The sequence below is a fragment of the Crocodylus siamensis genome, chromosome 8 (genome assembly GCF_052110815.1).
Source record: "Crocodylus siamensis isolate JL-2025a chromosome 8, ASM5211081v1, whole genome shotgun sequence".
In the NCBI taxonomy this organism is placed as follows: domain Eukaryota; kingdom Metazoa; phylum Chordata; order Crocodylia; family Crocodylidae; genus Crocodylus; species Crocodylus siamensis.
Genome location: NC_143402.1, coordinates 35,082,279 through 35,370,636, shown reverse-complemented (window position 1 = coordinate 35,370,636; position 288,358 = coordinate 35,082,279). Strand labels below are relative to the sequence as shown.

At 44.8% G+C, this 288,358-nt stretch overlaps 1 long non-coding RNA gene and 2 pseudogenes across 1 annotated transcript; all 3 read left to right on the top strand.

Annotated features, from left to right (window-relative positions):
- The first annotated feature begins 67,640 nt into the window (after positions 1-67,640).
- LOC149858259 (uncharacterized) lies at positions 67,641-226,839 on the top strand. The gene is made up of 3 exons (XR_016443752.1): positions 67,641-67,907; positions 217,182-217,295; positions 226,747-226,839. It is a non-coding gene; the product is annotated as an uncharacterized LOC149858259 (long non-coding RNA).
- On the top strand, positions 84,679-84,808 carry LOC149858261 (U2 spliceosomal RNA; annotated as a pseudogene).
- Positions 225,097-226,043, top strand: LOC149858260 (uncharacterized; annotated as a pseudogene).
- Positions 226,840-288,358: the final 61,519 nt, after the last annotated feature.

The window sequence follows — 288,358 nt, the reverse complement described above, 5'->3', positions numbered from 1 at the left end:
CTTCTATAAAACAATGCAAGTGCAAGGAAAACTACTTCATATCCATTGAAAATCATCTTTACTTCTAAGTTAACTTACATTTTACATGAAAATATAAATAGAATCTTGGTTTATTCCCTATGGCTTGATTAATGTCTCAAACATGAAGCATTTGGTGTTTTTGATTCTTTTAGTTTTTACTTTTCGTCCTTCCATATTTCATACCCAGTTGGTGTGTGTTTATTATTTCTCCTTTACATGCCAGGTAAGATATGTTGGTGAGTGGCTGGAATCAGGTTTTACTCAAGGTTTTTTAGTGGCATTAGTTCCTTGAGGGACCTTACACCAATAGCATGGACAACAGAATTGCTTTGTCAGACTCAAGGAAGCCTCATTCAGCCTCTTCTCTCTACAATGGCTAAATTTTTCTTAGGTATGCAAGAAAATCCATCATTTCTGCCAGGAAAACAATAACTCTAATCCCCAGCCTAGCTTTCAACCTCTGGGGGACACACATTTTCATGACCCAGGGGCATAGGCGATAAGTAGGAGGGGAATGGGGTGGGGCATGTGCCCCCCCCGAGATTAACCAGCCTGTATTTGTGGGCAGTCGCTGATCACCACTCCTCCCCCCTCCACTGCTGACACTGCTGCAGCTGCCTGTGGAAGGTCCCAGCTCAGCCTGCCCTCACCACTGATATCACCATGGCCACCTGCAGATGCCCCACACTTGCTGCCACCATGGCCCTGCCACCAACACTGCTGCTGCCACCTGTGGGCAGTTGCCATGCTCCCTCAAGCCTCAAGAGGCATGAGTCATTCACAACCAGGGTTATATAAGAAACTGTAGATACAGTTTCACCCATATCAAACATATTGCAGGATGTCATGAGGCAAAGTAAAACATGCTAGGGAATTGTTACAGAAAATAATTGACATTTTTCTCACTGGACCTATGTAGTTGGAGAAAATGTTCTGAACATGTGAACATACAAGTTCTGAATGTGTAAAAAATATTTTTTCTAGGTTGTTGAGAAGCTGGTTTCACTGATTTCCACCATGGTTTTGGATGCTTGATACTTCTGAAAAAAATAAGAGAAAAATCTTTAAATTAGAAGGGCAGAGCAAATTAAAACAAGTATCTGAGTGCCCAGGCAAGTCCATTAACTTAACATGACCTGTAATCAGTGTATGCAAAAGCTGTAGCTAAGTGACATAAAGAGGTGGGAGTGTTATTTGGAAAGTGAAGAAATTTCTTCCAATCTGATCACTGTAAAAACATACATTATAGTAGGATAGGTCTGATCCAAAAACCTAAGTATTAGTAGGAACTAGTTTGACAAAGATCTACTTCATTTCTTAGAGTCACAGGATCAGACCCTCAAATGGCCATGTCCAGATGTGAAGGGCCATGTGCTTGCAGTGGCAAATATAGTAGCAGCACAAATTCATGTCACTACTTTTTACCACAGTGCACACCCCTGTACTTGCACTTTGTTGAGGGACAAATTGTTCTGCTTCAGGCAAACTGCCCTTGCCCAGCTACACACAGCTCTTGGCATGCTGGAAGAGCTGGGGCACAATTGAAGAAGTGGAGACAGAATGTCTCCCTGAGGGACAAAGCCTCCATGTCTGCTGACACATGCTCCCTTCACTTGCACCATGCTGTATTTTTTTTCCCATGGTAGTTTTTCTTGCTATCAGGATCTCTGTGTAGCAAATGTTAGTTGCTCACTGTAAATTTGCAATGTGAGGCATGTTATAACATTCCCTGTGCATGGTTTGTGGTGCCACAACCTGCACACCCCTGCTTGTCTGGAATCAGCCAGTGTGTACATCTAGAAGTGCTATTAATGCACAGTAATAAATTCCAGAGCAGTTTGAGCTGCAGTCAACTGGTCCTGGACACATCTATGCATGTGCCCAGGACCACAGCAATTTGAGACAGGGTAGAACAGACCCAGGCTGACATTACATGCAGGTGGGGGGAAAGAGGGGTCTGCCCTGGGCTCCAGGGGATGGCAGCATTGAGCAGCAGAGAGACTGGCAGGAGCTGGAGGTCTGTTTCTAGTCTGGCTGGATGGACCAGGTACAATTTGTTTCCAGTCATCACTGTCTATATGTGCATTCGATTGCACCTAGTGACTCCACTGTAAGATAGTACTGTCCCTGACAGTATTATCATACAGCAGAATTAGTTTACTGTTCCCAAATACTGGTGATAGATAGGATGTTTGGGCGCAGGCCCAAAAGACCACAAAGAAAAATACTGCTGAGAAGCTAAAAAAAAAAAAAAAAAGATAATCACAAGCTCTCTGGATACAGCATAGTGACAGGAATGTGAGCTGATAAGTAAGAGTGGGTCACCGCACCTTGACCCCACTAGCATAAGTAACAGTGCTGAAAAGAAAGTTGTATGTTTGATGATAAAGAAGATGCTTATGCGTAAGGACTGCTCAAAGCCTCTTATTGTGTAGCTAGGCATGTGCACTAGAAGTTTCTAATTAACCATGGAGGTGTAGTTAATTAAGTGTAGAATCTGTGACGCAAAACTGTCTATATAAACTTGCTTACTTGTTATCAAGGGGGGGCTGGTTCTTGGAGGAGATGGGCTGCTCTTTGTTGTTGTATGCATGCTTCTATAAAGAGCTTTGAGATAAGACCTTGCTGGTGTTTCCTGTCTCTAGCAGTCAGAGAACAGACCTGGGAAGTCGGGGTTAGAGTCCCTGACACTGGCATGTGTAGAAGGTGACACTTCACTGGAGATCGAGTTAGTCAACTCCACAGTGAAACTCACTTGTAGATGCACCCAGTGGGTGTATCTACATGGGATACTAACAGTGCAGTAGCTTAATAATATTGCAAAGTAGTGTGTCACAGCACAAACCATGCTAAAAAACTATTGTGCAGTAGCATCACTAAGAAGGCATTCACCAGCACTGCTGCACACTAACAGTGATTACTGCACATTTAATTTAGTACTTTATAAATAAATAAATAAAGTACTAAATTAAATGTGCAGCAACCACTGTGTATTAATGAATGTGTGGATGTGCCCACTGTGTATTTACGATAATATGTAGGGTCTAACAAACTGGAGGAGGTGGCTGGCCAATTTCACAGGCAGATCCTGGGGCTGGCCTCGATTTTCTTGGCCTAAGTGTGGCAGAGCTCCCCCCCATGCCTCTAATTGGCTGAGGGGCCTCAGAAGTCCCGCCCCTCCCCACAGATTCCCAGATGACCTGAAAGCACACCTTAATTACTCTGATTAAGCCTGAGGAAAACATTAATCCACATATTGTTCATGTTGGATTAATGGTTTCCCTGGGTTTAACCAGGGTAATAAAGCCATGGCTTGATGTTTCTCGCACAGCTTGCCCAATTTTTGAATTTTTCATGAAAATTGCAAATTTGGTAGGTCCCAAATAATATGATGCCATGCACGAGATTTTTTAAAAGACCCCTAGCCCTAGAATGATTTTTTAATTTCAATTTTAGAAGAATTATGTACAAAATGAATGTGTGCTCTCTGGGGCTAGGGACAGAAGTTACAGACAAACTGGTTGAAGTGATCAGAAACAAAATGGCTGAAACTGGTTTAAGATAAACCTGGTTGAATGTAGTATTAGAATTGACTGATTTATATCACACCAGTTTATGAAATTTGTGTCCCTGACCTCTTCCTGATTCAAGTTAAATCACAGTCCCTCAAAATCCAAGGATGCATTGCAGTCCTGGGCTGTTCTGTGCTGGGCTCTGCTGTCTGCTCCAGAGAGCAGGGTTGGCCCTGTCCCTTTGCTCCCTTGCCGGAATCAAGAGGGCTGGCTCACTGGATTCACTGGCTGGCTCACTGCCCCCGCTCCCCCAAGCAAACCCCAGGGGGGTCTGGGATCAGGAAGTGGGGGGTTAAACTCACCTTCCCCCAAGTACAAAGCTGTCCTGCCCTCCTGGCTTACTTAATACTGTCTGTGACTGTGGACTCTAAATCCCAGAGGCACTTGAAAGCAGGAAAAGGAAGCGATAAGCAACCCTGCAAAGTTCTGCTGCTGTGATTGTGGACTGCAAATTCCATAGACCTCAGGGGCAACAGGAAGAGGAAGTGAACACAGAACACATGCTTGCCATCTGCCAGAGAGCTGTGCTGTAGTGCCCCCTAGCTTCTGGCCTGAGCCACTGAAGGCATGTGGCTGCATTTCCTGAATCAAAGTAGTTGTCTGATCATTACTTATTGGTTCAATCTTTGCAGTTTAGACTAACCTGCAAAGACTGAATCAAATCAGCCTTAGGCTTTTTGACTGTTTGTACTTAGCCTGGGAGATGAGTGATGCTGGGAAATCTGGTCTGTTTGAGTTTCGCATACATGGTCTAAAATTCTGCTAAATTTGTAACACATTAAGCAAATGCTAAGATTAAAAAAGAGACCAGATAACTTTGATCTAAATTAGAGTACCAAATTTCAAGATGACCTAAAAATATTTATTGACTGATATAATAAAGATATCATTTTTTTCCATTTGTAGGAGTTTTTTATGAGCATGCTCATTCCTTACCTATTTTACTTCAAAGTTGATTCATAATAATACCTTTGTTTTTTGGGGTTTAGAACTAAGTCATCAAGTCATTCAGATCTATGAAAAAACAGTTGTCATACAAAACTTTAAGCTGTTAAGAAATAAATGTTTTCAAATTTTTGGGAAGGAAATTTGCCATTAGAAGATGGAAACACTATAGCATATCACACAGCTGTTGTTTATAACCATATGGGTGTAGAGAAATTATAAACTATGGGTCCCTAAATTGAAGTGGTGGTTTTTTAAAAACACTGCTTCAATTTAGGGCTGATTAAACCCCTGTGTCATGCACACACCCTGCTGACTTACCTGCCTCTTTGGTGGGGAGAACAAGCTGCCAATGGGCGAAGTGGTCCCTGTGCTGAGGCAGCAGGGGGGGCTGGTGCTTTTCCCCCATGGCAGTGGTGGTTCCACCCTCAGGCACCTGGCTTAGGGGGCCCCCATGTAGCTCAGGCTAGCAGGAGGGCTCCAGGGGAAAAACAAAAGATCAGTTTTGCCACTTTACTTTGGCAGAGCCTGCTTTCCTAGGCTGCTTCCAGGCTGCCTGCAGGGCTTCCTGCAGAGCCATGGAGCTGCATGGAGCCCACTGCTTCACTCCATGGCTGTAGCGGCAGCAAACTAAAACTCCTCAATGGAGTTTTAGTTTGCTGCGCCCCAAGTCATTTAAGGCACATTATGCTGCCGAATTTCCTACAGTGGCTGGAATTAACGCACAATATGCTGCCAACACATTAAAACACCAACACCATTAAGCAGTGCAAAGGCATTTAGCCCACTTTAAAGTGTCATGCACACTCACTTCTTGTTTTGGCTACACATGGCCTATAACTTGCTCATATTCAGCCATTCTGTAATGGCTTTAAGTCATAGTTTTCCTATGTATAAGCATAGTAAGGAACAATTATTTTAAATTCTCTTTCTTTGCATATGCCATAATGACCACACTGGACTCTTTTGTCAGTCAGCACAACATAGGCAAGGAAACTCTGATGTGTCAAAGAATTTTTTGTTTTTATGGAACAAATAAGTGAACTTTTTCCATTTTTTTCCTCAGAGTAACAATTAATGTATTATAACTTTGCTTCCATTCTTTACATGTGTATAATGTTTATGCTTTAAAAAGCTTTCAATATCCTTTTTCAGCATTTTCTGTTTGAAGATATAATACATGTCCCTTTCACTGGGTTGACTTTCAAATATATGCCTCTTGAGTCAGTGCCCTGTTTAAGTAATACCTGCAATGATGGCAGAGTGAATTCCTAAATGGCAGAATAGTTCTTTCATTCAGCAGTTAGTGTGATGGTCCCTGAACAGCAGTGGTGGTAATGCTTAAGTAGGCCATTTTTTGGTTTACATTGACTATTGGCAAAAGTTATGTCCTCTAAAGAGTCTAAAGTATGAAACTGGTGCATTTATTTTGAGTATCACTATAGTGAAAATTCTTTGAATTAACTTTAAAACATTTTTTCAAAGAACCAATCTTCTAAATATTGATGAAACATTTGAACTATAACAACATATCTCTGCAATAATGCCAAAAAGAGAGACTGTTCATTGTTTTTGCAAACCTCTGTGAGGTAGAAGTATTTTGGTGTCCATATGTTGAGCACACTTCATGTCTTTGGGGGAAAGGAGTTCTGAATATTTGACTATATATTATTTATGATGTGTGTGGGGGGGGGTTGTAAAAAAAAAACTATATTGGACTATTCCCCCATGACTTTGTGGCAAGGCAATCCAACTCCTTAGTTATCTGTTCATGTTGAGAATTTAAATAATGTTTCCAAAGAGTGATAGGAAAACAACAAGCAATTGAGGACAAGATTTAGCACAACAATTTTTGGATTTAAATTCAAATTTTATTGTAGTAAATTAATTCTCTTTGGCTATCTTGGCTAAACTAAAGGCTTTCCACAGACTGCTCTTTGGCATTTCTGCCTCCTTGGCAGAACCTGGAATGTTGTTTTCAAATACTTGAATTCAAAGTAGATGAGTTGAATGTTGTATGGTGGTTGGGTCTTGTTCTGTGTTTTGCTTTAATTTGGTGACTCATTCATAAGAAGTTCTTTCAGAAACTAGTGAACTCTCTAAGCAGGTGAGCATTATGAGGTATAACAGTATTATGTAGTGCTCTTGGCTATCACTGAAGTGTTATGTAAATTATACTGGATGTGAGAAACCTTGATATGAAAACTAAAGGTCACATTCATTCTATAAATTAGTATATGGGAGGTTGTGTAGAAGCTTTTTTGATAAAAGCGTCCTACAGAAAGCAATTGATGTAATGAAAGATATCACCCACGTAAATCTTTGCCTCTTGCATTTTTCCTGCTAAAAAAATTCTTTTTTTTCATTGAGGCTGGCTGACTATGTATTACTCTTCCAGGGCTTCCATTACCTTGACTCCCTGCCCCGGGCACTAATGAGCATGAGGGTACACAACAGTTTTCCTCTCACCCCCTGTGCTATGCTTCTTCCTCATGAAGTATTTCCTTCACATGGTACACTTTCTCTGCTGAGGCCTTGAAGGTGACTTTCCCTTGGTCTCATAGATGTTGTGAAGGATACAGGCAGTTACAATGAATGCAGAAAGTACTCCTCAGTCATACTGAGGCATATGCTGAGAGCCCTCTAGCATGCCTTCAGGCATCCAAAGATGTACTCAATGGTTATGTGAGATCTTCTGAGGCAACAACTGAAATGCTTCTGCATTCAGTCTAGTTGCTTCATTTAGAACTTCATGAGCCACAGGAGGATAGGGTGGACTGGGTCTCCAGTGATGAGGGGTGGAACAAGGATTCCACCTTGGTGCTGGGTGTCCTTGGGGTGTGCTGTTCATTTACTTCCAATTTGGGGAACAGAGAGTTTCAACAGATCTGGCATCATGGGCAATGTTTGCCCAGCTGGCAAAGATGTGGGTGAAGCAGCCAGAGCAATCAAAAATCACCTGCAGTACAACATAGAAAAAGGCTTTGCAGATGATGAACTCCATGGAGTCTTGGGGTGGGAAGAAGATGAGAATGTGAGTTCTAGCTGATGGTCTCCATGCATATGGGGACTCACAGGACCATGGAAGTTGGCAACAACCTTGTGCAGGTTGCCAATGTGGATGCTGCATTTTGCCAACATGTCCTGGATGACATAGCACACTTACTAAACTGCTTTTTCCAGATATGAACTAGCTCACACTGATCTGGTTGGCAATGGAGAGGGTGGATGCACTTTTCTGGAGTCATGGATAGCCTGCTGCTCAGTGTGAGGGGCAAACTGGGCAGCAATGTCCATGAAGGTAGCCCCAGGACATGTGGAAGTTCTGAAGCCACTTCTCATTGTCCCAAATGTGCTACCACCACTTGCTGCTCATGCCATGGTCCTCAAAATTACAGTAGATGGTTAAGTTCTTGCTGAGCAACTTTCCATCTATGACCTTCAAGAAGGGCCTTGTTTTTCATCTAGGTGCAAGTCATCAGCTGTCTCTAGGGGTTTGTTAGCTGTATGGATCATTAAGTGGACCTGAGTGGGAGGTTGAGCTCCTAAGCCTTGAGCAGGAGTGTGTTCCAGAATGAGGATCTATCAGGTCAGCCACAGGCAGGCAAGCAAAATGTCCCTGAGCCTGAGGCAAGACAAACGCAGGGCAGCAGGGTGATACAGCACAGCTCCTGGGTCAGCCAACTGCTGCAAGACAAATAGGGATTCATAGTGGGGTGGAGGAAGAAACTGACATGCCTGCATTTTATCAGAGAGGGCACAAGTACTTTTCTATATGCCTCTGAAGGGAGAGAGGGAGGAGTTAGCATACATGGGAGTTCCTCAGGTGGGCATGGCCCCCTGTAACAACCAGCCAGTCAGTGCTGCTCTCAGCAGTCTTCAGCAACCAAGGAACCCAAGAAGCAGGCTGGAATACATGCCCAAGAGGCCTCTGGCACCAGCAGAGGCTGTCTGCCTACCTTCTGCCACAAATGTCTAATGCTTGTACACGATACTACTAGTAGGGGTTCCAGCTGTGGAAATTAAAATGCTAAATTTCTATTGGTGCATCTGAAAACTTGCTAGGGGCTAAGCTGAAATTTTGTCTCCCTCAATACTTAACTTTTGCTTGTCTTATTATCAGTAATTTAATTTACGCTTTAATGACAATCTTTCTCTTTGTCAAACTGTTTCTCTTGTTTTCCTTTCACTTCCATGGTCCTAAGGTATTGACTTCCATGGTCCTAACATTCATTCACTTCCAGGTCCTGACTATCTCCACCCCAGAGTGCTGAGGAAATTAGCAGAGGTCATTGCAGGACCCCGGCATGGCTTTACGAGCACTCATGGTGCTCTGGTGTGGTGCTATAGGACTGGAAAATGGCCTATGTGGTCTCCATTTTCAAAAAAGGGAAGAAGGAGGATTCAGGAAACTATAGGCCAATCAGTCTTACCTCAATCCTGGGTAAGCTTTTTGAGAGAATTATCCTGGTGCATGTCTGCAAGGGGCCAACAGGGGAGATTATGCTTAGGGGCAACCAACATGGGTTCATTAGAGGCAGGTCCTGTCAGACCAACCTGGTGGTCTTCTATTACCAGGTCACAAAATCCTTAGAGGCAGGTGTAGCAGTGGATTTAGTCCTTCTGGACTTTAGGAAGGCCTTCAACACTGTCTCTCACCCCATTCTCATTAAAAAACTAGGAGACTGTGGCGTCGACACCTACACAGTTAAATGGGTCAATAGTTGGCTGGAGGGCCACACCCAGAGAGTGGTGGTGGACGGGTCTTATTCGACCTGGAGGGATGTGGGCAGTGGGGTTCTGCAGGGCTCTGTCCTTGGGCCTGCACTGTTCAAAATCTTCATCAGCGACTTGGACGAGGGGGTAAAAAGCACCCTGTTTAAATTTGCAGATGACACTAAGATGTGGGGAGAAATGGACATGATAGAAGGGAGGAATAGGCTGCAATCAGGCCTAGATAGGTTACAGGAGTGGGAAGATGAGAACAGGATGGGTTTCAACACCTGACAATTGCAAGGTACTGAACCTGGGAAGGAAGAACCAGCAGCATACCTACAGGCTGGGGAACTCCCTTCTCATCAGCACAGAGGCAGAAAAGGATCTTGGAGTCATTATTGATGCCAAAATGAACATGGGATGACAGTGTGGGCATGTGGTCAGGAAGGCCAACTGCACCTTGTCATGCATCCACAGATGCATCTCAAGCAGGTCCAAGGAGGTGATCCTCCCCATCTATGTAACACTGATCAGGCTGCAGTCAGAGTACCCTGTCCAGTTCTGGGTGCTGTACTTCAGGAGGGATATGGACAATGGAAGAGACTTGGGGGTCATCATTGACCACAAGATGAACATGAGCCTGTAATGTGATGCTGCAGCTAGTAAAGTGACCAAAACACTGGCTTGTATCCATAGATACTGCTCAAGCAAATCCCAGGACGTCATTCTCCCCTTGTACTCGGCCTTGGTGAGGCTGGAGCTGGATTACTGCATCCAGTTTTGGGCTCCATAATTCAAAAATGATTTGGAGAAGCTTGAGAGAGTCCAGAGAAGAGCCACATGTATGATTAGAGGTCAGGAAAACAGACCTTACAATGACAGGCTGAGAGCTATGGGGCTCTTTAGCCTGGAAAAGCGCAGGTTCAGGGGTGATCTGATGGCTACCTATAAGTTTATTGGGGTGACCACCAGTATCTGGGGGAACGTTTATTCACCAGAGTGCCCCAAGGGATGACAAGGTCAAGTGGTTATAAACTACTGCAAGACCATTTGAGGCTGGACATAAAGAAGCTTTTCTTTACTGTCTGAGCCCCCAAGGTCTGGAACAGTTTGCCAGCAGAGGTGGTTCAAGCACCTACATTGAACACCTTCAAGAGTAAATTGGATGCTTATCTTGCTGGGATCCTATGACCCCAGCTGACTTCCTGCCCTTCGGGTGGGGGGCTGGACTCGATGATCTTCTGAGATTCCTTCCAGCCCTAATGTCTATGAAATCTATGAAACATGTAGAGTGTCCAGAGGAGGGCCACCCACATGATCAGTGGGCAGCAGGGCAGACCCAGGAAAAGAGGCTATGGAACCTGAACCTCTTCAACCTCCACAAGAGAAGGCTGAGGGGGGATCTAGTGGCTGTTTACAAACTAGTCAGGGGGGACCAGCAGGTATTGGGGGAGTCCCTGTTCCCCTGAGCATTACCAGGAGTGACAAGAAATAATGGTCACAAGCTGGCAGAGGGTAGTTTCAGGCTAGATATCAGGAGGCGGTACTTCACTGTCATGGCAGCTAGGATCTGGAAACAACTTACAAGAGAAGTGGTGTTGGCTCCTACCTTGGGGCTCTTTAAGAGGAGGCTAGATGAATACCTGGCTTGGGTCGTTTGACCCCAGTATTCTTTCCTGCCATGGCAGGAAGTAGAACTTGATGATGTGCTCCGGTCCCTTCCAACCCTACCAACTATGAAACAAAGTCTCACAGGGCAAATCTGCATGTGTAGAGTAGACTAATGAGCTGCATAGTAAACATCTCAGTGTCTACACATGTGCCACTATTAGATTGGAGTAAACTCATTTACTCCACAGCACGATAGTTCTTATTTACAAATACACTCCTGCTGTGGAGTAAAAAAGTCTACAGTAGTGCCCATGTAGATGCTGTCCCAGATGGCTAGGACTCAAGGGTGCTTCAGTGCAGGGGATGCCTGATGACTAGTCCTGCACTGAAACACCCTTGTGCTCTATCTACCCCCTCCACAGGGCATTGAGCTGCATCAGTCCCAGGCTGGTAGGTTTAACCCCATGGGTCTCCTGCCATAAGATAATACACTTATTTTTTTTCATAGTAGACTGATAGGACTGAACATGGTTTTTCTGTTGCCTTCTTAGGTAGCTGTCTTCACTATCTGCCATAGGGTATAATGGGGAATCAATTAAATATCTATAACTTTGTTGTTTTTTGTCTGATTCAGATGTATCATGCCAGGGTGATAGCCTCTGCTGAGATCAGGACATCTGCCAAGTTTCAAGGAGATAGGTGTAGGGGTTTGCATTGTAATTTGTTCCCTCTCAGGATCAGGCTTGAGAGACTGGAGACAGAGTGGTTTTTTTTGGTGAGGAAAGTGCCCTCACAGGTAGTTGGGTATTGTTGTCTTTGATAGATTCAGGTGTGCAGTTTTTGGTGGTACTGGAGATAGTTGGCTTGTACTTTGAGCTGTAGGAAGTTGGCTTTAGTTCTGGTGATGAGGTTAGGTGCTTGTTTGAATGTACAAACCACTTTTCATCAGCCTTCTGGGTAGTAGGTACGGAAACTCATGGACTCAATATACATAGTGGAATTCTGGCACACTGCAACCTGCTGGACATCTGACTCCCCAGGTACCTCTGCACCTGCAATGCTACATCCCACTTTCTCCTGCCCCAAGCCTGTCTCTCACCCCATGATGCCTCCATTTCCATTTTCACTAACTGGCTTTCTTGCCTGCATTGCGTGTCAGGCCAGCCTCTGGCTTCTTTACTATTCCTTCCATCCAGGACCAACTGCAGGCACTTTCAGCCTGGCAAAGTGTTTTTCATTGCAAAAGCCGGCATCCTGGGCAGCTAAGCTGAGCTCACCAGGAGCCTCACAACTGCACTGCAACCAGCATGCAACAAGCCTGTCAGAGACATGACAGGTCTGCGTGTTCCCCAGCCAGGATAGTGTGTGTGCATAAGCTGGAGGTTATGGCACCTCCTACCTGCCTTTCACCAGGGGATCACTGGTCCTGGTATTTATGGTGCTGCCACACTGCCAGCTGTCCCACCAGGCCTCCCTACCCTGACAGGGTGGACCATCTACTGATGCCACATTAAGACCCTTGAGAGCTTTCACTGGGTGCTTGCATCAAATCCTGGGGATCAAATGGGAGGACCATGAGACCAATGCAAGTGTCCTCCATGAAGCTGCATCCACCAGCTTCAAAGCCTTACTCTTGAGAAATCAACTCCAATGGATGGGCCACTGCATCCAGATGTCTGAGAACTGCCTCCCTCAACAGATACTCTTTTCCAAGCTCTCTGTTGGCCAATGCTCATAGAGCAGCCAAAGGAAATGGTACAAAAACTCACTCAAGGTCACCCTCAAGCACAGAGGCATCAACATGAATGACTGGGAGGAGCAAACTGCTGACCATTTGTTGTGGCGCCACCAGGTCCACTAAGGCTCACACCACTTATAGGCCCAATGACTCAATACTGAGGTAGAACAGTGGCAGCAGAGGAAGGAGAAGGAGGCCAACCCAGAGATGTGAATCACACTCCCCTGTGGAACATGCCCCCATTGCCAAAGAAAGTGTATATCAAGAATCAGGGTCCTCAGTCACCTGAGGACCTGTTGAGCCTAATGGATGTCATCCTCAACTCTGAGGGACTGCTAATGACCAATGCAGCCCAGTATGCTGTTGGCTTTCTTGGCAACAGGGGCACACTGCTGACTCATTCAGCTTGTTATCCTTGGGAATGACTGAAAACTATACCTGCCGGGGCTGGATGTTGTGGTGGGGCTGCTTGTGGCAGTGCAGTTTCCAGGAAATGCCACAGCTGTGCCTCCTCAGTGAAGGGTGAATATGGGATCCCAGAAAGTCTCAGCCCCCACTGCCTTGTGGACCACCCCATGGAGGGGAAAGGCATTGGGGCAATTAAATGGCCAGGCTCCTGCCTGGGAACAACATAAAGATGCATAAAAATCATAGCAGGTGAGGCAGGTGGGTGGGTTGCCTTAGACAAGTGGGTGGGCCAACATTTAGATCGACCCTGGGATGGCCCACCTGTAACAGTTATTTTTCATATCCCTTGCAAGCTGCAACTCCAATTACTCTTTTGCCTTCCTGACTTCATCCCTGCATGCCCAAGCAATGCTCTTATATTGTTCAGGATGGATCTAAACTGTTGTCAGTGGTGGCAGATAACAGAACAAGGAGCAATGGTCTCAAGTTGCAGCAAGGGGAATTTAGGTTAGATTTAGGAAAAAATCTCTCACTGGGAGGGTAGTAAAGCACTGGATCAGGCTGCCCAAAGAGGTTGTGGAATCCCCATCCTTAAAGGTTTTTAAGACACAGGTAAACAGCCTTGACTGGGATGAAATAGGTGAGGATGGTACTGCTCTGTGCAAGGGGTTGAATTAGATGATCTCCCGAGGTCCCTTCCAACTCTAATATTCTATGATTCTATGAACTACAAAGTACATCATCATCTAAGAGCCAGTTTCAGACAATAACTCCTATCCTAAGCTGGGAACATAACATTTAGGTAGTTATTCACAGAGGTGGTTTTAAATTTTATGTTAATCTATAGTAGTATACATTTCTCCTTCTCCTTCTCCTCTTAACAATGCTCTTTGTCACTTATAACTGGTATTGTATTAGGACACTTAGCTGGTTTAGAAAATCAGTTTATAGTATTTATGCACAGATAACCATTGACTTCAGACAACCATTAATTGTGACATATGTCTAGTTCATCAACTATTGAGGCTGGATAATAAGGAGTCAAGATGCCTGATAATCTGGTTTGTTTAATATATTAAAATTAATCATAAAGATAAAATCTGCAATCATGCAAATCTGCTTGTATTTGTTCATTAAAACAGACAAATGGTAATATATTCCATATTCCCAACAACTTTCTGCCAGTTTCTTATCTGGTATATAATATTTCACATGTTAGTTAATTGTGAATATATATGATTAACTCATCCCTAGTGTATAGTTCATGCTTTTCATAACAGGCATTTTGCTTTTGGTAAAGTCTGCATTTACAGGAAAGAGAGGTAGCAGTTCAACTGCTAGTTTCTACCTTAGAACTAGAGTACAAAGTGTTCTGGAACTGTAGGGTGTCTATACATGAGTAGTGAGGCTGCTCTGGTGTGCTGTACTTACAATGCATTGGAGTAGATTAGATTAATCAAGTCTGCCGGAGCATGGGAATAACTACGCTCCAGCAGACTCCAGTATTTCATGTATCAGCATCCCTGTTATGGGGCACTTTAACTCTGAGCTTTAGTTAAAGTGATCCTGCTGTCATTTTTTTGGCATAGAGATGCTGATACATGAGATGTGCTGGGCACTCTCAGAGCCATTCTAATTAAAGCGCCCCTCCTCCCTCCCCCCACACACTCTTGGAGCATGTGTATAAGCACCTCCTGTTCATGGTTATATGACTTAGTCAATGCCATATGTTCCCAGAACTATTCATATATAGGCTAACAGCAGACAAGTTATTTCTACTATTGTGCTGTACAAGTGTGTGTAAGGGCTATCATGACTCACTTTCTGCCCCCTCTTTGGAGTTGGGTGTAGCAAGATTTGTTACTTTTATAATGTTTCAGTACCCTGGCTTTGAAATTATTTTGTCCTACCAAATATATCCAAAACTTCATAGCCAAAAACTCACCTTAGCACTCTATAGGTGCTGAGCACAGCACTACCTTGCTAGTACTGCAGACTGTTTGATTTCTACCAATCCCATTAGCCTGCAGACATCAAACACTTTCCAGAAAAGGCTGAAAATTTCATTTCACACTGCAATCAATGAACTATACAAGATTCATTGTTTAATAATATTTCAGTATTCATCCAGACACTTCTGCCAAAGTCAGCTTCTCCAATTCCTATCTTTCAACTTCTCAGAAGTAACCTCTTAATTTCTAGACGAGTTGATAATATTCTGGATTACATCATTTGGTATAATATAGCACAAGACGCTCAAGAACATGGTCTGACTGTTTTATTTTGTTAAGGGAAATAAATATTCCCATAAAATCCAAAACTGTGTAAGATGCCCCACAATTAATAAGTGAAAAGAACATAAGAATCACTAAAGCACTACAACCACTTTCTGACCACTATAAACAGAATGAAAGCACCCTGTCTAGATAGACATTACAATTCTGTGAGAGTGAGATGGGAGGAAGGAAGAAATCTAAAGAATTAGTGGCAAATGTGTGATCAGGTGAAGGACTTGAGCATTCAGAATTTCTGTAACCATCTGCCACGGATTACTATCTTTATTTTTCCATGGAAGAAACAGATTTTCAACTTGGATCATGACTCACCAAAAAAACTAGATCTGTTACTCAAGTTGTGGATTCAGTTCTTTCAGAAAGCAACTGAGAGGAAATCCATCATTTTATAGATGATAGCTTATAACTGGGATGATCTCATAGGCCACTACAAGGCACAACAAGAAATTTCCTTCCAGCTATTCTTCCCATTCTTCTCCCATGTGGGCATAAAGGCAATTTAAGTTCTTGTATTTTTTTGTGACTGGCTGCAGGTTTCTCTCTATTTTGAACTAAAGCTGAGAACACCCGTGATCCCCTAAGATTTCATAGACATAGACATGAGGGCTGGAAGGGACCTTGGGAGATCATCGAGTCCAGCCCCCTGCCCAAAGGGCAGGAAGTCAGCTGGGGTCATAGGATCCCAGCAAGATAAGCATCCAATTTACTCTTGAAGGTGTTCAGTGTAGGTGCTTGAACCACCTCTGCTGGCAGACTGTTCCAGAAATTGGGGGCTCGGACAGTAAAGAAATTCTTCCTTATGTCCAGCCTGAAACGGTCTTGCAGGAGTTTATGACTGTTCGACCTCGTCATCCCTTGGGGTGCTCTGGTGAACAAATGTTCCCCAAGATCCTGGTGGTCACCCCTGATAAACTTATAGGTGGCCATCAGATCACCTCTGAGCCTGCGCTTTTCCAGGCTAAAGAGTCCCATGTCTCTCAGCCTATCATCATAAGATCTGTTTTCCTGACCTCTGATCATGTGCGTGGCTCTCCTCTGGACTCTCTCAAGCTTCTCTACATCCTTTTTGAATTGTGGAGCCCAAAACTGGATGCAGTACTCCAGCTGCAACCTCACCAAGGCCGAGTACAAAGGGAGAATGACGTCCTGGGATTTGCTCGAGAAGCATCAATGGATGCAAGCCAGCGTTTTGGTCGCTTTACTAGCCGCAGCATCGCATTGCAGGCTCATGTTCATTTGTGGTCAATGATGACCCCCAAGTCTCTTTCTTCTGTAGTGCTATCCAACGTAGCACTGCCGAGACTATAAGGAAGCTGCAGGTTTTTCCTCCCAAGGTGGAGAACCTTGCATTTTTCGGTGTTAAACACCATCAGGTTCTCATCTGCCCATTTGCTGAGCTTGTCCAGGTCAGCCTGGATCACCAGCCTATCTTCTGGCGTGGATGCTTTGCCCCAAAGTTTGGTGTCATCGGCAAACTTGGCCAGTCCACTCCTGACTCCAATGTCCACATCATTAATGAAGATGTTGAACAGGACGGGTCCAAGGACAGAGCCTTGAGGGACCCCACTGGTCACAGGGCACCACGATGAGTGACTGCCATCTATTACAACCCTCTGGGTCTGACCATGGAGCCAATTTCCCAGCCAGCGGATCATGGTGGAGCCAAGGCTACATGTGGCCAGTTTGGCCAAGAGGTGATTATGGGATACCAGATCAAAAGCTTTTTTGAAGTCAAGATATATGACATCAATCTCTTCTCCCTGGTCCAGGTGATAGGTCACCTGGTCATAGAAGGAAATGAGATTGGTCAAACAAGAGCTACCGACAACAAACCCATGCTGGCTATCCCTTAGGATGTTAGCCTGGGCCAGTCCATCAAGGATGGCCTCCTTAATAAACTTTTCTAAGATCTTCCCCAGGATAGAAGTCAGGCTAATGGGCCTGTAGTTAGCCGGGTACACTCTCCTCCCTTTCTTGAAGATTGGCACCACATTGGCCTTCTTCCAGTCTTCGGGCACTACACCAGAGAGCCAGGAGTTTTCAAAGATCCATGCCAGAGGCTGGGCTATGACTCTCGCCAGCTCCTTGAGTACCCTGGGGTGCAGATTGTCAGGGCCGGCTGACTTGAAGGTATCCAGCTTCTCAAGATGTTCCTTCATGAGGTCAGCATTTATGGAGGGTAGGGGATCCCCCTCACCCAGATCTCCCTGTCCCATAGCAGGCATGGACGTCCCATGGGACTGATGAAAGACTGACGCAAAGTACCTATTTAGTAGGTTGGCTTTTTCCTGGGCATCAGTTGCCAGTTGCCCCATTTGGTTTAGCAGGGGTCCAACGTTGCCCTTGCTTTTCCTCTGGCTCCCCACATATCTGAAAAAGGACTTTTTGTTGTCCTTGATGCTTGAAGCTAGTTGGAGTTCAGTTGCAGCCTTGGCTTTCCTGGTTTGCTCCCTGCAGGACCGGACCAGTGTAGAATAATCCTCCTTGGAGGTGAATCCCATCCTCCATCCTTTGTAGGCTGTCCTTTTTAGCCACAGGAGGTCCGCTAGGTCCCTAGAGAGCCAGGAGGGCTGCTGTGCCTTCTTGCTGCCTTTCCTCTGTGTTGGAATAGATTTAGCTTGTGCATTGAGGATCACTTCCTTGAGAAGCAACCACTCTTCTTGAACTCCCATCTCCCTGGGGTCATGGTCCCTAAGGGCCTGACCGACAAGCGTCTTGCACTTGTGAAAGTTGGCTCTTCTGAAGTCAAGGACTTCCATGTTGCTGACTGACTTGCTAGCTTTACGGCAGATGGTGAAGGTGATCAGCTCGTGGTCGCTGTCACCCAGCTTCCCATCGATCACTAGGCCACCGATTAGGTTGTCCCCCGTAGCCAGTACCAGGTCGAGCAGCGCTTTGCCTCTCATTGGCCCATAGACTTCTTGAGTCAGGTACAGGTCATCCATGCATGAGAGAAAGATTTGTGACTGCTCGGATTTTGCTGAGTGATGTTCCCATGTGACGTCCGGGTAATTGAAGTCACCCATGACAACCAAGGTCTTGGAGCAAGCGGCCTCAGTCAGTTCCTGGGTGAACTCCTGGTCAAGCTTAGGACTTTGAGTGGGAGGTCTGTAGTAGACTTCCACCGTTGTGTCCCCTGTGCCGCATTCACCACGAATTTTTACCCAGAGGGTCTCTAGCTGTCCATGCCAGTCACCAACATCAGCTTGCAGGGACATGTAGCTTTCCTTCACATAAAGAGCTACACCCCCGCCCTTTTGTCAACACGTTCCCTCCTGTACAGGGTATAGTCCTCTATACCCATGGTCCAGTCATGGGTGGAGTCCCACCAGGTCTCTGTTATCCAAATGATGTCATAATTCTTTGCACTGAGCAGGAGGACGAGGTCCTCCTGCTTGTTGCCCAGGCTCCTGGCATTAGTGTACAGGCAGGCAAGTGTCCCCTTGGGGGCTCTTGCCTTGCCCACAGATTCTGCCAGAGGTGGGGCAGGGGTGGGCTCCCTTAAGTGCCTTGGTCTGCTGGCTTTACAAGGGTTGCTTCATGGGCCAGCAGTGTTAGTATTCCCCCTATCCCCCAGCAGGCTTAGTTTAAAGCCCGGTGGAGCAGGTCAGCCAGCCTGGCTGAGAAGAGCCTCCTCTCCATTGGGGGAGAGGTGGAGGCCATCTCTTCCCAGCAGCTCGCTGCCTCTCTCGCCAAAGAGCGGGCTGTGGTCATGGAAGCCAAAGCCTTCCCGATGACACCAGCTCTGCAGTCTTTGGTTCACTGTGTGGATCCTCCTCTCTCTCCTCAGCCCATAACCCGAGACTGGGAGGATCGATGAAAACACCACCTGAGCTCCCAAACCCCTAAGCCCCGCTTCCAAATCCCTGTAGCACCTCATGACCTGGTGGGGGGTGCTCCGAGCCATGTCATTGGTGCCCATGTGAATAAGGAGCATGGGATAGTGGTCTGTGGGCCAGAGGAGCTCTAGGATCCTCTCTGCAATGTCACTGATGCGGGCCCCCGGGAAGCAGCAGACTTCCCTGGCTAAGGGGTTGGGGCGGCAGATTGCCCCCTCAGTGCCCCGCAGGATGGAGTCTCCCACAACAAACACCTTTCATTTTGTCTTGGGGAGAGCAGGGGCAGTAGCTGTGGTTGAGCCTCGGTTGCCTGTGGGAGCTGGCAACTGAGCAGGCACTGGTGGGGCTGCAAGAGGTGCGAACCTGTTGCTAAGCTCTGGCGAGGGAGGGGCCTTGGTGTGGCGGGCCTTAGGGCCCTTGACCACCTTGGTCCATGCCCCTGACTGGGCAGAGCAGGAGGTCCCAGAGTCCTCCTTAGTCCTGGAGGGAGATGGTGATCCCACGCTGCGGCTTCCGGGGGAGAAGGGCCTGGCAGTAGGAGTCTATCTCCTGCTCGCAGTCCCTGATGGCACGCAGTCTCTGGACTGTGGCCTGGAGCTCCTCCAGCTGGCGCGCCAGAGACCCTAGTAGGGAGCAGACCCCGCAAGGGGAGGTGGCCATGATCCTGGGCCCCAGAGCCTGAAAAAGGGACAGGCAGCCCCCGCAGCCAAGAGCCAGGGGCTCCGTCTGTGTGGAGCCCGGAACCACAGGCTCTGTCGGGGCGGCTGTCTCTGAGGTGCCCAATGGGGGGGGTGCAGAGCCCGAGGGGACCCTCGAGGTGTGGTGCGTGGCCATCTGTGTCATGCCTCTGGTAGGCTGGCTACGGCTGGGACTGACTACTCTGGGGGGGTCACAGGCAGGGTCTTGTGCCCTCCCACGCCCTCTCCCACGCGAACTCCGCGCTAACTCAAGCGCCTGTTTACACAGCCTGTTCACACAGCTCTGGTCGTTTGGCTCCCTGGGGGGCTGGGCCAAGTAGGGGCCTGGGCAGGGGCTTGACCCGGCCCGGGTCCAGGCAGCCACCTCCTCCCAGGGAGCAAGGAGTTAACCCCTTCCCACCATGAGCCCGCTTACCTCCGGCTGTGCTGGGGGTCGGCAGGGGGTTCTGCGGCTGCTGAGGGGGTGTCTGGGGGGCTTCAGGGGAGCGGGGGCACAGCGTGCTTCACCTGTGCGTCTCTCACAGCTCCAGAGCCTAACTGAGCTTTTTTTCCCTGTTTGGCGGGCCCTTTTAAACTGCGCGCATGCGCAGTGGGCCTGCCATCAAGGAAAGCTGGTTTCTCAGGCCACGGGGGCCCTGCCCGGGATTTGGAGGGCCCTGCTGTAATAAGACAAATTGTCAACATTTCTCTTGGGAGGACTCTGTTACCCACTGTGAAAAATGCAGCAATCAAAATGCCTGTTAAAGAATCCTTATTTGGCACTACAGACTTTATTAACTACTTTTTCAACATTTTGTGTCTCTTTTCTAAGAAACCTAATATAAAGACTTCCAGCCTCCAGTGGCACTTAGTATATGATTGTAAATATATGTCATGTTTCAAGGCATGTTACTTAAAAGAAATCCTAGCATTTTGAGAAGGACTGCCCAACTTGCTTGGCTCCATGGGCTGGATCTGGATCACTGGACTCCCCATGGGCTGAATGACTCACCTCTGGCATCCAAAGACCCTGAATTCATTGGTGGACAAGGAGTTGCATAGGCAGAGGCCTGTGGTGTTCACCCCCAGAGCTATTCCAATGAAGTTAGCAACTGTGCTAACATGCCCTGTGGGCCTCAACTTTAACCCCTTGTGGAAAGCATGCAGCCTGTGAATGGTTAGTTTGATAGCCATGTTCTTGAGATTGATCAGCACCTTTTTAAATATAAGAGAACTGTATTCATTTTATTTATTTATTTATTTATTTATATATTGGACCTCCCTAAATATTTTTTTTCCATTGCTAAACCTTCCTATAATGTTTTCAAGAAGGGCACATGAATGAACACAAGCACCCTAAAAAGGCACATATTTGGATAGACAACTTATGCATTTTAACAGTTGTTAGCATAGAGTTCATAATAGTTCATGATTATATAGCTGCACCTTCTGCAGATTATTCAAAATATGTATGTAGTCAGTGAGAAAGTGGGTGAGACAACACTGACTAAAGTGCTAGTGGTACTTAGATGGCAGCAACCTGCAATTGCTTTTATGTTAAATGTAAACAATACCTTATCTGAGCTCTCATGGTACTTAGCAGAAATCAGCACATGATTGGACAGCTCCTGGTTAAAGCAAAATCGATCTAAGACAGAGAGGGTATTATCAAGAAGAGGAAAAGACTCAACAGAACATTAATCTTTTATAAAAGAACTGAAGTCCTTTCTGGCCTTGTAGCGCTACTGAATGTTAGGGTGCATCCAGACAAGCATGCCCTGTCTCAGGGCAAGAGGCACATGCGGGAACAAGAAAATGTTCCCCATACTGCAAACTTGCAGCACAGGGAGAAAATTACATCCCTGGACATCCAGAAGTCTAAAAAAAATGGAGTTAAAAAAAGCAGGGCAGGGTAGGGCACGTTCCTACACTGTGCTCTGAGGCAATCAGAGGCTGGGTCCTCCACAGAGATGCTCTGGCTGCCAGAGTGTTTCTGTGGTTGGCCTCTCACCCAGCGTGCTGAAGTACCAGGACTCCAGTGCCAGTAAGTAAGGGGTTGGGGGGCTGGAGGAGGGGGGAGGGGACTATGGGGTGACCCTCATTAGACCTGCCCTGCCTGGCCCCACCCCTGCCTACCCCCAAGGCCCCCAATCCCTGCTCTGCCTGGTCCCATACCTCACCAGCCCCCTGACACCTCTTATCCCTGCCCTTCCATACCAGTATCCCCATAGGGAAAAACAAACAAACCAACCCCCCCAACATTTCCTGGCAGCTGTCTGTATCACTGGGGCCCTACCCACACAGTGTGAGGCAGAGGGAGAGCCCCAGAAGCCTCAGCCCAGGCCCTCAGGCCCCCTGCTACCCTGTGCTTTCTGGGGGGGGGTCTGCCAGGAGGCCCCAGAGCCCTCTGAAGCCCCTGTTTCTAAGGTAAGTAGAAGCTATTCCCCCCCCCTTTTTTTCCCTTTTTTAAGTGATGGTGCCTTGGGTTGGGGGGACAGCCATGGGGGTGCAAGTGGCAGATAGGTCCAGGCAGGGCAGCTATTGGGGGGATCTGGGAGACCCAGGGGGCATCCAGCAGGGGACTGCAGCAGTTCGTGGGGGATGAGGCCAATTTGGGCAGCAATCAGGGGGCTGGGGTGGGGCCTTGCAGGGGATGCGGTGGCCATATCCCCTGTTGGGGGGCAGCAGAATATATATATTCATGTATTCATGAAGCATGTATTTAGAGTTCACTTTATTATTATGATAGGCAGGCTTCCACATTGCTCTAACACTGTAGAAATATCAATAAAACATTGCTCAACTGATCTCTATCCTTGTCTCACACTCTCTCTCTCTATAGTGGTCTTTTGTTTTAATTGTGGAGGAACATGGATTTTGGGGGTATTTTACAGTGTAAATATGGGATTTTTTTTTATGAGGGATTTTTGTTTTCCAAAAGGGAACACAATTACTCCTGTTAGGGAGGCCAGTGGCAGAACCCTGCCTGCTCAGAGCTGGCACCTTGGACCCAGCTCACTGTGTCTGACCTCATGGCTCCATGGGGCCAGGAGGACATGCTTTGACAGTTGAAATCAGGCCACCACACCTGGAACATTTTCCAGGTGATAGCTGCCCAGATAGCCGGTCAGGGGCCACACATTGCAGTAGTGCCACACAAAGGCCAGCTCTGCAGCCACAGCCCACTGGCAGCTGGCTCAGAGGGGCAGAGGCCTCTACTGGCTGTGAAGTCCCCATCCAGGTCATAGAAATACGGTCCAAAGGGACCTTATAGATCTTCAAGTCCAACCCCCTGCCAGGCCAGGAGGAAACAAACTGGGCTCAAATGATCCCAGCTAGGTAGGCGTCAAGCCTCCTCTTAAAGACCTCCAGGGTAGGAGCCAACACTACTTCCCTTGGAAGTTGGTTCCAGATCCTAGCCGCCCTAACTGTGAAGTAGTTCTTATGGATGTCTCATCTCCTCTCCAACAACTTGTGGCTGTTATTCCTTGTTATACCAGGGGGCGCTAGGGGAAACAAGGTCTCACCCAAACCCTTCTGGTCCCCCCTACTGAGTTTATAGACAGTCACCAGGTTCCCCCTCAGCCTTCTCTTGTGAAGGCTGAAAAGGTTCAGGTCCCGCAGTCTCTCATTGTAGGGTCTGCCCTGTAGTCCCCGTATCATGCAGGTGGCCCTCCTCTGGACCCTCTCAATGTTGTCCACATCCCTCCTGAAGTGGGGTGCACAGAACTGGACACAGTACTCCAGCTGTGGTCTGACCAGAGGGGGAAGATCACCTCCATGGCCCTGCTAGAGATGCACCTGTGGATGCACCACAAGGTCCGGTTAGCGTTTCCAACCTTGACCTTGCATTGTCGCCTCATGTTCATCTCGGAGTCAATAATGACTCCAAGATCCCTTTCTGCCTCCGTGCTCTCAAGAAGGGAGTTTCCCACCTTATAAGTGTGCTGCTGGTTACCACTGCCCAAGGGCAGCACCCTGCACTTGTCAGTGTTGAAGGGCATCCTGTTTTTGCTAGCCCACCCCTGTAACCTATCCAAGTCTTGCTGCAGTCTTTCCCTCCCTACTAGCATGCTCACCTCAACCCAAATTTTGGTATCATCAGCGAATTTAAACAGGGTGCTTTTCACCCCATCATCCAAATCACTGATAAAGAGATTGAACAGCGCAGGCCCAAGGACCGTGCCCTGGGGGACTCCACTGCCCACTTCTCCCCAGGTTGAATATGACCCATCCACCATCACCCTCTGAGTGCAACCCTTCAGCCAATCTGCAACCCATCTGACTGTGTAGGCATCAATGCCACAGTCACCCAATTTCTTATTGAGGATGGGGTGGGAGACAGTGTCAAAGGCCTTGCTGAAGTCCAGAAAGACTACATATGCATGGCAACACCTGCATCCAAGGCTTTTGTGACCTGATCATAAAAGGCAATCAGGTTGGTCTGACATGACCTCCCCCTAATGAAACTGACTGGTTGCCCTTGAGCATCATCTCTGAGGCCAGCCCATTTCAGATGTGCTCCATGATGATCTTCTCAAAGAGTTTCCCTAGGATTGAGGTAAGACTGATGGGCCTATAGTTGCCCTGGTCCCCCCTCCTCCCTTTTTTAAAGATGGGGACCACGTTGGCTACCTTCCAACCATCCGGCACCTGGCCCAAGCACCATGAGTGCTTGTAAAGCCGTGCCAAGCCCTGCAATAACCCCTGCTAACTCCCTCAACACCCTGGGGTGGAGAGCGTCTGGACCTGCTGATTTGAACATGTCCAGTCCTTCCAGAAGCTCTCTAACTCAGTCCTCTCCAACCTGAGGTCTGGAGGCTTTCCCCTTGAGTCTGTCTTCCATCCCGGTGGGGAAGTCCTGGTCCCTGCCCAAGAAAACAGAGATGAAGAATTGGTTAAAGAGGTCTGCTTTCTCCTCTGGCACAACCACCAGATTGCCCAGAGGATCTTTCAGGGGCCCCCACATTTCCTGGTGCTTTCTTCATCCTCCCTATAAATTTGAAAAAGGGCTTTTTGTTATCTTTGATTTTGGATGCAAGTCCTAGCTCTATATCCGCCTTAGCTTTTCTGACAGACCCCCTACAGGCCCGAGCAAAGGAGGTATACTCCTATTTGGAGATAGCACCCCCCTTCCACCAGGTGTACGCTGTCTTTTTGGTGAACAGGCATTCCTGGAAGCACTTGGTGACCTAGGGGGACTTTTGGGCACTCCTGCCCCCCTTGCTTTTTGTTGGGATGGTCACCCCTTGGGCCCTGAGTAACGTCTCCTTAAGGAATGACCACTCATCTTGGGCACTGAGTTCCCCTGCCCTTGAGAACCCCAGTGCCTCCCCCACTAATCTCTTCAACTCGTTGAAGTTGGCCCTTTTGAAGTCCAACTGGCCCTTGACACCCTGCGCTGGATGCTAAGTGTGCAGCAACATCTGGCAAGTGTGCAGCCAGTCACATCTAGGCAGCACCCCCACTGCCAGACTGCTGCAGTGGGTAGAGGGAGTACAGAACTCTCAGGGCTCTTTCAGCAGTGCAGCTGGAACAAGGGGTAGTGTCCCCAGGTTTGAATTGGCTGGTGAAAAGAAGCTGCTAACTATTTGTAACACCCAATTATTGTGGACTCTGAAGCCCACATGGCTAACAAATAGCTCCTAATATATGGAGCCAATGGATGGATGACACAACAAAATACTTGGGACAACTAATGAAAAAAATTAGGATAGGATTGTCATGTGAGTCAAAAGGTCAAGGCATGAAAATAAGTGCACCTGAGGGGGAAACTGAGCAGAGCCCCCTGGGCTGCACCCAGTGCTCCTCAAAGGCATCCAAGGAGCCAGTGAATGCCATCCACTGGTGCTCTACCCGGATACATGCACAGACAACTGAGAGGAAAGTGGCAACACAGTCTCTGGGCACCTTCCTGGCCACAGCTTCCTTTATAGTAAAATACAAGGCCCACTTGGCCAGGGCCAGGAGGAGGTTGACCAGGAGATCCCAGGACTTGGTGGGGACAGGGATGGGGAGACCAAAAACAAAAAGGTGTGGGGTGAAATTCAACCAGATTGAGGGGCTGAAGTCTGGTGTGTCTCAAGAGGTAGGAGAACAGGGTGTCTGAAGTTTGCCACATAAACAGCTGTGGTGACAGCTCCTTGGAGGAGCCACCAGCTGAGGTCCGCAGTGGCTCATGGGATGAGGGTGGAGTACAGAATCAGCCACTCAGGTGCTCCCCAATCATGCCTTTGCTGAGCAGGTCCTGCCACTTGCTGTTTGGGCGGGAAGCAAGGGCGGCATGATGGACAGTCTGATTCATGAGCATGCAGAGGTGGCAGCAATGGACAGTGGAAAAATGGACCAGTCTGGTGTCCTTCAGCCACCTCAGATGGTGGAGTGGGGAGTGCCATGAAACTGGTCAAGGCGCTGGCCCCACAACAAATTCCAGTGGGCTGGAGGACATGGTGGGGTGGGACCACTGTCATGCAGGATCTGGTCAACAAAAGCAAGGTCATTGGGAGGTAGGAAAGATTTCACCTCCTAGACCAGGTGGCAGGTTGCACGTGTAGGTAGAGCCATGCACCAGGCCAGTGCAGCAGGGTCTACCCACTCCTGGCTATTGTAGTCCAGAGGTCTCCAAAATGGGTGACACCAGCCAGGTTCAACCTCTGTCACAACTGGGGCACCTCTGCCATCAGCACCTCCAGCTGGGGGTTCCAGAGGACAGGGTGCAACGAAAAGGTTGGCACCCTGGGCAACTCTTGTAGGGGCACCTGGAGGTGGAGACCATCCTCCAGGCCCAGAGGAGGTCCTGGTAGAAATCTGGCATCCCTCACAGGTCCTGCAGGTAGAAGCCCCACAGACTGAGGAGCTGCCAGTCAAATCAGAGCCCCCAGATGTGGTGGTGGAAAGCGCACCACAGGTGGCCCTAGGCCATGTAGCTCTCGACACAGTATAGCAGTTGCTTCAGGGCCTGAAGGTGGAATGCCAATACCTGACTGCCAGGCAAACCAGGCCCTAGTTGCCTTCCCACAAGGGGAGACTTAGGACCTCTGCAGTGACTCAGTGCCATCCTGGTCAGAAAAACTCCAACAGCCATCTCTGAAGTACTTTCAAAACCTCAGGGGGCACAGGCAGGGTGTGTAAGCAGTGCCAGAACATGGACAGGATCAGCTGGTTCAGCACCAGCACTGTCTCATGCAGGGAGACACATCTCAGGAGCTCTGCCTATTCCTGGAGCTGCCCCACCACCCTTGCCTCCAGCTGGTGCCAGTTCTCTGGTGGGGAGGAGTCTGTGGGGGACAGGTAGACCCCCAAGTAGATCAGCGAGCCCATGCTCCAGTGGATCTTGTGAGGCATGGGTGGGAGTGATCCCACCTGCCATCAATCACCCACCACTAGGCCAAAGCTCTTGACCCAGTTGATCAGGGCAGAGGAGACCTCCACCTGCACCAGGTTGCCTGAGTCCTGGACCATGAGAAGTACATTGTCAGCATATGCTGACAGGATGAGCTGCACCACCAGTGCCTGGAGCATCAACCCCACCACCCACTTCTACAGGAGAATGAGGAAGAGATTCAGGGCTAAGTCCTACAGCTGGCCTGACAATGGGCAGTCTTGATGCACCACTCTCCTGAATGGGATGGGCTCCATCAAGGTACAGTTGAGCTTGACCAAATATTCTGCAGAGGCTTATAACACCTGGATAGCCTGCACAAAATGGGGCCCAAAGCCAAAGTCCCACGCATGCCTGTGAGGTACCCGTGATCTACTATGTCAAATGCCTTCTCCTGGTTCAGGGATAGGAGGGCAAAAGACAAGCCCTCCTGGTGCTCTAGCTACAGGAATTCCCAAATCAGGTACATGTCGTTGAAGACAGAACATCTTGGTGCTGTGTATGTCTGGTTGGGATGGATTACATCCATCAGCATGGACCACAGGCACAATGAGATGGCCTTCACTACCACCTTGTACTTAGTGCAGGAGGGACACGAGAAGCCAATTCCTTAAGTCACAAGGATCTCCCTTCTTCAGCAGGAGGGTCATCATGGCCCTCTAGCACAACAGGGGGAGCTCCCCGCTTCCCTCAGATTTGGCCCAGACCACAGCAAGGTCCGGGTCACGGATGTGCCAGAAAGCCCAGTAGAACTCCGAGGTCAGCCCGTCAATGCCCAGTGCCTTGTTGCTAGGTGTGGTGGGCCAGTAGGGGGTGCTCCTGCATTAAGCCACCCACCTCACTGTGCCCAACCACCTTCCAGGCTCCAAGTGCCTCCCTGGGGTACCTCGTATCTGGCCAACCCCCTTCCTGGAGCACACCTGCTAGCCTGGGGTTTCCACTGCCACCACCCAGGGCTCTGGACTGATTCTGGCTCTGGGAACCCTGGGAACCACAGGCATAGTAGTCTTCAAAGGTACTTGATTCACTTGAAGAAGTTGGGATGCTTCCCTCAGTCAGAAGCTCAAGTAGTGGTCTCCCTTAGTTCAGCTGAACTAAGGGGACCCCAAGGCATAATCTAGACCCACTCCCAATAAGTGTCCCACAGTAAGTACAAAGGAGAACTTTATTGGTTATAGAGGGTAGGGTTAGAATAGGATACAGGGTAGAGCAATGTCAGAGAAATCCCAGAGAACAAACTCCTGTGGCTGGGTAGCCTTTGATCATGCATCTGAGTTACTGCAAGCTATATATCTAGTTAGATCTTAGGTAGCTTACTCACAAGTATCATCCAGAGGCAGGATGAGTTTCCCTCTGGAGGCAGACAGTTCCTTGATCATGAATTTTGAGAAAGCAAGTTTTAGATGGTACTGCTCTTCTCTGTCTCTGAGTCTCCCTCATGGCTGCTGCCCCCTCCTTCTGGGCGGTCCTTAACTTAAATAGCCCTTGTGACATCAGTTATCTGGTCCAATGGAGGCCAGCACCTGTTGGCTGTCAGCCAACCAATTTGAAATACATTACTAGTTGCTGGGCAGTCTCTATCCCACCAGGGAGCAAGCCCTTCACCCAGGTATGTGATACCAGTCATGTAGGCAGAGGGAGCAGATTTCCCCCCTCCCTCAGGAATGTATCCATCTCAGGTTACCCAAAGAGATAGAGTAAAGGTGTGTCTTCTCTGCTGAGCCCATCCTAATCAAATTGTCACACAGCAGAGTTTTTGGGGAGAAATAAAGGTGGCCTTCTGCCACACTAGGCATCAGGTGGAGGTTGGCCAAAAACTCAGGCAAAGTGAAAGGAGCTTCCAGCTGGTTCTGGTCACCCATGCTGACCTGCGGGAGGCCCTGCCACAGGGTCTGACAGCTTCAGCATCAGTCAGATCCAGGGAGAAGAGCTCCTCATAGAAGGCCGGTTCATGCTGGCACTTCTCATCTGGATCTGTGAAGGGGTGCTGTCACCCACCAGAAGGCAGGTGATGTACTTCTTGGCCTCCAGCCTCCTTTCCAGGGCATAGAAGAAGTGGGAGCTGTGGTTCATCTTCCAAAGAAGCTGGACACATGAGCAGACAAATGCACTGTGGGTGCTGTGGTCTTCCAGACCAAGAAGATCTTCCTGCCTCTCCTGACACAGTCCACAGAGGGACGGTTTAGTTAGGTCAGTGGCCAGAGGCCTCTCCAGCTCTAGCACCTCCTGCTTGAGCTGCTGCCAGACTGCCTCCCTCTGCTGGGTGGGCCTCCGAGTGCAGCCATGGCAAAAAAGCCAGATGCGCACCTTCCTGTGGCGAAATGCCAGGCTAGCGGCTCCGGCACCGCTTAGGGGAGCCGCGGGCTTTGCGGAGTTGTGCCAGCGCGCGGCTTGTGGGGCGGAATTGAGGTAGCTCTTAGCCGCCCTCGAGGTTCGCCGAGTTGGCACAAGTAGACGAATTAGGGTAAGTAGTTAGTGTCTCTTAATCTATAGGGTGTCCGTTGGTTCACGAGGTTCCAGAGCCAGCCCTTGCGTTCCAACAGTGGAACAAGTCCAAAGCTAGGTGCGGCTGCCGACTCCTTAAGTCCCAGAACTGGTCAATGGCTCATTGATATGGAATGTTAGTAATAAAAGTTATTACAGAGTAAATATAGAGTAAAATAAAAAGATTTTATTCACTCACCTGGCCTCACCCTCTTACAAGTAAGAGGGGAGGCCGGTTGGAACGAAGTTGCAGTAAATACAAGTATAGTGAGCGTAGGTATGCTGTCTAAGCTACGATGAGAGGCAGTCGAGAAGCGGAGTCTCCGATGTTTCTTCAGTTACAGTATGCCGGATACTAAAGGGGTCTGTTGGTTCACGGGGTTCCAGAGCCAGCAGCTGCCGACTCCGTAGTCCCAGAACTGGTCAACAGCTCATGAACGGGATATTCTATAGGGTGTCCGTTGGTTCACGAGGTTCCAGAGCCAGCCCTTGCGTTCCAACAGTGGAGCTAGTCCAAAGCTAGGTGCGGCTGCCGGCTCCTTAAGTCCCAGAACTGGTCAACGGCTCATGAATGGGAAATACAAAGCAATACTGTAACACAGTGAATCGTTGTCAGTTGTCGGATTTCTGAGGCCTTTGCTTTCGCTGGGATACGCCCAGACGGGGAGGCTGAGAACCGGTCTGCGGGGTGATCAGGCCCACAGAGTTTTCCAGTTGTCGTCTCTGCTGCTTTCTGCTTTTTTGCCTCTTTTATAGATGTTCGTTGGACTGCCTCTATGACACTAACTATAATACACAGATAGGATAATTTTCTTTTACATAACAGTTACTAGGCAGATTTTCTACACAAGTTTTGTCTCTGTAATACTGACACTTTTTAGATAAGAGGTAAAATTTATAGAGTATAGGTGTGGGGTCTACTTCTAGCAGAGCATAGTACCAGGCACTTGTTTAGACTAACAGTAAAACTGTAAGGCAATAAAAAGCAGTACCAGGCACTTGCTTTAGATAACAGCACAGGCCTCAAGGTTACATAAATGTGAGAGTGCCGCGCGGCAGTTATACAGAAAAGGGAAAATAATATAAAGTCTTTGCTAAAAACTATAAGATAGTTACACTTCCCAGCATCCCATCATTTCCGAGCCACAGAGAAAGCTGCTCAATGCTCCTGCCAGGCAAGCCAGAACTCCAGGAAAGCCTCCCTGATGCCCACATCCTCCAGGCCAACCCTGGATGCCCAGGCCCTGGGTCCAGAGAAGGTGGTGATTGCTGAAAGGGGTTGGGTGGATGCCAGAGGAGTGGGCCTTGGCAAAGTGCGGCAAAGAGATATAAACCCAGTCTAACCAGGAGTGGCATGCCTACTCCTCCTCCATCCTCACATAAGTTAAGGCAGGGGGTTCAGTGGGGTGACAGGCATGCCAGATGTCCATCAGGGAGTACTTCATCAAGATCTCCCCAATGATGCCCATGGCAGCCTCATTCCACTCCTTGCCTGACCAGTCTTGTACATCTAGGGTAACATTAAAGTCCCCATCAAGGACCAGGCACTCACAAGGGTTGAGGGTGCTGATGGTTTGTCGCCAATTTGGTTTGTCGGCTGGAATCACCAGGGTCTCCTGAAAGAATAACATGGGGTACCCTCCCTGCTGAAGGAAGGAGATCACCTGGCACCTCCAGAGACCCTTCCTGCAGCCATGGATGTTGAGGATCATGATCTTAAATGACCTCATGGCTGGGGGGGGTGGAGTAGATGGTTCAGGAGGGGTCTTGTGCATCTCAATGCTCAGTGTGGGGTGCACTGGTTCATGTAGCACCCTCCCATATGTATAGAGGGCATCTATGAAACTGTGGGCCCACTTATAGATCCGGGCATTGCAAATTTTGGGCCCCTTGCCTTCCCCTGCCAGTGCCTTCACAGTGATGAGGACGCTGTCAAAATCTCCAAGGCTAGCTGTATCTTGTTGACGAAGTGGTGGGTGTAGTCACAGTGAAGAAATACAAGTAGCTCATCCCTGGGGACCACTGGGACTGAGAGGTCTTCAGGCTCCATGGGGCTTGCTGGTTCTTAGGGATCCTCCTCCTGCTCCTGGAGCTCAGAGGTTTCTTTCAGCACCATCTGAATCCACTGGTCTGCTGAGACCCCGGACTCTGGTTTGGATTGGGAAAGCTCTGCAGCCCCCTGGGACAGGGGTGGGGGTAAGGGTGGGGCTCATTCACAAAATGGTGGGGTAAAGCTGGAGCCCTGGGAGGTCTGGGCAGGGTCCCCAATGAGATCAGCCTGCTGACTAGGGGACCCCACCATGACCTGCTCTGGTGCAGAACTATGGGGCAGGCTGGAGGTTAGGTTTTACTGGAAGGGGAGTGAAGAAACCTGCCAAGCACTAGGGTGGCTCCAGCATCTGCCTTGGGGTACTGGGAAAGGGGAACTCCTCCCTCAGGACTCATTGGGGTGAGCCCCAGGGCCTCTATATCCCCTAGATTAGAGAGAGGAGGCTCTGCTGCCAGGCCTTCCTTTGAGCAGGCCTCAGCCTCAGCCTGAGTGCCCATGGTTTCAGGGAGTAGGCCTTGGCCAGCAGAATGAAGGGCTTCCCTCCTGAAACCTCATCCATGGGGATCACCCATTTGAGCTTTCCCAGGGGTGGGATGTCACGCACAGGTGGAAAGGCCCCAGGAGGCTGGGATGCTTGTTCCCCCTCCATGTGGTGTTCTTGGGAGAGGAGTCCTCCACGTTAGATGGCTCCAGCTGTGCCTGGGTCTTCCTCTTGCCTTTATGCCCAGGGGGGACCTGTACCCACCCAGCCATGGGGTGGTCCTCAGGTGGACAGACTCCAGCAAGAGAAGGTGAGAACTGAGGGGTGGGGCAGCCATGATGGGGTATGACTAGGGGCAGGGAATCCCTGCTCCCTCTCTCCCCCCAGTTGTTGGTGCCCTCCATGGGAATCCACTAAACTTGGCTGCAGGGAAGGGTCCCTTGAGCTCACAGGTGGGCTTGTAGTTGTGGTTGAGGTGCCAGGGGGGCAAGAAGGAGTGGAACAATGGTGGTAGGGGCACCCCTCTTGCCAGTGGGATCCATGGATGCCTTCCTTGCCTGGTCCATGGGGTACTCATGATGCAAGTGCCCTGGGGCATGGCATTGGAAGCACCACAGGTCCCCCAGTGTATACAAAATGCTCACCAGGGTCCCCTGATAAGGAATTACCAGGCACCCCTCAGCCTCCAGCTGTGCTCCTGCCACCAGCTGGATCATGACCGGGTGACAGAAAGAGCGCATGTGGCAGAGGCAAGGGTCTCGGCACCCCAGTGAGGGGGTGTGAAGCCCATCTTGAAGAGGCTTCTGGGAGGAGGCCAAGCTGACACCCCGAAGGGGGGATCAGCTTCGCGGAAACTAGAAGCCACGGAATAGTGACCTAATGCATCTGCTGCTGTTTGCTGATATGCAGAGATGAAAATAAAAAAGGGGAACTACCCTTGCCTGACCAACGGCCCTGGAAAGTCCCGGCCCATGAGGAACTTAAAGATAACAGCTTTTTACTTAGACGTGACAGCTTTGCAAAATAAGATAATAGCTTGGTTCTAATTCCAGAAAGGCAATAAGGCTAAAAGTCATTTCCATTGGTAAATCCCTTCTGGAAGAGATAGTTAATGAGCGGGAAGGTATAAAAGTCAGAAGAACTGTGCCCCGGGCAGACTTGCTTCAGGGAGGACAAGGCTGAGGACGCAATAAAAAAAGTAGTCTTGCCATGAAAGTAGGAGGCCACCATGATCTTGCAGGCCACCACTACCAGACCCAGGCCTGCACCCAGGTCTCAAAATGCAGGTTCCCCCACTTGGGCAGTTGGCACTTCACTCCATGCCTGTGGGTGAGTGCTGGAAAGGGGGCCTCACTGCCCGAGCTGGAAGGGCCAGTGGTGGAGGGTCCAGGCCCACCTCCTTCACGTCTCCCTGCAGCTGCCTGTGCATAGCTGTGGTTCCCCCCCTGGGGAGCCATGTTGGTGGGGCCAGAGCTAGGGCTAGAGACAGGGTGAGTGGGTGTGCTGGCTGGTATAGTACACCTGGTCCCCTCAGGTGCTGGCGGTCTAGACTTTGGGGCAGGGACCTTGCCCTTCCCACCCCAGCTGTGGAGGAGGCTGAAGAGGAGCCCTTCCCACTGCCCTCCCCTTTAGTCCTCAATGTTGGGAGAGGGAGCTTGGGAACTCCTCTGGGGGGCGGCTAGCCAGGGGTAACCCCCTAGCCCTGTTGGCTCCTTACCAGAGTCCCACCTGCTCCTGCAGCAGAGGTTGCAAGCTTCTTCACCCTCAGAGGAAAGGTTGGTTCGACTCTGCCTCCAAGGTGGAGGCTGCACTGGCATGCATCCCTTTGGGGGCTTGGCTGGGATCTGCCCCCATAGTGGGTGCTGCAGGAAGCTCTGGGGGGGCATCTTCCCCCCCAGAAGGTTCCTGCCCTGCCATTGTTTCACATGAGGGCAGGGGTGACAATAAAGAAAAATAAAATATCCCACTGGGCTGGTGAATCTAGTAGGGGAGGCTGGGGTTGTGCGGCAGAAGGGGAATAGGGAGAAAGTGGGTCAAGCTCAATGAGCCACATCCCCATAGGAAAAAAAAACAAGGAAGCCTACGCTTTGAGAATGTGGCAGGGAGAGGGAAAATGTACACACACACAAGGGCTGGGGAAGACTCGAGCTGGATTACTCAGCCACACTACAAACACCAGGTCAGGGAGAGTGGACCACAGGACTTACCACATGAGGGCAAAAAACACACAGGGATGGCTGCTGAGGTAGATGTCAATGATGGGTGGAGCAGTGGAGTGGTTTTGTTTGTGGGAAATCTGTCCAGAAGCCCCTCAGGCCTCCAGCTTGTTGCTCAGCAGCAGAGCAGTAGGCAGGAAGACACATCAGGATCAAATGCAGTGAGGTATCCATGCAGGAGGGTAGGAGCAGTCAATCAATTAGGAAGTGATTCAGTGCAGATGGTGTCAGGTAGCACAGCAGGGAATCTCCATCTCTCCTGAAAGGTGGCAGCAGCAGAAAGAATGGCAACAGCAGCAGTGATGGTAGGAGCTGTCCAGTTCAGCCACTCAGGGTGTGCTTCTCGTGAAAGTGGAGGTGAAGGTGGGCAGGCCACTCCCAATAAGGAACACCAGCATTTCTGCTAGGGAGGCTAGTGGCAGGACTCAGGCAGAGGAGCCTGCTCAGAGCTAGCACCTTGGACCCAGCTGAAGGTGGCTGACCTCTTGGCCAATTGAGGCCAGGGGGACATGCTTTGACAGTTCAAAGCAGGCCACCACACCCAGAACATCTTCTGGGTAATAGCTATCCAGATGGCTGGGCAGATGGCACACATGGCAGTAGTGCCACACAAAGGCCAACTCTTCAGCCACAGCTCACTGGTACCTGGCCCAGAGGGGCAGATGCCTCTATTTGCTGTGAAGTCTCCATCTGGGTCTGGCAAGTTAACAGCAAGTCACAGCCAGGCAGCAGCCCTCACTTCCAGACTTCTGCAGTTGGTAAAGGGAGCAGGGAACTCTCAGGGATGCTTCAGCAGTGCATCTGGAGCAAGGTGTAGTGTCCCCCAGGTATGAATTGCCTGGGCCCCAGGAGCTCCTGTGAGCAAGCAGCCATGAGCTACTTGCCAAGGCAGCTTTTTTTACTGATGGGGCCAGGACAGGGCATCTTTTTATACTGCTTGGGACAGCACAGATGGTGGCCTCAAGCTCTAGCTCCCACTGGCCACAGATCCAGGAGAAGCCAGGCAACATTATTTTGCCAAATGGAACAATTTGCCCCACACCAAAGTGTATGTCTAGGTATGTGCAATGAGGCAAAAAATCTCATCTCAAATTTGCACACTTCTATTTCATAGATTCATAAATTCTTAGATTATAGAGTCAGAAGGAACCCAATGGATCATCATGTCCGACATCCTGCCCCTGGCAGGAAAGAGGATCGAGGTCAGATGACCCCAGCCAGGTGATTGTCAAGTCTCCTCTTGAAGACCTCCAAGTTAGGTGATAGCACCACCTCTCACAGAAGCCCATTACAGACATTGGCCACCCTCACTGTAAAAAAATGTCTTTCTAATGTCTAACGTAACTCTGCTCTCCATTAGTTCACATCCATTATGCCTAGTTACTCCCTGGGGCACTGTGGTAAACAGCATATCTCCAATTCCCTGCTGCCCTCCCCTGATAAATTTATAGGTGGCTGCAAGGTCACCCCTAAGCCATCTTTTGTATAGGCTGAAGAGATTCAGATCTCTCAACCTCTTTTTGTAGGGTCTTTCACGGAGACCACTAATTATGCAAGTAGCCCTCCTCTGAACCCTTTCCACATCCTCAGTGTCACCCAGAACTGGACACAGTACTCCAACTGCAGCCTGACCAGTGCCGCATGGAGGGGGAGCATCACCTCCCTTGATCTGTTGGTCATGCATCTGCTAATGCATGACAAGGTGTGATTGGCTTTGTTGGTGGCCTCGTTACACTGCTGGCTCTTGTTCATCTTGGAGTCAACTATGACTCCAAGATCTCTCTCAGCCTCTGAGCTGCTGAGGAGGACATCCCCCAACCTGTAGGTGTGCTGGGGATTCCTCCTTCCTGGATGGAGTATCTTACATTTATCTTTGTTGAACTGCATCCTATTTCATTCTGTCCATTGATCTAACCTGTCCAGATTGGCCTGTATCTGCTCCCTGCCCTCCCTGTGTATCTCCTCCCTGTGTATTAACTTTGCCCCATAATTTGGTATCATCCATGAACTTGGAGAGGGCCTCACCATACCCTCATTCAAATCGCTGATGAAGATATTAAATAACACTGGCCCAAGAACCGAACCCTATGGGACCCCACAGCCCACCTCCTTCCAGGCCGAGAATGACCCGTCAACTTCCACTCCCTGCGTGTGGTCCCTAAGCCATACTCCTGGTATTTGTGTAAAGACATTTTAGCCCCCCAGTGGGTGCTCTTGCTTTCCCTTTGCCTTGATGGTGTTTGTTCCCCTTAGTGCTTATCTGGCTAGGTCTGGTGCCTTGTTCATGGCTTTCCAACTCTGGGTTCTCATCTACCACCAGTTCCCCATCCCCCGTTGAACCTAATTTAAAGCTCTTTGGAGAAGATCAGCCAACCTGCGGGAGAACAGATGCTTACCTCTAGGATAAAGATGAAGATCATCCCATCCTAAGAAGCCTTCTCCCTGGAAGTGCTTGAGTATCTGAGCTGCTGCAAGCACATATGCTTGCAAGTGTAAACACGCTCTTAGGTGACAGGTAGCAAAAAACCTATTTTCATCTGCTAAAGGCTACTGAGAACTTTGTCAGATAAGGAGCCTGGCAGAAGTCTTCATCATCCATTGTCCAGTTTTAAGTGGTTGACATTACATACTGTGGTCAGCTACATAACACAGCCATCAATTTGACTTCTCTTCTTGGAATATCTTTAAGGCACAATTCTCTAAGTTTATTCCCCATGTTCAACTAACATTTTAAAAGGGAACATTATATCTACTGATAAAAGTTTCAGAATTAGCAGCTTAGCTCAAAAATCTGTATATTGTTCACTTGTAGAATGTCCATGAGCTGCCCACATGGCGCACACATGAGGATGCATTAGGCAAATTAGTTTTTGATATAGTGAGATAAGTGCTAATATTCTTGTGCAATGCTTTGCTGAAGCCTGATTTAAAATGTGTGTATAGTTCTAGCTAACTATATTCATATATTACATTTAAATGCATGTGAATAATGCTTTATTTGTTTTTTTAAAGGAGAAAAAAGTATTCCTATCTACCATGCTTTGAACCTTCAGAATAGGGTACAATGAAAGGGAAAGCAATATTTCTTCTAATAAAAATGAGAAATTTGGTATTGTATGTGCATATGTAGTCTTCTATTTCTTGTTTTATATCCAACATTATTTTAGGACTTTCTTTATGGGGAAATGGATGAGTGTGCTGAGTTTAGCATGTTTTTCTAATTTTATTTCTTTTTAAACTTTTTTCCAGTTTTTCAGTTGCTTTAATTTTATTTTTTGTTGAACAGTGTTGACCCTTGGTGAAATACAGAACAAGATTTTTAGAAGAGCATACTTTAGAATTCACACCAGGAAAGAAATACAAAATGCTTTGAGAGAATGTTTAGTAATGAAGTCTGAAAAAGTGTGTGCAGCAGAGTGTGCAAATCTTGGGCCATATAAGAAAACGATGAATGAGGTGGATGTGAAATTGGGGTGCAAATTTTTGGACCCTCATAATTCAAAAGAATCCATGTTTGTTTTTGAGTGATCATGGGAATGGCATTCATAACCCAAGGCAGTTGTCTAAGGCTAGGGACAGACATTACCCTTAAACTGGTTTATGTGATCAAAATGGTTTAAACCTGTAACAGAACAGGCATTCAGTGTACATAAATTAGTTTCAAAATGGTTGAAATGAGTTTGTGATAAGCTTGGTTGAATGTAGTATCAGATTTAACTGATTTGGCTCAAACCAGTTTATGCCATGTCTGTCCCAGACCCCTTCCTGGTTCATCTTAAACCAGACTCCCGCAGCATCCCGGCATGCTCTCTGTACTGGGCTCTCTGCTCTGGTCCAGCAGGGCTGGACCAGCCCCTCTGCTTTAACCCCAACCTTGACCCCCACAAGGAGCCCAGCCAGCCAGTGTCTGTCCATGCCCTCACCCGGCCACTGCAGGTGGAGGGGACAGGGCCTTTGATGGGGGCAGCTGTCCCTGTGTTAATGCTGTGGAGTGTTAGCCTCTTCCTAGTGGGGGGCCCTCCTGTGAGGTGGGCAGAACTGTGGTGGGCTGCATGCTGCAGCATTTGAAGAGCACCAGAGACCCCCAAACTCCTTGCAGCACTGCCACTCTTTGCAGCAGCTTTGCTTTCCAAAATTCACCTGCCTCACACTGAACTAGAAGATTGGCTAAAATAAAGAAATCTAGCATTTTTTTTCTAAAGCAACCTTGACTTACATATGTGCTACCTTGCAGATTTCTGCTTTGAACCTTCTGTAGCCCCTGCCTGCCTGGGTTTTGCTGAGCTCCTGATGTTGAGCTGGACTATTGTTTTATCCATATTCTGGGCCATCTGGGCGCTGAAGTCATCCCTGGCATAAATGGAAAGGGAAGTCTTACCTGGGAAGTTAATATGACTCTTGGTTTCCTGCTGTTTGGTCTTCCCTAAAAACCTGGGTGGCCGCTAACTTGCTTTATTAGGTTTAGTTGCCCCATTTTTAGTTACCATTCTCAAAGTCCTACTTGCTGGGATTTTGTGTTATGTTTACCCATTTGAAAATGCCAGCTAACCAAGTCTAAAACCTATCCTGTATATGAGATCATTTCCCCCTTGCTGTATTTAACATAACTTTGCTTTACATATAGTCTCTCTCCTGTACTGTCAATTCCTTTTTTTTAAAGCTTTTCTGTTTACCCCATTTTACTGAAATTAAAAACCTGATTACTGACTCTCTATAGTTCCACTTCAGTCTCCTACCAGATCCTCAAGGCCTCCTCAAGCTCTTAGTATTTCTTTGCATTTTTTAATTTGAAATCTCTCTACACATGCTGAGCTTGTATTCCCCTAGTCTCTCTACATCTTCCAATCTGTTCTCTCTTCCTAGCTTCTCTCCTATGGGGTAGTATTTGTGGGACTTATCTTTTGTTTTCAGATAGTAGGTAGTAGACAAAAATTAGTTTTATGATTCCTCCCAAAGCAGAGTTTTATGGCTGTCCAGTTTAGTTGGAATCAAAAGAAAGTATAGGAGCTGAGACAGTTCTTTCCCAAGTTGAATGTTAAAGGTCACCCAAAGCTAAACCCACCGAACAATCAAATTTGAATGTTGTCTTTCTAATTTCTATTGCCATATCAGACACTGACAGATTTTGAGTATCTAAACATAGCAGAATTCTTTGATCATGGGGAGGGAAATGATTTTGTGATTGTTTGGGAATTTTTCATGGAAATATTTTTCCACTGAAAAATTCCAGGTCATTGAAGAAGAATTGGTTTGCATGAAGGGATTATTTTTCTCAATGTACAAAATATAGAAAACAAAAGTTTAAACATTTTTAAGGGACATCTAAAGGTTTAAAGTATCATTATTCTGTTGAAAAACACTTCTTGAATTTAACCAATCTTGTCATAAACAAGTTGAAAATGAACTTTTTGTCCTGATTTCAGGATGGGGGGGCTTTGTTGTTTTTTTTTTTAATTGAAAAAAGACACATCTGGAATTGTAAAAATTTAAATTAGGTTTAGAACCATTTGTTTTCAGTCCAAAGCAAGTAGAGGTCTGGTCTCTTCTCACAACAGAAAGCCAACTATTTTGTGGTTACTGTGTGTGGGAAGTGAGGTAGTTAAGCATGACTTACTTTTGTTCCAAATGCATGTATAGGGATTTTTTACATTAGTAACACCTTTTCTATTTGTTAAAAAAAATGCTTGCAGATTCAGTTTGACAAGTGAATGCCATTGCATTTTATTGTAGCTTTAATCTTCCATTAGTTGATTGTCTGTTTAACAGCAATTGAATTTTAAGACTATTTTTCTGCTTTTATTATCTGTATTTTATGTCTGGAGCTATAAAAGTGGCTATTATAATCAACCCAGACCAGGTTATTCTGATGGAGACATCTTAACAACAAAGTCACAATTTTATGCATGATCAGGTAGCATAATAGAAATACTCATATATCCATGAAACCTAAAGTAATTATTTCAACCTTTAGTGAAAGTTACTAAATCTCCATGAATAGTTTGATTGTGTGTGCATCCAATATTTATGCATTTTTGCTTTCTGGCCTTACAGCATCGGGCACTACTAATTTTGTGTTTTCAGGTTAAAAAAAAAAGTTAGTGTCAAATAGGTTTCAAGGAGACAGAATTAGAAAGCTTAATCAGATATTAAAAGTGAAGATGAAACAGACCCACTTCTTCAGAACAATGTCAACACAATTTATTTTCATTAGAAAGGCAAAACAGATTTAAAATCCTGGGGTATTGGTAATTTATGTTTGCATTTTCAATTTTAATTATATCCTTGCTGAATCACACATTGCATTATGAATTGTAAGACGGTGATGGCTAGAATCTCATTATTAAAGTTAGTTTTTTACTTAACATTGTCACTAGCATTGCTTTTCTTCTCAATAATACTGTAAAGCTTTGTGTTATCTGTGGGGGATCAGGCAAATTATAAAATAATGTAGGCTCAAAATCCAGTTAATAGAATGGATTTTGAGCCTACATCATGTACACTACAACATGATGTGTAGTGTATTTGACTCAAATGCATGTTTGAGTGTATTTGACTCAAGACAGACAGATGGTTTATAGGGCAGCAGTGCTCAACCTCCAGCCCACAGGCCAAATGTGGCCCATGGGGCCATCACATCTGGTCTGTGGGCTCCTCATGGGGTGGGAAATTTGCTGATTAGGGAGTGATGGCCATTAATATGGCCATCCTCCCCTGTCAAATTCCAAATCCCTGCACTGCTGGTTGCAACTGGGCTATATCCTCTTCCCCCGTTTCATGTGACCCTGTCTCAGTAATCAAGGAGAAGATCCTTACTTACTATAAACAGTGTCTTATAGCAGCTTCTTACAGAGCTGTTACAGGGCCTGCTGTTCTCCTGCAGCCTCTCTAACTCTCCTCCTCTTCCTGTATCCTCCCCCTCACTTCCTGTTCCTCCTTCAGATTCCTCCTTTCTGCCGCTGCTGGTTTCACCTCTGAGATCTATACAGCTTGTTACATCTTTCCTTTCAACATTTCAAAACAGAAGATTAACTTATTCCCCTGGTTGGGCCAGAGTTTGCTAGCACATAGCCCACCTTGGAGACGGAGCCTTTACCGCTGGTCTGCTGTGTTCTTTAGGGCTCATCCAGGTATGCTGGTCATTGTATCAGCCTCCCACTTCTTTTTTGGTTGATTTTTCTGGGTGCTATGCCTACTTCTGTTCTGTCCATGTCTTTGTTTTGCAGCCTGGACTCCGGTTGTGAACCTCTTTCCCTTATGGAGTCCATGGAGTCTTTCTCCCTTATCTGGGGCTCACTGATGACTGACCATTTGTCACAGTTGTCTTGGTCCTGATCCTGAAATCTTTTGCTCATTTGTATTTCTGCTCTGCCAGAAATTGTGTGTTAGCACCCAGCTGCTTCTGGTTATATCTCAGTCATTGTCCACTATCTGTGACAACTCCATAGGTTCTATCTCCCACTGCACCCTCAATGGAGGCCTTTTGCCATTCATTCACATGTGGACTTACTAGTTGCACCCAGACCTTTTCCCCTCTGCACAGTGGTCTCAGGTTCCTGGCTCCTTTGTTATACTGTGATACTAGCTGAAACTGTTGCTTTTCTAGCTGCTTCCATGTACTGGCCCCCCTTTGCCCCTGGGGTTGTAGCAAACAGTCTCTCATGGGGAGTAACATATTAGTTCTCCAGCCCATTAATATTTGGGCTGGGCTACTGTCCATTCCTTGGGAGAGTATGTTGTGATGGTCCAATAGAGCCAGGTGGGGATCCTCTGCAGTCTTATTTGCCTTCAACAAGAGTCTCTTGGTTGTCTTTACTGCTGGTTAAGCCTTCCCATTGCTTTGTGGGTTACCCAGGAGATGATGTCCTCTGCTGCAATTCCCATTTAGTGCAGAACTGTTTGAATTATATTGAGGTGTATTGTGGGCCATTGTCTGAGAACAGTATCCAGTATCCCATGCTGCACAAAATAAGCTTTTAGCTTCCTCATCAGTTCTTGCCTGAGTGTCTCTGAGGTAATCCATCTCCTAAAAATTGGAATAGTAGTCTACAGTGACCACATAGTTTCTGTCATTGACATTGAACAAGTCAGTCCCTACGTTCTCCCAGGGCCAAGAGAGGATGTCATGAGGGTTCAATGTCTCTTTTTGCTGTTTGTCACTGTATTCCTTGCATACCTCACACTGGTCCATGTATCTTCTCAAGTGGTCATTCACACCTGGCCAGTAGATGCACTCCCATGCTCTCCTCAGGCATGACTCTATTCTCATATGTGAAGCATGGAGTCAGTTCATGATGTCTCACCGCAGAACTTCTGAGATCACTACCCTGTCTCCCTTGAACAGAATTCCATCCTGTATACATAGTTCATCCCTCCATTGGTAGTATGCAGCAACTTCTGGTGGTACTTGAGCCTTGTGCTGTGGCTAACCCTTTAGGATGGTTCGTTTAACTGTTTGTAGCACACCATCCTTTTCCATACTCTGTTGTATTGCTTTGAGACTGCTTTTGGAGATGGGTAAGTCTTGTACCTTATTAATGGACTCTATCTCCTGTTCTACAGATCCATCTGTACTTCACTCTGGATTGTATGCTTTATTTAGTGCGTCCGCCACTTGCAGGGACTTCCCTGGGTAGTATTTTATACTCACATCATGGGCCTGGAGTCGCAACAGCAAGAGTTGAAGGCTGTCAGGAGCACTCAGTAAGGGTTTTTTTATTATGATCTCTAATGGTTTGTGATCTGATTGCACATCTACTTTCTCTCCAAAAGTTAACTGATGGAACCATTCCAGTCCAAACAATACTGCTAGTAACTCCTTGTCTCTCTGTGCATATTGCCTTTCAGTTTCAGTCATTGCTCTACTAGCAAAAGCTACAGGCTGCTGGTTCTGCATCAGTAGTGATCCCAGACCTCCTTCTGATGCACCACACTGTAGTACTAGTTGCTCAGCTATGTTGTAGTACTTAAGTGTTGTGGCCTCGCTGATGAGTTTTTAAATTCTTTTGAATGCCTTCTCCTGGGTTTGTGCCTATTCCAAGGTGGCATCACTGTGTGTTAGCAACCTGAAAACTTCCAGAGCTGGACTGATCCCCATGGGCATCCTTAATGAGTGATACCTGCCAAAGGGCATACTAAAGGTTGTCAGGTGGCTGGAAGATTCGTCTAGCTCCACATGCCAAAATTCATTCTTGAAATTGCAAAGTGTGGACAGTTTTGCCCTAAACTAGTCATGTAGTACATCCTTAATTGTTGGCAGTGGGTAGTGGCTTGTTTTGAGTGCCCTGTTAAGTGGTTTTGGATCAGTGCAGATTCTCAGTTTGCCTGATGGCTTCCTTACTACTACTAGGCTGCTGATCCAGTCAGTGCTTTTTTCAACTGGTGCGATGACGTCTTTCTTCTGCAGGTTTGTCACTTCTTTTCTCAGTGGCTTTTGTAGAGCTAGCAGAACTCTTAATTTTTGTAGTTGTACTGGTTGCATCTGTGGATATATTTCTAACTTCAGTTTGCTTCAAAGAGTCCAGTGCCCTGGAATATGTCTCCATATCTTAACAGAATGTTAGGGAGTGAACCTAATGACCGTTCTTGCTCATCTGTGACCTGGAGGATATTGTGGTGTTCCACTGTAATTAAATCCATGGCCTGTGTTGCCCGGCTGCCCAACAGTGTATGGGTGTCTGCCCTGTCAAGCACTATAAATTCCAGTCAACACTGTTTCTTGTTGTGTGCATTTATTATAGTCAGCTGGCACTTTCCCAGTGGCCTCACAGTAGTTTGTTTATACATTGACAGGACTTGGTGAAATTTTTCCATTCTGAGGCGGCTACTCAATAGATTCAAAGGAAGGACATTTCAAGTGGCTCCACAATCCACCTGGAATCTTATAGGTCTTTGCTCTAGCATCATAGTTGCAATATGACTGAATTGTTGCCCACCTTTTTTCTGTAATGTGTGTATCAGGTGAGTCTGTGAATCTGTCAAATTTGCACTGAAAGCTTCCTCCTCATGTCTAGTCTCCTGATCTCTCATAGCTGCATGGATTGGTTTTTTTTTTTCTATTTGGGTCGCTATGACACTGGCCCCTGAAATGATGCTTTTTTCCACATTATTTTGCACTCTTTTCCATAGGCTGGGCATTTGTCCTTCTGCCTTTCATGTAGCTTCCTACAGTATATGCACTGAATCATGTTGCTGGAGTTTGTAGTTGGCCTGTCAGGTTCCTGCTTTCCAGAGTCCTTTCGGTTGAGCCTGTGAACCTGCCCTGTACTTGTGGCTGTTGATATCATTTTGATCCTTTGTTTAGACAATTCTGCTGCTCTTGCAATTTCCTGACATATTTCCAGGGTTAGATCTACCTCCCTAAGTAGTCTCTCCATCAGGGCAGAATCCCATTTGCTACACACAACCCTATCCCTGATTAGGGAGTCTTTTAAGTTTCTGAAGTTGCATGAGGATGCCAGAGTTTTCAGTGCTGTGATATAGGCCTCTATTCCTTCTGTTTCCTCTTGATTTTGGTGAAAAACTGATATCTCTCTACAGTCTCATTTTTCCTGGGGTCACAGTATGCATCAAATATTTCTATTAATTGTTCTCATGTGTAAGGGTTCCCTGGCATCAGCGTTGCACTTACTTCATGGCCTTTTCCCCCACTACATAGTAAAACAGCTTTACCTTCATTTTCTCTTTACCAGCCATAGTTAACTCTGTATACAGACTGAATTCTTGCTTTCATTGTTTCCATGTCTGTGCCAGGCTCTTTGTGTTGAAATCCAGCTGTCCTGGGGGCTTCAGTCCCTCCATGCTTCTTGCAATCTGTTTGAATCACTGCTGGGGCACAGGTCCCTCTCTTCTCCTGGGTTTCCTCACAGACTTTCTGCTGCCACTATGTTTCATGTGGCCCTGTGTGGGTAATCAAAGAGTAGCTCTCTACTTAATATAAACATTGTCTTTATTATAGCATTTTCTTACAGAGGCGTTACAGGGCCTGCTGTTATCCCGCAGCCTCTCTAACTCTCTTCTTCTTCTTGTATCCTCCCCCTCACTTCCTGTTCCTCCTTCAGACTCCTCCTTTCTGCTGCTGCTGGTTTTGCCTCTGAGATTTATACATATTGTTATACCCCCTGCCGGGCTGGTTTGAGGGCCCAAGCCACACTCTCTCATCCTCTGGGTCTTGGTTGAAGCTGGGATCCCGCTACCCCCATCTACATGGCCAGATGGTTTCCATTGCCTCCCTCACCCCATGCTGGATCAGGACCACTGGTGCGATCTATCCCTTGAACAGATGGGGCACTGCCCATCTGGCCCAGTGGTAAAAAGGGTAGATCACCACTCTTATAGGGTACTTTAGGGATTATTTATTATAAAATGTGTGCAAGCATTAATTTGCTACTGGTGGAATCACTGGTAAAAACCCAAAATGTACATGCATTCAAGCAGTTTCTATAGACCAAAAATGGCAGGTCCAGTAGAAACTTATACCATCTATGATGATTTAGAAGTCAGCTCTGGTAGAGCTTCTCCTGGAGGAACAAATGCTTGTACACCTATGCTCCAGTATTCCAGCATGCACTTCTCTGTCATGGCCCCCTTTAAGGACACAATATGTGACTCAGGGTGTACTCTATTGGTGAATCCTGAAACACAACAAACCATTCCCCCCTGACAACTGAGACAGTGGGAAACCCAGCCCTGTTCCACAGCTCTGGGCTTGTGAAGCTCTTAGTTCTGCCATCCTGAGCAGGCAAGGAAACCTACCTGCCAGTACTCAAACCTGATTCACCAAGCTTCCTCTACCCCTGCCCTACCCCTGGGATTGTGTGTGTGTGTGTGTACACTGGTGCATGCACATGGTGCAGGGGTGAACCCTGCAGGGCCACTATGTGTCCGTTTGATGGAAAAAAATAGGCATGTAAGGTGAAGAACATTATATTAACTATAAAAACAAATGAAGTTGTGAGAAGAAAGTTTTTTCTTTATTGACACAGTGAATGGTGCCATGCCCATTCCAACTAGAAAAGAAAGAGGCTTCAGAAACTTTTATGCATAGACATGTTTAAGGTCAGGTCTTTGCCTTGAGTGGCTTACCAACCCTGGTAAACAGAATATATTATTCTGGGGATAATATATGCATGACATTCTCATCTTGTATGAAAATAATTCACTGAAACATCTTTTGAACAATTTTGCTTTCTTATACAATCAAAGGTGTGGCTGTAAGTGTGTAGATGTATCAAAATTTGCTTTGAACTAGCTAGTTCAGCTGCTGTTCTTAGTGTAACTATAGCAACATGAAATGACACAGACTAGTTGCCCATGAAATTATCTAGCTTATCAGATGGCTCTGTACCCCAGATTCAACTGCTGCCACAGCTAAGCTTTTACCAGTATTCAAGCTGGTGAGTTAAAAGCTAGCTCTAATAAGACTGCACAAACTGCAGTTGCCTTTATAGTACTTGATGATAGTGCAGGCAGATCCTAAAGCTTTCCTTTTTGGCTATTTCTCCTAATTCTTAATATCTGTGATCCCATCTGTGCTGCCCTCTTGCTATTTATGTTCCTTTACTCTCATTGTAGGTCTTTCCTCCTAGAGTTTTAAGGGCTAGAACTTCTGTTGTTCTAGATCTTTTGTGTTTTTGTATTTGCCCCCTCAATTTCTGGACATCCCTCTCCACCCCGTCATGCCACCTCTTTCCTTTGCTTGCTGGACTGGTATCCCATGTCATCTTTTCTGCTGTGCTTGTCTCCTACTGGTGTATTTTGGAGTGAAGGATAAATTAGCTAGCAAAGTGATTAGTGAAAATCTGACAACCCTTCTCTCAACCTTGGGTTTCCAAAGAAATATATTTCATTCTTGTGTGTCAGTCAGAAATGAATGCTGTAGATAGATTTTAAAAGGGTTGTAATGAAAAAAGCAGAGAAAGTATCCTCCACAGGGAGTTTCTTCCCATTGTACCTATTTCTACAGTACATTAGGTCTTGGAAGTTGTATTTCTAATGCTTTCCTCAGAAACCAACCTTGTTTTATTCTCTAAAGAACATTATACCTTTAGGACAGAAACCACTGTTGCATAACACAGTTCAAGCCACAATTCCATTCCAGTGTGAGGGATTATGTTACACATACGTGTAAGAGTACCTACCCAATAGAACATATTTATCATTCAATAAATTGAATGTAAATTAAGACACAGAGCAGCGGTAAGGATTTATGTTAAATACAACAAAGCAGAACCCTCAAAATGAGGAAGTTAAGGAACTGCTCTTCTACATATCCAAAATTGTCTTCCTGCTATATCTGAATGTGTTAAAAATATGACTTCTTGTATTTGAAAAAAAATTAGGGGAAAAACATTTAAAATCAGAAATCACCTTGTGGCTTAGAGGTCTTAATTATTAATAGATCATTATTTTAGAATCATTTACAGGCAAATCTACGAAAGGAATTAGATGCAGTGTCATACGGACTCTGCAGTCTTGGGTAAAGCAAATTGTAATGGGACACTCAGTACATGGCAAATGCACTAAAAATACAAGCCTCTGCATGTTCAAACAGTAAAGCAGGTATTAAGTTTGATCATATTATAGCTGACTTTTCATGTGAGGATGTATTAAATAACACACCTTCGGCTACCATTAGCCTGCTCCACAGAAATGCTATGAGCAATCTATGGTCCCTGACATCCTAGGATGTGAAACTGATCCCAAGGCTCTGGGAGAGTATCCACCGGCTCTGGGAGAATATGATGCCTGGACCACACAATGTTATCCCAAGCACCTACTGAAAGCTTCAAGGTTTGCCATTACCTGCCACCTTTGCTCAAGCACTCCGAAAAATCAAACAGCTAGTTCTGTGAACCAAGCTTCATAGTTTCATAGTTTCATAGTAGCTAGAGTCGGAAGGGACCTAGGTAGATCATCTAGTCCGACCCCCTGCCTTGGCAGGAAAGAGCACCGGGGTCAGATGTGGTTACTGCTGGTTGAATTCCATATGCCAGTACCTGTGGGGGAGGGGCATTTGGCTCAGCAGAACTCCTGCCCACATGACTGGGGTCCACCTCTCCCCCCAACCCCCCCCCGGACAGATTTTCATGGCATAAAAATGCAATCAAAGGTTTTATTCATATCTGAATGCAAGAAGACAGGTGGCAGAGAGGGCAAATCCCCAAGAGGGGATAGGTGTAAAGTAGACTGTAGGCCTATGCTGCCCCAACATCTTTAAGACCCAAATGCACTGTTGGTATGGATTCTGGCAGTCCCATGTGTTTCTCTGGGGGCCAAGCATGGATAGATCTGGCACCAGGAAATTGTTTAGGTCCTGGCACAATAGCAGTGTCCATCACCCCAGGGTTACCGGGGGCAGCCATTTTGAGTGTTAGTGAAAGTTGCCATTCTTTGGGATACCAGGTCTCCTTCTCAGCTCAGGAGTACTGTGAAAGCAGACCCAGAGTTTTGGGGCAGTGCATGGAACAGGGCACTGTTCTTCAGGTAGTGGAGGCATGGGGAATCCTAAGATCAGTTGGTCAGCTCTGTATTATGCTATGTAGTGTTCTGCAGTGATTCTCTTGGATTTCCTGTTGAAGCTGTTCCACTGTGTACAAAATATTTAAATACTCATTAGATCAAAGAGATGATTAAGATGCTCCATAGTCTGATGATCCAGTTCCTTCCCTAGCTGTCCCTTATATCTTATCCAAAACAGCCACCTGCCCAGCACAATTTCATTGGTTTTTGTACATGAGTCCATGTTGTGGAAGTGAAATATAAGTTTTTAGTCAATTTATGGCTGGAGGGAGAAACATTGCTTCTTATTCTAGGAAGTAAATGCCTTTGCTTAGAAAATTTTGGTACTTTTAGCGTGTGTGTATGTGGGGGAGGGGCATTCCACAAACAGGTATCTAAAAGGGTAGAAGTTGTAACATATAAAATATGTTCTACTTTCTCAAATCTATTTTTTTCTCTTTTCTAATGTAACATAATGATAGTTGGTTCACAAAGAGTGAGCTAAAACCAGATCTCATTTACAGCTTTTCTAACAGACAGCAAATGGAATCTGTCCTCCATGCTTCCACCACACTGTAGCTTTGCTGTCCATCTCAAAGTTAGCAAAAGGATGCTAGCTGCTTGAGCTCTGCATTGGGTTACAGTGGGCTTACATTTAGGCACTGGGCTTATATTCAGCCAAACCCTGTTCATTAGGGTTAGGGTTCCTTCTTACAGGTATATATTTATATAGTGTACATATAAAATTGATCATGTACAAAGTAAATAATTCCCCCCTGATTCAAACAGTCTCTAAAATACTGTATGGAAAATGACTGAGAAAAAAGTGTGTGTGTGTATGTGTGTAAATTACTGTGTTCATGTTGGAAATTCATGGTTGAACTGTTACAGATTTTTTTAAATGATAAAAAGATTCAGAGATTACTGCTCAGCAAATACTATTTTCAAAGGTTTTAAACCGTTGAAAAGCAAGATTTGAAGCCTGTTGTCTTTTATCTTACAGAAGCTAAACAACCCATACTGCTATAGTTATGAGTCTTTGGGCATTTTATTAGATACTCCATAGTGTTCAGCCTACATGTAAACAGTGAAGGGTTTAGTGTAACTTGCAGTCCTTTTTTACTAGATTGGCAGTGGTTGAAATAGTATACAAATGGCCAGAGCTGGCTTTAGGGAAAATGGTACCCTGGGTGAACTTGTATTTTGGTGCACACTTCCATTGCACCCCCTCCCCCTGCACTTCAGTTGTACTACTACAGCCAGAGGCAGGTGGGCAGGGCACAGGGATGGACAGGCTCCACCCCACCCGCACTACCTAGTACAGGTTCTCTTAAGCAGCAGCCTCAGGGACACCAGCTCCCATGCTGTAGGCGGATGGCACCACCCTTGTTCAGCCAGCCTGTGATAGGTTGGCCTGGCTGGGCTAGATATGGCTTCTCCTGCCTGAGGCATGGATTGGGTAGGGTGGGGTGTAGCAGTGGGGTGTTTTGCACCCCTGACCCTGACCATGACACCCTGGGCTATACCGCTAAGGCTGGCTCTGGAAATGGCATTAAAGTATGTAGGTATGCAGGTCAGTTAGTCTTCAATCTTGCCAATGCAAAGCATGAATTTATGGTCTCTGAAGAAATATCTAGCTCCATTTAATTAAAGGTCCTTAAGTATTTCACTGATGAAATAAATGGCCTCTATTTGTGAAATACGTTGGGATTTTCTATTAGAAATGGGTTATATATAAATATTTACACCAAAATGATTGCCAATTCTATTTTGTTCCCAGTTGTTCCCAGTATATTCTATCTAAAGCAAAGTTAGGTTGACTTTGAGTAAACCCTCTTTTGACTTGCTGCAATATCTCATGGGGAGAAAATGCTTGATTGAACATTGAGGAATCAGTACCCTCCTCTATCTTCAGGTTTGTATTTTTTGAAATTTCCCCAAAACTATATTTCTCAGTCTGAAATAAAAGACTTCTGGATTTCACTTTCTTATAAATTTCAATGGAATTTTGTTATGCCTCATTAGCATCTACTATGTGAATATTTAAACCTGCATATGTTGTTTTAGCTCATAGAAATTGGAAATAATTTCTTCCTGAATTAATTAACTCACACATAATAATTGATATGGGCAATTCACAAGATTGTTTGCTATGCTATTTTTACTATACACAAAAAATTATGATTCCAACAGCTTTTGTTCTGATTTTTATAGTTCTTGGGTTTTGACTCATTTGCTTAGGGACATTCCTGATTTAAAAGCTCCCTATACAACTTCCTTTAGAAAAAGAACAGGGTTGAAAACCAAATTTGTTCAGTTCTAATGAACACAAAATCAAGTCCTTATCCGGCAAAGGCACATTTCTAACAGCATGGCCTATTGGATTTAAATGATGATAAACACATATATAGTGTGTAGGGCTGTGCAAAAGTTTCATTTCAAAGCTGTTTCAACATGTTTTCAGCTCAAAACAGCAACACTGAAATAAAACAAAAGGCTTCAAAACAGCTTCAAAATAAAAAGAGGGCACCCAAAATGTTTCATAGTTGGTAGGGTTGGAAGGGGCCTGAGCATATCATCAAGTCCAACCCTCTGCCATGGGCAGGAAAGAATGCTGGGGTCAAATGACCCTGGCAAGGTGTCTATCTAGCCTTCTTTTAAAGACCCCCAGGATAGGAGCAAGCACCACTTCACTTGGAAGTTGGTTCCAGATCCTAGCCACCCTGACTGTGAAGTAGTGACTCCTGATATCTAGCCTGAATCTACTGTCAGTCAAATTATGGCCATTATTCCTTGTTACTCCCAGTACTGCATGGGGGAACAGGAACTCTCTCATTGCCTGCTGGTCTCCCTTGGCCAGTTTATAGATAGCCACCAGATCCCTTCTCAACCTTCTCTTGTGGAGGCTGAACAGCTTCAGGTCTCATAGCCTGTCCTTGTAGGGCCTACCCTGCTGCCCTCTGATCACGTGAGTGGACCCTCTGGATGTTGTCCACATCCCTCCTGAAGTGTGGCATCCAGAACTGGACACAGTACTCCAACTGTGGCCTGACCAATATTGCATAGAGGGGGAAGATCACCTCCTTGGATCTGCTCATGAAGCCTTCCTGACTGCGTCCCCACATTGGTGGCCCATGTTCATACTGGAGTCTATAATGACTCTAAGATCCTTTTCTGCCTCTTTGCTGATGAGAAGGGAGTTCCCCAGTCTGTAGGTATGCTGCTGGTTCTTTTTCCGTAGGTGCAATACCCTGCATTTGAGTCCCATCCTGTTCTCATCCACCCACCCCTGTAACCTGTCCAGATCCAATTGCTGCCTGTCCCTCCCTTCTAGCATGCCCACTTCTCCCCACATCTTAGTGTCATCTGTGAATTTCAAGAAGGTGCTTTTCACTCCCTTGCCCAAGCCACCAATGAAGATGTTGAACAGTGCGGGCCCAAGGACTGAGTCCTGGGGAACCCCACTGCCCACATACCTCCAGGTCGAAAATGACCCATCCACCACCACTCTCTGGGAGTGGCCCTCCAGCCAATTGGTGACCCATCTGATGGTGTAGGCACCAACACGACAATCTCCTAATTTTTTAATGAGAATGGGGTGAGAGACAGTGTCAAAGGCTTTCCTGAAGTCTGGAAAGACTAGGTCCACCACGACACCTGTATCTAAGGATTTTGTGACCTGGTCATAGAAGGCCACCAGATTGGTCTGACAGGACCTGCCTCTAATGAACCTATGTTGGTTGCCCCCAAGCATACCCTCCCCTGCTTGCCCCTTGCAGATGTGCACGTGAATAATTTTCTCAAAGAGCTTCCCAAGGACCAAGGTAAAACTAAGAGGCCTGTAATTTCCTGGGTCCTCCTTCCTTCATTTTTTGAAAATGGCAACCAAATTGGCCCTTTCCCAATCCTCTGGCATCTCACCAGAGCATCACAAGTGTTCGTAAAGCTGTGGCGGGGTCCTGCAATGACCTCTGCTAATTCCCTCAGTGATCTGGGGTGGAGATCATCAGGACCTACTGATTTGAAGAAAACATTTCAAAACATTTTGAGTTTTGAAGCTGGGCTTACTTGGGTTCAGTGCCCAGCACCAGTCCCAGGTGGCAGAGGCAGCCTCCTCTCATCCAGTATGTAGATCCAGGGGTTCCAATCCCTGGGAGAAGTCCAGCACAACCTGGCAGCCCTCCTGGGAGTGTGAGCCACCAGATCTCTGCCCTGGATAAGAGGAGGCTGCCTCTGCCACTTGGGACAGGTGTTGGGTGCAGGCTGCACCCAGGAGCAGTGAAAGCCTCCTTTCATCTGGCACACAGATACAGGGGCCAGCACCCCCAGGAGGAGTCTGGCAAAGCCCCTCAGATCTGCACACCGGATGAAAGGGTGCTGCTGCTGCCAGCAAGTGTTAGGAGTTGTATTTTGAAGAGTTGGAGATGTAGTTTCCCAGAAACCTCTATACCTATCACCTTAAATCATGGCAGGCTTCATGCCCTCAGAAGGGGTTACCAACCCTGCAATTTGCATCCAAATCAGACAAGAGATGACAAAGTTTTAGGCATTTTCATGATTCTCCATTATAGCCTATAGGCAAAATGTTGAAATGTGTTGAAACAACTGAACAGTTTCAATTAAACAAAATGGGAATTTGCTTTGAAATGAAATAAAATGATGAAATGAAACACTGTCCCTTCAAAATGGTGGAACATATGTCAAAACAAAACAATGGTGTTTCTCACAGCCCTATTAGTGTTTATAAACCTGGGGGTTGTTACAATAATGGTTTATTGAAAGCACCCTAAATGTAGGCAGTGTTAGAGACTGAAAGCAGGGGGGACTAAAAGAAAAGACAAGAAAAAACTAAAAGAAGATTTTTAGAAAAGTCTTATTGTTGTTTTAATTGAAAAGTTCTTTGCAAAACTATAGCATTTTCTGGGAGAAAGATGTGGCTCAGGTAGGAATGTTTTTAAAATACACAAAAAACAATAAAAGGGTCCTTTTTCCTCATGCATATGTCTTCAACATACACAGACAGATCAAAGATGCCTTTTTTAAAAGAAACACCTTGGTGCAATGTTCTTACATTACATATATTATAATACACATTTTAAATCAGATTACAAAGCAGTCTTTTAACAGGATTCAGTATTGAATTTTCTGATGCTGTCATGTGAGATTGCTCTGTACTTTTATAAATAATTTTACAGACAAAGATCAAAAAGTGAAATCCTGGTCCTGCAGTGTAAGGCTTGATAGTTCTCTCCTTTTTAAATCTGAATAAATCAACAAGAAGAATGATTATTAATCAAAACAGCTATCATTTTTTGTGGTTTTTATGGGCTTTTTGTGCCAAAAAGAAGCTATTTATGGAGACGAACAGCAATCCAGACTTCATTGTGTTTTTATATCCCAGAAGTGACATCCTCACAAAGACTACACTAGTTGTGGATACATTGCCCTGTTGGTGCCTATGATCAGGTGGGGCTCTGGGGGTGTAAACAAGAACTACCTGGAATGTATTTGCTGTATCACTTCCTCTCTTTGGCACTCCCAAACTATGATCAAATGGGGTTTTGCCTTTCCTTCATTTCTGTAATCTCAATTGTAGTTCTCTACATCAGCAGGCTGCTATATTCACATACTCTATCAGTCTCTTGGGCTTCACTGCTTAGCTATGCCTATGGGCTTTCAGTGGCTTTCAGCTTCTAAATTGTGAAATAGTAATAAGCTGTGAATTCTGCCAGCCCTGGGATATAAGTGGATTCAGATGTGACCACTAGCATTTTTACTGAAGAAGGAAGGAGTTACAGGCCAGGATATATGTTTTTTTCTTTTTTTGCATTTGAGAAAGGGCAGGACTATTAATTGTTGAAATAGTTTGCCACTGATTCATCTGAAGTTTTTTTTTGCAGTTTGTAATTGTAATTGGGTTTGACCATTTATTTTCTTCTCCTTTCTTGTATTTCTTACATCATTAAATCACCTTTTTAAGGCATATTATATGCACCTGGTCATTTCTAGTAATATCTTTGTACTTCACATCTGATTTCTTCATCTGCAGAGCTTTTGTCTCTTTTAATCACTGGTGGATCAGGGTAGATGGATTTAATTTGAGGTTCATCAGTGGAACAGGAAATAAAATCTACCTTTCTTTAACCTGTTTCTCTTTAAATGGTGGCAGTGGTGTGTTTCCAATGAATTACAGCACTAATTACAGCTGTTGGATAAATCTGCCTTATAGGGCATTAATTTTTAAGGATTCCTCAAGGCAAATGTATGAATGTTTTCCTCTTAAAACCCTTCTAGACAAATTCTAACTTGATAGTAATGAACAAAGAATTGATTTTTATTTTTAGTATAGTACTTTTGAAATGGAATATGACTGGTATGAAGTGTAGAATTCACAAGAAGGGACAGGGAAGGCTTGGGGGTTTTTTCAGCACAAAATATACAAATCCCATATATAAATCAGTTGTATAGCTAGGGGTGAAAGAGTGCACCGCTTACTTAGATGGGGCTCAAGATTGGTGGAAGGTGCCACGGGAGTTTCCGTCCCCAAAGCTGCTTGTTATACCTCTGATCATTTTATGGGTATCTATGTACAATTAGCAATATCTAAAGCATGAAATGCCTTTTCATTATACCATTCCAGTGGTATTCCTTAAACCAAACCATTATATTTACTGGCTGTTAAGTATTCCTTAATGATGGGGGACTGTAAGGGTGATCCTTCTGCCTATATATTATGAAAACATATATTAAGACTTCCCTTTGTAAACTTTTTCAGACAAAGGATTTCTCTACCCCCTGTGTTTGGGACTAAAAATCAGAATGCAATATTCTGAACTGAAATAAAACAAGCCTTTGGGATTTTTTTTTTCAAATTACAGTCTTTCTGTACATTTTTTTCAAGTTTTATGTTACCTGGGAGCCTAATGAGAGCTATAGATGGTCAGAATCATAGCCTGGCCATATTCAGATGAAAATTTAAGAGCCCTAACTTTGCTTATGAATGAAGTGAGGGGGTGGGAAAGAAAAGGAGAAACACTAAGAATCTTGTGGAACAAACTGGTGATCAGTATGAATCTGCTTAATGCAAAACTTAAAGTTTAAGCTTTTGATGAATGGCATGTGATTTTGAGTGCCTAAAATTTTAGGGTAGCCAATTTCAGACATTTCAAGAGGTCCTAGTTTATAAGGCAGGCCTCTTTGGGCCATGTTGCCCACATGGGATGTGTTAACAGCACTTAAACAACAAGTAACTGCATGTTCAAGGAGTAAAACAAGTGCTAAATGTACTTGTAATCATAGCTAAGTTGTGTCTTTTTGTGGGAGAAGTATCTCTTGATGATATTAAGTAATATGTGTTCAACTGTCATTGGACTGCTCTACAGAGATAATGAGTTCAGGATTTTGGTTCAGGGTGTGTGGGCTGGGATCAACAACCAGATGATTATTGGTTCCAGCCCTGGCATAACACTAGAGCCACTTCAAAATTCCTGTGTGGTGCTGGGACTGGGACCAACAATCATTTTGTTCATCTCAGCCCAAGCACTACACCAAAACTAGTTCAAGGTTGCCATCAGCAGAGACCTGGCTCACTCTGTGCATCAAGGAGCAGATGTGATTCCTAGGCTTGGCTCCCTATGTCTGCCTCCACCTGCTATCTATGGCAGAGACCCAGTTCACTCTGGCATGGCAGGGGCCAGTGATCCTGGGCTGGACAAAGCTGGGCATGTGGCAGGGAGGGCATGGCTTCTGGACATGGTGGGTGCACAAACATCCTCAACTGTGGCACTTGGTGCTAGGTCACTGTCAGCAAGGTGAGGATAGGGAGGAACAGCTGGCTCCAGCCCTGTCCAGATCAGGCTACAGTTATAGTAAGCATTACCGTGTGTAAAATCCTGTAGCAAATCATGTACTGCTTCAGCACAGAATATGCACAAACAAATAAAATATTTGAATTTTGTGTATTTTTTAAATCTCTCCAACTTTCTCTGTCGTAGCTAATATTTAAACATATAAATTGTGAGGAGTAACTCTATTAATAGCAGAAGTAGGGACATTTTTTACACATCCAAACTTTCTGCTTTTTTCTGTTTTTTTTTTTTTTTTTGCTTGCTCATTCTGTCTGTGGTCTATGTCAGCTACTTGAGTTAAGAACCAGAGGACAACTGGGACACCCAAAGAAATGGAATTGTGCCTTTAATTTTAATGGGGATTTTGGGAACATAGAGCTGCCTCTTTTATGCAAAGGCACATCATGCACATCATATAAATCTCAGCTAGTGTAGATGCTATAGCACTGCAGTAGATTTTATGGCAGTATTTCAATTTGCAACCAGGGAGTAACCACAGTAGTAGTAGAAAATAGTCAAATAATGTGGGTTTTAAGCAAATGTTTATTCATGAAGTGCCTGTTTCTTTGCCAGTCCTTTTTGGATGACTGGTTGCTCAGCATGTACTGTAACAAACACCACATGGTATAGTAGCAGGAGCTGAACAATTAGCTGTAAGGCAACTGCTACATAGTCAAAAAGGGATTTAAAAGACAACCCTGTAGAAGAATATATTTTATGAAGTAAAAAATTCATTATTCTTTTACCAATTTTTATAACAATAAGGGAAAAATGTTTGCTTACAAATTAATTGTTTCTAAACAGGTGGTTTGCCTAACAAGAACGTTGTAATAATATTCTTATTTTTTTAAACAAACAACAGGGTCAGATATTTTAAAATTCAGTTTTCCTAATGTATATAGTTCCATGACATCAGATAATTGCATAATCAGAAGTCCCTATGAATATTAAACCATGTTTAAAGTGTTATTTTGTTGCCTAGAGGGGTTAAGCCAATGCTCAAGATCTCAATATTGGGCTGTTAGGAGGGTGTGGTGTACAACTGTACATGCACACATAAAAATCAATTAAGCATACACTCACTAGGTGAATACACCCCTATTAGGCATACACACTCACACTACCAGCTCAGGCACATGCATACCTATGATCAATTTAAGCCCATACACACTACACACACCAAATTTATACAGAATCAGTTACCAGTTACCAACACCTGCACATTCCATACACATATGTGGATTAGTAATTCATATATCACACACACACACAATGTTATTTATATATGTATATATATGTATATTCACTAATTTACACACATAACACCCACCCACACATACACACAAGTGAGTTCCTAAGTAGGGTGTTGTGATGTGTATGTATGTATGTGCTTGGTGTACTTGGGATACCTGGGGAAAGGTTAAGGTAAGAAAGTAGAAGTGTAGGAAGTTAAAGTTACCAGGACCAGGATTAGACCTGGTAAACTACAGGGCCCTGGGCTGAAAAACTGAGGATCAGCGGTAACTTTAGGTTAAATGGTCGTAATTGATTAAAAGATAATGCCCAAAGCCTGCAGAACAGGGAAGCATGCCGGCACAGAGTCTGGGACTGGAGTCAGATCTATGGGGGACCTGAAAAGATAAGTAGGGAGAGGGGAAAAAGGGGACTAAGGGAAAGTGTGGTTGTTAAAGAGGGGCTGTGGATATGGGGAGCCAGAGGATCGCTTTAGGGAAGCTAAAGAGTGGCAGTAGGTGCTGGAAGCTGGAGAGAACTGCAGGACAGCTAATAGGAGCTGGGAAGCTGCAGGGGGAAGGGATAGATTACAGAAGGTGTTGGGGGGAAGCCTAAAAAAAGAGACAGGTGGCAGAAAATCACAGGAAAACCAGCAGGCAGCAGGGACAGGAGGAAAGCAAGGAGAGGCTGAGAGGTGGCAGAAAAGGGGAGATGGAATTGGGAGGAGATAGGGAAACTAGCAGAGAGGGTGGGAACTGGAGCTGAGAGACAGGGAGAGAGAATGAGGCTGGAATTAAAGATAGGGAAGGGACTGGGATTCAGTAAAACATGACCCAACTTGGGGTTGCAAATGACAGTGGTTTTATTGAGCAGGGGACATGGTGACACAATGTCAAATTGGTTCCCTTACACTCACACCCACACACCTACACACACAATGGCAGCAGGGGTTAGAGAGGCTTGGTGCAGGGGCTGAAGTCCACTGAAGTCCAGGAGGAGAGAGAGAGTCCAAATTGTAGGAGGAGGTATGCATGTAATATCTACCTATCCAGGCTGGAAAGGGGTCTTTGTCCAGTAGATGTTGTCCAGAGGGTGGTTGCTGGCAGGGCCTCTGGATGGATAGGTTGTGTGGCATGGTGCTGGTCCAGATGGAGAGGGCATCCCACTGGGGTTGTCTTCATGGCCCTTTTTATAGGGGAAGACCTTGTGTGACCCCAGTGACAGGAGGAATGCCCAGGCAAGAGTCAGCCCCTGGTGTACTGAGCATGTGTGCTCCATGCAGGGATGTGGAGTTTCGGGTGTCTGTAATGGTGAGAGTTGCTGGTTCTACAGGGTCTTTTGTCTTTCAAATGCTGGTCTTGTCTCTGTTCCTGTGTGAGGTCCGTGGTTCCTGGATGAATCAATGTGAGGTGATGGTCCAGTCATTACAGGCCATTCAGTAGAGGCCTGCTACCATTGTATTTCAATCATTTCCAATCACACTCATTCATCGCGGAACCAGTTTACATGGGAGGGGTACAATGAATCATATTGTTGCAGCATGGGATGCCCAGGTAGAGGACAGAAGATGGAGGCTTGACATATAAAATGGAATCTTGACATGACTTTGGTTCACTTACAAACACAGGCCTAAACCATACAATATCCATATGAAACAATAAAAATCAATACAAAAATGATAATAATACAATATGCAACAGTAAAAACTAATACAAACCTTATAATTATAAAACAATGGATATCCAAAATCAAAAACTTGCTACCAAAATAAAAATGTTTAAAGCTTATCCTAGCTCTTAGCTTACTTGTACTTATCTATAGGGAATAGAGAGGGAGATAAAAAGTCAGAAATTGTTGGGGAAAGGGAGTGAATGCAATAAAAAGAAAAGAAAAACAGAGGGTTTTGCTACAATTTAATTATTTAATATGTTACTACCCCATGCTTCTCATCCATGTGGGAACTAATGACATGGCCAGGAGTAATCCAGACTGGGTCATGAGTGATTACAGGGCTGTGGGGGTGCAAGTAGTCTTTCCTTCCGTGCTCCCCAGAACGGAAGAATGCATTGAGGGAGTGAACTGGCAACTCCAATGTTGGTGCTACTGAGAAGGCTTCATATTCCTTGACCATGGTGCACACTTCAGGGAGAGAGGACTCCTGGGAAGGGACAGCATCTGCCTCATGAGGAAAGGTAAGGCCCTGTTTCTGGCCAGAATAGCCAATCTTCTGTATAGGGGTTTAAACTAAGATTGCTGAGACTCTGTAAATGTTTTCAGTGCAGTTTACTGATATGGCTTTATAGATGTCAATGTCATTTTTAATGTAAATTGATGCCACATAGGTAGAATGATTAATTGATGCAGCCAGCCTGAATCCATAGCTTCTCCTCCTATTTGTACCTGATGATCATCAGCAGTGTGAGTTTCTTGAAGGGCAAGAGCATCAATGAAAGTTTCTTCCAAAATTTTGGACAAATATTCACTTTTGGCTCAGCTTATCTTCTCAGTATTGAGAAGGCAGAGTACACAGAGAGGTGCCAATGTTATGGGTATGGAAATTCTTCAAAGACCTTTTGATGTTCATTTGTCTCCATGATCACTGTCTGTGAGGTCCAAAGGATGGTTCGGCATCATTGTGTTACCAGATTTGCCTGTCCCTTTGGGATGGGCTCATTTATTAAAGTTAAATTTCTGGGGTCTCTGTAATTTTAACAATGTACTGCTTGTGTCACTTGTGCTTCTATGTGGAGCTCTATCTCTCCCTTCTGCAAGTCCTCACCCCCAATGGAGGTATGTTACAGGGTTTAGTTTCAATGGGACTGAGTTTCTCCAATTACTGAATCAGTCAAACACATATACGCAGACACACACATTTTAACATAGGATATCTGAGTGGGCAGGGTCCCTCAGCATTTCCAGGCTGACACCCTCATATGTCCCTCAGCAAAGGAACAGAGCATGTCTGAACCAGCTGGGTCAATCAGTAGGCCTGTGCGACTAGGAAAGTATTTTATTTGGATTCAAATTCTGCCAATTCGGAGGCCATCAATTGGATTCAGGGATTCAGATCTGAATCTGTTCTGAATCAATTCAGCCAAATAAGCATCAGAAGATTCAGCACCAATTTGGAGAAATTCAGAGATTCAGTCACAGAGTGTAATGTGGAATCACTGAAATACCTGCACCGTTGTCATTTTTTGGCTGATTCAAACGAAGCTTGTAGAAATGGTAGCCCGCTCTGAGGGCATGAAGCTTGCCAAGTGTCAAGTGTGCAGGTGTTTCTGGGAAACTGCACCTCAATGACTTGAAAGCAAAACTCATGCTACATGTGTATGTTACTGCACAGGGGGATGCAAACTGCAGATATGGTAGCCCCTGTTGAGTTCAAGAAACCTGCCAAGTTTCAAGGAAAGAAGTACAGGGGTTTCTGGGAAACCACACCTCAAACTGCTGACAAACAAAACTCATGTCACGTGTGTGTGTGTTAAGCCACAGAAGGGTACAAACTGCAGGTATGCTATCCCCCACTGAGGCCACAAAGCCTGCCAAGTTTCAAGGAGATAGGTGCAGGGTGTTCTGGGAAACTGCACATCAAGTTGCTGACAAGCACAACCTGCCAGACATATGACTCTGCAGGTATCTCTCCACTTCCACTTTTTCCTGCACTGCTAACCCTCCCCCGCCCCCACCACTCCAGCCTCACCCCTTAATGACTCCATTTCCATTTTCATTTACTGGATTTTTGGCCTGCATTGCATGTCAGTCTCTGGCTTCTTTACTTTTCCTTCCATCCAGGAATAGTACACACACAGACCAACTCCAGGTGCTTCCTTGGCCTGACAAAGAGTTTTTCAACCCTAAAGTTGGCATCCCAGGCAGCTAAGATGAGCTCACCTGGAGCCTCACAACTCCACTACAACCAGCAAGCCTAAGGCCTGTGAGAAATGTGGTGGGTCTGGACTTTCCCCAGCCAGAACTGCGTGGGTGAGTGTGGTAGCTGGAGGTTATGGTGCCACACCACGAGCAGTCCCACCAGACCTCCTCAACCTTGGGAGACTGCAGTTTTAGTGGTCATGCCAAAGACATGGTGCCTCCTTCTACCCATATCCCCAGCCCATACCTCCAAGTTCATCCTGGCATGGGAGCTCTGCAGGGACATGTTTTCTTTGCTGGCTGGTGATGCAGTGAGTACCCCTGCAGCTCTGAGAGCTGGGCAGTAACTGGTTTAAAAAAATCAAATGGAAGTAGCTGCAGACAGAGTGAGGAAGGTGGCACTTACTCCATCTGCAGGTGGACCTTGGGGAACCCCAGCAGTGGGAGGTTCATCATCAAGAACACCAGCTTCTCCAACAAACCAGGATCCAAGCAGGTGCAGTGGTGTGTCACAACATCCCGAGCAATGCTCAGACCACTGGTTGGTAGACAGGATAGTGTGGAACAAATCAAACTTCGCGTTGTGGTTGAATCAGAACTGACAGAGCCAGCTTTTCTTTATTTAAGGCTATTCTGTGATCACACGGAGAATTCCATACAGCAAGGGGAATCACCCATTTGTCTGTTTCAAAGGATTTCTCAGACTCTCTAAGTTTACAAGTGTATTTATACTAAAGACAGAGAAAGAGATAAAAAATACACCTTCGAGAAACAAAACAATAGTAAATTACACAGAAACTTAGAAAGTTTACTTAAACAAACTATCTATGCATCGGGCAAGATATCAAGATAACCCAAGGCATACAGGAATGCGGATTCCTTATCTCAGAACATTTGAATTAAGCAGTATCAGCACATCTGGTCTTTGTCTGTTTTTCTAGTCAAGTAAGTCAATTACTTCTACAATAGGTATTCCTGGGCAACTGTAGCCAGGTCCTTCCACATCTGCTTGTGGCTTTCCCAGTAGACCAAGGGGTCACAGTCCAGTGGGTCCACATCCTCAGCAAGATAGGTAGCCACTGAAGCCTCAGTGCTACCTCTCCAGGGTCTGGTTCATCTGGAACCAACATTGAAGCCATGCCCTTGGCCCATATTTGCAGTGGGTGGCATGGAGGAGACTGGCTGGTGCTGGTGCTGAGAGTGTTGGCATGGGAAAGTGTATCCCCCCACTTCTACATCCCCTGGCCTCTTCCCTTCTGCCTCCCTGACTCTGTGGACTAGGACCTGCATCCAGTGATCGAGGGTTTTCGTGCTGCCAGTGCACATACTCTGCTTCACCCTCAGGTCACACATGCCCAGCAACATGTGGACTGTATTGGACTGTAACGGATCCAGCCATCTCCTGATGCACTCCTTCAGCAGCCTCACCAGTGCCTAGACACCTGGTGACAGCAGCTTCCTGCCACCAGAAACATTGATCCCCTGGAACGTCTCCACTTGGTTATCAATGTGGGAGGGTGTCTGCTGTCTGCCTCTTCTCTCTTCAAAGACTCACCTGCCATGACTATGAAGATGAAAATAAATTTGATGTTAAAACCTTGAGGTGAGTGGTAAAGGATGCCAGAACACCTAGTAGGATTCTTAACAAGTCTCTGGGATTTGAGCCTCTTTCTTCTTCCCCCATCCTGGAAGGACTTTTCTGGCTGGTTGTTGGTCCCTGTGGTCCCAGATGGAACTTCTGCATTGCTCCTTTCCCTTTGATTACAGCAGCTCCATGCTACTCGCACCACTCAGAGCTGCCTCAGGGTTCTGAGTGACAGGAGATCCTATCCCCCATCTCCCTGCGGTCTTGCTGGCTGATCTCCAGTTGCTTACTCCTATGGTAAGGGTTCCCTCCATGCCTTACCAGACCAGGGTTTTCTCACCTTGCTTCTGCTTGTGGCCTTCTTCACACTCCAGGTAATTATGTGTAGAAACACATCTTCTTCCTCTTCTTCTTTCTAATGCTCTGAGGGCAATGTCTGCTGTCTCACCCCTCCTTTTATGTCTGGCAGTGATCATTATACCCTTCTGTATCCCCAGTGTGTATGCCTTCATTCTCCTGTTCACCTGTGTCTTAGTTTCACCCCTAGTTTCACTCGGAGTAACAGGGCTTGGCTACAGCCCCCTGTTACACTCAAGTTCTCTCACTACAGGGATCACCTGGCTAAGGAGGGCATTATCAGTGCTGAGGGTCTTGGTGGCCTCGAGGAAGGGCTTGAGGACCACCAAGATTTGGGAGATGGTATCCCGCTCAACTCTGTTAAGGGGACCACTAATCCCAATCTCCCCAAGCAAGGCCATCTTCTGTTGCTCTACCAGCCTTTCCAGCATCAGTTATGTAGAGTTCCACCCAGTCTCCACATCATGCATGATTTTATGCTGAGGAATGCTCAGTTCTGCCTGTTTCTTCTGCAGCACCTCCTCCCCACCTCCCCCCATCCCATGATGCTGTGGTGGAAGTATCCCACCACCTTCCTGCATTTTGAAATGAGCTGGGCGGTTGTGATGGCTCCATCACTGCCAGCCCTCTCCCCCTCCAAGGCATCCCTGACTATGAGGTGCAGCCTGCGTGCCACACAGCAGATGCCAAGAAAGTTGGCATCATGGATGGCTGTGGCCATACTGGTCCCATTGTTAGTGACCTTAAACCGGTGGGTGAGCTCGCCTTGCCCAATAAGCCACCCCTGGACCATGCAGTTCATGGCTACCATAATCGCTCTTGCTGGGTGGGACTCATCCAGCACCTCAGCTTGAAATGGCCTGACTGACTGCACCAGAGCCCTGTTAGGAAGAGGTAGGCATGACTGCCACTCCAGCTGCTCCAGATGTTGGAGGTGAAGTGCAAGGCTACCTGTGACCCTGCCTTGTGCAGCTTCTCCCTTAAGTACTCCCTGCATGCCTCATACAGGTAGGGCACCACCATCCTGCTAAAGGTGCTGTGTACAGTACCTTGGTAAGATGGGGCCACCATGAGCTGCCTGAACCCTGGCCACTCAACTAAGGAGAAGGGATGGCTATCTAGAGAAAGCATCTCCCCAATGCTCTGGGTAGTCTCACTCACCTTTGCAATGCACCCCCCTCTGTCTGCAGCTTTCCCCACTGCTCCAAGGTGGCCTGCATCTGCTTTGGGAGGACATGGGCTTTGGAGTGAGTGGGGGCTTCCCTTTGGGCATGCTTGCACCAGTTCCAGGCTGAGCAGGAAGAAGGACAAGAGGGTGCTGCTTCTTGAGATGCAGCAGCATGACCGTGGTGATAAAGTTTTTCACTTCCTTGCCCTAGCTGATCTGCCTTTGGCAGTGCTGGCAGATAGCAAACCTGGGATCATATTCCACTTCAAAATGATCCCACAAATATACTACTCCCCTGCTTCTGTATTGAGGGTGGGGATCCTGTCTTATCCCCCTCCTCAGCAGGTAGAGGCACAACAATAGGAGGAGTTGACTCAGCTGAGCCTTTTGCCCCCACAACCTCCTCTAAGCTGTCTTCCTGAGAAGGAGACGTGAGTCTAGAGGAACCTTGAGGGGTGTGGAGCACAAAGTTAGATTCCCCTCTGGTCCCCAGAATTTCCTTAGCTAAGGCGCTCAGGTCCCCTGGTTCAAGCTCCAGCTCCTCCTCTGGCACTGGGAGGCTCATGCTGGGAGATGGAATTGGGGTGGAGGAGATGGTCATTCTGCTCCTGGTGCCTATTTCTGGAGTTAGGGGAGGTGGTACAGGTGCAGGGACAGGTACTGTTCCCATCTCCTTCCATCCACTGGCAGTAGAAGACTCATGGCTGCCAGTAAAGCAGAGGAGGGGGGGACTTGCAGCTCTAGCTCTCTCCCTACCCCCTCTAGCCCTTCTCCTCCCCCCGCAAAGACCTGGCACCCACCTTTCCAGCACACTTCATAGTAATCTTTCCTGTTGTGGAAAATGTTTCTGTGTGTGCAACTAACTAATAATATAGTGTATGTCTTCTTTTCTGATATATGACTGACTGTCTGACTTTTTCTGTTGTGTTTTGTTTACTGTTCTATGTTGTTTTGTAGTGTTCCTAAAATATCTATTATCTTCTTCTTCTATGACTCTCTGATGTGTGAATCTGTATCTGAGTTCTGCATTGTTTGTAGTATGATTGTACTTCCTTTGCTGGCTGGTGTATGTATGGTGACCTCCAGAAGTCCCTTCCAACTCTGTGTATGTGTGTATGATTGTATGTTATTATTAATAACTATATATAATTTGGTGTCTTCTTCTGTGACTCTCTCCCTGACTTCTGTCATGTGAATCTGTGACTTCTTCTTCTGCATTGTGTTTTGTTTAATGTTCTGTGTTGTTGTGTAGGGTACCTAAAATATCTATTGTCTTCTTCTCTTCTTCTTCTATGACTGACTGTCAGACTTCTGTGTTGTGTTAATCTGACTTCTTCTTGTGTGTAGTAGTTTGTATGTAACTAATAATTATAACTAATAATATTAATAACTATATATAATTTCTTCTATGAATGTGTGACTTCTGTGTTGTAATAATATCTGCCTTCTTCTTCTTCTATAATGTATGTATGTAAGTGTGTGTAATGTGTGCTTCCCTGTACAGCGTTGGATCACACTGCCAGGGAAAACAGGGTTTTTTTTAAAAAAAGTTTTGGGGAAAAAAACCCCAAGAAGAAATATAAATTCAAAGAGCTGGATAAGTAGAGGGGTTACTTCTAGTAACCTAAGCTATACCCAATCCTTTCCAAGTCAAAAAAGTAGTAGGAGACTGACTAGGAAGCCAAGCCAGTCCAGTACCTTTCAGGCGCTGTTGGTCAGGCAGAAACAGCTCACAAAAGGCACAGAAAACCTGCAGACAGAGGCTTATTAGCTGTTTCTATGTCCCTCACCCAGACACTGTGATTAGAATGTGACTCAGAGAGAGATTACAGTCACAGGTGAGCTAGAGATGTCAATACTTCCCCTCTGCTCCCCCTCCCTCTTCTCAGCTTCTGTTCCTCTGAAAGACCACCTCCAAATTTCCAAACCTCTGAATCTTTTCTAATCTTTTCTGAATCAATTTGAAGGCTCCGAATCAATTCAGAAAGTTTTAAGCTTCTCCCAGTTTGATTCAGATTTGGATATTTGGCTTCTGAATTGGGCTGAATATTTTCCATATTGAAACATGGACTGAAGCTTCACACAGCCCTATTAATCAAAATTTACAGGCTGACACTCTCATATGCCACAGTCTCAGCACAGAACTTATTTCAGAAGGGCAACAAGAAAATGCAATCAGACACATGCACACAGGTTAACATGTCTGAATGGGTAGGGTTACTCAGCATTTATGGGCTGACACCCTCATATGCCACAGCTCAGCACTTCCCAATCTCTTGTCCCAACTGTCCTTATAGTAACTACCTTCATGAGCAGACCCCACAGAATTTTTGGGCTTTACAGGTATCTTTGTCTTAAGTAAAAAAAGCATTGTTGCAGGGCAAATGAGGGGGTTGAGGAGAAGAAAGGATAAAAGAGGTTTGGAGAGAGAGTATGGGAACCAGCTTGACCATAAAGTTATTTTATTGCCAGGTATGTGAAACTTATACTAGTAGTAATAGCCATTTAAGGAAAATAGAACAGTTACAGTATTACACAATTTCAATTGGCCATTTGGGGAAATCTAGCTCAAGTGTGATCAACAAAAGTCAGTTTTATAAAGTAATGCCTGGAGTAAGAAAGAAGGAAAGAGAGAGAGAGAGATCAAATCAAGTCTGAGGCTTAGAAAGTGGGCTTAAACAGAGAGAGAAAAAGAGAGAGAGAATAGGGATCTCACCACTCTGTGAAGCTTGAACCAGTCAAGGTTCCAGGTGTTTGTTGAAGCTTGCAGACAAGCTGTTTGGTTTCAGAATCAGAGTGCTTGAGACAGTCAAAGCCCCCAGCATGACCAGTGGAGGTATTCCAGGCAGAAAAGGAGAAAGTGAAGTCCCAGTGGAACTGGTGCAGCGTTTGGATTCAAGCACCATAAAAGAAATGTGAGTAGAAGTTTTTGTAGGGAAACAACAATGGTTCAAGGGAAAACACTCTTTTTTTATGAGTAAATGATGGGTCAAGGGAATATACCAGAGTTGTTTTCTTATGCTGGAGTGGGGGAGTTAGTCTATATTACAACCTGGGGTCCAGGTGGCAGGATCCCTTGCTTAGGCCTCTGAGATGTGCTGTGCATGAGCCAGGGTCAAGTCCATGGGGCTTTGCCAGAGCACAGCGGTTCTCCTGGGCTCAGTGTTAAGTTTGTGGGGTGGTGCTTTGAAATAGGGTGAGAAATCAAGGTGGGTAATGATTCTGTGTGGTCCCAGATGTGTGAGAGCAATGCTGGGACAGGACTGTTGGAGAAGCCTCTGTGTTCTCCCTAACCTCCTGCCTGCTCCTAGCTGAAGCTGGGAGCCAGACAAGGATTCTGTGTGGTCCTGGATCTTTGAGAGCAGCACAGGGACAGGACCACAGGAGAAACCTCTGTGTTTTCCTTTATCCCCCTGCTTACTCCTTGCTGGCTTCTAGATGGAGCCAGGAGCTGGAAGCCAGGACCTGACGCTATGCAGAGGGGCTGTGTGATCTTGGCTCTGATCTTGGGGTGGGGTCAGCTAGGTATTGGGCTGGAGCAGTAAAGCATGAGCCTGGGATGCTGGTGGACAGTCACCTAAGTTGAGCTGGGATGGAATCTGGTACAGAAGTTCAGTAGACTAGGTTTACCTAAACTGATTAAGTCTGATACCACATTGATCAGGATCTGTCTTAGACTGGGATCTGCCATTTTAAAACTAGACTGTGTGCTCCAAACTTCTGTTCTGTTATGAGTTTAGACCAGATTCCAATCTCTTATACCAATTTACATGTAAGGTATGTACCTGGCCCATTGTGTATACACGTGTATATATTATGTCTATCATAATCTATATATAATACTCACATATGTGTGCATATGTGCACGCATGCACACAGACACACATCATATTTACCTGAATTCAAAACAATTCTGGATGTAGAGACAACCCTCCAATAATTTAATTCTACATCTGTAAATTGTATTTATTTGTTATAATTTTCCATGCCTAGAAACTAATTATTGGAGAGGCATCCAATTTGTCCTCCCCACTTCTGCAGTGGATAAAGCAGCTGTGGTAGGGGGAGGTGGTGCAGAGGGAGGCAGTGGTAGGATCAAACAACTTGCCTCCTGCCATCTGCCCCTACCTCCCCCATTTGTCCCTACATTACTTCTATGCCCCCCCACAGTCCCTGCCCCACAAAAGCCTTGAGACCCTCTTCCCCCTTCTCTCTCCCTCTTCTCTCTGCAGCCTCTTCCCTCTCCACCTCTTATCCTTGTTCTGCTCTAGCATGGAGTGTGGAACATGGGGTTTTGCCTCCATTTCTGCCTAGAGCATATGGCCTGTTGACATGGTAGCTCTGGCCTTGGCTCTGGAGCCCAGCCTGAACTGCTGCTGCACCCAGGCATGGCTGGCCCATGTTCTGGCTAGAGCCTGCCAGAGCAGAGCCAGGGTAAGTGGCAGGGGGTATGGGGCAGACTGGAAGGCACTGGGTACTGGGAGGGTGGAGATGAAGGGAAGTGGGGGGTGCAGAGACAGTGGTCAAGTAGGCAGCAGCTGCAGCTTTGGCTCCAACCCTGGGTCAGGGCTAGAGCTAGAGCCAGAGCCATAGCAGTTGCCTACCCTCCCTCCCACTGCCTCATAGTTGAATCCAAGGCAGGGGTGGGCAATTATTTTGGGTGGAGGGCTGCTTATCGCATTTAGGCTAGCTGTCAAGGGCTGCATGGGTAGCCCCACCTCTTGAGAGTTGTCCTGCCCCTGTTCACCATATTGGGACTGGAAGTCCTTCCCCACAACCCCTGGCCATCACCACTGGAAGTCCTTCCCTTTGCCCCAGAAGTACTCAATTTGGGAGGAAGGGTACTACGATCTTGAAACCAGAAAAAAAAAAGATATACAACAAAAAAATACTATAACTTATTTTAATTTTATTTCAAAATATTTTTGTAGTTATTTATGTGTTTACAAAGGGGTGACTGAATAATAGCTCAAAATACAGTCCTACTCTATGTTGTGTGTGGACAGTAAGGGGGTGTATGTGGTGGAGTGTGGTTGGGGAGTGTGTGTTGGGGTGTGGGTATGATGGGTGGGTGTGGGGTTATGGTGGATGAGGTGGGAGAGAGAGAGGGACTGGGCTGGGCTGCCAGCTCCATCATGTGTGGCTCTAGCAGACCGCATGGGAGCCTCACATGATACAGCCAGGCAGACTCCATGCCCCGGCTCTGCACTCCTGCTGCCCCACCCTGGGTCCATGGCTTCCCAGGGCACATGCATGGGCTCTGTGTCCCCCCAGCCATTTCCCTGCATTCCCTGCCACTTGCTGCACCACTCCCCATGGATCCTGCCACACTGTGTAGCCTCTGCTGCTTCCCAGACCACTTCCTGTGGTCACCACCACTTCTTGTGCAGCTCCTCATGGCCCCTGCCACTTGCCATGCTGCTCCCCATGGCCTGCACCATTCCCCATGGTCTCCACCACTCCCAGCAGCCCCTGCTGCTTACTGCACCATTCCTTGTGTTCCCTGCCACTTCCCACACCAATCCGTGCAGACTCTTCCACTTTCTGTGCCAAGCCCTGTGGCCTCTCCAACTCCCCACAGCCCCCTCCATTCACCCTCAAGCCCCCACTGCTTGCTGCACTACTCCCTGTCATCCCAGCCACTGCCTGCACAACTCCCTACAGCCCCTGCCACTCCTCACACCATTCCCCATGGCCCCTGCTGCTCCCTGAAGCCTCTGCTGCTACCCATGCACCCCTGACTGTGGCCACTTCTCTCTGCTACCCCCCTTCCCACTGCTTCCTGCTCTGAGTCCAGTCTGGTCCAGGAAGCATCATGGGGTTCCAAGTTGCTGATCTGTTTACAGCAGTTTGCCTCCTCCCCATCCAATCTGACTTTACTTTTTACTGAGATGGAGGGGGAGGGCAGAATAGTTGTGAACAGCCCAGTGGCTGGAAGCCCCATAGTGCTTTTCAGGCCAGGCTGGAGACAGAGCACGAAGCAGCAGGCAGAGGGTCAGAGGGAAGTGGCTGCAATGGGGGGGCATGGGGGATGGTAGGAGCTGTTCTCCCTGCTCTCTCCCTCCAGTCTTACCTTACTTTCTACTTGGATGGGTTGGGGGGGCAGCTCCAGGGTCATAGGGCCAGAAGCCACAGAGGTTTCTGGTTCGGGGCTGAGGGGGGAAGGGAGATGGGGAGCTTGGAGTGGGGTGGGGTGGGGTGGAGCCAGGCTGGCCTTGCTGCTCAGTTGCAGGCTCCCTCTGGCTCCTGCTGCCTCTGGCTGCTTGTTGTCTTTGACAGGCAGCCAGGAACAGATAAATATTAATTTTATAAAGTTTTAGAGGTTCATTGGGCCAGATAAAATGGGCTGGCACACCCATGGGCCATATTTTGCCCACCCCTGGTCCAAGGGCAAGGAGCATTATTCCCTATGTTAACTATCTTGTAACATAAGCTATCTTTTAATATTCAAGTCATGTCAGAGGAAGATGCTTGTGATATTCAGTTACTCTCAGTTATATTCAGATATACTGTTTTATCTTATTTGGAAGCAAATGTTTATTATATTGGAAAATGATGGTAGCTGGGAAGCCAAAATGGAATGTATTAAATGTTAGTATAAAGTAATTGGTCCCCTTCAGTCAACGCTTTAATGTTTAAAAATATTTTCTTTGGTTTCAACACTAATTTTGATTTGGAATCAACATTAAATACAGGAATTAAAGAAATAATAACAGTAGCACTGAACATAGCCTTCCCCTGTTATAGCAATGATGCAACTCCAAACTGTTTACTTTTTAAAGCAGAGACTGGTGTAATGTTATGCTATATGGCTTATAAACATGCAACTATTCTGAATATAATGTGTCATAAGCCTCTCAGGGTTTGTTTGTTTTTTATTTTTGATAATGCTTTGGCTGAAGTGGAATGTTTCTGTTAATTGTCCATATGACCATAAAAAAGATTCATTTGATTTTTGCCTTTATTTTAATATTTTGGCTAAAAGTATTCTGCTACTGCTATTGAAATGGCATTCTCAACATTGATGGAAGTAATATTAGAGTGATGCTGTAGCTGTGACGATTCAGCAAGAGGCAAGGATTTAGTGGGGGAGAGTTGTAGGTTGATACTTTTTATTGGACCACTTACATGGTTGGAATAAAGTTAAACCAATTTTTGAATGCAAGACATTCTTCCTCAGGTCAGGTAGGAATTGGGTTTGCTTGGGGTGACATCTCTGATTAAGCTAACTGTTTGTAAGTTAATCGGGGCTAGAGAAGGAGGGTGTGTGAATTGTAATGAATTAGCATGTGCTTAAACAAAAAGAATACTGTGCAAGTCCTTTTAGTACTACTTTTTTATTTTATTTATGCATTGGAGACAGGCCATAATATTGTTCACTGCTTAAGGTAACCTCAAGCACCATAATAATCATTTTTTGTATTTAGCTATTGGAAACTAGGTCAATGATTAAATAAGGAAAATAGTTTTGCTTATAATGAATGATTTAATATATTATGGCTGTCATTGTTCATCTTTTCATCACAAAAAACATCACTTCTGTCTCACTTTCCTTTGCAAAATAACTGTTTTCATGCCCCTGTCTTGCAGATGATTTGGTAGAGGCCAGCATTATCTACTTGAGTAACTAGTTGAACCATGCTGTTTTTTGGTGATCATTTTACTTCTTGATCAGAAACAAGACTTGGCAAATACTTGCTGTCCAAAGGGATTTTTTTTTAATTGAGGTACATATCAAATTATCCTTTTATTTAGAACAACAAACACCTACACTCCACCAGTTTTCAAATAACTACAAAACAATCTAAAACATTCGTTCCACCTGTCTTAGATTGACTTCCTTAAATAAATTACGTCTAAACAAAACAGTGGCACACAAAAGTTTTTGGTTTTGAATGCCTTTTATTTTTCTGAAATAATTCATACCAATAACACAATCATACAGCCAAGATACTTTTATAACTTAAGTGGGGTTAATAAAATTTATCTGATATACCTGTGTATTTTATATTAGAACTCCTGAAGAATTGCATAAGAAAATGCAGACATAGGAAATGATTTTGACAGGAATCCAGATTAAGCTTTTTGTTCTGTTCAAGTTTTTATTTGTATATAAAATATCAAGGCACAAGGCTACCTAAACCAAAACTGTTAGGGTAATGATATAGATTTTGGATGTTGGGGTAATGATATAGAATTTGGGGAGTATTGAGTGTGTAGCTGAATAAAGACTTTTTCCTGTACCTCAGCAGAAAGGTGCTGATCATAAGATTAAATTATATATTTAAAGGTAACCTCAGCAAAAGCTGTTGGTCACAAGGCTAGCTGATGTATTCAAAGCAACTAACTTAGCTAATTCTTAAGTAAGCGAATACTTAACAAAAGGATAGGGTGCAAAGTGAATGATGTGTTAAGTAACTAGTGTCAGGATACAGAAGCAAAGATACAGCCTTGGACATGGGAAGTCAACAAGAAAACCAGCAAGAACCACTGAGAAACTGCAAAGTGATTGAAAGAAGATAGTGGTCAAAAGTGTTACACATATGCTCTTAGCAGAGAGCCATGTAAATGAATGCAATGCATAGGAAATACCAAGCTAAGGAAGCAAACAGTAAACATAAGTGGAGCTTGAGAAGGGAGAAGAAATGGGTGGAACCAAAGGAAGGTTATAGGCAGCGTAAATGTTAATATGTATGAACCAAGATGTATAAATGTTGGAGAGAACTGTTGTTCAGGGCAGTTCCCCAGTTTGTTGTTTTTAGAGACCCTTGTCCAAAGCTGTCTCCATTCTGAACAAAGCTGTTGTGAGCAATGTGTGCTGGTGTTTGCTCTCTGCTCTGCTCTGGCTAATGAGTACCAGGATCCATGGGCAATTAAACTGTCGTCTCCCTAGTACTCAATTGGACCATCGTCTCCCTAGTTGTTGGACACCGCATGGAGTCGGGGTCTAATAAAAACTATATTCTTTGCAAAGATCACTAAATCATAAGAAGCCAAAGCATCGCTTGTTTTATCTGTGTTTTTAATAGCTTAATATCTTAATGATATATTTGAAGATACAAGTAAATGTTCATAGTTAGAAGTGCATAAAAGATGGTTAGAAAAACTATTTAAAATATTAAAAACAATCCTCTGTTTAACTAAAAGCATTGATCATACTTCTTTAGCTGTGTATTTATTCAATGTATTCATAGCAATCCCCACAGGGGCAACATTGTGTTTTTATGGATATAAAACTTTCTTTTGCTAGCAGTCTGTATTTTTACTATCTGTAGACTATGTAGTTAAAGCTGTGCAATTGCAAAATCTGTTGTAAGAATCCATGTCTTAAGAGTCTGAACTATGTTTATTACTTTCATGGTTTCAAATTTTCTCATGGTTTTTTAATTATTGAAACTAAACATACTGAAGTCTTTCTAAATGCTTGCATTTTAATGCAAGCAGAGTGCCCCTTTTGCTTCATCAAAATTAACCTCTGTCAAACTGATCTCGTAAAAGTGAAAATGTTAATATTCAGATACTTTTTATTAAAAGTGTTTTGAGGTTGTTAATTTGAAATGTCATAATAGTCTAGGAGACTCTGCTAGTAAGCTAATCCTGGATGTCTGAATTGTGACTTTCTAATTTTAATAGGTATGTATTGTAATAAGTTTCTTAATAGTAGAGATGTGTTCAGGATATATTAGGCTGTATTCTACCAGTCAGAGATGCAATGGGCTATATATAGGCCTCCTCTTATATGTAGGCCCCCTCTCTATACTTAGGCCCCCTCTACATGTTCCAGGTATCATGCAATTAGCTGGTTAATTCTGCAATTACCTTGAGACCAGCTATCCATGCAAAGTTCTTGTCATACCATAAAAGCTCCATCTATAAAAGCTAGACTTTGAAAATGTTTACTTGCTTTATAGGTGGTAGCTATCAAGTTCTAATTTGCACATATAGCAGGGTCTGCCTCTGTGCCTGGGAGCCCCACCATGGGAATCCCAGTTACAGGAGTGTACCATTACCAATGGGCGCTGATAATCCTGAAACTGAGAAGACTCTCAGCTTCTGCAGTTGCCAACTCTGGGTTCTGGCAGTGTACATCCTGGTGCCAGGATCCACCTGAGGTCATGGAAGTGTATCTCCCATCTTCAGGGGTACATGGGAGCTAGCTTCTTGCCAGCCCCTCCCCTCCCCGATGCACTAGGAATAAAGTGTGGTGGGATCCTACAATTATGCCTTCTGCCACAGACATGTGGCTTTAGGTCCCATGGCATCTTTACCTGCATATTTAGAGGGGTCCTCAGTTTCACTTTAAATATCTTTTTCTAAAAATTGTGCCTGAGCAACATGTCAACTGTATAACTTTATAACTGGAGGGAAATGTGTTGATCTTCTTCAGAAGTGGAAGATTGCTCCTCCCTTGGATTACACCTTCCTGTGGAGCATCATACACATGTTTAGAGGGACTGTTCAGAAGTAAAAGTACCTGTGCATGTCTAGTCTCTAAATACTACTCTATACTTAGACTCTTTTTAGATTAATTTAATTATCAGCAGTGTTAGAATGAGGGATGGAAAGGATATCAGTGCTTCTAGACAAAAACAAAAAAAGGGAAATTTACTTTGTTCCTCTTCTCTGTTGTACTGACTTAATGCTGAACCTGTGGCTAGACACTGGAATTGTAAGAAATCTTACAATTACTTTATTCTAGAAAGGAACAAATCATGATGTTTGTGGCTAGAATGTCCTTTGATTGGGAGCTGGCTGAATGAGAGGAAAAATACTTGTGGAATATTCTTGCAAGTAAATTATCTTTTGGTATTCATGACTCCTTTTATTTACTTGTGAACACTAGGGAAAAATAAGTTGTTTTTCTTTTCACCGCAGGAAAGTATTTAAAGGAGAATATCATGAATAGTAGCACAAATAGTGATGAAAGTTCCCTTCAAAAAGCTATTTTGAAAAAAAAAGAAAATGTTTTTAACATTTCAAATCATTACTGTTTTGAAATAGCTTGAAAATAAGATAAATGGGACAGCTCCTGAACTAAAAAATACTATTATTGGCATTGCAAAATACCTAGGAGCTTCAGTCATGGGCCAGGACCAGTGTGTTAGGTGTATTAAAAATACCAAATAAAAATAATGTTTTCTATCTCAAAGAATCTACAACTGAGCCAGTGGAGAGAAATGTAGGCCAATATAGGATTTTGGAAAAGGGGATGCAGAAGCAACAACCAGCAGGAAGGGAGGTGCTACTGAGCATGAACAGGAAAGAAAGGATTCTTACCTTGTTTGGGAATTTAATTCCCAGTTGCTGCTCCTGCAGCATGATCTGAAAGGGGGTATAGGAGATCACCATACCTCTGCACGCCTTTTGGATCCACCTTTGGAAAGTGTCGCCGCCGGGACTTAACTAGCCGCTCTCGTGCTGCTCTCACTCGGGTGATTGATGTTACGCACCTCTTGGGCTCGCGCCTCTGCCTCAGATGGTGACTTCTGCCAGAATCCTTGACCCTGTGCTCGCCTGCCATGATTTGATGACCTCAGTGTCTGGGGCCATTCATCAGGTGTGCTCGTTGGCCCTCAGGTTCCCCCTGGCGGTTACTCTTGGGGCTCCGCCACCCCTACACCCCAGCCTCACACCCCCTGTGTAGCGGCAAAAAGCTGGTTGGTCTCTCGCTCCTGGGACCCTCGACCGGGTCCTGCTTGGGCCCCTCCCAACACTATCTGGCCCACAGTGCATGTCGGCTACCCTCCTATACCCCTTGGGCCTGGGGTAGAATCAAAATCAACAAGAAAGGAAAAGGAAGCCCAAAACACAAAACCAGGCATACTGCCCCTTTAACTACCCCCCGCGCATTTCATCGGGACACTGGATGCCTCATCCCCTTAGGCACCCAGTTCTTTGCCTACTCTAAAGCACCTCCCAATCCAGGGGTGATGTTCCCTTCAGTGGGAATTTTCCCTGGACTCGCCGTCCCTCTCCTTCGGGTCAGATCTCTCTCGGAGCGCCTTCTGCCATCCCTCCACAGTGATCCAGGCGTCCTCATGCTGCCTTGTCCGCAGCATCATTGAGAGGCTCCTCTTCCTCCTCCTCGCTTCTGTCCCGACCATTCCTGCTCTCCAGGTCCTGTGCCTTCACTTGTCTCTGTTGCAGGGACCTCAGCAGCAGCACTCTCCCTCCTCCTGCTGGCTTCACGGTATGCACTGCTATTTTTAGCTGAGCCGGCTGGCATTCAGTGCTGACGTCACCGGCTGGCTGCAGCTGTATAAACAGGCAGCTGATGAGCCACATGGGTTCTGTGTTCTGCCCTCCACATGCTGTTTTCCTAGTTGCTGGTGAGTTTTCTTGCATCCCGGGACAGAGAGAAAACTTAGAGTGAAACATTAAAGTAAACAAAAGGGGTCAGGCAGAAAAAAAATGTTTTTCAAGCCAGCTCTTCCTTTCACTTTCTCTAAGCACTAACTGCAGTGGGGGATTTGGGAGGGAATCAAATGGACTTCCTGTTGCCCTCAAATACCTGGCCTACTGCTATTGTCCCCCTGCTACTAAGAATGTGAGCATGAAGAATTCTGAGAACATATTTCACTAGGTAGAAAATAAATTATATACGTGGTTTTATATCCCAGTTTATATTGCTAGTTAGATTGCATGTAAACAAATGAGGTGTATTATACAGTTGCATTAATAATTATAAATTGTGACTGATGCATTTCAGGAGACCTGCAGAAAAATTATAGTGAACAAACTAACTTCAGTCAATCAGGTTAAAATAAAACAACTTGGGAAATGCTATGAAAATAAACAATTTGGACCAGCATATGGGTTTCTGTGAAAAACTAACTTTACAATGTAACCCTCTACCAGGCACCTGTAAGCAGCACAAGGGATGGGTTCCTATTTTGGGATACTTCATAAATTATGCCTATGGCTCAAGCCCCCATGCAGAAATCTGGGAACACTAAATTAAGTACTCGGGTGTCCCTCATAAACAAAAAAAACCTCTCCTTGTAAGCAGTGTAACCAAAAAAACCCCACTAAAATATTAATACAGAAAACCAGAAAAACCACCAAATGCAATGTGAAATGCTACTAACTACACAACATAGTCTATAGATTGTGCTGTACCAGGGGAAGCTGCTTGAGAGCATGGGTCCTTTGGCTGTGCAAGGGCTCTCTTGGCTTTCTTGAAGGAATAGTCATGTGGCAAACTTTGCTCACATGGAGAGGATATATATGGGTGTGGGGAGTGACTGCAGCTCCAGGCAGCATGCAGCTGTATCCTACACTTCTGGGCTGTATTATATGGCCTGCTGAAATTAAAACTTCAGGAAAACTCCAAAGGAACCAGGTTAATTAATAGTTACAGCCAGCCCAAGACAGGTAAGATTAGAAACAATGAGGTTCCAACCTTGTATAAGCTGCCAGGCCTAAATCCTGCTCAGCAAACCCAAGGAACCAATGATCTTTCCCTCAGTATTAATCCCTTAAAGCCTCAAAAGAAAAAAGGGGGGGAGGGGAAGAAAAGGAGGAGAGAGAAGTTCCCAGACACTGGGGCAATTCTCCCCCTCTCTCTCCTCTACCTGAACTTCCCTTTTCACTATCTGCAACACTTTTTCCATTTGAGGAGACTTTACTCTTCAGCAACCGCTAGCAGCTTCTTCTCCCCCAAACAAGCCTAGCTCATCTAATACCCCTTTGCATAACATCACCCTGGCCTTGTCCAGTCATGGAGCACCACACTGCAGTCTTTCTCCCAACCAGTCTGTCTAAAGAATCCCCTTTGTCCTCTGCCCAATGAGGTCAGAGGGTTTTACATATTTCACCCAGATACAAGCCCTATATTGTCATGTGCTGAGCAGTGCACATGGCCAGAACAATGTGGGCTATATTGTCCACACAAAAGCACAATATGCAACAGCCAAATGTGTGTGTGGGTATTACAGTAGATGACATAAGAAGGGATTTATTGTTATAGAAAAAGTAGAAGTCCAAAAAAGAGGCAGTGGTAGAAAGATGGTCAATAACCCTGATAAAGTACCTAACATTTGGAAAGCCTCTAAACAGTTTGAAGCTAGATCAGCCAGCACAAAATTTACGGGATTTAATTGTCTGTCTGACTCGCAAAAATGTAAAGCCAAAGCAATACATTTTTTTCTGTTGTTAATATAGATCTAGTTATTTTAATTTTAGCTACTTATAGAAGTTTGGTAATTATGTTGTCATTCTTTTTTGTTCATAAGTATACACTGCTAAAATAGAGGTACCTTGAAAATCAACAAAAAGTTGTTGTGAAGAAATACCGGCATGGGACAACACTGGCGTGGAGAAATCAATCACACTGGGAGAGTGGCATTTTAAAAGCAGCTGCTCCCTGCTTATAAAGGCACCGTGGGAGAGAGCCACATGGCAGGAAGGAGTAGGGGAAAGGGGGCAGAGTCTCCTCAAAGGGGGAGAATGAGAAGAAGACTGTGGGGATGGGCAAGCTGGGACACCAGTCCAGAAAGACAGAGAGGGCTGGACGAAGAAAAGCAATGAGTGTATCCCGAGCAAGGGAAGGATCACTCTGGAGGGGAAGCGGAGACAGGAGCAGATCCCCTGGGAAAAAAAATAACAAGAGAGTGAGAGAAGAGAGAGAGGAGTATGTGACTGCCGGGCCTTGAACGCACTGTCACGTGCAGGCTTGGTTCGAGTGGTCGATGGTATATGCCCCCCAGTCTCCAGTAAGCCACCAAGTAGGTGTCTGGTCTTTGAGTAGCCTTCCCCAATCTCACCTGCCATGACTTTGAATGTTCCCTAGTGGTGGGGTAACTTTGGGGTTCCCTGGCGGCGTGATATCTGTCTGGTGGTCACCTGTGGGGCTCCACCATCCCTACACTCTGACCTTATGCCACCTTGATGGATCCCCGGGACTTCCTGGCTACATTCCCACTCTTGTCGTATTGTGGAAGCCTGCAAGCTCCTTTTCATCCTGGGTAACTGGTTCTTGGGATGGCCTTGCTAGTTCAGCCTTGCGGCCAGTATTCCCCATAACCTATTCCCTCCAGTATATAACTCCTGGCTAGTACTTTAAACAAAAATAGCAGAGCCCATAATGGCTCTGTGGTGGCTACCTCAGCCATGGCGTTTACTCCTGCCTCTCAACCCCTCCAAATGGGGAAATGCAAAGAAAAACACAAACTACCAATCTACTCTGTTGTGAAGGGGAGCCAGTGTAGCCCTGACCTGGCCCTTACGTCAGGGTGCAGGGCACTTTATTCCCTAAATCTCTCCAGGGGATAATCTCCACCTGGGGTCATGTACCCGTGACCCCTCTCTTGGGTTGACTCTCCCCCTCTTTCTGGCTCTTCTACTGTTATGGCTCCACTCCTCTTCCCTTTCTTTAGTGGTGTCAGTATTCGGGTGCCTTGTGGCCCCTCTGTGAATGCTCGGTCACTCCTCACACTCAGGAGTGGCACTCCGCCTCTTCACAGCCCTTCACGCTGCTCCTGCATGCAGCCTCTTGAAGAGGGGTTTTCTTTCACCTCCCAAATGTCCCCACTTCTCCCACCTGTTAAGGTGTGGGATGTTGTGTCCCTCTCTCTGCTCCCTCTGCTTCTGCCATCTCTGCCAGCTGTAGGAGCTTTCTCAGGTTTGTCCTCCTCTCCGGCGAGCTGTTCCTCACTGTGGTTGTCCCAGTCTGGCTCCTTGTTAGCCCAAGCAGGCTGTTCTTCTGTCTTTCTGTGGGACTCCCAAGAGGCACACCGTGGTGGGGACTCCCTTTGGTCCATTTCCCCTCTCCCCCTTCCTCTGCCAACAGTTTGTTTTATTCTTACCAACTGGTAATTGCCGGTGACTGGCTGGCTACAGCTGTATGAAGGCACAGCTGATGAGCCGTGCGGGTTTTCTCCTCATTCCAGCTGCGCCATTGTTCCTGCTGCTGGTAAGTATTTTCTTTGTTTTATTTTTACATTTGTTTTCTTTTCTTCATGGGGATTTCTTTCCCATGGTTCCCCCTTTTGGGTATGGCGTACTTCATCCCGCTCTCCCCTGGGACAGACTATGATGAAAATGTAAGGAAACCTTACCTTTGATTTTTGGATGTTCAGTTGTTTACTATCCCCAGTGAAGGCTAGTGGACAAAACAAAAACAAACAAACAAAAACATTTCTTTTACTTACCTGAATGTTAAAGGTGGAGATTTCAAGGCAATCCCTAGTTTGACTTTGAAAGGTAGACAGACTGAACAAGGCATCAATGAAGATAAGAAAACTTCAAAGGCATCTCTAAAAATATATATATTTTTATTTATTTATTTATTTATTGTAATGGTCAAGAGTGTAACAACATTCAAAGGACAATAAAAGGAGATGCTTACTTATGACAGAGTGTGGTGTGAGTGTTGCACAAAATCCCTTGCATCATTAAAGGAGGCAACAAAAAGGTGAGACCACAGATAAAAGGGGTTAGGGTTTGCCAATAGCCTATACTACTTTCCGACTAATAACATCAAGACGTGGCAGGTGAGAGTCGGAAAAGATTCAGTAGGTGAAGGCCAAGACTATCAGAGCTAACTCCCCCCCCACCACAGTTGTGTGTGTACCATTCCTTCCTTCTTTCAGCAACATAACCAATCCTGGAAATGAAATAGAAATCGATATCCTCCATGTTATTGTATTTTACTTCTTTAGCACCTGGGTTTTATGACTAGTAAGAACTGTATTTTCAGTGATTCATGAAATATACAATTCACTGTAGAACACATGGATATTATATGACATCTTCTTATACCATGATTAGTGTTGATGTGCAGATGTCACCTAAATATATTATGTAAATAGAAATCATATATATCACTCCCCTGGGTAATAGCCACACATTTTCATTTATGTAGTATTGGTTAAAAAAAAAAGGTATGAAAACATTATAGTTATGATGTTTGTACCCTTTTTTAAAACTCTGCTTTTTTGTCCTTTAAGTCAAAGAATGTTTAGGGCCCTAAATACATACACACACACACACACACACACACACACACACACACACACACACGCACGTATATGTATATGTGCCATAGATAGATAGATAGATAGATAGATAGATACAACATCTATCTATCTGTTATTTGACTTAAAGGACAGTTATTTAAAACAGTACAAAAACCATAATTATTTTAATCTTTCCATACCTTCTTTTCTAAATCGTTACTACCTAAACGAAAAGTTATGGCTATTACCCAGGAGAGTGATAGGTATCTAAGCACAGATTGCAATATAGCTTGAGCTCCTCCCCTAACAAGACTTGGCAATGTAAAAGCTACAATAAGAAATGCCATTTCAAAATAGGCAGTTCAAAGGTAAGTGTTTCAGTGTAAATGGTTAGGGGAACAGTTCTGATAGTGATTGCATCTGTGCTCCCTAATTATATCTTTTTTTTCTAGATTTTGTTAGTATGAATAACTTAAGCAGTTCAGTATGGCTGTATGCATTCTTGTCTCAACAAAGTTCTTTATTTAATATTCTATAAACACTTTTCATCTTTATAGTTTCCCCGATTGGTTTCAAAATTAGTGACTGGAAGGATGTAAAAGTTGTAATGAATAAGGTTGTCAATGGTTGTATATTCATATAATATTGATAACCTAATTATCCTTTTACTGATGACTATATTATGCACTGCACCATGGTAAGGAACCATTACAAAATATTAATTAGAAATACCAATGAGTGTTTTAGCATGGGAAAATGAATATTAACATTTGTGAAAAGTGTCAACCTTGCAGCTTCAGGGTAGTTTTGTCATTGACTTGACTCAACCCAGGATTTTCCCCCAAATATTTGAATCTTTTTAGCACTGAACAAGTAAAAGATTTGAATAGGGGCCAAAAATCTGACAGAAAACGCAGGATGAACTAGATAGCGAGTCAGATTTTGTCTTGATCTTCACCTGCATGCATTTCATTTACAGCACAATTTTTCTGCATATTGAACATTTACCCACAAATTGTTTTCTGTTTGATTTTACTGGTAGGGTTTGCATGCTAAATATCCACAGTCACCCTAGTGACCCTTTTGTAGATAGTGACTATAAACAACGTGGCAGCATTCATTATGATAACTAGGCGTTTTAATTTTAACCTTATCAATAATTGGTGGATACTGCACAAGCCAAGAAGGCTTCAAAAGAAACAAGTATATTCATAGTAACAAGTGACATGGACTATTTCTAGGCATTTGGTAGAATTTTATTATCATTGATAACAGGTATCTCAAAAGCCTGGATTCAAAAGAAATAAATGCAGGTAGCAAATAACTTCTACTGAAAAGCCATTAGTATTTTCTTTTCTGTTTTTTTGGCTGAAGTTTTCTAATGTGAGTAATTGGCTTTATTTATTTGACAAAATCTAGCTGAATACCACCACTTTGGATCAGAAAAATGTAAAATATAAATGTAAAATATTTGAGTCTTGGCAGAATGCACAGCAAAAATCTCATGACATTATGGCTAGAATTATATCAGTGAATACCTCTTTTTTGCTCTTAAAGGCATTGATTTATCTTTTGCAGAATGAAAATACCCCAGTACCTGAGTTTGTGCAAAAACATACCTTTTATACATACTGTTCACTGCATCAGTCTTTTTTATTTTATTTATTTATTTAATCCAGTTGGGTGTTACACTACTTCCATCTGCTATGTTTCTAAATTGGAGATCATGCACATAAAAGTTAAGTATTAGCTTAAATGTAAACAGGTTGGGCAAGACTACCCTGAGTACATTTGGGCATTTGTTGAATCAGTGTTTTACACCAGAGGCAGGCTTCTGGGCGGTTTATAGGACAAATTCCAAAGTAATGAAATAGATGGCTTTTACTTTCTCATTATTTTGTGTTAGTTTTCTTACTAAATGTTTCCATTTTGTTACTGATTCTGTTCTAATACTTGGAGTATGCCACAATATGAAAAAGAGACATCTCTCTGTGATTAAAGCAGTTGTAACGATATTTAAAGTATATGTAAGGTATTCTATTTCAGTTGCTGATATGATCATTTATGACTAACCTATTACAATTTGTTAACACAGAACTGACCTTTTTCTTGTAAGCAAAGGGCACATTTTTCAGCATTCTGAACATGTCTTATCTATTTAGAAGGTTTTACAGAAAAGTAAGATGTAATGACATTTAGTTTTACAGTAGTTCACTGCTATTAACCTCCTCCTGCTGACTTTTAGATAGTTGTGCACAGTGCTTCTCAAAAAAGGGTATATAAGCTTATTTTAGGCTTGAATTAGAAGTATGCTAGCATATTCCATTTTTTAGAGGACTGTAATATTTGAATGAAACCAGTAATTGATTCATGGATGACTTGTAGGCAATCTTCTAAATACAAAGCACAGAGTGAAAAGCTTAGTATCAGCTACCGTGTTTCCCCGAAAATAAGACATACCCATAAAATAAGCCGTAGCAGGATTTCTACGTATTTGCGCAATATAAGCCATACCCCGAAAATAAGACATAGTGATAGGCGTGGCTAAGCGTACCGGCGCGAAGCGGTAAATAAGACGGGCAGCCCTTCTCATTTGCCCCATCGTGACAGCTGCTATCTCGGAGGTGACCGGAGAGGGAGAAATAGAAAGTGAAAGTAAAAGTCTCCTCAGTGAAGTGAGGAGCGGGAAGTTCTGCTTTAGGTATTGTGTGTCCTCAGGGGGAAGAATAAAGCTGTGGCTGCGGCTTTGAATTAACATCATACATAGTTTTGGTATTGGGTGGTGGAACCGGAGCGTGCTCCATCCACTCCATGCATTGACCTGGTATTGCAGTGCTTCCAGGACTGGTGCAAAAAGCAGGAAAAAAAAAAAATGCTGTTTTAAAAATAAGACATCCCCCGAAAATAAGCCATAGTGTGTCTTCTTGAGGAAAAATAAATATAAGACAGTGTCTTATTTTCGGGGAAACACGGTAATTGTCTACATTGAAACACCATTCCTTTAAATATCAATTGACTACCAATGAGCAGTCATTTCTGAGTAGTTTAGCATTCATGGGTTTATATGGACAGAAACTAGATGCCCAAATGATTTCATTGCTAAGGTTCTTTCAGATCTTCCTATTTTATTTGGTATATACTGTACTTCCATGCCCATTTATGCCATTTATGCCATTTATGCCATGCCATTTAGTATGTTTGGTGCTTTGTTTCATACCCTGTAGATCAATTCAGCTATGTAGTTAAGAAAGTATGGAAGCTTTTTGTGAGCAAATATTCAACCATGCATTTGCTATACTTTTTTCTTCAGTGTTTAATGGGTTTGGACATAAAATCTCAGGCATTTCACAGGTCATTTGGTAGGTATGGGAAAGCACATTTCAAAATGAAGTTTTCATTTCAGTGAATTGAATGTTTTGAGTCTGTCAGATTTACTGAAAGATGGGTAGTTATGCTATGTGAGTAACAAAAAATTCATAACATCCCACCTCCACCCCTATGGTTATTCTTTCTTGAATGTGTTCATTAAGCTGATAAATGATTTCCAGCAGGTAACATTAGAAATGCTCCAGACAAAGGAAAAGTAAAGTCAGAATTGTATAGAAAGCCATCTAAAGCAGACTGGAAACCACTTTAGTTTTGTAAATTATTGCTTTTGGTTTTGTTTTCTTTTTTAAGTTGTAAAATAACTTTGAATACTTGAGACTGTTAATGGATTTTGAAAAAGCAAAGCACTGGGTTCAGTTCAAACACACATTATTTGTTGCCAAATGTGGCTTATTCCTTGCTTATTGGAACTTTGCTACTGGATTGAGGATGGTTTGGATTTCACAGTTATTCAGATACATCTTTTTTGCCAAGCAAGTAACATACAATGTGACTGTAAAGTCATGGGGTTGGGAGGAAAACCAAAGAATGATTGTATTTTTTTAAATGGTAATGTTAATGTTGTAGCTGTGATAGTCCAGGAATTGTGCAAGAGGCTAGGAATTTTAGGGAGTCATAGATTTTATTGGACCAAAGTTCATGTTTGGAATAAATGTAGATGAATAAAGTTACATAAGTTTTTGAATGCAAGTATTCTTCATTAGGTCTGAGGAGGCAAGCAAACACAGCAAAACACAGCAAAAGTTAAGAACAGAGAATAGAACTGTCAGCTGGTGGTGGGGAGAATTCTTAGGGGTACTAGAGTTAGCAAAAGAAAAGATGCTTGATTATTGGAAGATCAAGACCTATCGAAAGAGAGGAGAGTCATTAATACCTATTGTGTGCAGGAAGAGTTTCAGTAATCAGGTGGATTGTACTGTACCATAAAAACAATATTGGTGTTCAGTCTTCAGTTCCTAGTATCCAAGCAGCTCGCATACTTTGGTCCCAAATTCAGTTTAAAAGCATTTGGTAGATTTTGCTTTAGAATGAAAATAGTGAGGTCAGAAAGGGATTGGCTGTTTTTAGTAGCTGAAAAAAATGTGCTCCTATTAACATGTGTGCAGCTCTGTCCCTTATATTTTTTTTCTGTGAGAGTTCATTCTGATGCACAAATGCTATAGTTTCACCCACATAGTTGACAGGATGGTATTGGGTGCATTGGATCAGCTAGATCACATTTTGGGAAAGGCATGTATAGGATCCATGGATTCAGATGGGTTCATTGTGGAGGAAGTTGATTGAGTTGTTGACAGGTAAGCATCTATGTGCTAAGGCAAAGCTCTGTTCCATTTGATGTATATGAAGCCCTAGGGAGTTTGTTTCTGATGATAATTTGAGAAAGATTAGGGGATTGTTTAAAATCCCGGAGTGGAGGGGTTGAGTATATTTCTCTCAAGGTCTGATTTTTATTAATTATGGGCTGTAGTGATTTGATGATTCTTTTAATTGGTTCCAATGTTGGGTGGCAGTAGGTGATCACCATGGATGTGTGATGACAGGGTGGGGGTTTTTTTGCCCATTGTTTGGAGGAAGTGTCAATTGTTGAAAGTGAAGTGGTGAGTGAGTATCTAGTGAATAATTTGTGCAACGTGTTGCAAATTTGAGTGTATTCCATGTCCTTATAGTTATTTCAGGTTGGAATCTATGTTTTCATGTTGTGGGATGTTAGTGTACAAGCTAGTGATATCCATGGTTGCAACTGTGGTCTTCTTGGTAAGGTGCATGATAGTTTGGATTCCACTGAGGAAGTCTGTGGTGTCTTGCCTTTTTTTAAATACCATTTTTGTCTTTTCAACAAGATTGGCTTCATATCAACTTCAAGTGCTATTGTATTTGGGAAACTAAACTAAAATTACATTAAAGTTTGTTTAAATGCAACAAATTAATGAAGTACCTGTGTTTTTTGAAATCTAAGGTGGCACTGATGATAGAATTCTCAGGCTAGAAAATATTTTTTATTATACCACTTAGCCATGAACAATTTTATCTTCTACATCTAGAAATAACATGATAGGTGGATCAAAATATATGTTCATATACAATACATCCTTATGTTCATCATCAAACTTTTGAAATTAAAATACTGGATTATTTGTTTAGAACATAAATTCTCCCTTTGGTAAAGACAAGCATGGAGAAAAAGAGACTGATTTTGAAACTAAATAGCTTCTGATAACTTAGAATATGTGTGTTTTACTCTGTTTCTCCCTTCTTTGCCCCACCCCCCATAATGATTATTTCATAAGGAAAATAAGTGAATCTGTAAGTAGGATGTGAAAAATGTGAATCTATTGTCTTTTCTTCTCTTTGCACATTCATTTTTTTAAAACTTTTTTATAATAAAGGTTTTAAAAAGTCAAAATTCTGTCATACTCTAAGTTAGGTAGGAGGAAAATAGTCAGACTTAGAAGGAACAGTGGATCTATTTTCAAGGATTATATCCAAACAATATTTGTGTACTAAGGCCAGACCAGAATCCTGCCACACAACCTGGCTCTTCGGTGAGCAGAGATCCATACCAGGGTCTCTTTGATGCCACTGTCTAACCCACACTTTCTCAGATCTCTGCTCCCTGTGGAGTCAGGTCACATGGCAGGGATCAGCACTGCTTTGCCATGTGACCTTGCTCTGCAGGGAGCAGAGATCTGGGTCAGGGGTCTGGTTGCTGCTACTGCCTGCCCCATGAATCCCTCAATGGCACCAGGGCAGCGCAGGACAGGTAGTGGTGGGGAGGAGACTCCCAATGTGGAGCTTTTCTCCCTGCAGGGCTGAGTCATGTGGCAGGGCAGCAGTGTACAGCTGTTTCCCTGCAAGCCAGGCTCTGAAACTCTGAAATTTTCCAAAACATTTCTGAAACATTTTGGATGCCTCATTTTATTTTGGAGATGTTTCAAAGCCTTCTGTTTTCAAGGCTTTGGCCAAAATGACCCAAAACATCTCCAAAATGAAACAGCTGCTGAAATTTTGCACAGCTCTAATTTCTATATTGTTTTGTAAGCATCTGAGAGCCCCTCTATACACAAGATGCACTTCTTCCATTGTCAGGTATTCAGAATGTAACTTGTATGAAGGAGCTAGATGGTTCAACAGATTGAAAGTGAAATAATGAAGCCTCTTCTTGACAAGTCAGAAGCCATTCAAAAACCCTTTTCTATTTGGAGTGTACTAGGTAGTCAAATTTCACAGATTTATAAGTGACAAGTATTATAATTTGATGGTGAAGTATGGCTATTTTCCAACATATCAAAGGTATTGGATATGTTGTTCATGTTTTGATGCTTTAAAGTGTTTACTTGTCAATAGGGATATGAAGCTTGTAGTCTTGTTGGAAGCAGTTTTAAAATCTCATTTTCTTGCATGTCAAAAGGAGCATTCATTAATTGCTACTTAAATGTCCTCATTCACCCAGATTGGCCAGAAGCTTAAGGACAATTCTGACTTTATACCTACCAACACCTTATCACAAAAGTAGAATTTGAATTTTCAGAAAGAGCACAGAAGGAAAAACCTAATATTTTTGCCTGGTTTTCAGATTGTCTTCTTGTTATCAGAGTGTGATATGCTAAAGACAAGACTGTCTTAAAAGGTTGCTGTCTACATTCAAGGACTTATCTTGACTTAGGATTTGTAGCCTAGGACACTTCCTAGACAGAGGTGCCTCAGTCTTTAAATGGAGCAGGGGTTATTCCTTTCTCTCAAAATGCATGTGGAGGTGGTGATTTTCACATCGTTTTGTATATTATGGCCTATTAAGCACTCATCCAAGGATGTGCAAATCAAAATTCAGTTCCCTCTTTTGTTTGAGAAGATCCAAACCTCCATCACTTGAGAGAATGAATGCCTTAACCAAGGGTGGGCAAAATACAGCCTGCAGGCTGGATCTGTCGCACCAGGCCATTCTATCTGGAGTCTAAAGAAATTTAGACAATATTTATCTGCTCGTGACTGCCTCTCAGTGATGACAGGATCCAGGGACAGTAGGACCCAGGGGGAGCCCTCAGCAGGAGGCAGCATCCTAGCCCCTCCCCACCCCAGCCATTTCCCTGCCTTTCTGCCCTCCCCCCCACTGGTCCAGCACCATGTGACTCCCAGCTGCATCACTGCACCAGGATTAGGGGGCAGGACTTCCAGTCACAAGATGGCAATCAGGGGGCTGGCACCTGTCAAGGGGTAAGGCTACATATGCAGTCTTTGACAGCTTGCCAAAACTGTGTAAGTGGCACTCCACCTGAAATAACTTCCTGCCCCTGCCTTAACTACTAAGCTATACAGTCTTGTGGTGTGCAGAAATTTTCTACTTCTCCTGTAGAAGCTCCTCAATTCATAAATGGGCAGACGTGGTTCTGAACCTTGATCTGAGACTGTTAATAGCTCAATGGGTTTCTTTTGGATCCCAGGGGTGTGTCAAGATGAGCTCGCATGTGCAGTTTGTGGCGATGCAAACCACACATGCCATATATATGCAGACATTTGACATCCTGCTGATTTGCAGAATGGCATTTTTTTTAAACCAGGTTCTGCTGGTGCCAAAAAAAATGCCCTGTCCCCCCAAAAAGCAGGCTGGTGTACATGGCAGCAGCATGTACTTCCCCAAAATAGAGCCTGGCCAACCACAGCCATACTTTGGCTGCCAGCCAGTCTCTGTGTGCTCAGATTGCTGCTGGTACAGCCCAAGACCCCAGGTAATGCTGCTGAAGCCAGCACAGTAGCTGGCCCCAGCCTCCCCTACCCCACCTGGGTCAACTTGCTATGCACCAGAGCATGTATGCAAGGGCATTCCCTGGAAACAAGTACCAGTGGCATAAATATGCGTCACTGCTATTTGTCCCTGGGGAAATTCACATTCCTACTTATGGGAACACACCCCATGGCCACATACAGCAAGGGCTTCTGTGTAGTATGTGGTGCTACAGACCTATCTGTGGTGACACACACTGGGCATTTAGGCATTTTCCATGCTACTATCTTGTGGGGTGGGGGTGAGGGGGCTGATCCCAGGAGACCTGGGGTCAAGAAAACATGTGTTGGGGGGAAATATAAGCAAGATCCCTCTGATTTGAGAGTGGATGCCCATGTTCTTGGTTTTTAAATCAGACCTAGACAAGGATATTAACCTCTGTCTTGCACACCTAAGATACATGATTATGTGAGCATCCTAATCCCTGGGATAAGTAAGAGAGTCTCTTTTGTTTTCCTGAGAAATATTAGACAGCAGCTGCGAAATCTTTTTTCCCACAAAAAAAAATTATCTGTTGACATTTGTAGCCACCTCTATACTTACCAGTGCAGCAGGTCTAAATGTGACATCTGTAGTGATTCTGCTATGTTGGCTTTGCTACATTGGTTGAAAAGTCCTCAGGTAGTCAAACTTGTATTTATGGTACAAATAAGGCTTTACCAATGAATGTTTGAAGACATAAAAGGTCTAAAGATCAATCCTATAAAGGCATAACGTTCCACATCTTGGTAAAACATACATTTTTAAGTTATGGGTTATATGTAAGTAGGGACGTATTGAATTCATGGCCAAAGTACAGTGTGTGGCAGCTTCTTCAATCTTGAATGTTCTCCTGTGCACATCTCACCCCTTGCCCTCCCTTTTGCTGCTGACTAGTGGTGGACCCCACCACTTCCTCCTGATCAGCAGGGGACTTTGGTTTTAAACATGGCATAATTTTTACCTCCCCCCAGCCATCAGTAAATAGCCAGGCCATCTCATTTCAAATAAATAGTTGAAGTATTAGTTTAGATGAAAAATTAGCCTCCCAGAGATTACGTGTGCCTGCAGTAACATTGAAGTACTGCTTTACATACATTCTCCCCCCCCACAACCTCAAACTTTCCTCAAGTTGAATACTTGTTATTTCTATGATTTCAGATGCTCCCAGAATCTTTTCATGTTGTTTGTACTTGCGAGTTGGCAGGTAGCATCTTTTTTATTATGATACAAGCTGCAAAACAGCCAAATTCTGAGATAACAGGAAATATTTAAGTAGAGATAACAGGATGTGATTTAGATAAAGAACTATTTAGTGAAATACAAACCATCAAAAATCCCAAGGCTGAATCAATTCAGTCTTTCCAGGTTAGTTTAAACTTTAGAGATTAAACTGAGAAACAATGGGACTGACATTTCTGTTTTGATTCAGGAAATGCAGCCACATACCTGCAGTGGTTCAGGCCAGAAGCCAGGGGACACTAGAGAATGGCTGTGTGTTTGCTTCTTCCCTGCTGCCCCCAAGATCTTTGGGATTTGTAGTCTAGAATTACAGCTGCAGGACTCTTCAGGTTGCTCACCACTTCCTCTTCCTGCTTCTAGGTGCCTCTGGGATTTGTAGTCCACAATCATAGCCAGCAGTAAGTTTTTAGAAGGGCATCTCTGTATTCTGGGGGAGGGAAATTTAACCCCCTCCTCACCCCACCCCCCGGCCTCATACCTCAGCCAGGTTTGCCTGGTCAGGGCAGGGGGTCCCTGTCTCCTCTTTCCTCAACACTCCTCTTTTGGAGCAGGCAGCACAGCCCATATAAAGACTGAAAAGCTTGATGAGATGCTAGGGGACTGTGATTTAACTTGAACCAGAAAGGGGTTCAACAAATTGGGAGAGAAGTTTCATAAACCAGTTTGACGCAGACAAATTCAATCTGATATTACATTCTTAAACCAGCTTCAGCCATTTTGAAACTGGTTTATGGGCACTGAGATTCTGTTCTGTTACAGGTTTAAACTAGTTTCTGATTACTTAATTTGTGTGTTCTGGGATGCAAAGATACTTACCGGAAACTCCTGAGCCGGGGAAGGGAGACCACAAGGCGAAACCTGCGCGGCTCATCAGCCGCTTGTTTATACAGTTGCGGCCAGCTGGTGATGCAAGCGCGGAGTGCTGGCCGGCACGAATAAAATGGTGGCACACGCTGAGGGAGGCAGGGAGAAGGGGGAGACGCTGCTCCCAACACCCTCGCTGCTCGGACCAGCAAGAACAGCGGAGCATGAGAAGAGAAGCACCCCGGACGGGGAAAAGAAGAGGCAGGGACGCCATGGGAGCATCGCCACAGAGGCAACTGGCAGGGAGACCTGGGATCGCCCCTGTAGTACTACAGAAGGTATCCCCGACAACGGCAGACAGAGGCAGACAGCCTACGGGGAAGCCCCAGAGAGAAGTGCCTCCGGAGGACAAGCTGCCGCTGGACCGGGAGGTGCCGGGGAATGGGGCTAGAACTGAACACCTAGGCATGAAGCAGATGGGGCTTCTGTAAGGTGTGTGTGGGGCAATTAAAGGGGCGGTACGCCCAGTTTGTGTTGAGCCTTTTTCGTATTTTGTGTTATGCTTATCTATTCCCTGAGTTCTAGAGGAGACCAGGGGGCATTAGACCGGTAGTAGGTATAGTCTCGGTTGCAGAAGGGAAGCTGGCCCCTATTTCAGTAATAATCTTAGAGCAAGACAACTAACAGCTTGACAGCACTGTAAGGAGGTGTAAGACCAGGGTGCAGGAGTGGCGAAGCCCCGAGTGTGACCGCCGGGGAACCCTGGGCCATGGGCATGCACGACAATTGACCCCTAACACTGATAACATCAAGTCATGACAGGCGGGAACGGGGTCAAGGAGTCGGGCAGAGAACATTTGCTTGGGCAGCGGGGGGAGCGCCGACCCCACGGGGAAGAGTGGCCCAAGAACAGCTAGTCAAGTCCCGGCAGCGACATTGTGTAATTTCTGTCCCAAACTGAGAAGACCAGTTGTTATGGAAGTTAGTTGTAGTTAGGCAGTGGAATAGGCCCTGGAGTGATTGAAGCCACATTTATTACCACATGTAAAAGTGACACAAAGAAGAATGCATTGCATTGGAAGCTTGTCTAAGTCTATCCCAACCATACAGTTGGGCCAATACAAGGCCCACAAACATCCTTCTCCTGGATCATCATAGCTACAAGATCATTCTAATGTTTCGAACATGTTTTTCTTTTTCACATTTTTTTCTTACTGGTTTTGATGTAAACTAGCCCTAATGTCCAAATCAATGATTCAGTCTCATGGTGCATTAATGTTTATTCACTTACTCTGTCGCATCTCTTTTATTTATTTTTTTAAGGCTAACCTTATTTTTTTTCCATACTGTATTATTTTTGTTACCTATCCTTTTCTGTAATCACTCAGTCCATTATTAGAATAATGTATATGTTTTAGGTGGGCTTGAGGTAGTTAGAGGCCACCCTTTTAAAGCAAAAATCATGCTTACATACATATTGTGTATGTAAAAGACTGACCATTGATACACATTTTATCTTTCACTGACTGTATAGCTCATTTACTTAAATAAAGTACTAGCCTATCTGAATCCTAATGATAGACAAAATTTTGTTGTTTACTTAAAGATATGGATCCTTGCAATTTAAAATCTGTTGGAAGCTCTCATGTTTTCAGTGGAAAAAATCCTATTGATTTCAATGGGCTTTTGGGAATGGTTGCCTACATGTGAACTTTTTTTTATCTGAAAATGAAAAATATAAAATAGATTAAACTTATTTATTTCCATATAAAATAGCTATGATAATCAAAATAACCTTTAAAATTTGTAGGGAGCATCAGTTGTAGGTAAAAATCTTTTCAAAGCAGGACAGTCACCAAAGGTATAACTGGACAGCTATGCACCCTGGGAAATGGCAGTGCACAGATCAGCATTTGCAGCTGGGCTCCTGATGGTGGTGGCTGAGCTAGCCTCACAGAGATTGCTAGGTTTGCACCTCCTCTTGTCCTGAAATTGGGGCCTAGAGCTGTTGCCCTATCACCCCTTCTCCCCCTCCCCTTTAATTATGCTACTGACAGCCATTTTTAAGCCTGTTTTGATTCTGATAGCTATTTTTTATTGAAAAAAGAAGTTTAATCTACTTTGCCTTTCAATTTAAGTTAAAATAAATGCATATGTAAACAGCTATTCCCAAAAGCCCATTGAAGACAAGAGCTTTATTTCCAGTAAAAACATATTAGAACAACAGTTAAAAGATTCCTTATGAGCACAGCATAAAGAAGAAGAAAGCAGCCCATTTTCCATATGCCCTCCTTTTTTAACAACAGACCTCTGTAAGAAATGCCAGAGAAAGCAGGCCTTGCTCTCAGTCCTAGTAAAGGCCTAAAAGGGCTACCTAACTTTCAAGGTCAAGAAGGCTTAGTTTATCAGTGAAAAAGCCACTTTTCTTCTTCTTTTTCTTTTTAAGTACCCTTGCATTTGCCCCAGCCCCTTTCTTGCCACTACCCATTATTCCTGTTTTAAAGGAGCATTTGTTTCTGCTTCATCACTGCCTGAGCCACACCACATAAATAAATAAATAAATAAATAATTGTGGTATTGTACAGGTAAGAAGTAGTTCCTGTCAGTTAATCTTAAAATTTAACTTTCCCTGAAGCACTCTTTTTATTAAAAAAAAAAAAAAAGGGAGAAAATTCTAGGAGTTCAAACTGATTATGATATTGTAGGTCAAAACCAGATCCAGAAACTAATTTTAAGGCAGCATGCATCACAGAGCCTAAATATAATGTGATCCCTTAAAGAAGGACTGTTTAACAAGAAGTTCATTACTGTGCATTACTACGTGGTTGTGCTTAATCAGCCAGATTGGTTGTTCAGCTGTGTGCTATTGCTGAAGCTTCACAAAAGAAACTGTAAAGTTGTTTGTCAAATACAATCCCCTGAAAAGGATGTTCTGAGCATATCTCATCCATCTCAAATTTGCTTTAATACTTATTTACCATACTGTCGTATATAAATAGTTATACTGTGATGAACCATTACAGTAACACTTGGATGATATTATCACTGGTGTAAGAAATTATTATTGCATTTTATTCCTTTCCAATCCTTATTTTGCTCCTCAGTTCTCAAGATTGCAGTGTTTGATCAAGTACTTCAACAGGATCAAGTATTATCCCCTACTTAATTTGTGCTTTAACAATTACCTCTTCCTCTCTTCTAGTTTCTCTATATTTGTTTCCTACTCAGCCTTGTAAACCTCTTAATATTCCCTTACCTAAAAAAGATGAAACATGTGTGCATGGTCTTCAATTATTCTAACATACAATGTTTCATGAAGTTTTACATCCACAATCATCCAACACATCACTGTATACATTATGTATTTTAATAAGTTTAAACACTAAGTTTCTGAGGAAGTGTATCCTTGGTGAATGCTTCATTCTTTTTTCCATTTTTCTTCAGAATATATTATTTCATGTGCAATGATTGCATTGCACAAATGGTTTAGGAAGTACTAGAAACTAGGTTTATATACAGTTGTGTGTGTGTGTCAGTTCCTAAACTGTTTGCACAGGCTTTTATTTACTTAGTTATAAATGTATTTATTGTGTGAGCATTATGTATTATGTCTGGCTAGTTCGTTACATTTTTTAAATCAAGAGTCAGGATTTCCTGATAAAACAAACTGACACCACAGGCATCCATCCTGCTGTGGTGTCTGAAGAGACAGCTTGATGCCAAGGTGTTAACTGAGTTGCTGCGCATTTTCAATATCCCTTCTCTTTTTAACCATGGTACAATCTCCAAATGATTAAATAATCTTCCATACTCTATGAATTTTATTGTTTTTGCAATATTATCTACACAGAGACAATTCTTCTTTTGTGGTAAACAACCCCCATCCAAGTAGATCCTTTAAAAGAGACTTGTTAAAAAAAATCAATGCTTCCAATGAAGGTGCATCAGCAATTTAAAGCTGGCAGCTAACTATATCACTTACTCCCCTTCCTATTTTAAGCTTCAGTGATGAGGGAAAGGTTTGTATTGAGGAATATAAAATTGGAAATGCAATAAAGCAGAAAGAAGGTACTTACAGCTAATGAAATGTCTATAACATTAAACTCTGGTTTAAGGATCAGACCCACAGAGTTCATCAGATGAACCATTATGATGTGAATGACTTCTGTGAATATTTATATTTTTGGAATAAGTATTTTTGATAGTACTACTTGTTAAATTCTTATATTTTTAGTTCTTACCCACTGCACTACCTTTGTGCTATCTTAGAGTTGCTGACAAACGAGGTAAGTATGTTCACCATACAATAAGGGCACTTAACCAGAGGAAATGACTTGTTCATTTTATTGTCTTGATCTGAACAGAAAGATATTATAGCCATCAAAACTTAGTGTCCCAAATGGGCTTTAGGTATTGCTAAGAGCTACTGGAAGATGAAGTAAAGCAAAGTTTTGTGCAGTGGAATTCCTAAATTGGGATGAGTTAATTTATCTGAAAAAAGGCACTCATAAGCAGGTGTCAGGATCTAAAACTACCACGTGGGAGGTTAATTTTAAGGATATATTTAACCCAAGCAGACATCATCTGGTTGCATTTATTTTTGTTTTTTATTTTGTGTTTTGGACTATCTTATTCAATGTATTGGTCCTTTCCATTCTGAAGTCAGATGTATCTGATTAGTTATGGGTACCGTAATTAAAGTAAAACTGTAAAAATGTTGCACAGCCCTACTGTTCACTTCCAGTCTAAACTATGTCACTTAGAGAAAACTATATAACTTAGATTGATTCTTTCCCTGGCTTTTAGAACATCTTTAAATGGCCAGTGAGTGCATACTACACACTAAGGTCAGATCAAAGAAAAAATTTTTGGAACCTAAAGGCACTTTCACACATGCTTTGGGAATGGGGGAGGTAGTGCTTTAATTAGAGCTCTTGGAGCCGCTCTAATTAAATCTCTGCTGCATCTCATGTATTAATAATGCTTGAAAATGGTGGTGAAGGTGCTTGAACTAAAAGTCTTTCAATGAGATTTAGTTCAAGTACCCCCACTGCCATTTTGAAGAACAGGGACACTGATACATGAGACACAGAAGGCTACTGGAGCATGGCAATTGCATGGCATTTGCCATGCTCCAGCAGACTTAATTAATCAAGCAGCAGACTTAATTAATCGAGTCTGCTCTAATGCATTGGTATTCTAGCACATTGGAGCAACCTCCATGCTTGTGCCCTTAATGCCTCAGTCTCAACAGCTTGGCCCCTTGATCTCTAGTTAACACCTAAACTGAGCAGGATCCAAATTTTAGGAGTTCTTCTATCTGGGACAAATTTCTGGTAGGTACTTCTAGAGCACACCTAACATGTATGTGCAGAGTCAGACTCTGCATCAAATTCAGTGGACGCACCTTCTCTCTGAATTTGCAATAGTGTTACAAGATAATATCTTCCCTTAGGAAGTGGGGGATTGAAGTTCAGTGTACTCCTCAACCCATTTCTCATTTCCCTGCAGCACCGGACTACAGAGTCTTGTCTCATACTCTCCTAGTGAATCTGTTTCAATTGAAGGCCAGACCTCAATTATGGCTCCTGCTCTCAGGAACTTCATAAAAACCAGTCACTTGATAACATATAAACGTACAAAAGGTTCTTGGAGCAAGAGCTGTAAGCCAGATCCTCCTTCTGGTGGATAAATTCCCTAACTTTTGGCAACACTGTTTTACTTGTCCTTGTGAAGGAGGGAAGGAGCCGGTAGGCTCCTAAGCTCCCCACCCCGGCGCAATCACACTAAAACCCCGCTCTCAGACAGAGAGCACGAGACAAACTCGTGCCGTGGCCAGGTGCATGGAGGAAGGCGGAGCTCAGATAGAGAGGGCTGACATAAAGGAGACGCCGGCAGCAAGCAGGGCGGAACCGGAAGAGCCCGTCAGGAAAGCGGACACTGGTGGGAGCTCACTTGGGCGGAGGCGCGTCGTCCCAAGCCGCAGCCATATGTTCTGGAGGAAGGTTAAGCCCCTCCAGGGGAGGTGAGCTGGGCTGACAGCCCACCGTGACTGAGGACTGAGAGGGCTGACATAAAGGAGATGCTGGTGGCAAGCAAGGCGGAACTGGAAGAGCCTGTCAGGAAAGCGGACAACAGTGGGAGGGGTGGTTATCACGGAATCACTCTCCCACACATTGGTGCGTTGGCTGGGAACTCTGGCAGCAGCCTCTCTAACGATACTAAGAGGGAAAAATGGAGCACCAGACTAACTTAATGGGGACGGAATCATTGCAGCAAGCAATGAATTTAATGGCCCAAGTGCTGCAGCAACAACAGCAGGAGGCCATGAGGCAAACAACCCTTCAGGACCACTTGCTCCAGCATCAGGTGTGGGCCCAAAGGGGGCTATGGGACTTTCAGATGCCAAAAATGTCCAAGGAAGATGACCTGGAAGCCTTCTTGGAGACATTTGAGAGGGCAGCCATAGCAGCAGGTTTAGAGAAGGCAAAATGGGCCGGGCATATTGGTACCCTACTGATTGATCAGGCTCAGGCAGCTTACAGGGCTAAGACCAGGGGGGATGCCCTGGATTATGACAAAGTGAAGGCCGAGATACTGTGGCAGTTGGATATTACCCCAGAAAGACACTGCCAAGCCTTTAGAAAGAAGAAGCCGAATGAAGCGAAAGCTCCCTGCATTTTGTGGCAGCACCTTGCGGACCTGCTGAGTAAATGGCTCAGGCCAGAGACAGTTTTGAAGGAAGAGATATGTGACCAAATTCTTTTAGAACAATTTTTTGCAGACCTAGATGAGGATACACAGAAATGGGTAAAGTGCCACTGCCCTGCCTCATCACGGGATGCCTTGCAACTGATGGAGCAATTTGATATGGCCCAAGGGGACCAACAGAGATACAGGGGTATGAAAGGACCAGACCCCACTCCGAGGAGAGGCACAGAGAGCAAGGGGGGCAGAAGAGATGGTCCCCATGGCCTAACATGTTTCTTGTGTGGCGAAAGGGGCACCTTGCCAAGAACTGCTCCCAGGATTTTAGAGCAAGGCCCACCAAAGACCTGGATTTTCTGGATAGTCGGCCGGCATCAGGAACTATTCCAGAAGTTGAGTCAATGGACTGCGGGGTAGGTGGCCAGGGGGCAGATAAAATTCAACCCTTACCCAAAGTGCGAGCCTGGGTCAAGGGAAGCCCCGTCCAGGCAGTGGTGGACACGGGGTGTGCCCAATCCCTAGTGCACCCCTCGTTGGTCAAGTGGAGACAAGCACCTCGAAGTGTCAGAGTACACATGGTGTGTCTCCACAAACAAAACACCTATGTCGAAAGACGATTGTTGGAGGTGCAAGTGAAAGGGATCTGGAGGAGAATCCCTGCGGGGTTGGATGAGGAGATTCTATACCCTATGATTTTGGGTCGAGACTGGCCGGAGATATTCAAACTAATAACGTTGCTGCCGGGCTGCGAAAACCCAAGAGAGGGGCTTGTAGGAGCCGAGATCACCATGCCTGATGACATGGAGGTGGAGGCGTTGGCTGACACCAGTCAATTTTGGGAGGCGCAAGAGAGGGATCAAGAACTCCAACCCTTCAGGAAGGCAGAAGCACCAAGAGCCGGCACACAGGTAATTCCCCCCGAATGCAGAAAAACAGTTCCCAGGGTAGAAATGAGGAATGGGTTACTGTATAGGGTTAAGCGGGATAGGGTGGAAGGGGAAGAAGTGGCCCAATTGGTCATACCCCGACCCTACCAAGAACCGCTTTTATGATTAGCACATAGGAATCCCCTCGGGGGACATTTGGGGAAACATAAAACAGAAGCCCGGTTAACTCGGTGGTGCTTCTGGCCACATATATATGAGGACATGGAGGAGTATTGTAGGACTTGTGAGGTGTGCCAGAAAGTAAGCACACACAAATCCCCCAAGGGTGCCTTTGCAACCGATGCCACTGGTGAGGGAACCTTTTACCAGGGTGGCCTTGGACATAGTCGGCCCACTGCCTAGGAGCGTGGCGGGACATCAATTTGTGCTGATATTTATAGAGTATGCAACCCGATTTCCAGAGGCTATTCCTTTGAGGGCCATAACAGGACCCAAGGTAGCCAAAGAATTGATGAAATGGGTGGCTAAGTTCAGGATTCCCTGAGAAATTATCACAGATCAAGGATCCAACTTCATGTCCACGGCATTGGGGGCTTTATGCAAGGTGTTACAAGTCCGCCACTTGAAGACGACGGTATATCACCCCCATATGCTAATGGGCTGGTGGAATGCTTTAATGGACATTAAAGGGGATGCTGCAAAGGTGCGCCCAAGTAGAGCCAAAGAAATGGAACCTGATGGTTCTGCCCCTTTTATTTGCCATAAGAGATGCCCCTCAGGCCTCACTGGGCTATTCACCTTTTGAGTTAACCTTTGGGGATCGACCACATAGCTTGTTGGACATCATATGAGAAGGGTGGGAGGCAGACACAAATCCAGGCAAGGGAGCCTCCGAGTATGTGCGAGACCTTAGGGAGCGCCTCCAGGTAGTCCGGGGCATAGCACAAGCTAACTTGGAACAGTCCCAGAGCCGGCAGAAGGAGAGGTATGATGTTCAGACAAAGGAACGTGAATTAAGGGTGGGGCAAAAGGTGCTTGTACTGTTACCCAACGCTACCAGCAAGTTCTTAACGTGTTGGCAGGGGCCATTCTCAGTGGTAAGGAGAGTAGGCCCCGTTGATTATGAGGTACTACGGCCGGGGGCTAAACGTCAGCGGCAAATTTACCATATTAATTTACTGAAAGAATGGCATGAGTCCGAGGGCCTCTTAATCTCCCCTGACCCTGAGACAGAGGAGTTTGAGGCACAGGTCAGGGGCGACCCAGTTAACTTCCTGGAAGGAGATCAAATACCTGGTGGGGAAACAGCTGGAAGCTAAACAACACCAACAACTAGCGGTCCTAGTGAGGGAATTTCAGGATGTATTTACGGGCCAGCTGGGAAAGGCCACCGGAGTAGAACATAAGATTATCACCAAAGAAGGACAGATAGCATGAGAAAAATGGCGCAGGATTCCTTATCATAAGTGCCAGCAGGTAAAAGAAGAACTTAAGAAAATGCTGGAGCAAGGGATCATTACGCCTTCCCGTAGTCCCTGGCGCAGTCCCTTGGTCACCGTGGAGAAACCTGATGGGAGCTTGAGGCTCTGTGTGGACTTTAGAAAGTTAAACGCCTTGACCCAGTTTGATGCGTTCCCTATGCTGCAAGTCAATGAACTGGTGGAACGCATAGGCCAAGCGAGGTTCATTTCGATGCTGGATTTGTCCAAGGGTTATTGGCAGATCCCGTTATGAAGGAAAGACCAGCCCAAGACAGCATTCGGGACCCCATGGGGACTTTTTGAGTTCAAAAGGATGCCCTTTGGGCTTAATGGAGCGGCAGCCACCTTTCAGAGACTGATGGATTGGGTCCTCGCGCCCCATCAAGGGTATGCCGCAGCCTACATCAACGATATCATGATCTATACTGAAATGTGGGAGCAACATCTACAGCCCTCAGAGCCATCCTCCTAGAATTAAGGCAAGTGGGATTAATGGCTTACCCCATGAAGTGTGCCCTAGGCAAGCGGGAGACTAAATACCTCGGGTTTTTGGTGGGGCAAGGCCGTGTACGACCTCTCACAGATAAGGTCACAGCTATTAGAAACTATGCAGCCCCAACAACCAAGAAACGCATGCGAGCTTTCCTGGGGCTAACCAGCTACTACAGGCGGTTCATCCCCAAGTTTGCGGAAATGTCTAGCCCATTGGTTGAGACAACAAAAGGCTGAAGGAACGGTAACATTGAGTGGAATAAGGAATGACGAGAGGCTTTCGAGGAGCTCAAAAGAGCCTTGTGCCAGGAGGTAATGCTATACACCCCCAAATTTGCCCTTCCTTTTACTTTGCAGACAGATGCCTTGGCATACGCGCTCGGAGCGGTGCTGTCCCAGGAGGTAGATGGAGTAGAGCGGCCAATAACATACTCCAGTCGAAGACTCAACGACCATGAAGGAAGGTATTCCACCATAGAAAGGGAATGCCTAGCCATTCGATGGGGGGTTGGCTATTTCCGATATTACCTCTTAGTGCGGGAGTTTAGGCTAATTACTGATCATGCCCCATTGAGATGGCTAAACACAGCCAAGACGGACAACGCATAATGCAGTGGGCATTGGCCCTCCAGCCATTTCATTTTTGGGTGACATATAAGCCAGGGAAAACGAACACTGTGGCTGATTTTTTGTCAAGGTGTGAGGAAGAAAATCCTGGAGTTAAATTGGAAGCGGTGGAGGGGCAAAAGCAGATAAGGAAAATGCCTAGAGGTGTCTTGAAGGGCGGAAAATGTGAAGGAGGGAAGGAGCCGGCAGGCTCCGAAGCTCCCCACCCTGGCACAATCACACTAAAACCCCACTCTCAGACTGAGAGCGTGAGACGAACTTGTGCCTCAGCCAGGTGCATGGAGGAAGGTGGGGCCCGGACGGAGAAGGCCAACATAAAGGAGACGCCAGCGGCAAGCAGGGTGGAACTGGAAGACCCCATCAGGAAAGCGGACACCGGTGGGAGCTCGCTTGGGCGGAGGCATGTCATCCCGAGCCGCAGCCGTATGTTCTGGAGGAAGGGTAAGTCCCTGCAGGGGAGGTGAGCTGGGTGGACAGCCCACTGTGACTGAGGACTGGACGAGGCCTCCGGGAGCAGCAGGCACCCGGTCGGCCCGTCCACCCTAGAGACTAAAAGAGAGGGGAGCCACCGTCTGTGGGCTCACTGCCAGGGTAGCAAGGGGACCGTTGTGGTCTTGAGGAGCCCAGGGGTGGGAAAAACTCGCTGAGATGTTTGAAGAGGGGTTTCAATCCCCACAGAGTACAGGGAAAGGGCGGGATTTCTCGCTGAGGAAGAAAGCGGGACCCTAAGCTCCTGAGCATCCCTGAGCGGGACTGTTTTGTGTTGACTCTTGCATTTTTTGTGGACTAAGTCAAGCAAGACCTTATTATGCGACTGCCCAAAGATAGGTAGCACAATCCCGGTGGTACGGGCGAGGGTGTAGGGGAGGCAGAGCCCTCATGGACGGGACCCCGTGAACGGGAGGAGTCTCACTTCTGGACTGGCACGTGCCAGACATTCTAAAACTGAACCGGATTACAATCAAAGTCATGGCAAGCAAGTCGGACATGTGCAACCACACGTGAGAGACCCTCAGCCAGTGGGAATCGGTCCCGGCACAGGGAGGGGTGGTTATCGTGGAACCACCCTCCCACACAGTGCTCTTTCCATAAATCTTGAATTCTTTTCTGTTTAATGGAACTGCATCAGCAGTCAGCAGGAGAGGGGAAAAGTGCACCCATGAGTGTCCTTTGATATTTTGAATGCTCTCCTGGAAGGACTGAATTCATCAGGAGAATCTTCAGTAGAAGACACTGAACAAAGTTATCATTTTACGGAAAGTTCTAGAAGCTTATTTTCCACCTACAGGTGAGGAAGCTCTCTCTGCAGTTTTGTTCAAAAGAGAAATCAATGTTAAAAAAAATGGCTATATTAGAAACCCACCATTATTTTGGTGATTTTCAGTTGGGCTGGAAATTTCTTGGAAGGAATCTACAAAGACTTCTTCCTCTAGAATGGAGAAAATTAGTCTGTTGTTACCATCCGGTGCAATTTATTGGTGACCAATAATATTTTGAGGCTTTTCATATTAACCTAGTTTGTGATATTCTCTGTTGTAATAAAATACATTTATATCCAAGAAGAAAAACGTTCCCAAAGTCTGTTTGGAATCAACCTCCTTGGATGATGTACAATACAATCCTTTTTGTAGTGTAATCTGTAGAATTTGATTTGATATCAAATGCATCCTTTTTCTATTACTCAGTTTATGCTAATGAGAGAGAGCATTAGCATGAAGTATTGAACTTAAGTCTATATTTTAAATATTTGACAGTGAATTAATATTAAAAAGTAGATGTAATTTACCAGGACATATGCCAATATATCTGATGTACTATTAGAATTAATTATGATTCTGACATTAACAACCACCTGTAAGACAAAATGATAGACTATTTCTCAGAAATCTTTTCTGAAATAGAATTGACATGAAGATAAAAAGGACAAAAAATGTACCATTTGGACTAATTTATTGAGAGTTCACATGTGATTAAATGCCATAGTGCTAAGCCAAGTTTTTGACTGTGGTAGTAGCAGGTTAACCCTTTAGATGTAGTTTAAATAAGCAGATGAAATAGACGTGTAGAGAAACATCTAACTGCAGGCTCTTACCTGACCAGTGAAACAAAAGCCATTTCTAATCAGAGAAAATTTGTCCTGGCTGGGCTGGGATCCAGCTGTAATTTATCAGTAAATCCGGGTGGAGTTATAGAGAGAAATAAGAGCTCTAGGGTCTGAGAGAAAAAAGGAGAGAAAGGAAATTTGGTACTGAAAGAAAACAATAGAGCCTGACTGAAGAATGATTTTTTGTGTTTGTTTGCTGTTTGTATACTTGCTTGATTTATTGTACTTTCCTTTGCTGCAGTGACAAGGCTGTCCCATGTAAAATAAACTGTTTAGAAACCTTGTGCAAAATTTCATGAGCTATTTCATTTTGACACTGTTTTGACTTGTTTTGAGCTCAAAACAGCAAATTGAAATGAAATGAAGGGCTTCAAAACAGCCTCAAAATGAAATGAGGCAGTTGAAATATTTCAAAAGATTCTGAGTTTTGAAGCTGAAGCTGGGATTGCCTGTAGGGAAACGGAAAGTAAGGAGAGGGAGGGACTGTTCTCACATTGACTATGTAGCTGCCCAGTGACTGTGATTCTTCCCTGAGGTCCCTTCCAATCCCAGTGCTCTGAATGAGGGATGGAAAAACAGCATAAAAGGCAGCATTGTTTGAACTCACCTGCTGTCTGCCTTGGGGTCTGACAGTTACTGAGCTAGCTTCCAGCAGCTCAGGAGCATTAGACAATGAAAGCTACTACTAACATTGGTCTGAATGATTTCCTACTTGTTAGCCTAGCCTAGCAAGAGGGATTCCAGAATACCTTTTTCTTTCTTCTAGACCCTTTTATTTTATTATTATATTCATTGGTTTATTCTTTTCAATTTTATAATTATATTGGATATTACACTATAGAATTTATATAGGAAGGGAGATACATTTATACATTGCAGCATATACTACACACCTTATAGAATTGATATAGGAACACAGATACATTTATATCATTTATATATTTCTATAAAAACAAAACACTGTGAAATACACCATGAAGCATGGTGGAAAGGCAGCTGGCAAGCCTTTAGGCAGGGGCAGAAGAGAAGGTAAAGGGAGAGGTGTAAGTCTCCTCACCCCAAACTGAGACACAGCCTCTTTCCTACAACTAGCAGGGATGAGGCTTCCAGAAGCAGCAAGGCGAAGGGAGCAGTGCCAGTGCCACTGCCTGTGCCTGAGCCTGCATCCCTTCCAAGGGCACCAGCCATACCCCCTACCTTCTACTACCAGCACCATGATGACAAGCAGTAGCACCAGCACCAGCATGACAGTTTCCGCCATTCCCATTTCACTTCCCATTCTGAGCCTTTCAGTGCCAGAGAAAGAGCTGGAGCTGGAGCTGGATCTGAGTACCATAGCAAGGGAAATTCTGGGGAAGGAGAGGGAATCAGCTGAGTTTGTGCTCCACACCTCTCAAGTTTCCCCTAGAGCCAGGTCTCCTTCACCAGAAGGAGGCTGAGATAGAGGTTGCAGAGGCAAGTGGCTCAGCTGAGTCTGCTCCTCCTGTTGCTGTGCCTTTGCCTGCTGAGAAGGGGGAAATTGCAGCATCCATACAGGCACCCACACCCCAGAAGCGAGCAGGTAGCATAGCTTAGGATCATTTTGAGCTGGTAGATGATCCCACGTATACTATCTGCCTTCACTGCTGAGCCAAAACCAGCTGGGGCAAGGGAACAAAACACATGAGCACCACAGGTATGCTGATGCATCTCTGCAGGCACCACCCCCTTGTCCTTGCTCCTCCTCAGCCTGGCACAAGTGGGAGTATGTCCAAAGGGAAGTCTCCCTCTCATTCCAAAGCCCCCATAGCCCCAAGGCAGAGGCAGGCCACCCTTTAACAGTGGGTGAAAAGTGGACAGAAAGTGGGGTGTGTTGCAAGGGTGAGCAAGATCAACCAGAGCATTGGGGAGATACTTGCTGTCAATGGTCAGTGCTTCTCTTTCGCTGAGTGGCCAGAGTTCAGGAGACTCATGGCACTCATGGCTACATCCTACCAAGTGCCCACACACACCACCTTCAGGTTGGTGACCTCCCTGTATGAGGCATGCAGGGAGAACTTGAGGCTCAGGTGGCCTTACACTTCACCTCAGACATCTGGAGCAGCCAGGGTGGAGATCACACCTACCTCTCTGTCCTGGGCATTGAGGTGCCCTGCTCCTATAAAGAGTTACAGGTGGCAGTTGCCGAGGCAACCACAGTTGGTCAGCTAACCAGAAGGGGGCAGGGCCTGGCCTATATAAACAGCCCAGGCTGAGGCCAAGAAGGCAGTTCCTCTCTGGCAGCTGAGGAAGTAGGAGCTCTCTTGAAGCGGGCAGAGTAGAGAATCCTGATGGCCTGAGCAGCTTCCATGGTAGGAGACCAGGTGGAGGGAGCCCTGGTGGGGATTTGGGAGGATAAAGAGCCTGATGGTTTAGAGTTTATGTTTTAGCCATGAGGCTTATCTTTGAGTTGGAGCAGATTGGCTCATGTTATTGTATTCTGTTGTGTATTGTTACACCGGAGGACCAGGTGAGGCTATAAGGGTTGGAGGAGGCCTTATGGGGCTCCACAGTGGTGTGGAGACCCCGGTCCCAGAGAGGGCACAGCATTAAGGGGGTACTGACCCCAGCCCTGAGAAGGGGCACAGTGGATTGGGGCCAGGTAAGGCTGAGGCTGCCTGAGCCACATAGGAATTGTAAACCCCAGAGGGTGCTTAGGTTAAGGCCCAAGGAGGGGATTCGGGGCCAGGCATGGCTATGGCCACCTGAGCCTTGGTGAGGAGCCCCAGTGGGGCGTAAGACCCGGGAAGGGGGTCTGGGGGGCCAGGCACGGTTATGGCCACCTGAGCCTCTATTGTGGGAGCCACGAGACAAGGCCCCAGTGGGGGGGTGAGCAAGGTAAAAAGGCCCCAGTGTGGGCAGCAGCTGCAAGGAACCCCAGGGAGGGTGCACGAACGAGGATCCCCAGGGAGGACGCATGAGCGAGGAGGGCCCCATATGAGCTCGGCCTAGAGAGGCCTGGGAGCGTCCGTGTCAGAGAGCGTCCACGAAGGCGGGCAACGGTAATCGACTAGACAATGTCTGGGACATCTGAGAGGCTTGGGGCATGGTATTAGGGGTGGCAAGAGCCACGCGTAGCCCTTGACTCGGGACTGCGCAGAGTCACAAAGGTTTTTTCAACCTGAAAGCTTGCTAAGAGATATTTATGGAAGTCTTCAGTTAATTTGCTAAAAAGTACCAGATTAGATTGACTGAAAGGAAAGGACCTTGTCTACCAGTGCCATGTCCTTATACCAACACCCCTAACACCTGAAGGATGCAGGGCCCTGGGAAGACTTAAGCCCCCGGGCTTGGGTTGGCAGGGAGAGGTCTCTGGCAGCAGCTGGAGAAGAAGGTCCTGCAGGTAAAAAAAGAAAGACTTTAGTCTGTGACACTTTGTTTGCCAGAGATGTTGCTGGTGCTATTGTGCTGCTTACTAAGTTATTACCTGATGTCATTTAAAGTGATGAACTGGACTGAGGATGTAGGGGAGGAGGAGACCTCATTAAGGCACACTACCATGTCATGTAGGGGCCCAAGCACCAGTGAGGGCACACCTTAACACACACACAGTGTCACCTATATAATGAGTTTTGCTTGTCAGAAGCCTGGGTTGTATTTTCCCAGAAACCCCTGCACCTATCTCCTTGAAAGTTGGCAGGCTCCATGGCCTCAGCAGGGTCTACCACAGCAGTTTTCATCCTGCTGTGCCTTAACACACGTACATGACATGACTTTTTTTTGTTAGCAGCTTCATGTGCAGTTTCCCAGAACCCCCTGCACCTATCTCCTTGAAACCTTGCAGGTTTCATGGCTTCAGCAGGGGCTACCATCCCTGCTGCTTTCATCCCACTCTGCCTTAACACACACATGGAACACAAGTTTTGCTTTCAAGACTTTGAGGTGCAGTTTCCTACAAACCCCAGCACTTATCTCCTTGATGCTTGGCAGGTTTTATGGCCTCAGAAAGGGATATCATCTCTACATGTTTCATCTGCATTGGGCAAGAAATGACAAAGTTATAGGTAGTTTCATGATTCCCTATTATAGCCTATGGACGAAACATCGAGACAGTGTTGAAACAGTTTTGATGAGACAGAACAGAACAGTGGTTTTGAAATGAAACAAACTCAAAATGAAACACTGTCCCATCAAAATGTTGAAACAGAAATTGAAATGGAATGGTGCTGTTTCGCACCGCCCTAGTATTTAAGTAGCATTTCTAGTTGGGAGGGCCTTGGTGTAAAAGATTAAGTCTGAAGCATGAGGCCATGGAATCATTACAGCAGGTCACATAGGTTAGATACAAACATTCAAAAAGCCTAAGGCAGAATCAATCTAAGTGATGTGGTTTTCTTTAAGTGGCCTTGTTTAGATCAGTAGCAAATAGTACACACATTTTCTCTTTGGTGGGGGTGGTGGAGGGCAAATCTTAGACCACATTTTGCCATTTTAAACCATTCTATGTGTACTGAACTTCTGTTCTGTTTCAGGTATAGACTCATTTGCACTCCACTCATGTATATCAGTAAAAGTATAATATCTGTACCTGGCCATGATCATATTCCAGAGCGTCAATGTTGGGGCACTATTATCATGGCTCTGCATATGTCACATATTTTTAGTTTTCCTTTTTTTTTTTTAGACTTAAATATTTGGCCCAATCAGAGGTTTTTGTTGGAAACTTAATGGCCTGTCACCTACAGGAGGTAAATGGTCTAATCTGCACTTCTGGGTTTAGTTTCTACATATCTATAAATTTGATACAGGCCTATGTTTCTCAGATCAAAGTGATATGATACCAGTTCAAATTTTGACTCAGTGTAACTGCCAGTCTTATCTCTGGAAGACAGATTATCTGGTACTCTGTCACTAAGAGCAGTACAGTGAGTATATAGCATCTAAAGGCCCATCCACTTCCGGGACGTAGGCCCCACCCAGTGAGACCGGGAGCCTTTCCATACCTCCTTCTACCCCTGTTCCATCTGAGGGGGCTGAAGTCTCTGGCATGGGAGTGTCATCCGGCAGAGGGGCATGGACTAGGCCCTGACCCTCCCTCCCACTCATTCCACCTACACTACCCACCCCCACCAGTACAGAGATGTCACCAGGTGGAGAGGCGGATGCTTCTGTTTCCCCTTGCCTGCTCCGACCTCCCTGATTGAGGCTGGGGTGGTCAGCAATTGTGGCACCTAGGCCCCGTCAGATGATGGGGCTCAGGTCTCCTGTAAGTTGCCCTCCACCATGGCTTTGTCTGAGGTGGCTGGCTCTGGGGAGGCAGGCCAGAAGCAGTCCGGTCAGTCGTTTATGAAGGATAGGCCATCTGCCACACAACAGAAGAAGAAAAAGAACAAAGAGAAGAAAGTGAAAGGGACCCCTCAGGACTCCCCATCCCCACTGAAGCTTTCCTCAGCTGGTGCTGGGGAGGCCCCTGCTGGAGAACCCAGCCCTGCTCCGGCTGTCATGTCAACGACCCTGTTGACCGGGGATGAGGGCAGTTTGGAGGTGAGGGAAGCGAAGACAGGGGTCATTAACGCCTCGCCTATCTCCCAGCTCTCGGAGACAGGTGGCAGAAAGACATATGCACAATGTCTCTCTTCTGGAGGTCTGACCCAGGGGGCGGTGGAGGAGTCTGCTGACCTCTTGGTCACATCCCAAGTCACTGAATTAGATGAGGAGGCTAGTGAGATGGAAATCCAGCTTTCTGAGTGTCGTAAATGACCTTGAGAGTGGGATGACCTCTCCCCCCCACAATAAGGTGGGGCTTGCTCTTCAAGAGCCAGACCTTGACCTAGACAATCAGAGGAGTTTTCTGGGTTTAGATATTGAGGGTGTAGATGCAGAGTTCCCAACCAGTGTGCAGCCTCACCGCTCCTCTGTTGGAAATGTGCAGCCCATGTTGACAGACCCCCCCCGGGTTGGTCCTGACTATGGGGGGCTCCTAACCTTTTTAAAACAGATGAAAGGACAAAAGAACATAGCAGTGTGCATCACCCAATGGTGCATGGACCCTAAAGTTTTCATCAAGGCTGCCAAAGCTGCGGCCAAGCTAATGAAGCAAGATCTGGGCACTAGGCAGATGACTTATCATCTGGAGAAGCTCTCCCAGTGGGTGAGAGATGAGTGGGGCCTGGCAGGGTCCCTGGAGTAGAATAGGGCACAATAGGCCTTTTTTTTGACCTGTCTCTGCCTTTGCTCTGCTCTTGGGGGCTTGCTCTTTTGTCTACATCTTACCTCGCTCTTCCTCTCCCATACCCACACCCATGGCAGCCACAACCATTGGCACTTTTAACATCAATGGCTGTCGAGATCCAGTGAAGTGGGAGGCTGTCCTGGAGTTCCTGCACCAGAAGGAACTGGCTGTCTGTCGCCTTCCTCCAGGAGACACACTCCGACAGGCACAACCAGTCGGCCTGGCACGTTCCCTGGCAAGGCCAGTTATTCTTAAGTCATGGCACCAACCTTAGTCCTGGGGTTGCGACTGTCCTATCATCACAACCACAGCATGATACGGAGGTGGCACGAGAGATTGTCCCTGGCTGCCTGTTGACGGTCCGTGTCACCCTAGCAGAATACCATCTGCTACTCATCAACATCTATGCACCTTCTGATGGCCAGGAGAGGGTCACTTTCTTTGAGACCTTGGCCAGCCTTTTGTGCAATGTCATTAAGGATGATGACCTGCTTCTTGTAGTTGGGGACTTTAATTGTACTACTGATACCCCGCTCGACCGTACGGGGCCTGAGCCTCACCTGCCCTCAGCCCACAAGCTGCAGTCCATCTTGGAGGCTGTAGGCCTTGTTGACGTCTGGCAAGCCCTGCACTCTGACGCGCACCAGTACACCTAGGCCAGGATGAGTGCTGGGGGTCTCACTCCTCAGTCCCTGCCTCCTGTGAGTTTTCCAGGAGAGTCTTGACAACAAAGTCTTGCTGATCAGCTGCCACTGGGCAATGCTCACATTGCTGCCCAAGAAGGGAGACTTTGGCTGAATTACGAATTTGTGGCTGGTCTCCCTGCTGTGAGTGGACTACAAGGTTATGGCCAAAGTGCTGGCTACCTGCCTCATCACCATCATGGCCTCCATCACTGGGCCTAAGCAGAGCTACTGCATGCCTGGGAGAATCATCCAAAACAACCTGTTCCTGTCTTGCAACCTACTCACAGCTAGCGAACTCTTCAGCCTAGACATTAACCTCATCTTGCTGGATCAGAAGAAGTCCTTAGACTGGGTGGGCCACACCTACCTTGTTGCCCTGAGGGGTCAGGCCAACTGTCAGGATCTCAATATCATGCTGTTAGACAGGAGGTGTGACACAATTGCACATATACAAACACACAAATCAATTAGTTGCATACACACACACAAACACTACCAACTCAGGCACATACACATCCAAACCAGCTTAGGCACATGCATACCTATCACCAATTCAAGCACATACACTATACACCCCAGAAGTTAGACAAAAATCAACTGTCCATACCTGCACACTCAGTACATGTAAACAGATGATTAATTCAAATACCATGCACGCAATGACATATATACACACACATACTCACCAGTTCACACACATACAACCCACCTACACATACACACAGGTAAGTTCCTAACTTGGATGGTACAGTGTGTATGTGTGCGCTTGGAGTACCTGGGATACTTGGGGGAAGGTTAAGGTGAGAGAGCAAAAGTTGACAGAACCAGGATTAAAACCAGTGGACTAGAGAGAAGCTAGCTGAGGAACTGAGGCTTGGGTTTACTTAAGATCAAGTGGCCCCAGGGTTACTTGAGGTCACTGGTGCAAGGGGAAAAAAAAGCCTGGTGGCAAGGAGGAGACAGCTAGGAAAGAGAGAGAAACAGAAACTGGGGTGGGGGGGAAGATAAGTGGTGGCAAGGAGGAGACAGCCAGGAAAGAAACTGAGGCAGAAGCCTGGTTGCTCAAGGGGAAAGGCAGTGGGGATAAGACAGTGGCAAAGAAACAGGGGGTTTGGAGGCAGAAAGGAGCTCAGGACAGGTGTTGGAGGTGGCAGTGAGCAAGAAGCAGGAGAGGGAGAAATGAGACAGAAGTTAGAGGAGCATAGATTGGAGCAGGAATGAATAATAGTAAATCAAAACCCAACTCAGGGGTCCAAATAACAGGTTTATTAAACAGACAACTTGCTGCACAGCCCCATGAAGTTATTGGTTTACACGCGCACACACACACACACACACAGAGGCAGCAGGAGAAAGAGACTCAGTGGAAGGGTTGGAGTCCGGGTAGGGAAGAGAAACAGAGTCCAAGTCCTTGGTTGAAGAGGGGGTGGGGTGTGATAGCTACCTATCCAGGCTGGAAAGGGGTCTTTATACAATAGGTGTTGTCCAGAGGGGGATCACTGGCAGGGCCTCTGGGTCAATAGATGCTGTGGCATGGTGCTGGTCCAGTTGGCTAGGGTGTCCCAAGGAGTCAGTCTTCACTACCCGCTTTTACGGGGTAGACTACCTCTGATCTCCTGTGGGGAGGGCCTATCCAGGCAATATCAGTCCTGTTCCAGAGTGTTCCAGGTGTTCTTACTGAAGCATGTGTAGCTTGGCACAATAGTGGGTTACTCATCTTTTGTTTCTTGAATGCTGAGGGTGGTTCCAAGGGCTGGGTCATTTGTCCAGGTATTGGTTGTTGATGGTTAAGTTATTCAGAGGGAACTATTTTTAGACCTACTGGCATTGTCTCTCAAGCACTCTCATTCATCCCCATTCATTCAGGAACCAAGTTATATAGGTGGGGTAGTGTGAGTCATGGGTTACACAACAGGGCATGGGGATAAGATGGAGGCTTGACATGACTTGTGCTAACTTACATATAGCCTTAGACAGTAATCACATAATATAAAAGTAATAGAAAATCAATACAAACATAATAATTATCTTAATAATAACATCTTGGCTTACTTATACTTATCCATAGGGAATAGAGAGGGAGAGAAAAAGTCAGAAATGGTTGGGGAAGGGGAGGGAATGCATTTTAAATTAGTAATAAAAAAAGGAAAAACTGGGGGTTTTGCTACAACCTCTTCCTGACCCTGGAGGTCTTGGCTTCAGGCCCCTCTTCACCGGAGCCCTCCAGGTCTCATACCAAGACATCTCCAGCCTGCTCAAGGTGAATGACATGCTCTGCCCCCATTTCCTGTGTGCAATAGCATCCATCAGGGCTTCCCCCTGTTGGGCATGGTCTATGCCCTGGTCATTGAGCCACTGCTGCCTTGTCATTGGTCATGGACCTTTCCATTGGCCCTCCACTCCGGCTGTTGGCATATGTGGACTATGTGACCATCTTTCTTAACAACCAGGAAGATGTGTGGACCCTGATGGATTGCCAGTGAGCCTATGAATGTGCCTCCTTGGCACTGTTCAACTGGGTCAAGAGTGATACCCTGCTGCTTGGTGCGTGAAACAGGCTCAGACGATGCTTTGCAATTTTTTGGCCTCTTGGTGTGCACACACCTCTTGCTCGAGTTCAAGCATGCTATGCTCTGGTGGGTGGTGCCCACTTTTGAGGCATGCTGGGTGCTTGAGGGAGCACTGTGCCTCACTGTGTCCACATGTGCTGGACTTTAGGAAAGCTGATTTCAGTGAACTCAGGCGATTAGTGAAGGACGCACTACAGAGTAGTAGTTTTGAAATGATGGGAGCCCAAGAAGGGTGGCTGTGCCTTAAGGAAACTATCCTTCGAGCACAAAGCGAGACGATCCCCGTGAGAGGTAAAAGAGGGAAAGGGGCCAGGAGGCTTCCCTGGCTGACCAGAGAAATCCAGGGCAGACTAAGGGCCAAAAGGGGAGCACATAAAAAGTGGAAACAGGGAGAGATCACCAAAGAGGAATATACCTCTTCTGCTCATGCTTGTAGGGAGGCAGTTAGACAGGCCAAAGCTACCATGGAGCTGAGGATGGCAACCCAAGTAAAAGACAATAAGAAATTGTTTTTTAGATATATAGGGAGTAAAAGGAAGGCCCAGGGAGGAATAGGACCTCTGCTAAATGGGCAGAAACAATTGGTGACGGACAGAGGGGACAAGGCTGAACTCCTCAACGAGTTCTTCGCCTCAGTGTTCCTAAGTGAGAGGCATGGCAAGTCTCTCACTGGGAGTGTAGGGAGGCAGCAGCAAGGCACCAGACTTCCATGCGTGGACCCTGAGGTGGTGCAGGGTCACTTGGAAGAACTGGATGCCTTTAAGTCGGCAGGCCCGGATGAGCTCCATCTGAGGGTAGTGAAGGAACTGGCCGACATCATTGCAGAGCCACTGGCGGGAATATTTGAACGCTCGTGGTGCATGGGTCAAGTCCCGGAGGACTGGAAAAGGGCCAATGTGGTTCCCATTTTCAAGAAGGGGAGGAAGGAGGACCCGGGCAACTATAGGCCAGTTAGTCTCACCTCCATCCTTGGCAAAGTCTTTGAAAAAATTATCAAGGCTCACATTTGTGAGAGCCCGGCAGGACAAATTATGCTGAGGGGAAACCAGCATGGGTTCGTGGCAGGCAGATCGTGCCTGACCAATCTAGTATCTTTTTATGACCAGGTTACAAAACGCCTCGATGCAGGAGGAGGAGTGGATGTCGTATACTTGGACTTCAGGAAGGCCTTTGATACGGTATCCCACCCCATACTGGTGAACAACTTAAAGGGCTGTGACTTGGATGACTGCACAGTCCGGTGGGTGGAGAATTGGCTGGAGGGTCGCACCCAGAGAGTCATGGTGGATGGGTCAGTTTCGACCTGGAAGGGTGTGGGCAGTGGGGTCCCACAGGGCTCGGTCCTTGGACCGATACTCTTTAATGTCTTCATCAGCAACTTGGATGAGGGAGTGAAATGTACTCTGTCCAAGTTTGCAGATGACACTAAGCTATGGGGCGAAGTGGACACGCCGGAGGGCAGGGAGCAGCTGCAAGCAGACCTGGACAGGTTAGACAAGTGGGCAGAAAACAACAGAATGCAGTTCAACAAGGAGAAATGCAAAGTGCTGCATCTAGGGAGGAAAAATGTCCAGCACACCTACAGCCTAGGAAAACACCTGCTGGGTGGCGCGGAGGTGGAAAGGGATCTTGGAATCCTAGTGGACTCCAAGATGAACATGAGTCGGCAGTGTGACGAAACCATCAGAAAAACCAATGGCACTTTATCGTGCATCAGCAGATGCATGACAAATAGGTCCAAGGAGGTGATACTTCCCCTCTATCGGGCGCTGGTCAGACCGCAGCTGGAGTACTGCGTGCAATTCTGGGCGCCGCACTTCACGAAGGATGCGGATAACCTGGAGAGGGTCCAGAGAAGGGCCACTCATATGGTAAAGGGCCTGCAGGCCAAGCCCTACAAGGAGAGACTAGAGAAACTGGACCTTTTCAGCCTCCGCAAGAGAAGGTTGAGAGGTGACCTGGTGGCTGCCTATAAGTTCATCAGGGGGGCACAGAAGGGAATTGGTGAGTATTTATTCACCAAGGCCCCCCCGGGGGTTACAAGAAATAATGGTCACAAGCTAGAAGAGAGCAGATTTAGATTGGATATTAGGAGGAACTTCTTCACAGTTCGAGTGGCCAAGGTCTGGAACGGGCTCCCAAGGGAGGTGGTGCTCTCCCCTACCCTGGGGGTCTTCAAGCGAAGGTTAGATGTGTATCTAGCTGGGGTAATGTAGGCCCAGCACTCTTTCCTGCTTATGCAGGGGGTCGGACTCGATGATCTATTGAGGTCCCTTCCGACCCTAGTATCTATGAATCTATGTGGAGGATGGCCATCTTCAATACCCCGGCTCGGTGTTGGACTGTGACTCCTAGGTCATGGCACACCATGGGCCCTCACCAGGCTGATTTTTGCTTTTCCTTATGTGTGGGAAGTTGAAGTGTTTGTCACATGTATGATTGGATAGAGCAGGTTAGGAATCATTTGTTTATAGAGGGCTTTGGTCTATATGACCATGTGATCAGTGTCCCAACCACATAACAGAATGTTAGGCATAATGTGCAATATAGTGAAGTTGTCTATAAGAGTGTCATATTATGAATGTAATGACATAGTGCTCTTGGTTTGATAGCAATTTGTTTGTCTTTGCTTTGTATATTGGAACTGGACCCCAGAGGGGCCAACTTTTTGAACCTCAAAACCCTGAATAAAGTAATTAAAAAGTCAAAGTCCTTCCTTCCTTTAAATATAACTAACATAAGGTTGGCTACAGCTCAGAGTTTTTAGGCCAATAGTCATTTTAGTCAGAATTACAATGTACAATAAAGATGGGTAATTTGATATAAAACAGGCAACTAGGTAGCTGTAAATTATTTTTGCTGTTGGCAATTTTCAGAAAAAGGAATATCATCTCCTTCATATTGACAGGACTATCTGACAGTTTATCTAATATGGGTAGGAGAAGTTTAAAAAGCCCTTTAAAAGGGGAACCAAAAATCAAGCTTTCAATACTAGAGATGGCTCAGAACTAAGGATAGGAAATTTTGTCTAATGGGAACTATTATAAAAAAACCCAAAAAACATTTAGGAAGACATGTTTTATTTCCCAAGTCATCTGTATTTGCTATGGGATTGAAAGCTCACAACAAGATTATGGAATGTGACTAATTCAGATTCTGAAAGCATATAAGACTACTTTTACAAGGACAGGTAAGTGGAAAGTACTCTCACAATAATATGAGAAACTGAAGAATAAGGCAGACAAATCGGGATGCTGAAACCACAGAAAGAAATGTTAATATAGATTATTATATAAAAAGAAATGACTTAATGTTCATTAGTCTTTGTATTTTGCTTGTAATGTTCCCAAAGAGAAGCTACAATCCCAACACACAGTAAGGAGCTGCAGAAAATGTATGTTTTAGTATAGATACTAGTATTTTCAAATACTTGTGTGGAGCCCCACCCTGTGGCCTCTGGACATATCAGATTAACTTTAAAAATAATCATACAGATTCTACTTGAGGAGTGAAGCAATTAGTATAGTATAGTACAGTAAAACATGGAACAACAGATAATCCTTTAAATTATGAAAATCTGTTTGCACAGATTATTCTGCGCTGGATAAGTTCTTATGCTGCCTTCATCTCAGGGCCCAGATCGTCACAAGTATATATGTACTAACTTCTATGGCCACATGCAAGTGTAATATTTCTACCAATAGAATTCTGTTTTTCCTGCAGAAATGAGAAGTGTACAAATATTTACTGGATTTCCCCTGAAGGAAAATATTGCTTTCCAGAGAAGATATTCCAGGTTTCAACCTGGAAAATCTCCATGGGAGATTTTATCTTGCCAGACTAAATGTCTGTATGTTCCCTTCAAGGTCTAGTCAGGGAGGGGAGAAGTTCAGGAACAGCTGCTCCCTGACTGTTTCCCAAACAGGGGACTGCCTCATTTGGGGAAGGGGTTGGGGGCTTTACAAGTGGGAATCACACTTGGTAACAGCCTCCTTGGCCATAATTTTAAAGACTTGGGGCTGAAAACTAGCTCTGGGGCTTTGTAATCACCATCCTTGCCATGTAGTTGGAGTTGGACAATTTTCTTTAGCTTCCTCTTACCTTCCCCAAGTCCCCCAGTGTCTCTTTCCCAAATCAGGGACTATAATTTGGGGAAGAGGCAGGGAACAGTAGATGCTGCTTCCCTTCTCTTCTGGACCAGAATCCCTGGTCTGAGGAGCAGGTGGGGGAGTTTGCCCTGTTTCTCCAGTTTTCCAGGAATGCAAGGACTGGAGAAGCCACTGGTACCTGTACTTTCCCCAGACCCTGGTCTCTGGAAGTCATGAAGAACAGCAAAGAGGGGCCACTCACAGGCTAAATGCCTATACTGCTCCATCTCCTGGAATCATTTCTAGCAGTGGAATCTGCACCACTAGAAATGAACACCTGTATGTAGCCTGTGAATTCAATGTAAATAATGTAAATTCACTATTATAGTGAGATGTCTTTCCAACATGTGCTTTTTAATTGTTGAAAATGTTTTGTAGATTGTGTTTGTTTAGGATTATGTGATCTGATCAAGTTATGTTCCGAAGTGATGTGGCAAGATCTGTATTGCTACATTAAGGAGAACAAGTCATTGTGCGGGTAGAATTCAATTCATGACACATAAGAACTGGCCCCTCCCCTCTGCTCCCTCACTGGAGCTCCAGCAGAGACTGCAGGTACAGAAGGGTTTGCCTGGCTTCCCCCTGCCCTAGCCCCCTTACCCCTGCCTCTGACTGTTCAAGCAGGAATCCTCCCCTCCTTCTCATCTCCCACAGCACAGTCTCCAGTCCCACAAACCCCAGGTGTGTGGTATGCTAGCTAATATCAAGAAGTGGTTCTGTGCGTGTCTCCAATTTCACTGGGACAGGCAGACAGAACAGTGACTGCTTAGGTCGTTTTGGAGTTAATCAACAGGTAAGATGGTAAGCTGTTTAAGAAGAGTTTGAACTAATGGAGAGAGGCTATTCTTTTGCTGAAGGGGTGATAAACACTATCAGCCCACTGCTGGCTTGCTTGTCTATCAGTTTGCTGCAGTCAATATAAAGAAGCATGAAGGGAGATTGAAAAGCTCTGTACCATCAACAGATGCATGCACTGAGGCAAGGGCGGGCGGGGGAGATGCAGAGTGCTAGCAGGCAGGTGGGGGGTGACAACACTCCCACCCCTTAACCAGCCAGTGGGAAAAAGCCTGGGATGGTGCAGGCCTAATCAAAGCTCCTGCCAGGGCCTGGCCATGCCCCCTCAGTGCAGTACTGCATAAGGGAAAGGAGAGCTGCTCTACTGCTCCTTGGCTTCTAACCTGATCCACTGCAGCCACGTGCCTGAATGTCCTTAGTCCAGAGAGAATGTCTGTCCAGTTGCAAACTAGTTCAGCCTAGCCAGATTAGACTAACCTGCAAAGACTGAGTCATTTCAGGCTAAGGCTTTTTGAATGTCTGTCGCTATCCTTAAAAATTTGGCACTTATAGCAGCTGATGTGTGTTCAGGAGCAACATCCTAACTGTCACAAATGCAAGCCTTTGTAGTGATATAAATCAGTTAAATCTCTGGAACTTTTAACATCTTGTTGTGTCTTTAATTTCAAAAACTTTTTCTCCTTTGAACCTTTTGTTTAATGTAGTTCTTCTGAAAGGAAATATGTTATAAAATTGATTCTTAAGAATGAGAAACTGCTAAGCATCATATACAGAAAATAATACATATGTCAATGCATCTCACTCTATATTGATTTTCAAGATAAATACAGTTCAAGTTAACAAGAATATGCAAGCACATAAATCAATTAACTCCATCAAATCTTGATACATTCGAAACATAAAAATGTACTGCAGAAAAAAAAAAGTATGGATGGAAACAAACCATCCTGTACCTCTATTTATTTGTGGTGAGAAAAATACACTGCATTAGTTTTGGTATTGGTGTTAGTTTTCATCATTATGGTTCTGAGTTGGGCCTACATAGTGGTTTGACTTTGCTTTAACTTGTTCCTCCTGCTGCCTGTAAAATGACCTTTTTGTTTACTGGTTCATTTTAACCTGTTCCCCATTGTCCTTTTAACTTCACTAGTTGATTCTGATTTCATGCTTCTTTTATGTTCCCTAACTGTTTGTCTTTCATCTGGGGGGAGGGGTTCCCCCTGCCTCAACCCCTGCACCACTACCTTTCTTTTTACTCTAAGCTATAATTTATATGTATTTTGTTTTGGAATTTAGTATAAAGAATGTTGTGTACTTCAGCTGAGTATCATATGTGTCCTTCATTTTCAAAGAAGGAAGTATTTTGGGGGGGTGATTTTTTTTTCTTGGATCAATTGTATAGATGACATCAAATAAAATAAAACAAACTTTCAAATGCAAGGCATTGGAATAAAAGCTTTGCATTCAAAATCTTGTCTAATTTTATCCCAAGTATGCAGTTGGTCCAATAAATACCACCCCCAGAAAATCTGTGCCTCTCACATAATACCTGGACCATCACTTTAACACTACCATTTCATTTAGAACTAGCTTTATTTGCCAACTTCAAAATTTATATCTTTCTTTGGTATTTCATATGTACTATTAATACTTAGACATATTTTCAGTTGAAATGTCAGCTAACTTGTCAGATTAATGTACTGAATTAGAAATACATGCAGAGCAATTTTTTTTATCTAAATACTTCATAAACAGTGTAAATGATTGAGACAGAATTTGTAGCTCTACAGAAGAAAGCTTTATTTGCAGTTGATCTACATTTAGAAAACATGGACAAAATTTTTGGCAACTGAAAGTTTTAGTAGTTAATAAGTCAACACCCTCAAAACAGAATATCATAATTGTGCTGAATTTTTTTTTTCCTAAAAGGTGCAAACAAAGGGTATATATAGCAATTACATTTAGATTGATCTAACTAGAGTTATGTCAACTTATGTGCTGAACTGTACAGAAATCTGGGAGGTTAGCTTATGCAAAAAATGGCAATGGCTGGCCTGGACTAACTTTATTAGTTAACATAAATCATACTAACTCATGCCTGACCTCTAACACAAATGTGTCTGCTGGTTCAGTCTCAGATAGACAACCCACCCACCCCTGCAGACCCACTAGTTCCCCCCCGTCCCGTCCCCCCCCACAGACTTACTTAAATTGTATTCCTGGTGCAACTCCCAGCACTGCTGATCATGTGTACATGTGGAGCCTGATCTACATTCACAATGCTTAAGGTAACTCATGGTTGTAGATCAGATCAGCTCTGTACATGGCCAAAGTTGCAAAGGGCTCTGAAGAAAAGCACTGTCACCTTTCATTATGTGCTACTTTGTTTGTTTGTTTTTGAAATGGTAGTTCAGCTTCAGAACTTTTCATCTTCTTCATCATCATCATCACTGGTTACAGGGATGATAGCAAAACCCTTTCAAAAATGTCCTTCAGCCACAGCTCTGGAATTGTAACTTTTATCAGTATACTGGAAATTCCAACTGACAATAATATCATGATGATATAACTAATTCAACTATCTTGCTATCTTTTTCAGTAGCTTTTAAGCTTTTTGGACTCAAGGTGCTCCTCCATAGCTTTTGCTAATTGATTGGCAGCCAATTTCAAAAACTAATTTATATATTATAGTCCTTATGCCTTTACACAGGGGCTGGCAACAGGAATGGAGGAATCATGCAGGCAGGGACAAATCTAAGCCTGTTTTATCTACTTCTTTTCTTATACCTTGGAGCACCCTTCAAGGGATCTGGTGACACCATAGTTCAGAATCACTGATCATACAGATTCAAAGGCAACAAACACTGAACACAATAGTATATATATCAACATATGCTTATGTATATAGAAAGAATATCAATTTCTCTTGAATGAAATATGTTAGAGTTCCAAAACTCAAATGCAACGAGCTCTCTGAATCTTTTAACAGTGGATTTCTATTAACTGGTTTTGTACATGCGAATATTGTATTAAAACATTACCTCATTAAAATAATAAGAAGATCTGTTTCTTAGGGGTAGCTCAGTGCTTTACAAAGTACCATCATGTTTTTGAATTATGAGTTAGGATCCTTTGATCCCCATGAAAAGAAAATAGGTCTTTCCTTACTTAAAATTCTGAGCAACCTAGTCTTCCAAATTGCCTTAAATAAATTTTTCTTGTGCTGCCTAATCAATGTTTCTAATTAATATGGCTGTGCGAAGCTTCAGTAGCTGATTCGATTCGGAGGAGATTCAGCCCGGTTCAGAGGCTGAATCTCTGAATCCAAATTGAACTGACAGATGCATTAAAAATGTCCAAATCAAATCAAAGCTTCTGAATCAATTCAGAAAAGATTCAGACAGGATTCAGAGATTTGGAAGGCAAACATGCAGGAAACAGAAACTAAGAAGAGGGAGGAGGAGGGGAGGTGGAAAGACTGCTTTGATATTGACATCTGTAGCTGGCCAGTGACTGTGAACTTTCTCTGAGTTCCCTTCCAATCACAATGCTCTGGGGGAGGGATGTAGAAAGAACATATGAGGTGGTGTGTGAACTCACCTGTTTGCCTTTTGTGAGATGTCTGTCTCTGTTGCAACAGCAGCTTCTGAAGGGTTCTAGCTTGGTAGTAGGCAGTCTCTTGCCACCAAGTTGTATGCAATTGTTTTCTATTCAGCCTTACTTACAATCCCTATTGTTATTCATTCCTTTCAACTTATTCTTCCCCCCAAAATCTTCTTATTTGTTCTTGTTAGCCTGCTCCCCACCCATAGCCCCTCCCCAAAAAACAAGTCTGTGTTTTCTCTGAAAGTGTTTCATTACTGTGCAGGAAAGCACAACACACGTTATACACACACACACACACACACTTTGCAGCACACCAAACATGAAGTGTGCTGGAAAAGCAGGTGCAGGGTCTTCTGGCAGGGGAAGGAGAAGGGGCAGAGGGAGAGCTGCAAGTTCCTCCCAGCCCAAACATAGATGCATCATCTGTCCTAGAAGTGAGGAGTCTTCTGCTGCTAATGGGAGCAAGGAGGTGGGAGGTGTGTTTGTTCCTGCAGTACCACCAGTAACACTAATAATCACAACCAGCAGCAGCATGACATTCTCGACTCCAATTTCAGTTGCCAGCGTAAGCCTTCCAGTGCTAGAAGAGAAGTTGGATCTGGAAGCAGGGGAGCTGAGTGCCATAGCCAAGGAAATTCTGGGGAAAGAGAAGGAATATGAGTTTGTGCTTGTAGCAGGGCACTAAGGTACCTGCTACCTTGGAAAGCCAGAGTAGTGGCTCAGGTGCTGGTTGCTAAGGGCAACCAGGATGAGCTAAGGGCCCACACCTGGTGAGTCAGCTGACTGGAAGGAGCAGGGCTGACTATTATAAGACCCAGCCTGGAGGCTGTGAGTGCTCTCTGTGCTGGCAGCCAGAAAGAAGGGGTACTGCTTGACTAAGGGAAAGAGATCAGTCCTGAATGTAGCAAAGAGAAAAAGGCCTGGATGTAGAAGTTGCTAGTTACATGGGTGAGAGATGTGGCATGGTTTGGAGAACATTTAGCCAGGAGGTTTAACTTTGTGTTATAGTCTGGGGGCTTGTGTTATTGTTTGTTGTTGCTGTTATACCAGAGGACTAGGTGAGGCTATTAGAGGTTGGAGGAGGCCTTATAGGGACTCCATGGTAGTGTGAGGATCCTGGCACCAGAGAGGGTGCAGCATTTGGGGTGTATTGACACCAGTCCCAGAGCAAGAGGGGCAGTGAAAAGCCCCAGAGCAGGGGGGCAGTGGTGAGAAGCCCCAAGAAGGAGACCAGCCAGAGAGTGCCAGTGGGGTGTGGTGAGGGAAATTGACCAAACAACGTCCAGTACACCTGCAAGGCTTGGGGCATGGTACCGGGGTGGTTGGAGCCATGCATAGCTCATAAGGCTGGGGTGCCCGGAACCGCATTATAGAACTGAGATGTGGGGTAGCAGCAGAACTGTAGCCAAGGGAACAAAGGACAGCCTCCCTACAATAATTACAGAACAACAAAGACATGGAGGGTGAGATTATAAGGGTGCTTTAACACTGACTTGGCATGGCAGGGAGCGCTAGGGGAGATCACGGCCACCCCTAGGACCCCGCACTGTTACAGTGCTCCATACCACTCAAAGTTCCCCTAGAGGCAGGGCTTCTTCTCCAGAAAGCACCTTGGAGGAGGCTGTGGGGGGAGGTGGCTCAGCTCCTCCTCATGTTGTGCATCTGCCTGCTGAGGAGGGGCATAAGGCAGGATTCCAACCCACAATCTGGAAGTGGGTTGGTAGTGTAGTGTGGGATCATTTTGAGGTGGAAGATGATCCCAGGAATGTTACCTGCCAGCACTGCTGAAAGTAGATCAGCCAGGGCAAGGATGAGAAACATGTCACCATCACAGTGATGCTGCTGCATCTCAGGACGCAGAACGCATTGCCCTTTTTCCTTCTCAGCCTAGCACCAGTGGGAACATGCCCCAAAAGAAGTCCTTCTCTTGCTCCAAAGCCCCTGTCCCCAAGAAACGGAGCCAGGCCACCCTGCACCAGTGGGGAAAAGACAGGGACAAAGGGGGATACGTTCCTAAGGTGAGCAAGGTCAACCAGACCATTGGGGAGATGCTTGCTCTGCATGGCCAGCCATTTTACTTTATTGAGCATCCAGGGTTCAGTCAACTCATGGCACTCATGGCCCCATTGTACCAAGTACCTGCATGTACCTTCAGCAGGATGGTGGTGGGACAGCTTTGCCCTCCCTGTATGAGGCATGCAGGAAGTACTTGAGGGAGGTGCTGCAGAAGGCAGGGCTGCAGGTAGCTTTATACTTCACCTCAGACATCTGAAGCAGCTGGGGTTAGATCATGCTTACCTCTCCCTCACAGGGCACTGGTATGATCAGTCAGAGCATTGGTGGACTCTGTGAGGGAGTGGGGCCTAGGAGCGGCCGTGAACTCCCTAGCGCCCCCTACCATCACTCAAGGCTGTACTCAGCACCCTCAGATTCTCGCCCACCATGACTTTGATCTTAAATGAGTTTTAAACGGGAGGCTGCCTTTATCTCCCTGGTGAACGGTACGTAATGGTTCTGCCCCAACTCCATATGGGGTGCCTCTGTGCACACCTCCCTTAAGGGGTATGCGTGGGACATTGTGTGGTCCCTTACCCTCTGGTGCTCTCTTGAGCACCCCGGGCTCATCACCCGCCTGGTGTCCCTGGGCCTGGCTCTCCGCCACTGCCCTGTCACCGGCGCCCCTTGGGCCTGGCTCTCTGCCCACTGCCCCACTCTGGGGCCTAAAAATCACCCACCTCTTGGCTTTTACGCCCTTCTCAGGGCCTCTACCACACCTCCGGTGCCTCTCGGGTCTCTGCTGCCCTATCCGCAGCCATTGCCCCCCTTCTGGGCCCACGCCTGAGCTCCTCGCACACGCTTTCTGCCCCTCTGGGGCCTTGTCCTCTCTAGGGCCCACGCTGCACTCTCCACGGCCATTGCTGCCTCTGGGCCTGCGCTGCGCTCTCTGCACGTGCTCTCTGCCCCCCCCGGGGCCTTGCCCTCTCTAGGGCCCACGCTGCGCTCCCCACGGTGGTTGCCCTCCTACTGGGCCTATACCGAGCTCCTTGTGCTTGGGGCTCAGATGGCCGCAGCCATGCCTGGCCCCCTTGACCCTTCTCTGAGTCCTTTGCCCCACTGGGCAAACACTGCACCTCTCTCTGGCGCAAACTGTAGTGCCCCACTGGCACCGTGCCTCTACTGGGCACTGGGAACCCCCAGGCTGCTGGGGAGCCCCCTGAGGCCTCCTTGCTCCCCTACAGCCTCACCCTGTCCTCCAGTGTAATTATAACCAAAACACCAGCCACCTGGCTTCAACATAAAACACAGAGCCTCCTACTCATAACATAAACCCTGAGCCCTCCCCCCCACCCCCCAGGGCCTCCAACCATACCTCTCGTCAAGGTGCTCTCATCCCCGGCATCATCGCAGCCAGTCAGCACCACAATGCTGCCACTACCAATTCAGGCCGCTCAGCTCAGGTCAGCTCAGCTCAGCTGCAGAGCCCGAGCCCCTGCCCCTGCCCCTGCCCCTGCCCCTGCCCCTGCCCCTGCCCCTGCCCCTGCCCCTGCCCCTGCCCCTGCCCCTGCCCGAGGGGAACTGCTAGTCAGGCTCTGGCCTGGGCTATTTATAAAGGCCTGGCCCTGCCCCCTTCTGGCCACCTGACTGGCTGGTTGCCCTAGCAACCCGCACCTGAGCTGCCCTGGTGATTGGCAGCTCTGACAATCAGCACCTGAGCTGCCCTGGTGACTGACAGCTCACCTTATCTCTTTCTTAGGCACAGAGCACCCCAGTGCCTCCGTGACAGGCTCTCCTTCAAGAAGAGGTGATGGATGAGTTCCATATGGCAAGGGAGAACGTGGTGGCCATAAACTTCATAGTGCAGGGGTGGCTCATTGGGCAGGGTGAGATCACCCATGGTTTTATGGTCACCGACAATGGGGCAATAAGGTCAAGGCAGCTTGTGATGCCAACTTTGTTGACATCTGCTGTATGGCACACAAGTTCCACCTAGTAGTCAGGGATGCCTTGGAGGGGATAGGGCTCCCAGTGCTGGTGCCATGACTCCCATGGGAGAACCAGGCAGAGATGAGCATCTTGCAGTGCACAATCATGAAGGATGTGGAGCCTTGGTGGAACTCCACATATCTGATTCTCAAAAGGCTGGTTGAGTCCATGAAATGGCCTTGCTTGGGGAGATTGGGATCAGCCACCCTCTTAACAAAACTGAGCAGGTTATCATCTCCCAGATTTTGGTTATCTTCAAGCTGTTCCTCAAGGCCACTGAGAGCCTCAGCACTGGTGATTCCCTCATTAGCCAGGTGATCCACATAGTGAAGAAGCTTGAGAATCAAATGGAGAAGTTCCAGGGGATCAATGATCCTGGCTGGGGCAAGCTGGTTTCACTAGAGGTACAGCCACTTGTGAAGCAGCTGAAGGAAGGCATCAAAAAACACCTGGATCCATTGTGGTCCAGTACGGTCCATGTTCTGGTGGGCATGTGTGAACTGAGGGTGAAGGGGAACATCTACAGCAGAAAAACCCTGGATCACTGGACAGAGGTTTTGGTGAACAGTCAGGGAAGCAGAAAGGTAGAGACAGGTGAATGTGGAAGAGGGGAATCCACTTTCCCATGCCAGCATTCCAAGCACCAGCCAGTCTCCACAGCTTCTGTGATGTAGGCCAAGGGCATGGCTTCAATGTTGGGGTAGAGGAGCCAGACCTCACCATCCAGCAGGTATTGTGGAGGCCTTGGTGGCTACCTATCTCACCGAGGATGTGGAGCCACTGCAATGTGACTCCTTGGCTTATTGGGCAACCCACAGCCAGATGTGACAGGATTTGGCCACAGTTGCCTGGGAACACTTGTCCTATCCACCATCTACTGTTCCTAGCGAGAGAGTGTTCAGCATTGCTGCGGCTGTTGTGACACCCCACCACACCTCCGTGGATCCTGATTTTTGCGGATCAGCTGGTGTTCCTCACGGTGTACCTCCCACTTCTGGGGTTCCCCAAGCCCCACATGCAGAATGAGTGAATGCCACCGTCCTCACTCTGCACCTATTTCCTTTCTTTAGTTGCTTTCATAACCATAACTCCCTGCTCTCAGAGCTGTAGGTGGCAGTTTAGTTTTTCACCAGCCAGCAAGGGAATAACATCTCCCTGCTGAGCTCCAAAACATGATAAACTTGGAGTTATGGACTAGGGCTAAGAGGAAGGAGGAGGCCCCAGGTCCTTGGTATGACCTAAAATTCCACCCTGGAAGGGAGGCCTGATGAGACTGTCGGTGGTGTGGCAGCCCCAGGAAATGTCTAGACTACAAACCTCCCTGGTGAAAGGCGGGTAGGAGGTGCCTGATAACCTCCAGCTACTGCACACATGCTTGGAGGGTTTGCAGGGCCAGCGCCCAAGGGGGAGCCAAAGGTCCCAGAGAAGGGACCCAAGCTAAAAGTGTAAAGGATGCAATCTGTGAGGCATGAGCCACAGTGTAGGGAAGGTATGGAGCTGCAGAATGGATTTTACCAAACAGGAGAGCTCAAACAATAACTGTGCACCAGAATGAATGCATGCCAGACATCTATTAAACATGAGAACACCAGTGGAGGCACATTTCTCACAAGAAAACCACTCTCTCTCCAATCTCTCAGTCCTGATCCTCAAAGGGAATTTACAAAACACTTTTCACAGATGAGCCTACGAAGTTGACTTCATCAACCTCCTAGATACAAAAATTCATGGACTTAATATAGACATTGGATTATGACATACTATAACCTGCCTAACATCTGACTCCCCAGGAACCTCTCCACTTTTACTTGCTACATCTTCCCCCTGCCCCCCAGCCTTTCTCACCCCATGATGCCTCAATTTACATTTTCACTGACTGGCTTTCTTCCATAACAGCCCAGCCTCTGGCTTCTTTACTATTCATTCCATCGAGGAAGAGCACACACACCAATTGCAGGTGCTTCCTCAGCATGATGAAGGGTTTTTAAACCTGAAAGCTTGCTAAGATATATTTCTTCAATTATTCAGTTGGTCTTATAAAAGTTATGTGATTCACCCAAAGAACCTTGTCTGCCTATGTCTTTAGACCAACACAGCTACAGCCTACATTCCTTAACACACACAAGTGATACGAGTTTTGTTTTCAACAGTTTGAGGGGCATGTTTATTGAAACCCCTGTATCCATCTCCTTGAAATTTGGCAGGAATCATGCCCTCAGCAGGGGCTACTATCCCAGAGGTTTTCATCCAAATCTGCAAATGAATGACAAAGTTATAGGTATTTTAGTGATTCCCCATTAAAGTCTATGGCTGAATCACCCAATTGGCCCATTTGGCAACTAAATCTCTGAATCTGATTGGGCCAAATTGAATCAGGACACTGACTCAGATCACCTAATCAAATCACTGTCCCTCCAAATTGACCAAATTTGAAACTGAATTGAATACTTGCCACTTCACACAGGCCTACTAATTAGTCACTGTCTTATCTACTTGTTACAGTAGTTTGTAATAGAAGACCAAGAAAATCATGGCTAAAAGATTAAGACTAGATATGTTCTTTCATGTGTGTCATTGAGCTACCCAGTCTTAAATGTTTCTCTCACTTTTGCACAATCAGAAGCAACCTATAGAGATTTTCTTAAATCCCCAAACAAAACCAAATAGCATTACTTTTTTTCTTTTCTGTAATCAGTGTTGATGCATATTCTGACCCTTGATATTTTTATGTATCATCTGAATGATCTTCTGAAGCAGAAATCAATGTCATATATAATTTAAGATAAACTTCCATAATATTGATTTAATTTACTTTTTAATGAATTGGATGACTCCAGGTTATAATAGATGACTGCTAACCAAGGTAATCTATGAACCTACAAATGTTGACACTTATTTAAAAGGCACAGGGGATGTAGAAAGCAAAAGAGAGAAATCAGTAATTGAGGTTGACAAAAGTTTGTCTTCTCAATTTCTAGTGGTGGAAAGGAAAAGAAAAAATTGCATGAGCAGAATGCCTTCCAGTATTTTAAAAAGCAATAAAATGAAATAAGATACATTGTTTTTCAGGAATAAATCCATCAGATTTTTGTGGAGGAATCCAGTCATAGCTAATTCTTGCAAATGTAAGTGGTGAGAATCTCCTTCAGATATATTGCTGATGAAAAGCTGCGAAGCATAATCACACAGAGGGGGTGGTTCAGGGCATTGTACAGACAACCGACTGGAGACCTAGTTTAACAGAACTGGGATGAAATTCAATAATGAAAAATGCAGGTTCATGAAGTTGGAGACTACAAGCAAAAGCTATTATTGTAACCTTGGGATTCATCAGTTGGGAATGACTGAGAAAAGGGTAAGATCCGTGATTTATTTATAAGATGATTATAAGTTGCAAATGTGATGCAGTTTTGTGAACAAAGTAAAATGTGATTCTAGGATTTATCAGTTAACATATTTCCTATAGTGATAAAGAAATAATGACCCTTTCTAAACAAACAGGTGAGACTTCATCTGGAATACTGCACATAGTTTTGGTCACAAAATGTCCAAGAAAAAAGAATTACACTAGAAAAGGTAGCTACTAGGATGGTCAAGAGAATGGACAGATTTTCATACAAGAGTTTACTAGAACTTCCCTTCCTTAGCTTAAGAAAAAGAAACCTGAGAAGGAATTTAATTATTGTGTGTTAGACCCTGACTCCATGCAGCACCCAACGACTAGGGAGACAATGATTCAATTGCCCATGGATCCAGTCGCTCAGTGAGCAAGCAGGGAACAAACTCCAGCACACATTGCTCATAACATCTTTATTTAAAATGAAGACAGCTTCAGGCAAAGGTCCCAAAAACCCAACAAACTGAAGACCTGCAGTGAACATTAGTACTTTTTACATTGTATACATCTTGGTTCATGCTTATTAACATTTACTCCACCTTTGCTCCTCCTTTGTTCCACCCATTTCTCCTCCTATATCAAGCTCTACCTCTGTTTACTGTTTACTTCATTAGCATGGGATTGCTTATGCATTTCATTCATTTACATGCCTTTTTGTTATGAGTGCATGTGTAAGACAGTGAACCTAGCTTCTCCTAGTCAATTGTGGTTCCTTGCTGACTCCTTCATCTCCAAGGTCTTGCTTCTGCATTATCTCCTGAAGATAGTTGGTGGGCTGCATCTTGTTCTTCTTACACCATGAGTTATATATCTTTACTACACTACTCCATTGTTAGGAAACTGCTTGCTTAAGCATTTTGCAATGTTACTTTTAATACGCCATGCTGCCTTGTGGTCAGCAGCTTTGCTGAGACACAGAGTAAAGCCTTTATTCAGCTGCAAATCCTGTGCTCCCCAAGATTCAAATACAGTCACCCTAACACTATGCACAAATAAAAAAGAAATAAACACCAAGGAGGGAAGAGGAACTTTCTGAGGCTAAAGACTAAGGTTAACAGAAGGATAAAGGAATACAAACTGGTAACAAAATAAGACTGATATTTCCTAAGCATCAAAACAGTGAGGTTCTGGAACGGCCTTCCAAAAAGAGTGGTGGATGCAAAAAAAATCTAACTGCTTTTAAGATTGAACTAGACAAATTTATGAAAGGGATTATGGGATATGGTATATAAAGACATCAGGGGATGGGATTTGATGATGCAAGAGATCCCTTCAAGTCTTCAGTTTTATCTATAATTGTTAGATACATTTTTGCCTTCAATGTATGTGGTATATATTGTCATTTTTTCAGTAACTACAGTATCTATGGCAGCAAATGCCAGTAAAAATGGTTGTAACAAGGAAAAAAAACCCTGCTGGTTCAAGTGATGGTTCTCGTAGAAAACTCTCTTGATATGTATGTACCCCTTATATGGAAAATTTGCTTCTCTCTTTATATCACTATTCACTGGAACTATGTTTGCATCCTGTGGGGTTCCTCACCATCATAGTGAAAAGTATTAGGGATTGTGTGATCTCCATCTTGGTTCTTTCTTAACATTGAGACTAAGCTTAAAATCTGCCTTGTCTCTTCACCTCTCAGATTTTTAGATAGTTATTGTTAGTATTCATATAATGTGAGTCATGTAGATAAGAGTGTGACCCCTGGTATTAAAATACATGTGTATGCCCATACTCTGACAACTGATGAGGTTGTACTACTCTCAATTCTATTTTTCCTCCCCCAGAGGACTAGGCCTCTAAATAGAGACCTAAATGGCCTAAGTGAAGTCTCCAAGAGTCAAGATGTATTCATTCTGAAGCATAGAAATGCCTATAAATAATAGCAAGTAGTGTAACCAGAGATGGGTGAGGAGAGTAGCAAGAAGTGTAACCAGAGATGGGTGAATAAGCCCCAGGTGCTGATTAAAGGGGTGAGGTGCTGGAATTGAGGTTGAAGGGCCCTGGAATCTATACTGCAAGTCTAGCAGATCTGAGCTTGGGCTCTGAGGTGAGGAGCCTGAGAGTCAAGAAATGAAGTCAAGAACTCCTATGAAGTGGGCATGTGCTGAAGCACTACTCAAAGACCAACTCCTTCTCAAAGAGCATGTTTGAATGCAAAAGAAGGCAGACTCATATTGCATCTCTTAAAAACTCTACTCAAGATGCCTTTACATCCTGGCAAACAATTGGAGAGATCACCGCCCAGACACTTGTATTCTAATGAGCTGTGATGCTGCCAAAAACTCATCAATATGGTTATGGAGGAATGGAAGGTATAGTGTAGTAAAATACCACTGAGACTGTTTCTCTCAGGATAATAGTCTGATTGCACATCAGGGGTGGGCAAAATATGGCCCGCTGGCTGGCTTCAGCCTGCCAGGCAACTTCATCTGGCTCACAAGCACGCACTATGTAATTGTACTCCACCCAGCCCACAGGCTTCATTCCCACCCTTGTGAGTGGAAGGGCCCTGGCCCAGCCAGCACACAGTTTCTGATTGGGGCTGCTGCTCCTACTGCTGTAGGACAAGTTTCATTAGCTGGTGGGAGTAGGATGTGCATGTGTCAACCAAAGCTGTTTTAGTAACTGGTAAAAAAAAAAAAGAAAAGAAGATTAAATCAGATGTGTATGCTATAAACATTAAATTGTATTCATTGGTGTATAAAAAGAGTCCAGGAACCCTTAATATTTGTACTGGACTTATGGGTTATATTCATGCCTGCAAATAACCTGAGTAGCACCACAGACCAGCTGGTTATGGATTTGAGTACCTAAAAGCATTTGATCCTCATTAATTTAACACGCTTAAAAAAAATAACCTGCATTATTTTGATGCATCATGTTTGTGTTTACATGCCATGGGCTTTTGAATGACTAAAGTATCATGTGTAATTCCCCACAAGATTCCAGCAGGGGGAGTCAAATATCATCTCCCCCCAGTAATGTCTTTCCTAATGGATTACAGCAGGAGGGACATGTTCACTGGTAAACCAGCTTCCACAGTCCCCGACCCCTGCTGCCCATTGGAAGTCTTACACTAAGTACCCCTATAGCTCCCATACGAGGCTGCAGTTGCCCCCAAACCCTCCCACTTGCACCTACTTAAGCTTGGACTGGTCTCCCAGTAGGTGACCCCATGGTGATCCTGAGGACAAGCTGTGTGAATCATCCCCTACAGTCCCTTTCTCTTCTCCCACATTACAAAGTAGTGAAAATTTATATAGGATTTTTTAAAAAATGTATATACAATATGATATCAGAAATATACAGGGTTGGAAGCAGCAGGTCAGGGTGGCTGGTGATTGCAGCTGATGGTGGTGGGGAGGTGGACCCAGTGTGGATGTTTCATGTTCTATTGCTGAAGCAGATGTAAGTCATGATCACTTAGTGAAAATTAACAATGTACTAATAGTATGGTATGGGGGAGGCAGGGGGTGGTGCCAAATCTGACAGCTCACTGTTTTCTGGGATTTAGGGCAACATTTCCCAGCATTCCCAAGCTGCCTGGGCTTGGAACACTTTTCATGGGGATGCTTCAGTGGGGCTGCTTTCCCCACTCCCCTTCCTTGTCCTCATGCCACCATGAATACCTGCCACCTTGTCTGTTGGTTTAACATAGCACATGGCTTTTGGAGGAGTGTTTTGAAATGTTGATGAAATGGTGGGTATTTGGTGGACTTGGGGTGCAATATGCCCCTCCCCCTCCCCGGCCACACTGAACGGCTAAACTGAACTCCTGCAGGCTGATGAAACCACTCACTCCCTATCTGCTCCTCCCCCAGAGCAAATCAATGAGAGGTGTAAATAACCCTTCCACAGGATATGATTCAGGCTGACTACATGGTGATGTGTAATGAGCTACCTCCACTACAAGCCTCCAAACAACAACTCCCTACCCCAGTCCCTGCTCATCTTCCACCCCTTCATCCACTACCTTCCCCTACATGCCCTTATAGACAGACACCAATGTAGATCTTGTGGACAGGATCCCGCAGCTCCTCCGGCCCACAGATCACTACCCCATGCTCCTTATTCATGTGAGCACCAATGACATGGCTTGGAGCACCCTCATCCAGGTCATGAGGCACTACAGAGAGTTGAGAGCGGGGCTTACGGGTCTGGGAGCTCAGGTGGTGTTTTTGTTGATCCTCCCAGTCTCAGGCTATGGGCTGAGGAGGGAGAGGAGGATCCATGCAGTCAACCAAAGACTGTGGAGCTGGTGTCATCGGGAAGGCTTTGGCTTCCATGACCACAGCCCACTCTTTGGCAAGAGAGGCAGTGAGCTGCTGGGAAGAGATGGCCTCCACCTCTCTCCCCTGGGGAGGAGGCTCTTCTCAGCCAGGCTGGCTGACCTGCTCCACCGGGCTTTAAACTAAGCTTGCTGAGGTATGGGGGGACTACTGCCACTGCTGGCCCTCTGAGCAACCCTTGCAAAGCCAGCAGACCAAGGCACTTAAGGGACCCCACCCCTGCCCCAGCCCTGGCACAAACTGTGGGCAAGGCAAGAGCCCCTAAGGGCACACTAAGGCCCCTAAGGGCCCCTAAGGCCTGTACACTAATGCCAGGAGCCTGGGTAACAAGCAGGAGAAGCTCGTCCTCCTGCTCCGTGGAAAGAATTATGATGTCATTGGGATAACGGAGACCTGGTGGGACTCCACCCATGACTGGACCACGGGTATAGAGGGCTATACTCTGTACAGGAGGGATCGTGTTGACAAAAGGGGCAGGGGTGCAGCTCTCTTTGTGAAGGAAAGATACATGTCCCTGCAAGCTGATGTTGGTGACCGGCATGGACAGCTAGAGACCCTCTGGGTAAAAATTGATGGGAAAAATGGCACAGGGGACACAATGGTGGGAGTCTACTACAGACCTCCTACTCAAAGTCCTGAGCTTGACCAGGAGTTCGCCTGGGAACTGACTGAGGCCGCTTGCTCCAGGACCTTGGTTGTCATGGGTGACTTCAATTACCCGGACATCTTGTGGGAAGATCACTCAGCTAAATCTGATTGGTCACAAAGCTTTCCCTCATGCATGGATGACCTGTACCTGACTCAAGAAGTCTATGGGCCAACGAGAGGCAAAGCGCTGCTTGTCCTGGTACTGGCTACGGGGGACGACCTAATCGGTGACCTAGTGATCGGTGGGAAGCTGGGTGACAGCGACCACGAGCTGATCACCTTCACCATCCGCCATAAAGCTGGCAAGTCAGTCAGCAACACAGAAGTCCTTGACTTCAGAAAAGCCAACTTTGACAAGCTCAAGAGGCTTGTCGGTCAGGCCCTCAGGGACCATGACCCCAGGGAGGTGGGAGTTCAGGAAGAGTGGTTGCTTCTCAAGGAAGCGATCCTCAATGCACAAGCTAAATATATTCCAACACGGAGGAAAGGCAGCAAGAAGGTACGGCAGCCCTCCTGGCTCTCCAGGGACTTAATGCACCTCCTGCAGCTAAAAAGGAAAGCCTACAAAGGATGGAGGATGGGATTCACCTACAAGGAGGATTATTCTGTGCTGGTCCAGTCCTTCAGGGAGCAAACCAGGAAAGCCAAGGCTGCAACTGAACTCCAACTAGCTTCAAGCATCAAGGACAACAAAAAGTCTTTTTTCAGATATTTGGGGAGCCGGAGGAAAAGCAAGGGCAATGTTGGACCCCTGCTAAACCAGATGGGGCAACTGACAACTGACGCCCAGGAAAAAGCCAACCTATTAAATAGGTACTTTGCATCAGTCTTTCATCAGTCCCGTGGGACACCCATGCCTGCTATGGGACAGGGAGATCTGGGTGTTGGGGATCCCCTACCCTCCATAAATGCTGACCTCTTGAAGGAACACCTTGAGAAGCTGGACACCTTCAAGTCAGCCAGCCCTGACAACCTGCACCCCAGAGTACTCAAGGAGCTAGCGAGCATCATAGCCCAGCCCCTGCCATGGATCTTTGAAAACGTCTGGCGCTTTGGTGTAGTGCCCGAAGACTGGAAGAAGGCAATGTGGTGCCGATCTTCAAGAAAGGGAGGAGAGTGGATCTGGCTAACTACTAGCCCATTAGCCTGACTTCTATCCTGAGGAAGATCTTAGAAAAGTTTATTAACAAGGCCATCCTTGAGGGACTGGCCCAGGCTAACATTCTAAGGGGTAGCCAGCATGGGGCTGTTGCAGGTAGGTCTTGCTTGACCAATCTCATTTCCTTCTATGACCAGGTGACCTATCACCTGGACAAGGGAGAAGAGATTAATGTCATATATCTTGACTTCCAAAAAGCCTTTGATCTGGTATCCCACGATCACCTCTTGGCCAAACTGGCTGGTTGTGGCCTTGGCTCCACCATGATCCACTGGCTGGGAAACTGGCTCCGTGGTTGGACCCAGAGGGTTGTAATTGATGGCAGTCACTCATCGTGGTGCCCTGTGACCAGTGGGGTCCCTCAAGGCTCTGTCCTGGGACCCATCCTGTTCAACATCTTCATTAATGATGTGGACATTGGAGTCAGGAGTGGACTGGCCAAGTTCGCTGATGACACCAAACTTTGGGGCAAAGCATCCACGCCAGAAGATAGGCGGGTGATCCTGGCTGACCTGGACAAGCTCAGCAAATAGGCAGACGAGAACCTGATGGTGTTTAACACCGAAAAATGCAAGGTTCTCCACCTTGGGAGGAAAAACCTGCAGCTTCCTTATAGTCTCGGCAGTGCTACGTTGGATAGCACTACAGAAGAAAGAGACTTGGGGGTCATCATTGACCACAAGAAGAACATGAGCCTCCAATGCGATGCTGTGGCTAGTAAAGTGACCAGAACGCTGGCTTGCATCCATAGATGCTTCTCGAGCAAATCCCGGGACGTCATTCTCCCCTTGTACTCAGCCTTGGTGAGGCCGCAGTTGGAGTACTGCATCCAGTTTTGGGCTCCACAATTCAAAAAGGATGTGGAGAAGCTTGAGAGCGTCCAGAGGAGAGCCACACGCATGATCAGAGGTCAGGAAAACAGATCTTACGATGACAGGCTGAGAGCCATGGGACTCTTTAGCCTGGAAAAGCGTAGGCTCAGGGGTGATGTGATGGCCACCTATAAGTTTATCAGGGGTGACCACCAGGATCTGGGGGAACGTCTGTTCACCAGAGCGCCCCAAGGGATGACGAGGTCGAACGGTCACAAACTCCTGCAAGACCGTTTCAGGCTGGACATAAGGAAGAATTTCTTTACCGTCTGAGCCCCTAAGGTCTGGAACAGTCTGCCAGCAGAGGTGGTTCAAGCACCTACATTGAACACCTTCAAGAGTAAATTGGATGCTTATCTTGCTGGGATCCTATGACCCCAGCTGACTTCCTGCCCTTTGGGTAGGGGGCTGGACTCGATGATCTCCTGAGGTCCCTTCCAGCCCTAATGTCTATGAAATCTATGAAATCTATGAAATTAATCTTGGAAATCCCAGGCAAACCTGTAGTCCCAAAATAGGAAAATGACATTTAACAAAGCCAATTCCTACCTATCTGTCACCCTTTTGCTGCTTAGGAAGCACAAATAGTGCTGACACAGGGTGTGTCCTTTTAGCTGGGGATTCTCAAGGTATGTGTGTAAGTATAGACCTGGAATATTTGATTCTTGTACAGTTGGACCAACCTAACACATGGTAGGTGCATCTATACATTACTCTATGGTGACATTGCTATAAGTATGTCATTTTGGCATACTTCCTTTTGGAAGTACTAAAGCACATCACACTATGGGTGGTTACTGCACTGCATCCATAGCATACAGTTAGATGTCACTGCTACTTTGCTGTAGTGGTGCACTATACCGGGAGAGTGCACTACTATGGTGATGTAGCTGGCAAATATGTGTAGACCCTTATGATCACTATATTGCTGTAGCATGCTATATGGTGATGTAAAGGGTCACTATGTCACCATAAGGTGATATTTAGAGGTGCCTGGTAATATCTAAGACATGAAGTTAGGCATAATATCATCTATCCATCTCTCTGACACATCTTTTCTACCACAGCTGCTCCCAGAAGTAATGAAGCAAGGGAACTTGACAGGGGAGGGGGAGAGGGAGGTATAAAAAAGGTAATATCTCTCATAAAACAGACATTCATTAGATTTTTATACACACATGCACATCTGTGCTCACACACACTTGAGAAGAGAACCTATAGCATATTTGATACTTTTTACCATCAACACTGAAGACAAGGGGCTACATGGCAGTCATGAACTTGTATGAGCTTTATTTCCCAAAATAATTTGATTTCTCTGGGCTAGGAATAGTAAAAATATTCTTTCTGGGGTGAGTCATTTATATTAATAAGATAATTCAGGATGAGGACCTTTTGCATGTGAATCTATATTAGACCAGAATCTTGATTATTAAAGATTATAGCCTAGTTAAAAAGAGGAAATTACCCATCCAGTAAGGGCAAGTAGGGAGGGCTAAGCATTTCTCAATTAAGCATCATTTCTTAATTGCATTACTGTACTGCTCACATGTCATAGGAATCCAATTGCAATATCAAAATTTCTTTATTTTTCTAAGTTATAAAATGGCTAATGTTGGGAATAATAAGCAATGCTAATAAGAGTTAATGTTCATAGATAAAGAGGTAAGACATAGTGCAGTATTAAAAGTGGATATTATGCACAATGTTGTTTCCCCCTTTATTCAAAGAACAGGTAGTCTTTGCATTTTACTTTCTTTATAATAGAAGAGGAAATCAAGTGCAGCTAATGATGATTTAAAAAATGCTGAACTCTTGCCAAATTGAAAATATCTGAGCATATAGACTCCTGGCTTCCCCTGAAGTTTATCCTATGCTTGAAAAGTCAAATCTAGCCTTTTCTCAAATCTTTTGCAACAACAAACTGATTAAAAAGACATTTTAATTGAATAGTGGTGTATTAAATTGACTTTTGGTTCTAGATCATGTATACCACCCTGATCTTGTAAAAGTTTATGCATATGGGGCATGTCTACATGAGATGCCGTAATGCACAGTGGGATGTTCTACTGCATATTAGTGAGTCACAGCAAGAAGTGTTCTAATGCACAGTAGAATTAGTCTACAGGGCATTACTCACCACAGAAAAAAAGTTCGCCTTTGCTATTTTGTGTTACTACTGCATCTTTATCCAGTACCTCATATTAGAGGTACTAAACTTAATGCACAGTAGCAAAGGCACATTAATGGATGTGTAGATGTGTCCATAATTAATTTCTCTGAGCTTGGTCCCATTAGCTTTATTTAGGTTATTTCATGGGTGTTTGAAAAATCAAGCTCTTGGATATCTAATATTCATGCACTGTAAGAATGAAGAGTGTCCCGGGGGCCGAGGGTAATGGGGAATGCTTACCTGCAGCCCAGGACAGGAGAGACATGGAGCCAGAGGGAAAACCCACATGGCTCGTTAGCCGCCTCTTTGTACAGCTGCGGCCAGTCACAGACATTGGTGTCAGACACCGGCTGGCAGATTTAAAAATGGCAGCCGCTGCTCCGGAGGGGTGGGTAGCCTGGAGGCCAGGCTGCAGTCAGCTCCAGCGATGGAGTGGGCTCAGCGGGCAAGTCTACGGAGAGCCAGCGTGCCAGAAAGATCGGTGGTCGAGGAGAGAGGCAAGGCAACCGGGACACCGGCGGGTCAACCAAGGAGTGACAATCTGCGTGAGGGAGGAAAGACCGGGGCAACCCAGAGAGAATCGGAGGACCCCAAAGGGAGGTCTGAGACAGTGGGCATGGACTACACTGAAGAGGGGGTGAAGAACTGAGGATGACCCAGCTGGAGGGTAATTGGGGCGGGATCGCTGCCGGGGTCTTCGGACTTCAATAGAGGGGTCTGAGCAGGGCAGTTAGCAATCAACTGAGGGGAACTCCCTCCCTGCTCATAGGGATCCTTGTTCAGGGATCTGGTGGAGGGTCAGCTAGGAGTAGCAGGGATGCTAAAATCCCCCAGTGGGGCACGAAGCAAAGAGGTGTGCATGGTGGAGGGTTTATGGTAAGGTATCTAGAGAGGTGATGGCTTAGGCTCCCATATAGGCTAGGGTGAAGGTGCATGACCTCAGGGTAGTCGTACCCTACTGGTATTCAGGGCCCGGGAACTGGAACTGCGTTAGAAGCCTGTGGGAACAACCCTGGGGGCACGATGAGGTGGAGCACCACAGGTGGCATGAGGCCAGGGTGTAGGGGTGGCAGAGCCCAGTGAGAAACCGGTGGACCAGGCCCGGGCCACCGAGGGACCCCGTGAATTAGCCCTGCCCACTAAGGAACATCAAGTTGTGGCAGGAGAGAGTGGGGTTGGCGGCACAGGAGGAAGAACTACCGCGGCAACGAACAGGTCCGGAAGGGGTGGAGCCAACTGCAAGGAGAGCAGAACTTCCAGGAGCAGCTAGAGAAGGCCTATCAGGGACAAAGAGCACAAATGTGACATATAGTTCTATATGAGACTAACTTATTGTAGAACCATGCTGTGAAAAATCAGGGAAAAAAATATACTAATGCCCATTCCACCAGTTGAAGTGTGTGTCTGCTTCTCTCCTAGGGTAGTGTTTTGCACAAGGCAGACAGGCTATTTTGGTTTCTCCCTGTGCTTAGTGGTGAAATACAGTAATAGCAGGAAAATACCTCAGAGAAAAAGAGATCCCCATTTTCAAAAATGGTTACCATTTTCAAAAAAGGGAGGAGGGAGGACCCAGGCAACTGTAGGTTTATTACTTTTACTTCAGTCCTGGGGAAGCTCTTTGAGAAAATTATCCAAGAGCACATCTGTGAGGGGCCAGCAGTGGGGAGGATGCTCAAGGGAAACCAGCATAGGTTCATTAAGGGCAGGTTCTGTCAGACCAACCTGACAGCTTTCTACCATCGGGTCACAAAATCATTGGACACAGATGTCATGTTGGATGTAGTCTTTCTGGACGTCAGGAAGGCTTTTAACACTGTCTCCCACTCCATTCTCATTAAAAAGCTAAGTGACTGTGGCACTGATGCCTACACAGTCAGATGGGTTGCAAATTGGTTAGGGGGCCGCATCCAGACAGTGGTGGTGGATAGGTCATTTTTGACCTAGAGGGAGGTGGGCAGTGGAGTCCTTCAGGGATCTGTCCTTGGGCCTGCACTGTTCAATTTCTTTATTACTGACTTGGACGGGGGGTGGGGGGAAGCACTCTGTTCAAATTCACTGAGGACACCAAGATTTGTGGTGAGGTGGGCATGCTAGAAAAGATGGACAGGATACAACTAGACCTGGACATTTAACGGGGTGAGCGAATGTGAATAGGATGGGAATCAATACTGTCAAGTGAAGAGTGCTGCACTTGGGAAGAAGGAACCAGCAGCATACCTATAGGCTGGGGAACTCCCTTCTTGAAAGCAGTTGCTGAAAGAGATTTTGTAATCATTATTGATTCTAAAATGAGCATGGGCTGCCAATGTGAGGACACGGTCAGCAACGCTAACCGCACCTTGTCATGTATCCACTGATGCATCATGAGCAGGTCCAAGGAGGTGATCCTCCTTCTCTATGCAACACTGGTCAAGCCACATTTGGGATATTGTCTCCAGTTCTGTGTGCTGCACTTTCAGAAGGGATGAGGCCAGCATTGAGAGGGTCCAGAGGAGGGCCACTCACATGATCTGGGGGCAGCAGAGAAGCCATATGACAAGAGGCTCCAGGACCAGAACGTGTTCAGTCTTCACAAGAGAAGGCTAAGAGGGGATCTAGTGGCTGTCTTAAAACTTACCGGGGGGACAAGAGGGGAATGGGTGAGATCCAAGTGCTTCCCGAAGTAACAAGTAATAATGGCCACAAGTTGATTGAGAGTAAGTTCATATTAGACATCAAGAGGCACTACTTCACAGTCAGGGTAGCCAGGATCTGGAACCAGCTTCCAAGGGAAGTGGTGCTGGCTCCTACCTTAGGGATATTTAAAAAGAGGCTTGATAACTACCTAGCCGGGGTCATATGAGCTTAAACTTCCTAGGGGTCATATGAACACACTATTCATTCCTGCCCAGTGCAGGGGGTTGGACTTGATGATCTGCTCAGGTCTCCTCTGACCCTACATCTATGAATATCATGGCCCCTGCTTGATTTGAAAGGGAAGCCATGTGTGGAAGGGGGATTTCAGACTCCAAAGCAAACTTTGACTAAAGTCCAAAGACTACTCCAGTATGGTAGAGCAACTGAGTCAGAGAAATGTATATATTTATGTGTTGGATCAGTGCATCTTGTGCAAAGAATGATTTTGTTTAGAAATATTTGCAAAGCTTGTTTGTCTAGAATCAAGTGTTTCTAAAGAGACTCAAATGGCTGCTGAGCATGAGAATCTGAGGAACGGATGTGCTAAAACCTCTGGGTATAGTGTGAGGAGCTGTAACATAGAACAACAGGACCTGTTTTGGCTACATTGCCAGGAGGCATATGCCCAGGACCTTTGCCAGAGAGGTCAAAGACCTCAAGAGCAAGTCCTGCTGTCCACTGAGGCTAAAGATAGCTTGGAGGTGAATGCATACACCAACACTTCAGCCTAGTGAGTGTTCAGCCATGGCAAGACCTCTGCTACGCTGGGGTGATATTATGTTTAAAAAACTGCCAAAGATGGAGAATTAGCTACATATCATATTTCAAATCATTCCAAGAACCAACACCCAGTCATTAGCTTGCTGCTATTGTAGCCGGACAATTTATTAAGTGCTTGTCAGAAGAGAAAAAAATCGACTTTTTCTAGGAGCTGTCAGTGGCACTGACATTTACTCAAAGTAATCTAACGTGGATGGCCTCAGAACAGTCCAGGCTGACAGCTGTGACATTTAACAGTTTAATACTTTAACCAATATTGTGATGATAAGGTCTTGGATGTCCCATAGAACTGGTGAAAAATAAGGCCTTGAAAGAAATAAGCGAAGGCACCTTCAGTTGATGCTTGGTGTACAAACACACACACAAAAAAGAATTAAATCCCCCCTACCTCCTCTCTAATTTCCCTAGATTTTAGAAGTTGGGATTTTTTTCTCCCTTTTTGTTCTGGAGTTTGTAAATCTGTTTGCATCAAGCATGCTAAATGCTGGATTGTGGCATGTTCTCCAGGTATTATGAGATTGTTATAAAAAGGTAAGTTTATATACATGTATGATTTTAAAACAAATCTGTTTGGGACCATATAGTTGTGCATTAGCTGAACCTGTTTGAAAGGAACCTGAGACACATTAACATTTTGATTGTGTACACGCTTGCAGAAGTGTTTGGGAAGTTGTGTTAGATTAATTAATCTTATAGTTTCATAGTTTCATAGTTAGTTTCATCAAGTCCAACCCCCTGCCATGGGTGATTGTTTAGCCTTGTCTTAAAGACCCCCAGGGTAGGAGCCAGCACCACTTCGCTTGGAAGTTGGTTCCAGGTCCTAGCCGCCCTGACAATGAAGTAGCACATCCTGATGTCTAATCTAAATTTACCCTCTGCCAGCTTGTGACTGTTATTTCTAGTCACTCTTGGTAGTGCTCGGGGGAACAGGGACTCCCACAATGCCTGCTGGTCCCCCCTGACTAGTTTGTAACAGGTCACTAGATCCCCCCTCAGCCTTCTCTTGTGGAAGATGAACAGGTTCAGGTCCTGTAGCTTCTCCTTGTAGGGCCTGCCCTGCTGTCCCCTGATCATGCGAGTGGCCCTTCTCTGGACCCTCTCCATGTTGTCCACATCCCTCTTGAAGTGCGGCGCCCAGAACTGGATGCAGTACTCCAGCTGCAGCCTGACCAGTGCCACATAGAGGGGGAGGATCACCTCCTTGGACCTGCTTGAGATGCATCTGTGGATGCATGACAAGGTGCGGTTGGCCTTCCTGACTGTATCCTCACACTGGCAGCCCATGTTCATCTTGGCATTAGTGATGACTCCAAGATCCTTTTCTGCCTCTGCACCGAGAAGGGAGTTCCCCAGCCTGTAAGCATGGTGCTGGTTCTTCATCCCCAGGTGCATCACCTTGCACTTATCTGTGTTGAATCCCATCCTATTCTCATCCACCCACCCCTGTAACCTGTCCAGGTCTGATTGTAGCCTATTCCTTCCTTCTAGCGTGCCCACATCCCCCCACATCTTAGTGTCATCAGCAAATTTGAACAGGGTGCCTTTTACCCCCTCATCCAAGTCACTGATGAAGATGTTGAACAGTGCAGGCCCAAGGACTGAGCCCTGTGGAACCCCACTGCCCACGTCCCTCCAGGTCAAAAATGACCCATCCACTATCACTCTCTGGGGATGGCCCTCCAGCTAGTTGGTGACCCATTCGACTATGTAGGTGTCTACATCACAGTCCCCCAGTTTTTAAATGAAAACAGGGTGAGAGAGTGTCGAAGGCCTTCCGAAAGACTATGTCCACTGGTACCCCTGCATCTAAGGATTTGGTGTCCTGGTCATAGAAAACTACCAGGTTGATCCGACAGGCCCTGCCTCTAATGAACCCGTGTTGGTTGCCTCTAAGCATGATCTCCCCTGCTGGTCCCTTGTGGACATATGTCAGAATAATTCTCTCAAAAAGCTTACCCAGGATCGAGGTAAGACTAACTGGCCTATAGTTTTCTGGGTCCTCCTCCCTCCCTTTTTTGAAGATGGAAACCACATTGGCCCTATTCCAGTCCTCTGGCATCACACCAGAGCACCATGAGTGCTCATAAAGTCATGCCAGGGTTCCCACAATGACCTTAGCTATTTCCCTCAGCACTCTGGGGTGGAGATCATCCGGACCAGGTGATTTAAATACATCCAGTCCCTCCAGAAGTTCCCTGACTAGATCGTCACTGACACTTGGCCTAGGTGCGCCTCTCCTGGGGCCTGAGGGGGGTCCAGTGGGGGGGCTGATCCAGTCCCTGGACAAGAAAACGGAGGCAAAGAAGTCGTTAAATAAGTTAGTTTTGTTGTCTGGTGTGATGATCAAATTTCCCAGCGTGTCTTCCAGGGGCCCCATGTAAAAGCACTCTGAAATCTCTTATTGGAAGGTTCTGTGTAAATTCCAGTTATAGAATGTTTTTATTATCCTTATAAATATCATTTTTTAACTGTCATATTAAGACACAAAGTTTTATATATAAAACAGTCAACCTCATCTATTGAGTCTTCCTCGCACCTGCATGGTATAGTTAGGAACTTCTTTCCTTGAGTTTTTCTCTACATTTTGTTCTTAGATCTTGGAACCATCTTTTCTCCATCTGGATATTTTTCCATCTCTGAAAAATCCATATATTAGGTTTTTTTCCCCCATGAACTGCTATAGAGAGCTGGCTGGAAAAGTTAATATTTTGTACTAAACCTGTTCCTGAAGAGCTTGTCTTTGAAGGCCCACATTATTGGAGAAGCCCCACAATTAGACTTGCCTGTGAGCTGGGAATCCTCAGTGCTTTGTTGCTGTTTAGCATGTGACTGAATAGCCTTCTGTAGGCCTTGAAGATCTGCAGGTCTAAGCAGCTGTGCCATCCCAGAACTGTAAAGCCTGAGAACTCTGCCTTGTGTCAGGGATATGCAGCTTCCAAGGTCTCAGAAAAAGGTGGAAAACTAAGAGTCTTGTTAGGAGTTTCCAGGGTCTTCTGTCCAAGGTCAGGGACCCCTTTGACTTCTAAACTCCTGGGCCACTTGTTCTCCTTTGCTGACCAGCTATTAGAGAGACATCCTTGAGACCTAGTTGCCCCAGGAAGATTGAAGCCCTGACTTTTTTGTTAGCTTCACTAATCAGGGATAATAATGACAATAGATGCCAGTTTACTCAGATACTTCATTTTCTGAATAACTTCCTCAAAGCAAGGAAATTCTTTAATATAGTAATGACTTTAAGGGTGTGGGATGGGGAAGGATGTGTGATGACAGTTATACATACTTTTAAGAAAACTTGGATATTAAACTCAATGTTGAACTGAGATTTTATCCTATCCCTTTTTACCATTCTTAATGAAAAAGCAATAGCACTTACTTTCAAGGCTACTCATAAGTATACTGTACTTTTGTTCTGAGATGCCATCACATATAAGGGTGAGAGGATGAGGGTTGGTTTTTTTTCTTCCTTCCTGAGAAGATTACTTTACAATAAAATACTACAGTTTACTGAGGAATGCAGACTGTACTTCATCTGAATATAAAATAAAATTTTGTTGTTGCTTAAAAGTGCTGCTTCTACCTATTGATCTTCCAAGTATATTAAACATAATGTATCAGTTATATCTCTCTCTGCATAGCATATTCCAGAAGCACTCTACCAGAAAAAAGAGAAAACATTATGTCTAGTGCAATAGAATAATACAGTTTGGTGCAACAAAATTACTACAATGATAACTATCACTGAATAAGTAGTTGTGATTTTTCTAATATGTGGATAACAAATTATTTGTCTTCTGTTCTGTATTTTGCTTGTATTTAGAGGTTTCAAGTAGTTATATGTTTTTACTTGTCCTTTAAACAAACTTCAGGACTAAGGCACTTCTTTGAGCACAGATGGGGGAAAAAGATAAAAATAAAATTATGTTCTTATTTAATCTTTAAAATCAACTGTATTGCCACAACACTTGTGCAAAGAATAATGGTTAGGAACAAACACTGCTTGTTTTATTTTCTTAGCCCTTAATGAAACACAGATCAAGAAGAGGGCAAGTTCTGGCTATACTATAAAATCAACTGGATTTCTACTTAAACTTGATTACAGCTAAGTGATTTGCTTAGGAAAAGAATAGTATATTAGTCTCTCTCCCCCACCTCCACCTTAAAATGAACTGGAAAAATGGATATATTCCATATCCAACCTTACCTCTTCGATCTAGGTTGTATGCATAAAACTACCAATTCCCTATCAAGATTCTGTGCTTTTTAACCTGGATGTTAGGGAACATCATAGCTTTGGTACAACCTTTGTACATTTTGAGGGGTTCTTTTTAAATGTTGCAATGCTTGAAGGGTACTAAAGATGAAAAACAAGTACAAATGACCTAAGATTTGAATTATATTGGAAGAAGCTCAGCTGATATTTGAACTGATATGGGGAGTTTATTACTGTATTTACCAGCATCCAAGAGAGCTTTGTATTTAAGATTACCCACTCCTCCAAAAAATTAGAAGCTGTACATGGAAAAATGATAAATTTGTTATAAATTTTCCATGTGTAGAATCTACCTATTGAAAAGGTCATCTTTAAATTTGCCACCCCAACTGCTATAGCAGGGTAAGCAAGGAGCAACAGGGAGTTAGGTGGTGGATGGGAGATGGAGGCAAGTGGATTGATCCTCTCCCCCCTTCATCCTCTCCCACTTTCAATTTACGAGCTTGCATCACTGTGGCAGAACAGTGACAGTCCCCCATCAACTCACAATCTCCCCACCACCAGCAGACTCTGCTGGGAAAAAAAATTCCAAAAATGGTGAGGGGCCCATTCGTTTTTTTTTTTTTTTTTTTTTAAACTTTTTCCAGAGCCTACTCATCTCTCCTGTGGCCTGAGGTAAGCTGCTGAAGGGCCCTGACTTGTGGGAGGAAGGGCAGTCCTTCTCTCCATGGTGGTGGAGCACCCACCTGCTGGCATCCCACCTGAGTGGTCACAGAGGGCACTGCCCACATGAAGGGAAGGACTGGGGCCCCCCCACAGCTCAGGAGCTGTGTGACCTGGAGCAGCTCATGCAGGGATCTTGGCTGAGGAAAAAAAAGGAAAAAATGGAGAGCGGCCTATTCCTTCTTGCCTCCCCTCCTAAAGCCTGCCTGCCACTCCCATGGCTGACAGAGAGGAGAGGAGCAAGCTGCTGGTGGGATAGGCAGACCTTTAGCAGCAGGGGACCCTGGTGCTTCCCTTCATGGCAGCAGTGTCCCCCAGGACCACCCAGGTGGGCTGTCTGCAGGCAGGTGCCACTCAGGGAGTGTTGCCACTTCAGAGTGAAGGACTGGACCTTCCTGCAGCTCAGCTCACCCCCAAACCATGGGAGAGGCTACCATCCTCCTTGAAGAGGGAAAAAAAATTAGGCTCCTCTCTGCTTCTCTTTTTTTTTTTCTCTCTCTCAGTGGAGCCTGCCAGTGTGAGCTGCCATCAGGTTGTTCAGCCTCTGAGCTGAGTGGGGCCTGGTGCTTCCCACTCTGGTGGTGGTGCCCCTTGGGATCATCTGGGTGGGTGCTGCCCAGATGGTACCACCATGTGGAGAGAGGGTCTGGGGCCTTCCACAGCTCAGGGGCTGTTTGGCCTACTGGCAGCTCATCCCCTGGCTATGAGAGAAGTGGGAAGGCTCTGCCCAAGGGGGAAAAACAGAGGGAGGGCCCCTCACTTGTTTTTTCCTTGGCAGAGTCTGCCTATGTGACCTGCCACTTAGTCATGCAGTCCCTGAGCTTTGGGGGGGGGGCATTGCTTCCTTTTGTGATGATGGTACCCCATATGGTGGCCCTGGTGGCATTGTAGTGAGTGGGTGCTACCCCAGGTTGCAGGCAATATCCAGCCTGATCCTGATCCACAACAGGCATGGTGCATGGGGTGCTGGCATCCTTCCAAGCACAAACTTCATGTAACTGCAAGTAACAACATAACTTTTCCTGTTATATATCTATTTGGAATTTACCTGGAAAGGAAAAAGACCGTTTTATACATTTACAGTCCCTTTAAATAAGATTTTAACATACTAATTTGAATGATAAACTCTTCCCCATGGATAAAATCATGATATACTATTTGTCTATGTTCTCCTTCAGTCCTGAAAGGTTAAAAAAAAAAAAAAGCCCATGTAAGAGCATTTCTTTATCCTAAATGTAGGGACAGATCTACTGGTAACTGCCAAGGTGAAAGCTTCCAGAGCTTGGGTTACATTAAAAACAGAAAATGGATTAATCCCAACAGTCCTTTAACAAAGCATGCAACTACATTTCTATGATTATTTCAATATTAAAGCTTCCACTGCTTCTGTTCTTCTGAGTCTCAAAGGACTCAAAAGGGATCCCTGCCTTACAAATTTCCCCTTTCATACTTTAAGAGCTTATTCTGGATAAGATTTTGCTTGGAGGGCATCTTGTTAGTACAATTTGGCAGACAGCAGTCAAGCAGAAAAAAATCTTGAATCAGAGCCCAGACAGAAGACCAGTGATTTGTCAGAAAACTGGAACATGATGTAAAATGGGAACTCAACAGATAACCTTGACTACCTCAATGTACATCAAGCAATTGAGAATTTGAGACTAGTACTATTGTGTACAGGGGAAATGCATAAGACAATTAACATAGTTAGTGTGTCCACACAAGTCTAATTGTGCAGCAACCTAATAACAGCATGCAGTAGCATGCTGGGCAAAACCCACATTAATATGCTACTGCAGTGGTTCCCAGCCTTGTTTTTTACAGCTGCCCGGTAAAAGTGGGATGAGTCGCATGGAGGTGGATGCCTCCCTCCTCAGGCTCCCCCACCACTCAGCTTTAACCCTGGAAACTCAGCTGTGACCCTGGAAGCCGCTCACCCAGGCAGACAGATGGGGCTCTGAGTAGCTTTAAATCTCTTAAACCTACAAGATTCAACACCCCATCATACTATATTGTTACTAATTCAACCCCCCCATCATACTGTATTGTTACTAATAAACCTACAAACTTAACACAAAGCTATTTTTTCCATAGTTTGAAAACTACATACAAATATATCAACTTCACATAATGTGTAAGGGACAGGAGAAAAAATTACTTAATCTTGTTTGAAAGTGTACTACCTCATGCATACAGCTGTTACTTAACATGTAAAATTGGACAAATAATGCATATCCATAGCCTTGTATCTTTAAATTAATATTAACACTCTTAGAAAACACTACTCCAGGGGAACTTCCCAGTTAATTACTAAATTATTGTTACCTCAGATTTCTAAAAGTTCTCACAAAAATTTCCTTGTGTGAAATTCCATTTTCCCCAAGGATGACTGTGAATTCAAAGGAATTTCTTCTTTGATTAACATGTGAAAATGGTATTTAAAAAAATATTTCTGATGGTTGTATAAAGCAGCTGTATACACTTGCATGGAGTACTTATGATAGCATCCTATGTATCTTCCTTTCTCTTCAACAGAAACTACTTCTATATGTGTGGCACGATCTGTAAGCCTCCAGGGAGTCAGCTGAGTTAGTAGGGCAGGCTCCATCAGTGTTGTTCTTTGACCCCATTAGTATTTAGGGGTTAGATATTGCTGGTCACATCAGGCTTTCTGAGTCAGGATGGTCTGTATGAATGTCATCAGGATATTGTCCAGGATGCTGTGCCCCTTATGACCTCATTGTTACAGGAAACAGACCAGTCTTTGAATCTTAGTGACAAAAACTTGACCAGGTTTATTGTTTAGTTGCAAGCTAATAGATGGTGTGCAACCACCCAGTGTCCCTGGGGTTACTTGTTGAAATGCAGATAAAAGTTAAAATGCAGTGGTCATCTATCTGGAATGCAGTGAGACAGACCTAACCCTCCCCTCCCATCCCCACCTGGTGGTGGTGGTGGTGATTTGAGAAACGGCTGATGATGGAGGAGGGCCAAATGGAGATTCAGGATGAAATGCATGAGGAATGGGAAGTAGAGAATGGAGAGCAATGGCGTGGAGACTCCTCCAGCTCCTCCGACATGGAGAATCTGGAGGACATGGGTGAGCAGGAGGAGGATATGGTGATAATGCTGCTGATTGAACTACTGCTGGCCTTGAAATTAATACAAGACATGCAGGACCGGATAACAGCGATAGTGTATGCATCATTAGTATTTCTCCAAGCTTTTGATGAGGAGACAGTTGCATGTACAGAAGCCTCATGAAAAAGGGGATGGATATATTCTGAGGAGTGGGACAAGCAAGAGGCACACAAAGAAATGGAAGCTAACAGTGGAGAAACCTCAGGAGCAGCAACCACATGTTCTGGGCCTGTGACAGCAGCTCAGACTGCTGGGTGTGAATCATGCTGACCATTTGCAATGATCAGCAGTGGCTGGAGACTTTACAAATGACCAAGGAGATGTTTTATCATATGGCCTTGATGCTGGGGCTACAAAGTTCAAGGCAGGACATTAACGTGCATCGGGCCATCCCACTGTCCAAGATGGTGGCCATGAACATCAAGACACTGGCCATCCTTGTGACAGCCAGAACCAGAGGAATTAATAAGCAATAAATATGTGCTTCTTGGAGGTATTTGGTATTTTGCCTAAACAGGCAATATTAGCTAATATAAAGCTTTTAAGTTCATAACCCGCAAATGTAACTTCTCTGTCATAAGTTTAACCAAAATGATAAAACTAACTGTTCATGGAACTGACTGGGCCCCAAAGGCAAAGCTGCAGCTGCAAGATTAGCTGATCTAACAGTTTTTGCTCAGGGTTCAGCCTTGATGATAAAAACTGGATCCAACTGCCTGGCACACCCAACACATTCCAGGAAAGCATGTCCCAAGAAACCATATTCAGAGAAACCTAAAAGGGTCGGGCTTAGGTGGAGCAATGTCAATTTCAAACCTGAAGGTGTTGCATTGTAATTTGCTTATTGGATAAACCCAAGTCTGGGTAGTAACCTTTTATGATAATTTTAACACCTTTCAATCCCATAGGGTAACAGATATAAAGCAAGATTGTGAGTGGCTCTAAAGGCAACAGATTAGCATAAGACTAAAAAGCAAATGTGTCAGGTGACCAGCAGGAAGGAGGGAACAGAACAGTCATTGCTGTTCCAAGCCTGGACTCCGGACTCCCGGTGTGAGAGAGGATCGGATGCTGATCAAGGGACCTTCCCCGGTAATTCCTCCAACAGTGTCAATCGGGAATGCCTTACTTTGCTGGAATCACTTGGGCTCACCAGTCATCGAGGGACTATCAATACGTTGCCAACCCATGTCTGTCTATCTGTTGTTTTGAACAGCCCAGTGGCTGATACCCTTGCAGTGCCCAGTTGGCCTGCAACAGAATTGATCCATCTATCTGTTGTTATTATCTGTTGTTATTACTTACTATTAACTCTTTAATACTGCATTATCTGTTTATCACATTTATCTTTCTGTTAACTGTTGTGTGTGTAAGCTATAATAAATTTGCCTTTCCTTCACTCCCAACTTTGCCTCCTTGATCTGAAACTGAACCAAAAAGCCCTGATACCCTCACAGTGCCCAGCTGGCCTACAATAGAATTGATACACTCACAGTGCCCAGCTGGCCTGTGACACACCCCATCCAGCCTCTGCTACATCATGAACCAGTTCAGCATGGCTCCCTGAATGGCCAGGGTGGCAACATGCAAGGCATGCCAGCTGCTACAGGACATCACTGCAAACAACTTTATTTGCCTCAGGAATCCTCAGGAAGTCATAGATGACTCCAATGTAATAGGGTTCCCTAACTGTGTGGGAGCACTCACAGTGCTCCCACACAGCACTTACAGTGCACTCCCCTTTGGGGAAGGGGGAGGTCATACACAAACAGGAAAGTATTTGCCTCCATGATCCTGGAAGCCAAGGTGGACCACTGGGACTTGTTCATAAACATTTTTACCAGGTGGGCAAGTAGCGCAAATGATGCATCCTGTCAGGTCTGTGCCTGGTCTTTTCCTGGCCTCATGGAGCAAGGATACTATGCACCCGGAGTCCCCAAAACAGTCTGTGGTGTTGCTGTTCCTCCACTTACAATAGCAGATGCTGCCTACCCCTAAAGCCCTGCCTCATGAAGCCTGATGGAGGGAACGTGTCAGACCCATACAAACTGGTTTTTAACTTGCATCTGAGCAGAATGTGTCTTTGGCTGACTGAAAGCATGATGAGCATGAGTGCTTAACTGCCAGCTCAATCTCGAGTCAGAAAATATCACAGCCTTTGTATTGTCCAGCTACATGCTCCATAACATCTATGAGACCCACAGAGAGGTTTTCAGTGAGCTGTGGGCTGAGGAAGTGCAACAAGCAGTGACCAGACAGAGACATGACTAGGCAGCAGTACAGGAACTAAGGACATGTCCAGAAAGAGAAGATGGTCAGGTGGCTCTTGTGCAGGTTTGCCTGGCAGCACATACCCTGGATATGGAAACTGACAACTAGCAGTGGTTCTTCTTTTGATGATAATAAATTATTTTACTATTTACAACATAGATTTCATAGATTTCACAGACATTAGAGCTGGAAGGGACCTAGGGAGATCATCGAGTCCAGCCCCCTGCCCAAAGGGCAGGAAGTCAGCTGGGTTCATAGGATCCCAGCAAGATAAGCATCCAATTTACTCTTGAAGGTGTTCAATGTAGGTGCTTGAACCACCTCCGCTGGCAGACTGTTCCAGACCTTAGGGGCTCGGACAGTAAAGAAATTCTTCCTTATGTCCAGCCTGAAACGGTCTTGCAGCAGTTTGTGACCGTTCGACCTCATCATCCCTTGGGGCGCTCTGGTGAACAAACGTTCCCCCAGATCCTGGTGGTCACCCCTGATAAACTTATAGGTGGCCATCACATCACCCCTGAGCCTGCGCTCTTCTAGGCTAAAGAGTCCCATGGCTCTCAGCCTGTCATCGTAAGATCTGTTTTCCTGACCTCTGATCATGCGCGTGGCTCTCCTCTGGACTCTCTCAAGCTTCTCCACATCCTTTTTGAATTGTGGAGCCCAAAACTGGACGCAGTACTCCAGCTGCGGCCTCATCAAGGCCAAGTACAAGGGGAGAATGAGGTCCCGGGATTTGCTCGAGAAGCATCAATGGATGCAAGCCAGCGTTTTGGTCACTTTACTAGCTGCAGAATCGCATTGGAGGCTCATGTTCTTCTTGTGGTCAATGATGACCCCCAAGTTTCTTTCTTCTGTAGTGCTATCCAACGTAGCACTGCCGAGCCTATAAGGAAGCTGCAGGATTTCCCTCCCAAGGTGGAGAACCTTGCATTTTTCGGTGTTAAAACACCATCAGGTTCTCGTCTGCCCATTTGCTGAGCTTGTCCAGGTCAGCCAGGATCACTCGCCTAATTTCTGGCGTGGATGCTTTGCCCCAAAGTTTGGTGTCATCGGCGAACTTGGCCAGTCCACTCCTGACTCCAATGTCCACATCATTAATGAAGATGTTGAACAGGATGGGTCCCAGGACAGAGCCTTGAGGGACCCCACTGGTCACAGGGCACCACAATGAGTGACTACCATTACAACCCTCTGGGTCTGACCACGGAGCCAGTTTCCCAGCCAGTGGATCGTGGTGGAGCCAAGACCACAACTGGGCAGTTTGGCCAAGAGGTGATCATGGGATACCAGTTCAAAAGCTTTTATGAAGTCAAGATATATGACATCAATCTCTTCTCCCTTGTCCAGGTGATAGGTCACCTGGTCATAGAAGGAAATGAGATTGGTCAAACAAGACCTACCCGCAACAAACCCGTGCTGGCTATCCCTTAGGATGTTAGCCTGGGCCAGTCCCTCAAGGATGGCCTCCTTAATAAACTTTTCTAAGATCTTCCCCAGGATAGAAGTCAGGCTAATGGGCCTGTAGTTAGCCGGATCCACTCTCCTCCCTTTCTTGAAGATCAGCACCACATTGGCCTTCTTCCAGTCTTCGGGCACTACACCAAAGCGCCAGGAGTTTTCAAAGATCCGTGGCAGGGGCTGGGCTATGACGCTTGCCAGTTCCTTGAATACCCTGGGGTGCAGATTGTCAGGGCTGGCTGACTTGAATGTATCCAGCTTCTCAAGGTGTTCCTTCAAGAGGTCAGCATTTATGGAGGGTAGGGGATCCCCATCACCCAGATCTCCCTGTCCCATAGCAGGCATGGACGTCCCATGGGACTGATGAAAGACTGACGTAAATTACCTATTTAATAGGTTGGCTTTTTCCTGGGCATCAGTTGTCAGTTGCCCCATCTGGTTTAGCAGGGGTCCAACATTGCCCTTGCGTTTCCTCTGGCTCCTCACATATCTGAAAAAGGACTTTTTGTTGTCTTTGATGCTTGAAGCTAGTTGGAGTTCAGTTGCAGCCTTGGCTTTCCTGGTTTGCTCCCTGCAGAACCAGACCAGCGTAGAATAATCCTCCTTGGAGGTGAATGCCATCCTCCATCCTTTGTAGGCTTTCCTTTTTAGCCGCAGGAGGTCCACTAGGTCCCTGGAGAGCCAGGAGGGCTGCTGTGCCTTCTTGCTGCCTTTCCTCTGTGTTGGAATAGATTTAGCTTGTGCATTGAGGATCGCTTCCTTGAGAAGCAACCACTCTTCTTGAACTCCCATCTCCCTGGGGTCATGGTCCCTGAGGGCCTGACCGACAAGCCTCTTGAGCTTGTCAAAGTTGGCTTTTCTGAAGTTAAGGACTTCTGTGTTGCTGACTGACTTGCCAGCTTTACGGCGGATAGTGAAGGTGATCAGCTGGTGGTCGCTGTCACCCAGCTTCCCATCGATCACTAGGTTGCCAATAAGGTCATTCCCATAGCCAGTACCAGGTCGAGCAGCGCTTTGTCTCTCGTTGGCCCATAGACTTCTTGAGTCAGGTACAGGTCATCCACACATGACAGAAAGCTTTGCGACTGCTCGGATTTTGCTGAGTGATCTTCCCACGAGATGTCCGGGTAATTGAAGTCACCCATGACAACCAAGGTCCTGGAGCAAGCGGCCTCAGTCAGTTCCCAGGCGAACGCCTGGTTCAAGCTCAGGATATTAAACTGCAAAGGGATTTTAAAGCTGTGGTACCATGACAGAATATCCAGGAATAGCCAAATTAGAAAGAAGCTGTGGACACAATATTTTATTTACTTTCTTGGTCTACACAGTCAAATATCAGGAATAGGGAAGAGATTCCTTATTCTTTACAGTGTGAGGATTTTAATTTTGCATGGGCTGGTAATGCAGCTTCTTGACACAGATTAGTAAATATATGAGTACCAAACCTGTTTATTTCAAAAAGAATTTTATACAGAAATAAATTTCCTAACAGGTTTTAAGATTTTGAGAGAATCACATTTAAGGGGAGAAAATAAAAACAATTGCTAGTTTTTTTTTGTTTTTTGGGTAATCTCACAGTCAGTTAAGACTTTGTGACCAACTAATTCCACATTAAAATTTCCATGTTAGTGTTGTTAGTTCCAGTTCTCTTCACATTCATCCTGCTTATGTAATAACCTGGCCCACTGCCCAAGAAAGACATATGAACTAATCTTTCTATTGTTTGAGTAGAATTGGGATAGTGTATAATATCCCAGAGTTCTATTAAAGGATTTCACAACATTATCTCTATCTCTAAAAGTAGAATTTTGCTATCCATTGTTGGACAAGCCTCCAGAGTTTGAAATATATTATCTGTGTATGGCCAGTATCTTCTGCATCCACAGAGGCATGTGGAGTAACAAAATACTGTGCTCTGCCCACATGCCTGCAAAAATATAGGTCTTGAAAACCTTTGAATATTGTAGTAGTGTGGAGATTGCTTTTGGCAGATATTGTGAAGGCAGGGGAAGAGAATATTTTCTAATTGCAATGACTGTAACCTGTTCATAAACAATCTTCAAGGATAAGGTTTATATAGAGATTTATAAAAATGGTCCAGGAGAAAAAAAGTATTTCTTTTTACACTTAATTCATTTCCTTCACACTAAGCACATCTACACATTTATTAATGTGCAGTACTTACTGTGCATTAAGTTTAGTACTTGCTTAATAAAATACTAACTAAATGCACAGTAACTTGTGCTACCGTGCAGTAGTGCCAGTGCACAGTTTTTTTGTGATGTTTACTGTGCAGTAATGTACCAAGTGTGCAGTAGCATATTAACATAGTTTATGATTGACACGCTACTGCTAAGTGTCTTGTGTAAATGCACCCACTGAGTTTTTTTGTGCATTTAAATTTCTTGGGCTTTTAGTTGAGTTGCATAGCATTTTTTAAAATTGTTTTTAAATGTAATTAAACTTCTAGTCCTCAGATAGCAGTGAAACCAAAAGTATAGATGATGCTTCCTCTGACCACCATCTCAGCGGAGCCACTTAAAACTATTTTGTTTGCAGCAATTCAATGTATTTTTTTTTCTATTAACAAGTACTCTTTATACCACACATGGGTACTCTCAGCATTGAAGGCCATTTTAAGTACTTAAAATAGGCTCTGAAGCATCTGTAAGTATTCAACACTCCTCTCCTTCAGTTCTCTATCCAAGTCACTACATTTAGGCATCTAATTTTGGGTTCAAAGTTGGAAAACATAATCAATATTTTATTCTGATTTACAAAGAGCATATAATTCAGCCATTTCCTTGGAAAATGGGCTTCTTCTGAATTCTGCATGTCATAGATCACTCACTCATACCACAGATGCGGTCATTAATAAGTAGAGTGGGTCTATACATTATTGCTCTGCATGACATTTTTTTAAAAGTTTCAGTTCAATTAATCTTGGACTTCACTTTTTTCCTCTATCATCCTCTCCCCCCCCATAACAGGTTGTACAAATTTTGTTTCCAACATATATATTTGATCAAATGTACATGAAGTTTGACACCAACATCCAGCATGAATATAAAATCCCAAAGACTTTTGACAAGTGGAGAGAAATTAAAAACAAAACACAACTGAGAAGTAGCACTGACCTTTATTGAGAGGAGTTCTGAAGAAACAAATTCATCCTCCACAAGAGAAGGTTGAGAGTGACCTTGTGGCTGCCTATAAATTCATCATGGGGTGCAGAAGGAAATAGGTGAGGCTCTACTCACCAAGATGCCCCTAAGGGTTACAAGAAATAATGGCCATAAGCTAGCAGTGAGCAGATTTAGACCAGAGATTAGGAAGAACTTCTTCACATTTAGAGTGGCCAGAATCTGGAATGGGCTCCCTAGGGAGGTGGTGCTCTCCCCTACTGTGGTGGACTTCAAGAGGAGGTTAGATAGGCATCTGGCTGGGGTCATCTGAACCCAGCACTCTTTCCTGCCTGTGCAGGGGGTTGGACTCGATGATCTATTGAAGTCGCTTCTAACCCTAAGATCTATGAATCTGTGAAATGGCTGATTTAGGGCCTGATTCCAAAACTCTAAACCCAAATGACATAATAGCCCTCCAGTGGTACTTCTTGAAGCTTCTTTAATAATAGCTCAGTAGACATAATACATTATCATGTTTTATGTGCTGATATAAGACTAGAATGATGTTGTGACAAAAGGCTTTAGAATTCCCAGTCGTGTAGAAGAAAATATAGAAAAACACCTTATTTGTTGGTATAGGAAGATGCTGACAGACTTGTCTGCCAGCTGTACTGTCTTAAAGGAATTCTAGGACCCTCATTTTATAAACAGTTGAGTTCAATTAAACTGGCCATGCATGCTCAGTTAAGCATGCATGTAATCTCTAGCCCTTTGATATGGACTGAAAGAGGCATCTGAAGAGGGGAAATTACATGTATGACATAATTCCTGTCACGCCTAAGGGGTGTTATTAAAGGCCATGATTAGGGTCCAATTAATGTTGCCTGACCAAAAGCAGGAGGACTTGATAAGATGGACGATCATGTCCAAGGGTTGTTTTGTTTTTGTTGTTGTTTTTGGTTTTTTGGATTTTTTTGGTAATAAAGTCAGATCTAGGTTAGACGCTTCATTGTAATTAACCAATAGTTGAAAATCATTTATGTTAAATCAAGTACTAAAATGTTTTGGATTTCTCTTCTCTTTCTGATTCCCGCAAAAGAATGGAGAAATCAGATACAGATAACATTATATATTCTGTAGCTTCCTTTTACATTTCTTCTTGGCATTAGTTATACATCAATTATCACTTGTCTAGTTCATATTCTGGATGTCAAGAATTACTTATGTCTTGATGAGGTTTAATTATTTATGAGTTTATTGTGCCAGATTTTTTTTAAAAGTGTGTTGAAATGTCGTTCATGTTTTAAAATAATTAAATTATACACATAACATTATGTAGGGGTGGGTGTGGAGAGGAAGCAATTACCAGTCATGCAGACACAATTAAAACAATTTTTGAAGCTTGTAGAGAACTTTATCATCTTATTACAGTTCTTAAGTTTAAAAAAGTGTTTTAGTAACTAGATAATCAAAACTCAGTCCTTGTAAACAGTGCTAAGATGTATTTTAGTGCATCTTAGGTTTGAAAAAAGTATAGAGTATTAAAGGAAATAATACAACAGTTTTTATGGATTCTTATTTATACAAGGTAGATATAGGAAGAACTGAAAAACAGTTCCTGCAAATCTAAAACAATATGGTAGGTAAGGTGCATCATACTTTGGTGCATGAAAATATTAATACAAAGAGAAAATACAACCACAACAGTGTTTCTACATCTGTGTCAGTCTACAATAGGTGATTCAACTTGTTGTCACTTACCTAAATTTCAGAAACCCAGTACTATGGCCTTGTAGAAAGAAATGAGGGGGGGAAAGGTAATGTAATGTATAAAATGCTTGGAAATGCCACTCTTTTTCTTGAATGGAAGGTTGATGGCACAGGAAGTCCAATACATTTTTAAGCCAATGTGATGGCTCCGTGTGGATCAGAAGAAAAAAAGACTATGAAATGTGACTTTAACCTTTGGGGCAAATAACAAAGATGAAGAGGCTGAAAAGCTGAAGTAGTGGCTATGTGGGATTTCCCTTCTGCACCCCTTCACAGTTCAGTGTTAAAATCTGATTATTTTAGATTTATATGAGTGAACTGTATTTCTACTTCACAGATTGACAGTTCAGTGACCGTTTTTACAACCCAAAGCCGTTTCATTTCAGTATAGGTCTTTATCCGAATTCATCAAGGTGACAAATCTTGTTAGTATAAAGAATTCAGGACTTTGTGGAGATATCCATATTCAGTTGTTTTAGAACTACTATTGCTTCAACTCTCAAGATAATACATAGTAAATTTGTATATACCGTCCATTCAGTCTAGCACTTGTCTGCTTCATTTGCTTTTTTCTTGACAGTCAAACTGCTAGTAACATTGGTGGAATTTGTATATTCTATCCTACTTTAGCACCTCAGATTTGGTGGGCTAAATCTGGCCTGCGGGGAAAACAATTTTTCAGCCATTCTATCATTTTCAGTTTTGAAGATTAGAATTGATCAAGGATCAGTCAGGATGAGCAAAATTAATTGCTTTTTTACAAAGTCTACACATGATATTAATGCTGTTTCATAGATTTCATAAATTTCATAGACATTTGGGCTGGTAGGGACCCCAGAGGATCATCGAGTCCAGTCCCCTGCCCCAGGGGCAAGAAGTCAGCAGGGATCATAGGATCCCAGCAAGATAAGCATTAAATTTGTCTTGAAGGCATTCAAAGTGGGTGCTTGAGCTGCCTCCGGTGGCAGTCTATTCCAAACCCTGGGGCTCAGACAGTGAAGAAGTTCTTTCTTATGTCCAGCCTGAATTGGTTGTGGTGGATTTGTGACCATTCGATCTTGTCATCCCTTGGGGCACTCTGGTGAACAGACGTTCCCCCAGATCCTGATAAACTTATAGGTGGCCACCAGATCACTGCTGAGCCTGTGCTTTTCCAGGCTGAAGAGCCCCATGGCTCTCAGCCTGTCATCATAAGGTCTGTTTTCCTGACTTCTGATCATGTGCGTGGCTGTCCTCTGCACCCTTTCAAGCTTCTCCACATCTTTTTTGAATTGTGGAGCCCAAAACTGGATGCAGTACTCCAGCTGCGGCTTCACCAAGGCCACATACAAGGGGAGAATGATGTCTCAGGATTTGCTTGAGAAGCAAGTATGGATGCAAGCTAGCGTTTTGCTTGCTTTACTAGCCGCAGCATCACACTGAAGGCTCATGCTTATCTTATGATCAGCCAGGACCCCCACGTCCTTTTCATCTGAAGTGCTAACAGCGTAGCACTACTGAGACTATAAAGATGCTGCAGGTTTTTCCTCCCAAGGTGGAGAACGTTGCATTTTTTGGTGTTGAACACCATCAGGTTTTTGTCTGCCCATTTCATGAGCCTGTCAAGATCTGCCTGGATCACCCTCCTGTCCTCAGATGTGGATGTTTTACCCCAGAGTTTGGCATCATCAGTAAACTTGGCCAGTCCACTTCTGACACCAATGCCCACAACATTGATGAAGATGTTAAATAGTATAGGCCCTAGGACAGAGCCTTGAGGGACCCCACTGGTCACAGCACACCAAGACGATTCGCTCCCATTGACCACCACTCTCTGGGTCCTACTGTGGAGCCAATTCCCCAGCCAGTGGAGTGTGATGAGGTCGAGGCCACAGTTAGCCAGTTTAGCCAAGAGATGATCGTAGGATACCAAATTGAAGGCTTTTTTAAAGTCAAGATATACAACGTCTATCTCTTCCCCCTTTTCCAGGTGACAAGTCACCTGGTCATAAAAGGAAATGAGATTGGTCAAGCAAGACCTGCCCACAAGAAACCCAACTTGGGTATCCCTCAGTATATTTCCATCAGCTAGTCTGTTAAGGATGGCCTCTTTGATAATCTTTTCCAAGACCTTCACCAGGATAGAGGTCAGGCTGATGGGCCTGTAGTTTGCCAGATCTACTTTCCTCCCTTTCTTGAAGATAGGCATGACGTTGGCCCTCTTCCAATTATTGGGCACTTCACAAGAGCTCTCAAAGATCTGTGTCAGGGGCTGAGCTATGATGCTCAACCACTCATCCTGAACTCCCCTGTCCTTTGGGTTGTGGCCTTTTAGGGCCTCACTGACAAGCCTCCTTAGCTTGTCAAAGTCAGCTTTCCTGAAGTCGAGGATTTCTGTATTACTGACTGACTTGCCAGCTTTACAGCAGATGGTGAAGGTAATCATCTCATGGTCACTGTCACCCAGCTTCCCTTAGCTTGTTAGGTCTCTGATTAGGTCATCTTCATTTGTCAGTATGAGGTCAAGCAGCGCTTTACCTCTTGTTGGCCGGTAGATTTCCTACATCAGATAGAGGTCATCCACACATGACAGAAAACTGTGCAACTGCTTGGATTTGGCTGAGCACTCCTCCCACAAGATGTCTGGGTATTTAAAGTCTCCCATGGCAACCATACACTGGGAGCATGCAGCCTCAGCCAATTCCTTGAACTTATGGTCAAGGTATTGACTCTGGGTAGGGGGTCTGTAGTAGACCCCCACCATAGTATCCCCTGTGCTGTGTTCCTCACAGAATTTAACCCAGAGGGTCTCAAATCATCCACCGTGGGTGCCAATGTCAGCTTGCAGGGCTGTGTAGCTTCCTTTGACAGAGAGCTATGCCTCCACCCCTTTTGTCCACTTGATCCTTCCTGTACAGGGTATAGCCATCTATACTGTAGTCTGTGGTCCAGTCATGGGTGGAGTCCCACCAGGTCTCCGTTATCCTAATGTCATCATAGTTATTTGCATTTAGCAGGAGAACAAGTTCCTCCTATTTATTCCCCAGGCTCCTGGCATTTATGTATAGACATGCAAGTGTCTCCTTATAAAGGATTACTGCACATAAAATACTACATGCACAGTAACCCTTCCCTGAATACATATATAGACATGCTCCCTCTTGGGAGCAAATCTGCTCCCAATGGAAACACCCTGGTACAGGGGTGCTCCTACACTGCTCTGGCCCACTGCAGCAGCAAGGGGGAGCTCCAGGTTTCTGGCTGACTTGTGTGATCTTATGTTTAAAGTTGAGGCATTGTGGGTTAGGATATGTGGAGGTTAAGGGGAGGGGGTTTGCAACAGACCACCACATTAAAAGGAAGAGCTACACTTGGAAATCTTGAGGCAGCTCTCAGAGGCCATATGGTCTACAGACATGGTGGTTATGGGGGACCTAAAATTCCCTGATATCTGCTTGGAGAAGCAGTCAGCCAAATCCAACCATTCACATAGGTTCTTAATAGGGCTGTGCAAAATTTCAATGGCCATTTTGTTTCAACACTGTTTCAACTCATTTTGAGGTCAAAACAGCAAAATTGAAATGAAACAAAGGTGATCTAGTGTGGGGGATGGTAGGACAGCCCAGCTGGGCTGCCTTCCCACCCCCAGCATGATTTGGGGAGTCAGCCCAGCTAAGTTGATTTCCCAACCCTGGCTGGGGTCAGGAACTCAGCCCATTTGCACTGAGTTCCTTTCCCCAGCCCCATAGTTCAGCAAAATGGTTGTAACAGTGTTAAAACAGCCTCACTGTTTTGACAAAGTGAAACTGTGAGGCTGATTCAACTCAAAATTATATTCAATACAGAACAGTGCTCCGTCCAGACCTTGAAACTGAAGTTGGAATGGACCAGTGCTGTTTTGCACAGCCCTAGTCCTTATCCTGCATAGAGGACTTTTACCTAATGCAGGAGGTATACGGTCCCACTAGAGAGAATGCCTTACTGGACTTGATGTTGGCTACAGGGGATGACCTGGTAGGGTAGCTGCAGATTTGTGATCACCTTGGGGACAGTGACCACCAATTAATCAAATTCACCATACAGCGTAGAGTAGGTAAGATAACTAGTAGGGTGGAAGTGCTTGACTTTAGGAAGGCTAACTTCAGTGGGCTCATGAGTTTAGTCAAAGATACACTCCAAGATAGGAGTATTGGTAAGATGGGAGTCCAGAAAGTGTGGTTGTTCCTAAAGGAAACAATCCTTAGGGCACACAGGGAGGCAATCCTAGTGTGAGGGAAAGGGTGTAAGAGGGCCAGAAAACTTCCTTGGCTAAACAGAGACATCCATGGAAGCCTAAAGGCAAAAAAGGAGGCATATAGGTGGTGGAAGCAGGGGGAAGCTACAAAGGATGGGTACCTCCTTGGCCTGCGCTTGCTGGGAGGCAATCAGAAAGGCCGAGGCAACTACAGAGATGAGGCTGGCAACACAAATAAAAAACAACAAAAAGTCTTTTTTAGGTATGCAGGGAGTAAAAGGAAGTTGAAGTGTAGCATAGGACCCCTACTGAACAAGAAGGTGCAATTAGTAACAGACAGGGGGGCAAGGCTGAGCTCTTCTATGTGTTTTTTGCCCCAGGGTACTTGAACAAGGGTCAAGATAAATCTCCTAATGGGTTCTTAGATGGGCATCAGAGGGACACCAGCCTACCAACTGTTGATGCTGACTTGGTGCAGAGTCACTTGGATGGACTGGATGTGTTTAAGTCAGCAGGCCCAGATGAGCTGTATCCAAGAGTACTGAAGGAATTGGCTGGTGTCATAGCAGAACCACTGGCACAGCTGTTTGAGTGCTCATGGGTCTTGGGTCAGGTCCCAGAGGTCTGGAAAAGGGCCAATGTGGTCCCTATTTTTAAGAAGGGTGGACGGAGGATCCAAGTAATAATAGGCCAGTCTTTCCTCCCTCCATCCTTGAAAAAGTCTTTGAAAAGATTATTAAGGATCATATCTGTTGGAGTGCAGTGGGAAAAATAATACAGCAGGGCAACCAGCATGGATTCATAGCAGGTAGATCATGCCTGACCAATCTGGTTTCATTTTATCACCAGGTCACAAAATCGTTAGATGCAGGAGTAGAGGTAGATGTCATTTTCCTGGATTTTAGGAAGGCTTTCAATGAGGTATCTCATTCCATTCTTATAAATAAATTAAGAGGCCTTGACTTAGATATTAACAAGGTCCAGTGGGTGGCAAATTGGCTTGGAGATCACACTCATAGAGTGGTAGTAGTGGGTCAGTATCAGGAAGAATGTAGGTAGTGGAGTCCTGCAGGGGTTGGTGCTTGGACCTGTACTCTTTACTGTCTTCATCACTGACCTGGATGTGCTTGTAAAGTGTACTCTGTCCAAGTTTGCAGATGATACTAAATTGTGGGGTGAAATGAATACTTCAGAGGGTAGGGGATGATTGCAGACAGACCTGAACAGTTTGGAAAAGTGGACAGAACACAATAGGATGCAGTACAACAAGGACAAATGCAGAGTGCTGCACCTAGGGCATAAAAATATCCAGCACACCTACTGGTTAGGAAATTACCCTTTCAGCAGCACAGAAGTGGAAAGGGATATCAGAGTCATAGTGGATTCCAAGATGAACACATCACATCAGTGTGACACATCAACGTCACATCAGTGTGACAAAATCATCAGCAAAACTAACCACACTTTAACATGCATCAGCAGATGTATGACAAATAGAACCAAGGAGGTGATACTTCCCTTCTATGTGGCATTGGTCAGACCACAGTTGGAATACTGCATCCAGTTTTGGGCACCGTACTTTAAGAAGGACGTGGATAGACTCAAGAGAGTCCAGAGGAGGGCCACTCATATGGTTAAGGGTTTGCAGGCCAAGCCCTATGAGGAGAGACTACACCTCTTCAGCCTCTGCAAGAGAAGGCTGAGAGGTTATCTTGTGGATGCCTATGAATTCATTAGGGGGCACAGCAAAGTATCAGGGATACTCTGTTCACCAAGGTGCCTCTTGGGGTAACAAGGAACAATGGTCACAAATGGACAGAGGGCAGATTTAGGCTGGACATCAGAAAGAACTTCTTCATGGTGAGGTTGACCAAAATTTGGAATGGGCTTCCAAGGCAGGTGGTGCTCTCCCCTATCTTGGGAGTCTTTAAGAGAAGGCTGCATAGGCATATGGCTGGGGTCATCTGACCCCAGCACTCTTTCCTGCTCAGGCAGGGAGTCGGACTGGATGATATATTGAGATCCCTTTTGACCCTAGCATCTATGAATCCCCCAGCATCATCTTGCCTGCCCAATCTGGAGGTTGCTGTCTCATGTACGTTTTGAGTATTACATAACAGCTCTTAGTCATAGGGGTCTCTGCCTGCTGGTACCTGAAGTTTCAGGAGTCTACCCTTGACTTTTTGACTTAATGGCTGTATTGCCATGAGTTACAGGAATAGTTGATAGGGTAGGTGCTCAGTTCCAGGAATCAGTTCCTTGCCTTGATTAGCTTAAAATGGCTTGTTGAGTAGAGTTTTGTAATGGTAAGTTCCTTTGGCTAGGCTATTGTCAATTAAAGTCTAGAGGTACTTGCATTTATTCAACGGACTGCCCAATATAGCCAATTTTATCACTTTACAGTTACAAGTACAATGCAGTTTTTTACAACAGTCCCGGGTGTAACTTAATTCTACAGGGAGTAAATTCTTTAAGGGTTTAAAAATATAAAATGCTATGGTAAAGATGAGACAGATGAAATATAAAAATGCACTTTGTGTGTTCCCAATCAGGAAAAAGTACCTGACTTGGATCATGAGAACTAGACAGACATAGATAGATATGTATATCTATATATAAACAGCTGAACTTAGTATGGCTGAGTCCAGCTCTAAATCGAGGATGTAGGGTCTCTGTTAAGCCTGGGAGAAACACTAAAAGAGATGTCTCTTGAGGTGCTTTAAATTTATATTAATAAAGAAATGTCATAAAGGGAAATATATACATGAGTTTAATCTGAAAGAAGACAAACTTGGGGTACAGACTGCTGCTGGTCTGCAGATGTTGCTCTTAATGTTCTCATAGGTACCCCCTGTAATGTAAATGAAAATAGTAACTGGCTTGCTCCTTAAATGCTCTACAGTTAGATGAAATATATTGTTCTATCCCTCTGAAATCCTACATAAATGTATTATTTCTCTGTGTATGGCACAATAAGAAGGTGGGTAGAAGAGGGAGTAAAGCTGTATCCTAAACACTCTATACCAGTATAGATTGCTAAAAAAAGATGGAGAAAGAAAGAAACAAAATGAGTAATTCTAATCTATTGGCTAGTGTAATTATTAGCCTAACACAGAATTGTCAAACTCATGGCTCTGTGGAGCCATGTTTTGTGATCTGCAGGGCTGGAGAAGGGCTATCAAGTAGAGGTGGGGTCTGCCACTAAAATCTCCAGAAAGCCCCATTTGTGATTTGTGTCAGGAGCAGGGGCTGACACCACCACATGCCCCATTGGTGCCATGTCCCAATCTGGCCCATGAAGTGGGGTATGTTGAATTTGAGACTGTCACAGAGTGGGGCGCAGGGGCGGCTGTGAACCCACTAGCACCCCCTGCCATGTCAGCTTAGGTGATCCAGCACCCTCTTATCCTCGCCCGCCACGTCTTTGATGGTAATTGGTTCAATTAGGGAGGCTACCTTTATCTCATAATACACACTGTAAGTTGAACTACCCCTGCTCTGTATGGGGTGCCTCGGTGCACCCCCGCCTTAAGGGCTAATGCGTGCCTCCAAACCTCCCCTTTAGCATGCCCCAAGCCTCGCAGCTGTACCAGACATTCTCTTGTCATATATTCACCCCTTCTGGGCTTCTATTCCCCCTCTTGCCCTCTCCCGGGCCTACTCGCCCCACCTGGGTTTCTGTATGACTGCGTCAAGCTCTTATCAATGTGGCCCCTATCTGGATGTCAGCCCCTCTCCGGGCTTATGCCACATGCCTGTCCCTCTCCGGGATGTATACCTTGTGCCCACCCTTCTCCGGGGCTTCGTGCCGGTCGGGGACTAATTGTTCACTCCGGAGCCTCTTGTTCTGATCGGCCCTCTCTGGGGCCTATGCCGCACTGCTCACGCCTCCCTTGCCCTCTCTGGGTCTCCTGCCTTCTCTGGGGCCTATGCTGCACTTCCTGCGCTTCTTGCCCTCACTCGGGCTTCTCAAAGTCTGGGTCATTTGCCCCACAGGGCAAAATACCACCCTCACGGGCTGGGGTCCAAAACCCCGCACACCGCGCCTCTCCAGCGCACTCACCATGCTGACTCTGGCACTAACCACTGTGCTCTTACTGGGCACCAGGAACCCCAAGATTATTGGGGAGCTCCTGTGAGGCCTCCTCACACCCCTACAGCCTCACCTGGTCCTCTGGTATAACAATAACTCATCCAGGAGCCAAACGGCTGCAACTTAAACAACAAGGAGCCTCCAGGCTCACGGCATAAACTTCCAGCCACCCTGGCTCCCAACCATACCTCTCTTAGGGTTTGCACTCTCCTGCATCATTGCAGCTGGTCAGCATGTTCAGGCTGCAACCCTCAACTCGTCCTGCCCCTGCCCCTGCCCCTGCCCCTGCCCCTGCCCCTGCCCCTGCCCCTGCCCCTGCCCCTGCCCCTGCCCCTGCCAGAAGGGAACTGCTAGCTAGGCTCCGGCCTGGGCTGTTTATAAAGGCCCGGCCCTGCCCCCTCCTGGCCACATGACCTGCCTGGTTGCCCCAGCAACCGGCACCTGGGCTGCCCTGGAAATTGGCAGCTAAGCCTGCATTGCCCTCATTAGTAGCGAGCACCCTAGTGCTCTGCTACAGAGACCTCTAGCCTAACTCTTGCAGCCCATGCCTCATTTTCCAAAGGATATAAATTGGAAGCACCAAGTCCAGGAAGAGGAATAATTTAACTTTTCTTGTCTTTATTTGAATGCATCTTTCATTGATAATGCTGGTGTCTTTGCATGGAACACACTAGCTGGAAAGAACCATATTTTTGCTTTAGGAACATTTTTGCTGATGGAAGCCTAGTTCCTCCAATCCCACCCCCTGGACATACAAGAATATTTTCTACTTGGAGCAGTAGAGGAGATCTAAAAACAAACTATTTCAGATATTCTTCTAGCATGAACAGGAACTGCACTGAACAGATTATTGTTTGAGAGTGGCCTTGTTTTGTCTCTAGAAATGGAAAGGGAGGAAATTATGTAAGCGTTACTCATTTCAAAATACCTTTGTTTTGTGAGTTACAGACTTCTTTTTTGTAAAGAGCAGTAACTAACACCCTGATATATAACAAATTATGTAGGACTTTACCATGCAGATATTATGCAAAATACAAAATGGATCTATGGTATATTGTTTGATAACTCTACAATTATCCGTCTTTTATTGTTTTAGATGACAACAGCTTAAACCATTTTACATTTAAAGTTAAAAAAACTGGAAAAAAATGGTCTGCAATCAATCAGATGAGATTCAGTAAGGATAACTGCAAAGTCTTGCACTTGGGATGGAATAACTGGAAATATATATACAGACTGGGGAATGACTGGCTAGGCTGCATTACTGCAAAGAAGGACCTGGAGGATACAGTAAAGCATAAGCTAAATATGTGACAATAGTGTGCTCTTGTTGCAAAAAAAAGGCCAACAGATGTCAGGGTTGTATTTAAACAAGTGCTGCTTCCAAGTTAAGGGGAGTGATTTTTCCTCTCTATTCAGCACTAGTGAGGCTTCTTTTGAAGTACTGTGTGCAGTTTTGGGCCCAACACTTGAAGACAGATGTGTACAGTTTGGAAGGAGGGGGACACTGGCACACACTTACCTGGAGTTCACGAGGGTATGACTTCTTCACTACCTCCTTGGGAAGATCCTCCTGAGCTTCTGACTGAATGTCTCCCCTTACCTTTTCTTTTTGCACATTCATGGCCACCCTAAGTCCAGGGACCTCCTGATGAACTTCTTCTTGGCTCTAGCCAAATCTACCTGCCATGTTTTTGCCTGGTCACTGGAATTTTTAGAGATCTTTCTGCAGTTTGGGATTTGGTTACCTGGAATAATTTACTACCTTCTGCTAACTTTAAGATTTGATTATCCAGTTGTAAAATTACAACCCCATTCATTTTTTGGAAGAACAGAGTAAAGGAAAAACTCATAGCAGTCCCTTTGCTTATCATGTCAGCTATATATGACTAGCATGATGCAAGTACCTGGTTAGAAGTTAGAAACATGGCATATGAAGAATTTTAAGTGAGGAATGTGCACTTTCCTGAGATGGAAATGAACAGGTATTGATGAAACGAAGTTATTGTTAGGGTGACAATTTAAATCTTAGAAAGCACGGGATTTGCAGCAGAATAAAGGAATGACCTGTGGCCTAGGAGAGCTGCTGACCACAAGGCAGAATGATAGATAAGCCAGCTATTTGTGTATGCTAAGTAACCATTTTAACTGTGTCAACATTAAAATTGGGGCTGGATGTGTTCAAATCAGCAGGTTCAGATGCTCTCCACCCCAGGGTTCTGTGGAAATTGGCATGAGTTTTTGTGGCACCCTGGCATAGCTTTATGAGCACTCATTGTGCTCTGGCCAGGTGCAAGAAAACTGGAAGAAGGCTAATGTGGTCCCCATTTTCAAAAAAAGGAGGAGGGAGGACTCAGGCAACTATAGGGCCATTAGTCCTACTTCAATCCTGGGGAAGATCTTTGAGAAAATTATCCAGGAGCACATTTGTGAAGGACCAGCAGGGGAGGATGTTGCTCAGGGGCAACCAGCATGGGTTCATTAGGGGCAGGTCCTGTCAGAACAATCTGATTGTCTTCTATGATCAGGTCACAAAATCATTGGATTCAGGTGTCATGGTAGATGTAGTCTTTCTGGACTTCAGGAAGGCCTTTGACACTGTCTTGCAACCCATTCTCATTAAAAAGCTAGGTGACTGTAGCATTGATGCCTACACAGTCAGATGGATCACAGATTGGCTGAAGGGCCACACCCAGAGAGTGGTGGTGGACAGGTCACATTCAACCTGGAGGGATTTCGGCAGTGGAGTCCCCCAGGACTCAGTCCTTGGGCCTGCACTGTTTAATGTCTTTATTAGTGACTTGGATGAGGATGTGAAAAGCACCTTGTTCAAATTCACTGATGACACCAAGATCTGGGGTGAGGTGGGCATGCTAGAAAGGAGGGACATGATACAAATGGACCTGGACAGGTTACAGGAATGGGTGAATGAGAATAGGATGGGATTCAATACTGAAAAGTGCAGGGTATTGCACTTGGGCAGTAAGAATCAGCAGCATATCTATAGGCCGGGGAACTCCCTTCTCAAAAGCACAGTGGCTGAAAGAGATCTTGGAGTCATTATCAATTCCAAAATGAACATAGGTTGCCAATGTAAGGACACAGTCAGCAAGGCTAACCGCACCTTATCATGCATCCACAGATGCATCACAAGCAGGGCCAAGGAGATGATCCTCCCTCTTGGGAGTACTGCTTCCAGTTCTGGGCCCTGCACTTTAGGAGGATGTCACCAGAATCAAGAGGGTCCAGAGTGGGGCCGCTCACATGATCTGGGGACAGCAGACCCTACTAAGAGAGGTTACAGGACCTGAACCTGTTCAGCCGTCACAAGAGAAGACTGAGAGGGGACCTGGTGGCCATCTACAAACTTACCAGGGGGGACCAGTAGGGAATGGGAGAGACCCAGTTCTCCCAAACACCTCCCAGAGTAACAATGAATAATGGCTATAACTTGTTTGAGAGTAGGTTCAGGGTGGACATTAGAAGGCACTACTTCACAGTCAGTGTGGCTAGGATCTGGAACCAATGTCCAAGAGAAGTGGTGCTGGCTCCTACCTTGCGGGTCTTTAAGAGGAGGTTTGATAATTACTTAGCCGGAGTCATATGAGCCCAGTATTCTCTTCTGCCCAGGGCAGGGGGTCGGACTTGATGATCTGCTTAGGTCCCTTCATCTATGAATCTATGATTCTATGACCCTACATCTATGAATCTATGAACCATTTTCTGAGGAAAAAGCAGCATGTGAATCTGCGTGCTGTGAACCAGCTACAGTGAGGAACGAGATAAGATACAGGGGTCCAAAAAGGGTGGATGGTACAACCTGAGACAGAAAAACAGACTGGAATGTGAAAAACAACACATAATTGGTAGCAGATTACAAGATGAACATATGCAAAAAGGTGAATGGTGAGTGGTGAAGAAGCCTCCAGTAACTTCCAGGTTTTGGACAAAGTCCACCCGCTGCCCTGAGGGGTCAGGCCAATGCTCAGGATCTCAATATTGCCCTGTTAGAGAGGATGGCGTGGTGTAGAATTGCACATGCACACATAAAAATCAATTAAGCACACATAGACTCACTATGTGCATACACTCCTACTAGGCATACACACTTACACTACCAGCTCAGGAACATGCATACCTATTACCAATTTAAGCCCATACATGCTACACGCACCAAATTTATACAGAATCAGTTACCAGTTACCAACACCTGCACATCCAATACACTTACATGGATTACTAATTTATATACCACACACACACAATGATATCTATATATGTATTCACTAATTTACACACATACCACCCACCTACAGATACACAGAAATGAGTGCTTAAGTTGGGTATTGTGATGTGTATGTATGTGCCTGGTGTACTTGGGATACCTAGGGAAAGGTTAAGGTAAGAAACTAAAAGTGTAGGGAGTTAAAGTTACTAGGACTGGGATTAAAACTGGTAGACTACAGGGGCCTGGGCTGAAGAACTGAGGCTCTGGAGTAACTTCATGTTAATTGATCATGATTGATTAAAAGACAACACCCAAAGCCTGCAGAACAGGGAAGCATGGAGCACAGAGTCTGGGACTGGAGCTAGAGCTACGGGGGAGTTGAAAAGGTAGGTGGGGAGAGGGAAATGGGACTGAGGGAAAGTGTGGGTGTTAAAGACAGGGTCTGGGTGTTGGGAGCCAGAGGATGGCTCTGGGGCAGCTAGAGAAGTTGCAGAGAGTAGCAATAGGTACTGGAAGATGGAGAGAACTGCAGAAGAGCTAATAGGAGCTGGGAAGCTTTTGGGGGGGCTGAAAACAGAGACATAGGCAGCAGAAAATCATAGGAAAAGCAGCAGGAAAGCAAGGAGAGGCTGAGAGGTGGCAGAAAAGGGGAGCTGAAATTGGGAGGAGATCGGGAAACTAGCAGAGAGGGTGGGGACTGGAGCTGACAGAGAGAGAGAGAATGAGGCTGGAATTTAAGATAGGGAAGGGACTGGGATTCAGTAAAACATGACCCAACTCAGGCTGGCAAATGGCAGTGGTTTTACTAAACAGGGGAGATGGTGACACAATGCCAAATTGTTTCCCTGGCACCCACCCACACAAACACACACACACACACACAGCCATGTAAATTGGTTCTGCAGTCAATTAAAATGATTGAGAATGACTGAAATACAATGGTAGCAGGCCTCTACTGAATGGCCTGTAATGACTGGGCCTTCACCTTGCAGGGGTGAGAGAGGCTTGGTGCAGGGGCTGAAGTCCACTGAAGTCCAGGAGGAGAGAGAGAGACAGAGAGAGAAAGAGAGTCCAAATTGTAGGAGGAGGTATGTAGGTAATATCTACCTATCCAGGCCAGAAAGGGGTCCTTGTCCAGTAGATATTGTCCAGAGGGGGGTTACTGGCAGGGCTTTTAGATGGATAGGTGGTGTGGCATGGTGCTGGTCCAGATGGAGAGAGTGTCCCACTGGGTCTGTTTTCACTGCCCTTTTTATAGGGGCAGACCTTGTGTGACCCTAGTGACAGAAGGAATGCCCAGGCAAGGGTCAGCCCCTGGCATACTGAGCATGTGTGCTCCATGCAGGGACATGTAGTTTCCTGTGTCTGTAATGGTGAAAGTTGCTGGTTCTGCAGGGTCTTTTGTTTTTCAAATGCTGGTCTTGTCTCTGTTCCTGGGTGAGGTCTGTGGTTCCTGGATGAATCAATGCACGGTGAAGGCCCAGTCATTACAGGCCATTCAGTAGAGACCTGCTACCATTGTATTTCAATCATTCTCAATCATTTTAATTGACTGCGGAACCAATTGATATGGAAGGGATATGTGACTCATACAGTTGTGACAAACAGGGGATGCCCGGGCAAAGGACACAAGATGGAGGCTTGACATATAAAATGGAAACCTGACATGAATTTTGGTTCACTTACAAACACAGGCCTTAACCATACAAATCCATATGAAAAAATAAAAATCAATACAAAAAAGATAATAATACAATATACAACAATAAAAATCAATACAAACCTAATAATAACAGAATAAAAAACAGTGAGTATGCAAAACTAAAAACTTGCTACCAAAATAAAAATGTTTAAAGTTTATCCTAAGTTTGAGCTGACTTATACTTACCTATAGGGAATAGAGAAGGAGAGAAAAAGTCAGAAATTTTTGGGGAAGGGGAGTGTGACAGGAGTATCAATATTGGAGCCTTTCTGGAAGTGGCTCCACCCTCCTGTAATGGGCCAACCACCTGCTTACTCGCCTGCCAAGCCTTGATCTTATTTGATTAGAAGATGGTTGTAATGGGTGGCTGCCCATTTTTCCGTGCCCTGGTGACAGGGGGCACTACCTGCGGCTCCTTTTCCTCCCCTACACCACAGTCCAAGCCTTGCAGATGGAGTTGACGTGGTTTGACCTGGGCCTTGTTGTTTTCTGGCCCTCTCTTTACTCCTGGGGCTCCTCACTGCCTCCTCTCTCTCTTGCTTTGGGGCTCCTTGCTGCCCCCTAGCTCTGGGGCTTCTCGCCAACCCCCCTAGCTCTGGGGCTTCTCACCAACCCCCCTAGCTCCAGGGTTTCTCACTGCCCCCTAGCTCAAGGGCTTCTCACTGCCCCTTAGCTCCGGGGCTCCCTACTGCCCTCTCTTGCTCCAGGGCTCCCTACTGCCCCCTCTCATTCCGGGGCTCCTGGGCTGGGGCCAATGTGCCCCCTAAAAATGCTGCATCCTCTCTGGCACCAGGAGGCCCCACGCTACTGTGGAGCTCCTATGAGGCCTCCTCCACCCCTAATAGCCTCACCCGGTCCTCCGGTCAAAACAGTAAACATAAAACATAAAGCCCCTGGGCTACAACATAAAAACTAGACCGTCTGGTCGAACAAAAATCTACTCCCTACTAGAGAGCGAGGGAGCAGGAGAAGAAGGGCTCCACCACCCTCAGCAGTGACCAGGGGTTGCTCTCATGGCCAGAGTCCTCCCCTCTGTCTGTCCGAGCTGAGTCCTTACTCCCACAGCTGCTGGAGAGGGACTGCCCTCCTGGCCTCCTACCTGGGCTTAAGAAGAGATAAGCCCTGCCCCTTCCTGGCCAGCTGGTTTTACCACTTACTCCGGCAACCAGCACCTGTGCAGCCCTGGTGACTGGCAGTTGAGCCTTCCCCTTTCTGCCACTAGGGGTCTCCCCAGAGCAGTCTCCGCTCTCAGGCGCAGGGCACCTGAGTGCACTGCAACAGGGAGGGAATGCATTAAAAAAAAGGAAAAGAAACTGGGGGTTTTGCTACACACCCATTTACCAAAGAGCAGGAGTCAAGTTCTTAGACATGTGCTTATAGCAAAAAGACATGTAAATGAATGAAATGCATAGGCAATTTCATGCTAATGAAGAAAACATTAAACACAGGGGGAGCGTGAGATAGGAGAAGAAATGAGTGGAACATAGGAGGGGCGAGGGTAGAATAAATGTTAATGACTTTAAATCAAAGCATATAAATATAGGAAAAAAATATTGTTCATTGCTGCTTCCCATATTCTGTTGGTGTGGGAGCTCACCCAAAAATGTCTCCATTCTCAAAAAAGCGGTTGTGAGCAATGTATGCAGGTGCTTGCTCCCTTATCTGTTCTGGCTAATGAGTAACAGGATCCTTGCGTAATTAGACCGTGATCTCCTTAGTCGCTGGGCACCACATGGAGTCATAGATTTCACAGAGTTCATGGACATCAGGGCTGGAAGGGACCTCGGGAGATCATCGAGTCCAGCCCCCTGCCCAAAGGGCAGGAAGTCAGCTGGGGTCATAGGATCCCAGCAAGATAAGCATCCAATTTACTCCTGAAGGTGTTCAATGTAGGTGCTTGAACCACCTCCGCTGGCAGACTGTTCCAGACCTTGGGGGCTTGGACAGTAAAGAAATTCTTCCTTATGTACAGCCTGAAATGGTCTTGCAGGAGTTTGTGACCGTTCAACCTTGTCATCCCTTGGGGCGCTCTGGTGAACAGACGTTCCCCCAGATCCTGGTGGTCACCCCTGATAAACTTATAGGTGGCCATCACATCCCACCTGAGCCTGCGCTTTTCCAGGCTAAAGAGTCCCATGGCTCTCAGCCTGTCATCGTAAGATCTGTTTTCCTGACCTCTGATCATGTGCGTGGCTCTCCTCTGGACTCTCTCAAGCTTCTCCACATCCTTTTTGAATTGTGGAGCCCAAAACTGGACGCAGTACTCCAGCTGCGGCCTCACCAAGGCCGAGTACAAGGGGAGAATGACGTCCCGGGATTTGCTTGAGAAGCATCTATGGATGCATGCCAGCATTTTGGTCGCTTTACTAGCTGCAGCATCGCATTGCAGGCTCATGTTCATCTTGTGGTCAATGATGACCCCCAAGTCTTTTTCTTCTGTAGTGCTAATCAACGTAGCACTGCCGAGCCTATAAGGATGCTGCAGGTTTTTCCTCCCAAGGTGGAGAACCTTGCATTTATCGGTGTTAAGCACCATGAGGTTCTCTTCTGCCCATTTGCTGAGCTTGTCCAGGTCAGCCTGGATCACCCGCCTATCTTCTGGCGTGGATGCTTTGCCCCCAAGTTTGGTGTCATCGGCGAACTTGGCCAGTCCACTCCTGATTCCAATGTCCACATCGTTAAGGAAGATGTTGAACAGTATGGGTCCCAGGACAGAGCCTTGAGGGACCCCACTGGTCACAGGGCACCATGATGAGTGACTGCCATCAATCACAACCCTCTGGGTCTGACCACCAAGCCACTTTCCCAGCCAGCGGATCATGGTGGAGCCAAGGCCACAACTGGGCAGTTTGGCCAAGAGGTGATCATGGGATACCAGATCAAAAGCTTTTTTGAAGTCAAGATATATGACATCAATCTCTTCTCCCTTGTCCAGGTGATAGGTCACCTGGTCATAGAAGGAAATGAGATTGGTCAAACAAGACCTACCCGCAACAAACCCATGCTAGCTATCCCTTAGGATGTTACCCGGTGTCAGTCCATCAAGGATGGCCTCCTTAATAAACTTTTCTAAGATCTTCCCCAGGATAGAAGTCAGGCTAATGGGCCTGTAGTTAGCCAGATCCACTCTCCTCCCTTTCTTGAAGATCGGCACCACATTGGCCTTCTTCCAGTCTTCGGGCACTACACCAGAGCGCCAGGAGTTTTCAAAGATCCATGCCGGGGCCTGGGCTATGACGCTTCTTGAGTACCCTGGGGTGCAGATTGTCAGGGCCAGCTGACTTGAAGGTATCCAGCTTTTCAAGGTGTTCCTTCACAAGGTCAGCATTTATGGAGGGTAGGGGATCCCCATCACCCGGATCTCCCTGTCCCATAACAGGCATGGGCGTCCCATGTGACTGATGAAAGACTGACGCAAAGTACCTATTTAATAGGTTGGCTTTTTCCTGGGCGTCAGTTGTCAGTTGCCCCATCTGGTATAGCAGGGGTCCAACATTGACCTTGCTTTTCCTCCAGCTCCCCATATATGTGAAAAAAGACTTTTTGTTGTCCTTGATGCTTGAAGCTAGTTGGAGTTCAGTTGCAGCCTTGGCTTTCCTGGTTTGCTCCCTGCAGGACTGGACCAGCGCAGAATAATCCTCCTTGGAGGTGAATCCCGTCCTCCATCCTTTGTAGGCTTTCCTTTTTAGCTGCAGGAGGTCCGCTAGGTCCCTGGAGAGCCAGGAGGGCTGCTGTGTCCTCTTGCTGCCTTTTCTCTGTGTTGGAATAGATTTAGCTTGTGCATTGGGGATCGCTTCCTTGAGAAGCAACCACTCTTCCTGAACTCCCATCTCCCTGGGGTCATGGTCCCTAAGGGCCCGACCGACAAGCCTTCTGAGCTTGTCAAAGTTGGCTTTTCTGAAGTCAAGGAATTCTGTGTTGCTGACTGACTTGCCAGCTTTACGGCAGATGGTGAAGGTGATCAGCTCCTGGTCGCTGTCACCAAGCTTCCCATTGATCACTAGGTTGCCGATTAGGTCGTCCCCCGTAGCCAGTACCAGGTCGAGCAGCACTTTGCCTCTCATTGGGCCATAGACTTCTTGAATCAGGTAGAGGTCATCCACGCACGAGAGAAAGCTTTGCAACTGCTCGGATTTTGCTGAGTGATATTCTCATGAGATGTCCGGCTAATTGAAGTCACCCATGACAACCGAGTTCCTGGAGCAAGCAGCGTCAGTCAGTTCCCGGGTGAACTCCTGGTCAAGCTCAGGACTTTGAGTAGGAGGTCTGTAGTAGACTCGCACCGTTGTGTCCCCTGTGCCGTATTTCCCATGAATTTTTACCCAGAGGGTCTCTAGCTGTCCATGCTGGTCACCAACATGAGCTTGCAGGGACATGTAGCTTTCCTTCACAGAGAGCTACACCCCCTCCCTTTTGTCAACATGATCCCTCCTGTACAGGGTATAGCCCTCTATACCCGTGGTCCAGTCATGGGTGGAGTCCCACCAGGTCTCCGTTATCCCAATGACATCATAATTCTTTGCACTGAGCAGCAGGATGAGCTCCTTCTGCTTGTTGCCCAGGCTCCTGGTATTAGTGTACAGGCAGGCAAGTGTCCCCTTGCGGCTCTTTCCTTGCCCACAGATTGTGGCAGGGCTGGGGCAGGGCTGAGGTCCCTTAAGTGCCTTGGTCTGCTGGCTTTGCAAGGGTCGCTCAGCGGGCCAGCAGTGTCAGTAGTCCCCCCATCCCCCAGAGGGCTTAGTTTAAAGCCCGGTGGAGCAGGTCAGCCAGCCTGGCTGAGAAGAGCCTCCTCCCCAGGGGAGAGAGGTGGAGGCCGTCTCTTCCCAGCAACTCGCTGCCTCTCTCGCCAAAGAGTGGGCTGTGGTCATGGAAGCCAAAGCCTTCCCGATGACACCAGCTCTGCAGTCTTTGGTTGACTGCGTGGATCCTCCTCTCCCTCCTCAGCCCATAGCCCGAGACTGGGAGGATCGACGAAAACACCACCTGAGCTCCCAGACCCCTAAGCCCCGCTCCCAGATCCCTGTAGCACCTCATGACCTGGCTGGGGGTGCTCCTAGCTGTGTCATTGGTGCCCACGTGAATAAGGAGCATGGGATAGTAGTCTGTGGGTCGGAGAAGCTGTGGGATCCTCTCCTCAATGTCTTGGATGCGGGCCCCCAGGAAGCAGCAGACTTCCCGGGCTAAGGTGTCATGGCGGCAGATTGCCCCCTCAGTCTCCCACAGGATGGAGTCTCCCACAACAAACACCTTTCGTTTTGTCTTGGGGAGAGCAGGGGCAGTAGCTGTGGTTGAGCCTGGGTTGCCTGCGGTAGCTGTCAACTGAGCAGGCTCTGCTGGGGCTGCAAGTGGTGTGAACTTGTTGCTAAGCTCTGGTGAGGGAGGGGCCTTGGTGCGGCGGGCCTTAGGGCCCTTGACCACCTTGGTCCATGCCCCTGACTGGGCAGAGTGGGAGGTCCCAGAGTCCTCCTTAGTCCTGGAGGGAGATGGTGCTCTCCCCTGCGGCTCCCGGGGGAGAAGGGCCTGGCAGTAGAAGTCTATCTCCTGCTCGCAGTCCCTGATGGCACGCAGTCTCTGGACTGTGGCCTGGAGCTCCTCCAGCTGGTGCACCAGAGACCCCAGTAGGGAGCAGACCCCGCAAGGGGAGGTGGCCATGTTCCCAGGCCCCACAGCCTGAAAAAGGGACAGGCAGCCCCTGCAGCCAAACGCCCAGGGCTCCATCTGCGTGGAGCCCAGAACCATGGGCTCCGTCTGGGCGGCCGTCTCTGAGGTGCCCAATGGGGGGGCTGCAGAGCCCGAGGGGACCCTCAGGGTGCGGTGTGTGCCCATCCATGTTAAGCTTATGACAGACAAATTACATTTGCAGTTTACAAACTTACAAGCTTTATATTAACTAATAGGACCTGTTTAGGCAAAATACCAAATGCCTCCAAGTAGCACATTTACATTCAAGTGGTGCTTATTAATCACTCTGGTTCTGGCTGTTACAAGACTCTCCATGGGAGCAAAGATTGGCATGCTACCATTCCACCAAGAACAATGAGGGGTTCCTTGCACTGCAGAAAGACCCATGATCTCTAGCAACTTCCTCTGGTGCAGTGCATGTGTATATGAAATGGGGTCCCTAAATTGAATCTGTGGGTTTTTAAAAACACCACTTCAATTTAGGGCCAATTAAACACCTATGTTGTGCACATACCCAACTTACCTGCCTCTCTGATGGTGGGAAGGGGACAGGGGAGCTGATGGTGGATGGAGCAGTCCCTGGGCTGTGCGGGGGTGCTGGTGTTTCCCTCTGCAGCAACAGTGCCCCATCCCTCCAGGTGGCACCCAGGGAGCACTGCAGCCACAGAGGAAAGCACCAGGCCCCCCATAGCTCAGGCAGGCAGCCAGGCTCCAGGGGAAAAAAAGATCAGGCTTGCCACTTTTCTTGGGCAGAGTCTGCCTTCCCAGGCTGCCTGCAGGGCTTTCTGCAGAGCCACAGAGTTGCATGGAGCCTGGTGCTTCACTCTGTGGCTGTAGGGGCAGCAAACTAAAACTCCTCCTCCTCCTTAGTTTGGTGTGCCCCAAGTCATTTAAGGCACATTACGCAGCTGAATTTCCTACAGCAGTTTGAATTAATCTGCAATACACTACTGAGGTGTGCAAACACTGACACCATTAAAGCAGTGCAAAAGCAGTTAGCCCATTTTAAAGTGTCATGCACACACACCCCTCATTTCATCAATACACGGTCCTAGATTATGTCTTGTAGTTAGTAGTGTTTTAAGTTGCATTTGGTGTTTTCCTCTGTTTTCTGTAATAAATCTGTACTTTTGATATACACTGTTTGTGAGGAGGGCATTTTTATGTAGAACACCCTAGTAATTCATTTAATATTTCCCAGGTGGTCTGGGTAAGGGGTTGAGCCAAGTTAAAATATATTTAGTACCCCAAAACTGAACCCAGCCCTTGCTGCTGCCAACTGGTGCCCAGCAGAAGGGTCACACAAGTATGGTATTATCTTAAATCCTTTCCATCTTTGTTAAAACCTGGTGTCCCTTGAATACTTATATAATTTAGGGCTGATTTGCAGCTAAAACTGTTATGAGACTAGAATCAGTGCAATGAGACAAGGAAATTAAATTATGCTTTCACTTGTGATTGAGGCCTCCCTCTCTAGATATTACCTCATTTTGTTATCTCCCTGAAACACAAACTGGTCTTTCTGGGTAGCTGCAGAAGACAGCTGTACAGCCATTCTGTTCTTAGCCTAGAGTAGAGGAAATATATAAAATTGTTACATAATAATTATATGGCTCATGTAAAAGTAGTGTTTTTGTCTCTAGACTTTTTGTTTGTGAGGCCATGAATTGAGCAGAAGAGTACAAAGGAACAAATGAATAGAAGACTAAGAGGGAAAATTCTAACATTCCAAAAATGTGCTTTCTGATTTGGAACAAAAATGAAAAACATTAAAGTTTCCTTCAGAAAAAATATTCCAAACAGAATTCATTGCAGTTTAGATGCTTTTGTTCCATAATGGTGAGCTCATTTTGGCTCTGGTAGCCCTTGGAAATAAGACTTCTTCCTGAAGCAGAAAAAAAAAAAATTAGTAGAAGTTCATAGAAAAGAAAACAATTCCTGAAAAACTTTAGCTTCAGCAAATTGCCATTTTTGGCAAAAGTCCATTTTATTGGAAATAACCTGATCAGATCCAGGGGGTTGGAGTGAAGGTGAGGGCAGGGGTGGTGGAGCGAGAGATAAATAAGATTGCAGAAAGCCCATAAATTCCAAAGGCAGACAAGATTCTTGGGGTGAATCTGATATCTTTTGTTAGACCAACTTAAATAGTTGGAAAAATTCTTCTTATCAAGCTTTTGGGCACAAACACACTTCATCGGGTTAACTAGATGATGCACGTTGTTCACTGTGTATATTCCTGTGATGTAAAAAGATGTTGTTAAAAACTGTCATATTATACAAAACAACCTTTGCAATATGTTTTTAAAGATGGTGTACAAAAATTTGATTTATTTTTATACTAACCAGAAGAAAAGCTCTATAGTAATTTCTCAGAATTATAGATGAAGTCTATATCCAGTGTCCTAGAAATGCCATGTTTTATTATCAGCATCTATTGAACAACAATGCAGTCAGAAGGTTAAAGAGTAATTTTCATTACTTAACCACAAACCCCAGTGAAGATTCTTGCATTAATAGGTATATAAAAGCCTTAGATAGCAGTTGCCATTTTTCAATCAAGTGGTAATTACCAGAGACTGTATGTGCTCAATGATAATTACTGCTTTGATGGCAGAACTCTCACATGAAACTGTAATTTGATCAAACCAGGAAAGTAGGGTTATTAATCATTGACTCTGACATCATTTGAACCTATTACTTTAGTTTCATTTATGTGCATTTGTAACAGAACTGAACTTGAGTATGTATGTTCCTGAAAAAAAAATTACTGTAAATATGTTGCATTTAGAGAAATTAGAACACAGGGATGGTGAATGCTGTATGTCTGCATCTGGAACCTGAATTTCAGACTTAGACAAATATGTTATTGAAGTAATATCCAAAGATCCATTTCCAGCATTTAGGTCAGAATTCTGTTTTGAACTGCTTTAACTGATAAGAGAATCATTCATTTAATAGTATGCAGCACACACACATACACACAAATGTTGGCCTCTTGTATACATTTAATCCTTTGATGCTCAATGTCTGAATTTCCTGATGCTGTACAGTAATGCAAAATCCATTACATTTCCTCTAATGGAAAGCAGCCCCTGACCCTTTTGATACCAACGAATAATAACAGGCAAAGTCGGTAAATGACATATACTTGATGCGTTACCAGATTTGAAATTGGCATCTGGGGGTGAGAAAGTATTCCAAAGCAGAACTGTATTTGCTTTGAGTTTTTATGCTATTCAGCTACCCACAAAACCTAAATAATAGGGCATTGCAAAAGAGCACTATTTCATTTCGACTTCTGTTTTGCCATTTCAAAGGGACAGTGTTTTGTTTTGACATTTTTGTTTTGTTTTGAAGCACTGTCCTATATTGTTTCATTGAAACAGTTTCACTGTTTCGATGTGTTTCAACATGTTTCGACGTTTTGCCCATAGGCTGTAATGGGAACATGAAAATGCCTGTAACTTTGTCATTTCTTGCCTGATTCAGATGAAAACTGAAACCTGCCAAGTTTCAAGAAGATAGGTGCAGAGGTTTCTGGGAAACTGCACCTCAAGGTGCTGACAAGCCAAACTGGTGTCACTTACCGGCAGCAGCAGCCTCCTGCCATACTGCGTACAGATCTAGGGGCCCGCATTCTGACCAGCTCCACCAGCCCCACGCAGCTCAGCCCAGTGGTGAGAGGTGAGGGAGAGCCACGGCTGTGCTCTGCCTCTCACTACTGGGTCGAGCTCTGTGAGGCTGGCAGAGCTGGTTGGACTGCAGCCCTAGCTCTTGTCTGCCTCCTGCCACAGGGTTGCTTCAAAACATTTAGAAACTTTCAAAACATTTTGAGTGTCCTCATTTAATTTCAAAGCTGTTTTGTAGCCTTTTGTTTCATTTTGATTCCACTGTTTCGAGCTCAAAACATTTGAAACAGCTTCAAAATGAAACACTCATCAAAATTTCACACAGTCCAAGTAAATAACACAGTCAGCCTGTTTAAGCAGTTGATCCTTCCCTATTATTCAGATTGAGGCAGGGAGTGGGGAATAAACAATATGAAAGAATTTTGTTTTGCATTTGAGATCACTGGTGGCATCTAGAGAAGCTTGACAGCCCTTTGTAAGAAACTGCACTTCCTCAAAAGAATCAGAATAAATTATCTTAATTTTAAATCTATTTCTGTCTAAGGTAAGTGAGAGAGAGTTCTAGAAGTACTGTCTTCCCAGTCTATTACAGAAGAAATGCTTGTGATAAATGTTAAGCTTGTTTCTTTGGCACTTGTAGCTACCCACCTCCTTTCTGGAACCAGTGGATTTCCTCTAAAACCAGGGTTAATACTATAGTAAATGAACTGAAACAAATCTCTTAAGGAGTACAGAAGCTAAACTGTAGAGATGGTTTGGCATTGGCTAAGGAGTGGAGAACTACTCGGCTGTAGGTGGGGTTTAATGCAAAGTAGGCAGGCAGTTAGGAGACTGGAGGAGCAAGACACTGCAATCTAAGGAGTCCTTGGAAAGCTAAGTTAAAAATCAGGCAGGACTTGATGATTACAAACTGTTTTTAAGTTTAAGTTTAAAAAAGTGGGGGAGAAGGTCAATATTTAGGGGTTTAATGATATGCAGGGATCCTGGTTTTCTCTGGTTTAAAAAAAAATCCAAAATTCTCTGATTAAAAAAAACACAAATCCACATTTCTCTATGATTAACCCCTGCCTGACACTCTGTGTGTGTGTGTGTGTGTATATGTCATAATACCATGACAGATAGATAGATAGATAGATAGATAGATAGATAGATAGATAGATATTTTCTAATCACAGAAGACTGTTTGAAGCATTACACTGTATTTGGATTTTCTGTGTTTGGAAACTCTATAATTTTATACAAAATGGTAAATTATAGTGCATCAGAGAATTCATATATTACACATACGTACCTACTTTGCTTACATATAGTGGTGTTTCATTTTAATCGTGGAAAAATGTGGATTTGGGTTTGTTTTTTTTTAAATCAGAGAATTTTGGATTTATTTAATCATATAAGCCAGGATACCTGATGATATTTAATATAAATTTTTGATCACCAACATATTGATTTCTCTCTGTTTTAAAGCAGGAAACTTTGTTGATAATATATTTTATGGTTAAAAAATAAAAACCTGTTATTACTGATGATCCAAATCAAGCTGTAGCTGATCCTTAAAATAAAGTTACAGGTATGGTATAGCAAAATGTATGATGTATGCTTTAGAGGTTAAATTAAACTATGACTTGTCATACTTATTAAAGAATACTATCCCAACTTTTGCCATACTGCCTATACATCAAAAGAAATAAGGGTGCAAATAAATGGTGCTTCTTATCTGCTTGCACATGAAATAATAAAATCAAGTATACCATTTAATTCTTAAACATATTATTATGCCAGTGATTCTCAGGCAACTATTTCAGCTGCAGGGCTTCTTAACAACTTTTGGTGATCTATGAAGGGCCACATTGTGAAGGGCCACATGGTACCCCGCTCCCTGATCACTATCTTGGGACCGGAAGTCCCACCCCTAACCCCTGACCTTTGCTACCAGAAGTCCCTCCACTTGTCCCTGGAAATGCTTCTTTTGGGGAAGGGGTTTGCCATCTTGTAAATGGAAAACAAACAAATCATATACTCAAACATCTACTATAACATTTTAATTTTATTTAAAAATGTTTTGCATGTATTTGTGTAGTGTATACAGAGGTGATTGTTTACTGGCTCATACTAACTCTTATTTTTGTATATTGTCTGTGGGGAGTAGGGGGTGCTTGGGGTAGGTGTGGGAGTATATGTGGGAATTGTAGATGTGGAGACGGTTGCAAAGGGGTATGTGGTTGGGTGTGGGGTTTGTGGGGGATATGTGGGGAAGTATGGGAGTCTGTGTGCATGAGTAGGTGTAGGTGTGTGTCCCCCTCCACACACCCCTCCATGGGGCATAGTCTCTGCTGCTGGTGGTGGCAGCAGCAGGCAGTGTGCCCTTGGGGCACTAGTGGCTGGTGGCAGACAGAGCCTCCCAGGAGTCTATAGGTCCAGCTGAGTCCTGGGAGTGTCACATGGTGACATGGAGCCAGCCCAGCCCAGGCTAACTGTGTGTGCTTTTAGTCCAGACTGGGCTGGCTCCATGCTATCACACCCAGCTCTAGGGTCAGCCAGAGCCATGCACTTTTGGGCCAAGTCAGGCCACATGGGGCTTCCACATGGGGCTTCCAGCACTCCATCAGGGAGATGCATATGTAGGCACAGAGCCTGCCCAACCTGATCATATGCAACTCCCTGCAGCTCCTGGTCCACCCAGAATCAGGCTGGGCAGGCTCCATGCAGCTTCTGGCATTCAGCCAGAGCTGCATGCCACCAGAGGGATAAGTCTGCCATGGGTCATGAGCATCCCAAAGATCTGCTGTACACTGCTGCTACTGCCATCTGTGGTGGGGGCTGTACATCATGGAAGGACATGTGGTGGGGAGGCCAACAACCACCCAAAAGCTCCCACACCCAATCCCCGCTACAGGCAGGGGCTCCCTTCCCTGTGTACTATCTGTCCACTTGCATGTCATCACTCTCGGTGCCTCCACATGGGGCTCCCAGCTGAAGTGCTGGGAGTCCCATGGAGGTGGAAGCACAGAGCCTACCCAATCCTGTGGTGTGTGTGGCCTCTGAAAGCCTGCCTCCTGTCAGCTTTGACAGGGACAGCCATGAGCCAGCAATAATTGTTTTTTGGAGGGGCCCCACAAGATGGATAGAATGGCCTTGTGGGCTGGATCCAGCCCATGGGCTGTATTTTGCCTGCCCTGACTTAAAGACTTCAAATAAAAATTCATAGTGTTAAAAAAAAAATCTGACTTGTAGTCATTCTAAGCTCTTTGCAACAGGGGAATTTCTCTTTCTGTAGCAAAGAAAAATAAACAAGTGAAAACTATGAGTTTACTGCACAAAGGAGCATCACAAATTTTTGTTTGTTTATTTGGGTTTTTTTGCTTAAACAAAAGGTACAAACAGTTCAATGATCATGACAATGCTTTATGGTAAGGATGTGTGTTGCAAGATAGCTCTTGATATTTAAAATGTTTAGAACCACTTGTTTGGGCTTATCTGAAGAAATGCAAACTGCAGGTAGAAAAGATATCGAACAAAGGAAACTTCCCTGATGTAGCTGTGTTTTTACATTAGAAAAATGCCATGAACTTGGAATCAAGGTTGATAGTGCTTATCAGTAACATTGGGGAGGGAGAGTAACAAAATCAGGATTCTGTAATGTACATCAGAACATATTCTAAACCTAGAGTAACTTTAAAATTGGCAACATTTCAAAATACTAAGCACATTCTAAGAACTGCACAGTAAAAGCACCCAAATGATCCTATGTAATAATAGTGCATTCATCATATTAATATTTGTCAGACTATTGGCTTGTTCACATATTTGAGCCAACTTAGTCTCCTTCATGAAATCCTTAGTTTGGTTTGAAAACTCTGGAAAATTCTCTTCCTTTTGGAGTCAACAGAAGAAATCTGCAAACTTTGTTTCCCGCTATTGACTTTATTTTTCTTTAGCAGAAAGTAGTTGTCTTATTGGATTCCAATTTAAAGCTTTCCTTACTAATTTCAAATAGCCCAAGCTAGTGCAGCTGATTAAACTCCATGGTATTACATATTGTTTCAGCTCTCTGAAGAGAAATTGATATGAGTTTCTGATATAGATTTCTACCTTTCTAAGAATAAATGAGTCATAGTAAGTTCCAAATGACTCTATATTTACTAGATTTTGAAAGTTTCCATACCTAAACTATTCTTCTTGATTTTGTATATGAAGCGAGTCAATGGACTTTCCAATTACCCACCTGTTTTTCTACCATTTTTCTATCAAGCTGTACTCCTGTGGGTGACTGAGGCATTTTCCTGTGAGACATAGGTTATGGACAGAAATTACACAAAAACAGATGCAAGTGATCAGAAACTGGTTCAAGTCTGTAACACAACAAAAGTTCAGTGCACATAAACCTCTTTCAAAATGGTCAAAATCAGTTTATGATAAACCAATTTAAATCAGTTTGTAGAACTAATGTCCTGTATCTTCTCCAGATTCAAGTTAACTCACAGTCCCCCTAACATCCCAGAATGCTTTGCATCTCTCCTGAAATCTGCCTCCCTCCACTCAGAGTGGCAGGCTAGCCTCTCTGCTAGCTGTCTGCTAGCTGTCTGCTCCAGTACAGTGGGAAGATATGATCTAGTACCCCCCAACTTCTGGCATAGGCTACTGCAGTCATGTGGCTGCATTTCAGGAATCAAAAGTGAATGTCTGTTAATTTGATTATCAGTTCAATCTACCCAATTTAAATTACCCTGAGAAGATTGAATTGATTCAGCCTCAGGCTTTTTGACTGTCTCTACTTAACGGCTAAACACAGACAGTCAAAAAGTCTTGGCCTGAATTGATTCAATCCTCGGAGGTTAATCTAAACTGGGTAGATCAAACCAATAAGCAAGTGAACAGACATTCACTTTTGACTCTGGAAATGGAGCCACATACCTTCAGTAACCCAGGCCAGAAGATTGGGTGGGAGGGAGAGGGAGGGAGGGGCTAGAGCATGCTTCCTTGTTGGGCTGGAGCAGACAGCTTGGGCCAAGGCCCACCTGCCCACCCTTCAAGGGTGGGAGGGAGAGGTGGAGTTTGCAGGGTATGTGCAAAGCATCCTGGGATACTGGGGGGCTGTGAGTTAACTTGAATGTGGAGGGGATCTGGGACAGAAGTTCAATAAACCAATTTAACCTAAATCAGTTAAGTCTGATAGTACTTCCATCCAGGTTTACCTTAAACCATTTTCAGCTATTTTTAAAGTGGTTTACTTACACTGAATTTCTGTTTTGTTCCAGATTTCAACTGGATTCCAATCACTTATACTGGTTTGTGTGTAATTTCTGTCTCTACCCAAAGTCAATCTGCTTCTTCAGTAATATGGGTTACATGTTAAATAGAGTGGGCCCAGGCCCACTCCTCCCCTTCCCCCTCTGCTGCATCAGGCCTGTCAAAGCAAAATATTATGGGTGCTGCCAACACAGAGAATTGGCTTTGACAAGGACTGACAGCCTAGGCAAATGGAACAGTCCATGGCCTGGCCTCTGTGTGTCCCCTGCATGACCTTTGAGCTTGTCAATCAACCATGACCCAGTTTTCTGTGTTGTTCATGCGCAGTAATAACCAAGCCCTGATCTGACGCATGCTCAGTCCTTCTGTAGCATGAGGTAATATGGCTAGAACTTTCTATTTGGGGAATGATTTGATTGGCTATTAAATTCATATTTAAGGTTAATGAGCCCCTCCTTCGGGGGGAGATCCGCTGAAACTGAGAGCAGAGGCTGCAGCTGCAAGGACTGCTCCTTAGCAAGGCTTCCTAGCCTGTTGGTCTCCTCCTGTCTGCAATCCTTTGCAGAGCGATTTGAATCATTTTCAGCTCTAACCTTTATTGGCTTCTTTGGTTACGGGACTGGCTTTTGGCAACGACTTCTGACCACGGTTTGGACAACTCCAACTCAACTTAACCACAATTTTGGCTCAACTTACCTGGCATTCAACTTCGGCATCATCCTCCGGTTATCCCATCTCGTTGTCCATTTGGACTGGCATCATGCGTTCACCGAGTTACAGTTTCTGTTGTTTGTTTGAACCTATTAATCAGCTGTTGACCAGCCCTGGGACTAAGGAGTGGGCAGCCGCACCTAGCTCCGGCTAGAAAGCAAGGGCCCACTCTGGAACCCCGTGGGCCAACAGACCCCTTCGTTGTTTGTATTCATTTACATTACTATAACTGAAGAAAGTATCTCGGCCTCCACTTCCAAAGCGTGAGTAATAAAACCACCTGTTTGAAACCATTCACTTTCATGCCACTCAGACTCCACCGCCACAAATCCCACCTGTTCGTGTTCCAATCGCCACCCCGGCCCACCGTGACCGTGGGCCCCAATTCATTCAGTTTTACCCTGACAAGGCCCAGGCAGACAACCAATCAGAGTGTCAATAAAGCATTACAGACAGATTACAGCTTTAATAAAATTAGAATTATAGCCTGCGTAACACCTGATTCCCCAGGTAGGTCCTCCACTTTTTACCAGATGTTTTCTTTCCTTCCCTCTCACCCTCTTGTCTCTCATCCTTTGACTACAGCTACATTCATTCCACGTCCCCATCCCCCCACCCCCAACCTGTCTCTTACCTATCAACCATCTTAATTTACATTTTAACTAACTGGCTTTCTTGCATACATACTGGCCTCTGGCTGCCTTACCACTCCATCTGGACCATTTGCAGATGCTTCCTCAGCTGACAAATGGTGTTTGTGCCCAAAAGCTTGCTAAGAAGAATTTTTCCAACTATTTGAGTTGGTTTAACAAAATATATCAGATTTACCCAAAGAACCTTGTCTCCTCATCTTGAATGGGCAGTCTATAACACAATGTAAAAAAAATTAAAAAGTTCAAAGACTTCTAGTTGTGATAGGGCTGAGTGTGAGAGGTGTGTTCCTGAAGTATTAGTAGCCAAAGATAATACCTGAATAGCAGCTGTCATGAGCTGCATAGCAGATGCTACTTATTTTATTCCTAAAACTATTGAGAGCTATGAAATAGTATTCAGAAGATGGGCTCTCTCAACATGTGTTGTGAGAGCCCCTTGCAAACCCCATAGTTCTAAAGGTGCAGCCATATATTGCAGTGTATTTCAACTGGGCAGTCATAATTAGATCCAATTAATATTTTGATACTGGAGGGTGGAAATGTTTGTGAAACCTGCTACAGACCACAAGATAATTAAGTCTGTCAATCATTTAGGCACTGGACATAATCTTGCTCATTTCACATGAACATTAAATGTTTGCCTAAAGCTTATTTCTTTTCTGGATCTGTGTGGTACTATGGTATCTTATCTCTCTAAGCCAAATAGAAATTGATCTTGGTTTTGTTATGAATATGTATATATTGCTCACCAAGTTAATCATAAAAGTGTGTTCAGTAAATATGACTTGACTAAATAATTCTTTCTTTAAAAAGGTAATGGTCCTTATTAGTCTCCACTCAGAGAAATTGCAGGGCTGGAAAGTGTCTGGTGTGGAATTGTTTTGTACATCTGGCCTGTTTTGTGGATATGTGTAAAGGATTAGAACAATCTTTCATGCCTGAAGAGGAGGTAACAAATGCTAGCAATGAAAACATTGTACAAAAATTAAAGAATACTGAACTGGGTGCAAAAGATCCAGAAATCTATTTGAACTGGGTGCAAAAGATCCAGAAATCTATTTAACACAAAACTTTTCATTTTAAGGGCAGAATTGATCTGCATCAGTTGAATATTATTATTCTTACCATAATTGTCAAGGGATTAGCAGCCACACAAGTAACACAACAAATACGGTACTGTTATTCTCTATTTTTTCCTCTCTGTCTCTTAAAGCCATAATCACTTCAGAAGATTAACTAGGGAAAAATTAAAATTCAAGGTAATGGAAAAGTTTGTGTGTTTTAGGTTTCTTACCTGTAATGTTAGTAACAATTAAAAAAACCCAAACAAATAAATAACCTGTGAACATTTGTATTTCTGCCTTACTTTTTTTGCACTTCATTGTGTTTGGGTTAGTTTGCCAACAACATAGGTTGCTAGACAGTTTCACAGTTTGGTTTACATACACCAGTATGATTCTGCAATATTCGGTTTGCAAGAGTTGAAGAGCTATCTTTACATAGAAAGTAATAACTTGATTCTAACACCACAAATACTTGTGATTAACTTTGAACTGATAATCAAATTAACAGACATTCACTTTTGATTCCTGAAATGCAGCCACATGACTGCAGTAGCCTATGCCAGAAGTTGGGGGGTACTAGATCACATCTTCCCGCTCTACTGGAGCAGACAGCTAGCAGAGAGGCTAGCCTGCCACTCTGAGTGGAGGGAGGCAGATTTCAGGAGAGATGCAAAGCATTCTGGGATGTTAGGGGGACTGTGAGTTAACTTGAATCTGGAGAAGATACAGGACATTAGTTCTACAAAGTTGTTATTGGTGTTGGATATTGTAAAATCTGTGTTAATTTCCACCTATCTCAAAATATTCATCTCTCTTCTGGTACCAGATATTTCACAACCATTTCAAGTCATATTGCCCTTTTCTTCAGGTAAAGTTGTAATTGAAGAGATGCCCTACTTTTTCAACAAAGTGATTATCATAAAACAGAATATGTTGAGAACCAACATTTAACAGTTCTTTACGAAAAACTACAGATGACAACTTAGCCGCATCCACACAAGCATGAATGTTTGGTTCCCTGGGAAGTTGGGTGACAGCGACCACGAGCTGATCACCTTCACCATCCACCGTAAAGCTGGCAAGTCAGTCAGCAACACAGAAGTCCTTGACTTCAGAAAAGTCAACTTTGATAAGCTCAAGAGGCTAGTCAGTCAGGCCTTCAGGGGCCATGACCCCAGGGAGATGGGAGTTCAAGAAGAGTGGTTGCTTCTCAAGAAAGCGATCCTCAGTGCACAATCTAAATCTATTCCAACACAGAGGAAAGGCAGCAAGAAGGCACAGCAGCCCCCCTGTCTCTCCAGAGACCTAGTAGACCTACAGTGGCTAAAAAGGAAAGCCTACAAATGATGGAGCACGGGATTCACCTCCAAGGAGGATTATTCTGCGCTGGTCCGGTCCTGCAGGGAGCAAACCAGGAAAGCCAAGGCTGCAACTGAACTCCAACTAGCTTCAAGCATCAAGGACAACAAAAAGTCCTTTTTCAGATATGTGGGGAGCCAGAGGAAAAGCAAGGGCAATGTTGGACCCCTGCTAAACGAGATGGGGCAACTGACTACTGACGCCCAGGAAAAAGCCAACCTATTAAATAGGTACTTTGCGTCAGTCTTTCATCAGTCACATGGGATGCCCATGCCTGCTATGGGACAGGGAAATCTGTGTGAGGGGGATCCCCTACCCTCCATCAATGCTGACCTCGTGAAGGAACATCTTGAGAAGCTGGATACCTTTAAGTCAGCTGGCCCTGACAATCTGCACCCCAGGGTACTCAAGGAGCTGGCGAGCGTCATAGCCCAGCCCCTGCCACGGATCTTTGAAAACTCCTGGCACTCTGGTGTAGTGCCCGAAGACTGGAAGAAGGCCAATGTGGTGCCAATCTTCAAGAAAGGGAGGAGAGTGGATCCGGCTAACTATAGGCCCATTAGCCTGACTTCTATCCTGGGGAAGATCTTAGAAAAGTTTATTAAGGAGGCCATACTTGAAGAACTGGCCCAGGCTAACATTCTAAGGGATAGCTAGCATGGGTTTGTTGCGGGTAGGTCTTGTTTGACCAATCTCATTTCCTTCTATGACCAGGTGACCTATCACCTGGACAAGGGAGAAGAGATTGATGTCATATATCTTGACTTCAAAAAAGCTTTTGATCTGGTATCCCATGATCACCTCTTGGCCAAACTGCCCAGTTGTGGCCTTGGCTCCACCATGATCCGCTGGCTGGGAAAGTGGCTTGGTGGTCAGACCCAGAGGGTTGTGATTGATGGCAGTCACTCATCATGGTGCCCTGTGACCAGTGGGGTCCCTCAAGGCTCTGTCCTGGGACCCATACTGTTCAACATCTTCCTTAACGATGTGGACATTGGAATCAGGAGTGGACTGGCCAAGTTCGCCGATGACACCAAACTTGGGGGCAAAGCATCCACGCCAGAAGATAGGCGGGTGATCCAGGCTGACCTGGACAAGCTCAGCAAATGGGCAGACGAGAACCTCATGGTGCTTAACACCGATAAATGCAAGGTTCTCCACCTTGGGAGGAAAAACCTGCAGCATCCTTATAGGCTCGGCAGTGCTACGTTGATTAGCACTACAGAAGAAAAAGACTTGGGGGTCATCATTGACCACAAGATGAACATGAGCCTGCAATGCGATGCTGCAGCTAGTAAAGTGACCAAAATGCTGGCATGCATCCATAGATGCTTCTCAAGCAAATCCCGGGACGTCATTCTCCCCTTGTACTCGGCCTTGGTGAGGCCGCAGCTGGAGTACTGCGTCCAGTTTTGGGCTCCACAATTCAAAAAGGATGTGGAGAAGCTTGAGAGAGTCCACAGGAGAGCCACGCGCATGATCAGAGGTCAGGAAAACAGATCTTACGATGACAGGCTGAGAGCCATGGGACTCTTTAGCCTGGAAAAGTGTAGGCTCAGGGGTGATGTGATGGCCACCTATAAGTTTATCAGGGGTGACCACCAGGATCTGGGGGAACGTCTGTTCATCAGAGCGCCCCAAGGGATGACGAGGTTGAACGGTCACAAATTCCTGCAAATCCGTTTCAGGCTGGACATAAGGAAGAATTTCTTTACTGTCCAAGCCCCCAAGGTCTGGAACAGTCTGCCAGCGGAGATGGTTCAAGCACCTACATTGAACACTTTCAAGAGCAAATTGGATGCTTATCTCCTGGGATCCTATGACCCCAGCTGACTTCCTGCCCTTTGGGCAGGGGGCTGGACTCGATGATCTCCCGAGGTCCCTTCCAGCTCTAATGTCTATGAAATCTATGAAATCTATGAAACTAATAGAGGCACATCTTGTGCCACTGCTAGTTGTCCTTGGGCCACAGACCCTCTCGCATGGAACTGTTGCCCTGAGGGGTCAGACTAATGCTCAGAATCTCAATATTTTGGTGTTATACAGGAGGGCATGGTCTACAATTACACATATACAAACATTCAAATCAGTTAAGTGCATACACATGCATACTGTTAGCTCAGGCACATACACATACAAACCAGCCTAGGAACATGCATACCTATCATCAGTTCAAGCACATACACTATACACCCCAGAAGTTAGACACAGATCACGAATTCATATATCATCCACACAATACCATATATATATATATACACACACCGCCACAGACACACACACACAGACTCTCACACTAGCAACTCAGATACACACATGTTCAAAATAACTAGTTTAGGTTCATGCAGACCTATCACCAGTTTAAGCCCATACACACATCAAATTTAGACAGAATCAGTTACCAGTTACCAACACCTGCACATCCAATACACATACATGGATTACTAATTCATGTACCACACACACACACACACACACACACACAATGATATACATGTATTCACTAATTTACACACCTACACATACACACAAGTGACTGCCTAAATTGGGTATTGTGATATGTATGTATGTATGTGCTTGGTGTACTTGAGATACCTGGAGAAAGGTTAAGGTAAGAAAGTAGAAATGTAGGGAGTGAAAGCTGTTGGAAATGAAAGTCACCAGGACCGGGATTAGAACTGGTAGATTAGAAGGCCCTGAGCTGAAGAACTGAGGCTCAGGGGTAACTTTAAGTTAATTGATCTAAGTGATTAAAAGACAATGCCCAAAGTCTGCAAAACAGGGACGCGATGCTGGCACAGAGGCTGGGACTGGAGCCAGAGCTATGAGGGAGGTGAAAAGGTAGATGGGGAGGGGGGAAAATGGGACTAAGGGAAAATGTGGGTGTTAAAGAGGGGCTGTGGGTATGGGGAGCCAGAGGATGGCTCCAGGCAGCTAGAGAAGTTGCAAGGAGCATCAGTTGCTGGAAGCTGGAGAAAACTGGACAGCTAAGAGGAGCTGGGAAGCTGCGGGGCAGGGGGGAGACTACAGAAGGCATGAGGGAAGCCTGAAAAGAGAGAGACGGATAGCAAAAAATCACTGGAAAAGCAGCAGGCAGCAGGGCAGCAGAGATTCACAGGAAAAAGGCAGAGCAGGGAAGGCTGAGAGATGGCAGAAAAGGGGAGATGGAATTGGGATCAGATGAGGAAACTAGCAGAGAGGGTGGGAACTGGAGCTGAGAGACACAGAGAGAGAGAATGAGGCTGGAATTTGAGATAGGGAAGGGACTGGGATTTGGTAAAACATGACCCAAATGACAGTGGTTTTATTGAACGGGGAGATGGTGACACAATGCCAAATTGGTTCGCTTGCATGCGCATGCACACACACACACACACACACAATAGCAGCAGGGGTTAAAGAGGTTTGGTGCAGTGTCTGAAGTCCACTGAAGTACAGGAAGAGAGAGAAAGAATCCAAATTGTAGGAGGAGGTATTCAGGTAATATCTACCTATCCCAGGCTGGAAAGGGATCCTTGTCCAGTAGATGTTGTCCAGCAGGGGGGCGCCGGCAGGGTCTCTGGGTGGATAGGTGGTGTGGCATGGTGCTGGTCCAGATGGAGAGGCCATCCCACTGGGTCTGTCTTCACTGCCCCTTTTTATAGGGGCAGACCTTGTGTGACCCTAGTGATAGGAGGCAAGCCCAGGCAAGGGTCAGCCCCTGGCATACTGAGCATGTGTGCTCCAAGCAGGGACGTGCAATTTCCTGTGTCTGTAATAGTGAGAGTTCCTGGTTCTCCAGGGTCTTTTATCTTTCAAACGCTGGGTTTTTGTCCCTGTTCCTAGGTGATGTCTGTAGTTCCTTGATGAATCAATGCGAGGTGCTGGCCCAGTAATTACAGGCCATTCGGTAGAGACCTGCTACCATTGTATTTCAATCATTCCCAATCACACTTATTCATCCAGGAACAAATTTACATGGAAGGGATATGTGACTCATACAGTTGTGACACACAGGAGATGCCTGGGCAGGGGCACAAGATAGAGACTTGACATATAAAATGGAAACTTGACATGGCTTTGGTTCATTTACAAATACAGGCCTTAACCATACAATATCCATATGAAACAATAAAAATCAATACAAAAATGATAATAATACAATATACAACAATAAAAATCAATACAAACCTAATAATAATACAATATAAAACAGTGGATATCCAAAACCAATGATGAAGGGTGAAGTTGACTGCAGCCAGATTTGTATTTGGTCCTGGTTATAGACTGCTTTCTGTGGCCAGATCAGGTGAAAATTGGCACCTCTGTCTTCACACCAAAGTGGACCGTTGTGTCTTCCCTTTTCTGTGCTATCAGCAACTATCCATGGAACACTTTAGAAGCATCTCCTCCTTTTCTTATTGCTGGTCTCCAAAAAAGTAGTACTTTTCTTTACTTTGTTTCAGAGGTATGTTTTGCATAAGAAGGTTGCTGTCCTGCTTATGCTCTAAGTGGGTGACAATATAATACCACAAAATGGAGATTTTATAGTTTGCACTTAAAAAGTAAAGAAAAACACTACAATTGTAAAATCACATATTTAGAAGTTAAGAATATCCCCCATGCAACATTAACTAAGGCTTCTTGTGTGAATGTATATTCTGTTGCAATCTCTAGTTGCATGATTGTATACTGTTTCCCCTCCCCACCCCAACAATAGACATCTCAGAGCGCAGTCCCCAAATTAGTTTGTAACTATAATGTCTCTGAGATTCAGTTCCCCATCTGTAGAACGGGATAACAACACCTTACCATTTCTCAGTGGTGCTGTAAAAATTAATTAATTAATGTTTTTGAAGCACTAGGATACTTTAGTGATGAGCACCATTAAAGTCTGCTTTTAGGAAAGGGCTTGAAAAATGCTGCAAAGTAGGCAGGGCTCTTGTGGGAAAAATAGTGTGTTAATGTAATAAAAGATTAGATTGTTATGAATCTACACAGAAGGGTATATGTGCATCTAAAAATGTAAGGTATGCACAACATTTTTAAACTTTATTTTGGCCAGTCGATACATTTAACAACTAAAGTATTGCATATATTTGCCAAGGATTTAGCACAAACAGAACTTTAACTTTCTATTGTAGGAATTACTGAGGGACATAGTCAGATCTTGTCAGTATGTTTGCAGTGTGAAATGACAGGTAGTGTACTTGCTTTAGGCATGCTTTTCAACTGATATGTAGATATGGAGGAAAGGGGGTGGGGGTTAAGGTTCATATCCAGCCTCCCCATATTGTTTTTTGGAAGTTTATGGTGTCTCTTAAATTTAGTAGGACTTGTCCCTCCAGTGCCTATTAATCTTAAAATATTAAGAGTTTTTTATGCTGGGTTTGGTTCTCTACCTTTTTTTGTCACTGATTTTTATAGTAAAACCCCTGAAAAGAAGGTTTTAGTTTATCTTCATCCCTTCACAATTTAAAGCTCAGCTTTCTATTGTAAGCTTTCCCAAGTCCTGAGGACAACAGCTTAGCTTTTAATTTTTTTAATTTTGCACATAATGTGTGTTGTAACACTTTTGTCACTCTGAAATGTCTGGTCATCTGTTAATGTAAATGAGGAGAGAAATTAACTTTATGCATTTCAAATGCCAAAACACATGAGGAAATTTGGATTGAAGAACAGAGGATAAAAGAGCAAAGGAACGATCCAAAACATAATTTTAAACTGGAAGAAAGGTGTATATTCTTCAATGTTTTCCCACTAAAAATTCTGATGAAACTGAAAGATAGATATAGATGTCTTTCAGTTTGATTGGATTTTTTTTTGGGGGGGGAGAAACAAGGAGATGCACACACATACACACACATATACACACACTTCTATAACATATCTGTAAAAAAATATTCTCCATATCATTTTAAACAGGAATGCAGGTGCATACTCTTCATTGTTTCTATATATATGCACATGCATGAATGTGCATAAATTTTTTTTCTTTTGATGTCCCCCCTTATTAAGTGGGATATGTATTAATAGTTAAGGTAATTTTTAATTCTTTAGGCATTACAAAAAAACAGAGCCTAGAAGTCTAAAAGATAGATATAAATTCCATCTTTGTAACATTGCCCTCAAGTGTAATACTTGTTTGTAAAGATCCAAATGGCCATTCACTAAATCAGTCATGTTGTTCTCCTTCTTTAGATAACATAAATGCTTAATAAAGATGCCTCCAAGCCAGGATGTCAGTATCAGATGCAATCTTACAACATACACTTACCCTTATTTTTTTCAAAGCAGAATGAAGAAAAAACAATTCTTTGGAAACAGTGGTAGTGGAAACAGTGGCAGTGGAAACAGTTACTATTATGTAACTGAATAGTAGTGACTTCAGCAAAAACCTCTCTAGGCAGGATAAAGAGGTGTCTATAGCTAGGGGCTAAGTACAGACAGTCAAAAAGTCTGAGGCTGAATCGATTCAACCTTTGCAGGCCAGTCTAAGCTGCATAAGTAGCTTAACCAATAAGTAAGTGAACAGATATTCACTTTGAATTCCAAAAATATAGCCATATACCTGCAGTGCCCAGGCCGCAAGCTCGGGGGTGGTAGTATATACCACCCTGCTTGGCCTGAGCTGACAGCTTGCAAGGCTAGGTCACCCACCCTGTGAGGGTGGGGTTTATAAGGGAGGTACAAAGCATCCTGGGGTGGTGGGGGATTGTGAGTTAACCTGAATGTGGAGGGGATATGGGAGAGAAGTTCAATAAACCAATTTAACCTAAATCAGTTAAGTCTGATACTGCAACCATCCAGGTTTATCTTAAACTGGTTTCAGCCACATTGAAAGTAGTTTATGTGCACTGAACTTCTGTTGTGTTACAGATCTGAACCAGTTTCTGATCACTTATACAAGTTCCTGTCCCTAGCGAGGGAGTCCCCTGTGCAGCACTATAGCATTACTTTCACTTTCCCCTGACAAAGACAGAAACTGCTACTACCACATTTCCTCACTTATAAGACAGACCCCAATATCCAGCAGCTATTTTTTTTGAGGGCGTGCATATTGTATGGGGAAAAAATAAGGTAATAATTTTATAATGGCAGTTAGTAACTTTGTGGAAATAAAAGCATGTCTATATGTGTAAGCTTTACTTCATTGCATGTCTATAATTATACCTGTATTATTAAGCCAACATAATAAATATTTAATTTTCCTTGTGGCCATAGTTATATTCTAAACCATGTAGAAAGTAAAGTATAAGTTATATTAGTTTAAACAAGTAGTGTTGTTCCCTGTAGAAAAGTTGTCCTTAAACTAGTATGTCAATATTTAAAAAAATGATTTAAATTCATAAATCATACCGGGGGGTATTATTTTTAATATATGGTCTGTCATCGAACTGTCATATTGCTTATTAAAGCACATTCAGAGGCAGCCATTTTGAATCTAACATTTAGTATACATTGTTTGCATTTTAACTTTGATTTTTTTTCTAAGGTAATTTCAATGACTAGTTATCAGTAACATTGTTTTACGTTTCTTCCACACAGTTTATTTCAGTTCATTGTTAGATTACAAGTGACTGTTACCTTGAGAAGCTAATAAATCAATTTCTTTTTCAAGGTTGATGTTAACTGTCATCTTAGTTGTGCAATGGTATGCACAATTATTTTAACACTAATTGTCTGGTTCTGCATGGTATGGTTTGTAGGCACTTTATATTGAAGGTGGGATGCATTTTGTGGAGTATTCAATTCATGAGTGCCCTGTTGATAAGCTTACTGGCTTTAAAATTTTGATTTTTTCAAACAAATGTTACTCAGAAGGTGTTTATGGTATGGAAATAATAAATGGAGGTTTGGATTTACTATAAATCTTGTCATGTTTGCTTGAAAAGAGAAATTGTAAAATAATTGTCTAAGGGCAATCGTTTTACAGTGTAGCTATAAAATGATACTTACCAAACCACTTAAAATTCTCATTTGGTTTTGTGGAAACTCTTTTTTTAGCCTTGGAATGAATTATATATTTCAAATGAACCTGGGAGGTTTGTAACATTTACAGTTACTTTAGATCTTATTTGCAGTAATCATCTTTTTGGCCTGCATTAACTCTGGTCCAGTTACAATATATATTGTATTGTGAAGCCTGGGGCAAGTCAGAATGACTTGTCCCTTTCCTGCCAATGAATTCACTAGGAAGTTGGGCAAGATAGGTGATTTGACCTGAGTTATTTACAGTAAGAGAATAAATCAGGGGGGTAAATATTTGGGTTACTATAGTGGAGTGATGCATTTCTGATTTCAAGATCATTTTCTTGTTTACAACCATGTAACATTTGGCTTAACATCTTAATGGGTTCCCTGCATGTGTTGAGTGGGGTTGGAGGGGGTATGGGGCATGGGTGGTGCTGACAACAATGTTCCCTCTAAGGAGTAGTGGTCTGTGAGCATGCCACCTTGGTCTATGAATGCACCACCTTGGCCTAGCATGGGACACTTACCAAAGGGGGCTGGGGGCTGGAGCCAAGAGGCTGGGGCTGGGGGCTGGAGGCTGGAGGCTGGGGGCTGGAGCCAGGAGCTGGTGGCTGGAGGCTGGGTCCAGAGGCTGGAGCTGAGAGGCTGGGGTCTTGGGGCTAGGGGCTGTAGCCAAGAGGCTGGAGACTGGAGGATGGGACCAAAGGCTGGGGCTGGGGCTAGAGCTGAGAGGCTGGGGGGCAGAGGCTGGGGCCAGGGGGCTGGGGCCAGAGCTGAGAGTCTGGAGATTAGGGGATGGGGCCAGAGCTGAGAGGGTGGGAGCTGGAGGCTGGGGCTGGGGCTGGGGCTGGAGGCTGGAGCTGGGGGCCAGGGGCCAGGGGCTGGAACTGGGGGCTGGAACTGGCTCCACCGGCTCCAGAGATTGCTCCACTCCCCAACATCAGGGTCAGGGAGTGGAGCACTTCCCCAGAGTTGGTGAAGGTCTCCATCCATGCCAGTGCCTCCCCCAAGTGAGGCTCTGACAGCTCCGGGACACTGCTCCACTGATGCCACATGCCTCCTCACTTCCCAGCAATGAAGGGGAGTGGAGCAGTTCCCTGGAACTGGAAGAGCCTCACTCGGGGCAGGTAGCAGCTCCTCCCCAAGGTGAGGCAAGGCAGGGATGGAGGTTGGCACGGGAAGCTGGAACTGACTCTGCTGGCTCCGGGGAAGTGCTCCACTCCCCAGTCCTGATGCAGGGGAGTGGAGCACTTCCCCAGAGCTGGTGGAGCCCACACCAGGCTCCTGCCCCCACCTCACCTTGGAGCTGACCTTCAGATCCTCTCTTGGTGCGCGGCCTTGAAAAGGCTGTGCATAGCCACACTTTTAGTTGTGCACACAAGCACCTTAGAGGGAGTCTTGGCTGACAGAGCCATTTCAAATGAATAATGGTTTAATTAAAATGAATACTATGGGGGAGGGAAGGAAAACTGATAAGTCATGGTTCAGTGACTAACAGCAGTAGGCAGAGGCAGAGTGAATGTGAAAGGAGATGGTTGCCCAGAGCTAAAGCAATTGCCCATGCTAATTTGAAAGACTTGCTAATGGGGAAACGCCAATTAATTAATGCATAGAATCGTTGATCCTCTATAACCCATTAGTAGCCTGAGTTCTGGGCACCAAAGTAAATTAATTCCCCTGAAAACTGGTCTGCAGCCTGACCCCAGTCAGAGATTGGACACTATTAGAAAACATTATGTGATCAGGTAAGTTGAACAAGATATCTATATTGTAAAAAAAAGTCACAATAAAACACCTGTGGAACAAATACCCAACACAGTACCTGTAACATCTGAGCCACAACACACAAAATCAAGCTAGCAATGACATGGTTGCAAACTTCACTTAGCCTACAGTCGAGTAATAGTTAACAGTGAACTATTATGATAATAGGCAGACAAGGTTCTTGGGGTGAATCTGATATCTTTTATTAGACCAACTTAAATAGTTGGAAAACAATTTTTAAGCAAGCTTTTGACTTCAAAAACCCTTAGTCAGGCTGAGAAAGTTTCAGCAGTTGGTGTGTGCTCTTCCCGGACGGAATGAAAAGTAAGAAGCCAGTGGCTAGGCTGGTATGCATACAAGACAGGTAGTCAGTGAAGATGTATATTGAGGAGTCAATGGGTGAGAGACAGGCTGGGTTGAGGGGAAAGAAGAGGGATGAATAGTGGAGAAGTACCTGGGGAGTCAGATGTCAGGCAGGTTATAATGTGTCATAAATCCAAAGTCTATATTTAGTCCATAATTTTTAGTATCCAGGAGGTTGATGAAGTGGAGTTCATAGGCTTATCTCTGGGAAAAGTTTTGTAAGTTTCCCTTGAGGATCAGGACTGAGAGCTTGGAAAGAGAGTGGTTTTCTTATGAGAAATGTGCCCCCACAGGTAACAGGGTATCCTTGTCTTTGATAGATTTCTGATGTACATTCAATCTGGTGCACAGTTGTTGTTTGGTCTCTCCTATGTATTTTTCATCAGGGCATTTTGTGCATTGAATGAGATATATTATGTTTCTGGAGTACTCTCCAATTTCTCAGTCCTGTTCCTCAAAGCAAGCTTCCCAGAGACGAGCATATGAACTCCACTGCATGAGTCTCCTAGATACCAAAAATCATGGAGTGATGAATAATAATAACACTTTTCTTGCAGTAGGTGTCAGGCAAGAGAAGGAAGGAAAGGCGGGGGTGTGGCGCTCTATGTCAAGGAGCAATACAGATCCTCTGCCAGCAGAATGGGGTCAGAGGAGGGGCAAGCTGAAGTGCTCTGGGTCAAGATACAAGGGGGCCATGAGGAGAGGGATTTAACGGTGTGGGTCTACTACAGACCCCCCAAACAAGGGGAGGAGCTGGACCAGGAATTTTAAGGCCAGCTTGAAGAGGCACTTAAAGCAAGGCATGTAGTTGTCATGGGTGACTCAATTACCTGGACATATGCTGGGAGGAACAGTCAGCCAGGCCTGACCATTCCAGGAAGTTCCTGGTTGAGATACAGGACCTCCACTTAATTCAAGAGGTGCACAGTCCCACCAGAGGAAATGCCCTGTTGGACCTGGCTCTGGCCACAGCTGATGACCTGGTAAGGGGCCTCCAGGTCCTTGACTACCTGGGTGATAGCGATCATCGCTCGCTGGAATTTACCATCCAGGACAGGGTGTCAAGGGCCAGCAGAAAGGCAGTAGCCCTAGACTTCAAGAGGGCCAACTTCAATGAGTTGATATTAGTGGGAGAGGCACTGGTGTTCTCAAGGGCAGGGGAACTCAGTGTCCTAGATGAGTGGTCATTCCTTAAGGAGACAATACTCAGGGCCCAAGGGGTGACCATCCCAACAAGAAGCAAGGGGGGCAGGAGTGCCCGAAAGCGCCCCTGGCTCACCAAGGGCTTCCGGGAATTCCTGATTGCCAAAAAGGCGGCATACACCCGGTGGAAGGGGGTGCTCTCTCCAAAGAGGAGTATACTTCCTCTGCTCAGGCCTGTAGGGGGGCTGTCAGGAAAGCTAAGGCGGACAAAGAGATAGGACTTGCATCCAAAATCAAAGATAACAAAAAGTCCTTTTCCAAATATATAGGGAGGATGAAGAAAGCACCAGGAAATGTAGGGCCCCTGCAAGATCCTCTGGGCAATCTGGTGGTTGTGCCAGAGGAGAAAGCAGACCTCTTTAACCAATTCTTCACCTCTGTTTTCTTGGGCAGGGACTGGGACTTCCCCACCGGAATGCAAGACGGACTCAAGGGGAAAGCCTCCAGACCTCAGGTTGGGGAGGACCTGGTTAGAGAGCTTCTGGAGGGGCTGGACGTGTTCAAATCAGCAGGTCCAGATGCTCTCCACCCCAGGGTGTTGAGGGACCTAGCAGGGGTTATTGCAGGGCCCTTGGCATGGCTTTACGAGTGCTCGTGGTGCTCGGGCCAGGTGCCAGATGATTGGAAGGTAGCCAACGTGGTCCCCATCTTTAAAAAAGGGAGGAGGGAGGACCCGGGCAACTATAGACTCGTCAGTCTTACCTCAATTCTAGGGAAACTCTTTGAGAAGATCATCATGGAGCACATCTGTGATGGGCCGGCCTCAGAGATGATGCTCAAAGGCAACCAGCACAGTTTCATTAGGGGCAGGTCATGTCAGACCAACCTAATTGCCTTTTATGATCAGGTCACAAAAGCCTTGGATGCAGCTGTAGCCATGCATATGTCATCTTTCTGGACTTCAGCAAGGCCTTTGACACCATCTCCCACCCCATCCTCATTAAAAAATTAGGCGACTGTGGCATTGATGCCTACATAGTCAGATGGATTGCAGATTGGCTGAAGGGTCGCACTCAGAGGGTGGTGGTGGGTGGGTCATAGTCAACCTGGGGAGAAGTGGGCAGCGGAGTCCCCCAGGGCTCAGTCCTTGGGCCCGCGCTATTCAATCTGTTTATCAGTGATTTGGATGATGGGCTGAAAAGCACCCTGTTTAAATTCACTTACGATACCAAAATTTGGGGTGAGGTGAGCACGCTAGTAGGGACGGAAAGACTGCAGCAAGACTTGGATAGGTTACAGGGGTGGGCTAGCAAAAACAGGATGCGCTTCAACACCGACAAGTGCAGGGTGCTGCACTTGGGCAGTAGTAACCAGCAGCACACTTATAAGATGGAAAACTCCCTTCTTGAGAGCATGGAGGCAGAAAGGGATCTTGGAGTCATTATTGACTCCAAGATGAACATGGGCCGACAATACGAGGTCACAGTTGGAAGGGCTAACCAGACCTTGTCGTACATCCACAGGTGCATCTCTAGCAGGTCCAAGGAGGTGATCCTTCCCCTCTATGCAACACTGGTTAGGCCACAGCTGGAGTACTGTGTCCAGTTCTGTGTGCCCCACTTCAGGAGAGATGTGGACAACATTGAGAGGGTCCAGAGAAGGGCCACCCGCATGATCTGGGGACTACAGGGTAGACCCTACAATGAGAGACTGCAGGACCTGAACCTGTTCAGCCTTCACAAGAGAAGGCTGAGGGGGAACCTGGTGACAGTCTATAAACTCAGTACGGGGGGACCAGAAGGGTTTGGGTGAGACCTTGTTTCCCCTAGCCCCCCCTGGCATAACAAGGAATAACGGCCACAAGTTGTTGGAGAGGAGGTTTAGATTAGACATCCATAATAACTACTTCACAGTTAGGGTGGCTAGGATCTGGAACAAACTTCTAAGGGAAGTGGTGCTGGCTCCTACCCTGGGGGTCTTTAAGAAGAGGCTTGATGCCTACCTAGCTGGGATCATTTGAGCCCAGTTTTTTTATCCTGCCCTGGCAGGGGGTCAGACTTGTAGATCTATAAGGTCCCTTCCAACCCTACTTCTATGATTCTATGATTCTATGAAGAGAACTCTCAGGCATAGTCAGCAGGGAAAGCCTGCTGACAGCCTCTGAGGATTTCTGGCTTTTCCCTTCACAAGGTACTCAGCACCTCGGGGGGGAAAAAGGGAGGGGTAATGCATTACCCAACTGTGGTAGAGGTGAGATGGATCAAATGCAGGTAGGATGGTTCCTCCCACCAGATGCTCCCTTAGCTCTACACTACACTCTCTGTTTCATTCCTTCTCTTACAGCAGACACCCAGTTGCCCTTTTTGCCTTCACAGCCACTACTTTAATGTTAGTCACAAGCACTTTCTGTCACACTTGTGTACAGCCACTCTGCATGCCATGCACTTTGTTCAACATAAACAAGGATACACAGCTGCTCCAAGCACTAGCAATGGGTTCTAGACAACTGCAGGTACTTAAGTACTAAAACAATTGTACATACATAGTCACCAACCATGAGAACTTACACACACACACAACAGCGAGCGTCAAGCCCTAGCTCTAGCTCAGATGACGATGATGACCCCCAAACACCCACACTGACCCTTACTTTGGAGAGTATTTATAACATCTGAATCATGCCACTTGTCAATCATGTGATGGTCCAATTATTACCCACCTATGCTAATCAATCAAATTCAAACACTGGTAACATTCTAAAGGACGAAGCACTTCAAATTATTGGAAATCCTCATTATGATAAATATTTTACTAATTACCATAACTGTCCCAATGAACAGTTACATAACAGGAATGCTCTATGCATGCCCAGATCTCAAAAATAAGTCATGACATTGTTGACCTGAGGGGTCAGACCAATGCTCAGAATCTCAATATTGCTCTGTTAGACAGGAGAGGGTGGTGTACAACTGCACATGCACACATAAAAATCAATTAAGCACACACTCACTGGGTGCATACACCCCTACTAGGCATGGACACTCACACTACCAGCTCAGGCACATACACTATACACTCCAAAAGTTAGACACAGATCACTAATTCATATATCATGCACACAATGCCACACACACACACACTCTAGCAACTCAGATACACACACATTCAAAATAATTAGTCTGGGTTCACACACACCAAATTTAGACAGAATCAATTACCAGTTACTAACACCTGCACATTCAATACACATATGCAGATTACTAATTCATATACCACACACGCGCGCGCACACACACACACAATATCTATATCTATATCTATATCTATATATATGTATATGTGTGTGTGTGTGTGTTCATTAATTTACATACATACTACCCACCTACACATACACACAAGTGAGTGCCTAAGTTGGGTATTGTGATATATAGGTAAGTTTGTGCTTGGTGTACTTGGGATACCTGGAGAAAGGTTAAGATAAGAAAGTAGAAGTGTAGGGGGTTAAAGTTACCAGGACCAAGATTAGAACCGGTAGACTACAGGGGCTTGGGCTGAAGAACTGAGGTTTGGGGGGTAACTTTAGGTTAATTGATCTTAATTGATTAAAAGACAATGCCTAAAGCCTGCAGAACAGGGAAGTATGCTGGCACAGAGTCTGGGATTGGATCCAGAGCTAAGGGGGAGGTGAAAATGTAGATGGGGAGAGGAGGGAAAATGGGACTAAAGGGAAAGTGTGGGTGTTAAAGAGGGGCTCTGGGTGTGAGGATGGCTCTGGCGCAGCTCGAGAAGTTGCAGAGAGTGGCAGTAGGAACTGGAAGCTGGAGACAACTGCAGGAGAGCTAATAGGAGCTGGGAAGCTGGGGGGGGGAGATTACAGAAGGGGGAGGTGCCTGAAAACAGAGAGAGAGGCAGCAGACAATCACAGGAAAAGCAGCAGAGACAGCAGGAAAGCAAGGAGAACCTGAGAGGTGGCAGAAAGGGGGAGAAGGAATTGGGAGGAAATGGGGAAACTAGAAGAGAGGGTGGGAACTGGAGATGAGAGAGAGAATGAGGCTGGAATTTACGGTAGGGAAGGGACTGGGTTTCAGTAAAACATGATGCAACTCGGGGTTGGATATGACAGTGGTTTTATTGAATAGAGAAGATGGTGACACAATGCCAAATTGGTTCCCTTGCACCCACAGCCATGCACTCACGCACAATGGCATCAGGTGTTAAAGAGGCTTGGTGCAGGGGTTGAAGTCCACTAAAGTCCAGGAGGAGAGAGAATGACAGAGAGAGAGTCCAAATTGTAGGAGGAGGTATGCAGGTAATATCTACCTATCCCAGGCTGGAAGTTGATCCTCGATGGCCAGTTGGGGTCCTCTTCAGCTCAGTGTTGTGCAGAGGGGGTTGCCGGCAGGGCCTCTGCGGTGGATAGATGATGTGAAGCTGGCCTGGTCCAGATGGAAATGGTGTTCCCACTGGGTCGGTCTTCACTGCCCTTCTTTATAGGGGCAGACCATGTGTGACCCTAGTGACAGGAGGCATGCCCAAGCAAGGGTCAGCCCCTGGCATACTGAGCATGTGTGCTCTATGCAGGTATGTGCAGTTTCAGGTGTCTGTAATGGTGCGGTACAATGATAGTGTTTCTGGTTCTCCAGGTTCTTTTGTTTTTCAGATGCTGGTCTTGTCTCTGTTCTTGGGTGAGGTCTGTGGTTCTTGGATGAATCAATGCGAGGTGATGGCCCAGTCATTACAGACCATTCAGTAGAGGCCTGCTACCATTGTATTTCGATCATGCCCAATCATTCTCATTCATCAGGGAACCAATTTACATGGGAGGGGTACAATGAATCATATTGTTGCAACATGGGATGCCCAAGCAGAGGACAAAAGATGGAGGCTTGATATATAAAATGGAAACTTGACATGACTTTGGTTCACTTACAAACACAGGCCTTAAATGTACAATATCCATATGAAATGAAACAAACCAATAAAAAATTGATAATAATACAATATACAACATTAAAAATCAATACAAAACTAATTATTATCCAATATAAAATAGTGGATATCCAGAATGAAAAACTTGCTACCAAAATAAAAATGTTTAAATCTTATCCTAAGTTTGAGCTCACTTATACTTATCTATAGGGAATAGAGAGGGAGAGAAAAAGTCAGAAATGGTTGGGGAAGGGGAGTGAATGCAATAAATGAAAAAAAAAGAAACTGGGGGTTTTGCTACAACTTCATCAAGGTTAGAAGTTCAAACATACTAGAAGCTTCTCCCCTCTAGTCATCCTGCACATGTGTGATCATACCAGGACTCACATTGTTCTACAGATTAATGATTAATAGGCTTGTTAATGCCTCACTTTGCACCAAGAGCCATTTAGCTGAGTGCAGAGGGAATTTCTTGGCCAGCCAGGCACAACACTTGATCTTTTCTACTATCAGGGAAGGGACGGGGGAGGAAACTGGGTGGTTGCCTTTACTAGGAGCGGCTTCAGCCTGACCAAGCCCCTTGCCCTTGTGTTCCTTGTGTGAATAGATGAGGCAGGGAAGGGGAGTATTATCTTCCTTTCTATTTCCACCTCCCCTAGCAACTCCCACCCTAACCCTAGCAATGCTGGTTACAAGTGATATTTGAATTCCTCATTCCCCATTCCTCACATTCTCCTTTGTTCACATAAACTCTGGGGAGGTGTGAATTTCTGCCAGGCATTGAGAATTGTGGATCATGTGAAGCCCCATCCAACCCCCATCAGAATGAGGGCAATTAACATGAAAAGGTGAGGGCTTGATGGCCTGTCAGGAACAGGGGAACTGAACTACGGGATAAGGTGCAGGAAGCACATGAAAGCCCATTTCATAACAATACAAATTTTTTTCCCTATCTAATAAAGCAAAACAAACTCCAAACTGGGAGTGCAAACTTCAATTTACTGTAGGGTCAGACCCCTGGCTGCAGCTTGAAGCTTCCACATGGATATAACAACAAGTAGCAACAAACTTGTGAGCTCCTGCACTTCAGTGCAGAGCAGTCAGAGTGTCCTGGAGGCAGGAAGGGGTGCTGGCTTTGGGCCAGTGCCACTCCCCTTAGCAGTAGAGTATTGTAGGGTTGGAAATTTGCCCACAGAGCTAAAGAATGGAAAGGGTTGGGAATTGTGAGTCTTGAGATTCTGGAGGAATTAGGTTTGAGCATTTTATCTCCCTGGAGCAGACTAAGAATATCCTGGACTGTCCAGGGCAGGATGGGTCAAATATAAAACCACAGCTGGAGTGGCATAACTTAAAAACCTTTAGAGGATACCAAGGACACCCTTTAATGGATGCATGTTCCCATTTTATGCCTTTATGATAGTTTAAAGGTAACCTGTAACAAAACCCTCACTTTTAGAGAAGTACTGATCCTGGGTATTCTGCAATTCAGCAAGGACTGCAGTTTAAGGCAGAAGACCAAAGATACCCAGGTAGATCCGGGTTTTTGTATGTGCTTATGGAGCAAACTTAAAACAAACTTGTTAAATAAAGATATATCAAAAAAGGCTAGTGAACATAAGAATGTGCCTAATAGGTTATTTCATCATTAATATTAAGGATTTTTTTTCTAATATGTCTATTTATTTGTTATTAAGTGGAGAGGCCTATTTTTGATTGCCTATATAGGCTGCACCTATCATAAAGCAAATGTAATTGGCATAGAACCACTAACCTATCTCTAGGTGACTTCAAGCCAACCTTTCTTAATCTTTCATTTTCCTGCCTTGTAAAAAACTTCTCATTACTAATGGTTCCTCACCGGTTCCTTTCCTTGACGTTTTCTCTTGACCAGACGCTAGTCAATAATTACATAAATGTCTAGCCATTCATAAAAAGTGAATCTAAACTACACCATTATGGGTAGGTCATTTTATTTTGCAACTGATAATGTCCCAACTAATCAAAACATGAATATTGTTTATAAAAAAGAAGAAATATTAAAAATAATAATATTCAGCAATAACATTTTAATTAAGAATATTGTAAAACTGGTCTTATAAATAATTACTGAACAACATTTTGTAGCTTAATTAACAGCTATATTGTGTTGCTTTTTGTACTACAATAATTAATCCATTAGGAATTTTATTGACCCAAAGAAACTAGTTACTTAAATTTTCTTGCCTATTAAGAGATTAAATACATTATGGTTATCATCATAATAATTCTTACAGTACTTTGGGTCAGTAAAATCCTGTTTTATTTTCCTAGTTTAATAAGCTATTATAAAGGGATAATTAGTTTCTAATAGCAAGTTACATACAGGAAAATTACGTAATGTGATGGTAAGTTGTGTTAGAAAAACCTACATTTGGTCTAATTCAAAAGTCTTATTTTTTATGGATTTAATATACAGTATCTTTCAAATATACTTTTTGGTTGTCAAATCTTTAAGCAAGACACCTCCATTGCAAACATTATTAGATGTAATTTAACACAGTGAATTATGTACCTAGAGAAAAAGGTCATAACAATTTCATTATCAACCTAATATCTTGTAATTATTTTTATATTTTTAGCTCTATTGCATTTAATTAATTTCAGTTATTAATACAGGAATAGCAGCCAAGTATGACTGGAAGTATTGCCATAAATGAGATGGTAGATGATTTGTATGTGAATGGTTATACCTATAATGGGTATGGGCATCTTCATTGAGCTGATCAAATATTTCAGGAAAACAACTGAATATTTGTTTATCCAGTCAGTTTCAATATTGTTGTCGCAAATCCACAATATTTGCAGGGGTTCATGGAATATCACAGATAGATGGTATCATGAATCAGATCTGCTTGTTACAGTGTGAACTTGAAGGAGGCTGTTGTTTACAAAAGTTTATACATTTTAGTCTCTGAGGTTCCTCCAGTGCCCTGGCTTCTGCCCGTATAACATTTGGTAAACTGTGTTTAGTCCTATTGTTATGTCTGTATGGATATAGTATTTTATATGAATGCATTGTTATGTTTTGTAGTTCACCTGGGATTGAGTAATATGGTAGTAACGGAGTTAAGGTTTTACCTAGAGGATGTGAAAAAGTGTTCACTGCACCTGGTTTAGGTGGTTTGCTTTCAATTTATGTGGCTTACTCTCTAAACCAGGGGTTGTACATTCAGACATTTACCCATCTTGAAAATGGCATGGGCAGCCAGAGGTAAGACACCTGAGTAAGAGGAAGAGGGTCTGGTGAGTTGGCAGGCGAGGGGAGTTGTTTGGGGTTGGGGAGGAGGGTGTTGCTTAGTCCAAGAGAGGGGGATAGCTGTGAGACACAAAACTGGTCAGGTTTGGTGGGTGGGGGGCAGAGTGCTAGGAACAGCACAGCACCAAATGGGTCTGCAGCACCACATGCTGCATGGCCGCACACATTTGGACATGGAAATAGGGAACAATTCCTAAGTGGCTGAGAGGAGTAATCACAGACAATTTGCATCCTGGCTATCTATGAAGATTCTATTTGGCTATGTATATGCTGACTTGAGCTCTGGCATGTGGGCTGAAGCCCTCCATGACAATGATGAATTTATGTTTTAAAATGGAAGGGAAACAAGGCTAACACCCATATACAGTCTAATCAAAAACTGGTATTGCTCAGAATAGTGAGAAGATGTGAAAGATGATAACTCACTTGAGTAATTGATTTCCAATGGCATGGGATTAGCAAAGTTTTGATTTGATATTTCTTAGTTTTAATTGGATCAGGAATCATATCTGACTAATCACTTGGATGCCCATTGGAGGGAGGAAGTTATATTCTTAATGTTCACATACTTCCTAAGAATTGAATAGGAAAATGCATATAAGCAGATAACCATAGATAAATGGGGCTGGGAGGGAACTTCAGAGGTCATCTAGTCCAGCTTTCTGCCAAAAGCAGGATCATCCTCTCCCTTAATATCCTATACAAATCCATTGCCTAATCTATAAAATAAACTACATCCTGACACAATCACAAGGAATAACACCCTAACTTGTGACAGGTACAACAGGAGGACATATGTGGAAAATCCCTGCTACTGCAAGAGTTGTTAAAATATGCTTGAGATACATGGAAGGAGCTTTATGCCCCAGCACCCTCCTGCAAAGGAAAGCAAAAATCTCTACAGTCTTTAGCAATCTGATCATAGGGTAAAATTCCTTCCTGACCCCAAATATGGTGATTGGTCTGACCCTGAGCAGAGGGAAAGATCCCCTAGCTAAAAACCTCTGGGTTTAAGTCCTAAAAGGAATATTTGACCCCAGTCACAATCCCTAGCTTTTGTTGAAGCCAACAAAAGTGCTATATAAGGAAGACAACCAAAACTTCCCCCCAGATGTGGATGTAGCAACAGAAGGAGAAAGACATTGTTTCCTGATCTCAAATAGTAACCAGCAAAAGCCCAGATGGTTGAGAAATACCCAGAGTAGAATATAGGTATAGTTACTCCTACATTATTTCTGACCATGAGTTAAAACCATGGCACATTAGCAGAGAGATTTGTGGCACTCTACCTTGCTTTAGCTGTTGCACTCTGTATGCATTAAAATGTTCCTTGTACTAATTTAAATATTAACTGTATGCAGAAGTATGTTAAGTTTATATTAAATATTAGCTGTCAACTCAATCTATCCTTGTTAAATTGGATAGAACAGGTTGTTAACTCTGAACTAATTGAGTTTCTATTTTACTGGCTAGGCCAAAACTTTGTTTTTGGAAAATTTGATGTGTCATTATGAAATTTATGCAGATATGAATAATAAAAAAGCTACAAATCAGACAAGTTCTAAATAATTTGGCTAGATAAAACTTTCTACAGTTCTGGAAGCATGTTCCAAATAAGCAAAGTTAAGAAGTCAATTTAAATTATTCCAAGCAAGAATCACAAGAAAAGCATCTTTCCCAAAGCCACAGTTATTCAAGTTGATTTGTTGATCAGCTGCATACTGAATAATATAAATGAAAAACATATTTTTGTTCTCTCAACTTCATATGAAGATTCTTGAAGAAATGCCTTTATGGACCTTTCTGGAAAGGCTCTAGATGCTGGTTTTCTGCTTTATGGGTGTATCTACATAAGCATATTAATGCAGTGCATAAACAGCAGAGTTTATTGCTCCCAGTTGCACATTTATATACGCTTCCAGGACTGCAGCATGTTGAACCAAGTTGGAGAAGCCCCAGCTGGCAGGAGGCCCAGGGGTCAGTGTGCCAGCCTGGGGCTGCTTTGCATGCTGTGGAGGGGCTGGCTGAGGCATGAGGTGTTCTGGTGTGGGACTAGCTGGCAGGAGCACTCTGTGCCTTAGCTAGCTAGGGCATCATCTATATGTGCACTGCTGCAGAATAAAAAAAAAACTCTCCACAGTAGGATAGTACTTGTATTTACAAGTACTTTCATGCTACAGAGTAAATTAGTTTACTCCAGCCTAATATGGGCAAACATGTCTTAATTAGATACTAAAATGCTATAGTATTGAATTTAAATGGTTTTTAATGACATCCAGTGGCAGCAAGGAATTAGCTTTGATTCAAAGTCCTAGATCTACACTTAAAATAATGTGTTGATTTTGGGATGCACCAGCATTTCAAACTCCATTGGTGATGTGTGAAAATTGAAAGATAAAGCTCAATCTTTTCCAGTTATATCACATTCAGATAGCAAAATATTTTTTCACCTTAAGTAGATTAAATTCCAGGGGGTTTTTTTTTAATACGCTGCATCTATTAGGTGTGGGGGGGGGGGGGGGCGGGGGGGGCGGGGGGATTGGGGATTTTTGGCTCTGCTTACTTTGTCAGTTTAAAAAATAAAAATAAAGATTTTTGTAAAAGTAAGGTACTGACTAGTTTTCTTTGATCTCAGCACTACCATTGGAAAGGTGCAGGTGCTTTAGGTATTGGTTCTTACACTGAATAATAGCATTTACAGAGCATAATGTAGTTCTTCCTTAAAATGGCAGCCATTTGAAAACTTGTTGTCTCATATAAAAGCCTTATGCTATCCAAACAGTGAAGCTGATTACTGACTTTCAGGCAACTTGACCTTTATGTACAAAGTGGGTAAAATAATAATTGGAGAAGATTCCATCCTGGACTGCTGCAAGCCTGTCTTCCACTGGAAGCAAGGGGTGCCAAGGTGCATTCTGAAGATCAGCTAGATGCAGACTAAAGGGGCAGCCCTTACCAGCATAGGCCAGCATATGAGACTAGCATAGTTACTGGTTTTGGGTAATATAACAAAAGTGAAATTTGCTTTTGGAATTGTCACTGTACCCAAGCCCTGATGATAAACACAGAAGGCACACCATTTGGAACAAAGAGATTAGGGTTGGATGGCTGTTAGGAGTGGGGCTAGAGAGATCTGTATGCATTTTTGTATGTATTTTTGTATTTTTTGTCATGTGCATCATGTTGTTGCTGGGTTACTTCTTTCTGTAGTGTTCTGGTAGGGAGACTGACTTCCTGGATATCATGTGGACCTCCTTAAAATAGAAATGAAATATAAGTAGGTAAAGTTGCAGAGCATCTCAATTTTTTACAGTTAATCAAATAAAATCTAGAATGAGGTAAGCATAATTAGGGGTGGATGAAAAGGACAGCTGTCCCAGGTGTCAAGTTAGGAATTACATTATACCCTTTAATTACCCTATAATTGCATTATACCCTTTTAAATACTGTTTTACCAATATATCTTTACCAAAAAAAAAAAGAAGAAGAAGATGGAGATATGGTCAAAGATTTGTGAAACTCTGCCTATAAACTTAGAGGTCAAAGAACTTGGATAGCTTCAGTGTTCAACCTTACTGTTTTACAATTATTGATTTTAATATTGTAAGATTCCATTCTTCTATATATTTTGAATATAACAGATTCTTTACATTCATGAAGTGCAAACATTTTAAACCTGATTAATGCACATGTAGAAATGTTACAGTGGCATTGTCTACATGAAATACCTGCTGCCCATTAGCCTAATAACACTGTGCAGTAGTGTGTCACAGCAACAACTGTGTTAATAGCATACTGTGTAGTGTTATTAGGCTAATGGGCAGTTAGTGTTACTAAATAATTGTGTGTTGGCACTACTGCTGAGTAACTGTAAGTACTAAACATTTAGTTAGTATTATATTAAGGAAGTACTAAATTAAATGTGCAGTATCTAAGGTGTATTAATGTATGTGTAGGTGCACCCAGTGTTTCAGAAATACCTTTTTTGAAAAGTAAAGCACAGATTAGACAAGTATTGCTTGAAAGTGAGTGATCTCTCTTGGAGTGATGATAATAGGCCCACTTGTAGACCTCCTGAAATTTTGTCTCTGTACAAAAAGAATCTTTTTAATATTACATATGTATTAAGTAGGTTTGCTTTAAATAAGTATCCAGCATAATAACAATAAAGCGTTCTGGCTTTCCAAATTTGTCTTTGGAATCCAAGTTCACATAAGTATTTTCAAATCACACATCACTGAAAGAATGCCAGCCAGAAGGAGAAATATTATAATAGTACCATGATTTACTATCCTTAACTGCTTAGCATGTCGAATGTTGTAAAAAGGACTAATGACTATGGAAAAAACCTATAGAGAAACAGGGAAGTTTTGGAGGATGGCCCTTTATGAAGTTAGGTTCAGGTCCCTCTTTTCTTTCTTACTTCATGTGAAGGATTCATTTGGACCTCAGCTGTTAGAGGATCAGGTTTATCTTAGAGTAATCTGCTTAGTTACTTCCTAAAAAGCCAACAGGGTATTCAAAAGTACTAGGTCAGTGACTGTGTACCAGAAAAGCTAGATGTGTGCTATGTGTCTGATAGCAGAAGTCTCAAGAGACAGGCTGAAATAAATAAAAGGCAGCAGGAGGTCCTGCAAAGGACTGAAGAAACTAGAACTGGGACAAAATCTGTACTGCTTTAACTACAAGAAGAAGTAGTTTTTATTCACAAGTATCTGTGTATAGCTACTGGGAAGCACAAGAAAGGGAAACTGATGAAACAGAAATCAGCTAAAACTTCATACAGAAGCCATTATATGGTAGCTGTTGCTATTTGAATGAGGGAAATAGAAAACTCTGTTGAAGCAAGAGTAAACTCTAAGGCATTTTTAAAGCATATTGTTACAGTGTTAGAAAAGGTGGTACATCCCTCTCAATGTGAAGCCAGCAAACGGGGACTGACAACAGGCGAAGCAGTTTCCAGGCAGTTCATAGGCTAGTTCATGGGTAGGATCGATGCAAAAGGTATATTGGAGTGGAAGAGGAGGAGCCTTAAATCTTCAATCATGGTAAGGACATGGTGCACAGCCAGGGACCCTGCCCTGGTGATGGCTCCCTCCCAGGACTCCTCTGAGGCCTCCAACCAGATGGAGCCCTTAGCAGGGTTGGCAGCACCATGGCCCTCTGTCTGTGGGGGTTGCCTGGTGGGGCCCCAGAGGCCTGGGGGAGGCAGGAGGAGAATAAGTCCCCTCGCCTGTCCCATGTGGGCCCAGCTTGAGACCCTGGAGGGGCAGGTGGGGGAACTCCAGGCAGAGGTTAGCAAGCTGGTGGGGGATCAGGGCTGCAGAGGACAAGATTGATGGGTAATTTTATTCTCTGCAGGATCAGACACCTAGTGAAGAGATAACCAATGCAACTTGAAGAAGGTCATCTTCAAGGCCAGTCATTGTACTGCTAAGATGATTTCCCCAGTGCAAATGGGGAACAGATATGAGGCCCTGGCAGCACTGGAGGAGAATGCATCAGGGGAAGATGTATTCACAACAACCACCATGCAGGCTGAGGGACAACCAGGCAGCTGGAGGAAGAGACAACATGCGGGGCAACTCCCTCCTGAGAGGAATGGAGGGACCCATCTATCCCCCAGATCCAAAGGTGTGGGAGGTATGTTGCCTGCCCAGAGCCTGGATCCGGGACATCACTGCAAGGATTCCTGACCTCATCTGGCCCTCCGACTACTATACCATGGTCCTCAGCCATGTGGGCACAAAAGATGCAGCCAGGAGTAGTCCGGACTGTATCATGAGTGATTACAGGGCTCTGGGGGCCAGGCTTAGGAAGTCAGGGGTGCATGTGGTCTTCTCATTGATCCTTCTAGTCAGGGGTCACCATCAGCATCAGGATGCCTACATCAGAGAAGTCACCCTGCAGCTACAGAGTTGGTGCCATTGTGTGGGTTTTGGCTTCTTCAACCACAAACAACATTTCCATGAAAGGGGTGTAATGGGATGTGATGACCTTCATCTCTCTTAGATAGGTAAGAGTTTGTTCTCTTACAGGTTGGCTGATCTCCTATGTAGGGCTTTAAACTACTTTCACTGGAGGATGGGGATGCAGAGGACAAAAAGAGCCTAGGATCAGCGACCCACAAGCCATGCACTGGATCAGCCCAGGTAAGTACTAAGGTACCTGATAGGTATCAGGACAGGGGTACCCATCAGGGGCCTTAAATGTTTCTATGCTAATGCAAGGAGTATAGGGAACAAGCAGAAGGAACTCACACTCCTACGTGCAAGCGATAACTTCAACCTGGTAGGGCTAATTGAAACCTGGTGGCACCCTACACATGAATGGGCAGTAAGCATTGAGAGCTATATGTTGTACAGATGTTGCTCTATGGGGTCAGGCCAACACTCAGGATGTCAATATTGCACTGTTAGTCAGGAGGGTGTGACACAACTGCACATATAAAAACACACAAATCAATTAGATACACACACACACACATACATACACACACACTACCAGCTTTGGCACATACACATCCACACCGCCTAGGCACATGCATACCTATCACCAATTCAAGCACATACACTATACACCCCAAAAGTTAGACACAGATCACTAATTCATATATCATGCACGCAATGACATATATATGTGTGTGTGTGTGTGTGTGTCGCAGGGTACTCCCGCACCCCGCTCCTAAGGAGGCTCAACCCCGGGAGGGTGAGAGATGTAGCAGGGCACTAGGGTGCTTGCTACTGGCATCGCTGAGGCGGGCTTAGCTGTCAGTCAGCAGGGCAACACAGCCGGGGGTTGCCGAGGCAACTGAGTGGGTCAGCTGACTGAAAGGGGGCAGGGCCTAGCCTTTATAAACAGCCAGGCTGAGGCTGGAGTCAGTTCCCCTTTGACAGGCTGAGAAGCAGGAGCTCTGCTGCAGAGCAGAGCAGAGCAGAGCAGAGCAGAGCAGAGCAGAGCAAGGCAAGGCAAGGCAAGGCAAGGCAAGGCAAGGCAAGGCAGAGCTGCCTGAGCGTCCACGTGTTGATGGGATGGAGAGGCCTCTATCATGGAGGCTTGATGGAGAGCCAGGGTGGCGAGGAATGTTATAGCTGGTAGGCTGATTTTGTTTTACAGCCGGTGGGCTCAGGGCTTTATGTTTGTTATTGTGATGTTTGTGTAACACCGGAGGACCGGGTGAGGCTATAAAGGGATGGTGGAGGCCTCATTAGGGGCTCCCCAGTAACATGGGGTGTTCCTGGCACCACAGAGGGTGCAGTGTTTCGGCGTGTCCTAACCCCGGCCCCAGTGGGGCAGTATTGGAGAGGGTCCAGCTGGGCAAGATGTGGAGAAGGGTCTGGGGCCAGGTAAGGCTTAGGCCGCCTGAGCCCCAGTTGAAAGAAACCCTGAGAGGGCATAGTATCTGGGTGCCAGAGGGAAGGCATGGCAGTGTGGTGACGGGGTGGTGCTGCGTTTGGGGGTATGTTGACCCCAGCCCTGTGGGGGGCAATAACTGGAGAAGCCTGAGCAGGTCATAAGACCCACAAGGAGGGTCAAGGGGGCCAGGCACGGCTACACGCTGCCTGAGCATCAACTGCGGGAAGCGCAGGTGATGAAACCCCAGTTGGGGTAATTGGAGCACGGGAAGCGTGAGACACAGGCCCCAGTGTGGGTGAGCACAAGAGGCATGAGCATAGGTCCCAGAGAGGGCATGAGTATATGAGACCATGGGGAACACGGAGAGACAAGGCCCGAGTATGGGCGACAGGAGACAGGCCCCAGTGGGGCACAGCCCATAAGGGAAAATCCCCGGGGGGGGAAACCCATTGAGAAGTGCGAGTACAGGCGGGCACGCAGGTAGGAGCCCAGTGAGGGCGGACGTGCAGGTAAGAGCCTGGAGAGGGTGAGGTACATAGGGAAGTCCCAGAGGCAAGCCCGGTGAAGGCGAGCACGTGGGTAAGAGCCCGATGAGGGCAGATGCACGGGTAAAAGCCTGGAGAGGGCAAGCCACCGAGGGGAGTCCCAGAAAGAGAAGCCCTGTGAGGGGAGCAAGCCCATTGAGGAGCCTGGTGAGGGTGAGGGGCGCGTATAGAGAGAAGCCCCAGGAGAGGGCGCATATAGAGAGAAGCCCCAGGAGAGGGTGCGTATGAGAGTGAACGGATTGAGCCCAGTGCAAGTGGACATTAGGGTGGATGTCTTTGGCAGGCTCTCTAGGGAAAGTATATAGGCAAGACAACGTCCGGAAGAACTGCGAGGCTTGGGGCGTGCTACAGGGGAGGTAGGAGGCACGCAACGCCCATAGGTTTAGGGCACCAGATTCATCGGGTACAGAGCTGGGACTGGTAGAGTAAGAGCACCGGGTCCAAGGGGCCAAGTAAGGCAGCCTCCCATTAACCTTAGAGAAACAGCAAAGTCGTGGCAGGTGAGACAGAGGGCACTAGACCAGCAACTTGACACGGTAGGGGCTCCAGGGGAGATCACGGCTGCTCCTGGGTCCCTGCCCTGTGAGAATATACATATACACACACTCACCAGTTCATGCACATGCAACCTGACTACACATACACACAGGTAAGTTCCTAACTTGGATGGTACAGTGTGTGCTTGGGGTACCTGGGAGAAGGTTCAGGTGAGAGAGAGAGTTAAAGTGTAGGGACAGAAAGTTGCCAGAAGCAGGATTAGAACCGGTAGATTACAGAGAAGCTGGTTGAGGAACTGAGGTTTGGGTTTACTTAAGATAGACTGGTAGACTGGGGCTAGAAACTGAGGCAAACAGCTGAGATATTGGGCGATGGGGGGGCACAGGCAGATAAATGGTGGCAAGGAGGAGACAGCCAGGAAGGAAACTGAATCAGAAACCTGGTTGCTCAGGGGAAAAGGAAAAGGCAGTGGGGATAACACAGTGGCAAAGAAACAGGGGGGTTGGAGGCAGAGAGGAGCTCAGGACAGGTGTTGGAGGTGGCAGTGAGCCAGAAGCAGAAGAGAGAGAAATAACACAGAAGTTAGAGGACTGAGGAGCAGAGATTGGAGCAGGGCCAAAGTAAAGCAAAACCCAACTTAGGGGTCCAAATAACAGTTTTATTAAACAGACATACTATGCAACCCTATGAAGAAATTGGTACACACACACACACACACACACACACACACACACACACGGACTCTCAACGGCAGCAGGAAAAAGAGACTCAGTGGAAGGGTTGGGGTCCAGAGAAGCAGAGTTCAAGTCCTTGGTTGAAGAGGGGGTGAGAGGAGATAGCTACCTAACCAGGCTGGAAAGGGGTCCTTGTCCAGTAGGTGTTGTCCGGGGGGGGTTGCCGGCAGGGCCTCTGGGTGGATAGGCGGTGTGGCATGGTGCAGATGGAGAGGGCAACCCACTGGGTCTGTCTTCACTGCCCCTTTTATAGGGGCAGACCTACTGACGGGAGGCATGCCCAGACAAGGGTCAGCCCCTGGTGTACTGAGCACGTGTGCTCCATGCAAGGATGCGTAGTTTTGGGTCTGTAATGGTGGGGTACAATGGTAGAGTTGCTGGTTCTGCAGGGTCTTTTCTCTGTCAAATGCTGGTTTCTTGCCTCTGTTCCTGGGTGAGATCCATGGTTCCTGGATGAATCAATGCGAGGTGATGGCCCAGTCATTACAGGTCATTCAGTAGAGGCCATTGTATTTCAATCATTTCCAATCACACTCATTCATCCAGGAACCAATTTACATGGGAGAGATTCGTGAATCATACAGTTGCAACACAGGGGATGCTGGGACAGAGAACATAGGATAGAGGCTTGACATACAAAATGGAAACTTGACATGACTTACGCTAACTTACATATATAGGCCTTAAACAGTAATCACACAATATAAAAGCAGTACAAACATAATAATTATCACTTATAAAACAGTGGGCATCAATATCAAAATAGCAGGGAACTTATTTGCAAAGAGGGGAGAGAAAAATAAAATTTACTTCCTAAAATAAAATGTTAAAACTTATCCTCCATCTTAGCTTACTTATACTTATCTATAGGGAATAGAGAGGGAGAGAAAAAGTCAGAAATGGTTGCGGAAAGGGAGGGAATGAAATTTAAAATAAATTTAAAAAAGAAAAATTGTGGGTTTTGCTACACAGACATGATAGAGTGGGGGGGAAAGGCAGGGGGTGTTATTCTCTATGTTAAGGAGTAATACAGATCTTCTATAATCAAGATGGGATCAGAGGAGGGGCAAATTGAGGTACTGTGGGTTAAAATATAAGGGGGTCGGGGGGAAAAGGGACTTGGTTGTGGGGTAACACTAAACAGACCATGACATCAGGAGGATTAGCTAGACCTGGAATTCTCACGGCAGCTCTCAGAGGTCATACAGTCAAGGGACATTGTTGTCATGAGTGTCATAAACTACCCTGACATCTCCTGGGAGGAGCAGTCAGCCAGAACTAACTGCTCAAATAGATTTTTAATCTGCATACAGGTCCTCCATCAAATGACTAGCAACCTCCCCCCACTTTTTTTATTTAATTATTATTTATCTTAAAATGCATTCCCTCCCCTCCCCCAACCATTTCTGACTTCTCTCCCTCTCTATTCCCTATAGATAAGTATAAGTGAGCTCAAACTTAGGATAAGTTTTAAACATTTTTATTTTGGTAGCAGGTTTTTGGTTTTGGACATCCATTGTTTTATAATTATTCAATCTGTGTTAATTTTTACTGTTGTATATTGTATTATTATAATTTTTGTATTGATTTTTGTTTCATATGGATATTGTATGGTTTAGGCCTGTGTTTGTAAGTGAACCAAAGTCACGTCAAGTTTCCATTTTATATGTCAAGACGCCATCTTGTGTCCTCTGCCAGGGCATCCCATGTTGCAACAATATGATTCAATGTACCACTCTGATGTAAACTGGTTCCCCAATGAATGAGAATGATTGGGCATGATTAAAATACAATGGTAGCAGGCCACTACTGAATGGCCTGTAATGACTGGGTCATCACCTCACATTGATTCATCCAGGAACTACGGACCTCGCCCAAGAAAAGATACAAGACCAGCATTAGAAAAACAAAAGACCCTGCAGAACCAGCAACTCTACCATTGTACCTCACCATTACAGACACCCAAAACTGCACATCCCTGCATAGAGCACACATGCTCAGTACGCCAGGGGTTGAACCCTTGCCTGGGCATGCCTCCTGTAATTCGGCTCACACATGGTCTGCCCCTAAAGAGGGGCAGTGAAGACAGACCCAATGGGAACACCATTTCCAGCCGGATCAGACCAGCTTCATGTCACCTATCCACCCCAAAGGCCCTGCTGGTAACCCCCACTGGACAACACCAAGCTAAAGGAGACCCTGACTGGCCATCGAGGATCAACTTCCAGCATGGGATAGGTAGATATTACCTGCATACCTCCTCCTACAATTTGGACTCTCTGTCTGTCTCTCTGTCTCTCTCTCCTCCTGGACTTCAGTGGACTTCAGCCCCTGCACCAAGTCTCTCTAATCCCTGCTGCCATTTTGTGTGTGTGTGCGCACGCAAAGGAACCAATTTGGCATTGTGTCACCATCTCCCCTGTTCAATAAAACCACTGTCATTTGCAACTCCAAGTTGGATCATGTTTTACTGAATCCCAGTCCCTTCCCTATCTTAAATTCCAGCCTCATTCTCTCCCTCCCTGTCTCTCAGCTCCAGTTCCCACCCTATCTGCTAGTTTCCCGATCTCCTCCAAATTCCAGATCCCCTTTTATGCCACATCTCAGCTTCTCCTTGCTCTCCTGCTGTCTCTCCTGTGATTTTTCTACTGCCTGTCTCACTGTTTTTAGGTTTCCCCCCCTCCGCACCTTCTTTAATCCTTCCCCCCGGCTCGTGCAGCTTCCCAGTTCTTATTAGATGTCCTGCAGTTGTCTCCAGCTTCCAGCACCTACTGCCACTCTCTGCAACTTCTCTAGCTGTCTCAGAGCCATCCTCTGGCTCCCCACACCCAGAACCCCTCTTTAACACCCACACTTTCCTTTAATCCCATTTTCCCCTCTCCTTACCTGTGGTGGCATTGCTTCCCTGTTCTGCAGGCTTTGGGCGTTGTCTTTTAATCTATTAAGATCAATTAACCTGAAGTTACCCCTGAGCCTCAGTTCTCCAGCCCAGGCCCCTGTAGTGTATTCATTCTAATCCCAGTCTTGGTAACTTTAACTCCCTACAATTCTACTTTCTTACGTTAACCTTTCTCCAGGTATCCCAAGTACTCCAAGCACATACATACATATCACAATACCCAATTTAGGAACTTACTTGATCCTAGGAACTCACTTGTGTGTATGTATAGGTGGGGTGTATGTGTGTATAAGTGGGTGGTATCTGTGTAAATCAGTGAATACGCACACACAGATATATATCTAAATATCTATATATATAGATATTTAGATATAGCTATAGATATAGGTAGATATCATTGTGTGTGGTATATAAATTAGTAATCCACATATGTGTATTGAATATGCAGGTGTTGGTAACTGGTAACTGATTCTGTGTAAATATGATGTGTGTAGTGTGTGTAAACCTAGACTAATTATTTTGAATGTGCATGTATCTCAGTTGCTAGTGTGAGAGAGAGTGTGTGTGTATGTGTATGTATATACATATATATGGCATTGTGTGCACAATATACATATTAGTGATGTGTCTGACTTTTGGAGTGTATAGTGTATGTGCCTGAGCTGGTAGTGTGAGTTTGTATGCCTAAGAAGGGTGTATGCATCTAGTGAGTGTGTGCTTAATTGATTTTTATGTGTCCATGTGCAGTTGTACACCACGCCCTCCTGCCTAACAGCACAATATTGAGATCCTGAGTGTTGGCCTGACCCCTCAGGGCAACATTTTTATGGTGGAGAATGTAAGTATATTGCGAATGTTAGCAGAAGTGAGAAGTGTGGATTGAGTGACCTATTGTGCTTGTGTAGTCAATGTCTCTTTGTGTTGTATTTGAAGCATTGCTGTTACTGTAGGGATGCCTACACCATTATTGTTGTGATTATAGAACTCATCCCAGGGTGGGGTGGGCATACCCATTGTAGGGTTGACATTATAGAACTCATCCCAGAGTGGGGTGGGCGTACCCAGTGTAGGGTCAGCATAATAGAACTCATCCCAGAAGTGTGTGGGCAGAATCGAGGAGGTCTGGATTTAGAAGTCACCCAAGGGGGTGGACTAGGATTTAGACTCACCCAAGGGAGTGGGCAGACTGAAGGAGGGTCTGGATTTAGTTGTCACCTAAGGGGGTGGGAATACCCAGTGTAGGGTCAACATTTTTAAGGGGAACTCCTGCAGGACAGGAGCTCAAGCACCCACAGGGCTTTCTTTGTTGTTATCAGTGTCATTGTCTTTGTTGTTGTTGTGGTAGGACTAAGAATTAACCAGTATGTTCAGGAAGAAGACCCCCATGCCAGGCATTAATGAGCATGAGGCAAAGTGGGTAACCAGTATGTTCAGAAAGAAGACCCCTAAGCCAGGCATTTTTGAGCATGGGGCAAAGTGAGTGAAAAAGGAAGAGGTATCCCTCTTGCTCAGGGAGATCCTTAAAGAGGGTCCTTCACCTTGGAGGAAGGATGTGTGCATTCCAGGGTTCTCCCTGAATGATATTGACATTTAATTTGAGAAATTTTGTCTCTATGAAAAGCCATCAGCTGAGAGACAGCACAGTACTGCAGTTCGGCTACTGTGGCATGCTGTGAAAACAGCAAATGAAGAAAGAACTCAAAGAGCCTCCAGAATTCAAGAAAAGGAAATTAAAAATCAGGCTCTAAGGGACAAAAATTTACAACTGGAACTGAATAACCAAACATTGAAATGCCTCCTTTGTAATTTGGAATAGGAAAATGAGATATTAAGAGACACAAATCAGAATCAGGCCCAACAATTAGAGTCACTTTATCAGGAAAAAGCAAGCTGGGAGGTCTTGCAAAACCTGGAAAAAACCATGGAAAAAGAACAATCTGACAAAGAAGTCAAAACTAATCATGGGCCCTGGGAGGAAACTATCACCTGCTTAAAGCAGGAAGTCCAGGAGAGCAGGTTACAGGCGGCTGTTTTCATACAAGGAGAAACCAGGAATGGAAAAGGGGGACCACGCCATGCACTGTACACCTCCCTTCAGGACTTTGAGCCTGAGGAGGAGACAGAACCAAGGCCCGAGGTATGCGTGGTCACATGGACCTCCATAACCAGGGATGCCCAGGGAAACCCCAGCCAAACCACACAGATCATGGTTCCCCTTAGTGGAGCAGATTTGGCTGCCCTAGGTAAAACACTGGGGCCCGCTAATATAAAAAATTCGGGGCAGTGGCTGCAGAAATCACTCCAAGTAGTGGAAAATGAAACCCTGGATACCCGGGAGTGCCACTGTTTAATCAGAACCTGTGCTACTCCAGAAATTATGGCAGCCATAAACCAGGAAGGTGGCATTACAGGGGACTTGATCCTCCAGAGTATACTGGATCTGGGAGTGACTATTGGGAGGAAAACCTTCATGAAGCAATTTGGGGCTAGCAGCCAAAACCCTGGAGAGCCAGTTGGGGATTATGTAATTGGGTGTGTGATGTTAGGGTTGTTGTCTGAGACAGTCTTGCCCATAGGTAGGTCAGGCAATAGGACCCCTGAGAGCAGAAACATTGATTATCCCCCTGGATTCTGAAACGAGGTGCAGGAGAGAATGTACCGATCCTTTATAGGGTTTTTGGGGCCCCTTAGGGAAACCAGGAGTTATATAGTCTGGGAGAAATCCTCACCAAAGCCCAGGATACAGAGTGGCTAGGTAGTAGACAAGGGGTGGTTGTGGCAGTCCTCCAGCCCCAAATGAAAACTAACAGAACACCAAACCACAGGGTCACATGCTCAAATGAGAGTGCCTACCCTGATTTGGAGTGAAGGACTCAAAGGCCCAATTTCACCCCAATAACCGTCCCAACTGTCCAAGTAAAAATTTTGAAAGGTGCTGACAACACATGAGTTAAGTTGTGATCATGAGCAGAGAACCCAGGCTCATGGAAAATTCCACCATGTGCCCAGCATGTGCCCCTTGGGCGACCCCAGGAGCTGTCAATCACCGGTGACCTACTTTTCAGCCCTGCGCATGCCTGGTTTCCACACAGAGCTTGATCAGTTAACAAGAGCATGACGTAATTGTACCAGAAAATTCTGATCACCAAGCACCCTGATTGGCCAAGGGGTTGCTTTAAAAGCTAGTGGGCCCCCAACCTTGGTGTGGGCATTGGAGGTGTGGGTGTTTGGTCATTGTTGGTGTGAGTGTGGTGAGAGAGACCTGCTCAATCTGCTAACAGAGGCTGCTTTCAGCAGGGACTGTGAGGCAGAGAGAGTTTGGGATTCAAACCCCTGGTTCTCCTCATAGCTTCACACAGCGATTAACCTCATCGATTTCATTACTCTCATATTGATTCCTTGGTTATCGAATGTTATTTGTCTTTGAATTCAAACTCGATTTTTGTGTATAAACTTTGATTCCGGTTTCTACTTACCTTGCTTTTGACTGACGACCTCGGCTTCGTTTACTGACTACGGCTCATCTCATCTCTATTCACCTCGATTGTATCTTCGCTGCATCACATCCCAGCTCTCGACCTCGGCTTTGTTATCAACCACCTGTTGTCCATCACTGGACTGGTGTCATGACGTGTTACAGTTGTCGTTTGTTTGTTGATCGTTATATGAGCTGTTGACCAGCCCTGGGACTTAAGGAGTGGGCAGCCACCCCTATCCCTCGCGGGGTATATAGCAAGGGCTCACTCCGGAACCCCGTGGGCCAACAGACCCCTCTGTTGTTCATTGTTATCGTTCCATCCACTGTAACTGAAGATCAACACCTACTCCTCAAAAGCGTAAGTTAAATAAATCCAGTTTGTGTTTTGAAACCATATGCTTCCGTTCCTCAAATCTCCACACCAGTAATCCCGCTTGTATCATATCCGATCTGCCACCCCGACTAACCGTGACACCGGGGCCTGGCTCATCCCCGCTCTGGGACACCAACTACCACCAATACGACAGTAGCAAGGAGTATAATGGGGCTCAGGATACCATATGGAAATTTTTAATGCAGCATGGGGAACCCAAGGAGAAATGGAACCAGAGACCCCTGTATGAATTAATTGAAAGGATGGTGGAACTAAGTATGAGAGATCAGTTGTGATAGAAAGGGATGGGGGGCAGCCTTCCATGCCACTGGGATTGCAGCTACAGCACTGGTATCAGAGGATTGCTGATGGGGGCCCCCATAATGGAACCCATGAGCAAAGCCCAGGCTTATGGGTAAAACTGGAGACCCAAAATACCCATTATGGTGGGAAAACAGGGGCAAACCAATGCTCTTCTGCATTAAATGTCTTTGGGAAGAGATGGGATTTAAATAATATCATAATGGACAGATAACTGCACTCTTTCACAGGACAGGAAACTATGGGTATGGTTTATAAGGATGTAATAATCTGCATCCATTTCCCAGAGGGGCAGTGTAGTATCAGGATAGGAGGGGTTCAGCAGGAGGGATCCACTGAACAGTTAATCCTGGGAGCTCCCCTGCCCAGCCGTGAAGGCTGGATCTTAGACCTGGCAAATGGGGTGGTGTGGAAAGCCCGGGGGGGGGGGGGTTACAGAAACCATAAAAACTAACCCTTACTGGAAACTGGAATGGTGTAGAGGTATAGGGGCAATTAATTTTGATATGGGAGACGGATGGGTGCAGCAATTCCCAGATGTATGGGCAAAAAGCAAAAGTGACTGTGACAGGATTGATGCTTGTGTAAAGATTGTGGGCAACCTAGTTACTCCTCAGAAACTGTACAATTTTCCAAAGCAGGCTATACAGGCAACCATCGAGGACCTGCTGAAGCAAGGGGTGTTAATTGAAACCCACTCAGAATTTAATTCCCCAATATGGCCTGTCCTTAAAGCAGACAAAGAATCATGGAGACTGAATGTAGATTATAGAGCCATTAATAAAGGAACACATCCTATGGCTCTGATGTAGCTGACATGCCAGCAATGCTCAGCAGAGTGCAAGGAAGTCCTCAGAGCAGGAGGTCACAGATTGGACCAAAAGGGTGCTGGCTTTGATCCAGAAAACTGGATTGAAGGTCAGCAGACCAAAGGCCCAATTAGTGACTCAGGAGGTGTAAGACTGGGGGTAGCAGGGAAGAAGATAGACCTGCATAAGATCAAGGCTCTATCAGACATGCCAGTCCCCACAGATCCCCACTCCCTACGGGTATTGCTGGGAGGATTTAACTTCCTTCACTACCATATACACCAGGTTGCTGAAATCACACAGCCTCTCTGGAAATTCCTAAAAAAGAAGGGGAAATGGGAATGGGGGGAGACCGAACAAAAGGCCTTTTGCTTACTAAAAGAAGCACTGGTTACCGCACCAGCACTAGCATACCCAAACCCAGCCAAATCCTTTTGTATTAAATTGGCTACAGCAAAACAAGCCCTTTCAGCTGTCCTGTTGTAAAAGGATTCAGACAACAAACTGGTACCTGCAGCCTACGAGTCATGGAAACTGACCGGGCCAGAGGCGGACTTCAACCAGTGTGAAAGAGAGTGTTTGGCTGCAGTATGGGCAGTGAAGAAATTTGAAAGACTGACTGAAATGGCCACAGTAATTATCCAAACACATCATTCACCCCTGAAGTATATCCTGTCAGGGAAATTGACAAGGTCCAAAGTCTCTAATACTCAGATCACTCAGTGGGCTTTGTTTTTAACTGGGAGAGGTGTGAGACATGAAACTAAAGCCAAAATAGATTCACTTCCCTATGCTCTGTTAATAGAAGGTACAAGACATGACTGCCCTGATGTGAACTCAGGCCAAGAAGGCACTGGGGTAACTGAAGCTCTGCCACTGGATGAAAATCCAGCAGTGAGAGATCAGCCTGACCATGTCTGGTTCACAGATGAGAGCGCCAGTTTTGAAAAGGGTAAGAGATACACAGGGTATGGAGCAGTAAATCTAAATCAATATCAAATAGGGGCCCCCTGTCTGTGGGTTACTCAGCTCAATCCGCAGAGGTAAGGGCTATCAAGGAATTACTTGAGCAGCAGTACCCCCTTGGAGGAGAGTTATAGGTGTACACTGACTCATATTTCTCTGCCAAAGCCCTAATAAATTGGAATCACAAGTGGAATAAAACAAACTGGCACACTGCAGATGGTAAAGATATTGCCCAAAAGGAAGATTGGCAAGCAATATGGGAATGGATTAAAAAATATCCCTCCTCATTACGTATTTGGCATATAAAAGGACACCAACACAACAACACCTGAGAAGCCAAAATGAACCAATTGGCAGATACCACTGCAAAGGAAAAAGCTAAAGAAAACCTAATCACGGTACAAACTAGGTCCTCAAGCCACCCAGAGTGGAAATACAGCAGGACTACGCGGTCAATCAAAAAACCGGGGAAGTTAGATGGGTCCCACCCCCTGAACTCAGGGAGGAAATGAACAGTGCCTGCCATAACCCGTGGCATGAAAACCCAGAGACCACTGCTGCTAAAGTAATAGAGATAGCTTATTGACCAGAGATATCTAAGGATGCAAGAAAATGGGTGCAGGGATGTTTTTGCTGTGCTCAGAGACCCAGAACTCCTCCTACACCAAAAGATAGTCGGTCCATGGTGGAGAATACAGGTGGACTATATTGATAAACTGTCATGTACTGCCAGAGGAAGCCAGTATTTACTGGTAATTATAGACTCCTTCAGTGGATGGGTTGAAGCATTCCCCATGAAGACCCATACTGCTGAAGCAACTTCAAAGAAACTATGGGCAGAGGTTATTTGCAGATTTGGGGTCCCCCAAATCATTGACTCTGACCGAAGTCTGCATTTCGCAGGATCAGTGATGAAACAATTATTACAGGCCCTAGGAATAAAGCAATAACTACATATCCTTCACCACTCTCAGTCATCAGGACAAGTGGAACACATGAACCAAACTATTAAGGAATCATTAAGAAAGGTAGTTAATGAAACTGGTACTGACTGAGATCTAAGGGTGCCATTAATACTAGCAGCTTTAAGAAGTGGGAACCATTTGGGAACAAGGCTCCAGCCTTACCAAATCTTATTTGGTAAACGCATGGCTTTGCTCCCCACCAGACTGGTCCCATACTCATACAGCCCCAGCTCCCCACAGCCCACTGATACTATTGACTGGGTAAAGGAACTTCCCCACCAACTCAAACAGCAGGAAATACAAGTTAGTGAGGCTATCCAACAAGCACGGCTGCGAATGAACAGCCACAACCACCTGGCAAAGGACCCCAGGCTGTGGAAAGTGGGCCAACCAGTCATGTACTTTTGACTAACCCCAAAGGCACATGCCTTGGAATCTAAATGGATTGGGCCATATACTATTATCAATAAGCTAAGTCCCACAGTGGTTCAGATTGATAAGGGGGATGCAGGGAAATAGGTACATGTGTCACCACTAAAACTGCTAAAAGGAACTGAGTAGAGCTAACTATGAAAACCAGCCTTATCCTAATAGGATTCAACAGGATTTGTCCACTCCCGGGATCCACCAACAGAGGAGAAACAGCCAGGGGATTGGGTAAGACAGTTTTCTCCTCTCTGCTGCCCACCATTCTTGAATAGCAAGAAGGACGGCTTCAGTCGTGGTAAATACGTATTGAGCAGGCTGAACCGTGCCTGTATTCGACATTGAGGCAGACAAAAGTAGTAGGCCAAAACCTCCATAGGAAATAAAAATTAATTGTTTCACTCCCTTCCTGCTCTTCCAACGTCTCCTCCAAAATAATTGTTGGTTGGATAACCTCATTCCTATTTCCAATAACGAAAACTGCGAGGAATTGTCCTGTGGGTCACCCCACTCACAACTGACCTCCACTATCCGAACAAAGAATTAACCATCCACAGCAATGGGATCACCTGATGTTTGGGAATGGTTGCTTGTAAAAATATTGTAAAAGGCATCCAGAATTCACCCCACCCTACCTTACCAAAGCCAGGGTGCAAACAATGGGATACACCTATGTGGAAAATACTGCCAAATTCATTACCTGAAATGACACTCCCCAAACCTTTCAAATACACTATTTTTATCAATACCAAATGCACCATCCCCACCTTTTGTGCTAGAATAGGTCTTAACCTGTGGGGAGGAAGTCCAGGGTAGTCCTAAGAGGTACAACACATAGAGGGTGGTTAACATCACTATCCCAACAGGACAGGAAATACATGGTTGGATGAGAAATGGAAGGGGATGTCATGGACACATCCTGGTGTTAAGTTAGTTGGCCTCCCAAAACCCACACCTACCCCTATTTCAACCATGCCTTCCCCTCTTCATTAACACCACCTCCACCACTCCTGCACCTCCTGCATTTCATGGAAGCTTTCCAGTCCATTGTCATCAGGAAAACATTCCATCCAGGCATGATGGGGTAGCGATAGCTTGAATTCAAGCCTTCCAGCCCAGATGACTGTCAGATCCCCACAAGGACAGCTGACTGTTAACTTCATCCACCCAAGATCTAAATCCATAAATCTTACCCTGAATGCCACCAGCTGCCCTTGAAAATACCTTTGGGTCAACTGTGGCACCCTAATATACAATTTCTCCCTATCTTGTTTGCGGACTTGGAAAGCCTCTGGTCTCAAGGATTACCCAACCCTAACCACAGATATTATTATTCATGAAAAGGCACAGCAGCATGAGATGGGACTCTTTGTAGTAAAGCAAGATGTCAGTAAGCTTTCATGTTAACCAATGTAACACAGTCATGTTGGAATATCACCCTTGATTTACGATCCCATAGTATCACCCAGCTGTATCCACAGTGTGTCAGCTATATCATTCCACTGAATGCTGGATGGCGGGCATGGGCTCAGCAGGTCACACATAAGTCCTCGAGCAGCTCTGAATCCAGTGGCCCACAATGCTGACGATCACTGGACACAGTACTGGGAGCAACTGGGACTGGAACAAGTATCCTCAACACCATAAATGCAGAAGTGCTCCGGAACAGATTAGCAACCATTGGAAATTTGTTCCACCAATTGGACAGACCTATGAAGGACAATTTTGAACACTCTGTTCAGCTAAGTGTGTCTATAACCACCCTCATGCAGTGGATAACCCAAATAGCTTCCCAAGACTCCCACACCCTAACTGAAGCCACCACTGTCTTAGGACAAAACACCTCCCTTGCCCTCATGTCTACTCATGCCCAGATATGGTAGCTGTATGTGGTTAAATGTATCATACTCCAAGGCTTGCAAGGACACATTCCTCTAGAATTGTGACACCTATTAGAAAATGAAACCAAACAGCCTTCACAGTTCACCTTCTTCTACCAGTTAATACAGTTTGGGTTCAATCCAAATTTATTGTCCATCAATTGCATAATAATGGGGGTAGCTCAGGGAAAAATAGACAAAGTATTCCCAATTATAACACTGGGAAGCAGGATCAATGATACATTCATGACCCCTCAAACAGGTAAACACTGGGGCCTAAAACAACCTAATGACCAATTTAAAGCTATTGCTGTCAATGACTGTGAAGATACTTGCTCTGGTTTTCCTTGTGAGGAACTCATGCTACAATCCCAAACCCTCTGTTTTGACCCTGACTTTTCAATTTGTCTCTATGTAATGTTTAGGGTCCCCAGTGTTCAATCCTTACTCATCAACATTGGTTTTGGATGCATTTGTCTCCACACTCTATGCCCCTCTGTCACAGTGAACGTATTTTATAACATCACCAATTTGCAACATAAGCTCTGTTTATGTAATGTCAGGTCCATCATTAGGTGTGATATACAGTACAAAAAGCAAAGCATATTACGACAATCAATCACCCCATAATACAGCCTCTTCCAACCTTACCCTAGTCCACTTAGGTATGTCTCCCCAAGCTCTTAGGAATGCCATCAAGCACCAAGAGCTCCAACATTCTTTACAGGTATTACAGTCCCAAGCCAACAGAACCTATACCATCATCCAAACTAATAACAACCAGGTTACACAACTCCTTACCAAAATCAAAGAGTCCACTCAGTATAGCCCATGGGAACCTTCCTGGACTGGTCCCCCACAACCACTGGAATCCTAAATCAAATGACACACCCCATCATAGTACTGTTTATTTTAACAAATGTCTTGACATTTCTAACCCTGTTCTTATACTGCAAACTGGTTTTTACTCTACCAACAATATATGCTAAAATAGATGAGGCTAAAATATTAGCCAAAATGGTATAGTGACGTTATCCCAAATGGGCTGATGTCAAGGGGGAGAATATGTTGCAAAACCCCTGGATTTTTTTCTTATTATTATTATCTTAAAATGCATTCCCTCCCCTTCCCCAACCATTTCTGACTTTTCTCTCCCTCTATATTTGCTATAGATAAGTAAGCTCAAAATTAGGATAAGTTTTAAACATTTTTATTTTGGTAGCAAATTTTTGGTTTTGGATAGCCATTGTCTTATTATTATTAGGTTTGTATTAATTTTTCCTTTTGTATATTGTATTATTATTATTTTTGTATTTATTTATATTGTTTCATATAGCTATTGTATGGTTTAGGCCTGTGTTTGTAAGTGAACCAAAATCACGTCAAGTTTCCATTTTATATGTCAAGCCTCCATCTTCTGTCCTCTGCTTGGGTATCTCATGTTGCAACAATATGATTCATTGTACCCCTCCCATTTAAACTGGTTCCCCAATGAATGAGAATGATTGGGCATGATTGAAATACAATGGTAGCAGGTGTCTACTTAATGGCCTGTAAGGACTGGGCCATCACCTCACATTGATCCATCCAGGCACCATGGACCTCACCCAGGAAAAGATACAAGACCAGAAATTGAAAAACAAAAGAACCTGCAGAACCAGAAACTCTTTGATTGTACCCCATCATTACAGACACCCGAAACTGCACATCCCTGCATAGAGCACACATGCTCAGTACGCCAGGGGCTGACCCTTGCCTGGGCATGCCTCCTGTCACTAGGGTCATGAATGGTCTGCCCCTATAAAAAGAGACAGTGAAGACAGACCCAGTGGGAACAATATTTCCATCCAGACCAGACCAGCTTCACATCACCTATCCACCCCAGAGGCCCTGCCGGTGACCCCCTCTGGACATCTACTGGACAAGGCTCCCTTTCCAGCCTGGATAGGTAGATATTACCTGCATACCTCCTTCTACAATTTGGACTCTCTCTCTCCTCCTGGACTTCAGTAGACTTCAGCCTCTGCACCAAGCCTCTCTAACCCCTGCTGCCATTTTGTGTGTGTGTGTGCGCGTGTGCGCACGCAAAGGAACCAATTTGATATTGTGCCACCATCTCCCCTGTTCAATAAAACCACTGTCATTTGCAACTCCAAGTTGGATCATGTTTTACTGAATCCCAGTCCCTTCCCTATCTTAATTTCCAGCCTCATTCTCTCTTTCTCAGCTCCAGTTCCCACTTCCTCACCTAGTTTCCCCATCTCCTCCCAATTACATCTCCCCCTTTTTGCCGCCTCTCAGCCTCTTCTTGCTTTCCTGCTGTTCCCACTGCCTGTTGCTTTTCCTGTGATTTTCTGCTGCCCGTCTCTCTGTTTTCAGACTCCCCCCACACCTTCTGTAATGTCCCCCCTGCTTGTGCAGCTTCCCAGCTCCTATTAGCTGTCCTGCAGTTGTCTCCAGCTTCCAGCACCTGCTGCTGCTCTGTGCAATTTCTCTAGCTTCCCCAGAGCCATCCAACACCCACAGCCTCTCTTTAATACCCACACTTTCCCTTATTCCCATTTTTCCCTATTCCTTCCTACCTACCTTTTCAGCTCCCCCATAGCTGTGGTGGCATTGCTTCCCTGTTTTGTGGGCTTTGGGTGGTGTCTTTTAATCAATTAAGATCAATTAACCTAAAGTTACCCCTGAGCCTCAGTTCTTCAGCCTAGGCCCCTGTAGTATACAGGTTCTAATCCCGGTCTTGGTAACTTTAACTCCCTACACTTCTACTTTCTTATCTTAACCTTTCCCCAGGTATCCCAAGTACACCAAGCACACACATACATACATATCACAATACCTAGCTTAGGAACTCACTTGTGTGCATGAATAGGTGGGTGGTATGTGTGTAAATTAGTGAATACACACACACACATATATAAATAAATGCAGGAGGTATATGGTCCTACTAGGAGAAATGCCTTGCTGGACTTGGTGCGGGATCTGCATGTACAAGGTAACCTAGGAGATAGTGACCATCAATTGATTGAATTCACTATGCCACATAGGGTAGGAAAAGTAACCAGCAGGGCAGAAGTTCTAGATTTCAGAAAGTCTAACTTCAATGTGCTCAGGAAATTAGTGAGACAGTGAAGATGAAGCACATTGTTGGGATTGGAGTTCAGGAAGGGTGGTCATCCCTCAAGGGAGCAATGCCTTGGGCAGAGAAGAAGACAATTCCATCACAAATGAAAAGGGGAAAGGGGGCCAAGAAATCCTTTTGACTTAACAAGGAAATCCAGGAAAGCCTAAGGGCAAAGAAAGAGGAATACTGGCTATGGAAGCAGAGGGTAGCTATCAAGGAAGAGTATACCTCCTTGTCTTGGACTTGCAGGGACTCAGCAAGGCCAAAGCAGCAATAGCACTCAGACTGGTGACAAAAATTAAAGACAACAAAAAGTCCTTCTTCAGTTATATAGGGATAAAAAAGAAGGTGTAAGGTAAATTTAGACACCTACATGAGAGGCTAGGGCAATTAGTGACAGATAGGAGGGAAAAGGCTGAACTCTTCAATGAATTTTTTTGCCTTTGTATTCTGGAACACGAATCAAGGCAAATCTCCCAGTTGTATTATAGATAGGCACAGGAGGAACACCAGCCCACCAAGAGTCAGCACTGACCTAGTAAGGGGACACTTGGAGGGGCTGAATGCATTTAAGTCAGAGGCCTGGATGATCTTCACCCAATGGTACTGAAAGAATTGGCCGGTATCATAGAAGAGCCATTGGCATGGCTGTTTAAGCACTCTTTGTGCTCTGGTCAGGTCCCAGAGGACTGAAAAAGGGCCAATGTGGCCCAGAGGACTGAAAAAGGGCTAATGTGGCCTATTTTTGAGAAGTGGAGGGAGGAGGATATGGGTAATTACAGGCCACTTAATCTCACTTCTATCCTTGGGAAAACCTCTGAAAAAATTATCAAGGTTCACATGTGTGGGAGCCCAGCAGGAAAAATAAGGCTGAAGGGCAACCAACCCTCATAGCAGGTACATCCTGCCTGACTAATCTTGTTTCTTTTTATGACCAGGTCACAAAATGCATAGATGCAGGAGTTAAGGTAGATATCATCTACTTGGATTTTAAGATGGTCTTCGATATTTTATCTATTTCTCATAAGCTAAATGAATGGCTGTGTCTTAGATGATTACACGGTCAGGTAGGTGGGAAATTGGCTTAAGGGTCACACCCAAAGAGTGATGCTGGACAGGTCAGTATCGACCTGAAAGATGTGGGCTGTGGGGTTCCCAAGGTGGTACCCTCTTCCTGTAGGTGCTTGAACCACCTCCAATGGCAGGCTATTCCAGACCTGGGGGGCTTGGACAGTAAATAAATTCTTTCTTATGTCCAGCCTGAAATGGTCTTGCAGTAGTTTATAACCATTTGACCTCCTTATCCCTTGGGGTGCTCTGGTGAATAAACATTCCCCGACATACTGGAGATCACCCTGATAAACTTATAGGTGGCCATCAAATCACCCGAGCCTGCACTTTTGCAGGCTAAAGAGCTCCATACCTCTCAGCCTGTCATCGTAAGGTCTGTTTTCCTGACCTCTGATCATGTGCATGGCTCTTCTCTGGAATCTCTCAAGCTTCTCCACATCCTTTTTGAATTGTGGGGCCCAAAACTGGATGCAGTACTCCAGGTGTGGCCTCACCAAGGCCGAGTACAAGGGGAGAATGACATCCTGCGATTTGCTTGAGAAGTACCTATGGATTCAAGCCATCACATTGAAGGCTCATGTTCATCTTGTGGTCAATGATGACCCCCAAGTCTCCTTCTTCCGTGGTACTAGCCAGCGTAGCACTGCCAAGCCTGTAAGGATGCTGCAGGTTTTTCCTCCCAAGGTGGAGAACTTTGCATTTTTCAGTGTTAAACACAATCAGGTTCTTGTCGATCCATTTGGTGAGCCTGTCCAAGTGAGCCTGGATCGCCCTCCTGTCTTCAGGTGTGGATGCTTTGCCCCAAAGTTTGGTGTCATTGGTGAACTTGGCCAGTCTGCTTCCAATGTCCACATCATTAGTGAAGATGTTGAACAATATGGGTCCAAGGACAGAGCCTTGGGGGACCCCACTGGTCAAAGGTCACCATGGTGATTGACTTCCGCCAATTACCAACCTTTGGGTTTGACCATGGAGCCAATTTCCCAGCCAGTGGATTGTGTTGGACCCAAGGCCACAATTGGCCAGTTTCACCAAGAGGTGATCATGAGATATCAGATCAAAGTCTTTTTTAAAGTCAAGATATAGGACATCAATCTCTTCTCCCTTGTGCAGGTGATAGGTCACCCTGTCATAAAAGGAAATGAGATTGATCAAGCAAGACCTACCCGCAAGAAACCCGTGCTGGCTATCCCTCAGGATGTTGGTGTTGGCCAGTCCATTAAGAATGGCCTCTTTGATAAACTTTTCTAATACATTAGCCTTCTTCCAGTCTTTGGGCACTACAGATTAAATTCCAATTAGAGTCTCTAGAAGGCATGGCCTATCTGTGTACCAGTTTTTCTATGCTCTTGTTGTTTTGATCTTATCTTGCCACAAGCCACTTAAAAGTGAACTACGTAACATTAGTAGGTATAATACAGACTGACCCAACCAATAAGAATTCCCGAAGACCTTCCATGTCAGCATAAATAATTAAATAATTTAGTTTAAGTGAGCCAAATGAAATGCTAATAAGTGGGTTATCTTTTTAAGAAATGGACTTGTTCAGTAATGTGACCATTACTTGTCTCTATAAAATAATTACTGTTGAAACCTTCTGCATATGTTTTAGAAGACTAATAATTGACAAGCCCTCTGGAGGTGACATGCCTATGAAGTTACATGCTCCAATATTCAAAACTAAAGGAATCTTGTTTACATCTATGTAGATAGAAGATTTGATTGCTGGCAATGTGCCTCAAACTAGAAGGGAAGTCAAAAAAACCATTTTGGTTTAATATTAACTTGATAATCATCATCATCATGTGAGTGATTTGAAATGCTGAATCAGAGTATAACTAAATAGAAGTCTTAACTAATAAAACCATGCTGTGTAAATTAAGCTAATAAAGCCACGCAAAGAATGGATTATTTTGTTCAATAGCTTATAGACAAAAATGTAGTCCTGACCTAATTTGTATTTTCAGGCATTTGGCAAAACAAGTATGCAAAAATCCAGCTTGTTTGGACCAAGACAAGTTGTTTTTCACTCAAGACTTTTAAAAAAATCTGTTTGAAACAAAAGTGTTTCAACATAAAAAAGCCATTTATTTCCTCCTTTTGGTCAAAAACTATTTACTGAATTTCATGAAAACTCATTAATGTTTTGGTTGCCTTGAAACTATTTTTGTACTTGGAAATATGATACCTTGGGGAAATCTTAGATATGTGCTCAGCATTTGTAAGCTCTTTCAGTCCAATGTAGGAGTGCTGTGCTAATCACCTTGAATTGTCCCCTACCTTGTAGGAACTGTTACATTGATTCGGGATTATCTTCATCTCCTGCTTGCCTTTGTTAGAAGAAGAGAAGGGCACTGGCTACAGCTTTTGGGATTTTCTTTTTGATACTTAGCTTAAGGCAGTGAATAAAAGAGAAGTGTATGTTTTTCCCTTTCTCAGAATAATGGTTGTGCTATATACTGCAATTTTGGGACACTCTCTGCCTCTGAATCCTTTTGAAGAGAATAGGCATGGAGTTTCTAACTCTCAGATAGATCACAACTCCTAAGATTCTGGCATTTGCAGAAGGAGATATTGCTGTTATATAATAAACTGCTCTGTGCCCAAGATTGCCAGGACTACCCTTGCAGGCAGAAGTGACTGTGAAAACTTCAGGCTTGGAACCAATCCTACCTCACACTCATCTCCATAGTCTAAGGCATGGTAGTGGAGGAGAGCCTTGTGTACCCCAAAGATCCTCAGAACTGTCACCCAAAATCTCACACTTCTGGCATGGTCACCTATGGCAAACAACCTTGAGGGGATGTTCTACACAAAGGGTCCAACCCCAAGTCCTCAATGGTGGATGTGGTGCAAGATGTCAGAACTTCAATGGTTGTAAAGATGGAAAAAGGCTGCAGTAAGATGGAGGTCTCCTGTCACATAGGATTCTCCCTTGCCAGAGTCTCCCTAGGCCCAGATCTCCACCTTGTCAAGATTGTGTGGTTGCTATTTCCATGCACCAGCTTCCTCACGTTAAACAAAATTATACAGAACCTTTTATCACATGAAACAACATGCACTCCTGTACCAACCTCCAGAAGCCCTGCAGCAATGGATCTGTGGTGACAGAGACAGGGCGAGTGAATCCTGCAGTCTTCAGTCATAAATCTGTATGCAGTCAGTGGTAGCCTGATGTTTTTTTTTCACCTAGGCTGAGACAGGGGTGCAATTTGACAATTGAGAAGTCCTATTTCATAGGTAACAAGAGATGTCACCTAGTACTTTGTTTCAAACCCGTTTCAACATGAAACTGTGAAATCAAAATGAAACAAAAAGGTTTGAAACAGCTTCAAAATGAAATGAGGGCACGCAAAGCTTTTTGATAGTTTTGAAACTTTTTGTGTTTTGAAGTGGCCAGGTGGCAGGAGGCAGGGGAAGAGCCAGGGCTGTATTCTGAGTGGCAACATGAGCCCCATGCAGCTCAGCCCAGCAGCAGGAGGTGGAATGCAACCCTGGCTCTCCCTGCTTCCCACCACCAGGCTGCACTCTGACTGGCTTCAGAGCCCCATGGAGCTCAACCTGGCAACATCATCAACCTTCCCTGGCACCTGTCCCAGGCAGCAGCAGCAGCCTCCTCTCATCTGGCATGCAGATCCAGGGGCTGGAAGGAGTCTGACACAGCCTGGCAGCCCTCCCAGGAACGCAAGCCCCCAGATCTGCATGCCAAATGATTCTGGAAATAGACCTGTGCAAATAGGGAAGTATTTGATTCAGATTCGGATTTGGAATTGGCTGATTCAAAGACAGTGAAAAGGAAACGTAATTAATTTACCAAAGGAAACATCCATTCCCAATACCTAGTGACAAAGTCTCTAATTAATCATGGGTACCTTGTCCTGCAGAGTTTTCAGTGCCCTTCACTCCTGGTGCAACAGGTTGCCTGACTTCTGTTTTCCTTCAGGCACGCTGCCCGCTTCACTCCTGTGCCTCCGCTTGAGAAATGTCTCCATCACTGCAACTTCCTCTAGGCTCCAGCTCCTCTCCCCTTCCAGGGAAATTACTAATCAAGTCCAGTTACTCTTATAGGAGCTGAATATAAGACAATCCCCCAGTAGTTAGATTCTGTATATGGAAAATGTATAAGTTGGTTATAATTTTCAAGATAATTATTGGAAATTTATCTTGAATGTATTCCCCTCTTACCTGTTACAGTAAAGAAAATAAATACAGGGAGAGAACATGCATCCCCTTTACTTCTCCCTCTGAATTTCTTTCCTCTGCAGCCCGTTCTTCCCACTCCCTTTCTCTCAGACCCTGCTTTCCCTGAGCACATGGATATGAGCAGCATATTTGAAAACAATGACTTCAAAATAAACATATAGGGACATTACAATGGTACTATAGAATTCTTTAATCATAAATGAAGCATTTTACCTTTTTTTAAAAAACTGCTGCAAAGCTTAGCCCAGGTACTCTATAAACAGACTTGTCAAGGACAGGAGTACTGAAGATAGGGTGAACCTAGGATCAACAAACCATGAGCCATGTGCTGCAACAGTCCATGTAAGCATCAAGGAGCCCATTAGGCAGCAGGACAGGGGGGTACAAAGGGCACCCATTAGGTGTCTCTATACTAATGCCAGGAGCATGGGGAACAAGCAGGAGGAACTCACACTTCTGCTTGCAAACAAAGACTTAGACCTGGTTGGGTTAAACAGAAACCTGGCATGACCTTACCCATGATTAGGCAGTAGACATTGAGGGCTTTAAACTGTACAGCTGTGATGGAGTGCAGAAAAATGGAGGGGGGCATTGCTGTCTATGGTATGCAGTAACACATGTCTTCAATAATCAAGATGGGCTGAGAGAAGGGGAAAATTTAGGTACTGTGGGTCAGAATACAAAGGGGTTGGTGGGAAAGGGACTTGGTAGTGAGGGTTTATTGCAAACCATCACACCAGGAGGATGAGTTAGACCTGGAATTTTTGAGGTAGCTCTCACAGGTGGTACACTCAAGGGACATGGTTGTTATGGGTGACCTAAACTACCCTGATTTCTGCCAGTAGGAGCAATCAACTAGATCTGCCCACTCACATAGGTTCCTAACCAGCATACAGGACCTCACCTAATGTAAGAAGTATACGGCCCTACTAGGGGAAATGCCTTACTGGACTTAGTGTTTGCTACAGGGGATGAACTAGTGGGGGATCTGCAGATACAGGGTAACATTGGGGATAGCAACCACCAATTGTTAGAATGTACTATCTGATAAAAGGTGGGAAAGATAAGTAGTAGGGCAGAAGAAGTAGGGAATGCATAAGCTGGTGGTTGGAGTAATGGGTCCCTTGCAGATGGAGGGGCATTATACCTTATGGGATATTATTAGGAGGGCTCAGGATATGAGGCATTTCATGGGGAGACCTGGTGGAGTAGTAGCGGCAGCCCAAACTCCTTATGGTAAGTCTATTGCTGTCAGGAATCAAGTAACTTATTTTAATGAGAGTGAGTATCTACAGAGACAACAGAATACCAGAGGGTGGGGATACTGCCCAAATGGGGGAAAGCAGGCTGTCTGAGAAACAATATCAGAGGATAAGGGTAAGAAAGTTTGAGCTATGGTGTAGAAATTTCTTATGCAACAAGGAAAGCCTTGTGAGAAATGGGATAGGAAATCCCTGCCAGAACTGATAAAAAGAATGGCAAAATTGGGGGGAAATGCCAGAAATCTAAATGCCAGTGTGTCAAGTAAAGTGGCTGTGGCTGCTAGCGCCCTCCGGCAGACTGTTAGGGACCCCCCACAATAAGTACCCCAGGTCAGGTCCCAACCTTTGGGAGAAACTAGGAAATTTAAGATGGGACTCCGCAGGGGCAGACCCCAGATATCTGTTGCAGTGGGAAAACAGTGACTTACAGATGCTCTTTTAGATACTGGAGCTGCTTTGAATGTTTTTGGATTCAGAAGGGACGTAACTGCATATGAGTCAGGGAAAACATGAGTTGGGTCCTTCACTGGACAAGAGATTGAGAGAGATGTCTGCAAGGCAGTTCCCATTCTGATGCAGTTACAGGAAGCAGAATTTCAGGTGTAGATTGATGGTGTTCAACATGAAGAATCTACTGAGGAACTGATATTGGGGTGTTCGAGTTATTTGGAGAGCTGCAGATGTAAATTTAATAGAGAAAAATTGTTATTGGAGATTGGAATGGTGTATGGGTATCAGAGCTATAAGCATTGGCCCTGAAGACAAATGGGTAAAACAGTTCCTTGAAGTGTGAGCTAAAAGTAAGAGTGATTGTAGAAAAATAGAAGCCCGTGTTAAGATTGTGGGAGATCAAGTGCTGCCGCAGAGGCAATATAAATTTCCAAAACAAGCAGAGGAATCTAATCAGCAAATTATTAAGGAGCTGCTCCAACAAGTGGTAGTAATAGAAACAAATTCATCATTTAATTCCCTAATTTGGCCAGTGTTAAAAGCAAATAAGAAATCATGGCAGCTAACCAGAGATCACTGGGCCACAAATAAAGGCACTCGCCCCATGGCTCCAATTGTGGCTGATATGCAAGCAATGCTAAGCAGGATTAAAAAGAATCCAAGGCGGTTCTCAACTATCAACCTCGCTAATTGTTTCTAGGCCATCCCCTTGCACCTCCAGTCTTGGAATAAGTTTGCATTTACCTTCAGGGGGAAGTAGTATGTGTTTACCTGGGTACTGCAAGGGTTTCACAATGCCCCTGCAATTGCACATCATCATGTCACTGAAATGCTGCAGAAATTAGTAAGGAAGATCAGGAAGAGGTGATATATTATGTAGATGACATACTAGTCTGGGGGACTGATGAATCTGAAGTAGAGGCCCGCACTGGGAAGGTACTAGCCTTGATTCAAAAAACAAGGTTTACAGTTAGTAGGGCTATGTCCCAGCTGCCTGCAGTGGGTTGGTTTGGGATTGAGAGAGTGGTTGGAGTAAAAAGGTAAGAAAGGTTTATTGATCTAACAAACACATAATTATGCAAAGCTTAACAACACAGCAAAGACAGGCAGTAAATCTCCAAGTAGGCAACTTATCGGCAGTCCTCTTTTATGCCTGGTATATGACAAACCTCTCAAAATCCAGCGAAGTTAGGCATCCCCAATCTACGCTGTCCAAAGGGGTACCAGGAAGGACCTTAGTATTCAGTCTTCGGGCTCCTCAGGAACCACCACCCTGCTGAATCTAGGTCTACGGCTTCTATTTCACAATGATAGCTTCCTTTATCATGCTACTCCTTCCTTCAGCTGATTTTCGGATGCACCAGCAAATTTATAGATTTTTTTTGAGCTAGTTGTTGGCTTGCATCCAATTATAGTTCTATACTACAAACTTTTCTTATATGACTGACCAATAGCACTACAAGCCTTTGTGTTTTCCTTATATGATTAATTTTAGCTGTGCCATTGCTAGTGACGCTAGTTTTAAGCTATGGCAAAATGCATTAACAAAATACAGGAAATGCTTTACCACAATGGCTTCTTTTTACATTTTCTCTTCTGGCTATAAGTATTTTGCAATATATAGATAAGCAGCAGAAAACTAGGTTTAACCCTCAGAAAGCCAGTTTAGCTGTCACAGGATGCCTCAGCAACCACTCTTCTAAGCAGACACTATTTGTTGTCAAGAGACATGACCAAGTCACTGGCACAGGCTAAGGTTCAGCTAGTAACCCAAAAGCTGACATAATTAGAAGTGAGGTTAGGAGCTGAAAAGAAAAAGATAGATGTACAGAAAGTAAAAGCTTTGCTAGATCTACCAGCCAGAAAGGATCATAATTCTTTAAGAGATCTTGAGATCACATGTATAACAGTTTGCCTTTATGGAAGTTATTGAAGAAAAAGACTCAGTGAGAATGGGGACTTGGTGAACAGAAGGCTTTAGAGAATCTGAAAACAGCATTAGAAAGCAGCACCTGCTTTAAAGTATCCAGATCCTGATTTCATAGACATTAGGGCTAGAAGGGACCCCAGAAGATCAATGAGTCCAGCCCCCTGCCTGAAGGCAGGAAGTCAGCTGGGGTCATAGGATCCCAGCAAGATAAGCACCAATTTTTTCTTGAAGGTGTTCAATGTAGGTGCTTGAACCACCTCCGATGGCAGACTGTTCCAGACCTTGGGGGCTCGGACAGTAAAGAAATTCTTCCTTATGTCCAGCCTGAAATGGTCTTACAGTAGTTTATAACCATTCAACCTTGTCATCCCTTGGGGTGCTCTGGTGAACAGACGTTCCCCCAGATCCTGATAAACTTATAGGTGGCCATCAGATCACCCCAAGCCTGCACTTTTCCAGGCTAAAAAGCCCCATACCTCTCAGCCTGTCATCATAAGGTCTGTTTTCCTGACCTCTGATCATGTGCGTGGCTCTTTTCTGGACTCTCTCAAGTTTCTCCACATCCTTTTTGAATTGTGGGGCCCAAAACTGGAAGCAGTACTCCAGGTGTGGCCTCACCAAGGCTGAGTACAAGGGGAGAATGATGTCCCAGGATTTGCTTGAGAAGCATCTGTGGATGCAAGCCAGTGCTTTGGTCACTTTACTAGCCACAGCATCGCATTGAAGACTCATGTTCATCTTGTGGTCAATGTTCATCCCCAAGTCTCTTTCTTCCGTAGCGCTAGCCAGCATAGCACTGTTGAGCCCATAAGGATGCTGCAGGTTTTTCCTCCCAAGGTGGAGAACTTTGCATTTTTCAGTGTTAAACACAATTAGGTTCTTGTCTGTCCATTTGGTGAGCCTGTCTAGGTCAGCCTGGTTTGCCCTCCTGTCTTCTGGTGTGGATGCTTTGCCCCAAAGTTTGGTGTCATCAGTGAACTTGGCCAGTCTGCTTCTGACTCCAATGTCCACATCATTAGTGAAGATGTTGAACAATATGGGTCCAAGAACAGAGTCTTGAGGGACCCCACTGGTCACAGGGCACCACGATGAGTGACTGCCATCAATTACCACCCTCTGGGTCTGACCATGGAGCCAATTTCCCAGCCAGTGGATCTTGGTGGACCCAAGTCCACAACTGGCCAGTTTCACCAAGAGGTGAACATGGGATACCAGATCAAAGGCTTTTTTGAAGTCAAGATATATAACATGAATCTCTTCTCCCTTGTCCAGGTGATAGGTCACCTGGTCATAAAAGGAAATGAGATTAATCAGGCAAGACCTACCCGCCAGAAATCCATGCTGGCTATCCCTCAGAATGTTGGTGTTGGCCAGTCCATTAAGGATGGCCTCTTTAATAAACTTTTCTAAGACCTTCCCCGCGATAGAGATCAGGCTGATGGGTCTATAGTTTGCCAGATCTGCTTTCCTCCCTTTCTTGAAGATAGGATTTTTTTTTTTTTTGGGCTGATAATCCATTCTATATGAAATTGGCATCTACTGAAAAGACTATCTCAGCAGTTTTGATTCAAAAGGATTCAGAAGGCAGATTTGTGCCTGTGGGTTATGAGTCATGTAAACTGACTGGTCCAGAAATTAATTTTAATCTGTGTGAAAGGGAGTGTTTAGCTGGAGTTTGGGGTGTGCAAAAATTTGAGAGTTTAATTGAAATGGCACCAATTATCCAAACCCATCATTCCCCTTTAAAATATATATTGTCAGGGAAACTAGCAGGTTCAAAGATCTCTAACACCCAAATAGCCCAGTGAGTATTGTTTTTGACGGGACAGGAAGTTCAGCATGAAGTTAACTCAGAACCCGACATGCTTCCATATGCCCTGTTAATTGAGGAAAGCACACATGAGTGCCCAGATATAGATCCTCAACTTGAACAGACCGTATTAGAAAAAGCTCTGCCCCTGAAGGAAATACAGCTATAACTGACTGTCCTCAAAATGTCTGGTTCACTGATGAGAGCTCTAGGTATGAAAAGGGAAAGGGATATACTGGATATGTTTATACTGTAAATTTTTCAGGTGAGAAGCTAGGGAGAGCTTTACCCCCACAGGATTCAGCACAGGCAGCAGAGGTTAGAGCCACAAAGGAGCTGTTAACTTAGAAATACTCTGATGGGCAAACAGAATTGTGGATATATTCCAATTCTGAGTTTTGTAATAAGGCACGAATATATTGGATCAAAAACTAGAATATAGCAGCATGATTTACAGTAGAAGGGAAAGAGATTTCCCAAAAGGAAAATTGGCAAGCAATCTGGGAATGGGTACATAAAAATCCTGGGCTGTTAAAAATTAGGCATGTGAAAGCACATCAGCGTGCCCCATCCTTGGAAGCCCAGATAAATAAATTAGTTGATGCTAAGAAAGGGGTGTGAGTGGGTGTAGCTGTAGTCCAGACATGTAACCAAGGCACACAGACATGGGAAGTGCAAGGAGAACATGCAGTTGACCACGACACAGGGGAGGTTAAGTGGTAACCCACCTGCAAAATGCAGAGAAGAGATCATAAATGCTTGTCATAGCTTGCAACATGAAACTGTAGAAAATACCCTTTTAAGAGTCCAAAAATTAGCATTTTGGCCTAAATTGTGACAAGAAGTAGAAAAGTGGGTTTGTAGCTGTTTATGCTGTGCTGTTGTAGGTGTAAAATCAGGATTTGGAGGGACCCTTTTGAACCAGAGGGTAGTGGGACCATGGCAAAGGAGTCAGATGGATTATATCGACAAGTTGCCCCAAACTACAGACAACCAGTATTTATTAGTAATTATTGATTCCTTTAATGGTTGAGTAGAAGCTTTTCCAATGAAAACATGTACAGCTGAGGCTACTTCAAAAAAGTTATGGGCAGAAGTGATTTGCAGGTTTGGGACCCCAGGAATAATTGACTCAGATCAGGGTTCCCATTTCACAGGGCTAGTAGTTAAACAGCTGCTACAAGCTTTAGAAATAAGGTAGCAATTTCATATACCCTATCACCCACAAGCATCAGGACAAGTAGAGTGAATGAATCGCACCATCAAAGAGTCACTTGGAAAAGTAGTTAACAGTATTGAAACTGACTAAGATAAAAAGTTACCCCTGATTTTAGCAGCCTTATGAAGTAGGAATAGATTAGGTACAGGGTTGCAACCATGTCAGCTGTTGTTTGGAAAGTGAATGTCTTTATTATCAATAGATATAATTCCAGATATAATAGGAGCTGAAGTGGTGAAATGGGTAAAAGTGTTACCGGAACAACTCAAACAATATGAACAGCAAGTAACAGATGCCATACATAAAACCCAGAAGGAAATGGACCAATATCAATTACAAGAATCCTGTTTATGGGATATTGGGCAGCGGTTATATATTTAAAACTGACCCAGAAGGCACGTGCCCTATAATCAAAATGGATAGAGTTACAACTCTCTTTCAAGGTTGCTATATTTCTTTCTGCTATCAAGCAATTTTTTCTAAAATTCCATTCTCACTCTCTCCTCTATTCTCCTGTCAAGGTGGCACCAAGATGAATTTCTGCCACACATCTCTTTTCCTTAGTCTTCACTAAGGGTTTTTCTGTCGGGGTATGCTTCCCCTAGCCTTTTCCCAATTAAGGGTAACCCACAAGGTGGTGGAAGCTAGGGTTTTAAGTTGCCCTATATTCACCCCTGCCCATTCCCCAGGGTGATAATTATGTGCCATTTTGCAGAGACTATTCCGCTACGGGTAGCTCCACTACACTAACCATACCCAGGAGGGTAGCAGTTTTAGATCATACCCAGGACCAAACTCTCCACTCTCCTTCTCTGGTCTTCTTTTCTTCTCATGGGCACAGTCTCTTACTTCTGGGCTTCCTAGCCCCTCCTTGGGCCAGTTGTGATTGCAGGCTCCTGGCTCTGGCAGCTCTAACAGTGATATTTTCTATGTGCCCCTTCTCTGGACTGCCAGATCACTTGGTCTTCTAGGGCCCTAAAGACCCCTTTCTCTTTAGCAACTCTTTAGAATCTCAACACTGTCTTCTAGGTCTTACCTAACTTCCAGTTTTCCTTTTCTTAACAGATCTTAACCGGAACAATTTCTGAGCTACAAGCTTCACAATCCATTCTTATCAGTGGCCCTGTATTACCTTGCTCTTTGCAAACCAATCCATCTATCAAATCTCTCTCTGTTTCTTTTACAGCTGCACAGCCCAGCAAGCTCCATTCTAGGACTGAGAAAGTCTCTCCACAAAAGATCCTGGGTGATGAATAGGACACCACAGACAACCCCTTCAGGAAAACTCTTTCTACCTCAAAAAGGAAACCTTTAAAATATGCCACTGCAGAGAAAAAAGAAAACATGCCTCTGATAAGCTCACTTCTATTCGCTGCATAGAGTAACTCAAGGAAATTCTGGGCACTGATCTCTGTTTACACAGTGTAGCAAAACCCCCAGTTTTTCTTTTTCTTTTTAATTTTAGAATGCATTCTCTTCCCTTCCCCAACCATTTCTGACTTTTTCTCTCCCTCTCTATTCCTTATAGATAAGTATAAGTGAGCTCAGATTTAGGATAAGCTTTAAGATTTTTATTTTTGTAGGAAATTTTTGGTTTTGGATATCCACTGTTTTATATTTCATAATTATTATGTTTGTATTGATGTTTACTGTTGTATATTGTATTATTATCATTTTTGTATTGATTTATATTGTTTCATATGAATATTGTATGGTTTAGGCCTGTGTTTGTAAGTGGACCAAAGTCATGTCAAGTTTCCATTTTATATGTCAAGAACAGGGAAGCATGCTGGCACAGAGTCTGGGACTGGAGCCAGAGCTTTGGGGGAGCTGAAAAGGTAGATGAGGAGAGGAGGAAAAATGGGACTAAGGGAAAGTGTGGGTGTTAAAGAGGGGTTCTGGGTGTGGGGAGCCAGAGGATGGCTCCAGGGCAGCTAGAGAAGTTGTAGACAGAGGCAATAGGTGTTGGAAGCTGGTGACAACTGCAGGACAGTTAATAGGAGCTGAGAAGCTGCAGGGGGGATGGAGATTACAGAAGGTGTGGGGGGGGGAGCCTGAAAACAGAGAGACGGGTAGCAGAAAATCACAGGAAAAGCAACAGGGACAGCAGGAAAGCAAGGAAAAGCTGAGAGGTGGCAGACAAGTGGAGATGGAATTGGGAAGAGATGGGGAAACCAGCAGAGAGGGTGGGAACTGGAACTGAGAGAGAGAGAGAATGAGGCTGGAATTTAAGATAGGGAATGGACTGGGATTCAGTAAGACATGACCTAACTTGGGGTTGCAAATGACAGTGGTTTTATTGAACATGGGAGATGGTGACACAATGCCAAATTGGTTCCCTTACACCCTCACAAACACCAACACACACACAATGGCAGCAGGGGTTAGGTAGGCTTGGTGCAGGGGCTGAAGTTCACTGAAATGCAGGAGGAGAGAGACAGACAGAGAGAGAGAGAGTCCAAATTGTAGAAGAAGGTATGCAGGTAATATCTACCTATCCAGGCTGGAAGGGGTCCTTATCCAGTAGATGTTTTCTAGAGGGGGTCGCCGGCAGGGGCTCTGGGGTGGTTAGGTGATGTGAAGCTGTCTGGTTCAGATGGAAATGATGTTTCCACTGGGTCTGTCTTCACTGCCCCTCCTTATAGGGGCAGATCACGTGTGATCCTAGTGACAGGAGGCATGCGTAGGCATGGGTCAGCTCCGGCGTACTGAGCATGTGTGCTCTATGCAGAGATGTGCAGTTTCAGGTGTCTGTAATGGTGGGGTACAATGATAGAGTTGCTGGTTCTGCAGGGTCTTTTGTTTTTCTAATGCTGGTCTTGTATCTTTTCTTGGGTGAGGTCCGTAGTTCCTGGATGAATCAATGAGAGGTGATGGCCCAGTCATTACAGACCATTCAGTAGAGGCCTCCTACTATTGTATCTCAATCATACCCAATCATTCTTATTCATGTGGGAACCAGTTTACATGGGATGGGTACAATGAATCATATTGTTGCAACATGGGATGCCCAGGCAGAGGACAGAAGCTGGAGGCTTGACATATAAAATGGAAACTTGACATGACTTTGGTTCACTTACAAACACAGGCCTAAGCCACACAATATCCATATGAAACAACAAAAATCAATACAAAAATGACAAGAATACTATATACAACAGTAAAAAGTAATACAAACTTAATAATTATAAAACAATGGATATCCAAAACCAAAAACTTGCCACTAAAAATAAAAATGCTTATCCTAATCTTGAGCTCACTTAGGGAATAGAGAGTGAGAGAAAAAGTCAGAAATGGTTAGGGAAGGGGAGGGAATGCATTTTAAAATAAATAATAATAAAAAAAGAAAAACTGGGGGTTTTGCTGCATAGACACACCACTCATATAGACATGCAAAAATCATCATACATATCATATATCATATGAACAGATACACACACACAATACAACAATTCTATTCAGACATTATAGCTACCAGCAGCAGTTGTTCAATAATGGCACTGGGTAGCTAGTCCAAGACTTATTGGAAGAGAAAGAGATCTTAGAGATTGCAGCTTGGAGATAGCAGCTTGAAGCAGGATGAACAGACACGTCTGTGCTCCGATGAAACAGCAGTTTAGAGAGAGACTCACCCAACTTGGCATTTTTGAAGTCTTCTTTTATAGGGATTGTTTCAGCACTTTGAGGTTTTTCCATACCCAATCTCTGTTTTTGCAGTTGTTTTTCATACATCTTCATCTTATCTCAGCCTATGACAGGGTCCCTGTTAGGAGCCCTGTTACTTGGGAAAATCTTTGACAGCTGCGGTGAGGACTCCCCACAACCTGCAAGGTCAGAAAATGAGATACTGCTTTCAGGAATAAAAGAAGGGGGAGGTCCCGAAGAAAATGTCTTTGGGCACCAACAGATAGAAGAGGGGACTGTTTGAGACCCCAGAGGTAGAGGATCCAAGGCCTAAGAGAAGCACTGACACCGGAAGATCACCAAGATGGCAGGTCGGCAACACCATCAATTACTTACGGTGGAACTCCAGAGGCTGTGGTGAGTCTGGAGAAAAGCTGAGGCTCTGCGCTGGGATGAGGTGAGGCATCCCTAATTAGAAAAGGGTTTTCATGGTGAGACCCAGGGGGAGAAGCTGGAAACAACCCTGGAGCTTGGGAGATGACAGTTCTAGGTCCCGTGGTGCCAGCTCTGATGATGAGGGAACCCCCAGAGCCTTGCCAGCACAGATTGTGGGGAGAGACTGTGAGACACACATAACAAGCTGGTAATGAGCTAATTAGCCATGATAAACTGAGACACAGGCATGAGGACTCCTTATCTCCCTTGACCTCCAAAGTGACTGAGCCAGGATTGTAAATTATTACCACGTACTGATGGGAAGCAGCCAGGAACCCTCCCCACACAAGAAGCCAGCACAGAATGAAAGGCACTGGATGCACGGCCTGCTAATAAGGTAATTAGCACCACAAGACACTGGCCGGCACTTACCTTGAGGATTTCAAATATGGAGAACCCCTCTTGAGCCCAGGGGTGATCCGGAGGCAAGTTGAATGGGGTGCTGTCTACAATCCAGGCTTCTGTAAAAGAAAAGATAAAAAATAAAATAAAATAAAATACCTAGAATAGCATAATGGGTAGGGAGTAATCATTCTGTGGATACCAATTAACATTCCATCAATCTCTTTCCCCCCCAAAGAAAATCCAAGTCATGGCAGGAAAGAACCAGAGGAATGAGTTGTATCCCACTAACCCGATAACACAGCTCAAAGTCAGTTTGGTCATCAAAGTTGATATTTCAGCCTTGGAGTGTTCTTGCTGCCCATCTGGCAGGATGTGTGCATTCTTTCTCCTTGTTATCTCTCTTGTGTTTGGCCTCAAAGGGATTCTTCAGCCATTCAATAATTAGTTTACTGACTGGTAACTTACATTTGGTGCCTTGCTGCTTACATAAGAAGTTAAATCTTCTTCTCCCATCTCTATGCCAGTCTCTCACCATTCACCCTTTTACACACACTCATATATAAAGGCTATGCTGAGTTTGTTCACTTATGTCAAGCAGTAGGATACAAAATGGAGTTTTCAAGTTGCTTACAGAACAAGACTAACATGGTTACATTTCACTATTATTACAGTCTATGTTAACATCAGCTACATTGGTTCAGTTCCTGCTACAATAGGACCACAAAATATCATTAATAAAATTAGTCCTACAGTGGTTCAAATTGATAAAGGAGAAAATGGTAAGTGGGTGCACACCTCTCAGTTAAAAGTAGTATAAAATGCCAATTAATTTAGTCTTTTGTTTAAATAAAAGGCAGAAGAATGATATGACTGACCCTGCAACAGGAGCAGGAACTTTGCCATGGATTTCAACAGAAGAGGCTGAAAAACTTTTGTTTGCAATTTGCTTTGCTGGCTTGCTTTTACTTTTGCTTGCTGTTTGTTATTAATTAATTAAGTTTAAATTTTCTTTTAGGCCAATTTGCTTGAGCAAAGAAAGAAGATGAAGAAACAAATGTCGTAGTGATACTACAAATAATAGGTAAAAGTTTTATTAGTAAGCAGTAATGAATTTAAATTCTGCAACCAAGAGAGAGAGTTGCAGTTTTGCAGCACCTTTAATACTAAATTGAAATGTTGTGTAGGATTAAATTTGTGTGAAAATAAAACAGCCTTAGTATCAACCTCAGCTGAATGCATTACACTTTCCCCTTGAGTATGGGTTATAAATCAAGGAATCACTCGGTATGAACACAAAGGTACAAACCCAGGAAGCTTGGTGTACCTAACATCATAGTGTACCTCTTATTTAAATGGATGTTCTATGGTTGTTCTGTTACCCCAAAATGGTACTGGGCCCCACTCACCATATAGATAGATAGATAGATAGATAGATAGATAGATAGATAGATAGATCCGAGCGAGCACCCCAAATTTAGAATTAGTTGTAGACTTAAAAGAAGGTGCTGTAGGAAACCCAATTATCCAGCATTCCTGGTGTAGAGGTTTTGTGAAACCTTTGGTTAAAGGATTGAAGAGTTGAATATAGCAAACTTTATATGATAATGTAACTAATTTCCCCAAATGAAAGACTCAGAGAATTCAATCTGTGGATACAATCTTGGAAGCAGTGGGTACTGGGGCTGGAGTGCTCAATTCAATGAATTTAGAAGTAATTCAAAACAAAATATGAATACTGGGCAAATTGTTGCATCAATTGGACAAATGAAAATGTTGAAATTTCTGTTGAATTAAGTCTCTCCATTGTAGATGTTTTTAAAATGGTTACCACAACTCCAGGAAAAACTGAAAGTGATCTTGCAGAAGCTATTTTAACTATCCAAGATAGTGCCTCCATTGCTGTGATGTGTTTGCAGGCTCAGATTTAGTATTTAGATGTCTGTCACGGGGAAAAGCAGAAGGGAGGACCCCAAAATACAAAAGGGGAACCCCAGGGACAGGAACCCACAGAGGGGGAAGAAGGAAAAAGCAAGGGTAAAGGGAAACACTTACCCGCAGCGGGACCCACAGCAAAGCCAGAACGCGAGGAGGGACCTGTGTGGATCATCAGCCACGCCTTTATACAGCTGCAGCTGGCCGGTGAAGTCATCAGTGATTGCCAGCTGGCAGAAATAAAATGGGCCTCTGGCAAAGAGGCAGGGGAGAGAGAGGTGCTGGCAAGGGCACCAGCAGGAGGTGTCTCTCCAAAGCTCCCACTGAAGCAAAAAGAGCCAGAGGCTGCTTCCTCCAATGGGGAAGAACCCTCCAGCACAAGCTGTAAGCCAGAGACTGCTGGCTGCAGCAAGAGGATCCAAGAGCTTGAGTAACGAGGGGATTGGTGTCCACTGGAGATCCACAGGTAGCCCGAAGTAATAAAAGTCTGGGTGATGGGGGAGAAGAGGCATGGTGGAGTCTGCAGGCTAGTTATCTCTCAGCTTCATGTTCTTGGCCAACCCTGACACAGGACACAGACTGTTTGACTCACAAAGACTTCCCCCCCACCTAAACAGAAACTGATTAAAATGCAGTGAGAGACACACCTAAAACCCTCCAGATAAGGGTGACAAAAGTGAAACAACTGCCCTAGGTCTCATTTGCATCTGAGATGGGACCAGATGACCATTTATTTACATGAGAGATGGAGAACAGAAAGCCTGAAGCAGAGACTACAGTGAATCCCGGGATCAGTGAAGCAGGGGAGCACTGCATGATGGGGAATCTGTGCTCCAAATGCTAATCAACCCACACACCCAGCTCAGCATTTATCTGACAAGTTCTAATCTGGATTTACAAAGAACTTTTCCTGCCCCCCGCCACACCTCTAAGCAAAAGTAAGTTTACTAGGCATCTCGGGCCATACATTCCCAGGTCCCACTATGGGAGGCCTATGTAAACTTAATTGGCTAAAACTCGGTTGCCGGGTTAGGGAATGCTGAGGCAAGACACCGAGTCAAGGGGTATGGGCAACATTTGAACAATGGTAAAGTGTTCATCACAGCGTCCAGCCCATTGGAGCCCTGACTACAAGTGTTATTATACTTTTCCCGGGATGATAGGTGGAAGTCCTCTCCACAACAGGTTATGAACACTGCAATAATTGCCTTAAGTCTGTTAAAAGACTATAGTAAGATCTGGAAAAGTCATGCTGAGCTGAGGCTTGTTCACAGCAAGTAAAAATCCAAAACCCTGATGCTGCAAGCTATCTATTGTTTCTGAAGACACCAGGAGATATCCCATCAGTATATCTTCTATCCATCGGAATGTCGAGCTGGCTCCTAAGTATGTGTTTCCTGAGTATCAATCAGTTTCCTGAGATGTTCCAACCAGATAACTCCTTGTCAATAGAAAAGACAATTTGATTTACACTACTGAGAATGCTTGAAAGAAGCTGAACTAAGGGTATAAAAATCTGTAAAAGCAGCAGCAGTAGGTGTGCTGACACCACCTGCTTCTTCTCGAGAGGCTGCAGGAAGCAGATCATCCCCCTTCAAGGATCGTGCTGAGAACTTTAACCTGACAGCTTTGCAACCCAAGTGCCTTGGACTGGTGAGATTCCAGCTCTTTCTCGCTTTTCTCTTCTCTCTCTCTAAGCATAAAATTCTGAACCTGAACTGTATTAATTAAGCTTGAGCTAAGTTTCCACAAATACTTAGTGAAACCAGGGTAATACTGTAACTGTTTGTGTTTGTTTTTCCTTTGCATGTCTATTACTGCTAGTGCCATTGTATATTTCATATACTTAGCAATAAATAACTTTTATAGTCAAACTGGTGGTAACTGGGTATATTTTTCCTTCCTTACTTCTCCTTCCCCACTTGCTTTGCAGCAACGCTCCTTTTACCTAACCTAAAGATCCCTGTGAAGCCCCAAAATACTGTGGGGTCTGCTCATGAAGAGGCTAAAAGGTTGGAACGTACTGAGTTTGAAACACATAAGGGGATCAGCTTGTACAGTTTGGCTCAGATGTGCCCTAATGAACTGAATGCTGGCTCATGAGGGTGTCATCTGGACACCCAGCTGGATTCTGAGGTATTCTGTTTAACTGTGTGCTTGTGTCTGATTGCAGTTATTGTTGCTCTGATGAACTGATTCTTGGCATATGAAGGTGTCAGCCTGTCCATGCTGATCAACCCAGCCAGGTCAGGTGTGTCACATTAATCTGTGTGCATTTGTGTGTATGACTGATTTGGGGACTGGAAGAACCCAGCCCCAGTGGGTGCAAGATAGCTCCATTGGGGGTGAGGGCTTGCAAAGGGAGAGATACAGCTCCATAATAGGCACACAAGTAACACAAGCAGCACATTAATAAAAATGCCAAGACCCTAGCCCTAATAAATGAGCACACCCCAAAGTAGTGGGCAAATCTGGTAACACTACCCTGGCCATATACAGGGCCTAACCCTGACCCTTAGGGTGGGTGGTTGGCAACTAGGCAGAGAGGGCCCGGCAAGGGAACAGTTGGGTCCCTCAAAGTGTAATGGTAGTATTCTTTGTGTTTTATGTTTCCCCCTTTTGGAGGGGCTGAGGGGTAGAGGTCTTTGGGAGCCTTGTTGTTACTTAAACCCCGGAGTTGGTTTGCTAGCCTTGGGGAAAAGACGGTGGTTTTGCAACCTGGGCAGGATACCTCAGGCTGCTTAGCTTTAGCAGAGAGGGCCACCCCCTTTGATAGTAATCAGGGGTTCAATGGTCGGGAACCTGGCCAGGAGGACCACTGTGACCCATCAAGGTTTGGTGTGAGGGTGAGGTGCAGGGGAGGTGGAGCCTCACAAAAGACAGCCAGAGAAATGTTCTGCCACTGGGAGACCCCAAGTGGTTGGACCCTCCACTGGTGGCAGGCGAGATTGGGGAAGACCACACCAGAAGCGAACACCTTTTTGATGGACCACAGGGGACGGTAAGGTGAACACCATCGAAAATCCGGGCCAGAGTGACACGTGACCAGATGTTCAAGGCCAGACGGGCACAATGTCATGAAAGGACTCACCACTAAAGGTATAGAGGGGCAGATTCTATTTGAAATAAGCAAATTATTATGCGATCAGACCCAACGGCCAAAATGGCTACACCCTTATAACCAACTTTTAGATTTTGTGTTTAGTTTAAATGGTATGCAGATTGAGATTAGAGTGTCAGCAGTTCAGAGCACCTGGAGACAAGCAATATTTCCAATCTATGCTTTGGGAAGCAAGATTAATGAGTCAGTTATGATACCTCAAACATCCAAACATTGGGCACGAGGAGCTCCCAAAGAATATAAAGCGATATCAGTAGAGAGCTGTGAGCAATAAAACAAAGGTTTTATGTAAAGAGTATATGCTGCAACCAGACAACCTTTGCTTTGATGCTAATTTTACACTGTGTAATTATTTGTTGTATAAAAGTTTTCCCAATAGTTCTTTGCTAGTAGCTATAGGCCATGGATGTGTCTGTATTAGAACTATATATACTTGATTGTATATTAATCAATGGTACTATATTAACCCTAGTCTTTTATTGGATAATATTTGTTTATGTAATATCTTGACTGTAAAAGGAAGTAATATTGACTTCAGATAAAAAAATAAAATAACCCAGGGTTTCACCATTGGCTATGGTTTATATAAAAAGGCCAATTTGAAACGCGTAAGTTTAGGGTTTTCGTCTGCAGCCCTCTGATATATGGTCCAACACCCTGAATTAGTGCAAGCTGCAGAGAATGTGAAAAACAAGGCTAAGAAGACACATCATGGTGCAGACCAATTCCAGATGTGTCACTAAGATTTTGACTGAAGTGGAAAAAGTGGCCCATTATAGCTAGTGGAAAACCTTGCTAGGGTGGTCACCATCAGACACTAGAGTATTAAATATAATTCTGCATCCAATAATTGTATTAATTTGTATTGCTAGCATGTTATTTACAATAACCTTGGTTTTATAAGGTAGAATATTAAGCACTGTATATAAATTAAATTTAAAGATTACAGAAGCCAAAGAATGGTGACGCATGCTTTAAAACGATACCCTAATAAGTTGGGTATCAAAGGGGGGAAATGTTGGAAAATATTTTGGAATATGCTATTATTGTTTAAAATATGTTAAATTTCTGCTATTACTTTGCTTATGTTTTTGCTTATGAATGCTTATATTAAGTAGCCATCTTAACTGTGTCAACCATTTTAAAAACAGCAAGTGAGTCTCTGTAAGTCTGTGTGCTATAAATGATGTGAGAGTAATGGTTGAATGGAAGCTGGTAAGAACCAGCTACAGTAAGTAACAAGATAAGATACAGGGGTTTTAAGAATGTGAAAAATGGTACAATCTGGGACTGAAAAACAGACTGGAATGTGAATAACATGTAACTGGTAAAAGAATCCAAAATAAACATATCCAGCCTCCAGAAGTTTCCAGGCTTTGGTTGAAGTCTGCCCAAAAGGAGATAAAAATACAGTGAAAAATCAGCCTGATGAGCACCCTGCCAACACCAACCTACCTGCATGTCAAGAGAGAGAGAGAGAGTCGGTGCCCCCTCTCACCTGGACATCACCTTGAAGAAGCTTGTGACTGGCCATCACAGTGTAATTCCAAGAGCGGTGGATAGGTGACTTAGTATGCATGGTGTGCATGACGAGTATATGATATGAGTTTGTTGTGTGCTGCTAAATAGTCTGACTCAGTGCCCATTACTAAGCAATAAACCTTGGTTTGCTGAACCCATGTGCTGGTTTTAAGTCCAACACTAGGAACAATGGCCATAAACTGATGGAAAACAGATTCAGATTAGATGTTTGGAAAAAATTCTTTACAGTAAGGGTTGCCACAATCTGGAATGGGCTTCCAAGGGAGGTGGTGCTCTCCCCTACCTTGGAGGTCTTTAAGACTAGACAAGCACCTGCCCAGGGCAGGGGTTCAGACTCAATGATCTACTAAGGTCCCTTCTGACCCCAAAATTGTATAAAATCAGGGCTAGGACTAAGATTTTGTTACTGGGTTAGGGAAAGGGCAGTGAGTGCGAATGGGTGCATGGGAGCACAGGGATGCAGGTGCATTTATTGTAACAGATGCATGAGTTTGTAATGTGGTTTAAGACGTGTGAAGGAAAGCTTATGCTAGATGCTGTATGTATAACTCTCTCTCTCCCTCTGTATATATATACACAGAGGGAGAGAGAGAGAGAGAGACATATTTTTTCAAAAAAAGAGACTAAGAGCAAGCATTTTGGCACCAAGTGGGGAGGGTGTCACTGCTAGCTCTGGAATCCCGCCAGCCTGGTACTGTAGTTATCCATCCCTAGTGGCAGTTCCCCCTATAGAAGGAACACTCACCCATTTTTAAGGGTGAAAAAAAGTTTCCATAAGCTTTTTTTTCATCAGAGGAAGGTGTCAGAGCTTGCTCTGGCCTGTCTAAATTCTTGTCCTATATTGCATTACTTCCAGGCCCTGTGCTTGCTCCCTCCTAGGGAAGCAATTTCCATTTTTTTTAAGGACCACATACATACACAAAAAAGATTCTCATCAGCATGTTTGGTACCATGGGAGAGCATCAGAGCATGCTCAGGCCTCTCTGAGTGCCAAAGTGCCAGCCTGGTATTGCAGAACCTCCAGGCCTGGTGCTAGTTCCTTCCTCAGGGAACAACTGCCTTGTGTCTTTTAATGTATTTAATGAGGTTTCCTTGCATTTGAATGCAAGACGAGGAGCTGTTTTCCCCATGCCGATTGTCTGTGTGTGTGCACTGGGGGGAGGCGAGTGGGGGGGAACCTTGTCTTATAATTGAGTAAATATGGCATATAATTTAAAGAAAACAGGTTTTCTTTACAATTTATGATTTCTTCCAAATGGATTCTATATACTTGGGGTTCTACATTCTCATCCTAATTCTCATAACCCTCCTCATGAAGGAAGACTGTTTATATGCAGAAATTGTTTAGTGCCTGTTTCTGAATGTGTAATGCCTGTTGTTAGCAATGCTGTGGAGAACAGCATTCTATCCAGTAGCTTGGGCAGTAAGATACAGCCACTCTACTTTATTCACTTAAGTAAAAAAGAAAAGAAAAAGAAAAAAGTAAAAATGCTTCCAGGAAGTTCACTTTGTTCTTTGACAGACAGTTCTAATGGAATGTCCAGATAGATTTATATTGCTACACCATATAATGAAATTGCTAAGTCTTCATTAGTTGAATAGAGCTGTGATTCATGCTGGCAAGTCACTAAGAATTACAAAGCAAGGGGAGAGGAATGAGCACTTATAATGATAGCTGTCCAGTGTTCCTGTTACTAAATGGAAATATACTGGCATATCTACACTTGACACCAAATTTTCCAGATCTCAAAATAGTCAATGCCAATATGTATGTCACCTGAGAAGTAGATTTTAGCATTTTACTAAATATGTTCTTCAGCTTGATAGTTTATCCTAATGTTGTCTCAGAATATCTTCTTTCATCAGTAGAAAACTAGGCAATCTTTAAATTAAAGAACTTTAGATTTAGAGGACAAGACAACCTATTCTATATTTAGAATAGAACACACAATAGTTATGGTGGGATTTAGTAGGATGCAATTTTACATTCATTAACAGAAGAAGAATGTTGAAAGTCAACTTAGTTCTTTGCCTTCGTAGCCTTTCTTTGCCACCAACTGCCCTTCTAATATTCAATCTGGTCATCAGTTCCCTGAGCTATTACAAAGGAATTCCTCAAGGGACTTTCACTTATTATTGGTGTATCTTTCTGTCTGTGTCCATTAAGTATTCTCTCAGGCACCAGGATGATGTTTTTATCACTTGACTAATTTAGGTAAACTGTAAAAAAATATTAAAAGGAATTTAGTAATCTGACATGAGAAAGAAATTATAATCAATATTCTTCAAAGAAAGCTAATAACAGCGGGACATGAGTATATACTACTGAAACAGTAGCTTTGCACAGTAGTACAAAAGTTAACAAGTCAACAATGTAAAGGATTATGAATGGGAGAATTTGTAGTTGTGATAAGCTCAGCTGACCACTAGATGGCACTGCTCAATAAAAATATATATCCTAGGAGGGGGTAGTTATAATACACAAACTTTAGACTTAGAGGACATTATAAAAGTGACATTTAGACTAGAGTAACTGAACATTTATTGTCAATTTTTTAATACTTTTCTTTGAAGAAGCACATAACCCACAACATGACAGAACTGGCGGTACAATTAGCATATTAACTGAAGCATATTAAGTGACCAGCAAAGTCATCTTTAGCACAGCACATCCTTTCTGTACTATTCATATGACATTATAATATGACACTAAGTAATTCTGTTTTCTGATAAAATGATCTAAACCTATTTCAGGATGTAACTGTTTTACTTATTTTTGACCCTTCCACTATCATGGAACTTGAATGCCTCCTTTTGTATCTCCTTTCCTGTCAACAAAGGGGGCTTAGGGTCAGGTTTTAATTCATTTTTTAGGTGGTGGTGAAGTATGTACCTATATTACTATTTCTGCATTAGCACAGAACCACAGAATCAACAGTCTGGCAAGGTATCAAATTCCTCCTTTGTTCTTACAAGATTGTAGGTAGAATTATCAAAACGTAGTGTGTAAGAATGGATTGTGTTAGAAAACTGTTCTACATTTTTCTTTATCTATTCTTAATCAACAGAAATCTTATTTTCATAAAAGAGCCATCATTTGGGGGGGGTGGGGGTGAAACCAAAGTATAGGTTTTCAACAGGTTTGAAATTCATATTTCAGAGAATTTTGCCAGCATTTTATCAGCAATAATTGTAGTTTAATCAAAATGCCCAGTTAAGGGAAGGAGAGCAGATTCTAGGCACAGGGAATTTTCCCTGGTATAATGTGTCAATAGTGTGGAATGGAAGAAGGAGATACAAGATATAGTTAGCAAGCATGGTAGTAGATGAGGCTATTTAGGGCAGTTACCACAAGAACTTTTCAGAGGTGCTGAAATGGCCATGCCAAGCCTGTGTGCCTTGTGAACAAATAGATAAACCTAAAGAAGATAGGTATAAATACTCTTGCTGCAGCCCATCTTGCATCTCCTAGAAAGAGAGGTGTGGAGGGCAGGTGAAGATGTCCCATACCCCATACTTCTGGGAGGAGCAGGTGAGGTAGAGGAGAGTGGCGCCTCAGGACCTTAGGTAAACAATGGAGGGTTGCTGCAAGAGCAACCAGTCCCGCCTGATATAGTCTTATTTGACTTCACACAAAGAACACAAGGCAGTTACACCTGGCTGTGACAGTGACTTCCTTCTGGTTAAAAACTGCTGAGGCAAGCTGAGACAGCACAGCATGGTTCTCAACCAGGGGTGCTAGCAAATTAAAGAATTTTAAGGAGGGGTTCTCTCAATCGAAAAAGGTTGAGCACCACTGATTTGAGGTAGAAGAGATTTCACTACAACTATGTTACTGTTCAATGTGCTCCCTTTTTCTGTATTCCCTTGGGGCCTCTTTTTGCAAAGAGTAAAGCCAGTGTTGATGTCCATGATGCATGTTCAAGTCCCATGCTTTGGCATTTTTCCTCAGTCTTTACAGAACTTTGAAAGTTGATCAGTTGTTAGACATAATGACAGAACCTTTCCATGTGAACTGTATGTTAAAAACTAATATGGTGAAACTTTTTCCTGTTTCTGTAGTTCTGTACAATACAAATGTTGCCAAGCAGCGGTGGCAGTTGCTGAACCATATATAGAAGACTTACTCATTGGATTCATCATATGATTCTTATGGCTATATCCCTGCCATTTGTTTGCTTTTCAACAGTCCTTTTGTTGTGTGAATGTGGGGGAGGCATTTTTGTTACCATCTGTGGGTTTAAAATTTATATAGTATCTATGTATGTTAGGAAGCAAACGCTATGGGCAGAAAGGGTAAAGAGAAAGTACATAAGGATAGAGACATTCATTATACAATGCTTCATGTTTTGAGGACAAAATATTTCCAGTAAGAATCATATGGGCACAGATAGGCATCACTCTTTTGTGCAAACACCCATAAGAAGACACACAGGAAAAAAAATGATTCTTTTGCTAGATGGTATTGTGGCAACGCATAGTCATACCTATTGAAAAGGAGAAAGGCTTTTGATCCTATTGTTATTTACAGTGAGAAACAACAGGCCAGTAATCACCCCTACAAGAGTCCTGGAGTAAGCAATATGGACACTAGCTACAAATTATTACTCTGTTCATTATAGATCTGGTTCAGTGCCCCCTTTACCTGAAAGTACTCTTCACTCTTACACCAGTGTCCCTGTCAAATGTAATTTTTATCAGGCTATTATCGTTAACATGCCATGCGTTCAGGCAATTTGCCAACATGATAAAAGTAACAAACCATCCACAAAGCTGCATCTCATTAAGCATGCGGGTAGCTGTAAGCATGCTATTTACAGACCATTGGGAGCTCCATGTCAAAAATTCAAACCAGGAACACCCTGATGCCCAGTTTCTTGCACCCCAAATGCATGCAGCCATTTGCCAGCTGGCTTGTCAGAATCTGAGTTTTGGCACTTTCATGATCCTGTCATGCAATTAAAATAATGTTTGCCGGAGGCCGGAAGAAATTAAATTTCAATTATGTCTTCTCCACAGAAGAGTTGTCTCAGGGCCCTTAGAAGCCAGTCAAAGCCTTGGTAAAAAAAAAAAAGTCTTGAAAATTAGAAGCAGTAATCTTTATTAAATATATAGAGGCCTTACTGCACTTTCGTTTTAGGCATCTCCTGGAACTCTTAACTCTGAGATTATCCACACATTAACACCTGAAACTAGTTTTAGGCACACTTTAGTTTGCTTAAAGTTATGCCTCTCCCAGGCAGGTTTATGTCTGATCTGTGTTACCCAAGCTTGTGTTCTATAAATATGTGGGTGCTCCCCACAGATGAGCCACTCAAATTGTAGTTCTTCAGCATCCCAGGATGTTTTGGCTCCTCCTTCACTTCCCTGTTCTGTGTGAACAGATTTTCCACCCCCTGAACTCTACTGCCTAAGGGCCAGTTCTTGCACCGAATCAACTAACTCTTCTGCCCCCACAGATGTGACCTTCCCACTCCCAGGGTTGCAATCCCATGCAAACAACTTGCAGAGCTCATGCCAGCAATGAGGGGTCCAAGAATGAAGGTGAGGGGTGGGGAAGGAACAAGGTTAGGGGGAAGATCTGGTCCCCATGAGCTGGGGCTTCCTTCCTGAGGCAGGATTAGTAGCTCCCCCAAAAGCACCTTCCCTCACTGATCCCACCTCCCAGCCACCTTGGAAAGTATAACCATTACCTCCTACACCCCAATTTAAAATCATAATTTATTAAAACATGAGGCCTTCTTTAATTTATTTTCTGTTTACTTATTTATTTGTGTCTTTGTTTGTTTGCTACTTCTCTTTATTTTATTCTTCAGTGTCTCACCACCATTCCCTCACCCCCATTTCCTTTCCACCTCCAATTTCATTGCCTCTCCCCATAGAACCACAGAAAATTAGTGCTGGAAGGGACCTCGGGAGGTCATCAAATCCAACCCTCTGCTCAAACCAGGACCATCCCCAACTGTATCATTTCAGCCAGGGCTTTGATGAGCCAGGCCTTAAAAACCTCCAAGGGTGATACTACTTCTGTAGGTAACCTATTCCAGTGCTTTACCACCCTCCTACTGAGAAAGTATTTTCCTCATATCCAGCTTAAATCTCCCTTGCTGCAACTTAAACCTCCCTTGCTGCAATGTTCTGTCATCTGTTACCACTGAGAACAGTCCAGCTCCATCTTCTTTGGAACCACCCTTCAGATAGTTAAAGGCTGCTATCAAACCCTCCCTGCCCCACCCCCCAGTCTGCAAACTAAATAAACCCAGTTCCCTCAGCTTCTCTTCAGAAGTTATGTGCCCCAGCCCCGAACCATTTTTGTCATTCTCTGCTGGACTCTCTTCAACTTATTCACATAATTTCTATCGTTGGCGGGCTGGGGGGGAGGGGGGGGGCAAACTGAACACAGTACTCCAAATGTGGCCTCACCAGTGCAGAATAGAGCAAAATAATTACTTCCCTCAATCTGCTGGCCTTATGTTCCTGTCCTCCTCCCCAGCTGCTCTCTCTCTCATCCTTGGCCTGCCCTCTAGTGGCAGGTTACAGCAGTGCAGATGGGAGAAATCCAATTTAGATCAATTTACTTGTTCGCAGAAAATGTTTCTTACTGTTGCTCCTTGTTTCAAACTTTCTACTCCATATAAGTAGAACTTGTTTCATTTTTCAAAGAATGATCCTACACTTCTGAAATTTTTATCAAAATTTGACACTAAGGCCCATGTCCCCATGTGTAGGAATGTGTGGTTTGTGGTGCCTCAAAGCCTTTTGAGGCTCCACAAAATACATGTGGCACTTGTAAATCTGTTCTTTGTGCTGCATATTTGCAGCATGGTGGCAAAATTAGATACTTGGAAATCCTGGTATCTAAAAAAAGAACAAAACACATCAGAAAAAAGTGGGGCGGTACACATGGGTGCAGTGTGTGCCACTAAAAACCAGAGCCTGGCCATCCAGAGCCACTCTTTGGTTGCTACCCAGGCTCTGTACACCCAGATCACCACTGCTGATGCCCTGGGAGGCTCCCAGAACCCAGGTAAAGCAGCTGGGGCCAGCCCAGATGCTGGCCACAGCCTACCCTACCCCACCTCAGGAAATTTTCCATGCATCAAAGCATGCTTGCAGGGGCATACCCAGGGACAGCTTACAGTGGTGCAAGTATGTGCTGCTGCCAGTTATCCCTGAGAAAATGTATATTCCCACTTGTGGGGCTGCACCCTAAGAGATCACATTCATAGACAGTATGTTGTCCTTTTAAAAACTCATGAAATGCCTTCTAAAGTATGCTTGTGCTTATTACAGTGCCCTTTAGCTATTTGGTAACTGATTTTCAAAATGGGGGTGAAAAATATATACATGCCATAGTCAGCAAATAGCCTTCTATAAAAGTGCAGAGCTTGAAGCAGTAGGGAGGCTCCTGCACATTTGAAACTTACAGTAGAACATTTTTCATGTCAAACATCTCATGGTGAGCAGTCAAACTCAGAATTGGCTTATTTTTCACCCACTGTGCAATGTACATTGTTTGCTGAAGTTCTGAACAGAGTGCACAATTTCCATTGACAATCTGAGAAGTTTTCAGATTCATGAGTGGGAGAAGGTGATTCCTAGGTTTTCAGAAATAGAAATTATTTAAGAAACCAAATAGCAGGAGAAGAGGGCCTATCGTGATATGCAAAGTGTTTTATGTACTTAATAGACTTATTTTTCCAATCTAAAAATAAATCTAAGATATTTGTGCCTATTCAATATATTGCAACACTTCAGAGCTGAGGCTATAAGTGTTTATATATCATTCCATCTCTACAATGTAAATTTCAGAGGCACAGTGGTCCACTGGATCTGAGTTTTCTTTATGACTCTGCCCCTGGCTGCCTGTCTGATGTCTTGATTCACTCCCTATATATCTGTTACTTCTTTTATTCCATCTTGGTCACATAGGTACTCAAAGAAAATGCATACCCCAAACAAACTTTCAGTATTCTTGTGCATTATCTGCATAACAGGCTTCCAATTTCAGTTGGAGTTTCTAGATGTTACCATGATCAGATTACTCATTCTTTTTCCATTAAAAGCATGAGGAAAATTAGTTTTCATCTCCTAACCCGAAAGGGCAAGTAAACCATGATTCATGTAAAGGGCCTGCTTCCTGCTATTTATGGCTTTGAAAAGAAAAAAAATCTGTCTTTAGATAAAATGCATGATGTGAACTAATGTTTTTGGGGAAAGAAAATGTGCATGTGATCCCTCTGCATTATCTATATCTATTGATCAATAGATAGATAAATAGATATGCAGTTGTCAAACTAGACAATTGCTGGAAGTTTATTTAAAAATCTCATTTCCTATTGAATTGCTGTATTTCTGATGCCTCTCCTAAAAATTGTCACTTTTATATATGTTTGGCAGCAGACTGAACATTTTTGTACTTTTGTAAAAGGTTTTCACAGTATTTCCCTCTAAGATAGGGACATGTATTATCTTTGCAAATGATGAATTGTTTGTAATAGATGAGATAATTGGGTCATGTTTATGTCCACTAAATAGGAAATGCAAAAACCCAGTGTGACATTTTATTATCCATCCCCCCTTTGAGAATACTCAACAAAGTTTTGGCTGAGTTTTCTCATATTCTGAAGATAAAATGTGATTGAGTGTTTGAGGATTGGGATCTTCAATGTAGGGGTATAGTGGAGTGCTCGGGGAGGGGGATGCACAGACTTTGTGCAGGAGGGCATTACAGCACGCAAATAAGAGGAGGTTAATTAAACATAAAACAACACCGGTGACTAGGAGGTGAAGGATGCTTGTTCTTAGGCCTCTGAGGTTGGGCAACCAGCTTCAGAGAGAATCAAAAACAGTGGGTTCACGTTCCTGACTTTTCCACTGTTTAAAAGCCTGTTTAGCTGACAAAATGTGTTTGTTAATATCTTGGGAATTTTCTGGGATATAAGTACAACATTCGTTTTTAATTAGAGCACATACTCCGCCCTGAGATGTTAAAACATAATTTAGAGCCTGACGGTTTTGAAGAGATAATAAACGAAGTTGATAAAGCTCAGAGTTAAGGCTCTTTTCAATAGTAAAGTGTCATTGGCAAATTTTGTAAGAAACGCAGAAAGTTGACGATACAGCTTGGCTAATCGGCTTACTCTATACAACGGGAGAAAGATCATGCCAAATCTGTCTCGTGATGAATCCAGTTCTTGTGTCTATCGACTTTTGCCGCTGTGTGGGAAACTAGTAGGACAGTGTGAGGTCTTTTCTACTTCTCTTGGAGGGGTTCATCTTTCTAGGTACGAACGAGCACGGAATCCCCCGGCGGTAACGAGTGGACTGGAACATCTAGCGGAAGAGGCTGCAAGTCTCTAGTGTACTTATGGAGAGAAGAAAGAACAGCAGACAGAGAGCACATATACTGTGACAAAATATTATATTTTATTTTTCACTCTCTTGCTGGAACTAGCGTCTTGTTCATAGGCTATGCCCTTCCAAACATAATTTTAAAGGGGCTAAGCCTTAATTTTCTTTTGGGGAGGGCACGGATATGAAGCAAAGCAAGGGGCAAAGCATTGGGCTATTGCAGAGAGGCTTTCTGGCAGATCTTTGATAGATGACGCTTGAGGGTTTGATTTGTATGAGTACTGGGGATCTGGGAGCTCCCCCACTGATGGAATGAGGGCATGCATGTGGGTGTCAGCAGGTCTCGGCATCCTCAGGGCGTTACTCCCGTCTACGTCTTGATCTTTTTTCTGATGCGCTTTATAGTGCATTACTGCCACTGCCGAGGGAAGTTGAACAGCTTCCAGGAGTTGGAGAATTTGGGGTCTATATTTCATTGGGGATCCTTGGGCTGTCAGCAGTCTCTTTTGTTTCTATAGGCTAGCATGGGCATGTAGTAGTCTAAAACCATATTTAGAATCGGTATAGATGTTGACCCGTTTCCCTTTTGACAGTTCTAGCGCCCGGGTCAGGGCTACTAGTTTAGCAAGTTGAGCAGATGTTCTGGCAGGCAAACCCTTGGCCTCAATAATATCATAGAGGGTCACAACAGCATAACTTGCTTTTTTTTGTTTTTCTATAATAATGTTACTGCTATCAGTGTACTACTTACAATCAGCATTCAGAAGTGGCTGATCCTGTAGGTCTGCACGGCTGGAGTACTGTGTATCTATGATGTCTAAATAATCATGCTCTTGTTCTTTTGTTTCAGGTAAGAGAGTAGCTGCGTTAAGGGAGGGGCAGGGCTGCAGAGTCACTTCAGGGCTCTCCAACAGCTTAGCTTGGTACTGAGCCACCCAAGCCTGGGTGAGCTAGAGACCTCCCTTCGCGTTTAGCAGAGCCTGGACTATATGAGGGGTATATATTTGTATAACTTTTCAGCGTTAATTTTTTAGCTTTTTTAAGTACTAGGGCAGTTGCCGCAACTGCTCGTAAACATGCTGGCTATCTCTTGGCAACTGGATCAAGCTGTTTGGAGAAATAAGCAACGGGACGTTTCTACGCCTCTAACAATTGAGTAAGCACTCTCAGAGCCATCCCTTTTCATTCATGCACATATAATTGGAAAGGTTTAGAAAGGTTCGGTAAACTCAGGGCGGGGGCTTCTATTAGTTTTTTTTTTAGTATTTTAAATGCTTTGTCGGCTTCTGAAGTCTAATAAAAGGGGTCATGGTTTGCCCCTTTTATACAGTCATACAGTGGTTTTGCTTATAGTTTAAGTTTAGGGATTTATATTTTGTAAAAACTTGCCATGTTAAGAAACGCCCTGAGCCGCTTACGGTTGCTTGGGGTAGGAACTTGGCATATAGCCTCCTTTCGTTCACTTGAAAGCTGGCGCTCCCCTGTCTTATGTGAAATTTTAGGTATTGTATTTTGGGGAGAGTAATTTGAGCTTTATTTTGAGCTACTCAATATCTTCGAAGTTTAATAAAGTTCAGGAGGCTTACAGTGGCGTTAAGGTAAGAGTTTAAATTTATGGCAGTAATTAATAAATCATTCATATATTGTAACAAGAGAACTTTATGTTCATTATTTTATTTTTCTAAGTCTTTAGCTAAGGACCGGCTGAAAAGGGTAGGAGAGTTTGTAAATTTTTGGGTTAATACTGTCTAACAAACTTGTTTCTTAATTCTTTTTTTGTCCTCCCATTCAAAAGAGAATATTTTTTTTTGGGGGGGGGGGGCAACTGGAATTGTAAAGAAAGCGTTTTTTAAATCAAGAACTGAGAAATGAGTATACTGCCCCCCTATGGAGGCCAGCAAGGTATACGGGTTTGGGACGAGGGGATGAATAGTTTTAATCTGTTTGTTAATTGCTTTTAGGTCTTGCACTAGTCGATATGTGCCATCAGGCTTTAGTATAGGCAAGATAGGAGAGTTCCAGGCTGACTGACACTCTTTCAGTATGCTGTACTTTAGGAAATGGTCTATAGTTTCTTGCAGTCTTTTTCTGGCTTCTTTTTTGATTGGGTACTGCTTGATTCATACTGGACTTTTTTTTGGTAGTAGTTGGATATTAATGGGGGTTTGATGTGTAGCTTTTCTGAGGACTCCTTCTGCCTATACTAAAGGGTATACCTGGTCTTTTCCCTGGTTCTACTCTGGGGGGACGTTTATAGCCGAGGGTTCAATCGCGAGGGTCATTATCTATGCATTTTCAGAGGGCAATGCGAGGGTTATTTCATTTTGGGTAAAATGCAGTGATGCACTTAATCAACAAAGCAGGTCTCATCTTAGCAGGGGTGTTGGGCAATCTGGAAGGTAGACTAATTTGTGAGAAAGAGCTCCGTCTCTCAGAGCACATTCTGCAGGAGCATACACTGGGCACTGAGTCTTTTTTTTTTTTTTTTTTTCTCATGGCTCTCACCACGGTGAGAGAGTCCGCTACGGGAAGTTGAAGAGGTTGATTTATAGCGGTCTGTGCTGCTCCGGAGTCTACTAAAAAAATTAATTTCTGAATTTTCTACCCGCATTTTTACTTGGGGTTCCGGGGGTGGGGAGGTCTGTTTCTCTTGATACCCCTACTCCTGTCTTTCTACTGCTATTACAGGAGTACAGTCTCTCCCTTTCTCTGGGCATTTATTCTTTTAGTGTCTCTTTTGACGGCATAAGGCACACTGGTTTCGTTCCAGGCGTCTTTTTTGTGGGCTAGGGCGCCTGTGCTCACGACTCTTTATACCTCTGCCTCTCTCACTTTCTTGTGGCTTTTTTTTTACTTTAGCTTGTACTGCTGCTACTAGCATTTTAACTTGTCTCTTGTTTTTTTCTCCTTCTCTGAGAGTATACGCTCTGTTTGCAGTCTCTAGGATTTGTGCGACAGACATATTTATTAAGTCTTTTTTTTTTGTAAGAGGTAAGACGGGTATGATCCACAGGGTTGTTAGGGTCTCATTTAGGGTCTGCTAGGGGAACCACATCTGCCGGACCGGGAACATTGACGGGATCTCTTTCATGCTTCTGCTGTGCTTTCTCTCTTGCTTTGGAAATGACTTGATTCTGTTCTATTTTAGATAATAAGGTTTGCATAAGGATATTACAATTGTCTTATTTAGGCTTGTGACTAGCTAAACATTCTTCAAAGACAGAGATAAACTTACTCGGGCTAGTTGAAAATTTTCTAGCCTGTGCTTTAAAAGCTGCTAGGTCTACTGGGTTAAAAGATACATGGGTGTATACTTGCATGGGCTGGGCTGCACGCTTATTTGCCTCTGGTCAGGCTATTACAGTTTCAGTAAGTAAAGGGTAAAATCTCACTGAGGGAGGAATCTCTGGAACCAGGGGCATCTGATCTTTATATGGTGGAGGTGTTAAAGTTGAAGGGGACACTGACTCTAGCATTACAGTGGTTGTGGGAGAATGCTGAGACTCAACACTGACAACTACTGATTTTGTTGGAGTCTAATTACATTTCTGCAAAATATTTGTCTTATTTCGTAAAGCTATAAACAATTGTGCATACAAATGTTTATTCTACTTACTCGTCCGCTGACAAAACAGGAGTAATTGGAGGATTGTATTATAGTTAATTGACTCTTCCGGAGTCTACTTTTCTTGATCTTCTAGTTGATATTGATGCCATTTTATTGTACAGAACTTTTTAAGATTATTTTTAATCATTAAATCTGACTTAAATAGTTTTTAATTAGTTAGAATGCATTCTAAGGGTGTACACTGTGCCTTGCCAACTGTACTTTGTCTCTGCCTATACTCTAGGGAGACACTAGGCGTCCCCAGGTCTTACAGGGAGACACTGGGCATCCCCAGGTCTTAACAGGCAATGCTCAGATTGCTGAGCTTATCTTACTTTGTCTGAGGGACCGGTTTCACACCGTTGCCCACGATCGCTTCTCCACTAATAGAGTGCGTTGCAATGTTGTGCCCTCTGGGGTCAAACTACGTCTCTGCCGAGGCCCCCAATGAAACCACCGGTGCGTGCTGGGCGTCGATTGTTGCTGCAAGTCGTCGACCCCAGGAGGGATCCGGGCAAGGCGAAATGTTAGCCTCGAGCCCCACGTTGGGCACCAAAAACTGTTGCCGGCACAAGGTGCCCGAGGGAGGCAACAATTGGGTTCATTGCCCGGTGTGCGTTGCACCAAATAAACACACTAGGGGGAGAAGCAGACAGAGTTTATTTGAGCTCAAGTAAAAGGCACAGGGAGACTGTATGGTCTCAAATCTTGCGCGCTTAACCCTGCAACAGTGGAATTTTTTATATCTTGGTCAGTTTATTATCAGTTTATTATCAATTATTTTCTACCAGCTGGTCCCCCTCTTCCTCCTCTTTCTCTCCTCTCTTCTCTCTCCGAGCGGTGCCCTTGCATTCCACAGATAACAGTTTTAGCTCGCCTGTTTTCCAGAAGGACAGGAGATTGCAGGTGCCATAGAAAGGGTTACAAAGGTTGGGCAAGGGGGGGTCCTGTCTCGTCTGAGCCCAGAGCAGAAGGACTTCCTCGATGCTCGTGGTCTTCTATCCCTCTGAGTTACCTGGGGTTATGCCCAGTGACACCAACAATAGCTTCATAGTGGATAGGTCTTGTCTTACCATTCTTATTTCCTTTTATGACTAGGTAAATCACCACCTGGATAGCAGAGAGGAGGTTGACATCGTACAACTAGACTTCCAAAAGGCCTTTGATCTGGTATCCCACGATGCTCTCACAGGAAAATTGGAGGATTGTGGGCTTAACTGTTCAACAGTTAGATGAGTAGGAAGCTGGCTGTGGGGTAGGACTCAGAGATTTCTAATGAATGTATCTGTGTCATCCTGGTGAGAAGTTGCCAGTGGTGTCCCTCAGGGGTCTGTGCTTGGTTCAGTGCTTTTCAACATCTTTATCAATGATTTGATTGGGGGAATGAAAACTGCCCATTACTGCCCATTACTGGGCCACACTTCACTGCCCTGCTCCTCCTTGAGTGGCCCTACTTGGGCCATCAGCTTCTCTGCTCTCATACTGGCCTTGCCACACAGAAACTTTGGTTCCCATGAGTTTCCCTACCCTATGTGGGATGGCCTTATGCCAAATCTTGAGCTAATTCTGCCCCAAGCCTCTTACCAGGAACCACTTCTCATGAGTCTGGCCCTTGCACTGTCCTTCAAATTTACTCTCATTCAACCCTATTCAGCATGCCCCTTGTCCTGTTCTTCAGGCCTACTCACACTTCAGCCCTACTCAGCCCCCTCACATGCACAGCCCTTCAGGTCTACTCACACTTCAGCTCTACTTTGTGAGGGGCCTCCCAATGCTCTCCATACTACTCCCTCTGGGGTTTCTGGGACCTCATATCCCTGCTGGACTCAGGCACCTACATGTGGGCATACCTGGCCCCCACTACTCCCACACACTACCCACTCTGGGGTATCCAGGATCTGTATGCCTGCTAGGCTCAGGTGCCCATATGTGGGCATAGGTAGCCCCCACTAATTCCCCAGATGTCTTCAAAACCCACCTGAAGATGGGTGCTGGGGTTAAGGTGCCCCTCCTCACCTTTCAGTGGGGAGGTAACTTGCCTGGCATTTCCTGGGAACTCCCACACCAGCAGGGGCCCCACCATGTGACCCTTCCCTGGCAGGGTGCAGTTTTAGGTCATGCCCAGGACCAGGAGCCTCCAAACAATCCCCATAAGCTCCTGCCCTTAACTCCAAGGTTGTTCCTGTTGCAGCTCAGCTAGGCAATGTTCTGCCTTCCCTGGCTGCAGCAACTGCAGACTTTATATGTCTTGTTCAAAATGGCTGCCCTCATCAGGCACCTGGCAGCTGCCTGCCTCTGCCCTTAAAGTGGCAGGCACCCAAAGGTGCCCTGCCAAAGTACTGTAATTGAGTACTTTCACAACCTTGACCATCAGTATTGTGAATACTTGCCTGAATGTTGTGGTGGTGGTCCCAACTATTGTCTGCCACATCTTGATGTTACAAGATGATCTTGATCAGGAGGTGGTATTTATAATCACCACTTGACACTATTATCTCCTAATAGATCTCTTCTGGGGCTCCAACCTCCCCTACACCCCAGCCTAGCACCACCTAGATGTTATGCCACCATGAGCTTGCATCAATCTTACCTGGTGATTTTTTTCTTTCTTTCTATTTTAGGCTCCTGCATATCTCAACAGTCGTCTCAATGGGTTAGAGTCAACATGGACTACCAGACTTCTTCAGTCATAGGGAAGTCCAGAGGCTAATCTCTAATAGGGTTAAGCCCCCTAGTAATATTAACAAGTAAAAGAAAATTATTTAAAAAAATAAATGAAGCCCATTCAAGCCTCCATCCCTAGTCCTCTCTTGGACTCAAGGTATCTTTTTCTGTCAGGGAGGACAACTTTCCCTGGTAGTCTCACCAGACATTTTCTATCTGCCTGACACAGTTCTTCTTCATCCTGTAGAGACACAGGCATATTGAGCAAATAAACAAACAAACAAAAGAAACCAAAAGTAAAATCAGTACTTGTTGCTGGGGCTCAGCCATGCTTCTCCTGGATAGCCCTATTTTTTTCCCTGTATTCTTCCCACCACTTGCACCACTCCACTAGGCAGTGCCGCTCCAGTCGGAGTCTCCTGGCTTAACTGAGCTCCTCAGAGCTCCTCAGCCAGCTGGCTGCTGACTTGCTACCACTGTGGACATCTCACCTGTCCTCCCAGTTCTCAGGACACTCCAGATCTCCCCACAGCTTCCTGCATTCCTCTGCATCCCCATCCAAGTCCTCACTCTCCTCCCTTTTCCTCTGGGGTTGCTTTAGTTTCACAGAGCAGCTGCAATGGAATTGTGGCTCCCAGGGAGCTCTTTTCTCTTTTCTCTTTTACCGGTTCCTGCTGGTTGCTGGTGAGTCCTTCCTGTATCTTCTACAGGGGAATACATCAAGGGATTGATGAACAACTGGTCACCAGGGCACCCTTGGGGAAAACCAGGGGTGGAAGAACATTTCAGGCTTAACACTAGGAAAAAAAATCTTCACAGTTAAGGTGCCCAGACTGTGGAATAAACTCCCTGCAGAGGTGGTGCAATCACCTACCCTGAAAATCATCAAGAGGAGACTGAATAGTCACCTCTCTGGGGTCACCTAACCCCAGTTGTCTTTCCTGCCCAGTGCAGGGGCATTGGACCCAATGACCCTGCAAGGTCCCTTCCAGCCCCTTACAATCTTACAATCTGTGAATTAAGAAAGCATAGTGCAGTAACAATGTTGCCATAGAGCAACATGTAGATGCTCCCTTTAATTCTGAATAGAATACATTAAAATTAAATCCAGGTGAACCAGTCCACTTTAAAAGTTTGTTTGGATTAATTTTCCCAACTGTCTCCAGATTGGAACACCTTTAGATATGAAAATTGTACAAGTAACTAGGGCTAAATTAATTATGAGAAGAGTAGGGTAGCGTTTCATCACATAAGATGCTCTGCAATGAAAGAGAGAGTATCCCTCTGTAGCCTAGGGCATAGATCATTAGGGCATTCAGCTGGTATTGGAAACAATCCCCTCAGGAGAAAAATCAATCGCAGAATAGTCAATAGTTCAGTTCATTCTCCTGCACTGAAGAATGCAGGAGCACTGGTGCCCCAACTGTGAGTGCTGGCTGGGGAGCTGAACTCCTAGCAGCGGCCACAGAAACTTCTGGAAGTGGCCACAGTGACTTTCAGAAGCAGCCACAGCAATTGGCTGCCATGCAATCGGCTGTGGGGGGACTCCCCCACACTTGTTGGTAAGATCAGCTGTGTGGGGAACCTCCCCCACCCAGGTCAGCAAGATTGACCAGTCACTGACTGGTCACCAATGGCGGGGGCACATGCCCCCCCAACTAAGGTGGCACCAGTCTCCCATGGTATTGGGCACCACAAGTATCACAGGATAGACATCTTCGATTTTGTGAATCACTCTGGGGCTTAAACACTGTGCAATTTAGCATGTTTAGGACTTGGGTAGATGTGCACATGTCTAAAGATGCTTAAATTAATTGCCTAGAGGACTTTATTGGAAAAACTTGGATACCTATGGAATTTAGGTGCTTTCAGGGTTAGGTTGTAGTTCACCAGGTGTCTGAAAAATCTCACTTTTGAAATTAGTTATCTACATCCCCTATAAGAATTAAACTTGGCCTTAATCAAACTTAGTCAAGTACCAGGAGGGACAGGGGATAACCACTGTTCTGGCATGGGTTAGTATCTGGGCAGAGGTAATGCATAGTTACCCTCCCACTTTCATTTTCAGTGGGAAGATCTTGGCTTTATGCCCGCTTTGTGGAACTGGAAGACTCCTTCTTAGCTTGGTCCTGCAGCCGTTTGGCTGAGGGCAACTAAAACCCAGGGGCATCCCAACCCCAAGCCTCTGGGCTTGGGCCTCCATATAGGATGCCCACCAAATGATTTGGAAGCATCTGAAGCCCCAGGTGGGAGTGAAAGATGTTTGCCAGTAGGGCCATATATGGCTCTTGACTCACGGATTTGGAATTGATTTGGCTGATTTGGCTTGGAACACGAAAACATTTCCTTAAAAAAAAACAGTGAAGGTGAGACGCTGAAATACTAGGGTTTTAGTGCAGAAAAGAATTGGGGTTCCCATCTTGCTTTTAGAAGTTACACCTGAGCTGGCTTTGAGGGACTCTTTCAGAGACTGGTCAAGGACATAGCAGTCCTGAGCAAGCACCCCGGGGGTGGAGGGTAGCACTCCATGACACGAGAATAGCTATGATACATACTACTGCCATTTCTAGTGCACAATTTTATGCTACACAGATGCACTGCTTTTCAAATGGCATAGAAAAAGTTTCCTTGTATTCACCCATCCCTAACACTATCTTGTGCCTTCTTCTCCCTCAGTCTTTTTCTTGTTTTTATATTGGCCTTAGCGTTCCCTTCTGTTTATGGCTGAGGTCATAGATTTCAGAGATTTCATAGACATCAGGGCTGGAAGGGACCTCAGAAGATCATCGAGTCCAGCCCCCCGCCCAAAGACAGGAAGTCAGCTGGGGTCATAGGGTCCCAGCAAGATAAGCATCCAATTTGCTCTTGAAGGTTTTCAATGAAGGTGCTTGAACCACCTCCGATGGCAGGTTGTTCCAGACCTTGGCGGCTCAGACAGTAAAGACATTCTTCCTTATTGTCAGCCTGAAATGGTCTTGCAGTAGTCTTGCAACCTTGTCATCCCTTGGGTCGCTCTGGTGAACAGACGTTCCCCCAGATCCTGGTGGTCACACCTGATAAACTTATAGGTGGCCATCAGATCACCCCTGAGCCTACGCTTTTTCAGGCTAAAGAGTCCCATGGCTCTCAGCCTGTCATCGTAAGATCTGTTTTCCTGACCTCTGATCATGTGCGTGGCTCTCCTCTGGACTCTCTCAAGCTTCTCCACATCCTTTTTGAATTGTGGAGCCCAAAACTGGACGCAGTACTCCAGCTGCGGCCTCACCAAGGCCGAGTACAAGGGGAGAATGACGTCCCGGGATTTGCTCGAGAAGCATCTATGGATGCACGCCAGCATTTTGGTCGCTTTACTAGCCGCAGCATCGCATTGGAGGCTCATGTTCATCTTGTGGTCAATGATGACGCCCAAGTCTTTTTCTTCCATAGTGCTAACCAACGTAGCACTGCCGAGCCTATAAGGGTGCTGCAGGTTTTTCCTCCCAAGGTGGAGAACCTTGCATTTTTTGGTGTTAAACACCATGAGGTTCTCATCTGCCCATTTGCTGAGCTTGTCCAGGTCAGCCTGGATCACCCGCCTATCTTCTGGCGTGGAAGCTTTGCCCCAAAGTTTGGTGCCATCAGCGAACTTGGCCAGTCCACCCCTAACTCCAATGTCCACATCGTTAATGAAGATGTTGAACAGGTTGGGTCCCAGGACAGAGCCTTGAGGGACCCCACTGGTTACAGGGCACCATGATGAGTGACTGCCATCAATCACAACCCTCTGGGTCCGACCAGGAAGCCAATTTCCCAGCCAGCGGATAGTGGTGGAGCCAGGCCACAACTGGGCAGTTTGGCCAAGAGGTGGTCATGGGATACCAGATCAAAAGCTTTTTTGAAGTCAAGATATATGACATCAATCTCTTCTCCCTTGTCCAGGTGATAGGTCACCTGGTCATAGAAGGAAATGAGATTGGTCAAACAAGACCTACCCGCAACAAACCTGTGCTGGCTGTCCCTTAGAATGTTAGCCTGGGCCAGTCCCTCAAGGATGGCCTCCTTAATAAACTTTCCTAAGATCTTTCCCAGGATAGAAGTCAGGCTAATGGGCCTGTAGTTAGCCGGATCCACTCTCCTCCCTTTCTTGAAGATCGGCACCACATTGGCCTTCTTCCAGTCTTCGGGCACTACACCAGAGTGCCAGGAGTTTTCAAAGATCCGTGCCAGGGGCTGGGCTATGACGCTCGCCAGCTCCTTGAATACCCTGGGGTGCAGGTTGTCAGGGCCAGCTGACTTGAAGGTATCCAGCTTCTCAAGGTGTTCCTTCACGACTTCAGCATTGATGGAGGGTAGGGGATTCCCCTCACCCAGATTTCCCTGTCCCATAGCAGGCATGGGCATTCCATGTGACTGATGAAAGACTGACACAAAGTACCTATTTAATAGGTTGGCTTTTTCCTGGGTGTCAGTTGTCAGTTGCCCCATCTGGTTTAGCAGGGGTCCAACATTGCCCTTGCTTTTCCTCCGGCTCCCCACATATCTGAAAAAGGACTTTTTGTTGTCCTTGATGCCTGAAGCTAGTTGGAGTTCAGTTGCAGCCTTGGCTTTCCTGGTTTGGTCCCTGCAGGACCGGACCAGCGTGGAGTAATCCTTTGTAGGCTTTCCTTTTTAGCCACAGTAGGTCTGTTAGGTCTCTGGAGAGCCAGCGGGGCTCCTGTGCCTTCTTGCTGCCTTTCCTCCATGTTGGAATAGATTTAGCTTGTGCACTGAGGATCGCTTCCTTGAGAAGCAACCGCTCTTCTTGAACTCCCATCACCCTGGGGTCATGGTCCCTGAGGGCCTGACCGACTAGCCTCTTGAGCTTGTCAAAGTCGGCTTTTCTGAAGTCAAGGACTTATGTGTTGCTGACTGACTTGCCAGCTTTACGACGGATGGTGAAGGTGATCAGCTCGATGGTGCCGGTTGTTCCTCCCCAGGTGCATCACTATGCACTTGTCAGTGTTGAATCCCATCCTATTCTCATCTTCCCACCCTTGTAACCTGTCCAGGTCTGATTGTAGCCTGTTGCTTCCTTCCAGTGTGCCCACGTCCCCCCACAGCTTAGTGTCATTAGCAAATTTGAACAGGGTGCTTTTTCCCCCCTTGTCCAAGTCACTGATGAAGATGTTGAACAGTGCGGGCCTGAGGACCGAGCCCTGCGGAACCCCACTGCCCACGTCCTTCCAGGTTGAGTAGGACCCATCCACTACCACTCTCTGGGTGCGGCCCTCCAGGCAGTTGGTGACCCATTTGACTGTGTGGACGTCGACGCCACAAGATGATCCCCCAAGTCTCTTTCTTCCATAGTGCTAGCCAGCATAGCACTGCTAAGCCCACTTCTGACTCCAATGTCCACATCATTAATGAAGATGTTGAACAATATGGGTCCAAGGACAGAGCCTTGGGGGACCCCACTGGTCAAAGGGCACCATGACAATTGGCTTCCATGAATTACCAGCCTCTGGGTTTGACCACGGATCCAGTTCTCCAGCCAGTGGATCGTGGTGGACTCAAGGCTACAATTGCCCAGTTTCGCCAAAAGGTGATCATGGGATAACAGATCAAAGGCTTTTTTAAAGTTAAGATATATGACATCTCCCTTGTCCAGGTGATAGGTCACCTGGTCATAGAAGGTAATGAGATTGGTCAAGCAAGACCTACCCACAACAAACCTGTACTGGCTATCCCTCAGGATGTTGGCATCTGCCAGCCCATTAAGGATGGCCTCCTTAATAAACTTTTGTATGACCTTCCCCAGGATAGAAGTCAGGCTGATGGGCCTATAGTTAGCTGGATCCACTTTCCTCCTTTTCTTGAAGGTCGGCACCACATTGGCCTTCTTCCAGTCTTCAGGCACTACACCAGAGCATGAGGAGTTTTCAAAGATCCATGCCAGAGGCTGCATTATAATGCTAGCCAGCTCCTTGAATACCCTGGGGTGTAGATTGTCAGGGCTGGCTGACTTGAAGGTATCCCACCTCTCAAGGTGATCCTTTATGAGATAAGCATTAATGGAGGGCAGCGGAGCTCCCTCACCCGTACCTCCCTGTCCCGTGGTTGGCATGAATGTCCCATGGGACTGATGAAAGACCAATGCAAAGTACCCATTTAATAGGTTGGATTTTTCCTTGGTGTCAGTTGTCAGCTGTCCCATCTGGTTCAGCAGGGGTCCAATGTTACCCTTGCTTTTCCTCCGGCTCCCCACATATCTGAAAAAAGACTTTTTATTGTCCTCGATGCTCGAAGCTAGTTGGAGTTCAGTTGCAGTCTTGGCTTTCCCGGTTTGCTCCCTGCAGGACCGGACCAGTGCAGAATATTTCTACCTCGAAGTGAATCCCATCCTCCATCCTTTGTAGGCCTTTCTTTTTAGCCTCAGGAGGTCTGCTAGATCCCTGGAGAGCTAGGGGGGCTACTCTGCCCTCTTGCTGCCTTTCATGCAAGATGGAATAGAATTAGCTTGTGCGTTGAGGATTGTTCCCTTGAGGAGCAACCACTCTTCCTGAACTTCCCTCCCCCTGGGGTCGTGGTCCCTTAGGTCTCACTGACAAGCCTCCTGAGCTTGTCAAAGTTGTCTTTCCTGAAGTCAAGGTTTTCCATGTTGCTGACTGACTTGCCAGATTTACAGCAGATGGTGAAGGTGATGACCTCGTGATAGCTGTCACCCAGCTTCCCATCAATCACTAGGTTGCCAATTAGGTCATCCCCAGTAGTCAGTACTATGTAGAGCAGTGTTTTACCTCCTGTTGGCCCGTTGACCTCTTGAGTCAGGTACAGGTCATCCATGCATGATAGTAAGCTTTGTGACTGGATTTTGCTGAATGATCCTCCCACAATATGTCTGGGTATTTGAAGTCACCCATGACAACCGTGGTCCTGGAGTGTGCAGCCTCAGCCAGTTTCTGGGTGAACTCTTTGTGAAGCTCTTGACTTTGGTTGTGAGGTCTGTAGTAGGCTCCCACCATTGTGTCCACTGTGCCATGTTCCCCATGGATTTTTACCCAGTGGGTCTCCAATTGTCCATCCTGGTCACCAGCATCAGCTTGCAGGGACACATAGCTTTCCTTAACATAGAGACCTACACCCCCACCCCTTTTATCTACTTGATTCTTTCTGTACAAGGTGTAGCCATCTATACCCATGGTCCAGTCATGGGTGGAGTCCCACCAGGTCTCCGTTATCCCTACGATGATGTAATTATTAGCATTAAGCAGTAGGATGAGTTCCTCCTGCTTATTCCTCAAGCTCCTGGCATTTGTATACAGGCAGCCAAGTGTCCTCTTAGCGGCTCTTGCCTTGCCCACAGATTGTACCAGGACTGGGGCAGGGGTGGGTGCCCTTAAGTTCCTTGGCCTGCTGGCACTACAATGGTTGTAGGCCAGCAGTGATGGTAGTCCCCCCATCCTCCAGCAGGCTTAGTTTAAAGCCTGGTGGAGCAGGTCAGCCAGAGTCTGGCTGAGAAGAGCCTTCTCCCCAGCAGAGAGAGGTGGAGGCCATCTCTTCCCAGCAACTCACTGCCTCTCTCACCAAAGAGTGGGCTGTGGTCATGGAAGCCAAAGCCTTCCCGATGACACCAGCGCTGCAGTCTTTGGTTCACTACCTGGATACTCCTCTCCCTCCTCAGCCCATACCCTGAGACAGGGAAGATCGAAGAGAATGCTACCTGTGCCCCCAGACCTTTTAGCCCTGCTCCCAAATTCCTGTAGTTCCTCATGACCTGGCTGGGAGTGCTCCAAGCCATGTCATTGGTGCCCACATAAATAAGGAGCATGGGATACTGGTTTGTGGGCTGGAGGAGCTTAGGGATCTTCTCCACAATGTCTTGAATGTGGCCCCCAGGAAGCAGCAGACTTCCCAGGCTAAGGGGACAGGGCAGTAGATTACTCCCTCAGTTCCCCTCAGGATAGAGTCTCCCACAATAAACACTTTATATTTTGTCTTGGGAGAAGTGGGGGCAGTAGCTGCAGTTGAGCCCGTGTTGCCTGCGGGAGCTGGCAACTCATCAGGCTTTGCTGGAGCAGCAAGAGGTGTGTACCTGTTGCTAAGCTCCAGTGGGGCAGGTACCGTGGTGCAGTGGGCCTTAGGGCCCTTGGCCTCCTTGGTCCATTCCCCTAAGTAGACAGAATGGGAGGTCCCAGAGTCCTCCCTTGTCTTGGAGGGAGACCATGGTCTACCCTCTGGCTCCTGGGGTAGAAGGGCCTGGCAGTAGGAGTCAATCTCCTGCTCACAGTCCCTGATGGTGCACAGTCTCTGAACTGTGGCCTGGAGCTCCTCCAGCTGGTGCGTCAGAGACCCCAAAAGGGAGCACACCCCACAAGGTCCTGGCCATACTGTGTGGACTGGATCGTGCACCTTTCTGTACAGTCCAGTTAAAGTAAATATAAGTCAGCTGTGTTCAGTGCATTTCAGGACCAGAACCCTGAACTTCAAACATGTGAAATATGCTTACATGGCACAGTGTGGTACAGAGAAACAGACTGTATAAACCTTACAGAGCATTTTATTAACTTTTTTCTGGTATCCCAACATCTAATTCAGAACTAGTATCAGCATTTCCCTTCTGTGCCATGTAGACACATGTAGGAATGGTGCTTTCAGAGATGCCCAACCTAGCTGTGAGCAGTTATTAGATAAAAGTGCCATAAAGCCCAGCTGAAGTGTGTGACCTATACAGACATTGGGAGAGCTGGAACAAACTAATGTAATATCTCTTTTGGGCATGCACTAGGCTCAGCACAGTGCCACACCAAGCTTAAAGTGCTGTTTTTCTTTATTTTTCATATGTGTAAGCAGCCATTTTGTTTCATTCTGCCTTTTCAATTTTTTTTTTTTTACTGGTTTTCTATGTCATTTTCACCTCCAGTACACTACCCGTGTCTTAAATTGATACAGGTTTCTGGAAGAAGAGGTGCAGATTAGATGTATGGTATTTTTTAAAAAAAATTTAAAACTGAGCAATATTAAACTAATTCTGTTTTAGGGGAGCCAGTGTTATTTGGTGATGGTTTGTTTTACACATGCAGATCAAGCAATCATTTCAAATAATGACAGAAATATTATCAGGTGTATACTCACAACTGTATACTCACAATTAGATGTAAGTCTGACAGTTATTTTACTGTAATGGTCCTTTTACCCAGTACTTTACCTTGCAGTTTGCTGACTTTAAGAGCTCTGCAAATTGTAGCGTGCTTTCAGCTAGCTATTCATAAGGTTTCTCTCCAAAGATGCACAGTCTCATTTTGGTGCTTTAGAACATTGTGTATGTATGGATTAAATTCTTTTTAAGCCTTTCTAAGCAGGTGAGTTGATGTAATAAATAATACAATTAAAATGACAAAAATATAATAATCAAGTAAAGAGAATGAGAAAATGGGGCTAGAAGATAATTATACATTTCTATCATAATACAAGGTATTATCGCAGGGTCACTAAAATACCACTAGATATCACATTCTTAATAGAAGACTGCTTAATTGTCATGTACCTATTTTCTCTTTAGAAATGTGACAATGAGCTTTTTTATTGCAGCATTTAAGACTGGTAAACATGATTTATATTTATGTTAGACACACAAAAAAAGAAGCTTTGTGGAGACCACTTACAGAAGTTGCCTTAAATATTATTAATAGGGCACATTTTGAATAAGGAAATTGCATATCCTTTCATATTTTTGTGTTTGATCTGAGTACCCATTTTTCTCTAATAGTTATTTTGAAAAAGTGTCATTGAGTTCTGTGTTAGTTATTGATATGTCATTGATATAAACTGAAGCCTACTTGTAAGACAACAGGTTTTTTGCTTAAAAATCAGCATGGAGCATAAAATGAAGTCCTGGTTTTGTTGTATATCACCGCCAAAGTTTTTAAAGTTATAGTATGCCTCATGGATTTTGGGGCCACATTTAGGAGGGTAAATTGGCACGGTTACACCATCCTTTATCTCTTTCTGCTTGGGATGGCAAGCAGAGGTGGTTGCAAATAGGTAGTGCAACTTCCCCAGGCTCTTTCCAGATCAGTACCAGCTGTAGAGAGCTACTTCAGGTGAAGTCACACATTGCACTTAGACCAAGCTAAATCTGTGGAATGTTAAGTAGTGTTAAGGTTAAAACATGCTGTAAGCAAAGTTAATGATTACTACTGGTTTTTGCCTGTTCCAGGGGTGAGAAAGGGTGCTGGAAACTGCATGCTGGGATACTGGAGGACTGCAAACTTCTCAGACTAAAGTTAACCTAACAAAAACTTATGTAGCAAGGGCAATAGAGTTAACCCTCACCTGAAGTGGTACAACTTTGAGACAATGTGAGGGCACTTAGCACAAATTAACAAGCTTTAATGTGCAGCTGCTCACATTTTAAATTCCTTATTATAGTCAAAGTGCAACATGTAACTCCACCTTTCCATTCTCTGGGCAGATGTGGGTACAGGTAGGAGTGGGTTGGAATATTGTATAAACCTCCTGAGAGCCCTAGCACTGCTGTTACCTGAAACATCTTGGGCTGCCTGTATTTCAATTGTTGCTTCTGTGGTTCTGGTTCCTGCTGGCGTACCCTGCTGTATCTACAGGAGGCAATTTAGGCATGAGCTCTGGGAACAGATTTGGAAAGATCACCTGACTGAGGGAGGTGCTTATGCAATCAAGGTACAGAGAGCTTATGCCCTATCCACAGCATCCAAAACCTGAACCTGCACCCAGTGTCATAGTAGTAGTAGCTGGAGTGCAAGAAGCCCAAATCATGTTGGATAACACTGTCACCTATGAGATAAGACCCTTGAGGTTCTGCTGCATCCCCTGAACTGGTTGGGAGATGCACTAGAGGACCAGACTAGGAGCAGGTGCAGGAAGCCTGAGTCCAGCTGCTGTTGCCACTGTTCCCAGCTGACATGGGGGTGGGGATCTCAGGGCTGTTCCTGCCTTGCTGTATCTAGCAATTTGGCCAAACCTCACACTGATTTTAACACTTCTAATTAAATTGTCCCTCTTATTTATATCACAGACCTTATAGTTTCACAAGTGACGAAAGGTCAAATGGGTAGGTATGGCACTATGAAGCCGTTCACTTGTACAGGTGCATATTTATTATGGGCACTTTTTGAAAATTTCTCTTAGTCCTCTAAGGTTGTAATTTTCAATGAAATGTGGACAACCTTCATGAAGACCTATTCTTCTGTAACATCTTCCTGGAATATGCTGTATAATTAGAGCCACTTAGGCAGTTGTCTCTATTTAACCTTAATTTGGAAGACAGAGATGCTGAACTCTTAAACTAACAGTTCCAAATAATAGTTGAAACATCTAAAAGCACAGTTAATTGACTTAGATTTATTTCTTTGGGTTTCTCAGCAAGTGTCAATGTACAAACTTTGATTAAATAATGATCCCAGAGAGTCAAAGGTGTTAACGTGACCGTGTCACTGTACAGCATTAAATAAAAGGCAAAGTTTTGAGTCCAGAGACCTCAGCCTGCTTAGTTTCTTGGTAAACTATCACAGTTGAACATCTTAATAATATTTTATTAGCAATTTAGAGGAAAATATCAGTAATTTGTAATTTAAAGTATTGAGGGAGACTGTCATTGTCATTTTAACAATGTTTCCTTCCCTTTAGGAGGATAAAGTTTTTTATAAACACCTTTTTTGTCCTGTTCAACATAAATTATATGGCTCCACATACTTCACTTTCTGAAGGTCCTAGCTGATTTACTTTGTGCTTCCAGGCAGTGTAACCCATGTCTTCCAAGCCAGAAATCATTGTTTCTGTTTTCTGAACAGAAAATCAAAAGTTGTTTGATGAAGTTAGAATTTTGCTATGGAACTCCATTGGCTTGTTAACATAGATTAATTTAGCAACATAGATTTATTTAGCAATATAATCTGAAAGCTAAAGGCATTGTGTGTTGGCACCATAGTTAATAGTATGGCACCGATCAACTTAGAACTTAACAGTAATTAAATAAAAATATCTATATTGAAAACTGTTTGCAGCTAATTGCTATATGAATAAGGTTAAATTCTCTATAGAACCATACTTTCTAGGACAATAGATCATACTGAAATATCAAGGAATACAGAGTAATTGGATATGACTCTTTATCAAGAATTTATCATGACCTGAGGTTTTCTAATATAATATTTTAAGTTAGTTTTGTTTATGACACTGAGGCCAACCTTTTTGGTAGACATTCCAAAAATTAGCCCCACACCTTCCCCAAGCGTCACTTTCATCCCCTTTCTCTGCCAAATCTGGTACTCTGCATTTTCTCTGTAGCCTGTGCTCCCTCCTTAATCTCTTCCTCTGCTTTCTGCTGCTTACCCTGCACTCCCTGTCTGATCTCCTGCTCTGCCTTCTGCTTCCTGCCCTATCTGCTACTTCGCTGCCTGTCCTCTCTCTGATATGTTGCATGCCATAAACAGGCTGCCTATGCTTGTGGCACTCACATTAAGGGTTGTTATAAACTCATGCCTATGGAATATTACCCAACAGTTCATTTCTTCTTATGATTGTGTTTAACTTGTAAGATTTTTATCTTTGCTGCATGCCTTTTGGTGAATTCATCACTTCAAAAAAATTATCCAAAGGTGATATTTTTCACACTGATGAGATGTACACTTCAGAATTTCACAGTTCTCAAGTAAATTGATTTTCACCTAAACATCTATATAGATTTTTAGTCAGTCAGTGTTGCTGCAAATATTTCCCCCGAAATGCTACCATTTTTAGCAGAAAACAGTACTTGTTGTTGTACTATCTTGTCCATCTATGATATAATATTAAATGGCAGTAAAGAAGAATGTGAACTTGTCTAATATGACTTAGAAACCTTAACGTGAGACAGTTGTCATCTTTACATTGTTGTATTATGATAAAATATAACATGTCACAAAAAGTGTCTGCAGATGGATATAGAAGAGATACCTTAATATTGATGTGAAAATGGTTAATAAAAGCATTATGATTAATTTACGAGGGAGGAGAGGATTTTTTTTTTTTGTGGGTGATACTCTTTTATTGGATCAGCTGCATGGTTTGGATGTAGTTAGACAAGCTTTTGAATACAATACATTATCACCGGGTCTGAGAAAATAAGGTACCTCTTCATGAGCCACCTGAAGGGAATTTTTTAGAAAATTGAACCATCAAACCTCCATTACGTCTACCTTACATAGCTGTTCCCTTCAATATCTAGACTGAAAACTAACATGTATTTTTTGGATCCCACCACACATTTAACAACTCTCATCCTTCCATCAAACTTTGTCTGGAATATTCTTACACTACCATTAACTTCTTAGATAGCATGATCCACATCTGGGATGACACCCTGTGCACCACCATACACAAAAACACCCATGGATCATTATACTTATGTCCATGAGATGAGTAATCAACCCACCCTAACATCTACTTTTGTACAACAAGGATATCCCAGTAGAGATATAGACCATATCTTCAAAAGAGCAACCCAAATACCTACAGTACCAATACAAAAATAAATCTCTTTGTGCATGAATGACTGGTGCCTCCCAAGACTGGGGGGTGGGGCACAATGGCAGTGAGCAGAGACTGCCCACAGCTACCATCGACATGGAGGGGGTGGCAAGTGGCGAGCAGCATGCGGCATGTGGGAAGCAGGAACCACCCATAGCCACCATTGGTGGTGGTGCCGGTGACGAGTGGAGACCACTTGCAAATGCCGTAAGTCATGTTGGCTGTGAAGGGGGTGGGTGCGAGTGGCGACCACCTGTAGAAGCCAGTGGCAGCTTCAGTAGACACAAGATGGAGGCTTGACATATAAAATCGAAACTTTACATGACTTTGGTTCACTTACAAACACAAGCCTAAACCATACAATATCCCTATAAAACAATAAAAATCAATAAAATGATAATAATACAATATACAACAGTAATAATTAATACAAACCTATTAATTATACAATACAAAACAGTGGATATCCAAAACCAAAAACTTGCTACCAAAATATAAAATGTTTAAAGCTTATCCTAAGTTTGAGCTCATTTATACTTATCTATAGGGAATAGAGAGGGAGAGTAAAAGTCAGAAATGGTTGGGGAAGGGGAGGGAATGCAATAAAAAAACCCAGAAAGAAACTGGGGGTTTTGCTACACTTGGACACCACGAACTTATAACTAATATTGACTTGGTGGCATACTGAATCTACCTGATTCTTGTT